The sequence below is a fragment of the Heloderma suspectum genome, chromosome 5 (assembly GCF_057233095.1).
Source record: "Heloderma suspectum isolate Gila_16-S chromosome 5, 16-S_ref, whole genome shotgun sequence".
NCBI lineage: Eukaryota > Metazoa > Chordata > Lepidosauria > Squamata > Helodermatidae > Heloderma > Heloderma suspectum.
In genome coordinates, this window is record NC_139462.1 from 6,800,008 (window position 1) to 7,062,612 (window position 262,605).

The following is a 262,605-nucleotide window of genomic DNA, read 5'->3' on the forward strand; positions in this document are numbered from 1 at the left end:
TGGTGGGTGGAGCAAAGTGCAAAGGGGCGGGGCCAAAAGCAAAAGGGGCAGGGCCAGAAGACCAAAAAAGCAGCATATTTTAGCATAAAGCTCTTCCTGCCGATTTCAGGAGGGGCATGTCAGCCTTAGACTGGGAAAAAAACGTGCAAAAGCTGGGAGACACCAAACTATCAGTGGTTGAGGGAAAGGAAGTGAGGCCAGGGGAGGGAGGCATGGCCATCTGCAGAGCCGTGGAAGGCTGGATTCGGACCCCCAAGCGGGAAGGATTTTGCCTGTGAGGCTGAGGTTTGACACCTAGTCTCACCTCCTTTTTTTACTTTTCTAGTCCCTATGGCTGCACAGGGAACCCAGAGCATGGGCATGCAGCATCTGACAAGAATCAGAGAAGAGAGAGGCTGTTTACACAAGTAGCTCGGCCTACCAAAGCTATGGCTCCCAGCCACATCCCACTGGCTTCCGCCACACCGCCACAAATGCTCAGAACGTTGCATTCACAGCAGTGTGCCAGAAGCCAATAGGGAAAGAGCTCCAAGAGAGCGCCATGGCATTAACACACGCATGGGTGCCAGTGTGGCGCAGGAAGCCTGCGTAAGCCGACTGACAGTTTTGGCTTCGGCGCATGGCTGTTCATCACGCAATCAGGCCTTCAGAAACGTTACATTTGGGGCAGCCCTCACACAGTTAAAGGGGGCGGGGGCAAGAAGTAAGAGGATGGTGGTTGGGAACTTCCAGAACACTGTGCTTGTCAGTGGTGAAAGTGGGCAGGAGCCAATGGCTGCTCTTCCCCCGACCTGGTCCTGCCCACCTTCAGCCACCGTGGAGGTGAGAAACCTGGGACAGACTTCTGAACAAGATAAAGAGAAGGTGGCAAGCCTGGCATCATGGCTGACTTCCAGGCAGCTCTGAGAGAGAGGAAGCCAAAACCCCAGGGGATGCTGGGAGAGCAGGAAAAAGTTGGCCTCTGAACGTACCGTCCAGGTGGAACGGTGGGAAGCGGGAATCCTCAAAGCTGGTGAATCCAGAGAAGGGCTCAGCTAACTCCCAGTTGCTGAGGAAGAGGAAGGAGTCATCGTGGAATACGAGGGGGTCAGGCCTGCGGACATCATGGTGGTCAGGGGATCCCTGGGGAGCACCGGGAGGTGGTGGCCGTGGCAGTGCCCGTTGGAGGTCAAAGGGCATGGTTGGCCTATTACTCCACATCGGGTCTATGGAATCAAGGGGGACGGTTCAGAATGGCTCCTCTGCGACACTCAGAGCAGGCCTCACCTGCCCAGCCCTCACTTTCTGCAGGCCTGTCATGGCTCCATCACCAAGGAGGGAGAAGGAGATAAAACACAGGGAGAATTAAGAACAAAAGAAGAGCCCTGCTGGATCAGACCCAGGGTCCATCTAGTCCAGCATTCTGTTCCCACAGTGGCCAACCAGTTGCCCAGGGGAAACCCACAAGCAGGACAGGAGTGTAACAGAACCCTCCTGCCCATGTTCCCCAGAAACTGGTCCGCGTAGGCATACTTCCTCTGAGACTGGAAGTAGCATATAGCCATGAGGCTGGGAATGATGGGAATTACAGTCCAACACATCTGGAGGGCGCCAAGCGGGACAAGGCTGGCGTCGACAATCCGAGGCCAGGCCCCTTGCACTGCTCAGAAGAGCCGAGAGCCCCGAGGCGGCCTCTCACCCTTCCGACGCCGCGTGTCCGGGATGATGACGCCCCACGCGTCCGCCACGTGGGCCAGCAGCAGGTTGGTGATCTTGCGATGCACCACGTTGTTCCAGTGGACCCCGTCCTTGACGCGATTCCGCAGGTCGAGCCGGAAGTGGTAGTGGAGGTCCAACACGTCAAAGAGGTGGAAGCCGGCTAGCGTGGCGCCGTAGAAGTTGCCCTCGATCACGTCGTTGCGGAGGGTCTTGCTCAAATGCTGCAGCTGGGAGGGAACGGAATGCAACGGGCTGAATTCTGGGGGAAAGGGGGGGAAGAAGGGAGGGTTGCTACAGTGGGGGGCAGAACTGTAGGCCTCGGCAAATCCAGCCACAGCCATTCATTCATTCATTCATTCATTCATTCATTCAAGTTTTACTCCACCCAATAACCAACGTTTTCAGGGTGGATTGCATAACAATAGAAAAGACTAAAATACAAGGAGTTAAAGGTATAGCATACAATACAGTATTTAAAAGAAAAATACGCAGTACCAAACAGACAGCACAGGAAGAGAGAAAACAGTCATAAAAAACTAGAACTCGATCTCTAAAATACCCGGGAGAAAAGAAAGGTCTTTGCCTGGGGCCAGAAAGACGACAATGCGGGGGCCAGGCAAATCTCTTCGGAGGGGGCAGCAGCCCACCCGGCTTCCCTGCCCCTGCCCCCACCCCCTTTCCCCCCTCCAAGGATTGTTTGGTGGTTTCCTAGGTTTTGTGCAGTTTTCTCCCCATTCTAAAAAGATAAAGAGAGCATCTCTACACCAGCCTAAAATCCTGCATTTAAAATGGGGCTTTCTACTTCCATTTTAAATGCAGGATCACAATGAATTCCCTTTACAGGCGCTTCCTTCCCCCCCCCCCCCGCTTTTCCCCTTATCTGAGTCTTTGATATGTTTTGTTACACAGCCGCTAGCTGGCGCTGTGGTCGAGTTCCTCTTATTGCAAGTTTTCCTCTTTTCCTGAGGGAACTCAAGCGCTGTAATTTGATCGATCGTTATCTCTGATCTTTTAAAAAGTGGTGTAAAGGTGATTTAGTGCAGGAGACACCCTGGAGGTTCGCGACATCATCTAAAGGGCCCGCAAACTTCCGTGAGTGACCAATCTCAACAGCAGTATAAAAGCTCAGTGTGCAGAAGCCCTGAGTTACTGGCCGTAAGAGCTTTAAGTTAAGATATGCAGGCATACTGGCCCCATCGCACCTCTGGCCTTCAGCCTTGCCCACCACTGGAATGCGGCCCCCAAGAGCTTCTCCAAAATGGAATGTGGCCCCCCCAGCTAAAAGAGGTTCTGTACCCCTCTACGACAGATTAAGACCAACAGATAGCCCTTTAAGCCAAGAGGTGCCAAATGCAGGAAAGCCACAGTGACCGGAAGGTACAGAGCTGCAGCCAAGTGGTCTAGGCGTGACTGGCACATGTCCACTGAAGTGCTCACTGAGTCAAAGCTCTTTCTGGTAACTGCCACCCCCAGACGCTCAGTACAAAATTTAAACGCATTAATTAATTAATTAATTACATGTCTACAGCGCCCAATAGCCAAAGCTCTCCGGGAGGTTCACAAAACGAAAGACATCAAATGCAACAACATAGTAAAACAAGGGGCAGCACCCGATAGTGTCATTCTGCAAATTTAAATAGTGTCAGCAGAGCGCCAGAAAATCTTTCCATCGCACAAGGGGTTGTACCTGCCGCGTGCACAATGTAAATTTACTTGGATTCTCTTCTTGTGCTTCAGAACCTAGTTTCTGCTAGCACAACATCATTTGGCACCAGCAGAATGACACAGTTGGATACCGCCCACTTACACTTGAAACAGAATACAAACCAAGTAAAAAAAACAAAGTAAAAGCCACTGGCAGTGCAAAGATCCAAAAACACAAGAATGAAATTTTTGAAAGCAGAGGACTAAGGTGCCTGGGAAAATAAGGTTTTCACCTGCTGCTGAAAAGGGCACAAAGTAGGTGCCAGGTGCGCCTCTCTGGGGAGAGCATTCCTCAAACAGGATGCCACCACTGAGATGGCCCTCTCCTTAGTAGCCCGATCACCTCGCATCAGAGGCACCCACAGGAGGGCCCCTGAAGATGACATTAGGGCCTGGGCAGGAGTATATTGGGAGGAGACAATTATTCAGGCCACAAGCTGTTTAGGCTCTGTAGGACAATGCCAGGACTCTGGATGAGAGACAACCACACACAACCTCCATCCTTCCTCAGAGGATGTGTCCCTCACTCTGTGCTGGGCAGAAGAGAGAGACCCTTCCACTTGTCCTTAGTGTGCGCCAGAGGACTTGGCGGAGGGCTGGGGTTGGATTCAGAGACGGCACTGAGGGGAAAGCCACATGAACGGGCAGTGACTGAGCGAGACTTTCACTGCTTTGAACCACTTCCGAGGCCAGCCCAACCCCCTGTGCTGGACCCTATCACCTGTACATGCCAGAGGACTGGGGCAAGAGCAACAGGGCTGGCTGTGAAGCAGCACCCCCACCCCTCAACACACACAAATTATGTTCATTCTTCCCTCACCCAGTAACCTGCAGCTGAACACATGCGCTGTCCCATCTGGGGTGTGCCACTGCAGGCTCTTCCGTGGATATATGGCCAGGGTTGCAGCTGCCAAGGGCCCAACCGCGACAACAGGGATTTAAGAGCCTCCTCCGAGGGCAGAACGGCGGGCTGAAAGGGAACAGCGGGGGCTGGCGAGAAAGCCAGAGGTCCTCAGCTGCCCACCAACCCAGGCTCGGGCGCAACGCATGGGCAGCAGCCGTTCCTGCTTATTCTAAGCCTGCCCTGGAGGAAGGAAGCCTTCTTAGCAGGCTGCCGGGGTGACTTTGGCTGTAGGACTGGATGAAGCAAGAGCCTGGAGCCACCCACTAGGGCAACCTGCTGTTTCCTGTCTCCGACCTGAGCAGAGCAGGGGAAGCTGCTCCAGCTGGTCTAGGGGCGATACAAGCAGGCAAGCTCCCAGAGAGCGAGCGAACAGAGCGAGCGGACGGGGACAGCAAAGAGGAGTTGGCCTGGGGAGGTGCAGTGGAAGAGGAGACAAAGGCACAATGTGGGACTCTACTGTTAACCTGCAGTGAATAGAGGACAAAGCACAGGCTATCCCAGTACAATCAGAAAGCTAGAAACATAAAGGCAGTCGGGACTATGGAAGGACAAGACTCTCCAGTGGTGGTGACCTGAAAGGCGTGTGCCATGATTGTTTTCTTGCCTGAGATCAACATGGCCTACACCTGCAACAAGTGAAAGTTGATCATGCTGCTGGAAGAAAAAGAGGACTGGAGCGGCGACTGTCGACCCTCCAGGGAATAAGAGAAGATGAAGAGTTCTTAGGCTGGTGGAACTACAGCAGCAAAGTGAAGAACAGAAGCTAGAAGAGCAACAGCAAGCTGAGGAAGAAGAGGAAAATGCTGAGGCGAGGAAAAATGAAGTAGAGGATACTCCTTGGGAAAGGGTGACAGTTATCATAGAATCATAGAATAGTATGGTTGGAAGGGGCCTACAAGGCCATCGAAGGAGAAGAACTAGACGCCACTCTGCACCAGTGGAGGCAGTGGAGCTGAGGAACCGATTCCAGGAACTTGCGGATGAGACTGGAGGACAGCCTGCAGAGGAAGAATCACAGGGGAACCTGCATGAGAACGAGCAAGAGGCTGAAGTTCAGTCAAACAGAGGAGAGGAAACCAAGGCCTGCAACAAGAAGGAAAGAGTAGTAGTAGTGGGAGACTCCTTGCTGTGTGGGATCGTAACCCAAGTATGTCCCATAGACCCATGGACTTGCCAGGTATGCTGTCTCCCAGGAGGGTGGATTAGAAGCGTGACTAAGGGTTGCCTGCACTCATAAAGCCCACTGACAGGTATCCCTTTCTTCTCATCCATATGGGAACAAATCATACCACCAAGTGGAACTACAAAGAAATCACATCAGACTTTGAAGCTTTGGGAAGGAAACTCGAAAACTTTGGGGCCCAGAGAGTTTTCTCATCCATCCTTCCAGTAGTTAGAAGAGGGATAGAAAGGGAAAGAAAAATACTCCGGGTGAATAACTGGCTACAAAGGTGGTGCCGGAACGAGAGATTTGGATTCTGGAACCACGGGCTATACTTCCTGGAAGATGGACTGTTGGCAAGGGATGGGTTGCATCTCACAAGGGCTGGGAAGAATGTGTTTGGCCACAGCATGAAGAACTTCATCAGGAGGGCTTTAAACTGAATCCTACATGGGAGAGAGATGTAAAACTGGGGGTAACAACGGACAAAGGCTCATGCACCACAATGGAGAGAACAGCTCGAACAGCTCCCAATAAAAAGGTAAAGGTAAAGGTGTCCCCAACCAGTCGTGTCTGACTCTAGGGTGCAGTTAGGCCTGTTTCTAAGCCGAAGAGCCAGTGCTGTCCGAAGACGCTTCCGTGGTCATGTGGCCGGCGTGACTGAACACCGAGGTGCACGGAACGCTGTCACCTTTCCCGCCGAGGCAGTACCTATTTATCTACTTGCAATTTCTTGCTTTCGAACTGCTAGGTTGGCAGAAGTTATCAAAAACATGTCGGAAAAAAAGCCAGACTATGAAGCACATGGTCTTTGATGTCTATACACTAATGCCCAGAGTACGGGAAACAAACAGAACGAATTGGAACTCTTAATACAGGAGAGACATTATGACTTGATAGGTGTAACTGAAACTTGGTGAGACGACTCCCATGACTGGAATACAGCAATTGAAGGATATAACTTGTTCAAAAAGAACAGAAGGAACAGAAAGGGAGGTGGGGTTGCACTGTATGTGAAAAATACGTATCTCTGCACAGAAATACAGGAGTATGAGCTGGGTAGCCCCATTGAGAGCATCTGGGTTAAAATAAATGCAGCAAAGAATAAAAGGAACATGGTGGTCGGAGTCTACTACTGGCCACCCAATCAAGAAGACAAGGATGGAACCTCTGAAAAGCAAATAGCCAATGTTTCAAGGAAGCATGATGTAGTAGTAATGGGGGACTTCAATTTCCCCGATACCTGTTGGGAGACAAATTCTGCAAAACATGGACCCTCCAGGAAATTCCTGTGTTGCTGATAACCTCCTCCTACAGAAAGTAGAGGAAGGAACTAGAGGATTGGCTATCCTTCACTTGATCTTAGTAGCAGTTACAGGAACTCTGGGGGAAAGTGACCATGTTATACTTGAGTTCTTGGTTCTAAAGGAAGCAAAAGCTGAGTGCAGCCAAACCTGTACCCTGGATTTTAGGAAAGCTGATTTTAATGAACTCAGAACAATGGCAAGTAAGGTCCCATGCCAAGCAACTCTAATGAGAAAAGGAGCCCAAGATGTGTGGGAGTTTTTAAAAAAGGAAATTCTAAAGGCACAATTACAAACAATTCCAAGAAAAAAAAGTGGAAAACAACAGAAGAAGCCAATGTGGCTTTACAAAAAGCTTAGGGATGACCTGAAAACAAAACAAAAAAAGACACACATAGGAAGTGGAAGGAAAGACAAGCTACAAAGGAAGAGTGCAGGCAGGTAGCACAGAATTGCAGGGATGGCGTCAGGAAGGCTAAAGCTGAGAACGAGCTGAGGTTAGTGAGGGATGCTAAAAACAAAAAGGCTTTCCTCAGCTACGTGCATAGTAAAAGGCAGAGAAAAGAAATGGTGGTTCAGCTATTAAATAAGGATGGCAAAACGATAACAGACGACAAAGAAAAGGCAGAGGTGCTCAATTCCTACTTTGGCTCAGTCTTCTCCAGAAAGAGGGTTTATGACCCCCCTGGCAAAGGCGAAGTACAGGCTGAAGGAGCAGGATTGCAGCGTGGGATTGATAGGCAAATGGTCAAGGAACACCTAATTATTTTGAATGAGTTCAAATCCCCAGGGCCCGATGAACTGCATCCTAGTGTAATAAAGGAACTGGCAGAAGAACTCTCAGAACCGCTGTCTATTCTCTTTGAGCAATCATGGAGGACGGGTGAAGTGCCAGATGACTGGAGGAGGGCTAATGTTGTCCCTATCTTCAAAGAGGGTAAAAAGGAGGAACCTGGGAACTGCAGAACAGTCAGTCTGACATCAATCCCTGGGAAAATTCTGGAGCAGAGGATAAAGCAATCCACCTGTAAGCACCTTGACAACAATGCAGTGATTACTCGAAGCCGACATGGATTTGTCAAGAACAAATCCTGCCAGATGAATCTGATCTCGTTTTTTGATCAAGTAACCTCCCTTGTGGACTGTGGGAATGCTGTAGACGTCATATACCTCGACTTCAGCAAAGCTTTCGACAAAGTGCCCCATGATATCCTGATGAGCAAACGAGCTCAAAGTGGGCTAGATGAAACAACGATCATGTGGATCCACAGTTGGCTACAGAATCGGACTCCAGGAGTGCTTATCAATGGGACCTTCTCAAACTGGGGAGAGGTAACAAGCGGGGTCCTGGGCCCAGTGCTCGTCAACATTTTTATTAATGACTTGGAGGAGGAGGTGCAGGGAATGCTGATAAAATTTGCAGATGACACAAGAGTGGGCGGGATAGCTAATACTTTGGAAGACAGAAACAAAATTCAAAGTGATCTGGATAGACTGGAGCGCTGGGCAGAAAACAACAGAATGACATTTAATAGGGATAAATGCCAGGTTCTGCACCTAGGAAAAAGAAACCAAATGCACAGTTACAAGATGGGGGATACGTGGCTCAACAACACTACAAACAAGGAGGATCTTGGAATTGTTGTCGATCACAAGCTGAATATGAGCCAACAATGTGATGTGGCTGCAAAAAAGGCAAATGCTCTTTTGGGCTGCATTAATAGAAGCATAGCTTCCAAATCCCGGGAAGTACTAGTTCCTCTCTACTCAGCACTGGTTAGGCCTCATCTGGAGTACTGTGTCCAGTTCTGGGCACCACACTTTAAGAAGGATGTAGACAAACTGGAGAGGGGTCAGGGGAGGGCAACAAAGATGATCAGAGGACTGGAAACAAAGCCCTATGAAGAGAGACTGGAAGAACTGGGCATGCTTAGCCTTGAGAAGAGAAGACTGAGGGGAGATAGGATAGCGCTCTTCAAGTCCTTGAAAGGTTGTCACAGAGAGGAAGGCCAGGATCTCTTCTTGATCATCCCAGAGTGCAGGACACGGAATAATGGGCTCAAGTTCCAGGAAGCCAGATTCCGGCTGAACATCAGGAAAAACGTCCTGACTGTTAGAGCAATACGACAATGGAACCAATTCCCTAGGGAGGTAGTGGGCTCTCCCACACTGGAGGCATTCAAGATGAGCCTGGACAGCCATCTGTCAAGGGTGCTCTGACTTGGATTCTTGCCTTGAGCAGGAGGTTGGACTCGGTGGCCTTATCAGCCCCTTCCAACCCTACTATTCTATGATTCAACTACCTCTGGCCTGTGGAGGCTTGGGCAACCTCTGTGGGCCCTGCCTCTGGGACCAAATGGCAACAGGCGCATGCCCCTGCCCCCTTGACATCTCCGGCCCCCTGCCCCTACCATAGAACATCTCTGTGGGCAGGGGTCTCCAGGCACCCGACCAGCAGCTGGCGGAGAGTCCGAGCTGTGCCCTCGGAGGCTCCCCACCCGCAGCTCGAGGCACCTGTGCCATCATGGCCCCACAGGAGATGACCCACGCACAAGACAACACAAGAGTTCTGTTTGTGCCGCTACAGCTCAAGGGACGTCTGTTTCATGCGCCAGCTTTTCAACAGCCCGAGTTATGCCCCCGCACAGGAAAACAAAGTGGCAGAAGTTTACTTCAGGCTTTACAAGAGAGTGAGCAAGCGCGGCCACAGGAGTTGTGGATCATTATTACTGCAATTAAACCAACAGATGTTATCACATGAACGACTCATTCTTCCCTAGTCCGACTCGTCTTCTGGCCTCGTGTCCACGTGACTCTCTGCACTCACTCCTCGCCCTTCCTACCTTCCTTGTGCTCCGCCAGCTGAACTCAATGGATTTTGGACTACCAAGGGTGCTGCTCTCGCTCTAAAGCAACCCATCCGCCACCCTCCAAAGAGGCAAGGGCGCTCCCCCGCCCCCACTGCTTACCTCTGGTATAAGGAAGCCTCCAGTGACCTTGGGGCCCAGGGGCATGGTCATGTTCCAGATGACCAAGCAGGATGATGGCAGCACCGCATCCAGCTGATTGAAGGCCGTCTCCAGGTTCACACGGTACTCCTTCATGGAGGACAGGCCGTACCTGCCGGGAAAGGTGACGGGATCAGGGCTCGCTGGGCAAGCCTGGGCCAGGCCTAGCCAGTCCCCCTAAGATGTTCAAGGGCTTCTCCTTCCACTTGTGGCCAATGGTGTAGCAGAGCCCAGGCTCCCAGGGTGTACCCCCCCCCAACACATACTTCTTGATGAGTAGAGCCCTGAACCTCTGAGGCTTCCCTGCTCAGTGGTGGTCAGCGGTAATCCTCATAAAAGATGGAGAGAAATGGATTTTCCCAGCAACAACATATTGCGCTGAGCTATCCCTGTTCTAATGCAAAGTATTTGGGGGTGGCTTTGTCTTGAATGGGCTATGAAAGCCCATGGGCTTTACAACAGACCTGCTCCTGCTGGAGACAGAAACTGTTACAACTGGTTTGTTGACTTCTCCTGTCGCTGAGAAAAGAGAAACCTTGAGCTGGTGGTCTTATGTTGTTTGGGAGTCATGCTGTGTCCATCTCTCTCCCTTTCTCATGCAGTCTCAGGTCGCTCCAGCCAAAGTCCAACATGATATCCGCCACCCTGCCCTTTGCCGGCTCACTGTTTTATGACTCTCAGCTGATCGTAATAAATGGGGTATTAGGCTATGTGCCGCTGCTCTTGGGGGCAGGGGGTGATGTGGAGAGAGAGCAAGCGACAGAGACACCAACACAGCTGGCTGCATTCTGGACTCTTATTTTATGTAATTGGTACATTTCTATACCTCCCAACAGCCAAAGCTCTCTGGGCAGTTCACGGCCATTCTGGGGGGCGTGGCTACAGGATGAGCACCTGCACTGCCATATCTACCACGACAGCCCTGCTTGGGGCACTCCAGCTGAAAGGATCCCGCCAAAGCCTGCCAGCCAGCGCCTCCCCCATCAGAGAACAGGCCTACCTCGAGACATCCCAGACGCAGGAGTTGAGGATCAACACATCCGGCTGCAGCCCAGTCCGAAAATCGTCCAGGATGCTTTCCAGGTATGGCGAGTACACCCGGGTGAGGAAGTAGAAGCGGACGAGGTGGTGGGGGGTGCAATACTGGCGCACCTCCCGATAATGGGTCCCGTTGTGCAGCCCGCCCAGCACCCCGCCTTCAATTAAGTGGTCGTTTTCAAAGCGGAGATCCCCCTGCAGGGAGAGGGTAGTGGAGCAGCATGCTATGGATCTTGCCCACTCCTCCTCACGTCGCTCCCTCAGTCTCAGCACCGCCCTCCCCAGAGGTGCTGGATAAGACTACTGGCTCTCAAAACTCAGAGGACCCTGGTGATGAAGAGATGCAGAAGCCCACCAAACCCCACCCACTGAAAAGAGGGCCGCCACCAGCCCACACAGTATACGCCAAACAGCGAGTCACAAGCAGAGAGACACTGCCATGCAGGAGGGCTTCCAGGGCAATGGCTGTTGGCGTCTCTCGTGTGTGTGTGTGTGTGTGTGTGTGTGTGTGTGTGTGTGTGTGAGGGAGAGAAGCTGTAAGCTGCAGGGGAAAGCAAAGAGTTAGAACCAGCAAAGGAACGGGCCTGGGCCAAAGAAGGACCAGGGTAGCTTTGATCTGTGCGATGAAACCAAGCAATTTGAGCAATGAAACAAAAGCCTACAACAACAAGAGAAGGGGAAGAGGAGTGGGAGACTCCTTGCTGCGTGGGATCGAAACCCAAGTATATCGCGAAGACCCATGGACTCGCCAGGTATGCTGTCTCCCCGGAGGACAGATTAGAGACGTGACTGAAAGGTTGCCTGCACTCATAAAGCCCACTGACAGGTATCCCTTTCTTCTCATCCATGTGGGAACAAATGATACCGCCAAGCGGAGCTATGAAGAAAACACATCAGACTTTGAAGCTTTGGGAAGGAAACTCGAAAACTTTGGGGCCCAGAGAGTTTTCTCATCCATCCTTCCAGTAGTTAGAAGAGGGATAGAAAGGGAAAGAAAAATACTCTGGGTGAATGATTGGCTATGAAGGTGGAACCGACGAGAAAGATTTGGATTCTGGGACCACAGGCTATACTTCCTGGAAGATGGACTGTTGGCAAGGGATGGGTTGCACCTCACAAAGGCTGGGAAAAATATGTTTGGCCACAGCATGAACAACAGAAGGGCTTTAAACTGAATCCTACGGGGGAGGAAGACGTAAAGTTGGGGGTACAGCATGGCCCCTCCAGGAAATTCCTGACTTGTGTGGCGGATAACTTCCTCCTACAGAAAGCAGAGGAAGGAACTAGAGGATCGGCTATCCTTGACTTGATCCTAACCAACAGAGATGACTTAGTGGATAAAGTAGCAGTTACAGGAACTCTGGGGGAAAGCGGCCATGTTATACTTGAGGTCATGGTTCTAAAGGAAGCAAAAGCAGAGTGTAGCCAAACCCTGGATTTTACGGGTTTGACCGGAAACAAAGCCCTCTGAAGAGAGACTAAACAACTGGGCATGTTTAGCCTTGAGAAGAGAAGACTGAGGGGAGATAGGATAGCGCTCTTCAAGTCCTTGAAAGGTTGTCCAGAGAGGAAGGCCAGGATCTCTTCTTGATCATCCCAGAAAGCAGGACACGGAATAATGAGCTCAAGTTCCAGGAAGCCAGATTCCAGCTGAAGATCAGGAAAAACCTCCTGACTGTTAGAGCAATACAGCAATGGAACCAATTACCTGGGGAGGTGGTGGGCTCTCCCATGCTGGAGGCATTCAAGATGAGGCTGGACAGCCATCTGTCAGGATGCTCTGACTTGGATTCCAGCACTAAGCAGGGGGTTGGACCCGTTGGTCTTATAGGCCCCTATCCAAGTCTACTAGTCTATGATTCTGTGTAAGCTGGTGGCCCTCAGATGCTGGGGCAGAAGTCCAGTGGGAAGCACAGGCTTTCAAGGAGCATCTGGTGGGAGATTCAGGACAGAGCCAAGGGAGGCATTCTTCACACAGCACACAGTTAAGCTATGGAAGTTGCCACCAGCAGATGTACTGATGGCCACCTCTTTGGATGGCTTTAAAAGGGGGTTGGGCAAATTTATGGAGAAGAAGGCTATCCATGGCTACTAGTCTTGATGGCTACGTGCTACCTCCAGGACCAGAGACAGTATGCCTGCATGTACCAGTTGCTGGGGAACATGACCGTGGTGGTGCTGTTGCACTCATGTCCTACTTGTGCATTTCCTGGACACCTCTGCCTGGCCACTGTGGGAACAGAATGCTGGACCACATCGGCCTTTGGTGTGATCCAGTAGGGTTCATCTTATGGAGGAAAGCGCCAGCTGGATTGGCAAACCCCCCATCATGCAGGGAGCATGACTGCACCATCATTGGCCCATTATCCTGATCTGGTTTGGGAAGAAGGAAGCTCATGGGGAGGCGGTGCTACTTCGGGCTTATGGTGATGTTTTCTTGCAAGTAATTTCAGGAGATGGTGGAGATATTTCTCTTGTAACGCTAGTATGGAATTGTATGAGATCAATATATTAAAACTGACCAAAGTCTGGCTTGGCCAAAGTTAGGGGGCCGTTATAAATGAAAAGCTTCAAGCAAAAACAGGCGAATTAAGAAGAGGAAGTAGTGACTCCAAGGAAATGAGATACAGAAAAGAGGAATCTAGGACGGAACAAGAACTAGACATCTGCTGACTCAGTAGTGAGAAAATAGTTACCAGGAGGCATCATCTTGTGGTTAAGACTGGGGTACATGAACAGAGGCGGAGCACAATTCCCTTAGCATGGAAATTTGGGGTGTTCTTTGGAGGACATGGGACAAGAGAGAAAGGGCATGACACAGGTGACATGAAGGGGAGTTACGGAGAAACATGAGGAGGTGGGACTGAAAGAGTACAGTAACCCATCACATCATGCATCAAGCTCAAGTGCAAGAGTATGAAAGCGAAGACCCCGGGTAGGGTTGCTTCTACCAGGGAGTTACCTCAGTCAGCAGATACACTGAGCATTTGCTTGAAGCAGAACTATAAGACTAGCTTTATTTTTATTTTCTGCAGTTGTGGGAGTGGATGCACGAGCTTTAACTACTCTAAATAAACTTTTCTTCTTTAAATTAAGCTTGCAGTACACAAATCTGCTCTTTTTAGTTGAAGCGTACACCTCACGCCCCCAACAAACTCTCAGTGGGACTCAACATGAAACGTTTCACCCTCCCCACCCCCCGAGGTTTTGAGAGCAGGGGGCTCTTGTCTGTGGGCCCCTGCTAGGGTGTACCCCATTGGCAGATGCCCGACCATGCCTTCCCTTGACGCTGGCCTTGCTCACGAGCAGCCTTTCAGGAGCCAGTGATCTGTGACAGCCTACCCCGAGAGATTAGATTTTATCCCTGTGCAAAGCCAGCCCTGTGAACTTGCACGCTTGGCCAGCAGAGGGAGCATCAGAGCTGACTCCAGAAGGATAGGCCAGGCCAGGCACCCCCAACCCCACCTCCACTAACCCACCCCCCACTCCCATTTTCACTTTGCACCAGAGAATGCCACAGGGAGCGTAAGACGGGTTTCAGCTTGTGTGCCTGGCCACTTTCAGGTGTTGAGGAGCCTGGCTTGAAGACACCCACACCCACACCCCTTTCTGGAGCTGGCCGTAAGGAGCGCTGAGCGGCACCTCCAGTTGCTCCAGAAAGCAGACATCACTTTCCCCATGTGGAAAGAGGAGCCTCCGCTGGATACCTTGGCCTTCATCTGGGTAGAGGTGAGCAAGCAGTCATTCTGCAGCAGCCGGATGAGGTCCTTGTATACAGATCTCTGGACTGCAAAAGAGGACAGGCACAAAACAATGAGGGCCGGCCGCTCGCTGCTTCCTGCTATGCCGCAGTCCAAGCTGTGGGGAGCAACTGCGGAAGGGCTGGCCTAAATCAGGGATGGGCAGAATGCAGAGCTCCAGGTGGAGCCCGCTTCCTCCCACCCCAAAACCCCAGGGCCGTAAGGATTGTCACACTCACTCGAGTCGCCTAGGATGACGACAAACTTGTTGTGCAGGAGCTGGCGCACCTCTTCCGAACTGAAATTGAGCATTATTGAGGGGCTGCAGTTTCCCAGGCAAGAGGAGCCCAGCACCTACCAGGGAACAAACATAAGACATAAAGGAAAAGAACACACGGACATACACCCAAGACAGCCTTCCTCTACCACGCTGGGCGGGAGGAGGATGGGAGTTGTAGTCCCAACACATCTGGAGGGGGCTGGGTAGGGGAAGGCGGCCCTAGAAAGCTCTTCCGCACAAGCCCCACTGAAATGAGTGGGGTCAGACCCTCCTCCACACCCCTTCATGAACTCCACGAGATTAAAAAAGCCACCAGGTTTAAGGAGCACAGCCTTTGCTGCAGTGGCCCCCTTCTTCCATGAAGGTTGTGCCACAAACTCCCTTGGTAGGTCAAAATCAACTTTCCTATAACAGTGTCTCTGGGGGGCCATAAAACCAATTTATTTACAAGTAAAGGTGCAATCCTACACAAGTTTAGAATTTTAAAAAGTCCTACATCTCCCATCATGGCTGGCTGGGGCATACTGGGAGTTGTAGGACTTTTTTCTGTCTAAACATGCATAGGATTGCACCTGAAGACACATAATCGTAAATGTAACTGCTAAACATGGTTCCTTCAGGTTCTGTTCTGAATTTGAAAAGGTAGTTGCAGGTAATTTATCCCGAGGAACATTAAGTTGACTAACATGGTAAGAGTTAGAAAACAAGAGATTAATATTTATAGAAAACGGGAGTCTTTTTATCATTTCTTGGAATGAGAAAGCTGAGGAATCATGAAAACCCATTCCTTTACTGGGGATGATTAAACGTCAGTTTTGGTATAAAAACTGTGTTGAAATTATCAGTACTGCTTTTAATTTGTTACTATCTTTTGACATTAGAATTTGATAACTCTGAGCAGTATTTGGCATTATTATGTATCAGGTATTATGGAGGGAAAGATTCAATTTTTTTTAAAGCCTATTTATTTTGGAAGGCATTCTGGCAGCCGGAACAGTTTGTTCATAGTTGATTCTCTCGCTGCTGTGCTTTAAAGAGCCTTTTTGCTTTATTGCATTTCATTTGGCGTGCATGTAAACAGCTTGGCGCATGGGAAAAGCAGCAGCTACGCATTTGAAAGTAAACAAATCCTCAAAACCCGGGACAGGCAGGTTGGTTCAGGACTGCAACAGATCCTCAAAACCTGGGAGAATCACCACCCCTCCAGATACCCAACGTAAACGAAAAGCAAAGAACCCCCAGCAACTAAAGATGTGGTTAACGGCAGAGACTGTGGTGTCTGGCAGATTAAATCGTGCAAACCTCACACCCAAAGCTCTTCTTTCAACTAGGGCTGGCCGTTTCAGAGATGCACATCTGCTTCTCTTCACACCTGGTAGATCTTAAGCCAGAGGCCTTGGTTACAGGTGCTTCAAAAGGGGGGAGGATTCAAGAGGGACACCAAAGCTGGAGCAATCCTAGGCACATTTTCTTAGGAACCCATTGAACCACTCCACGTGGCTGTTTCAGAGTTAAACTTCACAGGGCCACCTACATAAAGCACGTTTTAGACTGGGAGGAGTCACTTGTGAAGATCATCAACGCAAGACAAAAAGCTACAGAAAGCCCCACAAGAAACACTGCAAAAGTTTCAGATAAAATGTTGTGGCAAAAACAGCAAACAAACCCGGTAACAGACGACCTGCAGTCCACCAATTTCTCCAATTAAGCCGGGGGTGGCATAAGTGGGGCTTTCCTCATTTTATACATGCAGCAGCCCTGCGAGGTAGGTCAGGCTGAGAGGCAGAGACTTACCAAAGTCACTCACCAAGCTTTGCACAGCTGAGTGAAAGTTTGAATCCTCAGTTCCAGTCTGCTATATATATATATATATATATATACACACACACACACACACACACATCAGGATGGCTCTCCAACAAAATGCACGCTAACATAGCCACCCTTTTATAATTTAGCCCTTCGCAATTTAGCAACACAAACCCCAGAAAAAGTGGGTTTTAAAGAGACAGATGGCCTTCCAGAGGCCAATGAAGATTTTTATGCTTTCGCTGGCTGCCTTGAAAAAGCAACCGCAAGTCTTTTGTGTGTGGGGTTGTTTTTTTTCAAGTTAACATTTCAGAACCAGGAAACATGCAAAGCACTCTGAAGTGACACTTCTGAAAACCGTCCCTGTCTTCTCTTCAGCTTCCCCAGTTGCCAAACACAGCAAAGGGTTAAACAAAGCCCCCGCATCACAAACCGCTCCTGAAGCTACAGGGAACCAGGCTACCTGGACGCTGTGGAAACCCCAGAAAGATAGGAGCACTTACTTCCAAAAGGATACAGCACACACCCCAAATTACTGGGATCAAATTAGCCGAGAAGAAGAAGAGCCCTATTTACGGTTTCGCCTGGATTTAAAGCCAAACAAAGCAGCCAATGGGAAAGCAGGATTTGGTCACTACATTCACCCAGGTAGGGAGTTTCCTAGCTTAGTTTGCAGGTTAAAGGGAGGTGGATCCAAAATACAAGGAGTCTTAAGAGCACAGTCCCATGCATGTTTAGACAGAAAGAAGTCCTGCAACTCCCAGCATGCCCCAGCCAGCTTAGCTGGCTGGGGCATGCTGGGAGTTGCAGGACTTCTTTCTGTCTAAACATGCATAGGACTGTGTCCTAAATGGCTGCGATTCTCAAACCACTTGGTCCAGGACTGCAATGGACTAGCATGGAATGGAACTGGGTCGAATCATTTGTGTTACATGTTTGTGTGAATTATTTTTTATGCTAATTTGAGGCCGTAGTAGCAAGATGACCCAATTTTGCTCAAGGTTAAGATTATAATTGCATGGCAGTGAGCAACTGGGAAAAGGGGACGACGGTAACAAATCTTTCTGCTTTCTCTTGGCCTTCATCTAATCATCCGCGAGATAAGAATGCACCTCAAGGCCAGCGCTAGGCCTTAAATATTGGAAGGAACGTTTCTGGTATTCAGCTTTTGATAAATGCCATGGAAGCAGATGAACCTAAAAGGGGTGTCAACCAACTTGTCTAATAACGGGGCCCTTTTTGGAATGTTCAGTGGTTCAACACTCACCAGCCATTTTATAGAAAATGCTTTCATGTATCTGTTTATTACATTTGTACTCCACCTTGCCGAGGTGGCTAACAACGGTAAAATTTTGTCTTTCTCCTGGCAGGCAGAGAGGTTTTTATTCAGGCAGGACTTTGGCGTATAAGCTGCTCTGTTGCTGAAACAGGTTTTTAACTGCTGGCTGGGGCATGCTGGGAGTTGTAGGACTTTTTTCTGTCTAAACATGTATAGGATGGCATGGGGCCCTTAAGCATCTAAAGGCGCAATCCCATGCATGTTTAGACAGAGAAAAGGCCTACAACTCCCAGCATGCCCCAGCCAGCATAGTTGGCTGGGGCATGCTGGGAGTTGTAGGCCTTTTCTCTGTCGAAACATGCATGGGATCACACCCTAAATTAAAAGGGAGGCATGGATCTCCAGGGGCCTTTTGTCCCTCTGCCAGATGCCCTGGAAGGGGCTACACTGCCATTACGTGTCTCCTGTCTCAAGACAAGCAGAAGTCTATGACAGACCAACTCCGAATACCACTCTTTTAAATACAGAGCAAGAGGGAGAGATGACCAGCTTTGCAGCCCAGCAATGCCGAGAGGACTCTGTCCTGCAGCATGAACCTGCACAAGCTTCAGAGCTCCTTTTCTGGTCTCCTCTAACCCAGTGTTGGCTCCAGAGTTGGGGGCGGGTGGGGGCGGGCAAGATGCCAGCAAGAGCAAGGAGAGCTAGCGGGCTGGGGCAGGGGTAGCAATGGCCCCCTTCCTGGGTTGTGGGCCTCAGCAGGTGCCCAATTAAGTGTACCTCTGCCACTGGCCCTGCTCCCGCCTCTGGAGGCCGCTTGGATGGCTACCAGTAAGGCAGCCTTCTCTGTGGCCACGCCCAAACTATGGCACCCTCTTGGCTCTCCGTTAGGCACCCACCCAAGGCCATCCTGTTCTCTTGTACATTTTGGTGGTACTTCAGATCCTTCAGTAGATTTTTGCAATGCTTTTTATCTGCTACGTTGCTGCTTTTATCCTTGTGGATTTTACTATTTGGGGCACGGCACCTGAGCTTTTATTTTGGGATTTATAGGATCTGTATTGTTTTTCACTGCAAGTACCTTCAAGGCAGCTTATAGTAATTAGGAGTATGAAAAACACTAAAATGCAGCGCCCAAACCAGCAAAATAGAAATGTAAGAAATAAAATAATAAATATAAACAACAAAGGTGAAAGCACCAAAGCCAGCAGATAGAAACAGTACCTAAAAACTACATCAAACCTACCAGTCCCCAGATTGGCATCAAAGCCCTTTTTTTAATGGCCTGCCATTAAGATCTTCAAGACTGGCGGGCATTAGGCACAGACTTCTCAAAGGTGGCCCCTAATCTGCGGAACACCCTCCCAGGGGACCTATGGTTGGCCCAACAGTTTTGTCCTTCAATAGGGCTTTGAAGACTTCTCTGCTTCAATGGCTTTGGCTACTGGGCAGTATAGAAATGTAATAAATAACTGAGATTTGAGATTATTTTACTGATTCGACAATTTTAGATGGCTACTGTGCCAGCTTGGGACTATGTTTTAAACCGATTATGAATTCGTGGGTACTTTTGCTCCTTTCGAAACTGGTATTTGTAACTTGGATACAATTTGTAAAGTACATACAGCGTGTTGTATTAGTGGAATTGTGACTTTCTGATTCATACTCCTTGAAATCGGGCCGCCTCTCTCCTCAAAAGCGGCCTAAAAACATCTTAAATAGAAGATAATAAATGAAGGTGCAATCCTATGCCTGTTTAGAGAGAAAAAGTCCAAGGGCTTTCTGTCTAAACATGCACGGGATTGCACCCTAAATATAGCGCAAGTATCTGAAATACTACTAAAGGCGTGATCAGTCAGGATGGCCGGACTTTGAGTGGAGCTGGAGAGCAAAGGCGGGCCCAAGTGAGAACACTCCCGCGTGTGTCTGTATTTAAAGGCCGAGAACCTTTCCTTGGAAGGGAGCAGATGCAGAACCCTCACCATACAAGGAGGGGTTGCATTTGGGCCTGATCCTTCAACCAAAGAAGAGCCTTCGTGTTCTACGGAAAGTCATACGGAGCTTCCCCAACCCTTTCTCCCTTGCAAGAACAGCCCCCCACACCCGGACGCGCGCGCGCGCATTCTTGGAAGGCCAGACTCCCTCCCCCTTTTCCTTTTTGCATGCAACCTACCGGCATTCACACGCCCTGCACTCGCAGGCCAAACACGTGCAGAGACCCCAGCTGGCACTCCCACCCCCCCAGCAGGCCAGGCTCGCTGCGGTTTTACGGAAAGGCCGAGCATCGGGCTTCCTCCGCGCCCCCTGCTGGATCAGACCAAGCGCCCGCCCGGCCCGGCCCGGCCCAGCGCCCTGTTTCCAGGCGGTTTAGCCCAGCCCTTCCCACTCTCACGCTTCAGGCCCGGAAGCCTTGCCCACCCGCCTTGCTCCAGTTAATACTGCCAGCGGCATTTTGCATGTGCTCAGAGGCACTCTTACATCACAGGGTTGAAGGCGGCAGAAATTAATCCCTGATTTGGAGATATATTCCATAACTTGGATCGGAATTACGAACCTACCTTTAGAAGCCTTTACGGCACGGGAGCAGAAGTCCAGTGTTGGTTTAAAATAAGCATGAAACGCAGGTATGAAAAAAAAAAGTGTTTGGAAATCATGAATGTGCATTTCAAATTTCAGTAAGGAGAAGGACATAATGACGTTTCAGCACGTATGTAAGATTCTCAGGATGTTTATCAGCCCATTCGGAAATACACATGTTGTTCAGTCGTGTCCGACTCTTCGTGACCCCATGGACCATAGCACGCCGGGCCTTCCTGTCCTGCGCTCTCTCCCGGAGCGTGCTCAAGTCCATAATCATGGCATCAGTGATGCTATCTAGCCATCTTATCCTCTGCCGTCCCCTTCTCCTTTTGCCTTCAATCCTTCCCAGCATCAGCAAAATGCAAAAGCGGCAGTAGCGAGTCTTAAGAGCACGTGTTGTGGTTGGTTGGTTTTTATACCTTGTGAATCTGGGTTCAACTACGCATCCCGATGGGCAAAGCATAACTAGTGACAAGGACCACAGACCCATCTCAGAGTAACTGAAGTGAGTTCAAAGGTTTGTTTGGGATAGACAGTGTTCGATACAGAAACAGCAGAGAATCAGTATCACCAGCCCAAATGACTGTACAAGAGCATGAGGGAAAATCCATCAAGGCAGCTCAATATAAAAGAAGCAGTGTAACATGTCTAAAAGACTTACAATAAAAAAGTAACTATCATCAAGACGGTGCAATATGAATAAAGTAATTTATGGAATGATAGACAAAGCAGCTAATAAAGCAATCTGATATTTGATGAAGCAATCTGACATTACATGGTATATTATCACATCCTCTTAATGCAATCATCCCCAACTTCGTGCTCTCCAGATGGTTTGTACTTCCGTCAGCCCCAGCCAGCATGACTAAATGGTCAGAAATTCTGGTAGTTGCGCAAAACATCTGAAGGGCACCAGGTTGGGGATGGCTGCCCTAATAGAAGGTCATCCAGTCCAACCCTCTCCAATGTAGGAAATCCACTACCACAACATCCCAACAGGTGGCCATCCAGCCCCGGCCTAAAGCCTTCTGACAAAGGAGAATCTACAACCTTTAAGGGCAGACTACAAATAAGTTTAAATACAATAAATAGCCTTCCAAGGCAGTCTATTCCACTAACCACTCCTACCATCAGAGAGTCTTGTAAGTGGAGCCCATTGGCTCAGGTCCTACCCTCTGGAGCAACAGAAAACAAAATTTTCTCCACCATCTCTGTGACAGCTCTTCTAATATTTGAAGATGGCTATCAAATCGCCTCTTAATCATCTTGATTCCAGCCAGGCTAGTCATATTCAGCTCCTTCAAGCGTTTCTCAGAGGACTTGGTTTCTAGCCCAACCAGATTAAAATCATCCATACTTTCCTAGTTGTTCTAACTACATAGGAAGAAAAGGGCAAGGGGAAATGTAAACAAGAATCCAACAAAACTGAGACTGGGTTCGCATTATCGCGGGAGTAAAAGAAGCTATCATGGCATCTTCCCCCCACCCCCGCGTATGCTGCGTGTGCGCCTGTTGTTTACATAGAATCGTAGGTTGGAAGGGGCCTACAAGACCATCAAGTCCAACCCCCTGCTCAATTCAGGAGTCTAAGTCAAAGCATCCGTGACAGATGGCTGTCTAGCTTCATCCTGAATGCCTCCAGGGTGGGAGAGCCCACCACCTCCCTAGGTCATGTGTTCCATTGTTGTATTGCTCTAACAGTCAGGAAGTTTTTCCTGATGTTAAGTTGGAATCTGGCTTCCTATAACTTGAGCCCATTATTCCATGTCCCGCACTCTGGGATGATCGAGAAGAGATCCTGGCCTTCCTCTCTGTGACCCACATTGCAGCATGGGTTGGCATGTTGTCTGAAGGGGTGGGTGGCTTCATACCCAACCTCCAACCCACAACATGCAGGAGGGGTTGGAGGGTGGGTATGAAGCTACCGCGCACTGGGTTCAGCCAACATGCCAACCCATGCTGCAGCACATCTAATTATGTAAGCAATGGGCGTGCATGCAACATGCGTGGGGCGGGGGAGACGCCACGATGGCTTCTTTTACCCCCGCAATTGTGCAAACCCGGCCAATGTCTCACTAGAACTGACATGTGGAATAAGAGACAAAATCTGAAGGCAAAGAGAGTGGGCCCTCTTATTTATTTATTACATTTCTATACCGCGCAATAGCTGAAGCTCTCTGGGCAGTTCACAATATAGTGAGCAAAGCTAAAACCAGACTTCTACACCAATTTGGAACCAAACCCAGAGGTGGAAACTAGAACATCTACAGCCCTCACATATGCTCAATATAAAACTCCTGCGGTATTACGATTGTCACACCAGTCAAGTGTAACAACACATTTTATATCAGCCTCTTCTCAAAACAGAACCAACGGGATGTTGTGTGGTTCCTCCAGCTGTGTGCAGGACATGGGACATGGCCGCGCTCGTCATGGCCTCTTAATAGGTGATCCTCTCATTCTTCCAGGCGCCAAGATCTCACGCTAGTTATCACTCTGTCTCAGCAAAAGTCACAAGTAGTTTGCAGAGTTGGAACTTCCCATTGTTGTCATCCATTCTACTCCATCATCGCTTCATGATTTCTGAATTCAGTGGTTCTTTATTTAGGCCTAGGAGGGTCAGATTAACATGCCTCATAACTGAAAGCACCGCTAACATGCAGGCCAAACAGTCACTTCGTGTGCTGCTTCTCTTTTGAAAAGGAAAGGGATTTGGGCCTTTGGCATGCATCCCTGATACAGAAGCTCATTACACTGTTCCTTAAAATAATCCAGCTGTCCACCAAGCCCCCGTGTTGCCCACTCTCCCTGGCAGTGGCTCTTGGGGGTCTCTGCCAGAGGAGGGGCTTCCCCACCAACTTCCCCAGGACCCCTTTTCGCTGGAGATGCCAGGGATGGAACCAGGAGCCTTCTGAATGCAAGACAGGTGCTCTGCCGTTGAGCTGCAGCGCCTCTCCTGACCGTGCTCCACAATGGTCAAGCAGTCGCTTCATGGTGACGCCTGACCCTCCGTCAGGGGCCCAGGGAGGGCCAGGCTGGAGGCTCCAGGTTTGGGGAGCTTGGCTTTGAGTCCCACCTCTGCCAGGGACTCATTGACTTGGGCAAACCACTGTCCCGGTCTCAGCCTTGAACCGCTTAGAGATCGTCTTATATCAAGCGGTATGGAAGTACTACTAATGAACACATTAGGCTCAGTTCTCCACCTGTAGAATGGGAACAGCTTTTTTTGAGAGGACAAGCAGAACAAAAGAGAAAAGCCTCGAAGATTAATAACACACACACCTTTATTCAAGGAAAAGAATACAGAGAACGTTCCCCTCGGGAACTATTTCAAAGGAAAGAAAGGGAATCTCCCCCTCCCACAAAACCCGGTCCTGTGCTAGTAGAGACGAGGCGTGGTTTTTTCACCTGGAGAGTTTTAAAATACACGTTAAAATGCATTCAGACTGAGCAGCTCTTCACGCTAAATAGCCATGTCAAGCAGTGGGCATGATCCAGGGTGACCCATTGACAGAACAGGAGCTGTGCGAGAGCCTGCTGGGTCGTGCCCGGCATCTCTTTCCCGGCTTGCGCTGGGTCAAGAAGCAACACATCTGCTCCGTAAACACTCGCGTTCCCATGTCGGGAAAGCACCAGGCAAGGGTGGAGAAAAGAGGAAGGAACTTGCCGGACGGTCCTTCCTTGTGGATGGACTGTCCAGACCAGACACGGTTCAGCTGCCCAGGGGCTACCAGTTCGGGGTCCTGCATGGCAAACCGCTAAGAAAGGCACTGGGGGACATTTAACCCCAAATGCCGCTGCTTCCTTCCCAACGGCTGCAGGGCGCACCCCGCAGGTGGGCTGTCCAGGCTCGCCCCCTCCCTCAGCTCACCCCACCTACAACCCCTCCACAGGCCTGGACATACTGAACGGAGAGGCCCAGTGCTGGTCAGCAAAGCACGGCAGGCACAGCCCTCTCCGTCTTTGGGCTCCAGTCCCTGCTGTCCCCTAAACATCAACGCTTTAAAGCCAGGGATTCCCCCAAGAAAAGGAAGCAGCAAGGGCGTTTTGCTGTACATATTTTGGGAAAGAACAGCATGGCAACAGGAGTCCAGCATAATTACGGTTAAGAACAGCAGTGGTCTGTACCGAGAGAGCAAGCGATAAACTGTCATACAGACCATGACTAATATTGCTGCAGCTTTTTCCACAATCCATGGTGGTGGAGACATACTGCTTCTGTGGGGGGGGGGGGTGTTAAAAAGTAGCAGAAGGCGCCTCCCTCCAGAGTCCACAGCTCTCAGGCCCAAACCCAGGTCCACAGCATGTAAAAAAAGGCATGTTTGTGACTCCAGCCAAAGACCACGGTTCCAGTCCTTCGTTGCACGCACAGAAAACCCTCGACAACCTCGGGCAAGTTTGGTCCCGTCCCATTTGTGGAAGAAGAAATTCAAGGCAGGCAGGGCCGCCGCCGCCGAGGCCGCCACCGGGATCTGGATCCTTGGAAGGGAGCTCTGTGCAACTGCTGGGGGCTGCTGCAGCCGCCCTGAGGCCTGGCGTAGGGGTGGGCATTGTCGCGCTGGCCGTGGGTGGGCTGGTGATGCACTGGGAGCCCACTGGAGCGGCCGCCCCGGACTCTTCTGCGTGCCCCGCGTGGCAGAGAAGGCAGGGGCCAGGCCTCCGCGGGCTCACAGGGCCCAGGAGCAGGGAAGCCGCTGGGATGCGTTTCTGTGGGGAAGAAAGGGAGGTCAGAGGGGAAGGAGGGCAGGGGGAAGGCGCCACAGCGGAAGGAACGCCTGGACTAGCTGCAGAGCCACCGCGTGTGAGCTCAGGATGCTCCTCCTGGGGCATCGGCCCCATTTCGTTATGTGGGTAGGACAGGGGTGTGCAGCCTCTCGGTCCCATGGGCCACACACAATACTGCCCAGGCAGCCGGGGGCGCGCAAGCGCCACACACACACACACACACACAAAAACACACACTCCCCATCCGGATACAGATCGCTGGGACAAGGGGCTTTAACCTCGGACTCCTCCCAGCAATCCTGCCAGGAAGGCAGGCCTGTGGGGATGACTCTCTTCAGCTGCCTTCGCTCCCGGCAGGATTGGGCTCGATAACCCGACCGTGCTGGGGAAGAGGGTGCGCACACGAGTCGCCCCCCTGCACCTTCCTCCGTGGTGCTTTCAGGCTCCCAGCAGCCAGCCAAACTGCTGACTGGAGAACTCTCAGGATCCTGGCTGCGCTGGGAGATTCGGCCCCGTGCGCCCTCGTCCCTGCCCGGGGGGGCGGGGGGCTGCAGCACTGGCCACCTGCGGCAGGCTGCTGGTGGGCCGCGAGGTGCTCACCCTGTTCTACAATATTCATACGCGGTTTCTCAACCAAATGTTCTCAGAGCAGTGTATGCAGCACGGGGCGGCTGACACGCAGGCTTGAATAAAGGTGTTTACAACCTCAGCTGGGGGGCAGAGGGGTTTCCACAGATAGCTCTTCAACCCTGGATCAGAGGAATGGACCCCTTCACACCTCTACTCGGGTTCCGGCAATCTCCGCCACTGTGGCGAGGCCAGGAGCAAAGCCCTCCCCAGAAGCACCCACCCCACAGCCCAAGCCCACGAGTGGAGCGGACCCCATGTGGAGTGGCTCCTGCCACTCCCTTCTTCCTATCGGCAAGCTGAAACAGCCGAACGCTGGCTCCCTCTTCAGTGCCACGTGGCCTCCAAGGGTCCCTGTGCTCACAGGTCCCCATCTCCTCTCTCCCCCCACGCCATTCTAGGCACACTCATCTGCTCTCACCCCACTTTGCTCCTTCCCTCCTCCATGCCTTTGGAGGCGCTGCCAAATTGCTTCTCGCTTCTCCTCCTTTCTCGACACCTGTTTCTTCCCAAGGACCGTGCACAAAGCCCGCAAAGGAGCACTGCGGCTGGCAGGGGCGGCAGGAACATACCTTCCAGATGGGGCGGGGGGCGCTGCTCACATTCATATCCATCCAGGGGCCCGTGGCTGTAGTTAGCATTGCGCTGGACATAAGGAACGTTCCTGAGCTGGAGGAGGCCAGGGTGGGGCTGGGGCCCCAGCCCGTGTTCCCATCCATCCAGGGGCCCATTGACAAAGTCAGCATTATGCTGGAAATCAGGATCATGGCCGGGGTGGAGGTGGCCGGGGCAGGGTGGGGGATGCTGCTCATATTCACACCCATCCAGGGGCCCAGTGACGAAGTCAGCATTATGCTGGAAATCCAGATCATTGCTGGGATTCAGCTGGCCTGCGTAGGGTGGGGGGCCCTGATAGTCTCCATATCCATCAGTGGACCCATTGACAATGTTAGCATTGTCCTGGAAATACAGAGCATTGCCAGGGTGGAGCTGGCCAGGGTGGGGCGGGGGACACTGCTCATGTCCATCAATGGGCTCATGGCTGTAGCTTGCATTATGATGGATGTAAGGAACATTCCTGAGATGGAGGTGGCCAGGGTGGGGCTGGGGGCCCTGCACGTATTCACATCCATCCACAGCCCCATGGACATAACTAGTATGGTGTTGGACATAAGGCTCCTGTTCATAGGCCAATCTACTGATGGGCCTTTTACCATAACTAGAATTATGTTGGACAAAATGATTATTGTTGAGATAGAACTGGCAAACGGGTGAGCCATTGGCATGTGAGAGGGGCCACCGTGGCATCTGTGGCAACCTTGAGGAAGGGTGTTGATTTTCAAGATTTCCATCTCCATCTATTCCTGTGAGGTCAAGAGCTGGGAGAGAAGAGAGAGGTTGTTATTCTGGAGCAAGGGGTGGTGGTGGTGGCTTCAGTCTTGCATGATTTACTTAAGAAACACAAGCAAGAAAAGTCGGCAAATTCCCACGGTTCACAAATGTGTTTTAACCCCAGAAAGCAAGGAAGTGCGCACTCAGGACCTTTTGTGGTCAAAGCATGACCAGTCTGTGTTATTAAGTGATCCTGAGTGTGCGCTCTTGCTCAAGAACATAAGAAGCAGCTTATTGGATCCGGCCAAGGGCCACCAAGTCCAGTGTTCTGTGCAAGAAGCGCAGCACCCTGCAGACTCTAGAAAATCGGCCAGTGACCCACTGGCAGGCAGCCATCTATATTTTGCCCTCCCCTGTTTACAGCTGCTATCCCGAACGCACAGACAAGGACTCTTCCAGGGAGGGTCATCCACACGTCCCTTGCTGACCCTCTTGAGTCACTGGTGAGCCATTTAAATCCACAAGCCAAATAATACATCCATATTCCAAATAAAAAAACACTCTGGTATTGTCAGTATGAACCTTTCTCTAGGAATGAACTTATATTAGGGACTTTGGTTCTCTTCCAGGGGATCAAAACTCGAGTTCATCCCCCTGAAGGCAGTATGGGAGAATTAAACTGGCATGCATTTGCATATAGCAATCCTTGTTAAACATACATTATCACATATATTCACATGCATAAGTTAGAAGTTATACTGGCTTACCCAATAACCTAGCCAGAGAAAAATTCGGTCAGTTGTATTGCTTAGCTTAACAGCACTGGGGCTTGGAAATTTACAAAAGGGGACATACCTAGCAAAGTAGAAGAACAGGGAAGAGCCAGTTTCTGTTTTAAGGCCGAATTAAAAAAAAAAATTACATAGGCAGAATTCAGGAGTTTTTTATGGAAACCAGTATTATCTGAAAAAGAGGGTGAACTGCTTACATAGATAGAAGGTTTGCACTGTTTAGGAAAGGCTGGAATTCTGGAGAAAGAACCATCAAGCTGAAGTCCAAACACGTGCCATGACCAGATGGAGATTTCATCCATGTGAAGGGATTATGGATACAACATATGGTTGAGACTGGGAGGGGCTCCCTTCCGACATCTGGAAAGCCGCTTGCTTGTTAGTGGCCAACGTTCTTTTTTCCCTACAGTGGAGGAAGGTATCCTTGTGTGGGACACCCAGAAGCAGCTCCAGGGTGGGTCCCTCGCTGCATTTTCCCTTACTTGGCAACTACTTCTCAGAGTGCCCTCTTTCTAAATGCTGCCTCGGAAGCTTGTAGTAGTGAATGAAGGTGATACTGATGATGATGTGGCTGCCTTACAAGTGTTGGCTAGGGGAGCATCGGCGGTGAAGGCAGCTGATGTGATTCTGTTCCAAGCGGAGGAGGCCATTATTCCCCCAAGCACCTGAGCGGCAGGGGCTTCATAGTATGTGGATGTGTGGGCTCTGATTCATCTGGCCAGTGCGGCCTTTGAGACCCTCTTTCTCATGGTGCTGTGCTGGAAGAGTACAAACATTCTGCCAGAATTCCTCAGTGCATTTGATGTTCATTTTGAGTGCCCACCTTATGTCTCGTGTGTGCCATTCCTTTTCCTGAAGCCTGGTGGGCTATGAGCACAAAGAAAGCAGGATCAACTCCTGTGATCTGTGGAATTTATTTTTGTAATCTACGTCAGATCTGTGCAGAGGACCACCAAGTCCTGATGGAAGATGCAGAGCTCCTTCCTGATGGAGAGAGCATTCAGTTTGGACACTCTCTGTCCTCATGTAATTGCTACTGGGAATAGTACTTTCCATGACGAGTGTCACCATGTTCAGGGGTTCAAGTGGTGGTTTGGTGGCGGCCTTGTGTAGGACCCCTGTGGGACATCTGTGGACTATTGTTGGCTCAAACAGCTGGCTTCTCAGGAACCTTTTTATGTCAGGGTGAATGGAGAGGGGTGTGTTGTTGGTGATTGGCACTACTGTGGACAGGGTCACTTCTTGTCTCTTGAAAGTGTTGGGCCACAGGCCTGGCTTGGAGGAAGGACAGGATCCCCTTGATGTTAGTTTGAGTCAGACTGAGACCATTCCTTCGTGTCCATCTGATGAAGACTCTCCAGTGAGTTAACAGACTCTGTGGGTAGTATCTCTGTGTGATGACAGAACTGTGTTGAAAGCTCTGTCGTCCTATCCTTTGTTTTGCAGTTCTAACTGCTTAATAGCCACATGTGCAGCTGTAGCCAAGCTGGGTCTGGGTGTTGTACCTGGGCTTGGCTGAGCAGATCTTCTTGTAGTAGCAGAAGCCATGGTTTCCTGAGACACATGGCTGCTAGGTCTGAGACCCATGCTGTATAGTCCCATTAGGATCACTGTGGCCCACCCTGCTCTGATTTTCTGGAGTGTCTGGCCCAGGAAGGCCACTGGGGCGGGAATGCATATAGCAGTCCTCTGAGTCAGGGGGCTGTGAGGCATCTATGCTTTTGGCCCCTTCCAAATGGAACCTGGAGAAGTACCTCGCCCATTTACAGTTGGCTGGGGAGACGAAGAAGCATCCCCAGCCAATGTCCTGTCAGCTCAGCCAACCTGCCTTGGAGTTCAGTTCTTCCTGTACATGCTGTGCTGACAGGGATTCTATATTGTCTTCCCCCCAGTCTAGCAAGAGGCTGGCTTCCTGCATGAGAGAGCAGGATATGGTCCCTCTGTCATGACTGATGTGTCCCTTGGTCGTCACATTGTCTGTTCAAACTAGGACTTCCTGGCCCTGTAGGAGATGTTGGAATTCCCTTAGTGCCAGTCGAACCACCTTCAGCCAAGGGCTCCAGCCTGGTCGGAAAAGTCCTCGGAGAGGTCTAGCGAGAGCTCCTGATCCCCTCCTTGATTGCGAGAAAACGTAGTGAAGGGCTCCTTTCCCTGGCTATTAGGAGGTGAAGGTAAGGCGATTGGTGGATAGCCTAAGGAAAGCCAGGAAAGGGGGTTAACAAAGGTGGAGATTGTTGGAGTTGGCGGAGCTTCAGAATGCACTACCAACCAGAGCGAGGCAGGACTGGAACTGGGAGGGGCTCTCTCTCACAGTTGGCATAACTGCAACTCCAATAGACCTGGTCCTGCCCACAAGACTGAGCGGGAGGCGCAATCCACACAAGGATACCTTCCTCTACTGTTGGAAAATCTACAGTGCACGCAGCTCTCAATGGACTCTTAATGTACTTAGGTTTCTAGGCCTTGTGGTTACAAAGACATAGTCCTGACTAAAACACTCCTCCATCACAGCTACAGCCTTCAAAACATTCTTTATTACCCGTTCTGCCTTCCATCCAGTTTTCCACCTACCCCACACTCACCAATTTGAGACTTCCTCTTCTTGAGCGCCACTCCCCAGGCATCAGCCACGTGGGTCAGCAGAAGTTTGGTTATGCACCGGTGTGCCCACATATTCCAATGGACGCCATCCTTGTAATGGTGGTGGTCCAGAAAGCGGAAGCAGTAGTGCAGGTCCAGGACATCAAATTTGTAGCAACAGGCCATGCTGGCACTGTAGAAGTTGGCTTTGATCACATCCACAGGAGTAGATTGATTTGGATTCTGCATATAAGGGGGGTGGCCAGGTAGGGAAGAGTGGGGCTGAAATCTAGAGGGTACGCAGCAGTCTGGACACACAGCAAACTGTGTATTAGGCATATAACTCATGGCACAGATGTGGCCCTGGGAATTTTTACTCCTTATCTTAATTCTTTCCTGTCCTAAAGGCAGGAACCAACACATCTTTCTATCTTTCTTTTCTCTCATCTTCAACAATCTTGTAAAGCAATCTGGACAGAATGATACCACCCTTCCCAAGACCATCTAGCAAGATTCAGATTCCTAGAAAGCCTAGAAAGAGGGTGCTTTCACTGGAGGCTTTCATTGTTCAATCGCCCTGCCTCAGTCACAGATCCAGACCACATTGTCTTCCATTTGCAACCCTCCCATGTTTTCACACTGCGTCTTTTTCTTACCACCAAAAATCCTTTAAGAGGGAAAGAAGGAACAGCTGCAACATGCCTTTTGAGTGGTGGTGCTAAGAGCCATCCATCTGGAAGCACCCAGTGTAAACAACATCAAGTCCAACCCCCTGCTCAATGCAGGAAGCCTGATTCCCAGGCGGTCTCCCATCCAAGTCCATGCTCAACTCAGCATTGCAAACAAATGCCACCACCATCACCCTCCTATACACACACACACATTCTCATCCCCAATTTGTGGGGAGACCCCCATGGTTGCTGGGAAACGAGGCATCCTTGTCATCTCCCCCACCCCAGTGCAACTGGCCTTCCACTGCTGTTGAATAAACTGAGGAATGTTTCCTTATTACTATTTCGCCCACCGTTTGCAGAGTGGCATTTTATCTCCCCAACAGTCCTGCAAGGTATGTTACGCTGAGAGATAACAAGGTTGCCCACAGCCACTTCATGGGTGAATAGGGATGTGAACCCAAGACATCCTGCTCAAAGTCCAAACATTCTAACTGTTAGACCATATTGGCCCTGGGACTACGGAAGTGAGAGAAAGGGTTTAAAATCAAGGCTGATTCAGAAAAAAATGTGATGCTTTGCATACGTTGGAGACCACAGAGGTTTATTAAGAAGAAGCTGGCTAGCTCTGCCTGCTGCCAGCAATGTCATGAAGACAATGCCTCTTTGAGTATATGATGTGGGCATGGCATGTACTGGCTTCTTTCTGGTTGGAAGTCATTGCTGTATAAATTTTGTTCTTGAAAAACCTGTGATAATAGTGGGTGTCCATTCACTTTAAAATTACATCCCTGTGATGTGGAGATTAACAGACGGACAGCAAAAGGGGATTCCGAGAGTCCTTGCAGTTGCAAACAGACTTGTACTTCAGAACTTGGAAGGAAAAACACCCACTCAGTGGACTGAAGATCTTACTGCTCTTGCTCCACTGAATGTATCGCCTACAGTCATCAATCTCATATGGATGCTTATTTAGATATATGGACGGCCTATATTAACATACGTATATGTTTGAAAGTGGAAATGTTAAAATCTTATTTTCCCCTCTTTTTTCTTTTATTAAGGGTGACATAAATGATTATTGTGTGTGGATATGTTTCACGATATGTTCTTCCTTTTTTCCCCTCCTTTTTCCCCTCTGTTTTGTGGTCCCCTCCCACTTTGTTTTTTGTTTGTTTTTGTTATATTTGAAAATTAATAAACAACGATCTGAGGGAAAAGAGGCTACTGTGGCTGGAAGAATGAAGGCTACTGCTGGGTAGTTTTTCTATTATGATCTGTTGTAAAGATGGGATAAATATCTTTGATAAATATCAAAGTCAACATTTGTGTCACATTGTGCTATTATAAAGGCACAAGCCTGACATGTATCATGTGTCAAGAGCGTCGTTATAAAGCACTGACCACCAGCCCAGAATACACACCAGCCACGGCACATGGGTATACCAACTGAGTGAGGATGAAGCCCATATCCTGAGCTGTCCCACCCTGGACTGTAGGTGACACCGGCTCCTCCATTGAAAATACTCTGCTATGCACAGAAAAGGCTATGCTACAGCCTGTCAGGGGAGAGGCTATGCTACAGCCCTTCTCCCTGAGATGCTAGCTCTCTATGTGTGAGAAAATAGTTCATATGGAGGAGCATGTCATCACACAAGCCCCCGCTTGCAGCCCAAAAGGGGGACAGGCCAGGCACTGGGGGGCCACCTTGGTGAGAGCTCGTCCTCAGTCACTCTGGCAAAGCAACAGCCCCCGGCTACCTTAAAGAAGTTCCCAGAGGCCATTTCTCCTATTGGCATGGCCGTATCCCAGATGACAAGGCAGCTCGAAGGAAGGATGTCATCCAGCCTCGCAAAGAGCTTCGCCAGGTTCTGCCGATATTCTCTGATGGCCTTTGGGAGCGGGGGCTCTTTGGGGGAGTTATCATGGTACCTGCGTGGAAGGAAGAAGACCATCAAGGTTCCTTAGAAACCATAATGAGAAGGCGTGAGCTTTAAGACAGGGGTGAGGAACCTCCAGCCCGCCGGCCTAAAACAGCCCGCAGGAGGCCCCCATCTTGCTTTATCGCCAGTCGCTGATCCCTGCTCCCCACCCAGCCCGCACTGCATGAAGACTTTTCCAAAACTGGTGCTAACTGCAGCAAGGGGGAGACTATTCACGGGGGATGCTGGTGGGGGGTAACCCTAATTGCTAATTGCTGCAGGGGAACGGCGACGTATGTGTGCAAAGCCATCGTGGGGCTACATGCCGGCAGTGGGGCGGCCCTGCCCACTGCAGATATTTTTATTGATTGTTTTTAATTTTTTACAACATTTGTATACCGCTCCCCATCCAAACAGATTCTGGAGCAGTGAACACAAGAAATACTGTAGTAAAAAAGATAAAAGATTAAAACAGTGCATTAAAATTATTCAAAACAGAACGCCAATAAAAACCATGGCTGGTCATTCAAGGAATGCATCCTGGAACAGAACTGTCTTTGGGAGGCGCCAGAAGCAGCACAGTGTCGCCGCCTGCCAGAGCACCAGGGGCGGGAGCGCCAAGGGCAGGATCCGCCATGCTGAAGACACGTGGCCTCTGACATGCTTGCCACACCCCTGTTTTTAAAGGATGACTGTATCTATCTGTGCCGAGATCTCTTGCACTGGTATCATGCAGAAATGAAGAAACCCGATCCTAGAGGGCGGGGAGGGTGGGGTGCTGGGAGAAAAACCTCCCTATCATTCAGTGAACACTCTACATTCTGAATGAGAAACTCTTCCATAACAGTTCCCCACTCTTTCTAATACTTTATTTTACTTATTTTATTTTTATTTAAAACATACGTATCCTGCTCTACGTCATTAAGGTCTCAGAGCGGCATACAGATAAAATCAATTTAAACAGTATGATGTTCCCAGGAATTTCCAGTCTGTGCCAAAGGATGGAGTGGACACAAAATTTAACCAAGCACACCCATTTCCTAGTTAGCCCAGTCATTCCCAAATGCTGTACCTCCATTGCTGTGTGAACACAGTTAATGAAATAAAGGATGCTTTTGAGCCTCAAGCACACCCCCACCGCAGAGGAGGAGGCTGCCGCCCCTGCTCTGTGTGACTAACTGCTCTGGCCTTGCCTCTTCCCAATCAGGCCCCGCTTTGAAGGGAGGGGGAGCAAGGATTCTGCTGGGTCTCAGCATCAAGCTGTGATGGAGCAGCCAAACGTCACGTCTGACCCAGAGAAAGATTCCCTGCTCAGGGCTTCTAATCAGGAGGCATGTGCAGATCACCGACTAAGAGCGGAAGAAGAGAAAATGGCTGCTGCTGCTGCTGTTGAATCAAACTAAGGTTGGTCCATCCAGCATCCTGTTTCCAACACACATTCTGATTTTAACAAAAAAGCTGAAAACCATCAGCCATAATGACACAGAAAGGGATGTCCCAAAGGGCTAATGCAGACAAGCTGGAGAGGGTTCAGGGGAGGGCAACAAAGATGATCCGGGGACTGGAAACAAAGCCCTATGAGGAAAGACTGAAAGAACTGGGCATGTTTAGCCTTGAGAAGAGAAGTCTGAGGGGAGATAGGATAGCGCTCTTCAAGTACTTGAAAGGCTGTCACAGGGAGGAAGGCCAGGATCTCTTCTCGATCATCCCAGAGTTCAGGACATGGAATAATGGGCTCAAGTTACAAGAAGCCAGATTCCGGCTGAACATCAGGAAAAACTTCCTGACTGTTAGAGCAATATGGCAATGGAACACATGACCTAGAGAGGTGGTTGGTTTTCCCACACTGGAGGCATTCAAGAAGAAGCTGGACAGCCATCTCTCAGGGATGCTTTGACTTAGATTCCTGCACTGAGCAGGGCGTTAGACTCAGCGGTCTTAAAGGCCCCTTCCAACCCTACTATTCTATGATTCTATGAAATTTCAGCAGCTGTACTGAAGGTGCACCGTACTGCACTGTTCAGCTGTACTGAAGGTGAAGAGGGGGAAGTGGAGCCATTTCACCAGCCCTGCTGAAAGACATCATTTTTTCCCCTCTCCCCTCCTCATTCCTTTTTCCTTGTGTGTCATGTCTTTTTAGATAGTATGCCTGTGGGCAGTGACTGTCTCATTTTACTGACTCTGTTTAATCTACTCCTGGGAGCCTTTTGGGCTGAACAGCAGGATAAAAATACTTAAAATAAATAAACAAATAAGATGCTGTTGGGTATTTATTAAGGGGCTGTAGAATCTGTTGACTTTAAATACACACCAAAAGCAAACCTCTGTGGGTTTAGGAGTCACTCTGAGTGCCATTTTCTTGGTAGAACTGTAGGGTACAAATCAAATAAATAAATAGGAGTGGCACCTCAGCTATCAGAAGTTTGGGAAAACTATATCTAGCCCCACCTGCCCACTCCAAGGTGCTATAGACTCAGCGACTACCACAGGCAGACAAGGGCCACCTTTACCTGTTGAGGTCCCAGAGGCAGGAATTGATGATGACGACGTCGGGTATTAGCCCACTCTCCAGCCCGGTCCTGAAGTCGTTCAGGATGCTCTCCATGTAGGATGAATAGACACGGGTGATGAAGTAGAAACGCACAAGGTGGTGACTGGTGTGGAACTGGCGTACCTCACGGTAGTCATTTCCAGAATGCAGCCCATAAAATTCCACTCGGTGGTCGTTGGCGAAAGTCTCCTCCCCCTGCAAGCGGAGATCAACATCGTTCACAAGACCTTTCTGTGGTCACATACGGCCAGAATGTCATCATTCATAAAAAGTGTTAGTATACAGAAACAGAAAATCATGAAGCTGGAAGTTCATATAACCTGGTAGTCTACTGCAACAGAGAATCGTGGAGTTGGAAAGGCCAGAGGGCCATGTAGTCCACCTCCACTCCAGCCTGCTGCAGAATGGAACCGTTCTTGCTTTCAGTAGCATCCCTTTCCCCAAAGACCAAGTGTCAGAAACCACAAACTGCCTGCTTGAGTTAAACCAATGGCCCAGCATCCAGCTTCCAAGCCTGGGCAGCTGGTTTTGTCTGGGAGCTCCCTAGCAAAGCATGAAGTTTCACGGCCTTTCTGTGCTGTTTGTCCCCTTCAAACCTCTACCTTTAGGAACATAGGAAACTGCCTTATGCTGGGTCAGACTTCTCGGTCCATCTAATTCAGTGTTGTCTACACCAGTGTCCCCCAACTTGGTGCCCTCCAGACACAACTCCCAGCCAGCATTCCTGACCATTGGCCATGCCGGCTCGGGCTGATGGATGTGCAAAACATCTGGAGGGCACCAGGCTGGGAAAGCCTGGTCTTACCCTGACAGGCAACGGCTCTCCAGGGTTTCAGAGGAGACTTTCCGAGCCCTACCTGGAGATACTATGGGGTGAGCCTGGGATCTTTTGCATGCAAGCCATGTGCTTTGCCACTGGGCCATGGCCCTCCTCTAGTCTACCATGGTGAAGAGCCATCCTCCCAGTGGAGGCTGGTGGCTCCGATGTCAGTGGGGTGGGGAATCCACTCTGGGTTTCAGTCAGAACCAGTCAGAACTCTCAAGGAGCTCTCCGAGGTGCTTCACTCCTTGGAAACTTAGTCTCCCTGCTCCACACCTTGGATAGCTCCTGTAGACTTCTGGCTGGTCATGATGGAAACCTGGAGTGGATTCACTGCCCCACTGAAGTTGGAGCCACCGCCCTCCCATGCATCCTCCACTAATGTCTAATCTTTTAAAAAAGTCCCCTAAGCGAGAGACCGTCACCACGTATCGCGTGCACATTGTAAGTCAGAGAGCCCCACAGGATGGTGCCTGTTTTTATGTATATAATGCTGTCAGCGCGCGTAACACTTTGCAATGTACAAGAGGACATGTAAAACGGAGGAATAATGCACATAATTTCCATTACAACCAGAGGAAAAGCTTCATCCAATGTACACAAGTGAGGCACACCGCAGGGGGAAGCAAAAAGCACATGGGGTCTCTAGCCAATCTGATGCAGGGGAGGGGAGGTTCACAAACCCCATATACATTGACAAGTGCAGGCAAAATCCTGCAAGGCAGACAAGATCCAACTGCAATCCACATTTCAGAATTTGGGGTTGGTTCCTCTAGGCCCAAGGGAGACAGCACCTTTTTCTGCAGCTGGGGAACGGTGAGCTTCTCCTCTGTCTGCAGGAAGTAGATCATATCTTTATACATTGATCGGTAAACTGCAAGGGGAGGGGGGGAAAGAGGTCTGTCAATACCGAGTGAGAGGCAGCCCACAAGAGACATTCGCTGCTAAGGAAAAGCCCGTGCCTCCCATGGCTCCCCCAAATGCTGGGTTCAATGAACCAGCTTGATACAATGGAGAGGATGCTGGGAGTAGATCATGGTGTCAGAGCCATCTCTCCTCTGATGCTGAGGGAGGGGAGAGGCAAAGGGCTGCAAAGCCAGCCTCCCTGTGGCCCCATTCAGCAAGCTAGTGTGATCTGGATGCTTTTCCAGGGATCAGGAAGTACCACCTGACCTAGTCTGGCCAATGGCGGAAGGAAGCTTCTTTGGTAGTTCTCTGCTTTGGCTAGATATGGTTGGAGATACACAGGCCAAATCCTGTGCCAATATTCCCAGGCTGCCCATTCAAGGCCTACCGTAGGCCCAGAAGACAGACATGATCTATCCTCCTATCTGGAGAAGATGGACCTCACCTCAGTCATCCATGCACTAGTGACATCCAGACTGGACTACTGCAATCCACTGTCTGTGGGGCTGCCTTTGAAGACGGATCAGAAACTTCAGCTGGTGCAGAATGCAGCCACCCAAGTACTGATGGGGGCAAAGCAATTTGATTACATAATGCCTATACTGCACCAGCTGCACAAGTTACCAGTGTGTTTCCGAGCCCAGTTCAAAGTGCTGGTTTTGATCTTTAAAGCCTTAAACGGTTTGGGACCAAATTACCACATTCACCCAAATCAGCCACCTGAACTTTAAGATCAGCAAGAGAGGCCCTTCTCATTTGCCCACCTGTGAGAGCAGTTAGGTGGGTGACCGCACAAGACAGGGCCTTCTCTGCAGCAGCCCCATACCTCTGGAGCAAATTGCAATCAGGGGTCTACCACACTCCATCATTGCAGACTTTTAAGGAGGCCTTGAAAACATGTTATTTTACTCTGGCCTTCTCCTGATATGATTGCTGTTGCTGTTTTTATTGCTGATTTTGTTGTTGGTTTTTACTGCTGTTTTTATTGCTGTTTTCATTGTGCTCTTACTGTTTTATTGTGTTTTTATCACTCTTAATATTGGATCAGTTTTATGTGTTTTATTGTTGTACGCCATCTTGGGAAGACTTCTGCCCTGAAAGGCAGCCAAGAAATATTTTAAATAAATAAATGGACTGGGCTGGTTTCTTGAGCAAATTGCTCTCGGTTCCATCTTATGTACAACATCATGTCACCATCAGTCTCCTTTCAGTAACCAACAACTATCCACCTGACAACTATCCGGTGGATCCCTAGTTGGCTACAGAATTGGATTCAAAGAGTCCTTATCAATGGGATCTTCTCAAACTGGGGAGAGGTAACGAGCGGGGTACCGCAGGGCTCAGTCCTGGGCCCAGTGCTCTTCAACATTTTCATTAATGACTTGGAGGAGGAGGTGCAGGGAAGGCTTATCAAATTTGCAGGTGACACAAAATTGGGCAGGCGGGATAGCTGATACCTTGGAAGACAAAAACAAAATTCAAAGTGATCTTGATAGGCTAGAGTGCTGGGCAGAAAACAATAGAATGACATTAAATAGGGGTAAATGCCAAGTTCTGCACCTAGGAAAAAGAAACCAAATGCACAGTTACAAGATGGGGGATACTTGGCTCAACAGCACTACAAGCAAGAAGAATCTTGGAATTGTTGTAGATCACAAGCTGAATATGAACCAACAATGTGATGTGGCTGCAAAAAAGGCAAATGCTATTTGGGGCTGCATTAGTAGAAGCATCGCTTCCAAATCCCGGGAAGTACTAGTTCCCCTCTACTCAGCACCGGTTAGGCCTCATCTAGAGTACTGTGTCCAGTTCTGGGCACCGCACTTTAAGAAGGATGCAGACAAACTGGAGGGGGTTCAGAGGAGGGCAACAAAGATGATCAGGGGACTGGAAACAAAGCCCTGTGAAGAGAGACTGAAAGAACTGGGCATGTTTAGCCTTGAGAAGACTGAGGGGAGACAGGATAGCACTCTTCAAGTACTTGAAAGGTTGTCACAGAGAGGAAGGCCAGGATCTCTTCTTGATCATCCCAGAATGCAGGACACAGAATAATGGGCTGAAGTCACAGGAAGCCAGATTCTGGCCGAACATCAGGAAAAACTTCCTGACTATTAGAGCAATATGACAATGGAACCAACTACCCAGGGAGGTGGTGGGCTCTGCCACACTGGAGGCATTCAAGGCGAGACTAGACAGCCATCTGTCAGGGATGCTTTGACTTGGATTCCTGCACTGAGCAGCGGGTTGGACTAGATGGCCTTACAGGACCCTTCCAACCCTACTATTCTATGATTCTAACACCAAGCCTCTGCCATTATGGGGCAGAAGAGCCATCTCATGCCCACTTTTCTCTCCCCGGCACCTTTTTTCAGAGAGAAGGAACAGCACAGCAGAAGCTGGGCATAGCTGTCAGGGACCAGTGAAATAATGGACAAGGTCCCCATGACATGAGATATAAGACCACCCAACCTGAAAATACCCAAATTAGGAAACTTCTCTCTCCAATATTGTTGGTTAATTGCTTTCACTGGGGGTGGGGGCATCCTTCCCTAACCTGGTGGCCTCCAGATATTTTGGACTTCAACTCCTATCAGCCCCAGCCAGCATGGCCAACAATCAGGAATGCTTGTAATTGTAGTCCAAAACATCTGGAGGACATCAGGTTCAGGAAGGCTGATCTAGGGGGTTGTGACCACCCCTTACCAAGGTCACAGGTATAACCTACCAAGTTTTCACGTTCCTGCTCGTGTTTGTCACAAACATGTCCAAACTGATCCTTTCCCACCCCCGCCACCATCTTCACTGGAAAAGCAGGAGAAATCCTGTGACGACTCCACCAGCTGCACTGTTTATAGCTTTGGGAACTATTCTCAATAAAGTACAACTCCTTCCCCCTCACTTATGAAGGGCGCTGGGCGTCGCATCTGGCCTCGGATGGGAGCAGGGCGTGTAGGCCTCAGCATGCATTGTGGCGCCACTTGAACACATCAGCTGATGTGAGGGCAAGGCAAGGGGGCTTTTCTTTTTGGAGCGGGGCCCGAAGAACGGAGGCGGAGCATCAGGTGCACTCAGGCGCAGCTCACGGCTTCAGAGTTTGTTTTAAACCGGGGGTGCGTAACCTTTTCAGCCCCCAGGGCCACGTCAGGTGTCTGCTGGGGTGGCGGGGGCCGCACATGGGCATGCACACACACGCACATCTCAGGCATACACACGCCACCCACACCAGCAGCAACAGGCCTCGGCGCTGCAGCAACAGCATCTGTTCCATGTCACAGCATCAAGGTGTTGAAGCCCCCTGCCTGCTTCAGCCCCTCCAACCCAGCCCAGTCACAAAAGGGGGGGGGAGCACTCTAGGATCAGGCTCAATGGTTCCTGCCGTAGCAGCTTTGCTCTGACGGCATGCCCAGAGCATCCTAGGAAGCTGGCAGGAGCTGTCAAGCGTTGCTTCCTAGGATGCTGCAGAGACGCTCTAGGAACAAGGCTTCTATGGCAGGAACCAGGAGCCTGTTCCTGATACATTCCCCGGACTCATGTCTGGGGGTCAGAGGGCTACCAGACAAGTCTTGGGGGGCCACCTGTGGCCCATGGGCTGCGCTGTTTGCGCCTCTCTTTTAAAGGATGTGGGTGTGTGGAGGGGTGGCATGGGGAATGGGTGGATGCAGGTCTGGTTAGAGCTCTCACCTTCCTGGATTTTTTCCATATAGTATGGGTTGAAGAACTGGCCAATTCCTTCAGTTGTTTTTGGTATGATAACCAGGCAATGGCTTATGTGATAAATTCACTCAAATGAAAATTATCTGAGGTTATGGGCAAGTCTTAGCTTATCTGCCAAGAAGATATTCCTGCAGACACACTGCAGTTTTCCTGGAAAAAGGTCATTACTTAAACCTGACAAATGTAATCTATTGGCTTTGTTAAGCCATTCAAGGAAATGCTTCATTTCCGTGTGTGGTAGATGGACCCTGTAGTCCCCCAATTAACTTTTCTCTAGACAATGTGGGGAAGTTGCTGGTGAGCGGCTGTAGGCACCAAGAAGGTGAACAGGAATTCCACTCAGGGCTTTGACGCTCAGGGCCAGAGAAAAGAAACTTGTTGGTTGTGGACTGGCTTGGATGTAATTTTACATGGCATTAAGGAATCAAGTGGGCTACCGCAGGCAGAAGGAGTGAGGGACAGTTTACATGAATCGTCTAATTATTTTGATATTTTCTATACCACCTTCCAGTAAAAACTCCATGGCCAGTCCAAGATGATACACTGAGATCATTTGTCAGTGGAAAGGGAAGATGCCACGTTGAACTGGGCCCAGACTATAGAGAGATAGGAAGGCACAAAAAGAATCCAGCGAACACACACTTGGCGGGGCGGGACCCTCAGTTGCTGCAGGAGTGTTGGCTGGGAGTAGCACACAGAGTGCTGAACAGCAGAGGGCAAGAGGATGATTGACTGCAGATCCCCAACAAAAACAGAAGCTTTGGAGGTTTAGCAACTAGATGGAAAGAAGCATGATAAGATAACTGAATTGTATAACAGAACAGCATGCTAAGTGGTTAAATGTACAGCTTATAGAATTGTGTTCTTTTTCAGCAGATCAAGTTTCCAATTTAGCAAGATGAAAATCAACAAAAGGGCAGCTGACCCTTGAAAAGGGTGGTAAGGCTGTGCTCGATTGATTTGAGGGAAGCCAGGGCACCGAAGAATTGGTCTGAGTTTTGTCTGTTTTACTCCTGCAAGATCATCACCACCTAGCCTGGATTTTCCAGGTAAGGAATTGTTGCAATGAGGAACCCCAACAAATCACTCTCTTGTAGGCACAGATCTCTTCCCAGACCAAAAGTCACACAGTGAAATACTCACTGGAGTCACCCATGATCACAATGAACTTGTTGTGAAGCAGCTGCTGGGCTTCTTTTGAAGAGAAATTGTGTATGTCTCCCAAGAGAGGTTCAAGTTCCCTCATTGCTACGCTCAGGATGCTGCACTCCAGCCAGGTCACGCTCCTTCTCCTGCAAGAAGATAGGCAAATAAGAGGTGGCAAGGAAGACACATGGACAAGCCTCCCGCTCCTGATGGAATGCCCGGACCCTGCCTTCTTAAGGTTTCAGAAATTCAGACACTTATTATTGGACAGTGCCGTGGCTCAGTAAAGATGCAGTTCTAGGTTCGATTTTCTTCTGCTGAGGTGAGGGATGCATCCAGAAAAAAGCCAAAGGGTCAGATTATAAATTAGAGACTGAAGAGATTTATTGGAATGAAGAGATTTCTTAGCATACAAACGGTGAAGAGATAAGCTCAGCAATAAAACATGTAAGAATATGGCAAACATAATATAAAAAGAATATATACATGGAATTCAAAAGAACAATATACAAGAGTAAAATGTATTGAATGACTAATGCGTCTAGCATTGATTAAACTTAGCACTATAAGAATTCTATGGCAGCAATCCTAGATATATTTACATGGGGCTTACTTCTGAGCACACACACACAAGATTGCACAGACACCCAAGAACTAAGTAATGAAAAGAGAAAGAAAATGGATTGATAGCTACAAAGCTGGTATGTAGTAATGGATAAAAGTTTGGAAACCCCTCTTGTAAAAATAGAATCAGAGAATAGTAGGGTTGGAAGGGGCCTATAAGACCATCACGTCCAACCCCCTGCTCAATGCAGGAATCCAAGTCAAAGCATCCCTGACAGATGGCTGTCCAGCTTCATCTTGAATGCCTCTAGTGTGGGAGAGCCCACCACCTCCCTAGGTCATGTGTTCCATTGTCATATTGCTCTAACAGTCAGGTTTTTCCTGATGTTCAGCCGGAATCTGGCTTCCTGTAACTTGAGCCCATTATTCCGTGTCCTGCACTCTGGGATGATGGAGAAGAGATCCTGGCCTTCCTCTCTGTGACAGCCTTTCAAGTACTTGAAGAGCACTATCCTATCTCCTCTCAGTCTTCTCTTCTCAAGGCTAAACATGCCCAGTTCTTTCAGTCTCTCTTCATAGGACTTTGTTTCCAGTCCCCTGATTATCTTTGTTGCCCTACTCTGACCCCTCTCCAGCTTGTCTGCATCCTTCTTAAAGTGCGGTGCCCAGAACTGGACACAGTACTCCAGATGAGGCCTAACCAGTGCTGAGTAGAGGGGAACTAGTACTCCACGTGAATTGGAAGCTATACTTCTATTAATGCAGCCCCAAATAGCATTTGCCTTTTTTGCAGCCACATCACATTGCTGGCTCATATTCAGCTTGTGATCTACAACAATTCCAAGATCCTTCTTGCTTGTAGTGCTGTTGAGCCAAGTATCCCCCATCTTGTAACTGTGCATTTGGGTTCTTTTTCCTAGGTGCAGAACTTGGCATTTATCCCTATTAAATGTCATTCTGTTGTTTTCTGCTCAGCGCTCCAGTCTATCCAGATCACTTTGAATTTTGTTTTTGTCTTCCAGGGTATTAGCTATCCTGCCCTATTTTGTATCATCTGCAAATTTGATCCGCATTCCTTGCACCTCCTCCTCCAAGTCATTAATGAAAATGTTGAAGAGCACTGGGCCCAGGACTGAGCCCTGCGGTACCCCGCTTATTACCTCTCCCCAGTTTGAGAAGATCCCATTGATAAGCGCTGTTTGAGTCCGATTCTGTAGCCAACTGTGGATCCACCTGATGATTGTTTCATCTAGCCTACTGTTAGCTAGTTTGCTAATCAGGATACCCTGGGGCACTTTGTCAAAAGCTTTGCTGAAGTCGAGGTATATTATGTCAACAGCATTTTCACAGTCCACAAGGGAGGTTGCCTGATCCAAAAATGAGATCAGATTTGTCTGGCAGGATTTGTTCTTGACAAATCCATGTCGACTTCGAGTAATCACTGCATTGTTGTCAAGGTGCTTACAAGGTACTTACAAATCCTCGAGCGCTGTGCTGTTTTCCTGCTCTTAAAGATGGCGGCTCTCATTGAAAGATCATAAACTCTTCCTGTTTCTGCTGATTCCACGCCCACCGCGCGGCAGTGGCGCGGGAGAGGCTTGTCGTTTTCCGCATATTTTCCTGGCCTTGGGGAAAATGACAAGCTTGTCCCTTGCCGCCGCCGCTGTAGCAGGTGGGGGTGGAGGGAAGAAGGAGGCACCTATCCTCTTCTCCATCCCCACCTGCTGGAAGCCAGGGTGAGTGGCTGGGGGGTGTCTGCCAATGCTCTTTTCCCCGCACCAGCCTTTGACAGCCAGCACGAGGAAGAAGGGCAGTGGTGGCGGCACCCAGCGCTTGTGTTTTGGGGGGTGCTGCTGGCATCTTTGAAGATTCGAAGTTTCACATTGGCCCGGTTAGTAGGATGGGTGACCGCCTGGGAATCAGGCTTCCTGCACTGAGCAGGGGATTCGCCGCAATTTTTTTTTTCTAATTCTGGTATGATCTTTGAAGATTCAAAGATTCGAAGATGTGAAGCCACGATTCTTCGAAGATAACACCTTAATTTTTTAAAAAAAGCCAAAGCAGGGTACCGAAGGGGGAAAACTTAGTCTCATTTGAAGGAATAGAACAACCCCCTGCTCAATGCAGGAAGCCTGATTCCCAGGTGGTTGCCCATCCAACTACTGACCGGGGCTGACCCTGCTTAGCTTCCAAGATCAGACAAGCACACGCACATCCAGCCCTTTGCTTGTTGCTGAGGAAGCAGGGGCTGCTGAGGAAGCTATGCGATGAGTAGCCGGAAGACGACATGGGGCCATTGAGAGCTGTGATTGGACAGGAGGGAAATACAAACACCGCCATATATGGACAGCGTGGGAGGAGACTACGACCGGATACGGTAGCGAAGGCGGAAAATCAGAGCACATTAAGGGGAAATACCGGGATATCAGGGTATTGAAAGCAGGAGCATGGAAGCTGCAAATTCCGGTTCCAATTCGAGGCGGTACTGTGTAATGTGAAAGGTGGGCGGTGAAACCTCATTGGAAGCAAAAAAAAGCCCGTAAGTGTACATCAGCCCCCACTCACTCACAGTTGGTATTGTTTCATTCTTCCATTTTTGTGCATACAATAACCTTGCAGCCGTTGTCATGTAGAGAAAGAGGGTTCCCCCCCTTCTCTTTTACGGATTTATCTGTTAGACCCAATAAAAAAGATTCTGGCTTTAATTCTATAGTAGTCTTTAATATTCTTTGAGCTAAAGACTGTATTAGTTTCCAAAATATTTTAGCTTTTTTACAAGTCCACCATAAATGATAAAACGTTCCATCCTGATCTTCACGTTTCCAACATTTTCCGGAAACACCCTCATACATTTTAGACAGTTTGAACAGTGACATATACCATCTATACATCATCTTATAAAAATTCTCTTAAAGATTTGTACATAAAGTAAATTTTAGATCTTTTCCCCACATACTTTCCCACACTTCCATTAATATATTATGACCAACATTTTGTGCCCATTTCATCATACGACCTTCTGCTTGCTCATCTTCTGTCTCATACCCTAACAGTAATTCATACAGTTTAGCAATAACATCTTCATAATTTGTACACACTGCTGTTTCAAACTCAGATTCTGTTTGTTCAAATCCACCATTTTTCTCATCTATTTTAAACCTTTCTTTAATTTGCAAATATGAAAACCACTGACATACATGACCTTCTTTCAATAAGTTTTCCCTTGATTTTAACTTATATTCCCCTTGTGACCATTCCAGTAAATCATTATATCTTATCCATTTATGCGTGCTATCAAATTCTCTTCTATGCATTGTTTCTTGTGATGATATACAACATGGTGTTTTTTGATAAAACCTTAATTTATATTTATTCCAAATTCTTAATACAGCCCGTCTTATATAATGATTATTAAAATCTACATTCACTTTTGTTTTATCATACTACAAATAACCATGCCACCCATGATCTCAATTCATGTCCTTTTAATTCTCAAAGTCCTCTATTTTTCAGCATCACCCATTCCTTCATCCACATCAAGCAGCAGGCAGAGAAATTTTAAAATCTGGTAATCCCAAGCCACCTCTTTCCTTTGCATCTTGTAAAATTTTTATTTTAACTTTTGGTTTTTTTGCTTGCCATATGAACTTCTTTATATCTCTCTGCCACTGCTTAATAGGTAAAACCGATGTAATAATGAGTATCATTTGAAACAAAAATAACATTCTAGGTAATACATTCATTTTAATAATTGCAATTCTTCCCAAAAGCGATAGCTGTAATTTTTCCCATTTTAATAGGTCTTGTTTAATTTCATTCCACACTTTAACATAGTTATTTTGAAAAAGCATACAATTCATATTTGTCAAAAAGACTCCCAAATATGTTACTTTCTTTTCAATTTGGAAGCCAGTCTTATCCATCAACTTTTTTTTTCTTGAACATTCATATTCTTTGTTAAAAATTTTGTTTTCTGTTTATTAACTTTAAACCCTGCCACTGCTCCAAATTCTTTTAATTTTTTCATTAAAATTTCAATTCCCTTTAAAAGTTCTTCCAACATGAACACCAAGTCATCTGCAAAAGCCCTCAGTTTATATTTCTCGTTTTTAATCTTTATTCCTGTAATTCGCTCATCTTGTCTTATATGTCTGTTCAATAATTCTAAAACCAATATAAACAGTAGCGGTGACAATGGGCAACCCTGTCTTGTTCCTCTTTGTATCTCACAAAGTTTAGTCAAGTCGCCATTTATAATTATTTGAGCCTTTTGATCAGTATATACCGATTTCACCCATTTTATAAAGTTTTCCCCAAAGTCTAATTTTTCTAAAGTCTTAATTAAAAATTTCCAGTTGAGATCATAGAATAGTCATAGAATAGTAGGGTTGGAAGGGGCCTACAAGGCCAAAGATTATCAAATGCTTTCTCTGCATCTGAAAAGACCAGAGTTGCTTGTTTTTCTGGATGTTTTTCCAAATATTCCACCACATTCAAGACCGTTCTTATATTATCTCTCATCTGTCTCCTTGGTAGGAAACCACTTTGGTCCTCATATACAAACTCCTGCAATATTTTCTTGAGACTTTCTGCCAGAATTGTTGCAAATATCTTATAGTCATTGTTTAATAATGAGATTGGTCTGTAGTTTTTTGTCAAGGCTGAATCCTGTCCTTCTTTAGGTATTAATGTTATATATGCTGTTTTCCATGTTTCGGGTATCTCCCCCTTTTCTAAAATACTGTTCATCATATTTTTCAACAGTTGTAAAATTTCTTCTTCACACAACTTATAATATAATCCTGATATTCCATCTGGTCCCAGAGTTTTTCCCAGTTTAATTTTTTTTTATTGCTTCCATCATTTCATTTGCTGTTATTGGGCCATTCATCATTTGTTTTTGTTCCTTAGTAGTTTTTGGTAGATTTTGTTTATGAATATATTTATCCATTAATTCTAGTGAGATATCATGTCCTTTATACAAATTTGAATAATATTGATGAAAGACTTTCTGAATTGACACATTATCAGTTAATTCTAATCCACTTTCACTTATTTCCACAATCGTTTTCTTTTCTTTTTCCTTTCTAAATTTATAGGCCAACCATCTTCCTGGTTTATTAGCAAATTCAAAATTCCTTTGTTTTACAAAGTTTTATTTTTTTTGCATATCCTGAACTGTTAACATCGACAATTGTTGTTGGAGTAATTTAATCTGTCGGAGGACGCTTGCCTTTCCTGTTTTTTTCTTTAGGAATCCTTCTTTCTCCTTTATCTGTTTTAGAATATTTTGTACCTTCTCTTCTCTTTTTCAGTTGCGTGTTTTGTTGTATAAAATAACCTCTCATATAGGCCTTACTTGCCTCCCATACTGTTTGGATATTTGTTCCCTTGTCCAGATTCAATTAAAAAAATTCTCTCAATTTGTTTTTAGTGTCATCCACAATACTTTTATTTTGAAATATCATTTCATTCAATCTCCATCTAAAACTAGTGCTTCTTTTCACATATGACATAGATATAGGGTTATGGTCCGAAAATGATCTTGGTAGAACTTGTATTTTGCCAATATTTGTAGCAAGCTCTTTAGTTTTCATAATCTTATCAATCTTTGAAAAAGATTTATGTCTTTCTGAAAAATATGTATATTCTTTTGCGTTTCCATTTTTATCTCTCCATACATCTACTAAAGCCAAATTGTCCATCAATTCAAAAAAACTTTTAGGTAATTTCCCTTGATTACTCTTTATTTTTTTCTCCGATATTCTATCAATTTGAGGTGCAATCACCCCATTCCAATCTCCCATTAAACACCAACTGTCTAACTTTTTTTGACAGTTTTGATTCACGAGTTTGGATAAGAGATCCTCATAAAATTCCGCTTTGTGGTCATGAGGTGTGTAAACCCCTAAAATCAATGTTGATACACCATTCAATGTAATTTTAACTCCCACAAAACGACCTTGTAAATCTGACAATACTAATTCCAGTCCCAAATGTGGCTTAATATATAAAACTACTCCATTTTTCTTTTTTCGGCTTGCAGTTATAAACTCTTCACCTATTGTTTTTATTAATTAAATATTTGGTATCTTCTTAATATGAGTTTCTTGTAAGCATATTATATCTTGTTTCAATTTTTTAAAATAATAAAATATTTCCTTTCTCTTTTGAGGGGCATTCGCCCCATTAATGTTCCAAGTTAAAAAATTGTAATCCATTTTTTAAGAAATATAAGATTAAGAAACATTCTTAATTTCCACCTGTTGGTACCCTGGGCGCTGTCCTCTTCTTGTACATCAGGTTGTAGGTCTGTCGAATCTTTTCCATAAGTTCGAAGGAACTCTCTTGCTTTTTGAACTGAGTTCAGCTTATATCTCTGTTCTCTGTAAGAGAAGACCACACCTTCTGGGAATTCCCATCTAAACATGATCTTCTTCTGTTTCAGGACTGTTGTTAAAAATGCATAAGCTCTCCTTTTCCGCAAAAATCTTCCAGAAATTTCTTTCATGACGATAATCTCTTTGCCCACCATCTTCAGTTTGGTTTTATAGTGTTTCTGGAGAATTGAATCCCTTGTAGTTTTCTTTACAAAATGGACAATAATATCTCTGGGTAATTACCTTTTGTTTTTGCATATGTCAAATTCAGTCTATAAGCTCGATCTATTTCCATTTCCATGATTTTCTCTTCTTTATTCAAAAAGGGTGCTATAGCCTTTACCAATTCCGTTCTGAGGTCAGGTTCTGCGCTGCCATAACTTTCCGCAACCCCTCTAAAACGTAACGAATGTTCCTTGTCTTTAAGCGCAAACCAAGCTAAGGCATCCTGCTCACGTTCTAACTCCGTAGTTACAATTTCTGCATTATTTTCCAGTACTTCCACTCTGTTTGGGCCCATCTACATTGCGCCTGCCATCGCAACAAAGTCGGGGCCCTGTCGGGTTAAACGCACTTGCATTAAAACGTGATTATCCACACTCACCCATCTTCCCAGTTGGGGTTCTTGATCGAATGCGCGAGCTCGGTTCACACTCGAGAGCTGCGCTGTTTTCCTGCTCTTAAAGACGGCGGCTCTCATTGGAGGAGCAGAAACTCTCCCTGTTTCTGCTGATTCCCCACCCACTGTCCCTCTCTTCCTCTATCCCTGTGTGTGTGTGTGTGTGTGTGTGTGTGTAGGGATGGTGCGAGCATCCTGTTGGGGCTCGAAGCCCGGTGAGAGCTTGTCCCTTGCTGCCGCCGCTGTAGCAGGTAGGGATGGAGGGAAGGAGGCACCTATCCTCTTCTCTCCCCCCCCCGCACCTGCTGGAGGCCAGGGCGAGAGGCTGGGGGGTGTCTTCTGATGCTCTTTTCCCCGCACCAGCCCTTTGCAGCCAGCGCAAGGAAGAGGGGCAGCGGCGACGGCACCCAGCACTCGCGTTTTGGGGGGGCTGCTAACTTCTTCGAAGCTTCGAAGAAGACTGTGAGATGACATTGCATAGGTTCCTCAGCACTCAAAGCTTTATCAACAGTAAGGAAATGGCTGGAGGTGCCTGCTCTTGTCTGGTCAGGGAAGCTCAGCAGGGTCAGCTCTGGTCAGAATTTTGCGAGGGAATCGGGCTTCCTGCACTGAGCAGGGGCTTGTTCTCTCCCTTCAAATGACGCTAACTTTTACCTCCTTCTATCCCCTGCTTTGGCTTAAAAAAAAAAAATTAAGGATCACAACCGAGTGCCTGTACACACCCGTCCCCCCATTCTAGCTTAACTGGTGCTGTAATGTTTTCTCATGGCCCCAATTCTGGGCACTCACTTACTCAGGAGTAAGCCACATTGAACTCAATGGAACTTACTACTGAGCAGACATAAGATTACCCTGTAAGTCTGCAAGCCTCGAGTAAGCCCCATTGAGCCCCATAGAGTGCTCTGGAACAAAAGAGGACATTGCTTCTGAGATTGGTGGGGTGGGGGATCAGAGGTGTCTCTCTTTATTGCATGGAGGCATTTTACCCTCTGCTCCCTCCGATTGAGAAATGCAGAGGCAGGAGATGCTCAGGTTGGGGGGGGGGGGCTGCTTGCATCTTCGAAGACTACCCAGTGAAGAAATTTATGCTTATGCATGGGGAAATCAGGCTGGAGAAAGCCTAAACTTTGAAGATTTGAAGATCTGAAAATTCGAAGTTAATGCCTTAATTAAAAAAAAAATCACTTACAGGGTGAGCTTATGTCTACTCAGTAGTAAGTTCCATTGAGTTCAATGTGGCTTACTCCTGAGTAAGTGAGTGCCCAGGATTGGGGCTGCGAGAAACCATTACAGCACCAGTTAAGCTAGAATGGGGGGGACGGGTGGGGGAAGGCACTCAGTTGTGATCCTTAATTTTGTTTTTAAAAAAGCCAAAGCTGGGGATAGAAGGAGGTAAACGTTAATGTCATTTGAAGGGAGAGAACAAGCCCCTGCCCAGTGCAGGAAGCCTGATTCCCTCGCAGTGTCCCATCCAAAATTCTGACCAGGGCTGACCCAGCTGAGCTGCGCAGATCAGATAAGAGCCAGCACCTCTAGTTCTCTGCTGGTTGGTGATAGAACTTCCAGTGCTAAGGAAGCTATGCTATCAGTAGCAGGAAGACCAGAGCGGGGCATCTACAGCTGTGATTGGACAGGAGGGAAATACAAACACCGCCATATATGGACAGCATGGGAGGGGACTACGACCTTATAAGGTAATGAACAGGGAGGAATGGAGCACATGAATGGGAAATACCGGGATATCAGGGTATTGAAAGCGGGAGCACAGAAGTGGGAAATTAAGGTCCCAATTCAAGGGAGGTCCTGCGTAGTGTGAAAGACGGGCGGTGAAACCTTATTGGAAGTGGAAAAAAAGTAAGTGTAGATTGGCCTTTTGTCATTATTTTAAACTCTTCTGTTCTTTGATTTAATGCATCATCTAATTTCTTAATTTCTTGTCTCAATTCTTCCTTTGTATCTTTAATCTCCTCCTTCACTTCCAATAGTTGCCTCCCCATCCATTTTTCTATGCGTTGTTCAAAAGTGCCCATCCTTTGTTTTATGCGTAGTTCAAAAGCCTCCATCTTTTTGCTTATAGCATCTATAATATTCTGTGTTTGTTCATCCAAGGCCATCGTTTGTATATCTTCCTTCTGCTCAGGTACCTCTTCCTTGCTTATAGATGTTGTTCTCACCGATAATTTCGTAGCTCCCGTCGGAGTCTCTTTTAAAGAGCCTTTCCTGGATTTAGTATTTCTACTTAATTGTTCTGTAGGCATTTGCCCTTCTATGAGTTGTTCTGATACCCTTTGCTGGTTTATCCAAATTCATAGCACTCATTCAATTGTCTTCTTCATTACTTCCTTTATACATTCATTTATCTGGATATCCAATAAGTTATTAATCCTCCAATATCAAAAAAGATCTATCTCAGTATCAAAAGGAGAAAAAAAAGAGAACATAAAAAGAAGAAAGATTGTTCATAAGCTGCTGATTTTTTAGCATCCAACAGGTGTCAGCAATACTCCTTCTTTAGTAAATTTCAGGTCGTCAGCCCACAAGTCTATATTATTCCAGCCTATTCCAGGCTTTCTGCCAAAGATTTATTTATTTTGACTTCCTCGCTTTCTCAAGGTCATGCAGAAGAAAATAGCAACTGGACAAAAACATAGCTTTCAGCCATATAAATTCAAACAAAACCTTCAAACAATGATTTAAAGAAATAGAAAGTTAAATAGGCTATAATACTTATTTAAAAATGTAAACAGTCTTAGTACTCTCTTTTTTCTCTCCTTTCTTTGAAAGAACCTCTTGAGCTAAATTTGTTTTGTAATAGTCTGCAACTCCTTGATTTTAATTCAGGTTAGATTTATACAACTGCTGTACTTCCGCTTTTTGCTGTGCAAGTGGGGCTTGCTGGTAGCTTAAGTTTCCAAATACTGACTAAGACTGGAGCTCATCTGTCCTTGTAGTCTCTTAGTTAATTAAGAGTTTCAAAACAGTGTTTCAGTAGATGATTAACTCTGGCAACTAACCTTAGTTTTGAGCCCCTTTGCATCCTCCACAAAAGCAGCTGTTCTAAGATTTCATCCGGATGGCACTGTAGGCTTCCCCTTTATTTTCCAGGGGGGGGGGGAAGTTTCTCAACCTTTTCACAGCTGTTTGAAAAAAGCAACCTGCAGAGCCCCCATGTCACTCCCAGGACAACATGGCTCCTTACCGGAAGTCCAGAATGCTGATCAAATCTGCAGATGTCACAAAATTGGGTGGGTGGGATAGCTAATACCTTGGAAGACAGAAACAAAATTCAAAGTGATCTTGATAGACTGGGCAGAAAACAACAGAATGAAATTTAATAGGGATAAATGCCAAGTTCTGCACCTAGGAAAAAGAAACCAAATACACAGTTACAAGATGGGGGATACGTGACTCAACAACACTACAAGCGAGAAGGATCTTGGAATTGTTGTAGATCACAAGCTGAAGATGAGCCAACAATGTGATGTGGCTGCAAAAAAGGCAAATGCTCTTTTGGGCTGCATTAATAGAAGTATAGCTTCCAAATCCTGGGAAGTACCATTTCCCCTCTACTCAGCACTGGTGAGGCCTCATCTTGAGTACTGTGTCCAGTTCTGGGCACCGCACTTTAAGAAGGATGCAGACAAGCTGGAGGGGGTTCAGAGGAGGGCAACAATACGACAGTGGAACCAATTACCTAGGGAGGCGGTGGGCTCTCCCACACTGGAGGCATTCAAGATGAGGCTGGACAGCCATCTGTCAGGGATGCTCTGACATGGATTCCTGCATTGAGCAGGGCGTTGGATGCGATGGTCTTATTGGGCCCTTCCAACCCTATTATTCTATGATTCTGTGATTCTACTTCGCTTAGCCATCAAGGCAAAACCTATTAATCTGTCTTTCACATTTCAGCACCAAGGAGGAAAGAGTCTCTGCCCTTCTATCCAAGCCAAAACACAGACCTGGCGGCTTATGAACAAAATTCTGGCTCAAGGTTTGTTGCACTGGACTAATGGTTCCTAATTAAAATAAAAGATCAAGACATATTCCGTCTTGATTTGGACAAAAGCAGATATAATATAAAGCATAGTCTCCCAATTCCAAATGAACAAATACATTCCTTCACCCAGCGATGACGCTCCTCTTTTATTGGCAAAATCTAGTGTTGTGGCCAAGGGAGTGAGCTATGAGTCAGGAAGGCCTCGGGTTGAATCTCACTGCTGCCATGGACTCACTATTCTGTTTAATAAATTTATATCCTGCTTTTCTCCATCAAAGACAGACCCAAAGCAGCTTCATAACTAAGTGACCCTAAGCAAGCCAAAAGCTCACAGCCACTGAGTAATGCGGGAATGATACCACTCGGCTACCTTACAGGATGGTTGTGAGGATTACTGAACATTTTATATGAAGTGCTCCAAATGCCCACAAGCATTACACTGATATCAAGTATCATGGTATGAAGAATGCTTTAAATTACAGGAATGTGCATATCACATACATGTAAACCAAACACATACATGAGGGATCATTTTGTGTTGAACTCTGGGAGCTTAGGAAAGCCTGATACCCCCAAAAGCTGGGAGAAGAAGATCTTTGAAAGCAATTATTTGTTTTATTAAAGAAGAATTTAAAATGAATTGAAATCACACATCAGGGGAATTAGAACTATACACACATCTGGGGAATTAGAATCATACATTGACACTGAGAGGGCTAAAGATAACAAGCATTTAAAGTCAATAGTGAAGCTAGGCACATGGGGATGCATACAAAATTGTGTGTGCGCGTGTTTGTGTTCAAACAAGAAGAGTTTTAATTTCTAGCAAGGGGGGTGTGTGTGTGTGTGTGCGCGCGCGCGCGCGCGGACGGGGGGCTGATCAGGGAGAAGGGGAAGAGAAAGAAGTTTCATCTTGGGTTAATTTGAATGGGAAAAGAAACAGATTGGGGTGATTGTGAGAGAGTATTGGACAAGAGGATTAGAGCAAATTCATGGGGTTTCGGAGCAAACTGGTGGAGAGGTGTAAAAGAGCAACAGGGAGCACCAAAGCCAAGGGATTTGGGGGTTTGGAATGGGATGGAATATTAAGGGAAAAAAGGAGGAAAAGAGAATAGTTGGAGTATAGACCACTTAGAAGGAAAATACAAGATAATGCAAAGATTTACCCCTGTGTATCTGCTGACATGAAGTGGTGGGAAGCTCTGTTGGGCTCCTTCTCTGCAAAAGAAGGAAAGACAGAGAGGAGGAAAAGGGGTGGGGTGGGGTGGGGTGATGGAAGGAATCCGATTTCCTTCTCCCCCTCTCTGTGTGATCTATGAATCCGGGTTGCTGTTTTTATCCCTACTCAGGATTTAGTAATCAAAATAAAACAAGACAAGTCTTTCTTTTAAGATTGTTCATGGATGTTGGAAAACGGATTTTTAGATGGCAGATGTTAATGGAAGAAAGGAGACAATGGGCTCCTTTCCTTCCTGATGTGAGGAAAGGATGGGCGCTGATGGGCGCATATCTCTGAATATCAGCTCCAGGTGAGCAAGATAGCCAGGGGGATTTTGGTGATTGCTTTAAAGGTGAAAGTAGGAGTCATGTAGGCATGCGGGCTTACACAATATTGGGTATTTAGGGTCTAAAAACTTTAGAAGTCACTGAATTTGTTATTTTTCCTTCCATTTAAACAAGGTTAGAAATCAGTGTAAAATATTTCGGGCGGAGGGGGGCTTCTGTGTCCTGAGGCAAGATCTGAAACTTGCAAATGTTAACACTGAGGAATTAAGAACACAATGGCTGGCTAGAAGTTATATGCAAGACATCTGCAGCTCCACTTGAGATTTGCAAGGCCTCAATGTCCTATGGAACTTGCTTTTTTGCTCTTCTCCAAGTCCAACCCCCTCAACCCCCTTCCAGATACAGGCTCCTTTCCCCCCAAACAGCAGAATTGGGGGGTTCTTTGTAAAAATCACGATGAAAATACTTTTAACGTAGCCTTGCAAGTGTTTACTTACCACTGCCTTGGGTTGTGTAATACCCTTGTAGGCAAGCAGTTTTTCAGATCTACCACCCTCACCACTTTGTGATACTGCAGGTACATGTGGGCGGGCAGTGGCCGTCCAGGAGCTCAGGCAAAAAGCTGTGTTCCATTTTGCTCCTGAATATGCCCAGAACACATAGAGAGGGCAGAGGAAGAGAACATTCAGAGATAAATGTGGCACGGCTGCACTGTCATCTTCCCATAACAGTACAAAAAGAGACCCCAGGAGGAGGTGCTGCTTTATTCCAATGAACTTTGGCTATTGGGCAGTATAGAAATGCAATAAATAAATACATGACAGACTGCGCCTTCTAATGCCGTCCTTGGATCAGTATGCCAGCTCACAGAACTTCATGCATAGGAGGAGGCTCAACATCAGTTGCGAGTGACAATCTCTCCGTTCGCTGGTCAAACAAAGGGCCGCTGCTGAGGTGTGGGAAGAAGATAGAGGACCACTACAGCCCTAGCACATGCCCCATATCTATCTTGCGCTGCTGATGCCAAGGCCTGAGCTGTCCATGGGCCACTTATTTATTATTATTTATTCTCACCATTTTAACCCCGCTCTTCAACTAAAAAAGCTAGAACATGCTGTCCTCAAAGGGCATACAAGATACAAAACAAGGTCATCCCGAGATACGCTGTTATGAGCATGCCAGAAGGAATTTAAGGAGAAAGCCGTTCTGAGTAAAAGAAGACCCACCCATATAACCCAACATTGGCTTTGAGTCCAGGCTGGCGGCTAGTTTTACCAGAGGGCTATTCTGAGCAGTGATGGGGGTGGAACATGGTCCAAAATGGAAAGTTTACCAGTGATTTATGATTCCACAGAAAAGTTTCCATTTCATAAGTTCATTAGTAATAATTAATTTGCTAATTGCAAATACAATATTATACCAGCCTGGCACTTTCAACATTGTAGATGACTGGTTGTCAACGTGTGCCGAGTTCTTTAGGCTACTCAGATTTATCGGTGTGTCAACAGTTTTCAGTACCTTTGGTTTTTTTCTTAAATGTAAACAATGCAAAGGAAATGCATGCTATTGTCTTTAAGTTTTTACAGGTATTCCAATAAATATGTCTACATAACATTCAATTACATTAAATGTGCTTTAATTTCCCCCATCAAATATATCAGGCCAAATACTTGTGGTGTATTGAGACAAAAATAGTTAACACGGGGTACAAAAAGCCGAAGAAGCTGAGGTTGATCGGTTCTATGAAGACCTACAACACCTTCTAGAACTAACACCAAAAAAAGATGTCCTCTTCATCATAGGGGATTGGAATGCTAAAGTAGGAAGTCAAGAAATCACCGGGATAACAGGCAGGCATGGCCTTGGTGTACAAAATGAAGCAGGACAAAAGCTAATAGAGTTTTGCCAAGAGAACATGCTGATCATAGCAAACACTCTTTTCCAACAGCACAAGAGGCGACTCTACACATGGACATCACCAGATGGTCAATATCGAAATCAGATTGATTATGTCCTTTGCAGCCAAAGATGGAGAAGCTCCATACAGTCAGTAAAAACAAGACCTGGAGCTGACTGTGGCTCAGATCATGAGCTGCTTCTTGCAAAATTTCGGCTTAAATTGAAGAACGTCGGGAAAACCACTAAACCATTCAGGTATGACCTAAATCATATCCCTGATGAATATACAGTGGAGGTGAGGAATAGATTTCAGGGATTAGACCTGATAGACAGAGTGCCTGAGGAACTATGGACGGAGGTCCGTAACATTGTTCAGGAGGCAGCAACGAAATCCATCCCAAAGAAAAAGAAATGCAAGAAAGCCAAGTGGCTGTCTGATGAGGCTTTACAAGTAGCTCACGAAAGAAGGGAAGCGAAAAGCAAGGGAGAAAGGGGAAGATATACCCAACTGAATGCAGAGTTCCAGAGAATAGCAAGGAGAGACAAGAAGGCCTTCTTAAATGAACAATGCAAAGAAATTGAGGAAAACAACAGAATGGGAAAGACTAGAGATCTCTTCAAGAAAATTGGAGATCTCAAGGGAACGTTTTGTGCGAAGACGGGCATGATCAAGGACAAAGAAGGCAGGGACCTAACAGAAGCAGATGAGATTAAGAAGAGGTGGCAAGAATACACAGAAGAACTATACAGGAAAGATCTGAATGTCCCTGATAGCCATGATAGTGCGGTCACTGAACTTGAGCCGGACATCCTCGAGAGTGAAGTCAAGTGGGCCTTAGGAAGCATTAGTAACAACAAAGCTAGCGGAGATGACAGTATTCCAGCCGAGCTATTTAAAATCCTAAAAGATGATGCTGTTAAAGTGCTGCATTCAATATGCCAACAAATCTGGAACACTCAACAGTGGCCACAGGACTGGAAAAGGTCAGTTTACATTCCAATTCCAAAGAAGGGCAACGCCAAAGAGTGTTCAAACTACCGCACCATTGCGCTCATTTCACATGCCAGCAAGGTGATGCTCAAAATCCTACAAGCTAGGCTTCAGCAGTATGCGAACCGAGAACTACCGGAAGTACAAGCTGGGTTTCGAAGAGGCAGAGGAACTAGAGATCAAATCGCCAACATTCGCTGCATCATGGAGAAAGCAAGAGAATTCCAGAAAAACGTCTATTTCTGCTTCATTGACTACGCTAAAGCCTTTGATTGTGTGGATCACAACAAACTGTGGCAAATTCTGAAAGTGATGGGAGTACCAGACCACCTTACCTGTCTCCTGAGAAACCTGTACGAGGGTCAAGAAGCAACAGTCAGAACCAGACATGGAACAACCGATTGGTTCAAAATTGGGAAAGGAGTACGACAAGGCTGCATATTGTCACCCTGCTTATTTAACTTATATGCAGAGTACATCATGAGAAATGCCGGGTTGGAGGAATCAGAGGTCGGAATTAAGATTGCTGGGAGAATTATCAACAATCTCCGATATGCAGACGATACCACCCTAATGGCAGAAAGCGAAGAGGATCTCAAGAGCCTCTTGTTGAGGGTGAAAGAGGAGAGTGCAAAAGCTGGTTTGAAACTCAACATTAAAAAAACGAAGATCATGGCATCTGGCCCCATCACTTCCTGGCATATAGAAGGGGAAGAAATGGAAGCAGTGACAGATTTTACTTTCTTGGGCTCCAAGATCACCGCAGACGGTGACTGTAGCCATGAAATTAAAAGACGCTTGCTCCTTGGGAGGAAAGCTATGGCCAACCTAGACAGCATAGTAAGAAGCAGAGACATCACCTTGCCGACAAAGGTCCGTCTAATCAAAGCTATGGTTTTCCCAGTAGTAATGTATGCCTGTGAGAGCTGGACTATAAGGAAGGCTGAGCGCCGAAGAATTGATGCTTTCGAACTGTGGTGCTGGAGAAGACTCTTACGAGTGCCCTGGAGTGCAAGGAGGTCAAATCAGTCCATCCTAAAGGAAATCAACCCTGAGTGCTCATTGGAAGGACAGATAATGAAGCTGAAGCTCCAATATTTTGGCCACCTAATGCGAAGAGAAAACTCCCTGGAAAAGACCCTGATGCTGGGAAAGACTGAAGGCAAAAGGAGAAGGGGACGGCAGAGGATGAGATGGCTAGATAGCATCACGGATGCAATGAATATGAACTTGAGCACGCTCCGGGAGAGAGCGCAGGACAGGAAGGCCTGGCGTGCTATGGTCCATGGGGTCACGAAGAGTCGGACACGACTGAACGACTGAACAACAACAACAACAAAAAAGCATTGTTGTTTACCAAAGAATTCAAGTGAAATAAATATGCTAAATTAGGCCACTCTCGAGGGCATCAGAAACTTTTCCCTTGCAAATTACCATATAAAAATTACCTGAATTTGCATTGGAAAATGTTTTAATTCAAACTTTCATTTCCATATTCCACATATGCACACACATTGCGCGCACACACACACACAGGATCATAGAATAGTGGGGTTGGACAGGGCCTCCAAGACCATCAAGTCCAACCCCCTGCTCAATGCAGGAATCTAAGTCAGAACATCCCTGACAGATGGCTGTCCAGCCTCGTCTTGAATGCCTCCAGCATGGGAGAGTCCACCACCACTCTAGGTCATGGGTTCCATTGTCATATTGCTATAACAGTCAGGAAGATTTTCTGATGTACAGCCAGAATCTGGCTTCCTGTGACTTGAGCCCATTATTCCGTGTCCTGCATTCTGGGATGATCAAGAAGAGATCCTGGCCTTCCTCTCTATGACAGCCTTTCAAGGACTTGAAGAACACTATCCTGTCTCCCCTCAGTCTTCTCTTCTCAAGGCTAAACATGCCCAGTTCTTTCAGTCTCTCCTCCTAGGGCTTTGTTTCCAGTCCCCTGATCATCTTCCTTGCCCTCCTCTGAACTCTCTCCAGTTTGTCTGCATCCTTGTTAAAATGCGGTGCCCAGAACGGGACACAGTACTCCAGATGAGGCCTAAGCAGTGCTGAGTAAAGGGGAACTAGTATTTCCCGGGAATTGGAAGTGACTCTTCTATTAATGCAGCCCAAAATAACATTTGCCTTTTTTGCAGCCACATCACACTGTTGGCTCATATTCAGCTTATGATCTACAACAATTTCAAGATTCTTCTTGCTTGTATTGTTGTTGAGCCAAGTATCCCTGATCTTGTAACTGTGCATTTAGTTTCTTTTTCCTAGGTGCAGAACTTGGCATTTATCTCTATTTGATACAATTCTGTTGTTTTCTGCCCAGCACTCCAGCCTATCAAGAGATCACTTTGAATTTTGCTTCTGTCTTCCAAGGTATTAGCTATCCTGCCCAATTTTGTGTCATCTGCAAATTGGTCCCATGCCATGCCCTCTTGTTCCCCTTCAGGGGAAGCAACCACTTCCATCTCCAAGCAAGTTGTGAGTCACGCCAAGCACCCCATATTAAGGCAAAAAAGTGGATAGCACTGCTTTTTCGAAATTAAACAACAACAAATAGGGTTCACTCTCCAGTATCTCTAGTGGAAAAGATCCCAGGTAGAAGACTTGGGAAAGACCCTCACCTTGGGCTCCAGGGAGACACTACCAGTCAGAAAGGCCAAGACTGGGTGAAGTGGACCAGACCTTCATATGGTTTGGGTACGCTAGCTTTTTGAGATATACAGACCTCTCCTGACCCTCTCCTTGTGGACACTGATACAAGCATGAATTAGAATAATTAGTGAGCCCTCCAGGATAGGCTTTAAATGACAAAGGAATTTATGAAACTGACCCTATTCTGTCTACAGAGTTTTAACTCCCTTGTTGATTAACCAACAGGAAACAAACCAACCACATCCTGGCTGGCTGAAAACATTTCAACAAAGAGCATGGGAGTGGGGGCTGGGGGAGAAAAAAAAGGAAGAACCAGTTTGTTTACCTCTGGAGAGAGTCCAAAGAGTCTTCTGTGGACCAAGGCTTATCTGCACGCGCTTGCGTATCATTTGGGCACGGTATTTCCAGTGTCAGAATACAGACTCGTCTGCGTTGAAGTGTAACAAAACACACATACTCCTGTCAGCAAAGAGTGTCTTCTGCAGAGAGAGGCCGGCACAGCTGACGAACACGAAAACTTCCGGTGTCAGAGTGATTATAAGAAAGAAAGGGGGGAAAACCTCTGACAATTTGGTTTCCATTTCACAAAATCTGTGTAGTCAGTTTAAGCACTTCCTGTGCAAGGAATGAACCAAATAAAGCATTCTGGCACCTGAGCAGGGCCTGAAGGTGGAACTTTCCAAATCAGGAAGAAGAGCCAAGTGGGTCTACGGGTGGGCACACCAACAGCTTTTGGCGGGTCTGGGGTTTACGCCCAGCACAACCCTGTGTATTCAGCTAAGATGTGAAATTTTGGACAAACTTCCAACGTGGTAGAATAGCCAGTGTACCTGTCTAAGACTAGAGAGAACCAGGATGCATGTCTCTCTCAGTCTAACCTACCTCGAAGGGTTGTGGTGATGATAATATGGGAGCAGAGGGAGCAGGCACACTATCCTGAGCTCCTTGGAGAGGGAAAGGTGGGATATAAATGTAATAACAAAGCAGGCTTGGAGGTGGGGAGGGGAAGCAGCAAATACTATTTCTGGGTTTCCCTCACTTATTCAGGAACATTTGGATCCATAGTTCCATGTGTGCTTTGGCATTTGTCTGGTTGGTTAATCAATTCATTTTTGCTGCGGCATTGCCAAGTCTTGGACTGGGTATTGTGTTTTATTGGAAAAACAACAAAGAGTCTTGTGGTACCGTAACACTCCTTGTTGTTTTTTTTTTGCTGCAGCAGACTAATATGGCTATTCTTCTAGAGGATGTTTTATTGTGTTTATTGTGCAATTTCCTCTTCAGAAAACATATGGATTGGCGATGGGGACTTGACCTATATTGATTGGGGGCAGGTGTGTGTGTGTGTGTCTATGCACATTCAGTTGAACAAGAGCCTCTGTGCTCACTAGTTTTCAGCATACAGTGTTCTCTCCATACCACCCAGAGCCCTTGAAACAATTAGGGTTCTGGATTGTGTGGGGAGAATCCTACGTGAATAAAGCTGTAAGCACCCTGGCTCCCTGCATAAATTCCCCTAAATGTGGACAGGTTGAGAGACCCTGCCCTCTCCTCTGTGTGTATGCCATTCATCTGAAGAGGGACATTAGCTTCACAGCCAGTTTTGTCAAATGCATGACATGGTTTCAGAAAAGTATGTACACACAGAATACACCAAATTATCAACATGGGAACCAAACGCTCTTGGTAGCTGGAGCTCTAGTCAGACTCTAAAGCAAAGATGGATACTTGGTGCCTCGAAAGACCTATCTTCCTTTGCATCAGGAGAGCTCCTCTAACTTTAGTGGGTGTATTGGGGGAGGGGATTTGGACAGATGCAGCTTCTTGCACACGTATATGTGAGAAGCACATTGTTAAACTATGGGAATTCACTTCCACAAGATGGAGCCACCATTTGGATGACTTTAAAGGGAGATCAGACAAATTCATAGAGGATACAGCTATCAATGGCTACTAATCACGATGGCTACATATTATTACTGTAAACCGCCCTGAGAGCATTGGCCAGTTGGGTGTTATACAAATCTAATAAAGAAATACTTATTGGAATCAATGGCAGTATGCCTCTGTATGCCAGTTGCTGGGAACGTGAGCTGGAGGGTGCTATTGCACAGATGTCCTGCTTGTGGCCATCCCATGGGCATCTAGTTGGCCACTGTGGGAACAGAACACTGGAGTAGATAAGACTTTGGTCTGGGCTCTTCTTAGGATCTGCTCCAGCTGGAATTTCTACTTCTTCTACGAAAAAGGGGCAGGAGCACTGCCTGCCGGTGGCCCACAAGCCCAAACTGGCCTTTTATCTGGTCCCTAGTAGTCCCACCAATTTTTAACCAAAGGACAGTTAAGTTTTTGCTCACCCTTCACTTTTAAAGGCTGAGACAAAGAGAGTTTCAAAACCTTTTACAAGGGAAAGAACTGATAAATTTTAAACAAGTAATGGTTTTGTAATGTCCCGGGGAGTAGCATGTACAATTTTTTCCTTGTACATTGAGCTGTATAAATGTCCACCAATGCCACTATAAAAAATAGCCATGTATGACTACACTTCCCAACAACGCCCTCATACAGTTCTCTATGCAGGAGAATGAACAGGTGTATAAGGCTAAGAAGTTTAGACCTGGAGGTTGCTCACAGGCAGTCCAGCATGTTCAGAGTCAGCCATACCACCTGCAAACAGTTTGCAAAGAAGAAGACAAAGAAGACGAAGAAGAAAGCTGCGGTAAGGCCATTTAACAAAAAACCCACAGTTGGATCCCACCACCCTAGATAACTATGGGCCAGTTTCCTTTTCTAGGCAAGGTCCTAGAGCAAACGGTGGCAAACTCCAGACTTTCTTGGATTAAGCTGATTATGTAGATCTTTCCAATATGGGTTCAGATTGAGTTTGGGGACTGAAACAGCCTTGATTCAACCCACACTGGGAACTAGTCAAGGGGACTGCATCCCTGTTGGTTCTGGTGGACCTCTCAGTGACGTTCAGTACCATCAACCATGGAACCCTTCTGGGGCATTTGGCTAGACTGGGACTTGGAGGCACAGGGTTGCTGTGGTTCTAATCCTACCTGGCTGCGTGCACCCATAATGTGTGTTCACTTTGGTCTATGGGATTGTTCAGGGCTCTATTTTATCCCTTATGCTGCTTAACATCTACATGAAGCCAGTGGGAGACATCATCTGGAGTTTGGGGTTGGTTCTCACCACTATGCTGATGCTATCCAGCTCTACCTCTCTTTGTCAGCTGTTGCCAAGGAAGCTATGGAAGTCCCAAACATGTTGAGCCTTAACATGTTGAGGCTCAATCCATACATGTTGAGGCTCAATCCAGACAAGACAGAGCTGCTGTTGGTCAGTAGGGAAGCTAATGTAGGGTTGGAGGTGCAACCTATGCTGGATGGGGTGGCACTCCCTCTGAAGGATCAGGTTCAGTTTGAGGGTGCTTCTGGGCCCAGCATTGCTCCTGGAGGGGTCAGGTAGCTGCTGTGGCCAGGAGGGCCTTTGCCCAGCTTTGACTGGTGCAACAGTTGTGCCCCTTCCTGGAGAAGGCAGATCTGGTCACAGTGATCCATGCCTTAATTACCTCTCATTTAGATTATTGCAATATGCTCTGCATGGAGGCTGCACTTGAAGAGTGTTCAGAAAATGCAGCTAGTGAAAAATGCAGCAGCCAGATTGCTTTATTATTTATTTATTCATTCATTCATTCATTCATTCATTCATTTCATTTCTATACCGCCCAATAGCCGAAGCTCTCCGGGCGGTTCACAAAAATCAAAACCAAACACACAATAAAACAATTTAAAACATATAGAACATTAAAACCACAATATAACAATAATACCACAATAAAATCTAGCAGCAGTGCAGGAGTTTAAAATACAGATTTAAAACAGCAAAGATAAAAATTTAGAAAGCTAAAATGCCTGGGACCTCCTGGCGCCAAAAGGAATACAATGTAGGCGCCAGGCGAACCTCACTAGGGAGCTCGTTCCAGAGCCGGGGTGCCACAGCAGAAAAAGCCCTCCTCCTACTAGCCACCCACCTCACTTCCTTTGGCAGGGGCTCACGGAGAAGGGCCGCTGATGATGATCTTAAGGTCCGGGCAGGCACATATGGGCGGAGGCGATCCTTCAGGTAACCTGGCCCCAAGCCGTTAAGGGCTTTGAATGTTAACACCAGCACTTTGAATCGGGCCCGGAAATGGACTGGCAGCCAGTGCAGCTGGAGAAGTACTGGCGTAATATGAGCTCGCAGGCCAGTCCCTGTTAACAATCTTGCTGCCCTATTTTGGGCCAGCTGAAGTTTCCGGACCGTTTTCAAAGGCAGCCCCACGTATAACGCATTGCAGTAATCCAGACGAGAAGTTATCAGAGCATGGATCACTGTAGCTAGGCTCTCTCTGTCCAGATAAGGGCGTAGTTGGTATACCAGCCTAAGCTGATAAAACGTGCTCCGTGCCACTGAGTTCACCTGTGCCTCAAGTGACAGTTCTGGATCCAAGAGCACCCCCAAACTACGAACCTGATCCTTTAGGGGGAGTGCAACCCCCTCCAGAACAGGTTGAATATCACCTAGCCGGGCAGACGAACCACCCACTAACAGTACCTCCGTCTTGTCTGGATTGAGTTTCAGTTTATTGGCCCTCATCCAGTCCATTACCGTGCCCAGGCACTGATTCAGAACAGCCACTGCCTCACCTGGTTTTGATGTAAAAGAGAGGTAGAGCTGGGTGTCATCTGTATATTGATGGCACCTCAGCCCACACCTCCGGATAACCTCCCCCAGCAGTTTCATGTAGATGTTAAACAGCATGGGGGATAAAATAGAGCCCTGTGGAACCCCATGGCACAATTGCCATGGCAACTCTGGGTTGTTTAACCCCTAAACAACCCAGAGGTTTTGGGTTCAGACATCATGAAACAGCTCATTAACAGGGTGTTCCCAGGTTAATAATTAAAACAGAAATGGCTTGCACACACCTTGCACGCTCCACTCATCCTTTCATTGCTGCTGTGAGGCACAGGTTTGTAAGAGGATTTGGAGGCAATGAACACACATGTGTAGAAGTGAAAGATTTTATGAATTAGCAGGCAAAAGTGATACAGAAAAATGAAATCTACAAAGCAAGATACAAGGCTTACTTCTCTGTTCGGTTGTCAGGAACTCCAAGCAAAAGGACAACGGAGAGACCCCAGCCAATGGCCTTCATGCAGCACCAGGTCTGCGTCAAAGTTTGTTTGGGCAAACCCTCAGGGGATTTATATATCTGAGAGCTCCTTTTGCTATGTGCAATTTTCAACAACAGCCTCATTAATCACACCTACTGTGGTGGTCATGTTCTCAGGTCTTATCAATATTTATGAATTCCTGTACCACCCAAAGATAAGCTATAGCGGGTGGCAGGTTGCCAACAAAGATAGATAAGAGATCCTCCCAAATTCCAATGTTGTACCATCCTGAGCTGGTAACTAATCTTGAAAAACAAATAATTATAAGACAGGAAGCTTGAGGACCCTTAAAGGGGCCTGGTCTCAAGGAGAGTCAGGCATGAAGGAGTAATAGTAATAGTAGGACACCATCCTAAATCCTCAATGTACAAGGATGTCCTTGATGTACAATGGGTCTTCCAGTGAGTTTCCTCTATAGTAGGGGATGACATAATATATTTATTTATTATTTATGCATTATATTTATATCGCTCCTTTTTTCCTCTCGCAAGGAACCCAAGACGGCTTAGATTATTCTCCTCCTCTCAATTTTATCCTCACAACAACAACCCTGTGAGGTTGGCTGGGCTGAGAGTCTGTGACTGGCCCAAAGCCACCCAGTGAGCTTTCATGGCCGAGTGGGGACTAGAACCCGGATCTCCTGGCTCCCAGTCCAACACTCTCACCAGTATGCCACACTGGCTCTTGATATAAAGATTGAGGCCCCTTTTCCATTAAGGGTTGATATTTGCCATTGCCTTTGTTTTGTTAGTCTTGTTTCGACAGTCCCAGCCCATTTATAGAAGAAAACTTCCTGTTGAGTTGTGCCTCACATCATTTGTGTCCCATTATTTATTTTTGTGGTTTTCTTTTTTCTGATATGGTTTGCTGGGAAGTCTAATTGTTTGCATTATTGCTCTTAACTGTGCAACAAAAGCCTAATAAAGAAGACTGTCAGGTTAAATGCCCAGGCAAACAAAAATCTTTTGACCTGGCACCAAAATTCTTGTAAGGTCAGCACTAGTTGCACCCCCATGGGGAGGGTGTTCCACAAACATGGTGCCACAAAAGAGAAAGCACTTCCCCTAGTTGTCATATAAGGAGGAGAAGGCACCTTCAGAAGAACCTTGTATAAAATAATATTATATTTCTCTTAGCACAGTAGATGCCCCTTAACACCCTTTAGCCACTAAGGGCACAGCTGTATGTATGTTTAGACAGAGAGGAAAAAAGGCCTACAATTCCCAGCATTCCCTGGTTGGGAATTATATGGCTGTGTTTGATCTAAAAATGCCTCGGATTGTGCCCTATAACAACATCAAGGCCAACAGTAAAGAATTCTTTAAATATATCAGAAGCAGAAAACCAGCTAGGGAGGCAGTTGGACCATGGGATGACAATGGCGTTAAAGCAGTACTGAAGGAGGAGATTGCAGAGAAGATGAATGAATTCTTCTCATCAGTCTTCACTGCAGAAGATATAAGACAGATACCTGTGCTTGAACTGATGTTTTCAGGAAGGAGGTCTGAGGAACTGAGGCAAATAGTGGTGAAAAAAGATTAAGTTATTAACCTTACTGACAAATTAAAAGCAAATAAATCACTGGGCCCAGATGGTATCCATCCTAGAGTTCTCAAAGGACTCAAATATGAAATTGCTGATCTTCCAGGCAAAATATGCAACATGTCCCTAAGATCACCCTCTATACCAGAGGATTGGAAGATGGCCAATGTAACACCAATTTTCAAAAAGGGATCCAGGGGGGATCCAGGAAATTACAGCTAGCTTAAAGTCTGTTCTGGGTAAATTGGTTGAAGGCATTATTAAATATAAAATTAGTAAGCATATAAGAATCAACATGGCTTCCGCAAAGGTAAGTCCTGTCTCACTAACCTTTTGGAGTTCTTTGAGAGTGTCAATGAACATGAAGACAGGGGTGATCCGGTAGACATAGTTTACTTGGACTTCCAAAAGGCTTTTGACAAAGTCCCTCACCAAATACTCCTGAGCAAATTTAGAAGTCATGGAATAAGAGGACAAGTCCTCTTATGGATCAGTAACTGGTTAAAGAACAGAAAGCAGAGAGTAGGAATAAATGGTACATTCTCCCAATGGAGGGAAGTAAATAGTGGGGTTCTGCAGGGATCTGTACTAGGACCAATGCTTTTCAACCTCTTCGTAAATGATCTTGAATTAGGAGTGAGGAGTGAAGTGGCCAAGTTTGCCAATGACACCAAATTATTTAGGGTGGTTAAAGCAAAAAGGGATTGTGAAGAGCTCCAAAAGGATCTCTCCAAACTGGGAGAATGGGCATCTAAATGGCAAATGCAGTTCAATGTAAGCAGGTCTGAGGCAAAAAATCCCAACTTCAAGTATAGCCTGATGGGATCTGAGCTAGTGGTAACTGGACAGGAAAGAGATCTTGGGGTTGTGGTGGACAGCTCAATGGAGATGTCACCCCAGTGTGCAGCCACTGTAAAAAAGGCAAACTCTATGTTAGGCATAATTAGAAAAGGAATTGAGAATAAAACTGCCAATATCAGACTGCCCCTATACAAATCTATAGTATGGCTGCACTTAGAATCCTGTGTACAGTTCTGGTCACCACACCTAAAAAAAGATACTGTAGAGCTGGAGAAAGTGCAGAAAAGGGCAACTAAAATGACCAAGGGGCTGGAGCATCTCTCCTATGAGAGAAAGTTACAACAGCTGGGATTGTTTAACTTGGAAAAAAGGAAGGTAAAGGGAGACGTGATAGAGGTCTACAAAATTATGCATGGTGTGGAAAATGTGGATAGGGAGACAGTGTACTCCCTCTCTCAAAATACTAGAACTGGGGTCATTGTATGACGCTGATTGGTGGGAGATACAGGACAGATAAAAGTAGTTCTTCACACAGCACATAGTTAAACTATGGAATTTGCTACCTCAGGGTATAGTGATGGCCACCAATTTGAATGGCTGTAAAAGGGGGTTGGACAAATTCCTGAAGGAAAAGACTATCAAATGGCTACTAGTCCTGATGGCTCTGTGCTACCTCCAGTACCAGAGGCAGTGAGCCTCTGTACGCCGGTTGCTGGGGAACATGGGTGGGAAGGTGCTGTTGCACTCTTGTCCTGCTTGTGGGTTCCTGGTTGACAGCTGGTTGGCCACTGTGTGAACGGAATGCTGGGCTAGATGGACCCTTGGTCTGATCCAGCAGGGCTCTTCTTATGTTCTTATATTAGTGGTAGAATCAACTTCTTCGCTCTTTTATTGCACAGTTAAGGGCAATATTGCAGAAAGTAGACTTCACAGCAAAACACCCCAGATGACTCAAGCAAATCATAACGGAAAAAAGAAAACTACAAAAATAACAAGACACAAATGTTCTGGGGCACAACTCTCTTGTGTGAGCCCACCAAAAGGGATGGGACTGTTGAAAGAAGGCTCTGAAGTTATTTTTGCACATGGTCGGGAGGAGTTGTACCTGCTGTTTTCTGCCTCTCATGCAGCTGTTAGTGGCACAGAACAGAACAAAGCAAAAAGGCACCGGTGAATATGAACCCTTAATGGAAATGGGGCCTCTGTCTTTATATTATGTTCTTGTTCCTCCCAGTTGGTCTTTTGCTGTTTTATTGTTGTTTTACTTTTTCCTATATCTATTTTCACTTCCATTTTGTCTTTGTTTCTCTCTCTCTCCCGCTCTCTCTCTCTCTGTCAATCTAAAATGGTCACCATGCATAATTCCAACCCCAAAGGCAGGAACTTTTGACAGGTCTAAAACGGGTTTCTAGTGACACAGTTTTTAAAGGACAAGAGACCCTGCAAGCAGACGGGGGTGGGGGGAGAGAAAGTGGCAATCCCAGCAGAACATGCCCAAACCAGATACAAGGTTTCTGCAGAATAAGAGCTTGAGCTGGCTCTCGACCCACTTTCTCCGAAGAAAAAGAAATCAAGTTTCAGCATCACAGACGTGAGAATTCTTACCGTCCACCCCTAAAGTCATTCAGCTGAGTAAGTTCAAATATGCAGCTCAAATATACATGAGTCAAGCAATATGCACATGTACATGCACATACAAACGTGTGGACTGGCTGCACTGCAGGCATGAAATCAGCGTGTTACGGATTTGGCCTTTGCCAAGTCTTTTCAATCTATAGTTCCAGTATTTAGGAAGCCATTGGCTGCCAGTTAACTACCTATAGTTGATCAATACACTTCAAATAAAGTGTATACCAAAAATTGTTTTGGGTGGATTCATTTTTGATATTGTACTTACAAGAATTAGTAAAGGAAAAATCTTTATGATCCTTTTTCATTTTTCTTAGAAATAAGCTTGTAGCATTGCATCAAAATATATTGTGCATATAAAAATATTTTTTGTTGTTATACAGAGCATTACTAAAAGCCCTTAGATCTTAATAGCTTAACAGGAAATAGAATTTCCTAAACATTTCTTGTTCTTAGACTTTTAGTCTTAATACTTTAAGGGAGCAATCCTATGGCCTCTAGACACTGTCTAGAGGGCCACAGGATATGCTCATTTCTGGGAACCGTCCTCGGAGCCCGCATTCCGAGGTCGGTTCCCAGGAAACCGACCTCCCGCCCCATCCGCGCTGCCTCCAAGGCAGCATGGAGAAGCCCCGCCCTCCGTGCTCGTAAGAGGAGTGCGGAGTGACTGAAAAGGGGCAGGGCTGGGGGCATTCTGGGGTGGGGAGAGTGGAGATGCATAGGATGTGTTGTATGGCCGCTTCCTCTCCCGGTCACCCCCCGCTGCTAGACAGCCGAAAACAGCTGTCTAGCGAAAAATAGCAAGGCAAGAGAGGTGCAGAGGGAACAATTCCCCCTGTGCCTCTCCTGCCTTGCTCTGGATAGGCGGTCACTTTCGAGTTTGGAAGCGGCCACCTATCTAGTTAGGATTGTGACCTAAAAAGGAGAGTTCTTCATTCTAAATACCAAGTTTCCCATTCAATAATGAATAAGCTGTTCAGCTGACAGGTACACTGCCCTGGTGAGCTTCTGATAAAAATCTCCTGCATTCTAAAATCAGCACATATTTATACTTTTCAAGTAAAATTTACTTCATAGCTAATATTATCTTGTTGTTCAGTCGTTAAGTTGTGTCCGACTCTTCGTGACCCCATGGACCATAGCACGCCAGGCCTTCCTGTCCTGCGCTCTCTCAAGTCCATATTCATGGCATCGTTGATGCTATCTAGCCATCTCATCCTCTGCCGTCCCCTTCTCCTTTTGCCTTCAGTCTTTCCCAGCATCAGGGTCTTTTCCAGGGACTTTTCTCTTCGCATTAGGTGGCCAAAATATTTGAGCTTCAGCTTCAGTATCTGTCCTTCCAATGAGCAGCTCACAATCTTAATTATCTCGTTATTAAACATTCCTAAAAAAATTAGAATATGCAAAAAAAGGCTTACAGGTACACCTTTCAGGATAGAAACATTCAATTATACCTTTGAGAAGTAACTCCTTACTCAAAATTTGCCAATTAAACCTAAATCTATAATTTTTTTCTAGACATCTGTATATCAAACTTTTTGATGTGGAAACCTTGCACAAATATTTTTTGCTCATTAACTGATAAGTGAAACTTTTAAGTACACTTTTGACCTGGAATAATACAGTCTCACAGCTGTTCATTACTCAAATAACTTTTTGGCCCAAGTGATAGGGCTTTAACGCAATATTTTCTCTTTGGATACCATCCAGGTCAACTTGACCGTTTTTGTTTTATGCCAGTTACCCAGAATTCATTTTGAACCTGCTTGTGAACCTGTATCTTACCTTTAATACAATTATTACTTTTTACTTATTTACACTTTCAAATTCTTAATGATTTAGCATTAAACATTTGGCATTTGTATTTCATAATAAGGCATCGTATATTGTTTTAAGAGAGGTGCGTTAGCATGTGAATAGTCTTCCCAGCAAGTCCAATAAAGCAAAATCAGCTATTTCCTAAAATCCAGGACAAATATAAATACACACAACCTCTGCGCATGGGGGAATGTTTGCACACTGGCGGGTGCAGGTTCACTCATATCCCTTCACCCTGCCAGGCTTCACCTTCACATCCGGCTCAGAGCACACAACCCTCAGCAGCCCCCTCCCCATTTCACACACGCAGCCCAGTCCCCCGCTCCCACCAGTGAAACAGCTTCTCTCTGCCTGTGTTTATCTATATACCATTTGAGGGAGTGTTCAACGCACTGTTGTTGTTTTGCTTTTGTGTCCTTTTATCACACTACTTATTTTGATGTGTCGATCTTTCACTTCTAAGCCACCCTCAAAAATTTTGGAGAGGCGGGGCACAAAAATCTATAATACCTCAAAAATCAGTCAGTAGACGGATAAGAGCGCGTCCGTCTGCACAAATGGAAAAGCCGGATTTCGGCCGCGTTCAAGGCACAGTGGCAGGAATCTTTCCCGAGACACGGCCGTGTTCCTTTTCATACGACAAAGCAGTTTTTGGAGTCAAGATTTGCATGCCCGGGCGGAGCTAATTTCTGGCGGATTCCTCCCATTGCTTTCGGTTTCTATTACTCGATTTTAGGTAACGCGGGCGCCCTTTCACAACGCGGTGTAAAAGACACACACACCCATTCTTGAGAAACTACGACCAACTTTCCAGGAACGTTTTAACCCGCATCTTCTCCGCAGGGAAAACACAGCCGCGCACCCACCCTTTTAGTCGGTGCGGACGTGCACCGCTCGCCCCCTCCGGCGCCTGCAAAGCTAGCTCTGATTTTGCTTTTTGTTTTCCCGGGAAACTGCCCACCCTCCTTTGAACGGGAGCGGGCCCGCCCGCGCAGCTGTATCTCCGGCCAATCCTCAGCGCGGGGAGCAAAGGAGGGGGCGGCGAGCACCGGTCCCCGTCTCCGGCTCGTCTGCACCTGCCTTCGGCGCTCGGCGCTGCAGGCGGCGCGTCTTTCTGTTCGCCCTGCGACGACCCAGAGGATCGGCGCAGCCCGGAGGCTGAACGTCGCTTGCGGGGGCGGCGGGGTCAGGCGCCCCCGGGTTTTACAGCGCTGCGAGCCGGCCGCGAGGTGAGGGCGATTTGCCCCGGAGGAAAGTCCGCTTTCTGTGAGGTCTTGGTGAGTTGGGGGCGGGCGAAGGCAGAGGCAGGGCAGGCCTTGCCTTGCCTTGCCTGCGCTGCGGAGCCCAAAGCCCCGGGTTCGAATCCCGCCTCTGCTGCGGATCCGCCCGCCGGCCCCAGCGACGCACACCCTCCACGCGGTTGTCTTTGTTTGTTTAAACCTGTTTTTTATACTTTTTACGCTTGAATTTTGCTGTTTTTATTACACATTTATTGTTCACCGCCCTGATATCTTTTCGTGAAGGGCGGTTCACAAATATATACATAAATACGAAGAGCGGCATCGGTTGAGGCGGTGCTTTGCAGAGAGCTGCGCAAGCCAAGTAGGCGGGTCCCTTCCTCCAAGGACCGGACAGTCGAAACCAGGGGAAACGGCGGAGGCAGGGCAGGGCGTGGGAGGCTACGAAATTTGCCCGAGTTCAGCAAAAGCGGGCTGAGGGGATCTGCCGAGGGCCACGTGGGTTTTGAGGAGTGGGAGAAGTGGCACCAGGTGGGAAGTCTGGGAACGAGTTTCGGTCAAGAAGTGGCGTTGGGTGGAGTGCTTCAGGACGCAATCCTGTGCCTGTTTAGACTGGGAAAAAATGGGACTGCTGGGAGTTGTGGGATTCTTTACTGTCTAAACATGCATAGGATTGCGCCCTCAAGAGAGCAAGAGGCTCCAGGGTGGGATAACTGGAGGAGCGGCGATAATGTGCGGGGCGGGAGATAAGAGGGAACCGGAGTCAAAGGTGCAACTGAATCTGGCACGGCCCCTTAGTTGTTATCCCCAATGGAAATCAAACCGCAAAGGTAGCGTAGCTCATCCACCGCATTGTCTTCTGCCCTGTCTGTCGGTTGTAGACTGTAAGTTCCTTGGGGCAGAAGTCCTCCTTTGTGCTTGCATACAGTGATGGCACCATTTAAATAAAGTAGTGCTTGTATTTTTAAAAGCTATCGTAATTATAAATAGTAAACATAATTAAAATGTTGTCTTGGTGTCATTTTCCTTACCATTTGTTGACCATATTATTCCGTTATTATGGGTGTGCTGGAATTCTGCCTGAAGTACAGTAGAGGGACTATTTTAATAGGCTGTCCCTGTTTGTTTGAGGACACATACCAGGATAAAATGTCCCCATAGATGTGAGCACCATTTAAACTTGGGTCTTGCTGTTGCTGTCACTTTCCTAAAGGGTCACAACTGCTATTATTTCCCTTCACTTGTATGAGTTTATGGCAGAAGTGAGATTTGAACTGGGGACTTTCTGTTTTTTTAGCTCAGTTTTTTGGCCTCTACACTACACTACCTTCAGGACCAACTAAAAGTCACAATGCTGTAATCCATCTTGAACATTCCACAGAACTGCTCCTCAGATTTGATGCCCCCCTTCCCAAGGTAGTGTGGGAAAGAAAGAAGAAAAAGGCATGAGTGGGAAAGAGCTTGGTGGAAGCCCCATCTGCTTCCATCAAGCTCTGGGTGGAAGAGGGCCTTAAGATGCACAGTCAGGCAATAGGTTTTATTAGGACAAAACAAAATACGATATTGTGTGTGCAATCTTTCACGATCTCAAGATCTCTTCATCACACAAGATGTTACAAAGAGTAGGGTTGTGTGTGTGTGGGGGAGGATAAAACAAAAGAAGGCTGCCTTGATGTTGAAATCAAAGCTCAAGATTAAGTTTGAGTGGTGCACTAGGTTATATATATATATTTTAAAAGTTGATAGAAGCCAAATTGGGTGGTGGTGCCTAGTGGTTGGAGGGTGGTTGGAGGGAAGGAATCCATCAGAAGTAGAGTCCTGTCTTCAGGTGGTAGATGCTCATCTCCAGTTGTAGAATTCAATTTCTAACTGTCTAAGGGCACAATCTGAAGCATGTTTAGACAGAAAAAAGGCCTACAAAAAGGCTGGCTGGGGCATGCTGGGAATTGTAGGCCGTTTTTCTTTCTAAGCATGCATAGGATTGCGCTCTAAATTTGGTGTTCTGCAAGTTGCACAAAACAAAGAATGCTACTGGTCCTTAAGGAAACAAAAACCAAAATCCACAGTTAGACAATATCTTCATTAACCAACCAAATGTGCATACAATTGTGGGCAAGCTTTTGAGATCTCCAGATCTATCAGGCTGGATTTATTTTTATTTATTTATTTATTACCTTTCTATACTATACTCTGGGTGGTTCACAAAACAAAAATTCTAGTATTTCAGCAAAAAGTAGTCGTGGGGGCGGGGGAAGAGGGGAGGAAAAAATGATGGACTTGATGTTGAAATTATGGAGTCTGGGTAGGCAAACTGGTATCCTCCAGGGGGACTACAATACCTATAAGCCCCAGCCAGTATGCCAATAGTCAGGGGTTATGGAAATTGTAGTCTGAAGCTTCCAGAGGGCACCATGTTGCCTACAGCGGCTTTAAAGCTAATAACCTTTGCTGAATACATAGCTTTTGTACCAGGCTTGGACCCCAGACCTGCCAAAAGCTGCTGGTGTCCACCCTTAGAACTGCTCATGGCTCCACCTCCTGATGTTTGAAAGTGCAGCCTTCAGGCCCTGCTGAAGTACCAGAATCCTTTATTTGGGGGAGGGGGTGTATTGTTAAAGTCTGTCTGTAATGCAGATATTAGTTTTGTATTTTGACCTTGGAAATACCCTGATGAAATGATACAAAAGTGTGTGGTGATAAGCCTTGGTCTGCAGAAGGTGGGCAGCCTGACTTGTTAAGGTTTGGACTCTCTCCAGAAGTAAATGAACTGGTTCTTCTTTTTCTTCCCCCCATCCCCATCCCCATCCCCCCCCCCCAGCTTTTTGTTGAAATGTTTTCATCCAGCCAGGACTGCAGGATGTGGTTAGTTTGTTTCTGTTGGTTAATCAGCAAGACAGAATACTATCACCTTCATAAATTCCTTTTTGTCTTTTATTAATAGCCTGGCCTGGAGGGCTCACTAATTATTCTAATTCATGCTTGTATCAACATCCACAAGGAGAGGGTCAGGAGAGGTCTATATATCTTAAAAAGCTAGCATACCCAAACCATATGAAGGCCTGGTCCACCTAGCCCAGTTCTGGCCTCTCTGACTGGTAGTGTCTCCCTGGGGCCCAAGGCAAGGGTATTTCCAAGTCTTCTACCTGGGATCTTTTCCACTAAAGATACTGGAGAGTGAACCTTAGACCATACCTGTTTAACTTCTAAAATGCAGTACTATCCACCTTTTTGCCTTAATAAGGGGTGCTTGGAGTGACTCGCAACATAATCTGAAAAAACAGTTGAGGGTGCAATTCTATGCATGTTTAGACAGAAAAAAGTCTACAACTTCCAGCATTCCCCAGGCAGCCATGCTGGCAGAGGAACGCTGGGAGTTTTAGGATTTTTTCTGTCTAAACATGCATAGGATTATGCCTTGATTTGCCTTTTGTGTGCAAAGCATGTGTTGTGACGAAGCCTCCCTGACCACAGATAGTATACCCCTGAATATTAGATGCTGGGGAGAATCACAGTAGAGGTCTGTTGCTTTCATGCCTCACTTGTGACTTTCCATCTGTTTGGCCGCTGTTTGAGTTAAGATGCTGGATTAGATGGAACCTCCTTAGACTGTTCCAGCAGGGATCTTCCTGAGTTGAGTCACTAAGTTTCAGTCTCTCCTAGGATAATCTGGGGGCATTCCTGTTCTTCTTCTCTGAACTTGGCAATATTTGTGATTTATTAATGGATATGAAATATTTTTCTCCTCTTGCCCTGCTCTCTTTGGTCTAACTACCCTAGTGCCTTTTGCCCTCTGTTCAAGTCTCTTCCCTCCCCATTATCTAGTCCGATGAAGTGTTCTGGAGAACTCAAGAACCTGCATGCTATTTTGTGATAGTTTGGCTAGTCTAGTAAAGTTGTTGCCCTAATGTGGATTTTGTATTTTCGCTTAATAAAAGCTTTCTCTGAATTACCTCTGACTTTATTTCTGCTTTTTTCTGACCTCACCAAAAACTCATCCCCCAGCGCTAATTATTAATCCCTGACCTTTTCCCACTCCCCTCCCCATCACTTTTCCCCCTTATCTAGTCCTGTAATTCTAAACACCTTGAGTAGGGAGCACATCCCATTGAAGTAAGGGCCAAACTAGATGTAACCATTCAGCCCATTAACAACAGACAACTGTCTGGCTGTTTGGTTTTCTTTAAGTGTAATTGTCTGATCTGGATCAGGGCTGCAAAGAGTTTAAGCTCCCATCCATGCCCACTTCCTGATTTGGATCCCCCCCACTGCAATTTATGGTTAAAAAGCATTCATGCAGTTGCTAATTGTGTAACTGTGACTCCTGAATGGAGTTGGGAATGGTGCAATCTTGTATGCACATTTACTTAGAAGTAAATATCATGGATTAAAGTGGATTTGATTCCAAGTAAACACACAAAGGATTGGATTGCAGTATTTGTGGTTGCTTCTTGTAGAGCCCCCTGCATGTTTTTGGTGCTACCATGGACCAGAACCACAATAGGTAGCTTCTTCGGGTGCTGATTAAGGCTATCAGTGGGTATAATTATGATGGTTATATGCTACTTCCAGGATCAGAGGCAGCATGAGGTTTTCTATATGAGGCTGTTAATCGCTGTTTTTGGTTCATCTCAGAATTGAGATCTGAATTCTACACAAAGAGCTTTTCTGCTATATAACCCCTAGGTGGCGACATGCTATAGTGGAATATCACAATTACACAAGTATGAAAATCCCTTTTCTTTCACTTTCAGAAATATCCCATTTTCACTGCTCTTAAAAAACCTTGGGAAAGTGTTCTTTAAAAAAAACAGAAGTGAAACTGGGGGATCACGACACTGTCTAAAGAAACTGTAAACAACCATGAGTAAGGAATCACGACCACACAATAAATGCCTTGTGTAGAAAAGCTCCATGTCTCTGAATACCAGTTGCTGCGGTATGACAGTGGGAGAGGGTAATTGCCTTTCATGCCCTCTTTGTGAGTTTCCTGGAGCCATCAGGTTGGCCACTGTGAGAAAATGGATGTTGGACTAGATTGGCCTTCGGTCTGTTCCAACACAGCTCTTCTTTTGTGCTCTTCCATGTGCAAAATGCTTTTACATTTGGCGCTCTTATGGGGAAGGGGTCCTGGAAACCAGTCTGAGAAACTCTGTGAAAATACTTGCATTTCCTTGTTTTTGTTTGTATAAGGCAGTATGGGTGTACATATATTGAATGGAGAGGCTAGACTTGCCCAGGTCTCTTATTGTTGCAGAGAGAGTATTGTTGGGCTGGGCATGTGCCCTTCATCTGTGGGCTGCAAGCATCTGAAAGTGCAAACTCTGGATATTTTGGTGTGGCAAACTCTTTTATTTGTGGTTTTTCACTGAATGATCTGTCTGGAATTGATGTTAACATGGCAGGGAGAGAAATCACTAGTGCAGGTGCTGGCACTATGTTTGCGTTGTTGAGGCCAGGGTGAGGATCAGAGGGAGAGATCTGCATGGTTGTTGTTGTTGTTGGGACTCCTGTATCTTTCTGAAGTAGTTGTATGGAAAAGAGCATTTCAACAAGTGCAGCCAGGGGTGAGATAAGCAGCACCTTCTGAAATTCTGTGTTTTTTGGTTTTGTTGTTTTTTACATAGTCCCCTGGGCAGGGCCCACAGCTTAATGGCAGAGCTGCATGTGTTGCATGCAGCAGGGCCCAGATCCAGGGTCTGCTGTTGTCAATGTAGACAATACTGGGCTGAATGGACAAATAGCTTAACTTGGTATTAAAGCAACCTTACAAGTCCACAGAAGTTACTAGCCCACATGTAACCTTATTAATAGCTTATGGCACATTGATAGCCTGTAAGAGGGGAAAATGAAGCAAACTGTCTTCGCGTTTCCTCTAGAGTCCGCTTTTGGTTGTCTGGAGGAGTTTTGTTACTTGTCATAATTGACCAGGCAATTGGTGAGTTATAAGCCTATCTGAACAATACGACCTTTGTTCAACTATTTTCACTTTCTAAATATGGGATTATATGAAGAGTCTAGCAAGACAAGCCAATCTTGTTCATGGCTAAGATTATTATAATTGGATGGCAGTGAGTAGTTCTCCTGCTGGGATCTTGTAAGGAGTCTTTCTGCTTTTCTCTTGGTCTCACTGTCTCCATGGTCGAGACAAGAATGCGCCTCAAGGGCAGCACTAGGCCTAAATACTGAAACATTTGTGGCATTCAGTTCTTGATAATTTCTATGGAAAGAGATGAACCTAAAAGGGATTGTCAACCAAATTGTTCTAACAGCTGGAACCCTCTTGGGAACATTCAATATCTCAACAACTACCAACCATTTTATGGAAAATAGAGGAAATTATTGATATTAAATGCACAACAGGTTCATTGTGCCTTAATAAGCTTTATGTACAGTCTTGTGCAGTGCAGTGTCTAAGGACTTTGAAATTCACAGTCTAGGTCTGTGTGTTCCACAAGAATCCAGGAAGCACACTTTTACTCTGTGATAGTAGAAACCTACAAGCTAGGCTTCAGCAGTATGTGAAGCGAGAACTACCGGAAGTACAAGCTGGGTTCCGAAGAGGCAGAGGAACTAGAGATCAAATCGCCAACTTTTGCTGGATCATGGAGAAAGCAAGAGAATCCCAGAAAAACGTCTATTTCTGCTTCATTGACAACGCTAAAGCCTTTGATTGTGTGGATCACAACAAACTGTGGCAAATTCTGAAAGAGATGGGGGTACCAAACCACCTTACCTGTCTCCTGAGAAACCTGTACAAGGGTCAAGAAGCAACAGTAAGAACCGGACATGGAACAAACGATTGCTTCAAAATTGGGAAAGGAGTACGACAAGGCTGCATATTGTCACCCTGCTTATTTAACTTATATGCAGAGTACATCATGAGAAATGCCGGGTTGGATGAATCACAGGTCAAAATTAAGACTGCTGGGAGAATTATCAACAATCTCAGATACGCAGACGATAATGGCAGAAAGCAAAGAGGATCTAAAGAGCCTCTTGTTGAGGGTGAAAGAGGAGAGTGCAAAAGCTGGTTTGAAACTCAACATTAAAAAAACGAAGATCATGGCATCTGGCCCCATCACTTCCTGGCATATAGAAGGGGAAGAAATGGAAGCAGTGACAGATTTTACTTTCTTGGGCTCCAAGATCACCACAGATGGTGACTGTAGCCATGAAATTAAAAGACGCTTGCTCCTTGGGAGGAAAGCTATGGCACACCTAGACAGCATAGTAAGAAGCAGAGACATCACCTTGCCGACAAAGGTCCGTCTAATCAAAGCTGTGGTTTTCCCAGTAGCAACGTATGGCTGTGAGAGCTGGACTATAGGGAAGGCTGAGCGCCGAAGAATTGATGCTTTCGAACTGTGGTGCTGGAGAAGACTCTTGCGAGTCCCCTGGACTGCAGGGAGGTCAAATCAGTCAATCCTAAAGGAAATCAACCCTGACTGCTCATTGGAAGGACAGATACTGAAGCTGAAGCTCAAATATTTTGGCCACCTAATGCGAAGAGAAAACTGTCTGGAAAAGACCCTGCTGCTGGGAAAGACTGAAGGCAAAAGGAGAAGGGGATGGCAGAGGATGAGATGGCTAGATAGCATCACCGATGCAATGAATATGGACTTGAGCACACTCCGGGAGAGAGTGCAGGACAGGAAGGCCTGGCGTGCTATGGTCCATGGGGTCACGAAGAGTCGGACACGACTGAATGACTGAACAAGTAGAAATAGGCTTTTGTTTGCTTTATTTAATATATCCCTATCTCACCTTTCTTCCATCTTGTAACTCAATGTGACCAAGGCACTCTCTCATCCAGGCACTGACCAGACCGAAAATTCACTGTTCTAGGAAAAGGTGGTGGTGGTGGGGCAATGTTTTATCAACCAGACAAATACTGTTTGCAGGCAATAATTTCAGGTCTCTTTTGCTGTGTGCGTGTGTTATGCAACATGCCAGTTGTAAGATGTTAGTGCCTTGTTAAGTTAACATGTCCTATGTGTGTAGTCTCTTTGGGGTCATGTTAACTGGTTTCTACATGTATATTTTCCCACACCAGGGGAAAAGTGGCAGGGATGGGAAGAATAAGACTTTGAGCAGAAAAATATCCAGAAAGGAATGGTTAGAGAATGGCACTGAAAAGGGAGACCTGTGTTAGGGGAAAGGCAGTTTGGACTGAGGGAAATGTGGTGCAGGAGTGGGAATGGGGGGGGATGGGGAGTTGCTCTGCAGGAAGAGTTGGGATAAAAGGGCAGTTGAGCCCTGAGGCAATTTCAGGTAGGGGAGGGTTGAGGCAAAAGGAAGCGATGTGGGTTGCCCTGAGGGGCTGGTGTGTGTGTGTGGCCACACAGTGGCAGTTCATCAAGTGATTTGTGGGTTGCCCATAATAATTTGGTCCTGAAGAAATTGCGGAGGAGTGTGTGTGCTAGAAACAGTAGCTTGGCCCTCAAGGGGTTTTATTGTGTGTGTGTGTGTGTGTGTGTGTGTGTGTGTGGTGTGTGTGTATGGAGGGGGGGCATGGACCCTGAGGAGGCTCAATATGGGCCACTGGAGACCTCGCTCTGAGGGAACTTGCTATGCAAATTAGAGTAATTTACATCAGAAAATTTTCTGAGGTCCAAGAGAGTGTTCTAATTTAGCATGTTTCTTTTACTTTTTTTTTAGTTAAGAGCTCGTTTTTGTACCCTGTGTTAACTGTTTTTGTCCCAATATACTACAAGTATTTGACCTGAAATATTGGAGGGGAAAAAATTAAAGCACATGTAATGTGACTAAATGTTATGTAGACATATTTACTGGAATTGTTGTAAAAATTTAAAGACAATACCATGCATTTCCCTATCATTGTTTAAATGTAAGGAAAAAACTCAAAAGGTACTAACAGTTGTTGACACACTAATACATTTTAGCAGCCCAAAGAACTATGCATGATATGTTGACAACCACTCATCTACAACTTTGAAATTTGTCTAATACTGTATTTGTGGCTGGTAAATTCACTGTTACTAGTGAACTTAAGAAATTGAAAATTTTCTGCGGAAAAATAAAACAGTGGAAGATGTCCCATTTTAGACAATTTTCCGTCCCACACCACGGCTCAGAAGAGGCCTCTGGTAAAACCAGCAAGTCAGAATCAATTTTGGGTTATATGGTTGGGTCTTCCTTTATGCAAAACTGTTTGTTCCTTGCCAGCTTCTTTCTGGCAGGTGCAGAAGAGACTATCTTATGATAACTTTGTCATATTGTTTATGCCTGTGTGGAGAGCTCATACATTCATTTACGCTGTGTGGAGAGCTCATTCATTCAAGTGGCCCACAGACAGCTCAGGCTCTAGTTAGGAGAAAGGCAGTTTGGACTGAGGGAGATTTGGCGTAGGAGTGGGAATGAGAGAGGGAAATGGGTTGCTCTGGGGGGAGAGTTGGGATAAAAGGGCAATTGGGCTCTGAGGCAACTTCAGCTGGGGGAGGGTTGGGGCAAGAGGAGGCAATGCGGTTTGCCCTGAGGCGGCTGGAATATGTGTGTGGCTACAAAATGGCAGCTCATCAAGGGATTTGTAATAATTTGATCCTGAAGAAATTTTAGAGAGGGCAGGGCAGGGCAGAAGAACTAGAAATAGTAGTTTGGCCCTCAAAATGTTTTCCTAGTATTTTAACTAAATTAGCTAGCACTAACAGATGAGCACATCTAAAGCTAACTTACCGAAGACATTCCAGCACTGCTTTGTGATGATCGAGATGTTCCAAGGACATAGTTGCATGATTATTATTTTTATTATTGTTATTGCATTTATATCCTGCCTTTTTTTCCCCTCTTGCAAGGAACCCAAGGTGGCTTACGTGGTCCTTCTCCTCTCCATTTTGTCCTCACAGCAACCCTGTGAGGTACATTAGGCTGAGAGACAGTGACTGGCCCAAATCACGGCCGAGTGGGGACTTGAACCCGGATCTCCCGAGTCCCAGTCCAACATGCTAACCACTACACCACACTGGATACCTGGCCACCCTTATGTAGAAGCCTCTCAAAGTTCTCCATTCTAACTATTGATCATGAAGAGAATACTTATATAATCCAGTGGTGGGATTCTGCTGCATTCCATTTTATAGAAGCTCCTAGGGGCTGCATTCCAGTTGTGTGTGCGTGTGTGGGGGCAAATGCAAAAGTGGGCAGAGCTGAAAAATCCAAATCCTCCCCCCATTATATTGCTACCAGTTTATAGCAGAAATAAGTAGAACAAGCCTCTGCATATCTACTCAGAAGTAAGCAAGACTGAATCACTCAGCAGCACTTTTGAACAGCATCCCAAATATCAAGCCTGTGCATGCATATTCAGAAGCAATCATGAGCATCTTGTCTACTCGCAAGTAAGTAGGCCAGGTCTCTGCAGGACAAGATTAAGAAGGAAGCAGGAAAGGACCACTCAGCAGCTTCCTCCCTGACCCCACCCCTCATCAGCTGATCGGAGATAAATGCTTTCCCTTGCTAAGCACCGGAAAAGCGGAGCCTTTTTCAGTGCTAGGCAGGGGAAAGCACTTGAGCTTTTCTGTCCCTGGCAGAGGGGACAGGGCCATGGGACGAAACTGCTGGGGCACGTGGGGAGCCTCCGTGGGCAATATCAGGTCCGCAGGCTGGAGGTTCCCCATCTCTGCTCTAATACTATGAAATACCTTTCAAGATGGCTTCACTTCACCAGGTTTTCCTTGGCCAGCTTAAGCGACACACGTGATGTATTTCACTTTGGTGAGATGTCACTTCAGGAGCTAGATAACAATACAATTCTAATGGTTTCCCACCAATCCAGCAATTCCTCCCCATCCAAGGGTGGGTACCATTCTTATATTGTGCTTATAATGCAATGGCTGTCCTAACTTATATCTTACATCTGTACTTCTCTATGTATCTAAAATACTTTGATTACACAAGTACACTCTGAGAAACAAGCCAATTGTTATTGTAGGTCAGCACATTCCAAGAGAACTCTCCCCCTTCCCCCCAAGCAAAAAAAGATCCCTTCAGAACCTCCTGTAGTTTTCTTTCATGGTGCATTGAATTCAAAGCATCAAGCTATTTAAGTGAGCATGGCACTAAGAAGAGTTTAAAAACCTTTCCTCCATGCAGGGGAATGTTTAAGGAGAAAGGCTTTTAAATTTTTAAAACATTACATGTTTTTCCTTTCCCACTATCGCCCCCCCCCCTCCCCAAGAAATTGAATGGTTCCTCCAACTATTTGTTTAATTTATTTAAAAGATGCATAAGCCACCTTTCTGGGGATATCCTCCCAAAGCGGTGTACACAAAATGTTATATTTTGCTATGTAGCAAAGAGGGTGGAAAGAAAAAAAATCCTGTCCTTTCACCCTTCCTCCACACCAACAGACCTGAGTAGCACTCCAGATCTTCCAGCAGTGGACCAGTTTGCCAGCTCACAGGTCTCCATGTATAGGAGGAGGCTGCTCATGCACCATGTGGGTGTGAGGGTCTCTGTACCATTCACCAGTCAAACAAAGGGTGACAAGATCCAGGAGACACATGCCAATATTGTGTCCCAGATCTAACTTGCTAGGTACGAAGCTGCTCTGGATCTGTCTTTGATGGAGAAAAACAGAATGTACATATATTAAAATAAAATAGTGAGTTCATGGTAACAATTGAGATTCAACCTGAGGCCTTCTTGATTCAAAGCTCACTCCTTCAACCAAATCACTACTCAAGATTTTGTCAGTGAAAGAGAAGGATTGTCAAAGTGTTGGCTAGTTAGTTCATTTCAATGTGGATCTCCCTGGGGAAGGAATGCCCTCGATTATTTGGAATCTGTAAACTATGCTTTCTATTCTGCTGTTGTTCTGGCCAAATCAAGACAGAGTTCATCTTAATCTTTTATTTTACATTATAAAAGCACTGTTAGTCTGGTCCTATATGGACTTGGGTATACATAGAAAAAGCCTCTTGAGTTCATGATGTGATGACTGAAATTACCTTTTCCTTTTGTAATTGCCTTTCCTTTTGTCTCAAGGTGCTGCTGTTTTGCGAATTGCACTCAGTCTTTGAAGTTGATATTGCCTTGCTAATTGTACTTAGCCTTTCATCAGTTGTCTTTCATTAGATCTGGGGTTAGAAAGCTGAGAATGGGTGTGTGCCTGGTTTCTTTCCTTTACCATGAGGCCTAGGGCTGAGAGTTGGGGTGCATGAAGACATAAATGGTGCCCCAAGATAAGGAAGGAATTTTGAGAGGAACTGAGAAGAAGAGAGGGTCCTTCGAAGTGGACAAAGGTTACCGTAAAAACAACAGGATGCATCTTTCCAGCCTGGTGGACCTTGTAAAATAACACAAAGGTGCCTGAGGCTGTAAAATGCAAAAGACAACAACTCCCAAGAACCAGTTCTGATTGGGTGCAGTTCAGGCACCCCTGTGAAGAGCCAAAGTGAGAGGCTTAGAGGAGATGCCCTGTGCCATCCAAAGGGTATAAGAACCCCAGAAGAGGAGTATACAGCAGAACCCTGGACAGCATGTGCATGCCAGAACTCCGGTCCTTCACCTCTACGTTACACCCTAGCCTGGCTAGCTTTGGTTGTACATGTGTGAGTATGAATGAGTAGTTAAGTAGCTACTGCATTTCCTTTCAGTTGTGGGCAGCATCCCCACAGCATCTGCTGTTCTAGTAAATAAAGCTTTCAGTGAGAAACATTGGTGTGCTCTTTCAACTCTGCCTCTATAAGGTCCTGGGAATTTCAGCCTGATCACATGAGATTCCTGTGGAAATTGGTAAAACCTGCCACAGTGGGATAAAATAGAACAAACCCTGACCTCGAATTTAGTTGTAAGCAATCATGTCTATCTTCTGGCTTGGACAGAAGAGTGGAGACTCTTTTCCTTGGTGCTGGAATGTGAAGGTGACAGACTGATTGTTAAATAGGCCTTGCTCAGCCATAAAGACAATAAGATGGGTGGACAACATTTGGCCCTCCAGATTTTTTTGGCCTACAATTCCCATCAGCCCTAGCCATCATAGCTAATGGTGAGGGATGATGGGAGTTGTAGGCCAAAATATCTGGAAGGCCACAAGTTACCCTCCCGTAGTGCAAGAAGAAACAAGACCAAATCCTCCTTTTAGCAAGGAGCACTTGTGTAATCTTCTGCAGCCGCAGGCCTAGAACCTGGACCTTGCCACTCCCCCTGATTAAGACAAAACAACAAAGAAAATGTTATTTCTGTGTAGTGCGGGGGTTGATGTTACAAAGCCAACTTGAAAACCATGGCTACAAATGCTGGCTTGTTAGGGAAGCAACAAGCCAGGATTCGTGGTTTGCACATAACACTAAACAAACAAGTGTTAGAGGTTTTCTGGTTATTTTAGCCACTCCCACTTGCAGCATGTTGCTCATGGACAATAAGCCAGGATTCTTTGGAATCCTAGTTTATCATTATGTGTAAACCAGACCTATCTATTTCTTCCCTTGCTGCTCATACTTGTCTGTCTTCTTGCAGGACAAGTGCTGGCTGGGGTGCAGCATCTTGAGCATAGCCATGAAGAAACTTGGCATCCCCTTGGGAGATATACATGATTTCTCTTCGCAAGAAGTCCAGCAGCTACTTCACAACAAGTTCATTGTGATCATGGGTGACTCCAGTGAGTATTTCACTGTGTGACTTTTGGTCTGGGAAGAGATCTGTGCCTACAAGAGAGTGATTTCTTGGGGTTCCTAATTGCAACAATTCCTTACCTGAAAAACTCAGGCTAGGTGCTTATGATCTTGCTGGGAGTAAAACAGACAAAACCCAAACCCATCCTCCACTTTTCTGGCTTCTTTCAAATCAGCTGGGCACCGCCTTACTTCCCTTTTCAACTGCCCTTTTGTAGATGTTCATCTTGCTAAAATGGAAATTTGATCTGCTGAAAGAACAAAATTCTGTATACTGTACATTTCACTCGTTTGCAGTCACCTTATCATGCTCTTCCATCTGGTTGCTAAAGCTCAAAGCTTTTGTTTTTGTTGGGGATATGCAATCCATCATCCGCTTGCCCTCTGCTGTTCAGCACTCTGTATGCTACTCCCAGCCAACACTCCCCCAGCAATTGTGGTAGGGGTGTGTGTGTGTGTGTGTGTGTGTGTGTGTGTGGTCTTTTGGTGCCTCCCTGTCCCTCTGTAGGTCTTGCCCCAGTTCAGCTTGGCACCTCCCCTTTGCACTGATGAAGGATCTGAGTGGATCATCTCAAACTGGCACAGATGTAACTTCAGATGGTGTTAAGGGATTGCAGGTGGAGGGAGTGGGGGGCATGCAGTTTGGATGCAGATGGAGGAGGACTGCATGATCCAGGTTTTAGGTTCTCTCCACCTGGGCTCCCAAACATTTGGGGGAGACATGGGCTTTTCCTTAGCAGTGAATGTCTCTTGTTGGCTGCCTCTCATTCTTTATTGACAGAACTCTCTTTATCTCCTTGCAGTTTATCGATCAATGTATAAAGATCTGATCTACATCCTGCAGACAGAGAAGAAGCTCGAGTTTAAACAGCTGGTGAAAAAGGTGTTGTCTGTCTTGGGCTTGGAGTAACCAATACCTTTTTATGAGCCTCCCAAACACTTTATTTATTTAGGCTATTTTAGGGCACAATCCTGAGCATGTTTAGACAGAAAAAAGTCCTATGACTCACAGCATTTCCCAGCTGGCATAAACATGCATAGGATTGTGCTCTTAATAACCTAAAGTTGCAGCATTTACTAATGGGAGCCTTAGAATTCTGTGCTTAAAAACCCTAAATTCTGACATATGGCTTGCAGTTGAGCCTTTCTTTTCCTGGTGAATGGAGTGTGCTTGCTCTTGTCAAGGTATATCAGGTTAGGAATCCGCCCCGCCCCGCAGCCCCACCAGATTGGCTAGAGATCTTAGCTCTATTCAGGCATTCAATTCATCATGCACTTAGGTGCTCTGTGTGATTTAGAATCCTGCATGATCAAGGTTGTCAATCAACTGTGCATGCAGAGCAGGCTCCCTGTGTCAGACCTCCTCCAAGATGTGGATGGTGGTAGGGCCAGGTGATGGGAAGGTAATGGAGGGGTGTGTCCATCCAGGTGAGGAATTTATCATCTGAATAAGGCTTGAGTGCATGTTCTGCTTTCACCTGCAGTGTGGCTCACTTGCATACATTGGTTGCAGATCTTATTTATTTATTTATTTCTATACCGCCCAATAGCCGAAGCTCTCTATCTTTTTGATATCTATCTATCTATCTATCTATCTATCTATCTATCTATCTATCTATCTATCAGATCTTTCCTTTGGTTGTACCAGAAATCAATGCGGTGGCCTTGTTCGCAGGTAACTATGGCAAATTGTGGGTTAATTAACTGACGTTTTGCTGCGGTGTGTGCCCTATTAGTTCTTAGTTTAACTTGTTAACTGGCTCTCAGGGAACAAGTTCATTTCCTTGAAGCCAAGATTGCTTACCTGGGGAAGCTAAGAGAGGCAGAGAGGTTGGTGGAAGAGACCTTCAGGGACCTATTAGTGGTGTCCCACTCCCAGGGTGACAGCTCCTCTGCTGTCATGGGGAATGTGGGTCTTGGAGAAGGAGGGCGTCATCCTGAGGAAGAGGGAAATGATCCCTTAGAAGGGGCCCATTCCTTGGAAGATGAGCAAATATCCTCTTGCGCAGAGGATGTGCCTCCGGGGGGGTGGGGCTTATGGTAGTGAGAGATTCAATCATTAGACACATAGACAGCAGGGTTTGTGATGGGCAATTAGACCGCATGGCAAATTGCCTGCCTGGTGCGAAGGTTGTGGATATCACGCGCTGTCTAGATAGTCTAGTAGATAGTGCTGGGGTGGAGTCAGTGGTTGTGGTCCATGTTGGTACCAACGATGTGAGGAAATGTAGTTGTGGAAGTCAAATTTAGGCTGCTAGGTAGGAGGTTGAAATCCAGGATCACCAAGGTGGCTTTCTATGACATACTATCTGTTCCATGTGCAGGGCCAGTTAGACAGGTGAAGCTGAGGAGTCTCAATGCGTGGATGAAATAGTGGTGTAGGGAGGAGTGGTTCAGATTTGTTAGGCACTGGAGAATATTTGGGGACACGCTGGGCCTGTACAAGAGGACAGGCTCCACTTGAACCACAATGGAAGCAGACTGCTGGCACTAAACATAAAAAAGGTGCAGAGCAGTTTTGAAACTCAACCCTGGGGGAAAGCCAACAGGAGCTGGGAAGCATCTGGTTTGGGTCAAATCATCCCTAGGGGATTAAAATGAAAATGTTTTTGATTGCGCAAATGTAGAAGGGGAGGAAATAGACTATGAGTATATGGTAGAACATGATAGCCAATCAAAGAGACCAAAATTCCATAGCAAAAATTGCATGCACCAGACTGTCAAGGGCTCCTTGCAGGCCTCTCTCAGTCTAATCCAGTAGCCAAGTTCAGACACAGACAAAGGGATTCTTTTCAAAGCTTTATTCCTCTTTTAAAACTTAGCAACTCTACTGTTAGCAACTATATATGAGCAGCAGAGTACCTATGCCCTAAGTGGGAACAGTTGGTCCCCATTTGAAAGGGAATCACTGGCAGACCCTGAGCTTAAGGGCTAGGGAGAGTCCCTCCCCTTTTCCCTTGGATCCTCTGGGCGCAACCATTGTTTGCGCGCCAACCGGGCACTACGCCTCTTTTCCGCGCCCTCCATTTGGCGCCGCTGTCTGCGTCGGTGTCGCGCGTCCATCAAGTCTGCTTCCTGCACTCTGTCACTCCCAGGACTGCTATCTAAGCTAGGAATGCCAGTGGGAGGAATCTCCGTCAGCTGTTGGCCCTGGGAAAAAGGAGCGCGCTCCTCTCCCAGGAGCGACTCCTCTTCCTCAGAATCAGAACTACTCTGGGATTCTATGGGCTCAGTGTCCACCCTGACACAGAGATACCTGGGGAGGGACATCGTGTATACGTGTTTCTATGCAAATGCTAGAAGCATCCAAGCCCAAATGGGAGAGTTGGAGTGCCTGGTTTTAAAGGAGAACCTGGATATAGTGGGCAGTACTGAAGCCTGGTGGAACAGAGAGAACCAATGGGATATGGTCCTCTCAGGATATAAACTCCCAGGAAGGACAGGGAAGGGAGTATTGGGGGAGCTGTTGCTCTATAACCGCCCAGAGAGCTTTGGCTATTGGGCAGTATAGAAATGAATGAATGAATGAATGAATGAATGTCAAACAGGGCATAGTGTCGAGCAGACTAGAACACTTAAAAGGGGTAGTGCTGTGGGTGACTATTGTTGTTGTTGTTCAGTCGTTCAGTCGTGTCCGACTCTTCGTGACCCCACGGACCATAGCACACCAGGCCTTCCTGTCCTCCACTCTCTCCTGGAGTGTGCTCAAGTTCATATTCATTGCATTGGTGATGCTATCTATCCATCTCATCCTCTGCCTTCCCTTCTCCTTTTGCCTTCAATCTTTCCGAGCATCAGGGTCTTTTCCAGGGAGTTTTCTCTTCGCATTAGGTGGCCGAAATATTTGAGCTTCAACTTCAGTATCTGTCCTTCCAATGAGCAGTCAGGGTTGATTTCCTTTAGGATTGACTGATTTGACCTCCTTGCAGTCCAGGGGACTCGTAAGAATCTTCTCCAGCACCACAGTTCAAAAGCATCAATTCTTCGGCGCTCAGCCTTCCTTATAGTCCAGCTCTCACAGCCATACATTACTACTGGGAAAATCATAGCTTTGATTATACGGACCTTTGTTGGCAAGGTGATGTCTCTGCTTCTTACTATGCTGTCTAGGTGTGCCATAGCTTTCCTCCCCAGGAGCAAGCGTCTTTTAATCTCCTGGCTACAGTCACCATCTGCGGTGATCTTGGAGCCCAAGAAAATAAAATCTGTCACTGCTTCTATTTCTTCCCTTTCCATATGCCAGGAAGTGATGGGGCCAGATGCCATGATCTTCGTTTTTTTAATGTTGAGTTTCAAACCAGCTTTTGCACTCTCCTCTTTCATCCTCAACAAGAGGCTCTTTAGATCCTCTTCGCTTTCTGCCATTAGGGTGGTATCATCTGCGTATCTGAGGGTGTTGATAATTCTCCCGGCAGTCTTAATTCCAACCTGTGATTCATCCAGCCCAGTGTTTCTCATGATGTACTCTGCATATAAGTTAAATAAGCAGGGTGACAATATGCAGCCTTGTCATACTCCTTTCCCAATTTTGAAGCAATCGTTTGTTCCATGTCTGGTTCCTACTGTTGCTTCTTGACCCTGGTACAGGTTTCTCAGGAGACAGGTAAGGTAGCCTGGTACTCCCATCTCTTTAAGAATTTGCCAGAGTTTGTTGTGATCCACACAATCAAAGGCTTTAGTGTAGTCAATGAAGCAGAAATAGACATTTTTCTGGAATTCTCTTGCTTTCTCCATGATCCAGCGAATTTTGGCGATTTGATATCTAGTTCCTCTGCCTCTTCAGAACCCAACTTGTACTTCCGGTAGTTCTCGATTCACATACTGCTGAAGCCTAGCTTGTAGGATTTTGAGCATCACCTTGCTGGCATGTGAAATGAGTGCAATTGTACGGTAGTTTGAACACTCTTTGGCATTATACCAGGCTCCAAAACTAATCTAGTGCTAGGAATGTGCTATCGTCCCCCAGACCAAACTGCTCAGGGTGACCTTGAGATAGAAAATGAAACCAGAGAGGCTCCAAACAAGGAAGTGTTGTAATAATGGGTGACTTCAATTACCTCACATTGACTGGATAAATGCATGTTCTAGTCAAGACAAAGAGGTTAAATTTCTTGGTGCCCTAAGTGACTGTGCTCTAGAACAGTTGGTCATCAAACTGACCAAAGGGGAGGTGACCCTGGATTTAATCCTAAGTGGTGTCGCCCGGGACCTAGTACAAGATGTAAATGTTGTTGAACCAATTGGAAACAGTGACCACAGTGCTATCAGATTTAATATGTATTTAAGTGGGAAATTGCCTGGGAAGTCCAGTACAGTCACATTTGACTTCAAAAGAGGAACCTTCTCTAAAATGAGGGAACTGGTAAAAAGGAAGTTGAAAGGGGCAGTCAAGAGGGTTAAATCCTTTCCAAATACTTGGAGGTTATTCTAAACCACAGTAACAGAAGCCCAGCTAAAATGTATACCACAGGTTAGGAAAGGTTGCACCAAGTCCAAGAGGTCACCAACATGGTTAACAAGCAGTGTCAAGGAAGCTATTAGAGAAAAGAGCTTCCTTCAGAAAATGGAAGTCTTGCCCAAGTGAGGAAAAGAAAAGGGAGCACAAGCTTGCACAAAGGCAGTGCAAGCAGACAATAAAAGATGCAAAAAAAAAGTATTTTGAGGAACATATTGCTAACAACATCAAGGCCAACAATAAAGAATTCCTTAAATATATGAGAAGCAGGAAACCAGCTAGGGAGGCAGTTGGACCACTGGATGACAATGGAGTTAAAGCAGTAATAAAGGAGGACAAGGAGATTGCAGAGAAGCTGAATTAATTCTTCTCATCAGTCTGCAGAAGATATAAGACAGAAGATATAAGATATACCTGTGCCTGACCGGATGTTTTCAGGAAGGGAGTCTGAGGAACTGAGGCAAATAGTGGTGACAAAAGATGAAGTTATCAACCTTACTGACAAATTAAAAGTAAATAAATCACTGGGCCCAGATGGTATCCATCCTAGAGTTCTTAGAGTTCTTAAAGAACTCAAAGATGAAACTGCTGATCTTCCAACCAAAATATGCAACATGTCCCTAAGATCACCCTCTGTATCAGAGGGCTGAAAGATGGTCAATTTAACACCAGTTTTTAAAAAGGGATCCAGGAGGGATCTGGGAAATTACAGGCCGGTTAGCTTAACGTCTGTTCCGGGTAAGTTGGTTGAAAGCATTATTAAATATAAAATTAGTAAGCATATAGAAAGACAAGCCCTGCTGAAAAAGAATCAACAAGGCTTCTGCAAAGGTAAGTCCTGTCTCACTAAACTTTTGGAGTTCTTTGAGAGTGTCAGTAAACATGTAGACAGGAGTGATCTGGGAGGTATTGTTTACTTGGACTTCCAAAAGGTTTTTGACAAAGTCCCTCACCAAAGACTCCTAAGCAAATTTAGCAGTCATGGAGTAAGAGGAGAGGTCCTCTTATGGATCAGTAACTGGTTAAAGAACAGAAAGCAGAGAGTACAAATCAATGGTAAATTCTCCCAATGGAGGGAAGTAAATAGTGCGGTGCCACAGGGATCTGCATTAGTTTCTTCATAAATGATTTTCAGTTTCTTCATAAATGATCTGGACTTTGGAGTGAGCAGTGAAGTGGCCAAGTTTGCCAATGACACCAAATTATTTAGGTTGGTCAAAACAAAAAGGGATTGAGCTGGAGCTCCCAAAGGATCTCTCCAAACTGGGAGAATGGGCATCCAAATGGCAAATGCGGTTCAATGTAAGCAAGTGTAAAGTGATGCACGTTGGGGCAAAAATCCCAACTTCAAGTATAACCTGATGGGATCTGAGCTAGTGGTGACCAACCAAGAAAGAGATCTTGGGGTTGTGGTGGGCAACTCAGTGTAGATGTCAACCCGGTGTGTGGCTGCTGTAAAAAAGGCAAATTCCATGTTAGGCATAATTAGAAAAGGAATTGAGAATAAAACTGCTAATATCATTCTGCCAGTGTGGTGTAGTGGCTAGAGTATTGGACTGGGAGCCAGGGGATGTTTCTTTGGGGGACGTGCATATTTCTCTCTCATGATTTAACACCAAACACTGATCTATGGTTGCTCCACCATAACAGAAGCCTGCTTGTTCCTCTCCAAAGATGTTTGGATCTGCCCAACCCTCCACTTTAGCGAGCAGGTACCGTGTATACAGTTTGGTGGATACATCCAACAGGCTAATGGGGTGATAGTTGGCTGGTGAGGATTTATCCTTGAAAATTGTTGTCCTTGAAAACTGGGACAACAATAACTTGATTCCAACCACTGGGGAATCTGCCAGTTGAGTTGATATAAGTGTAAAGCTTGGTCAATACAGGGGCCCACCAGTGTATTATCAAAAAAAATATATCTGGAGGATCCGGGTTCTAGTCCCTACTTGGCCATGGAAGCTCACTGGGTGACTTTGGGCCAGTCACAGACTCTCCGCCCAACCTACCTCACAGAGTTGTTGTGAGGATGAAATGGAGAGGAGGAGGATTATGAACGCCGCCTTGGGTTTCTTAAAGAGGAAAAATGGCGGGATAGAAATGTAATAAATAAATAAATAATAAATAAAATATGTTTCCCATGTCTTAAGCATAATATGTGCATCCAGAGCATTTAATTTCCTTTATTTGCAGGATACCAGCTGCCAGAATTTCACTGAGTCCCAAGTGATTGCCACCTGCTCTATAGCTACTGATAGTTGAGTGTAATAAGAGGCTTGCTTTTGCTTCAGCAATTTCCTCTATGAGTGACACTTCACCGTCAAATCCCTCAGCAAGGGGTTGACGGCTCCAACATGAGCCTGTCTGCTCAGGGAGCAGAGATCACATCTTGCTTGCCTACACTCCCAAGCAAACCAACTGTCCGGATGATGTCTTGGCTTAAGGGGAGAGTTGGCTGAGCAAATAGTGTCCAAATGCTTCACCATGATATGATACATAGGATGGGGATCTTGTGTATCTGCCCCAAGAAATCAGCGCAAGTTTACTTAACAGGGCATCTACTATCTTTAACTGTAAATTGGAGTCCCATCTCAGTCTATACTTCCCATACTCTACATAGGGGGAGATCTTGCCACATTCCCTTCTTAATCTCTTGAAACCTTAACTAACTCCAAAAGCAGTGGCTGATGGTCACTTGGTGGCTGTTCTCCAATCTTAAATTTCTTTACATAGGCAGCATTTAAAGAATGTAACAAAACAATCTGTGGTGGGACCGGTTAAATCTACACAATGCCCCTGCACTCCAGAGTTTGAAGAGACAATATCATGGCAAAGTTTAGATGGTTGTAATGCCAGTGACCCAGAACTTAGTGCCAACTCTCTGTTATTACTGGAGGGCTGTAAATTGCATGTCAAAGGCATGCCTCTGTAAGTGTCACACTTCCTCAGCCAGTCTGGCTACCCCTTCATTATGGGGGTCAAAGCTAACTGTGGAGGTATTAATCAATAGGGTTCCAGGGTCGTGGTGCCCCATGTTCCTCAATAATTCCAATAAGGAAGATGATCGCAATAGGCTCTCCCATTGATCTTGCACTGGTAGGGCATTGAAACTTTCTATTAACTTTAATTCTTCTGGGAAGAAATATGCAGGGGTAGTATAAAATTTCCCTAACCGGGGTTCCTCTGTATCTCTGGGGTCATTAGAAATTCCCAAAGTTAGAATAGCTTTCAGTGGTTGGTAAAAGATATTAAGTGGGGCATCATTAGAGACACTTAGATCAATCAAGTCCTCAACTGGAAGATCCTTAAAGGGAGAACTGGGGAGACACCCCATACTTCTTCTCAGAACTCCCAAAGAGCTAGTTGGGGAAACATCTTTAAAATGTCTGCTTACTCTTATGCCTAACCTATAAGTGTTTTTTAGCACGATAGATTCTGGCTACTACATTTGGCAAGGCAAAAGTAATAACTGCTCATGCCGTGTTATAGTTGTAAAAAAGGTATTCTGTCTTTTGGACTGATTCTAAATTTAAATCTGATTATGTCTCAGGAAAGGCTAATGCAAGCTGCAAGAAATGTGCTTTACATTCCTGTGACGTCAGCCTACCCTTTGGCTTTGGGTAGTTGATGAAAACCAAATTCTGCTTCATTAACTGTAGATGCCAAGAATTATTAGCCCAAGTATGATTCAGGGTAGATTCCGCTTCAAGGGTTCTAGAGCAGGAGTTGCTACTTTACTTTGGAGGTGTAAAATTGACCAGGGGTCCTGCGCTACACTTAAGTTTTCAATAATAACCTGTTGACCAGAGATGTTTGGCTTCGGTGCCGAAATGATGCTTTCACCCATGTCCCTAACCACTTTTTTGTTGGGATTCATAGAGTGTGCCTCCTGGTTCTTATAATTTTCTTCCCAAATCTTAAATAATCTATCAAATTTCATTTTGGAAGAACTTTTAGCCCTAGCTGTACTTCTTACATTTTTAGTTTTCTTTTCAATATGGATTGGGGCCTAAGTTTTTTATGCTTAGATTTCCTACTGGCTAAACATGTTATTTTTTTATCACTTTTTCTATTACTGCAAATTTCACCCTCCTTCTCAGTTTGGTAAACTTGTTCAGTGGGTTCCGGAGCTATTATAGCATGGGTTTTTAGCTTAGACTTTTGTTCGCTATTCTTTATTTCAGTTTCTCCTGAGATAGCTGTAACTCCACCACTTAATTTGGTTAGTACAAAGTCGGTTAGGGTGATCAGAAGCTCCTTGTACTCAGACAGGAACTTCTTTATCAGGAAGATATCATCTGACCAACCATTAAACAGAGATCTAATCAACTCATGTTGATTACTAAGCAAGTTGATAACAGAGTATGAATCAAAGTTCTTATCATCTGAATCTGAGTAGATAGTAGGTTGAAAAGGAGGTGAATCACAGTTCTTCACCCTAGAACCATTTGAGGGAGACAAAATAATGGAACCTTTTGGGCTTTCTTGAAGGGGTACAAGCTATTGTCTACAGAGGCCAATTCCGCTGCTTGGCTACACCTCTCTTCCTCCTGAGTTTCCAAATACAAGGACTTCATTATACACTGAGGGCCCAATGACCAATCCAAAATCTCTTTTCTCAGAGTTAGGATGGAAAAAAGGAGTGATTTTAGGTTGATTATGGGCCTTAACAAAGGATGCCACATTTTCTGTCACTGGTACCAGTCCCAGTTGTTTATACCCACCTCTGGTGAAAACCATAATGTAAAAAAATAAAAATAAAATAATTATAGCAACCCACCAGTGAAGCCCAACAGGTACTCTATCAGGGCCCAGCCACAGTAATGTTGTTAATAGTTGTTAATAATACAGGTGGTTATACCTTACAAGTTTTACCAAACCATGCAGTAAAAATCTCTGACCAATAACAATAATATAGCTGAACAGTTAAAAGGAAAATTGTCAGCAATTAAAAAAAAGAGAATCTTAAAATATTTAAAATTGAGAAGCCATCTGCCGAGATAAAAAATACTTACAAAATTATTTTAAAATAATAAAAAAATATTTTAAAACAAACAAGCAAACTAAAAAGATGAGTCAGCAAACTTTCTGCTTTAAAATTGTTTCTGTAAGCACCAAAGAACTTTAGCAGCTGAAAAAGGATATTTTAACCTTATCTGCTCTAAAAATATAAAAATCACAATAATATAATTCTAACTTAAAAAAGTAAAATATGTTAAGAACAGATCTTAAGATAGGTTTGAGATAATAACCCCTGTATAGTAGCTCCACCAGTCCTAAATAAAGTATCACAGAGTAACAATAGCACCCATTTTGCTAGAACAGAACATTGGTGAGACCAAATCCCATAGAATATTCTTCAGATGTTTCGAGATGAGTCGTCACGCCACAGTATGTTCTGATGTAATATAGCGACCTCTTGGATTGGAGAAGCCTCTTGATGTGGATAGCCTCCTGTGCGATGCCAAGTGCAATGCTCAGTGTCCTGCCTTAAATACCTGGTGGGCAGGGGCAGAGACAAACACAGGCTCAGGATCCACAGGTGCAGGTAGATTCTGGCCACTCCTTCCCCACAGACTCTTCCCAAGCTCCTTCCTTTGGGGAAAGCATGACTGGTTCTGTTCTTCAGTAGGCTAGAGTTGGGGTTGGACTACATGGCCCTCTGGCCTTTCCAGTTCTATAGTTTTCTGTTGTGGTAGACTACCATGATATTCTGGCCATATGTGACCAGAGAGAGGTCTTGCGAATGATGTTGATTCTGCTTGCAGGGCGAAGAGACTTTCGCCAACGACCACCGAGTGGAATTTTATGGGCTGCATTCTAGAAATGATTACCGTGAGGTACGCCAGTACCGCACCGGTCACCACCTTGTGCGTTTCTACTTCATCACCCGTGTCTATTCATCCTACATGGAGAGCATCCTGAATGACTTCAGGACCGGGCTGGAGAGTGGGCTAATACCCGACGTCGTCATCATCAATTCCTGCCTCTGGGACCTCAACAGGTAATGGTGTCCATTGTTGGCTCATGGTAGTCACTCAGTTTATGGCACCTTGGGGTGGCTAGATCTTGGGTGGGTGGGACTAGATCTGCTTTCCCAAAACATCTGATAGCTGAGGCATGCTTCACTCCTATAGCACCTGCTTTTAGAGGTATTAAAGTCAATAGCATCAATTGGCTCTTAATAATACCCAATAGCAACTTGGGACATGGTCCCTTTTCTTTGTCATTTTGATACTTTTCAGTGTTTTTGTTATAGTCAGGATGATCTCTTCTCAGAGGACCTTTTCTATTGTGTTTCTTCATGTGGGCTTCTCAGAAGCTGGCCACTGCTGGAAACAGAATGCTAGATGGATCATCTTCTCTTCTGCTACTGCCATCTTCTCTTCTTCTGCTCTTAGTTGCTGATCTGCGCATGCTTCCTGATTAGAAGCCCTGAGCAGGGAATCTTTCTCTGGGTCAGACGTGACATTTGGCTGCTCCATCACAGCTTGATGCTGAGATCCAGCAGAATCCTTGCTCCCCCTCCCTTCAAAGCGGGGCCTGATTGGGAAGAGGCAAGGCCAGAGCAGTTAGTCACACAGAGCAGGGGCGGCAGCCTCCTCCTCTGCGGTGGGGGTGTGCTTGAGGCTCAAAAGCATCCTTTATTTCATTAACTGAGTTCACACAGCAATGGAGGTACAGCATTTGGGAATGACTGGGCTAACTAGGAAATGGGTGTGCTTGGTTAAATTTTGTGTCCACTCCATCCTTTGGCACAGACTGGAAATTCCTGGGAATATTATGAGGGCTGGGGAATTGTTACGAAAGAATTTCTCTTTCAGAATTATGAGTGTTCACTGAATGATAGGGAGGTTTCTTTTTCTCTTCACCACATTGCCTAGAAGCAAGTTTCTCTCCTTTTTTCCATTGAGAGAGATCTCAGCACAGATAGATACATTCATCCTTTCGAAGCAAGGGTGGGGAACTTTTCGCCCTTTAGATGTTTTGGCCCACAACTACCATCAGCCCTAGCCAACATAGCCAATGATAAGGGGTGATGGGAGTTGTAGGCCAAAACACCTGGAGGACCAGAAGTTGCCCACTCCTGTTTTTTAAAGCTTACACCTCCTCATTGATGGCCTTCTTTCTACACAGGTACCATGATAACTTCCCTAAAGAGGACCCGCTCCCAAAGGCCATCAGAGAATATCGGCAGAACCTGGAGAAGCTCTTTGCAAGGCTGGATGACATCCTGCCTTCGAGCTGCCTCATCATTTGGGATACAGCCATGCCAATAGGAAAAAATGCCTCTCTAAACTGCTTTAAGGTTGGAAGGGGCTGTTGCTCTTCCAGGGCAACTGAGGCTGAGCTCTCACCAAGGTGGCCCCCCAATGCCCTTCATGACAAAAGTGGAGTCTGGCATGACCCATAGAAAAGTATTATCTCAGGGAGAAGGGCTGTAATGTAGCCTCTCCTCTGACATGCTATTTTTCTGTGAACAGGGGAGGAGCCTGGCATTACCTGCAGTCTGATGTGGGCCAGCCCAGATTCCAGCCTTGTCTTTTGTGTTTGCATCACAGAGATGTCATGTGTGTTCCTTTGGCCCATACAACTGTAATAAATTAGGATTTCCTTTGTTCCTCATAGCCTTCCCCCAATAACTAAGCTTGGCTTTGTTTTCCTTAACTAACCTTGTAGCTGTTTTCTCTCTGTCATCCCACAGTTGACTGATAACAATTGCTCTGGCTCAAACAGTTCATGTTCCCAGACATTTAGGACTAGCAGCACTCCATTTCCAGCCTTGAGAAGCTAAAAGGCCTGGGAGCTAGAAGGGAAACAGGGACAAGAGCATGTATATATTTACTGCATCTCCCAAGGGCCACTAGACCTCTTGGCATATCAGGGCTTTCTGGAGAGGGACAGGGAGGTAGTCCTCCCTCCTACCCTCTCATGTGCCTCAAGAACTCTCTGAAAGTGAGTGTGAGTGTGTGGCAGGGTGGTGACACGGAAGGAGGTTAATCATTTGCATCCTTCCATGTTGTGGTGTCTGTTGTCGTTGACTGGAAAATTCAGCTGCCAAGAGAAGGAAAGTTATCTTTCCTGTGTTCCCAGGAGCTGAACTGGAGATGAGACACCATGCCACATCATCTGAACCTCTCTGATGCTGTCTGCCTTCTGTGTTTAAACAAATCCCCTGTATCCTAAGTGAGAATGAACTGCTCTTTTGTTTGTTTACCTTGCCTCCCCATTGCATTCTTGATGTGGAGGGGCAAAGCGTGTTCAAAGGAACAGTGGGGTCATGCCCTTAGCTATGCCCCAGCATCATGCGGCTCCTCCTGACTCCCAACTTCCATGGGATTGCGTGGACGTCTCAGGTGGATAGACCTCTATGCACGGAGAGCTCCTTGGGTTCTGGAACCCTTATCCAGAAGCCTGATCACAGAGAGTTCCCCACTTTGGACTACCATGCAAGTGCATGGACAGCAGGGGCGGGGCCTGGAGGGGCCACACAACATTGTGGGGGGGGCGGGGCTAAAGCACAGCCCTGCTGCTCCTTTGAACTGTTTTGCCTGTGATGATAGTAACATGTGAAGGTAGCTTCTGTTTCTGGGCTTTCTAGGAACTTGAAGCTCACTGGCTGGCTTCAGCCCCATCCTCTTTCTTTACCTGTCACATGCAGAGTGAGCACAGAGCGACTCCTAAGGATGTGATTGAGGCTAACTTCTACAGTGCCAGCATGGCCTGGTGCTACAAGTTCAATGTCCTGGACCTGCACTACTGCTTCCGCTTGCTGGAGGAGCTCCGTGCCAAAGATGACGTCCATTGGAATTATTGGGCACACCGGTGCATTACTAAACTCCTGCTGTCTCACGTGGCTGATGCCTGGGGAGTTGAGCTTGAGAAGAAGAAGCCTCAAACTGGTGAGCATGGGTGGGTGGAAAACTGGATAGAAGACAGGACCGGCAATAAAGCATATTTTGAAGGTTGTAGCGGTAATGGAGGAGCAAAATAGTAATAAGGAAACAATGTGGGAGGAATTGAAGTCACTTATTATTACAGCACTCCCTTGTTTGGAGGCCTGAGGTTATTCAACAGCAGTAGAAGGACTAATTTTTGTATGCGTTCTTCAGTGGCTGAATTGGAGTTTGGATTATCTGGAAGTTCATTCCCAGAGAAAGGACTGTGTGAACAATAACAGGGCTGTTTTTTATTTTACAGTACCACAAAGAAACACCAATGGGCCACCAGTGACTCAAGAGAGTCAGCAAGGGGTGTGTGGATGACCCCACCTGGAAGGGCCCTTGTTTGTGCAGCTTGGGTTAGGAGCTCTAAACAGGGGAGGGCACAATATAAATGCCTGCCCAGCCACTGGCCAATTTTCTAGAACCAATTTTCTAGAGCCTGTAGGTTGCTGGGCTTCTTGCTCACAACACTGGACTTTGTGACCCTTGGTCTGATCCAATATGGCAGGTCTTATTGTTCCTGAGCAAGAGGTCAAGCTCAGGATCACTTTATAACAGAGACTGGACATGCCTTGACTCTTAAGAAAACCTGAGTAGGCACTTGCTTGCTTTCTGAGTTTAAAATACATTGATGAACCACGGGGATTTGGGGGGACTGCAGGTTGTTGCATTTTAGCAGACCAGGCAAGTCTGAAACCAGCTCCCTTTTGCTCTGGAATAACCTCCCTTCCATCTTCTGCCTTCACAGAAATAGATTGCGGTGAAAATGCAGAAAATCAGCACTCTTCCTCTCAGCAGCGCCTGCCTCAGATGTCACGGTGGCCCTTTAGCCAGTTCAATTCCAGCAATAATCGTTATGCCCAACATAGTGATAACTTCGGCAGTGGGCCTCTGGATAGATATGAAGACTATTGGGGGATCCCTCCGTACCATTGCCAGTCCAATCCTGACCATGATCCTCGTTTCCAACATAATGCTAACTATATCAATGGGCCCACTGATTGGTACAGACATGAGCAGTGTCCCCGGCCCCACCCAGGCCAGCTCCACCCTGGCAATGCTCTGTATTTCCAGGACAATGCTAATGTTGTTGATGGGTCCATCGATGGATATGGAGACTATCAGGGCCTCCCACCCTACGCAGGCCAGCTGAATCCCAGCAATGATCTGGATTTCCAGCATAATGCTGACTTCGTCACTGGGCCCCTGGATGGGTGTGAATATGAGCAGCACCCCCCACTCTGCCCCGGCCACCTCCACCCCGGCCATGATCCTGATTTCCAGCATAATGCTGACTTTGTCAATGGGCCCCTGGATGGATGGGAACATGAGCTGGGGCCCCAGCCCCACCCTGGCCTCCTCCAGCTCAGGAACGTTCCTTATGTCCAGCGCAATGCTAACTACAGCCACGGGCCCCTGGATGGATATGAATGTGAGCAGCGCCCGCCGCCCCATCTGGAAGGTATGTTCCTGCCGCCCCTGCCAGCCGCAGTGCTCCTTTGCGGGCTTTGTGCACGGTCCTTGGGAAGAAACAGGTGTCGAGAAAGGAGGAGAAGCGAGAAGCAATTTGGCAGCACCTCCAAAGGCATGGAGGAGGGAAGGAGCAAAGTGGGGTGAGAGCAGACGAGTGTGCCTAGAATGGCGTGAGGGGAGAGAGGAGATGGGGACCTGTGAGCACAGGGACCCTTGGAGGCCACGTGGCACTGAAGAGGGAGCCAGCGTTCGGCTGTTTCAGCGTGCCGATAGGAAGAAGGGAGTGGCAGGAGCCACTCCACATGGGATCCGCTCCACTCGTGGGCTTGGGCTGTGGGGTGGGTGCTTCTGGGGAAGGCTTTGCTCCTGGCCTCGCCACAGTGGCGGAGACTGCCGGAACCCAAGTAGAGGTGTGAAGGGGTCCATTCCTCTGATCCAGGGTTGAAGAGCTATCTGTGGAAACCCCTCTGCCCCCCAGCTGAGGTTGTAAACACCTTTATTCAAGCCTGCGTGTCAGCCGCCCCGTGCTGCATACACTGCTCTGAGAACATTTGGTTGAGAAACCGCGTATGAATATTGTAGAACAGGGTGAGCACCTCGCGGCCCACCAGCAGCCTGCCGCAGGTGCCCAGTGCTACAGCCCCCCGCCCCCCCGGGCAGGGACGAGGGCGCACGGGGCCGAATCTCCCAGCGCAGCCAGGATCCTGAGAGTTCTCCAGTCAGCAGTTTGGCTGGCTGCTGGGAGCCTGAAAGCACCACGGAGGAAGGTGCAGGGGGGCGACTCGTGTGCGCACCCTCTTCCCCAGCACGGTCGGGTTATCGAGCCCAATCCTGCCGGGAGCGAAGGCAGCTGAAGAGAGTCATCCCCACAGGTCTGCCTTCCTGGCAGGATTGCTGGGAGGAGTCCGAGGTTAAAGCCCCTTGTCCCAGCGATCTGTATCCGGATGGGGAGTGTGTGTGTGGCGCTTGCGCGCCCCCGGCTGCCTGGGCAGTATTGTGTGTGGCCCATGGGACCGAGAGGCTGCACACCCCTGTCCTACCCACATAACGAAATTGGGCCGATGCCCCAGGAGGAGCATCCTGAGCTCACACGCGGTGGCTCTGCAGCTAGTCCAGGCGTTCCTTCTGCTGTGGCGCCTTCCCCCTGCCCTCCTTCCCCTCTGACCTCCCTTTCTTCCCCACAGAAACGCATCCCAGCGGCTTCCCTGCTCCTGGGCCCTGTGAGCCCGCGGAGGCCTGGCCCCTGCCTTCTCTGCCACGCGGGGCACGCAGAAGAGTCCGGGGCGGCCGCTCCAGTGGGCTCCCAGTGCATCACCAGCCCACCCACGGCCAGCGCGACAATGCCCACCCCTACGCCAGGCCTCAGGGCGGCTGCAGCAGCCCCCAGCAGTTGCACAGAGCTCCCTTCCAAGGATCCAGATCCCGGTGGCGGCCTCGGCGGCGGCGGCCCTGCCTGCCTTGAATTTCTTCTTCCACAAATGGGACGGGACCAAACTTGCCCGAGGTTGTCGAGGGTTTTCTGTGCGTGCAACGAAGGACTGGAACCGTGGTCTTTGGCTGGAGTCACAAACATGCCTTTTTTTACATGCTGTGGACCTGGGTTTGGGCCTGAGAGCTGTGGACTCTGGAGGGAGGCGCCTTCTGCTACTGTTTAACCCCCCCCCCCCTGCAGAAGCAGTATGTCTCCACCACCATGGATTGTGGAAAAAGCTGCAGCAATATTAGTCATGGTCTGTATGGCAGTTTATCGCTTGCTCTCTCGGTACAGACCACTGCTGTTCTTAACCGTAATTATGCTGGACTCCTGTTGCCATGCTGTTCTTTCCCAAAATATGTACAGCAAAACGCCCTTGCTGCTTCCTTTTCTTGGGGGAATCCCTGGCTTTAAAGCGTTGATGTTTAGGGGACAGCAGGGACTGGAGCCCAAAGACAGAGAGGGCTGTGCCTGCCGTGCTTTGCTGACCAGCACTGGGCCTCTCCGTTCAGTATGTCCAGGCCTGTGGAGGGGTTGTAGGTGGGGTGAGCTGAGGGAGGGGGCGAGCCTGGACAGCCCACCTGCGGGGTGCGCCCTGCAGCCGTTGGGGAGGAAGCAGCGGCATTTGGGGTCAAATGTCCCCCAGTGCCCTTCTTAGCGGTTTGCCGTGCAGGACCCCGAACTGGTAGCCCCTGGGCGGCTGAACCGTGTCTGGTCTGGACAGTCCATCCACAAGGAAGGACCGTCCGGCAAGTTCCTTCCTCTTTTCTCCACCCTTGCCTGGTGCTTTCCCGACATGGGAACACGAGTGTTTACGGAGCAGATGTGTTGCTTCTTGACCCAGCGCAAGCCGGGAAGGAGATGCCGGGCACGACCCAGCAGGCTCTCGCACAGCTCCTGTTCTGTCAGTGGGTCACCCTGGATCATGCCCACTGCTTGACATGGCTATTTAGCGTGAAGAGCTGCTCAGTCTGAATGCATTTTAACGTGTATTTTAAAACTCTCCAGGTGAAAAAACCACGCCTCGTCTCTACTAGCACAGGACCGGGTTTTGTGGGAGGGGGAGATTCCCTTTCTTTCCTTTGAAATAGTTCCCGAGGGGAACATTCTCTGTATTCTTTTCCTTGAATAAAGGTGTGTGTGTTATTAATCTTCGAGGCTTTTCTCTTTTGTTCTGCTTGTCCTCTCAAAAAAAGCTGTTCCCATTCTACAGGTGGAGAACTGAGCCTTATGTGTTCATTCGTAGTACTTCCATACTGCTTGATCTCTAAGCGCTTCAAGGCTGAGACCGGGACAGTGGTTTGCCCAAGTCAGTGAGTCCCTGGCAGAGGTGGGACTCAAAGCCAAGCTCCCCAAACCTGGAGCCTCCAGCCGGCCCTCCCTGGGCCCCTGACGGAGGGCCAGGCGTCACCATGAAGAGACTGCTTGACCGTTGTGGAGCACGGTCAGGAGAGGCGCCGCAGCTCAACGGCAGAGCACCTGTCTTGCATTCAGAAGGCCCCTGGTTCCATCCCTGGCATCTCCAGCGAAAAGGGGTCCTGGGGAAGTTGGTGGGGAAGCCCCTCCTCTGGCAGAGACCCCCAAGAGCCACTGCCAGGGAGAGTGGGCAACACGGGGGCTTGGTGGGTATTCCAACCTGGTATAAGGTTTTTTCCTATGCTCACGTGTGCTTGGTGGCAGGCAGTCCATCAGTTAGGGTGTGCGGGGTGAGTGAGAAGGAACAGCTAGAGGAACCCATCTGCAGCCTGAAAGATTAGCCATAAATGGGAGCTTGGCCCTTGGATTAGGGGCACAGAAGCTCTTTCAGCATGAAGGCCAAATTCCACATCGGATTAGCTCTCGGCGGGCTGTATTCCAGCGGTGGGCTAGATCAAAGGCAAAGTTGTAAGGGCAAAACCACAAAAAATACCACAATATTTTAGCTGGAATCTCCTCCTGCCAGGAACTGAGTTTGAGGAGAGACCTTTCAACTGTTTGGAATGGGTGGGGGGGGGCTGTACAAAAGCCAGGAAACCACCAAACAACTGATGGTTGGCGGAAAGGAGGAGGGGGTCAAGCCTTCTGGGGGACCCCAGAGGGCTGGATTTGGCTCCCCAGCCTGAGGTTCTGCACCCCTGCCTTAGACGGTGTATTATGAGCAGAGCTGAGACAGTTCTAGGCCTGGGTCCCACTCGCACCCATCATTATTCATCATCATGATTATGAGAGGTGAGATATGTTGTAAGAGCAGAACATGCTCACATGTTGGTTGTCTAGCCAGACAATGGATCACACTAGACACGGGCAAGACTCTGGATCTGAAAGCACTTTATTGCATGGCCAGCAAGGCACTCTGTCAGCAAAGGGGCAGAAAGCCCCGACTGTTCAGTGGGGTGGGCTTTTATACAGCGAAATACATCACGTATAGGGAAGAACTCTAGGCATGCTCTAGTAGCTGCATTAGTTGGAGGCATTCATACAGTCTCTTATCTGAAACGGACTGAATGTTCTCTCTTTGGACAGGGATGGAAGTCTGCCAGCTACTGACACTCAGTTACTGCACAAAATACAATGTTATCAGCCTGCAGTCTGGGGAGGAACTCATCCTCCCTTTGAATTCCCAGAGAAACTGCTGACAGGCTGTAATCTGCTTCTTGGAGACTATCCTGCCAAAACAAGGTGGTCTAGCATTCAAACATGGAGTAGCTCTGGTTAAGACTTCACACACAGGCACAAGCATCTCTTATAACTGCGTTGCCTAAAGGATTCCTTCCACAGATAGGTTCCCCTTTTCCCAAGTATTTTATTACAAGGAGGTGTGGTTCAGAACATGGTTTCAAAGCACTCTGCTATGTCCTTAAAGGGTGCATTGCTCCCCACTTTTTCAGGCCAAGTGTATCTTTTTTTAAAAAAGGAGTGAAGGAAAAACACACTGTATTTCTGGAAATTTCACTGCGACAACACACTGACTGACTATTATTACCAACGATGTAATGGATTTCTGTAGTAGGTATCCGTGCCAAAGACCCAAATCCTTTTGCATTATTATCGAAACAGAAATACACATGCAAAATGACTGTTTGACCTGTGTGTCAGCCATGTTATGTGGTATTAACTCCTTCCCCAATGGAACTTCATTTCTGTATTAGGTCTGTAGCCACCAATTTGGTTGGCTTCAAAGCGGGATTGGACAAATTCATGGAGGAGGAGAAGGATATCAGTGGCTACTAGTCCTGATGGCTCTATGCTACCTCCAGCATCAGAGGCAGTATGCCTATATGCACCAGTTGCTGGGGAGGGTGCTGTTGCACTCATGCCCTGCCTGTGGGTTCCTGGTCGACAGCTGGTTGGCCACTGTGTGAACAGAATGCTGGACTAGATAGGTCCTTGGTCCAATCCAGCAGGGCTCTTCCTATGTTCTCACATTATTTTGAGATAAAGTTAAAAGCAGAAGCAACAGCAGGGAACAAACATGCAGAATGATACAACAAGATCAACTGAAGAAACTCACTGATTATAATTATATCATGGAGAAGCTTGTAGGAAAGCTAGAGTTAAACAGCCTAAAGAGAAGCTTAGTATCTTATGAAATATTGGATATATAAGTTATATAACATATCTACGGTCTGTCTGTCAGTATATTAGCCAGGAAAATATAATATTGCTGCTTTTGCAGTTTAATCCTGAAGATATCCAAGAGTGGGCCTTTAAACTTTCCTTACTTTATGCTGAAATCTTTGTGCCCTTTCCAGTGGCATAGTGGCAAATTCAGACGTGCGGGGTCCCCTCGTGACAGTCACAGCCGTGCCCTCTCACAGCCACCCCCTTCTAAGATTGTACAACCTTGTAAGATATACAGCCTTCAGCTGGGATCCAAAAACAGTGCAGGTGAGAATAAGGCAGTGGTATTTCAGTTGGACATCTGAGAAAAATGCAGGGGTGTTAAAATCTTTTTCACCCACCCACTCACACACAGACATTTTAGGCTTTCAAAATATGATACTCTATGGAAGCTTCACCCTCTCAGCTCAGCCCTCATGGACAGGTCCCTTCTCATTTAAACAGCCCCTTGCACACTCCCTTAGTGCCCAACATTACCCATTAGCCTTCCCTAAGCTCCTTCATTATCTCTCTCCCAACCCACAACAGAAACGTCCACACACCCAGCTGGATTGAACCACACGCACACACGCACCTTCTTTCTCCCCCAAACCAATTTTTTTCTGTTTCCCTCCCCCCGCACCAGGGTTTGTCTGCCCAAATGCATGCCCACCTTGTGCCCAAAAGTGTAGCTGACAGAGCAGGCTGCATCTGGCAAATCTGCTTAAGGTAGAAATTAATGTTGAAGAATTAACAGTGCGATCCGATGGGTGTTTATTTCAAATTACATTTACAGAGATCTTGGGACGGCAGCTAAGGCTGCAGTCCCGCGCACACCTACCTGGGAGAAAGCCCAGATGGCAATTGAACATAGGGGGCTGACTTCTGAGTAACCATGCATAGGATTGTGTGATAAATCCCCCAAACGGGCACAAACCAGCCACCTGCCCTGCCCCGCCCCACAAGTAAATAATGGTGGCAGCGCCCCCCCGCCCCACTGCTGTGGCCAGCAGCAGCAGCCCTGAATGGGTGGCCGGTGTTGCAGGAGTCGAGGGCAGCACCAGGCACACAGGCATGGAACAGGGGCGGGTGGAGAAGCCAAGAGCTGAGGAGGAGAAGGGGCGGCGAGAGGAGGCTGCAGAGCTCCCTCAGGCTCCTTCTCTTGCTCACTCTCTTTGTCTGTCCGGCTCTGTGTAGTGGACGAGAGGCAGCCAAGAAGCAGCTGCCCGGAATCCCTCCTCCTTCCCTAGCAGACTGCGACCCGGCTGGGGGCTGGCTTCAAAAAAAGTGCCAAAGCAAAGCCCCCGTGCGACCTGCCACCGCTACACCACTGGCCCTTTCCCATAGAGAAGGTAAATTGGTAATTCCAATCTTATCTAAGGAATGTACTCCAAAATCAGGGATCAACTTCTGCGGCCTATCTTGTGTTACGGCCAACTGTAGGCTTGTAAAAGGGGTTGGTCAAAACATCTCTCTTGCATCTGGGGCTAGGGTGGGCGAGCAAGGCTTAAGAACCTAATTACTTTGCATGAGTTCAAATCTCCAGGGCCAGATGAACTGCATCCTAGTGTAATAAAGGAACTGGCAGAAGAACTCTCAGAACCACTGTCTATTCTCTTTGAGCAATCATGGAGGACGGGTGAAGTGCCAGATGACTGGAGGAGGGCTAACGTTGTCCCTGTCTTCAAAAAGGGCAAAAAGGAGGAACCTGGGAACTACAGACCAGTCAGTCTGACATCAATCCCTGGGAAAATTCTGGAGCAGATGATAACGCAATCCATCTGTAAGCACCTTGAAAACAATGCAGTGATTACTCGAAGCCTACATGGATTTGTCAAGAACAAATCCTGCCAGACAAATCTGATCTCATTTTTGGATCAGGTCACCTCCCTTGTGGACTGTGGGAAAGCTGTGGACATTATATACCTTGACTTCAGCAAAGCTTTCGACAAAGTGCCCTATGATCTCCTGATGAGCAAACTAGCTCAAAGTGGGCTAGATGAAACAACAATCCGGTGGATCCACAGTTGGCTACAGAATCGGACTCAAAGAGTGCTTATCAATGGGATCTTGTCAAACTGGGGAGAGGTAACGAGTGGGGTACTGCAGGGCTCAGTCCTGGGCCCAGTGCTCTTCAACATTTTCATTAATGACTTGGAGGAGGAGGTGCAAGGAATGCTGATAAAATTTGCAGATGACACAAAATTGGGCGGGATAGCTAATACCTTGGAAGGCAGAAACAAAATTCAAAGTGATCTGGATAGACTGAAGCGCTGGGCAGAAAACAACAGAATGAAATTTAATAGTGATAAATACCAAGTTCTGCACCTAGGAAAAAGAAACCAAATGCACAGTTACAAGATGGGGGATCCTTGGCTCAACAATACTACAAGTGAGAAGGATCTTGGAATTGTTGTAGATCACAAGCTGAAGATGAGCCAACAATGTGATGTGGCTGCAAAAAAGGCAAATGCTATCTGGGCCTGCATTAATAGAAATATAGCTTCCAAATCATGTGAAGTACTAGTTCCCCTCTACTAAGCACTAGTTAGGCCTCATCTGGAGTACTGTGTTCAGTTCTGGGCACCGCACTTTTAGAAGGATGCAGACAAACTGGAGAGGGTTCAGGGGAGGGCAATGAAGATAATCAGGGGACTGGAAACAAAGTCCTATGAGGAGAGACTGAAACAACTGGGCATGTTTAGCCTTGAGAGACTGAGGGGAGAGAGGATAGCGCTCTTCAAGGAGAGGTAGGGCAGGATCTCTTCTCGATCATCCCAGAGTGCAGGACACGGAATAATGGGCTCAAGTTCCAGGAAGCCAGATTCCAGCTGAACATCAGGAAAAACTTCCAGTTAGAGCAATAGGACAATGGAACCAATAACCTAGGAAGGTGGTGGGCTCTCCCACACTGGAGGCATTCAAGATGAAGCTGGACAGCCATCTGTCAGGGATGCTTTGACTTGGATTCCTGCACTGAGCAGGGGGTTAGACTCATAGAATCATAGAATAGTAGGGTTGGAAGGGGCCTATAAGACCATCGAGTCCAATCACTGACCACTCGATGGTCTTATAGACTCCCTCCAAGCCTACTATTCTCTGATTCTATGAACATAACAAGAGCCCTGCTGGATCAGGCCAAGGGTCCCTCTAGTCCAGCATTCTGTTCACACAGTGGCCAACCAGCTGTCAACCAGGAACCCACAAGCAGGGCATGAGCGCAACAGCACCCTCCCGCCCATGTTCCCCAGCAACTGGTGCACATAAGCTCACTGCCTCTGATACTGGAGGTAGCACAGAGCCATCAGGCTTCCTGGCCTGAGCAGGAGCAACGACTTCTCTCCTTAGGAATTTGAAATATTGCTGAAAATAGGTTTGAATTAACAAGTGGAGAGAGAATTAGGAAGAGAAGAAATGGGGTAAGAGTATTCTTTGAGTAGATGGGGGAGGTTTACAGAAAAGAGCAACCAAAGTAATTGGGCATCTTCCTTACCAGGAAAAGTTAAAACGTTTGTGGTCTTTTCAGTATAGAAAAGATGACTGGGGGACATGATAGAGGCTTATAAACATCTGCATGAGGTAATGTGAACAGAGAGGGCTTTTCTTCCCCCTCTTTCAGAATACTTGAACTATGAAAGTAGAACTTGTTGTGGGACCAGCCTCATTCTGGAGCGGGTTCAGTTCTGCTGAGTTTGGAGGGAAGCCCTGCTTCAATTCAGGAAGCAACAGAACCGGCCCAAAGGGTCCCAATCCTGCTCAGGTATTGAATGCACATCCCTAGTGTGGGGACAGGGGGTGGTTTTCTCTTTGCACGTGTTTGGTCACTGCAGCCTGCAAGCCTAGGGCATGCAAAGGGCCGTCAGTTGCTTGTATTTACTTAAAACTCTGAGGGTGCTCTTTGAGTTAGACCAAAATAAAACTCAGGTGAGGCCCAAAGGCCTTTGCAATCTCTTCTTTATATTTTCAGTCTGGTGCATGTAAAATGCAGATTTGCCCATGAAAAAACAGATTCAAGATGGCTTATGTCATGCTAACTAACATAATGGCTTATGTCATGCAAACTAAATTGCTAGTTAATTTGTTTCTTGTCAGGGAGCATTCAGCTTCTGAGGCTACACACAAGCCAGAAAATAGGGGAAAATATAGCCTTGGCAAAAGAACAGCTGGAGAGTACTTTCCCTGCGCTTGAGAAGTAGGCAGTAGAGTCTTCACTGTAGGACAGACCAGTGCCTTCATTCCAGGTAGCTATTTTGTGCTTGTTCACAGAATACAGTAATAGGTTTATGGAAGGAAACCATAACTGCTTCATTGATTTAAGGCACAATCCTATGCATGTTTAGACAGGAAAAAGTCCTACAACTCCCAGCATTCCCCAGCCAGCATGGCTGGGGGTATGGCTGGCTGGGGAATGCTGGGAGTTGTAGGACTTTTTTCCTGTCTAAACATGCATAGGAATGTGCCCTTAATGTGGTAAACTTTTGAGTACTAACTTGGACAGTTGCCTGTTGTGGAGCATGAAAGTTGCTCTGTTCCAATCCCTGCTTGAAAGGCTCAGTCCTCCCTCAATGGTCTTTGAACTCAGAGCTTGTCAGGGCTGGCCTGGGGGCAGCGGCCTTGGAGCCATGGGACAAGCCAGAAGTCAAGTTGTTGTTGTTGTTGTTCAGTCGTTCAGTCGTGTCCGACTCTTCGTGACCCCAGGGACCATAGCACGCCAGGCCTTCCTGTCCTCCGCTCTCTCCCGGAGCGTGCTCAAGTTCATATTCATTGCATCGGTGATGCTATCTAGCCGTCTCATCCTCTGCCATCCCCTTCTCCTTTTGCCTAAGAAGTCAAGACCAAAAAGCAAATCAGGACCAAAGGATAACCAAGGATCCAGGAATACGCCGGAGCTCAGGAAGATCTTGTTGCTCAAGCAAGACTCAGCTGGAACAGGACATGGGATACAGACATCTATAAGAATGTGTATCCGTCCGTCTGTCCATCAGCTCCATACTGCCAAGACTGTGAAAGCTAGACACCTGAGTACTGGTATGCATACCAGGGGACCTTAGGGGTGTGCACTTCTGAACTATTCTATTTTTTAAATACTTTTTATTCTATTTTTAATCTTTATAAATTAAACAAACAATAGCAACAACCCAGTCATTATCTACAGTTTTCCAACAATACAGTATTCTTAAGAGGACACAGCAATAACAAGAGAAAGAAGGGCGGGAGGGAAAGAAAAAAGAAAGAGAGAGAGAGGGAAAAGAAAAAATGAAAAGAAAGACAAGGGGGAAGAAAGCAAAACGAGAAAAGAAAAAATATAAAAAGTTACTTCAAGGGATTAAATTTAAACTGCATTACACAGAGACTTCAAGTTGGAGACTTGGGGGTTGGTCTCGATGGCCTTGTAGGCCCCTTCCCACCCTACTAGTCTATGATTCTATTCTATAAAGTATCATTCTATTTAAAAAAAAAATCCATTATTACACTTCAGTATCATATCATCAGTCTTATAACATGGAAGGAAGCATACAATTCATTTCCACTAAGCATATACTGCCCTTCAGATAATATATAATGTTGTTGTTTATTCAGTCAGTCGCTTCCGACTCTTCGTGACTTCATGGACCAGCCCATGCCAGAGCTTCCTGTCGGCTGTCGCCACCCCCAGCTCCCCCAAGGTCAAGTTCGTCACCTCCAGAATATCATCCATCCATCTTGCCCTTGGTCGGCCCCTCTTCCTTTTGCCTTCTACTTTCCCTAGCATCAGCATCTTCTCCAGGGTATCCTGTCTTCTCATTTTGCAGCCAAAGTATTTCAGTTTTGCCTTTAATATCATTCCCTCTAGTGAGCAGTCTGGCTTTATTTCCTGGAGGATGGACTGGTTTGATCTTCTTGCAGTCCAAGGCACTCTCAGAATTTTCCTCCAGCACCACAGTTCAAAAGCATCTATCTTCCTTCACTCAGCCTTCCTTATGGTCCAGCTCTCACAGCCATAGGTTACTACGGGGAACACCATTGCTTGAACTATGCAGACCTTTGCTGTCAGTGTGATGTCTCTGCTCTTCACTGTTTGATCAAGATTTGTCATTGCTCTCCTCCCAAGAAGTAAACGTCTTCTGATTTCCTGGCTGCAGTCAGCGTCTGCAGTAATCTTTGCGCCTAGAAAGACAAAGTCTGTCACTGCCTCCACGTTTTCTCCCTCTATTTGCCAGTTATCAATCAAACTGGTTGCCATAATCTTGTTTTTTTTTTAGGTTTGACTGCAACCCAGCTTTTTCACTTTCTTCTTTCACCTGCATCATGAGGTTCCTCAGCTCCTCCTCGCTTTCAGCCATCAAAGTGGTATCATCTGCATATCGGAGATTGTTAATGTTTCTTCCAGCGATTTTAACCCCAGCCTTGGCTTCATCAAGCCCAGCACGTCGCATGATGTGTTCTGCGTACAGGGGGAATAGGTAGGGTGAGAGTATACAATCCTGCCGTACTCCTTTCCCAATCTTAAACCAGTCCGTTGTTCCGTGGTCTGTTCTTACCGTTGCTACTTGGTCGTTATACAGATTCCTCAGGAGGCAGACAAGATGACTTGGTACCCCCATCCAACCAAGAACTTGCCACAATTTGTTATGATCCACACAGTCAAAGGCTTTAGAATAGTCAATAAAACAGAAATAGATGTTTTTCTGAAACTCCCTGGCTTTCTCCATTATCCAGCGGATATTGGCAATTTGGTCTCTAGTTCCTCTGCCTTTTCTAAACCCAGCTTGTACATCTGGCAATTCTCGTTCCATGAATTGCTGGAGTCTACCTTGCAAGATCTTGAGCATTACCTTACTGGCATGTGAAATAAGTGCCACTGTTCGATAGTTTGAACATTCTTTGGTGCTTCCCTTTTTTGGTATGGGGATATAAGTTGATCTTTTCCAATCTGTTGGCCATTCTTGTGTTTTCCAAATTTGCTGGCATATGGCGTGCATCACCTTGACAGCATCATCTTGCAAGATTTTGAACAGTTCAGCTGGGCTACCGTCATCTCCTGCTGCCTTGTTATTAGCAATGCTTCTTAAGGCCCATTCAACTTCACTCTTCAGGAGGTCTGGCTCTAGCTCACTGACCACACCGTCAAATCTATCCCCGATATTATCCTTCCTATACAGATCTTCCGTATATTCTTGCCACCTTTTCTTGATCTCTTCTGCTTCTGTTAGGTCCTTGCCATCTTTGTTTTTGATCATACCCATTTTTGCCTGGAATTTACCTCCAGTGTTTCTAATTTTCTGGAAGAGGTCTCTTGTCCTTCCTATTCTATTATCTTCTTCCGCTTCCGCACATTGCTTGTTTAAAAATAATTATTTATCTGTTCTGGCTAACCTCTGGAATTTTGCATTTAATTGGGCATATCTCCCCCTATCAATGTTGCCTTTTGCTTTCCTTCTTTCTTGGGCTGCTTCCAGTGTCTCAGCAGACAGCCATCTTGCCTTCTTGGTTTTCTTTTTCTTTGGGACTTTTTTGTTGCCGCCTCCTGAACAATGTTGCGAACTTCTGTCCATAGTTCTTCTGGGACCCTATCTACTAAATCTAGTCCCTTAAATCTATTCTTCACCTCCACTGCATATTCATTAGGAATATTAGTGAGCTCATATCTAACTGATCTGTGGGTCTTCCCTATTCTCTTTAGTCCGATTCTAAATTGTGCAATAAGAAGTTCGTGATCTGAACTACAATCAGCTCCAGGTCTTGTTTTTACCAACTGCATAGATGTCCGCCACCTTTGGCTACAAAGGATGTAGTCAATCTGATTTCGGTGTCGACTGTCTGGTGAAGTCCATGTATAAAGTCGTCTCTTAGGTTGTTGGAAGAGAGTGTTTGTTATACACAGTGAGTTGTCTTGGCAAAATTCTATCAGCCTATGTGCTGCTTCATTTTGTTCTCCCAGACCATGGTTGCCTGTAATTCCAGGTGTCATTTGACTACCCACCTTAGCACTCCAGTCTCCTGTAATGAAAATAACATCTTTTTTTTGGCGTACTATCCAGTAGGTGCTGCAGATCCTCATAGAACTGATCTATTTCGGCTTCTTCAGCATCTGTTGTTGGGGCGTATATTTGGATCACTGTGATGTTAAATGGCTTACCCTGAATTCGAATTGAGATCATTCTGTCATTTTTTGGATTGTATCCAAGCACTGCTTTAGCCACTTTATTATTAATTATGAAGGCTACTCCATTTCTTCTGTGGTCCTCTTGTCCACAGTAGTAGATCTGGTGGTCATTTGATGTGAAGTGGCCCATTCCAGTCCATTCCAGTTCACTGACACCCAAAATGTCTATATTTAATCTTGACATCTCCCCAATAACCATTTGCCCTGGCTCATAGATCTGACATTCCAGGTTCTTATGGTGTGTTGATCTTTAGAACATCGGATTCGTCGTTCACCACCAGCACCATCGGCTGCTAGCCGTCCTTTCGGCTTTGAGCTAGCTGCGTCATCACATCTGGGGCTAGTTGAACTTATCCTCTGTTCCTCCCCAGTAGCATTTTGACCATCTTCCGACCTGGGAGTCCCATCTTCCGATGGTATACCGACATATCTCTGGTTGTACTGATCCATTTAGTTTTCATGGCAAGAATACTGGGGTGGGTTGCCGTTTCCTTCCCCAGGGATCGTATTTAGTCTGACCTCTCTGCCATGACCTTCCCGTCTTGGGTGTCCCTTCACGGTTTAGCTCATGACGTCATTGAGGTGCTCAAGCTCCAGCACCACGACAAGGTAACGATCTCCTTTGCTGGAGAATATATAATAATAGAGCTTAAAAATTTAGCCAGCTAAAGATATTAGTAATCAAAGTCTCATAATAATGAAAGTAATAATAATAGTAAAAAAAGAAAAAAAGAAAAGGATAAAATGAACTATTTTATTTTTTAAAACACATTAATTTTAATGTGTCCATGTGGTTGAAGCCTGCAGTAACATCTCCAGTCACTAAGTGGCAGACTTCCCTAAGCAGCACATTGCTTTGCAGTCCATGCAGTTTGAAGCCCCGAAAGACAGGGTTATAGAATCATAGGAGGGTTGGAAGGGGCCTACAAGGCCGAGTCCAACCCCCTGCTCAATGCAGGAATACAAGTCAGAGCATCCCTGACAGGTGGCTGTTCAGCCTCGTCTTGAACGCCTCCAGTGTGGGAGAGCCCACCACCTCCCTAGGTCATGTGTTCCATTGTCATATTGCTCTAAGAGTCAGGAAGTTTTTCCTGGTGTTCAGCCGGAATCTGGCCTCCTGTAACTTGAGCCCATTATTCCGTGTCCTGCACTCTGGGATGATCGAGAAGAGACCCTGGCCTTCCTCTCTGTGACAGCCTTTCGAGTACTTAAAGAGCGCTATCATCTCTCCCCTCAGTTTTCTCTTCTCAAGGCTAAAGATGCCCAGTTCTTTCAGTCTCTGGGTTATATGCCTGCCCCCTCATCTGTGTTATGGGGTAGCCCCCCTCAGGGGAATAGAATGGACAGACCCCTCCTTTAAGGGGCTACAGGGGTGCACTTGGGAGGGACCATACCTAGGGGTGCCAGCGGGCATGGCCTCACCATGTGTTGCACTCTGGGAGCTGCGTCATTTTGCTTGAAGGATTTGCAGCGTCAAATGAGGGCTATTCCAACCTGAGCAAAGCCAGGTCCATTTGTTAGTAATAAATAAAGGGAGCCAGAGCTTCCTTGTCCTTGATGGAGCTGGGGGCTGCCAGCAGCTGTGTCTCCTTCTCATCCAACACCTGGGGGGCACCAGACCTGGAAAGGCTGTGCTAGAAAAAGACTGTGGGAAGGGCCCTGGAAAAATACAGTGGCTTCATTTTTGTCATCGTCGACAAAAGTGCAAGAAGACAAGGCCCCAAAGAGCTCCCAGTCCCGCATCTGACACAGGGGAGGCGAGGAGGGAGATTTGCTAGGTAAATACGTTGCCACCACTATACGACCAGGGGTGTCATACGAAAAGGACGGGTCGGCGGGGGAAGGCGCTCCGCTCAGCGGAGTTTCAGCCGCAGATCTCCGCGGGCGACCTCGCGCTGCTGCTTTATCAGCGCAACCCTGTACACGTCTGCCCAGAAGCAAGCCCCAGTGAATGCAGCGGGGCTTGCCCCGGGTCATGCGCGCAGGACTGCAGCCTGTAACTCCAGGACGGGGTTGTTCTGCGCATGAAACGGGCAGGACGCTGTGCGAGGCGCCGGCCTTCCCCGCCCCAGCGCCCTCCAGGCGAGGTGGACCGCCGCTCCCATCATCCCCAGCCTTCTGCAGCCATTTAAAGCTCATTTAAACCTCCCCTCCTCCTCGGCCGCTGCCTCCTCCCCCCCTGCAGGGGGCGGCAGAGAGCCCGGCCCGGCCCATGCCCTCGCGCAAGATGGCGGCAGCCGCTTCTCTCCTTCCGCCTTCCCGGGATGGGCGGTAAGGGCGGAAGCGCCCGGGAGAAGGAGGAGGCCCGCTGGGGCAGGAGGGCGAGAGCGGACCCCCGCCCCCAGCATGGACTGTTACACGGCGGACTGGGACCCTCTGGGCGAGGCGGCCTATTATCGGTCAGTGAGCTGCTCTTTCGCTCCGCTATCCCCCCTCCTCTTATTTGGGGCCCTCCTCCGTTAGATGCAGTGTACCCCTCCCTCGGCATGACCCCCCTTCAGCCACTCTCCCCTCCCCTCAGATCCCCTCTCCCGTGACACTGTCTGGAGCCCCCCCAGTGTTTTATCTCTTCCCCCCATAAACAATCATTTCCTATCCCCCCCCACCCCACTCCAATCCTCCCCCCTCCTTAGGATCTCTGCGAAGGCTAATTGTACTCCCCCCCCCCCCCCAGAATCGTACTTGGCATTTGCATAATGCTTCCGCGTGTTTATAACAGCTGTGCTTTCTCTCAGCCCCCCGAACGACAGACCTGTCAGGTAGGCTGGTGTTGTCATCCCCGCATTGCAACTGGGGGTGAGGGGCTGAAGTTGCGGTTGAGCGGCTTGACCGAGGCTGCTGGGCGAGGCTGTGGCGGAGGCGAGACTCTGACTCAGGACTGTGTGGTTCTCAGCACAGCATCTCGCAGTGCAATCCTATATACAGCAGCCTTGTCCCAACCTGGTGCTCTCTGGATGTTTGGACCACAACTCCCATCAGCCCCACCAAGCGTGGCCAGTGGTCAGGGAGGATGGGACTTGTACTCTAAAACGTCTGGAGGGCACCAGGTTGGGGAGGGCTGCTCTACATGTTTTCTCGGGAATAAGTCCCATTGAATTCAGTGAGACTTCTAGGTAACTCGGTCTAGGATTGCAACCGAAGATTCCTGCCTTCCTTGCGCATGTGACTCTCCTTTGAAACTCTCTGGATACCTCAGTACTTAAGTACACACCGCGGCCTTTCCACGGCTTTCTATCCTGCATTACTAGCATCCCTCCTGGGCACTCAAACACTGGCCAATCAAAATCCTCCCTTCTCGGAAGTTATCTTCCATGCCAAAATGCAACAGTTTTTAAGGCTATGCATGTTTGTTTTCTCATATTCTGGGTGTACGTAGGGCCATGACTTTTCTACTGAACACTGCTGTGTACCAAAGCCCTGGTACACAGAGGTACAGTGCAGTCGTATTCATGTTTACTTAGAAGCAAGTCCCCACTATGTTCAGCAGGGCTTAAGACTGAAGCTTGTCTCAGCATGGAAATGACTGGTATGAAAAGCTTCACCTGCGAAATTTCTCTGCGTCAGGCTGCTATGAAAGGAGAGGACTGGGAATAATAGGGTTGTGCCCAGTGTTAGTCCTACTTAAAGTAGACCCATTGAAATGAATAGGACTTAAGATACACTACTATTAGATACAACCCCTTAAAAGGATAGCAACCCTGGCTATATACCTATGCTCACTTAAGACCAATAAGGTATCCTGAGTGTAACACTCTTTCACTGTTCTGGTGCACCTTAAGCATCTTGGCAGGATGAACCATCCAGCTCTCTAAAATTCTGTGATTTACTGTGCAATCATAGGCCAGTTGACTCAGAAGTAAGCCCTATTGAGTTCAATAAGACTTACTCCCAGGTAAGTGTGTATGGAATTGCAGCCTACACCTTGTTGTTGTTCAGCCGTTCAGTCGTGTCTGACTCTTCGTGACCTCATGGACCATAGCACGCCAAGCTTTCCTGTCCTGCTCTCTCTCTCGGAGCGTGCTCAAGTCCATATTCATTGCATCAGTGATGCTATCTAGCCATCTCATCCTCTGCCATCCCCTTCTCCTTTTGCCTTCAATCTTTCCCAGCATCAGCGTCTTTTCCAGAGAGTTTTCTGTTCGCATTAGGTGGCCAAAATATTTGCGCTTCAGCTTCAGTATCTGTCCTTCCAATGAGCACTCAGGGTTGATTTCCTTTAGGATTAACTGATTTGACCTTCTTGCAGTCCAGGGGACTCGTAAGAGTCTTCTCCAGCACCCCAGTTCGAAAGCATTGATTCTTTGGCGCTCAGCCTTCCTTATAGTCCAGCTCTCACAGCCATACGTTACTACTGGGAAAACCATAGTTTTGATTATACGAACCTTTGTCGGCAAGGTGATGTCTCTGCTTCTTACTATGCTGTCTAGGTGTGCCATAGCTTTCCTCCCCAGGAGCAAGCGTCTTTTAATCTCCTGGCTACAGTCACCATCTGCAGTGATCTTGGAGCCCAAGAAAATATAATCTGTCACTGCTTCCATTTCTTCCCCTTCTATATGCCAGGAAGTGATGGGGCCAGATGCCATGATCTTAGTTTTGTTAATGTTAAGTTTCAAACCAGCTTTTGCACTCTCCTCTTTCACCTTCAACAAGAGGCTCTTGACATCCTCTTCGCTTTCTGCCATTAGGGTGGTATCGTCTGCGTATCTGAGGTTGTTGATAATTCTCCCGGCAATCTTAATTCTGACCTGTGATTCATCCAACCCGGCGTTTCTCATGATGTACTCTGCATATAAGTTAAATAAGCAGGGAGACAATATGCAGCCTTGTCGTACTCCTTTCCCAATTTTGAACCAATCGGTTGTTCCATGTCTGATTCTTACTGTTGTTTCCTGACCCTCGTACAGGTTTCTCAGGAGTAAGGTGGTCTGGTACCCCCATCTCTTTCAGAATTTGCCACAGTTTGTTGTGATCCACACAATCAAAGGCTTTAGCGTAGTCAATGAAGCAGAAATAGTCGTTTTTCTGGAATTCTCTTGCTTTCTCCATGATCTAGCGAAAGTTGGCGAGCCTACACCTACCTACTACTTTTAATATCATTTAAATTTTTTTGGTTGCGTTTCAGTTGTTCTTAAGATTGTGATGTTTTATCATGAAATTTGTTATCCTGCTTTATCATGTCTAGTGTCAAGGTGGCCTGTAGATAGGTAATAGGAAATAGGTAAAATAAGAATTAAATGCTTGATGCCTTCTGATGCTGAGTCAGACTATGGGTCCTTCTTGCCCATTGCTACCAACCCTGACAGGCAGAAGCTCTTTAGGGCCTCTAGAGGCAGAAGGAATGTCACCCCCAATCACCTGTCTCCCTCATCCTCTTCACTGGAGATGCCTGGGATTGAACCTGGGGCCTCCTGCATGCAAAGCTGCTCTGCCACTGAGCTGCAGCCCCTCCCTGAGATTTTCGCAGGCATAACCAAGGTGCTTTCAAGCATGTCTTTGTGACATGAGGTCTAGAAACTTGTTTCTTCTTCTTTTTAAAGAAAAGAAAGCTAAGTTTCTCAGGAACCTTACTGTTGTGCTAAATACCACATTCTGCTCCAGAATGGCTCCAGGTTTTGGAGGGCCCTTGGGCAAGGCACCCTCAATGGCCCCCCTCCCCCAGTGAGTCTTCCTCCTCAACACCATTGTCACCAGCTGCTCTTGCTGCTCCTCCTCTTCCTCCCCCTTGTTCCCACTCGCTTGCTTGACAGGCGGGGAGCAAGGTGGCAGGGGCATCTCCTGCTCCTCCTTCTCACCACCACCGTTGTCTGGGCCACAGTGAGAGGCAGGTGAGCAAGCAGGTTGCCATGGTGAAAAAAGATGAGCAAGTCCAGGGGGCTGTTGCCAGTGGGCCCCTGCTGGGGTGTGGGCCCTTGGCAGGTGCCCAACCATGCCTGTCCTTGAAACCGGACCTGGCAGGCAGCCTTGTCTGTAGTAGACATGGAGGTACTCAAAGCACCACCAGCTGCCCCCCCCCCGACCGTTCTTTAATCTTTTATTTCACTTGTCCCCCCCACTGCAGGAAACTTGATCTGTACAGCATGGGCTGGAACCTAAAGGAGGACCTGCGGGACTGTTTGGTTGCTGCCGCTCCCTACGGGGGCCCCATTGGTACGACGACAACCAGCTTAACTTCCCGGGCAGAGGGAGATGTTGGCGGGATTAGCTGTTCTTAGACTGCTGGGATGTTTCCGCTCTCGGGCTTGGTGCCAGTGGTTGGCACGGTCAGGCACTTGCCAAGACCGCTGTGGAGTAGCCAGTCACTTTCAGCCTAGCGTACCCCACAGGATTGTTGTGAAGATAAAATGTGGGGCGGGGTTTGAGGAAACATGGATGCTGCCCATAGATCCTTGGAAGAAGGGCTCAGGATAAGTAAATGAATCGGGCCCAGGAGAGGCCCATCACTGCTTGGATATGGGGGCAGCCCACGTGAGGAGCAAGGTGGTTCCCCCTCCCTTGCCATGTACAAAATCCAGCTGACTCGCAGCTGAAAGTTTCTTCAGCATTAGCAATGGAGTGGCATCTGCCATGACACCTGAAGCCAGCAGGCTCGCTTAGGGGGCTCAGGGCAGGCTGTGTGGCCCACAGCTCTTTCCTTCAACGCTGTGCTGCCGCCTCCCAGCATCTGCTACCTGAGGTGACCATGCCGGTCCTGCTAGGAGAGTCTGGGGCAGCCTACTATTTCTCCATGGGAACAGGGCCGAGTGACAGCTTAGGAAATAAAGCATAAACACCACCCATTTCCTGGTGGGAGGGGTGCTGAGAGGAGCAGAAGAGCACCTCTGTTGTGCACCCTTTATCCCACTGGCACCCCGATGGGACTGGAAAAAGCAGACAGGACTTCTGCTCTGCTCTAGGGCCCCCACCTGCTCCCCGAGGGCCTACCAAAAAATGGTAGGTGGCCTTGCCCTCTGTTTGCTTACGTCCGATGTTCTAAGTGCTGGCCACAAGGCTACATGACCCTGTTGACAGCAATAAAAACACAAGCAGCCGCATAAAATCCCCAGTGCATACATAGCATACAGCATTCCCAGAACAGCAGCCTTCCCCAACCTGGTGCCCTCCTGATGTGTTGGCCTGCAAATCCCATCATCCCCAGCCAGCATCCCATGCAGGGGAAGAAAAATCTCCCTGCCTGTAGATAACTAGCATGTTAGGAAGAATGGGGTCAGCCTAGCTTTCTACCTGACAGTTATATTTTTCTATGCTTTTTTGGCAAGAGAAGGGGGAGAGACAGCTTTGTGTGTGTTAGTGGATAGGTGACAGATAGGCTTAGAAATAAACCCACGCAAAGAATGAAGTGGGGATGGCTTCTTGCAAATTTTTCATCTTTCTCCCTCCCTTTTAGCATTACTGAAAATCAGGAAAGAGAAATCTCCCAGTTCCAGGCCACCTCTAGAAATCTATTCTGCCTCTGGGGTCCTCTTGGCTAGCATCCCGGTGAGTGAAGCTCCAAGCCCAGGGGGACGTACAGCGGGTGCCAGATTCAGGGACTGAGGTGCTTTGTTGATGTTATCAATGAGGAAGTATCATCGACAGACATGAAACTTTGCAGAATAACACGGTGGGGGCGGGGGAATTGTGTCTCTAAGATGCAGAAGAGGGCCAGGAAGCAGTGTTTGGATCCCAGGCGGAGGTAGGGGAACCATTATTTCTTTTCAGTGCTGTTCCGAGTTGCTCCTAAACCAGCTGGAAGCTGCACTTCTTAAGAAAGACATAGACAACCTGGACCAGGTGCAGAGCGGGGCAACGAAGATGGCCAGGCATATGGAAAATGCGAAAAGTTGAAGGAACTGGGCGTGTTCAAACTGGAAAGTAGAAGATTGCTGGAGGACATGATAGCACCCTTTAAAACCCCTAAAGAGCTGTCTAAAAGGAGAGGGCAAAGATTTTTTTCTTCTGCCCCAGGGGACAGACCTAGACCTGATAGGCTTAAGTTACAGGAGGGTAGATTTGGGTTGGACCTTAGGAGTAACATCTTGCCGGTAAGAGCAGTTGGACGATGGAACCAATTTCCTAGTGGGGTGGCGGTGGGCTCTCCCTTGCTGGAAGCCTTCAAGCAGTGCTTGCACAGCCATCTGTTGGGGATGCTTGAGCTCTAGATTTCCTCCATTGAGCCGGAAGGGTGGACTAGATGTCCTCCCAGCACACACACACACACACACACACACACACACTCCCCTCTATGATCTGTGAAGTGCATGGGCTCATCTCACCAGCATTCACATGGAGGTAGACAGAGCGTCCTTCCAGTTTATCACACTAGGTCTGTAGTGCTGGAAAAGGAAGAATTCTGAAGTGGCAACTCTAGTTCAGGCCTCCCCAACCTGGTGCCCTCCAGATGTGTTGGGACTACAACTCCCATAGTTCCCAGCCAGCATGGCCAATCTGGAGGGCACCAGGTTGGGGAGGCCTGAACTAGGAGAGAATTGGCAAGCCGTAGTCAAGGAGAAACTAGAGGCCTTGAGGCCCCAAGTCACATCTGGCTGGGGATTTCCGGCTGGAAACGCACTCTGGTGTTGGCGCGTTTGAGCCCCTTCCTGTTGAAACAGGAAGTTCAGTGTGACGAGTGCGTGCGCATGTCTTTGTCCCTGCCCACAGTGGAAGAACTCCCCGGTGGTGCAGCTGGGCTGGACGGTCAGTGAGGACCTGCTCTGCATCCAGGAGGATGGCACTGTTCTTGTCTACACCCTCTTCTGTGAATTCAAGCGGTGCTTCAGCTTGGGCAACGTAAGTGCCTGGAAAGTGACGGGGTTATGGCCACCAGGGGTGGGGCAATGTGAGGTCCTCCAGATGTTTTGGCCTACAACTCCCCTCCACCTTAGCCAGCATAGCCAAGGATGGGAGTTGTTGTAGGCCAAACCATCTGGACAGCCATAAGTAGTCCACCCCAGTCTCGCCATTTGGACATCGGCTGTAAGCAGGGGCTGAGCGTCGGATGGGATTGGGGTCTTCCATGGAAGGTTGGCTTTTGTTTAAAAGCCAACCCACACTGCTAGCCCTCGTGGGCAGGAGGTGTCTTCTGAAGTTTCCAAAACCAAAAGGGGGCTTTGAGTCAGGCTTTCCCTGGCATTAAAGAATGGGTTGGCTTCTGCTCTGGGTTTGCTTTGTAGAGAGAAGAACTTTTCCCGTATAGCTGTTCGAGGCAGTTTACGCTATAGTGCAGGGGTGGTTGAAGCTCTTTCAGCCAGAGGGCTGAATTCAGTTTCAGAGAAGCTCACTGGGGCACCAGTGGGTGGGTGGAGCTGAGCAGCGCGATCAGGGGGCCCTGCGGGGGCCACCAGTGTATATTTAAAAGTATAACAGCAAGGCTAAAAAGTAGCAAAACAGACCACAGTCTACACTGGCCTTCCCCAACCTGGCGCTCTCTAGATGTGTCTGACTACAACTCCCATTATTCCCATCCAACAGGGATATTGGGAGTTGTAGTCTGACACTTCCAGAGAGTGGTGGGTTGTGAGGGGCTGACCCATTTCATCCAGTATAGGATCATTTGGATGTTGTATTATATTGGCAGTAAATTGGGGGGCAGGGTTTTTTTGCAGACGTGGTCCTGCAAGCCTCATTTCTATATTCTTGGTGCTGTACCAGGGCTTAGTTAACTCTGTTCTTCCATCTCCATGATGGTTGTTACTTGACCTGGCTCTCTCCGTGTCCTTCAGGAGGTGCTGCAGAACCATGTCCTGGAGGCCAAGGTGTTCCACTCAGAATATGGCACTGGTGTGGCCATCCTGTCTGGGGCACACAGATTCACCATGGCCGTGAACATCGTTGACCTGAAGCTCCGCAGGATGCCCGAGGTGCCAGGTAATCTGCCTTGTTCCCACCTTCCACCTTGTTTTGCATCCTTCTAGAAGTGGATCTGCACATTTTGCATTTGCTGGTTTGCTTCTCCACTTGGTCCCTGAAACACAAGATCTGTCTTTAATTTCTTTAAAAATCATCCGAAATCTGATGCTGCTATAGACCTCTTGATTCTGGAGGTTTTAAACCGTAAGGCTCCAGGTGCCAGATCGGTCTGTGCCCCATTTCCCTCCTGTTGTTCCGGTGCCAAGTCAAGGCCATGGCTCTGGGGATCCTTTAGGAGACCAGTCCACCAAAGCTGTCCGCCAGTTCCCTCCACACACAGTCTGTTTCATGTGTGCACAGCTTTTACGTTCCTCTTATTACGTCCTTTTATTTAGCGCAAAGGGTCCTTGGGCAGAGTTTTGAACTGATGCTCTCCCCCTCAGGGCTTCACAAACCCCCGTCCTGCTGGAGTGTCCTGTGCCAAGACAAAGTCATCGTCATCCTCCTTGCTGTTGGCCAAGACCTGTACCTTCTGGACAACACAGCCTGCTCCCAGGTGGTGCGTGAGTAGACCTGGGGCTGGATGCGGACCGTGGAACTACTGTGAGGCCCTGGCTGCCTAGGGAGAGCCCAGTGGCAATTCCCTCCTGCTCATCCAGGCCAATTCCTAGCTGGGCAGCAATGTACTTATTTTTTAACTTAAGAGTATTTTTACCCTGCTCTTCAGCTAAAAAGGACTCCTAGAGCAGCTTGCGAAGATGAATCATGAAACAGTGCAGTTGTTCGCACGACATGACAGCCTACCATAGGTTATTTAAGCCATGGTGAGGCTGCAGCACATGCAGAGTATGTGCGGCTACCATTTTGAATATGCAACTCCTGCTTGGGGGATGACGTGTTGTGCGAACCCTCAGATAACCCATGGCCTGTTTTGGGGTTATGCAGAGGTGCATAATGCAAGCTTGCCAGGTTTGCACAACACGACAACCCCCAAACAGGGGTTGCATATGCAACCTGGTGCCCATGGGCACCTGCAAACGCATCATGGGTTGAATGAGCCCTGGCATGTTGTCTGAACCCGGTCAGTGGCTGGATTCACACATAATGCTAACCCATGCCATAGGTTGTTGAATCCTGGATTGTCGTGTTGTGTAAACTTTGCTGCGTTAACAAACCACGATTTGTTAAACACAGCCAACCCAGAAAGAGAAATTATGTTTTTTTGATGGGCTGTAAACTCTGGGTTGTTTAAAACATGGGTTGTTGTTACATGTGAAGCCAGAACTTTGGGTTGTGCATGGGTTGTTTTGGCAGGCTACAGAGGCGGTGGGCAAGACAGGTAAAAAAACACCAGCCACTTTACATGCCAGCACTGTGGTGCCACAAAGGCATTTGGGTTACAGGGAGCAAGCAGGTGAAGGAAGGGGGAACAAACAACCCAGGCATTGAGAAAACAAACCGTGGTTTGTTTGATCGTCTGGCAGACGAACTTGGGATAGGGCAACAAACCATAGGTTAAATATACCGTGGGTTAGTGTTAGGTGTAAATCAGGTTAGTTCCTGCCCTCAGGTTTATAATTGAAAAGACACAACACAAAAGGAAAAGGAATTGGGAGGGAGGAAGAAAAAAAAGTAAAACTCAGGCTCCAGTTCTTAGTTTCAGAGTTCTTATAGGTGTTCTTTCTGGCAGGGAGGGGTGAAACCAGCTCCAGCTGTCGCTTCCCTGGCAGATGTATGGGCCTAGGTTGGTCTCCCCCTTGCCATGATGTTCTTTGCATCCACTCTGTGCTGGGGATCAGCTTGAGAGCCAAGTGAAATAGTCAGACACTGTCTGCTTCAGCATGCCCCCAGAGGTGGAGCATTCGCATGGAAGGAAGAGTAAAGCCGTCGATTTTAAGGCCGATTCCTGTTAGAGTGAAGTTGTGTGTTCACTTTGCCTCAGGGATGCTGCAGTGAATCTGCGGTCTGTCCAGTGGCTGGGCTTTGGGGAATCTTAGTGTTTTCATTTGTTTGGGTGATTAGCAAGGGCCTCAGAGTCAGTCTTGGCTTGGGTTTTCTCAGGCAGCAAAAGCATTAGTGAATGCTGCAAGATAGGGATTTTCTGGTGCACGTAAGGGATTTTAAACTGGAGCTGCCTATGATCAAATCTACCCTTTTTTCATTCTCCATAGCATGGTTGTCACATTTCACCAAGTACTTTGTGTCTCCTTTGACAGCCTTCCCCAACTTGGCGCTGCCTCTCCCCCCAATGGTTTGGACCGCAACTCTCATCCCCAGCCAGGGGATGGGGATGGTGAGAGTTGTAGTCCAAGCCATCTGGAGGGCACCCGGTTGGCGAAGGCTGCCCTTTGGAAGAAAAATGGTGAGAATCAGAGGCCTCGTCCTTGGAGAGTGTGAAATGCCTCTCTGAAGGCTTAGTCACTGGCAGTAAAAGCTTTGAGCTACAATATGCTGGTACGTGGGGCATTTTTGGCCCTGTCCCTTTTGCCTTTGGCTTAGGGTTAGGGTGCAGCCCCCAAGAGCTTCTGGGAAATGGATTTCATTCCTCAAGCTGAAAAAGGTTCAACACCCTTGGCGTGTATTTTAAAGGGGCAAGCTGGCAGTCACAAAAGTGCTCCAGTATCCACCCAGATAGAAACAGAACTGCAAAGAGCATTTCTGGACATTCCGCCCCTCTTGCTGGGTTGACACGTAGCTAGGCTCAAATACCCTTTCCTGGTTATCCAGTGTGAGTAAATAAAGAAACTCTGATTAGATGGTTTAAAAAAAAAAAAGAACCCTGGTGGAATGGAAAAATTCTGGGCTATGCTAAAATAGTTGACATGGTCAACCACCGAATAAGTTTTCTGTGAAAGTAAAGCCAGGTGGCTAGTCCCCAAGCCATCTGGGCAAGGAGAGTATCGCTTTTGTGTTCTGCCTGGCACATGACCCACTGGTGCTAAATAAATCTTTAGTAGAAAAGTTTTTAATTAATCAATACCACATTTGGGAACCTTTCCATTAAGTGTCCATAAAAGAGCTACTTGTGCCCTCGTTGCAAGAACACAGAATGTGCCCTTCGTATGCTAAGCCGCTTGTGTTCCCCATTTACAGCTGGGGAAGTGAAGCTGTAAGCGGATGGCTGACTTTGGGGTCTTCAGATCACTCTGCAGAGATCTGCACTCCTGGATCTAAACTCAGCCTCTGTTGCTCAACCCTTTGGGGTTAAAAAATAAATGTGGAAGCACAGGCATTGAGTGGAATCCGCTGCATGGCACTGAGAGTTTGTCTCTCTGTGCTTGCAGACTTTGCCTGGGTTGAGTCCGCAGGCCGGCCCCTGCCTAAGAATGGCGGTCTCTTTTAACCACCACTGCTTGGCGCTCTTCACCGATACTGGCTATGTCTGGATGGGGATGTCCCACTTAAAGGTAAGTGCCAGGTCCAGAGCTGTGAGGTGGCCGAATTCCCCTTGGACTGGAGACATCTGTCCGACATCACTTCTCCCAGGAACCTTGAGTGAGTTCCCAGGGAGCCTTGTAGCACCGTGTATGGGGCGAGAGTTGAAAGAAGCGTGAGGCTCTAGGGCAGACTTCCTAGGTGCCCTCCAGATGGGTTGGCTACAACTCCCTGGGCGAGTTCCCAACTCACTGAAACAGATGGGATCCCAGGACTGGTACCAGCTGTCATCTAGGTAACCTTCAGCCTAGTCCCTTCCAAGGAAGATCATCACACCATATTCCTCTCCCTCAGGGCTGGGCAACCTGTGGCCCTCCAGATGCCATTGGACTCCAACTCTCATCAGCCCTGGCCAGCGTGGTCAAGGGTGCCGGAGTCCAGCAACACCTGGAAGGCCACAGGTTGCCCATCTCGACTCTCTTGGCACAAAAAGAAGAGGAATGAATCAACCTGCCTTCCGGGCCAGCCAGTGGAAGGAGGGGAGGGGTTTACCTATTGGCAAAGGGACTACTTGCGTCTTTTAAAAAAATTCTGCAGCAGTGCAATCCAAATTCTGCAACCTGTATAAATTATGCAAATTACGTTTGCATGTGCCCTCCTCATTTGCATGCAAGTCTGTCTCTGCGTAATCTTGGTTTTGCTAATCATGCAGGGTGGTGGTGGTGGGAAGGAGCCATGTAGGGCACAGAATGATCCTACCACCCCCTCTGGAGAGCTGGCTCATCCACCCCTCTTGCTTTGGAGGTAACAGCTAAACTTCGCAACCTTTAGGGCTAGGAACTTGTTCCCTTGGTTCTAAATGAAAGCTGAGATTCTGTGCCCACTGCTACTTTCTGCAGCATATACACACACAGGGCGGCCAGTCCTGAATTAGTATAGCAACTGCCTTATACTGGGTCAGGTTGGCTGAGGGATTCTGGGAGTTGTAGTTCAGCACATCTGGAGGGCACCAGATTGGGGGATGCTGGTCTACATTGACTGGCAGTGACTTTTCAGCATCTTAGGCAGAGAGAGTTTTCCCCCATTGCCTGTTATTTAGTCTTACCTATTGGTTGGAGATTTGAGGGAGTGGGGGGAAATTGAACCTGGGACTTTTCAAATGCAAATTATGCATCTTGCCACAGAGCTTTGGCCCTTTCCCACACACAGCCCCAGGTGTAGAGGGCCTCCTGTCATGTGCTGTCTGATCCGTTGCATCCCTCTAATCTTTTGTTGCCCCTCGCCTTCCTGCAGGAAAAGCTGGGGGACTTCACCTGTGAGTTTCGAGCTCCGCCAAAGCAGATGGTTTGGTGAGTGCCTTCTTTACTTGCCTTTGTGGGCCCCTCTCTTTTATAGGGGGCTTCAGCGCCTCCGCAGAGAGGGGGTTGTCTTTCCGCCTCCTTGTCTGATGGCCGTTCCAGAAACAGAGGGAAATGATGCACCAAGCTGGCAAAATCCTTCTGCGAGGCCCCAAGAAATCCTTCTGCAAGACCCGTTTTTTCAGCAGGGGTCAAAGCACTCGGGGACAGGAGTAGGGCATGTGTGTGTGTGGGTGGGCGGGGTGTCTTTTTTATTACAGATCTCCCTTGGTCCTGAGAGGGAACTAACTGCAAACTCACAATCTTGACTTGGTGTGTGCAGTTTGTGCCAAACCCCCTGCTCTTAGGGGATTTTTTGTTGCCGCAGGGTCGGCGGGCTGCACAAAATTTGGATATTGTGTATTGAAAGAAATGTGAGTCTCTAGGGCAGCCTTCTTGACTTGGGTGCCCTCTAGATGGGTTGGACTACAACCCCCAGCATCCCCAGCCAGCTGCTGGCTGATGGATGCTGGGAGTTGTAGTCCAACCCATCTGGAGGGCACCCAAGCCAGGAAGTCTGCTATTGGGAAAAACTGGGAGCAAAATCATCCACCAAAGAAGAAGAAGAAATAACACTGGCAAGAGTCAGGATAACCATTTATTTCTGCCTTCCCCTGCTTGTATGCCCCAGCTGTGGGCTGCTAAGGTTTGGAGGTGCTGAGATAATGGTAAGCCAGATCCAGGTTTGCTTACAAGGAGACTTTATTGAGTATTTACAGCGTACAGGCGTACCCAATGGTTGGATCAGACAGCTTCTCTGAACCCAGAGCCAAGGGGTACAATGGGTCTTATACCATACATGTCAGCAGTGAGGCAGCATGGCAGAAGCAAATGTTAATTAGCGTTCATTTGCAGCTTTCCCAGCATAGGCTAACTGTACTTGTTCAGAGGGAAAACAATCAGAACTTTCACAGCACAGCCACCTGTAGCTCTGCATAAACATAGCCTCACTTCTCAGGCACATCCTAGGCTCTGATAAGGTACTAGCCTTCGTTAGCATGGACTGTGCTGAGACCACACTATCGACCTTTGACTCATCTCACATGCTCAGAAGCCCACTAGCAAGGGAATTGCACTTATAATGAACCTAAGCCAAGCATTATGGATCTCTAGGCCCCTCTAAAGCTACAGGTGACTTGGTCACACTCCTGGGGCCATTACACAGCCCACCAAACGACCTCCGTTTTCTGTCCCTGTTCCCCATTCTTCTCCTCCTCTGCCATCTGTAGGCCAAAATTGTGTCGCTTACTCTCAGTTCCCAATCCCTGAATTGCAGAGGATAGGGTCTGCCAAGGACTGGCTATTAGCCAGAGTAGCTGCTGCAACCTCCATGTACAAAAGAAGTATACCTCTGAGTACCAGATGGTGGCGGGGAGATGAAAACCTCAAGGGTGCCCCCAAATCATGCTTCTATTGGTCCAACACGGTTCGAAACACACTTCTTCTCCAGAGGCCTGACAACTAAGAACAATGGACATTTTAAATTGATATTATAATGATATTACTTTCCCCCTTATATTTAATAATATAATATTAATAACATTGTGCTATATACAATGTTTTGAAATGTCTGAGACAATTACATCTTCGTTTTGGGGCACCATGGAGATTTTATCTCCGCCACTTTTTCTTCTTGTGATTGGTGCTTTCCCTCCTGTTGGTTTCTCTGCCACATGGTGGGGACAGGCAACAAGGGCAAAGCTATTGCTTTTGTACTTTGCTGGTAAGCTTCCCCCCTTAATTCCACTTCTCCTTCCTGCTAACACCCCCTCTTCCTTCCCCCTCAAATTCCTTATGCAAGTGGTCTACAGCTCCTTGGACTCCTGTCGCCTCAGTTCCCTTTGAACAGGGCCTGCATCACTCTTGTGTTTTGTACAGTGCATATAGCATATTATTCCCAGAAGGGAAATCCTTAGTAGTACAAAACCAGCGTTCTGGAACTCCTCCCATGCCCCTGGCCAGTTTCTGGACTGTTAGCAAATCCTGCTGGAGCGCTTTTTCCACGAACATGAGGAGCTGGTGCAGGTAGCTCTGAACAGCACGGGTCTTGTGTAGGGCTGGACAGGGCCCTCCAAGCCATGCTGATCAAATTGCAGGCCCCCACAGCATTCTCGGAAATCATGCAGCCATCCACTGCGCACGCACCTAATGCTCGTGAAAGGGATGGCTACCAGAAATGCGGTGGCGCTTCTCCACCTGTGGAGGGTGCAGACGTGAAAGGTGGCTTTGGACCAGGGCAGGTGCCCCACGTCCCTCAACCGCGCACGTCTCTCCCCGTGACAGGTGCACCCGTCTCCGAAGCAAGCAGCGTGCGGTGGTGATGGCATGGGAGCGGCGCCTCCTCGTGGCTGGGAACACCGAGCAGTGCATTCAGTATCCTTGGGAGAAGGACTTGTGGGGGGAGGGAAGGGCAAGCGGGGGGCAGGGGGTGTTTGTGCACAGCAGGCATTCCCAAGGATGCACGTGGCTGCCACAGGAGTGTCTCAAGCGCCGGTAGAAATGAACAGGAGGCACCAGTCGAACATCAGGAGCTGACTTCTGCGGAGGAGGCCAGGGGCCCATCAAGCCCAGTATTGTCCACTCCAGGGGTGAAGACACTCAGGCCTGGGGGCTCAATCCTGCCTGCTAGATGTCCCAATCCAGCCCCTTGGGAGTCCCCAAATGGCCACACCCCCTTCTCGGGCCCCACCCCCTTTCCCCAACCATTGTTGGTTGGGTGGCTTCTTGGCTTTTGTGCCGGTCCCCCCCTGCCCCCCCATTTTATAAAGATGAAACCTGGCCCGCCTGGGGTCCCGATCCAGCCTTCTAGGGTTCCCCCAACTACCAATTTGGTTGCTTCCTGGCTTTTGCATGTCCGCCCCCCATCTGAAAAGTTTGAAATGCCTCTCCTAAGGCTTGGCTACTGGCAGTGGGAGCTTGGAGCTACAATATGGCTGTCTTTTGGGCATTATGGCCCCACCCCCTTTGCCTTTGGCTCCGCCCCTTTGCCTTCACCCTTGTCCGCCACTGGCATGTGGACCCGTGAGCTTCTCTGAAATCGAATTTGGCCCTTGGGCTGAAAGAAGTTCACATGCCCTGTTCTAAGGCCTCCCCTGACCACACATGCACACAAAATTCTGAGGTATGCAGCTCCACGGGTTGGCTGCTATGGGAAACAGGACGCTTTGGAGTGATCCAGCAGGGCTCCTCTCACACGCCCTTGGCTCTGCTGATTAAAGAGACCGGTCCTGCGTCACCTTGGGCTTCTTAATGGCAACTGCAGGTACCCTCTGGATGAGGATTCCTACCTCGTGCCCGAGCTTGACGGCGTGAGGATTTTCTGCCGTTCCACCCACGAATTCCTTCACGAGATTCCAGGTGAGACTGCCCAGCATGTCAGTGAACAGGAAGGACTAGAAACTTTCCTCCTCCTTTTTAAAAACATGAACTTGAGGCTCCTTGGGATCTGCCCCAGGTGTGGCACCCTGGCCAAAGTTCCCACTTCCCATTTCTGTTTCAGAGGCCAGCCAGGAGATCTTTAAGATTGCTTCCATGGCGCCCGGGGCATTGCTGCTAGAAGCTCAGAAGGAGTACGAGGTAAGGCAGGGTTGGCCAGCAGAGCGGTTGGGGACTGCTGCTCTTCTTCAGTACAGGCCTGGCTGGCTGCGGGAAGGGATAGAATCATAGTGTAGTAGGGCTGGAAGGGGCCTGCAAGACCATCGAGTTCAACCCCCTGCTCAGTGCAGGAATCCAAGTCAGAGTATCCCTGACATTGGAGTTGGAATGACAGGATGAAAGAGCTGGAGTGTTGGACTGGGAGTTAGGAGACCCGGGCTCTGGTCCCCACTCAGCCATGAAGCTCATGGGTAACCTTGGGCCAGTCACCTGCCTCACAGGGTTGTTCTGAGAATAAAATGCAGAGGAGGAGGGCCACATACGCAGCCTTGCGTCCTTGGAGGAAAGGCAGGGTATAAATGTAACAGATAATTAAATAAAGATAAATAATGCTGGCCTCTTGACAGCCCAATATTGCCTTTTTATTGTGCATTGCTCCTAGATAAAATGCTTGTGTTTGTTTCCTTTGCAAAGAAAAGATACAGCATTTAAAACTGGCTGCAATCAGATGCCCAGTCAAAATTCTGGCTGTCCAGCATCCATACATTAAAAAATAAAAAGTCCGAAAGCAGCCACTGAAGAAAAGCATTCAAGGATGGAGCCTGGGGGGGGGGGGGGGTTTCCCTGTGGTTGTGGATGGTGCAGGGATTGCTGCTCCACACCATCGGAGTTGGAACTCCAGTCAAGGGGTTGGGGGAGCTAGGGCTTGGTTACAGCTGCTGATCTGAGGGTATGTGGGGGCATCTGGGGCAGGAGGCACTCTTGCAGGTATTCAGGGTCCCAGCCATGTAGGGCAGGGCCACCTAACACAGCACCCATGGGTGCCACGGTGTCCATGAGGCTCTCCAATGGTGCCCACAAAGCTCTGCCCTCCCTTCCCCCTTCAAAAAAATTGTTTTAAGAAAATCCTTGGAAAATGTCAGGGCAGTCTTCTTTCTGTCCCGTTCTAGCCTCTAGCCTTGCTCTTTCTCTCCCCTCTCCTGCTTTGCCTTGCTGTTTCCCCCTCCCTCCTGGTCTCTAGTCTTGCTGGTTCCCCTACCTTTTTAACTCACTGTTTCTCCCCCGCCTAGCCTCTAGCCTTGCTCTTTCTCTACCCCTCTGCCTTGCTGTTTCCCCCTCCCTCCCAGTCTCTAGCCTTGCTCTTTCTCTCCCCCACCCCTCTTTAGCTCACTTTTGACTAGCCAGGCCCCCAAGGCAGCCATGATGTGACTAGCCCCATCCCGCATGGGAGCCATTTTGTGGTGGTGCCCACAGCAGTTTTTCAAATTCCAAAGGTGCTCACAGGTCCCAAAAGGTTGGGGACCCCTGATGTAAGGTCTTCACGCTTCTCTTCACCCCTTCCTTTCCCCTCAGAAAGAGAGCCAGAAAGCTGATGAGTACCTGCGGGAGATCAAGGAGCAGAAACTGCTTCCGGTGGCAGTGGAGCAGTGCATCACAGCGGCCAGTTGCGAACACGAGCCAGAAGTCCAGAAGTGTCTTCTCCGGGTAAGGAGCGGAAGGCTGTCTCTGGCTAGGTGTTCTTCCGGCACTCCAGCAGGGGCGGGGGAGGGCAGCCTTTTGCGAAGTGAAGCTCAGTCCCAGACTCAAATCTCCACTGGGGTGACCACCGGCGAGGGAGCTGGGTTCTCCAGGGAACACTGAATTGGGAAGTTTTCCAGAATATTTTCCCATGCAAATTAGCCTAATTTGCATTACATCATTTGCAGAGGAGAAAAAAATTTAGTTTGGATCAGAACTGTTTCCAGTGCAAATTAGGTTAATTTAAAGTGCAGTGTGCAATTTTGTGCGTGTTGAGGCAGAAGAAAGGCCTGTAACTCCCAGCATGCCCCAGCCAACATGGCTGGCTGGGGTGTGCTGGGAGTTATAGGCCTTTCTTCTGCCTCAACATGCATAGGATGGTGCCTTCAGTGTGACTTAAATGTTGCATTACTTCAACATTTTTATTGGAATAATTGTAAAAATGTTGAGGCAACAGCACGTACTCCCTTAAATTGTTTAAATGTAAGAAAAAGCACAAAGACCCTGAAAACTGCTGACACACTCATACATTTCAGCAGCCCAAAGAACTGTGCATGATATGCTGGCAACCACTCATCTGTTTCAGCAGAGTGCAACTCTCTTCCACTTGACGTTTTGGGGCAGCTTCAGTTTCGCTGTCACGGTGTGTAAGTTCCATTTCACACTGAGACATAGGCACATTTCAGTGACATCTCTGTATTCTCTCACATGCTGCCTGGGAATGCTGGGAGTTGTAGTCCAAAACATCTGGAGGGCACCAGCTTGGAGAAGGCTGACCTGTACACTTTCCAGCAGGTCTTGCCACCTTAAGGGCTAGAAACCTGCTTTTAAGCAAACATCCCATGCTCTCGCCTCCTGTCGGTCCCTCTAGGCGGCTTCCTTTGGGAAATGCTTCATTGACAAGTTCCCGCCCGAGAGCTTTGTGGAGACGTGTAGGAAGCTGCGGGTGCTCAATGCCATCCGGGACTACCAGATTGGGATCCCCCTCACCTTTGACCAGTATCCTTTTTGATATACATCGCAGTGCTGCTAAGCTAAATTGGCAGGTAGGTCAGGCCCCCCACCCCTCCACGCTTGTCTCCCATCGGCAGTTACCTCCTGCTTATTCAGTCCTCCTGCTTATTCCCAAGGAGCTGCTGTTGCCCCAACTCCTTCTGATACCCAGTGTGTATAAATCCAACGTGACAGCTTCGGGGTGAGTGCTCCTTTTTTGCAAAGGAACTGTATGCTCGATTGGCGCAGACAATGGTTTCATTTTGGCGTCAAATCAAAACATGTCTTTTTACCAAAGCCTTTGAGGGCCAAATGCATTCCCTAAAGTTGCACACTCTTTTAATGGTTTTATTGTTTTAGATTTTAATTGGTAGTAGGTTGTTTAATAGTTTAATACGTTTTTAGCTGTTTACATTTATTGTTTTATCCTGTTTCAATTAAGTTTATCTGTACGCCACCCTGAGATCTTAATGATATAGGGCGGGATACAAATGTTTTAAATAAATAAAAAATAGTGCATCATGCAACTACCAGAAAGCACCCCCACCCCCGCCTGAATTATGCCTCTGTTTATTTTTATTTGCCTTGTTTTGTAAGTTGTCCTTCAAGGCAAGCCCTCCCAAGGTGTCATCCAATAAAAATGGTACAACCAATACGGTATCGAACCAGAAAAGCCTTTTAAAGCTGGCTTACGCTGGCACCCTCTAGATGTGTCTGCACTACAACTCCCATCATCCCGAGCTAGCGGGGAGTTGTGCTCTGACACATCTGGAGGGCCCGCCAGGCTGGGGGGCGCTGCTCTGAAGTGAGGGAGCCAAATTGGTTCTCGGGGAGGGAGTTCTAAAGACGCAGGGCTGCCCCTGAGAAGGCCCTGTTGCTAGTAGCCGCCAGCCTGCTTATTCTTAAAGGCAAGTGAGAGAGCAGAGCCCCTGATGCCCACCTGAAGGCCTGGGCTGGATCACGGGCATAGATGCAGTCCTCTAAATGGCCTGGTCCCCAAATGTTAGGGCTTTCAGAGGTTGCCACCAGCACTTTGAATTCAACCCAGTGACCGATGTAGCTGGTGCCAAATCAGTGTTTATATGCGCAGACCTGCTGGCGTCCACAAGTAGACTGGGGTGGCCATGCTGGCTGGGGATGATCAGAGTTGCAGTCCAGCATACCTGGAGGGCACCAGGTTGGGGAAGCTTGTCATACCGAACATTTTCTGGCATCACCTGGCCCTTATAACATTAGCAGCCTCACGTGACTTGTCAGGAAAAGTGTCCCCAACTTATAGAATGATTTCCTTCATCAGAAACATCGGCACACGCTCTGTGGAGGTAGGCCGTGGAGTCTGCAGGGAGCGTCTTAGCGAGAGGAGAAACGGGTCGGCTTAATCTGAGGTTCTAGGGGAGCCTGGGCTTCCTCACTGTACTTTTCACATTGTTATCAGCAACATTTTACATTAGCTAATGCACTACAACTTTTGCATGATTTGAGTTTTTGAACTGCGCAAATGTTCTTTTAGAGCTGCACTTCCCCCCCCCCCCCGCCCCCAGAATGTACATTTTATTGTCTGGTGGCAGATTTTAAAAAGCCGGCTTTGAAAGACGATGTGGGAACAATACTGGATTGTGTGTGGGGGGTGTACTCTATTGAATGGGGTTGGGGTTCCACTGTTTCCCAGCATCTTTACCGTCCAGGAATTTCCCGCTGTCTCTCTCCCCCACCACCCAGCACATGCTGTGCAGACACCTGTGAAGGTGAGGGAGGAGTTGATGGTGATGATTAATTCAGTTTATAACCCACCTATATACTTGTACTCTAGGCGGCGTACAAAGTTAAAAGCAATTTAACAAAGAATTCAACAATAAAAACAACACTGCATAAAAACAGTATGTAACAATCAACAAAGAGGAACAAGAGTTCTAAAAAGGGAAGTCCTGCCGGAATAAAAGCATCTTTAATTCCCACTTAAAAGCCTTCAACGTGGTCAGCAAGGCACATTTCAGCTGGCGGGTCATTCCACAATGGAGGGGCGGTGAAGGAAACGGTCCTCTTGCGTGTGGCTGCCAGTAGGCAGCCGCAGCAGAGAGCCCTCAGAGGACCTGAGGTGGTGGGCTGGGACGCAGGGGAGGAGGCACTCCCTAAGGTTCCTTGGACCTAGACCATGTAAAGCCTTAAAGGTCAGAACCAGCACATTAATTTTGCTTGGAAACAAATTGGCAGCCAGTATGAAGATTTTAAAACTGGTTTAATATGTTCTCCATGGGATGTCCCAGAGACCAACCTGGCTGGCAGGGTTGTACCAGTTGAAGTTTCCGAACTAAATATACAACATTAGGGGGTCAACACAGGTCCACTCCTGGCTTGTGAAAATCAGTGATCAGTACATCCAAGATGTGGCCCCCTGCCCTGCCCTGCCCTGGCCCCCCGGCCAGGAGTAATTGGGGTTGGTAGAGCTGTGGGTGGTATTTGCTAGGATCAGATGGGTTTAGTGCACCAATACCATGTGTGTGTTTGAGTGTGATTTTTCTTTGATGGTTACTGCAGATACAAACAGCTTACCACCAAAGTATTACTGGACAGGTAACAGCCTTCTCCCCCACACCCCCTGCCCCAGCTGAGCTACGTGTCATGGATTGTTTTGTGTGGGGAGGGGGACGGAAGCAGAGGACTCCAGAATGGGGGCGTTAAACCTTTTCCAGTGGAACAGCTGAATTCCATGGTGGGTGGAGACAAAGGCAAAAGGGGCGGGGCCAAATTCCCAAAGCACCATCCTATTTTAACTTACAGTTCTTCCTGCCACTAGCTAAGCCTTAGGAGAGGCATTTCAACCTTTTAGAATGGGGCCGGGGGGTGGGAGTGTACAAAAGCCAGCAGACCACCAAACTAGGGGTCTGGAGAACCCTGGAGCACTGGATTGGGACCCCAGCTGAGCCAGAGATCCTGCACCCCTTCTCTAGAATGTTTCCTTCCAACCCTAATTACGCAGGGCAGGTTAGGCCAACGGACCCAACTTTGGGTCACTCCCATAATTTGGGTGGTTTCGGTGCGGGCTTGGAAGTCACACAGTGGGGCTGTGTGATCTGGTAGATCAGGGAGGGAGAACGTGTGGTCTTAGAGATGTGGCTGCACAGCAGCTCCCATCAGCCCCAGCCCGCATAGCCAGTGGTGAGGGATGATGGGAGTTGCAGTCCAACAACTTCTGGAGGGCCCCATGTTCCCCATCCCTGCAGTAGATGAAGCATTGGCCTTGGAACCATACAAGCTCTAATAACGACAGAGGTAAGACATCCCATTCCCGCTGATACAGGAGGTTTGAGGCTCCAATGCCCTGTCTAGTGGTGAAGGAGGGGAGCTGTCCAGCAGGGCAAGGAGCAGGTTCCAGGGTGAGGTTGCTGGAGCAACAGAGGAGCTGTCCAGCCACCTAGCTAGTCCCTGACAGCTGAGGCAAGGAGCTGGTGAGAAGAGGTGCTGCACGAGTGACAACTGGGCAGCAGCTGGAGGACTCTGTAGCCGACCCTGCAGCTCCTTCATTTCCTGGTGCACTTAAATCAAAGGCTTTTCCTTAGAAGCCGGAAGCCACAGGACAGATGCTGTGCCTTCTGCTGCTTGCTTTCTTCGGGCTTGTTGACATCATTGTTCCTGGAGCCTTCAAGGATCCTGTCTGGGTGGGTGGGTGGGTGGGGAGCTAAAACACAAAGCAAAGGCTAAACCGCAGGTTCTGAGACCGAGAACGCTCTAGGACTGATATCCCAGACTCTCCACCACGGTGTGTCAACAACTCCTGGCCCTAGCAGCTATTGTGGTGAGGGCTGCCTTCACAGCTGAGACTGTGGGGTCTAAACCAGGCTGCGAGGGTTCTGGTGCCTTGGCATCCTCCACCAAGGATTTCTGTCTGGAGTCAGGTTCTGGGAGCTGGTGAAGCACGACAGTGACTCAGGGAGAAGCTCTTATCTAGCCCAGTATTCTGTCTTCGTCAGTCAGCCTGTCTGATGCCCCTAGGAAACTCCTGAGCAGGCTGTGATGGGGGCAGCCATCTCTTATTGGGGTTGGAGACACAAGATCTGTTCATCAGAGCTCGACTGCTCCTGAAGATGGAGGGTCTGTTTTGGTCAACAGGTGTTGATAGACCTGTCCTCCATGAGGAAAATGTCACTGTCCCGGTGGCACTTGCACAGAGGAGTGACTGCTTCCTTTGGCTGTTCTGCCTTCTTAGGCTGGTTCTGCGGAGGCTTTACCCCATTGCCATCAAGATCTCCGAGTACCTGCGTCTCTCCGAGTTCCAAGGTATCAGCCGGATCTTGGCACACTGGGCTTGTTACAAGGTAAGAGCCGAGATGGAGGTTCAGTTGCCGTTTATGTCTGGAATGCTTTTTCTCTGTTTGCCAAAGCCTGGTCTGTGACAGAAGCACCACACGCCTCTTCTGTGGGTTTAAGTTCTTATTTATTTTTAGACCACCTTTTAAAATCAAAGCCTGTCAAGGCGCTCCTACCATAGAAAATCATCCCAACTGTCAGGGTGGAAACTGAGCCCAGAGATCCCCAGAGCAGTTCTGATTCTGAGGAGGAAAGCAATCCATGGGAGAGGGGCCAGCTCATCCCTCACAGGCTCAGCACCTGGCAGAGATTCCTCCTGCCAGCATTCCAGAGATAGTGACCCTGGCAGTGAGGGAGTGCGGGAGGGGGGCTTCTTAGATGCTCGTCGCAGATGCAAAGAGCAACGAGGGATGGAGGGTGTGGAAAGGAGGCGTAGTGCCCGTTTGGCGTGTGAGCAACGGCCGCCTCCCATGGACCCAAGGGAAAGAGGGAGGATCTCTCCCTAGCCCATAAGTTCGGGGTCTTCAAGTGACTCTCCTTCAAATGGGGATCAACTGCCTACTTGAAGCTTAGGCCACTCTGCTGCTCCTTGCTTTAGCTGCTGGTGATTAGCATCTGAAAGAGTCATTAAGTTGTAAAAGGATTAAAGCTTTGAAAAGAAATCCTTTCATCTGTGTCTTGAGTTGGCTATTGGAATCTACTGAGAGAGGCCGCCAAGGCGCTCCTGACACCAACAATATTAAGATTAGCACTAAAATACCAATTTCCCAGCGATCCTGCTAACAGTAAGAGAATTCAGCCCCAACACACAGATATACATATGCATATCATTATGTCCCAAACCATCCCCAGGTGCAGCAGAAAGACAAGTCTGACGAAGAAGTGGCACAAGCCATCAACCAGAAACTGGGCGATACTCCAGGCATCTCGTACTCGGAGATCGCGGCCCGAGCATTCGACTGTGGCCGGCCGGAGCTGGCCATCAAGGTACAAGGGAAGGCAGGGAGGTCCTGAGGTTTGGCTACACCTGGGCATACAGCAGGGCTACAGGTTGTCAGGCCTGGGGACCAAATTCCATTTTGGGAAAGCCTTCAGGGGCTGCATTCCAGTGGTGGGTGGGGCCAAAGGCAGAAGGGGTGTGGCCAAATGACAAGCGTGTTACTGCCAATCACTCAGCCTTAGGAGAGGTGTTTCTCAACCTTTTAGAATGGGGGGAAAAACTGCACAAAAGCCAGGAAACCAATAAACAATCAGTGGTTCAGCAGAAGGGGGCAGGACCCAGTAGTGTAGTGGCAAATTCAGAAGTTCAGGGTCCCTCGTGACAGTCGCAGCCACGCCCCCTCACAGCCACGCCCTTTCTAAGACTGTACAGCCTTGTAAGATATACAGCCTTCAACTGGGATCCAAAAAATGCAGGGGTGTTAATCTTTTTCACTCACTCACTCACTCACTCACTCACGCACACACAAACATTTTAGGTTTTCAAAATATGATACTCTATGGAAGCGTCACCTTCTCGGCTCAGCCCTCATGGACAGGTCCCTTCTCATTTAAACAGCCCCTTGCACACTCCCTTAGTGCCCAACATTACCCATTAGCCTTCCCTAAGCTCCTTCATTATCTCTCTCCCAACCCACAACAGAAACGTCCACACACCCAGCTGGATTGAACCACACACACAGACACATGCACCTTCTTTCTCCCCCCAACCAATTTTTTTCTGTTTCCCTCCCCCCGCACCAGGGTTTGTCTGCCCAGATGCATGCCCACCTTGTGCCCAAAAGTGTAGCTGACAGAGCAGGCTGCATCTGGCAAATCTGCTTACAGTAGAAATTAATGTTCAAGAATTAACAGTGCGATCCGATGGGTGTTTATTTCGAATTACATTTACAGAGATCTTGGGACGGCAGCTAAGGCTGCAGTCCCGCGCACACCTACCTGGGAGAAAGCCCAGTCGGCAATTGAACATAGGGGGCTGACTTCTGAGTAACCATGCATAGGATTGTGTGATAAATCCCCCAAACGGGCACAAACCAGCCACCTGCCCTGCCCCGCCCCACAAGTAAATAATGGTGGCAGCGCCCCCCCGCCCCGCTGCCATGGCCAGCAGCAGCAGCAGCCCTGAATGGGTGGCCGGTGTCGCAGGAGTCGAGGGCAGCGCCGGGCGCACAGGCATGGAACAGGGGTGGGTGGAGAAGCCAAGAGGTGAGGAGGAGAAGGGGCGGCGAGAGGAGGCTGCAGAGCTCCCTCAGGCTCCTTCTCTTGCTCGCTCCCTTTGTCTGTCTGGCTCTATGTAGTAGAGAGAGGCATCCAAGAGGCAGCTGCCTGCACTCCCTCTGCTCCCTCCTCCTTCCCTAGCAGACTGCGACCCGGCTGGGGGCTGGCTTCAAAAAAAGTGCCGGAGCAAAGCCCCGGCGCAACCTGCCACCGCTACACCGCTGGCGGGGCCAAGGGAAGGGGATGGTGGGACCCCGGGCAGGCCGGATTTGGCCCATGGGCCCGAAGCTCTCCACTCCTGGTTTAAATCCTGGTGTGGCTTTGCCATTGCCTCTCTTGCAAAAGGTCTCAGAAGGGGAGCGCTTCCCCTTCCTTCCCGCTCCACCAAAGCAGATCCACCACCTGGAGCACCTATGGATGTTCACCTGTTCCCATGGATGTTGAGGGGGCAGGCTGCGAGCGCTCCCAATGTTGGGAAAGACCCGAAGGCCAGCCCTGCTGCTCGTTCCCCATGCACAAGCCTGATACTGCGTTGCGCACGGACCGGGCTCATGTCGACAAACAGTTCCACTGTGGTTGCTTGCAGCTGCTAGAGTATGAGCCCCGGTCGGGGGAGCAGGTCCCTCTGCTGCTGAAGATGAAGAGTAGTCAGCTGGCCCTGACCAAAGCCATCGAGAGCGGAGACACCGACTTGGGTAAAGTGGGGGCTCCCCCGATTTTGTGTGCCTCTGTGGGGATGGAGCGGCTGGGGCAGGGAGGAGCCTGGGGGCTTCTCTTGGGTTTTGCAAAAAAAGGTTTTGAGGAGAGAATCAGAGGTGGCAGCTTCCACAGCCCCAGGGGTGATTTGGGGTCTCTCACCTCGGCCTCCGTCTCATTCCTCGTTTATCAGTCATTGTCTAGGACAGATTGCAATGACCAGTGTTTCCCCCAGGAATTGGAAGATTGAATTATTGGGGGGCCCTTTGCCCACAGCCCAGGTGGAGCTGGGCTGCTTCGCACCGTCATAAAAAATGACAAACATTTCACAAGCATGACCGCATTTCATGAGATCTGACTTCTAATTCAGTTTTGCTACCTTTCCATCCTCCTTGTCTTTGTAATTTTGGCTCAGTTCTCTTCTTGCACTGCAGCTGAAAGATTTCTTGGCTTGAGTCATTTCTCATCTGTCAGGTAGTTCCAGTCATTTAGTTGATAGATGTCTTAGTTTCTTTGCATCATCAGGCAGGAAGCAGTGATGTCCGCAGCATTCCATTTGGCGATGAGAGAGCGAGCACAGTGGGGTATTGGAACTAAAGAGCCTTTTTCTCTTCCTTCCCTAGATGTGGTTCCATTTCTCTCGCCGTGCCCGCATTCTTGCCTCTCTGGAGAGCACGAAATGAGCTCGCAGCTTCCAGATGTCAATATGTGAGAGATTCTAGGACAGGGGTAGTCAACCTGGTGCTTTCCAGGATGGGGCTGGACTACAACTCCCACAATTCCTGACCATTGGCCATGCTGGCTGGGGCTGGTGGGAGTTGTAGTCCAAAAGCAGGGCACCAGCTTGGCTACCCCTGGTCTAGGACATGTTTCCGTTCTGTAACTGAGCATGGGCGGCACGCTATTCACAATCTCACCTTCTGCTTTTCCTTCTTCCCAGTTTACACGGTCGTCTTGCACCTGAAGAACGAGCTCAACCGTGGTGCCTTCTTCATGACCTTGCAGAACCAGCCCGTGGCTTTGGGCCTGTATCGCCAGGTGAGGCTGGACTGTGCATCTCTCTCCATGCGTGCACACACCTGTGCTTTAAGCACCGAACTCACACAAGCCAGAAACCCAGGCTCTGCCATGTGACTAAAAAGAAGGGTCTGTTTGAAGCTGAGAGAAGTGAGGGTCCGTAGCTCAGAAACGGTTCACAAATTTTGCACGTGTAAAACTACAAGGGTCAGTCGCCGACATCTTCAGCTATGCAATTTCCAGAGGGCCTGTTGCAGCAGAAACAAGGAGGAGCCTTGTGGCGCCTTAACGTCACAGTTATCCTGGCATGAGCTTTCATAGACTACAGGATCTCTGGTGGTAGCAGGGCTAGCAATGGGCTCTGGGGAGTAACTGCCCAGTAGATGAGATTCACTGTGGACCAGTAGTCTTATTTGGTATGCTGGCCTCCCTGCAACCTGGTGTCCTCCAGATGTTTTGGACCACAACTCAAATAATTTGGTGTGGTCCAAAGCATCTGGAGGACAACTCCCATCACCACTGGCCATTGGCCACACTGGCCGGGGCTGAAGTTACAGTCTAAAACATCTGGAGGGTGCCAGGTTTCGGGGAGGCTGCCATAAACGCTGCCCTAACATTTGTACAGCATCTTTCAAGATGTTTTGGATTACAACTCCCATCAGCTTCGGCCAGCATGGTCAGGTGTCAAGAATGCTGGGTGTTGTAGTCCTGAACATCTGGAGGGCACTAGGTTAAGGAAGGCTACTTGACAGCCCTTCAGGACAAGGAAGGGAGCTAGCGTAATACTAAACATTTTCATAGCGCTTTCCAGGTCTTCCAAGTGCTTTGCCCAGTTTGTCCAGTAATCACTCTGTGGTAAGACAGTACTGTTATCCCCCATATTGCAGGCGGGGGGACTGAGGCTGGGAGAGAGTGGCTCACCAAAGGCCACCTGTTCAGTTCACTGCAGTGACGAGATTCAAACTGGGGACCTTCTGATACACAGCTCGGTCTGTTAGCCGCTACATTTTGGCAGCACAAGCCATGGGGCAGCAGATTTGCAGTTCCAATTTCAGTCTCAGCTGAGGTGATGATAATTAATGGCCCAACTCCCAGGGCTGCTCTTATTATAATTTACCTGTTTTTATAATATCGTATGTTTCTTTTCTTATTAGCCAACAAGGCTTCAGTGACGAGGTGGGATGTAAATCTCAATATAATTCTTTATGAAGAAAAACAGGCTACACATTTTTAAAATGAAGATATAAATGATGAACAGATAGAGCACTGTAACCATTATTGCCACCCAAAGTCAGATGGCTGGAGGATTCTAGCAGCTGAATCTGGAACCTGGAGCCCTCTCTCTGTTATTTAGATGATTGCTCATTGACTTTTCCCACCAACCCTGCGAGGTGGGCACTGCTTTCCCCTGGGACTTGTCCTCCCTTAACGCTTGGGTTGCTGATCCCCCAGTTCTGCAGGCACCAGGAGCTGGGCACGCTCAAAGACCTGTATAACCAAGATGACGACCACCAGGAGCTGGGCAACTTCCACGTCCACTCCAGCTATGTCAGCGAGAAGGTGGGTGCTCTTGGGGCATGGCGGGAAGAAAAGGCCATCTAGGGAGGCTGGCAGGACTTGAGAGATCTAGGCGGGTGCGATGGGAGACCGGCAGGTCCGCGTGTATTCCAGGCTTGCATTGCACAAGTTCAAGCAATTATGTATTTCGGCAGATCTGAGCAACCTGAGAATCTTTTGCTTTGATTTTCAAGAACACACGCGCATGCACACCCCAAGTTTCTAATCCTTAAGGTTGCCGTGGAATACATGGAAGTATGTGAGCAAGGCTTGATGAAATCTCAGACAATGGGCAGGAGTGAAGGGTCTGAATAGAATCTGGGGTGGGGAGTTGGCAGAGCATTTAAACCAGGGATGTTGAACCTCTTTCAGCCCAGGGACCAAGTTCCCTTTTGGAGAAACTCTCTTGGGCCTGCATTACTGTGCTGGGCAGAGCCAAGTGCAAAAGGGGTGGGGCCAAAATACCAGCATATTGTAGCATAAAGCTCTTAACTGCTGGTAACTCACCTTAGGAGAGGTGCTTCAGCCTTTTAGAATGGGGGGAAAACAGCGCCAAAGCCGGGAAACCACCAAATGATTGATGTCTGGGGGAAAGAGGCTGGAGCCAGGGGAAGTGGGCATGGTGATCTGGGGACCCCAAGCCAGCTGGATTTGGCCCCCAAGCCAGCTGGATTTGGCCCCTGCCCTGAGCTTCTGCTCCCCTGTTTAAACTCTGCATTGTTCCTTGTTGTTCCCCTTGGGGAAAAGAATAAAATGCAGTACCTGGACAGGCAGAGGCAATGCTCGCAAGCCCAGATTCAGCGTGCCGGGGGTACTTTCTTCCTAGCGGATCGAGGGCCGGGTGTCCAGTCTGCAGAATGCTGTCGACGAATATTACAAAGCCAAGAATGAGTTTGCGGCCAAGGTGAGCACAAGGGGTGGCTCTCTGCACGGTGCCCGCATTACACTGTCAAAGGAATCTTGGCCTGCTAGGGGAGCAGTTCTCAATTCCCTCGGATTCCTTGGAAGCTTAGCGGGGCGTGGGGGGGTAGGGTTAGACACAGGAGGATCAGGAATGGCTGCCAGATTTCCCTGCAGGAGAGCTTGCTGCCGCTGGGAGCCGCCGCCTCCTGCTGTGTGTGGCTGCAGGGCAGTGTTGGGGGTGTTTTGGGGTGCACTCCCAGATCAGCAGTGGTGAGGCTCAACAGATCTGGCTCGTGCCTCATGAGAACAAAAGATGCACCCTGGGACATTACCCAGGATCCTGTGCAGTGCATTGGAGCTCCGTGGGGAGCCCCCAGAGCTTCCTAGGCCAGAAGTTAGACAAATCCTGGGATAAGGGGGCTTAGAGAGCTGGCCGTGCTTTCCCTGTAGCAAGCAAGAGCTGCGCATGGTCAAGAGGAAGTGCCTTCAGGGTTGACTTGAGTGACTTCCTTTGAGGTCAGTGGGCTCTTGGACTTGGGCTGGGGTGTCTTGGGTTCAAACGCTCCCATGGCCACGAAACCTACTGTGCGCGCTGAGGCAAGTTGCTCTCTCAGTCCAGCCCACCTCGTGTTTTCTTTGGGGGGAGGCAAAAAGGAGATGCATAGGTGTCCTGGGGCCCAGGGCTTGTTGACCAGCTGGGACAGACACACACACGCCACCCCTTCCTCAATCTGGTGCCCTTCAAGTATATTGGGCTGTGAGTCTTCATCCCCAGCCAGTCTGCGGCCATGCTGGCTGGGGATGATGGGAGTTGTAGTTAACCTATGTGGAAAGCGCTAGGTTGAGCGAGGTTGTTGTAGTCTGAAACAGGTGGAGGGCACCAACTCCCATAACCCCTGACCATCAGCCATGCCGATTGGGGTTTATGGGAGTTGTAGTCCAAAACAGGTGGAGGGCACCAGGTTGCTTGCCCCTTATACGATAGCCCTCCTCATCACAAACAGGCACACGTCCTTTGCTTCTTGGCTCCCAAAATGCCTAACAGTTGCCATCAATTGGGCAACTGCACAGCCGTTGTCCAGTCGTAGCAACTCTGATGAACCTCCGAGGTCCTCGATTCCCCTCAAGCACCTGCTTTTCATTGGCCTGAGGTCAGCTGCAGGCACTCGACAAGCTAGGGTCATGCCAGCAACGGATCAACTTTGCACTGTAGCCATGAAACCTAGATCTGTATGACAGCTTTTAGGGTGCAATGGAACAAGCCCACGTCCCCTGCTCGGGAACCCGTGGGAAGCGAATGCGATACTCATGTACAAAAAAAAAAAGAATGAGTGTTATCTCTCTCTTGGGATTTGGGTTTGGTCGTCTGATCTCGGCAATGCTTCGCCAGCTCTCCAGATCAGCACCAGCCAAGTAAAGACGCTCCTCTCATGCCTTCGAGGCAAGGCTGTGCTTTGCTTGTGATCTTCTTGTTTTCAGAGTTGTCTCCTGACAGTGTTGAACAGCCTTCCCCCACTGGGCAGCTTCCAGATGTGTTAGACTATAGTACCCCAGGGGACGATAGGAATTGTAGTCCAGCACATCTGGAGGCTGCCAGGTTGGGGAAAGCTGTATAAAGAAAATAAAAGTTAGGACCTGGGCTTGTCGTATCCCCATTTGGAATAAGAGGAGGGTGCTGCACCTTCAAACTCTGAAAATAAACTCGGTCAGAGGAGCAAGCCTCCAGGAGAGGAAGAGCCCCTCCGGCTCCGTTCAGTCACAGCAGACCGGCCATTCCTGGCTGTCGAGAGGAGGAGGCGGAGATCCCGGCTACACTAGTGCCTCCTCTGCTTGCATCCCAGCATGCCAGGGTCCCTTCCTCTAGGAACTCCAGCCATTGCCCATCTGTCTCCCACCAGCACCAGCTGGTTCAGTCTGCCTCTGCTTTGGCTTCTTCTGCCCTTTTAGGAAGGGCTGTGCAAAGACCCTGCCGCAAGAGTTGCTCCAAGAGCATTTCTGCTTTGCGCTGGGACCTGGAAGCTCACTGCTGCTGCTGCTGCTGCTGCTGCTATGCTTTCCTCTTGTTTGGCATCTGTGTTTCTCCCTTTCACCCTAGTGAGCATCTAGAACTCTCCCTTGGAAAGGTCTCCCAATCCTGGACGTGCCCAGCGGTGTTGAACCTTTTTCAGCCCAAGGGCTGAATTCCACTTCGGAGAAGCTCTTGGGGGCTGCATTCTGGTGGTGGGTGGGGTGGCCCCAAGGGAATGGGGCTTGAATCTCGGCGGGCCGGATTTGGCCCACAGGCCTGAGGTCCTGCACCCCCGCCATGCTCGATTGTGTCTTGGAAGTCGGCCAGCGGTCTGCCTGCCTGCAATTGTCCTCTCTTTCCTCCTGTTCCGCTCACCAGGCCACAGAAGACCAGCTCAAGCTGCTCCGCGTGCAGCGCCGCCTGCAGGAGGACCTCGACAAACCGTACCTGGACTTTTCCCTCCACGACACCGTCTACAACCTCATCCTGGAGGGGAACCACAAGCGAGCTGAGCAGCTGTACCGCGACTTCAAAATCCCCGACAAACGGTCAGGGCGAGCGTGTGGGCCCAGTGGCACAGGCCATGTGGCGGTGGGGAGGTTCTCTGTCCCAAAGACCAAGAGGCACTGAATGATGGATCGGAAAGGGGCTGAAAGGCGGGGAGCCCGATAGCCCCGCCTCGAAGGCGGGCCCCTCGCCTCTTGCTCCACCGTAGGTGGAAACCCACGATCCAGGCTGCAGCCAGAGGGCAGGAGCAGCTGGGCCTGACGCAGTGTAATGCCTGCGGAGCAGGGAGCTCCAGGCTGCATGGGCCAGTGTTCCACAACCTCACTGGGGGATGCTAGGAGTTGTTGTCCAACGCACCATGCTGGGGAAGGCTGCAGTAAGGTATGCTGCCCTCTGGTATAGAGAGCGGGACAGGAGAGCCCCAGTGTGACCAGGAGGAGGATTCCAGGCTGTTTGGCTTGAGCTAGAACTGGGCAGAGTTGGCCTTGTGGCAGAGCGGTCAGGCGACCTGCCCAGCACAGGCCCAGCTTGCACACTGAGGCGTGTTTTCATGAGCAGTTTGGGGGCGCAGGAGGAACCACCAGCACTGCCAGTGCCACACCCCTAGTTTCAGTGGCTCACTGATTATTTCTCAGTTGCACCTAGTATCTCTGGCTAACAGACCGAACAGCTACTGTTGTATGTTTAGCAGATCTCTGTAGGAAGTATGTGCATCATCAGAAGAGCCCTGCTGGATCAGACCAGGGTCCCTCTAGTCCAGCATTCTGTTCACACAGTGGCCAGCCAGCTGTCGACCAGGAACTCACAAGCAGGACAAGAGCGCAACAGCACCCTCCCACCCATGTTCCCCAGCAACCGGCATACATGGGCTCACTGCCTCTGGTACTGGAGGTATCACATAGCCAACAAGACTAGCAGTCATTGATAGCCTTTTCCTCCAGGAATTTGCCCAACCTCCTTTTAAAGCCATCCAAATATCATAAACAATGAACAGCACAGGCATCGATAAAGCAGCCACCCCTCAGCTTCATGGGATGACCCCACTGGGTTCTAGTATTTTGAGAGAGGGAGAAAAAGGTCTCCCTGTCCATTTTCTCTGCACCATGCATATTTTTGTGCACCTCGCATGTCTTGTTGTACTCGCCTTTTCTTAGCTGAACAGTCCCAGATTGTCCCTAGCACAAATCCCTTTGCTTAAAAACAAAATTAAAAGCTGCTCGTTTGGTCCTGTGCTGATGACATTGCTACAGTTTTATTATGAGGGATAGAAAGATACTTGCAAGCAGGCGCTCTGTTCTCTTAAAGGACACTAACCATGTCCCAAACCAGGCGCCTGGGGCCTTGCTGAGTCTCCCTCCCACCCATGAAACTGACGGCACCCTTCTGAATCTGAAATCATGACCCTATGCCTTATGGTGGGTAAATACAGGTTTGAGGGGCATGCTGGGTGATGGGATGGCCCAGGCGCGCCTGTACATCGCCAGCTCGGCATGGGCTTCAGCACAGGGGCATAGCGAACTGGAGTCCAGCCTTCACGGGGTTCCCAAGATCCTGCACTTCCTGGGTATGGTGCTCTGATGCCACTTCCTTCCTGCCTCGACAGGTTCTGGTGGCTGAAGATCAACGCCCTGGCCGAGCAGGGGGAATGGGAGGAGCTGGAGAAGTTCTCCAAATCGAAGAAGTCCCCCATTGGATACCTGGTACGGTCTTGCGGAGGGCTCACACCTTGGCAGCTGGCCGGAGTGGCTCCTTTGCCTGAAGGGACTGCTCCGCAGTGGAGCCATCACAGTGCAGTCGCTCCTTGCTCAGTTCAGGCTGGGGTTGTCTTGTTTTCTTTCCGCTGCAACCCCTTTTCCCCCCTCTATTTCTCCTGTGAGTGGTGAAAACATATGCATTTATTTTTATTGAATAGGACTGTCTCCCACCTCATCGTTCATACCTTGAAGCTAGCCTGATAAAGCAGGGGTGGGCAACCTTTTTCGCCCCGAGGGCTGTGTGGAGTGGTGGCCCCAGAGTTGCACACGTGCACATTTTTTGTTGGTGCAAACACAGATGGGAGGAAGTCCCAGTGTAGGTGTGAGGGGAACTGAAGGGGCAGCTTGCTTTCTGGTGCTCCCTTTGGGACATGCTTCTGGGTTCTGTGCAGCATGTGCAGAGATGCCTTGTGGGCCCATCCTTCTCTCTTGCAGCCCTTCGTCGAGATCGGCATGAAACACCACAACCGTTACGAGGCCAAGAAGTTTGCTGCTCGCGTTGCCCCTGAGCAAAGGGTGAAAGCCTTCCTCTTGGTGGGGTGCGTTCCATGGCCTTCCAAGAGCTGCTGGGCCCTGCACCGCTGGGCTCGGCTTGCCTGCCGGCATTGCCCTGTCCCACAGGCACTCGTTGGTCTGCATTGCACCCATGGTTCTGTGGAGGGACTGACAGGAAGAGGAGGCCTTGGAACACCCTTGGAGCGTGTTCCAGAGACAGTAACGTGGCACATTTAGAAGCAGGAAAGGTGGTAGAAAGCCCAGTCTGTGTGCAGCTAATGTTGCAAAGAGGATGTTGTGGTGTGGGACGTGTTTGTGGGCATCAGAGGGGCTGGCGGAGGCGAATCAGGATGGGAGGTAGCTGCGAGTCCCGCACTGAGGGGCTGGAAGGAGAAAGTGGGTTAGAAGCTAGCTGGAAAGAATCCTGCCTGAAACCCTGGAGAGCCGCTGCCAGTCAGTGTTGACAGTACTGGGCTAGGTGGACCCATGGTCTGACTCAGCATAAGGCAGCTTCCTATGTTAATTTAAGATTTCTTCAATTGAGTAACTTCCCTAGAAATGATGCATACTATGTATCAGCTTTCTGAAACCTGGCGCCATCCAGATGTGTTGGACTACATCTCCCATCATTCCCATCCCCAAATGCTGAAGGCCATGCTGGCTGGGCATGATGGGGGTTGCAATCTAACACATCTGCAGCGCTCCAGGTTGCGGAAGGCTGATATATAGAATGGCGCAAGCTTTCACTGGTATCCTTCCTGTTCTTGGGCATTGGCTTTATTTTTATTGTCCCTCTGTCTCCCTCTCCACTGTGACCACAGGGACCTGAGCCAAGCTGCTGATGCTGCCATCGAACGCAAAAACGAGAGCGAGATGAATCTCATCTTGTCCAAGTGCACGGATGCCACTGTCACTGCCAAGATCAACCACGCCAAGACTCAGATCGGAAAGAAATAACCCCCTTTCCCTGCCTTGCAGCTCCTTCTGCAACAGGGGCATCTCGAGTGGGATGGGGCCTTGTACGCAAGGGACAGTCCAGCTGCAACGGAGCCTTTACTCTAGCTCAGAAGCTCCGTGAGGCATGAGCCCATCCTGAGCACAAGCACGCCCAGGCCATTCTGCTGTGCTCGGATGAGAATCAGTCCGGCAGTGGAACATCCTCCCCTCCCACTCCCTCTGGATCTGATGTTCGTGGGCTTGCGTTGACCGAAAGGGAGCAGTTTTTTGCTTGAATCAGAAATCGCAAGCTCTGTCTCCTCCTCTCTTTCCTCTTCCCCCTCCTGCAACATTTTCTGCTGTTCTGTTCCTCTTCCTGCCCTTCCAAGACCCCTCCCAGGGGCCATTAATTGCCCTTTTGCCCCTCTATCCTAGTTATAGGTTCAAAATATTCAGTCCTCTCCGCACCCCTTTCTGGAGAGCACCGTTTGCAAGTCTCCTGCTCTCCACGCTGCTAATTTCTCTTACTCTCCCCCCCCCACACACACAATTGCATAGCCCTGCAAAACAAGAGGCTACAAGTCATCTTCTGGAGTGGCTGTTTGTGCTTAAAAGAGGCAGAAAGGATGCCCAAAACTTCGTGGGGTGGGGGGTGCATGGGGAGGGAGATCTCAGTTCTTGGCTGTGAGTTTGTCACAGGTGCCACCTGCATCCTGAGTCACATCCCCACCCATGAATTTGAAGTCTTTGTGGAAGGAAATAAAGAAAACTGCTCCTGCCCTAATGGCAACGTTTGACTCCTTTTTTCTTGGCCCTTGTTCTGGGCTCCGAAATAAGAGAAAACTGTTGTATTGGAGTCATTTCATAGACTGAAAACCAGCCTGCCCCCACCTGTGCTTCAAATAATTCAGCCCTAGGGTTCGAGGTCTGAGATGTCCTTGGTAACCATTCCCCCTCCTTTTCTGGGACATAAAAACTGAATGGCACCAAATAGCTCTCGGAAGGTGCTGGATTTCTGAATGGTCATTGGAGTGCTCTAAAACAGATGATTGCCTGCTTACACAGTGGTCTTCATGGACCAGCTCCACATGGCCAAACGAAAGAATTCATTGTTGAATACTTTGCAATGGGGGGGGGGGGGACAACGACAGTGATTTGCACAAAACGTCGAGAGCCCCACTCCCAGTCAGCGGGCAGGAGGCTGCTGCTGCTGCACTCCTGTCCTGCTTGTGGGTTTCCCATCGGTGGCTGGTTGGTCATTCTGTTCGCACAGTGCTGGACTAGATGGACCTCTGGTCTGATGAAGCAGGGCTCTTATGTTCTTATACAAAGAAACTCCTCCCACCCACCAAACTACCCCAGCAGGTTTACATCGGGGCCTACCCAGCACCCCGTGCTTCTCTGTCACCATGTAGGTGCTATTCATATAGCACTCTTCCTCAATTCGGTCTTTGTCTTCATACTTCCCCCTTTTCCTCTCACAGTCCAGCAAGCCTTTTGAGTGTCTTCCAGAAGTGATGGTAGCACTTGCTGGCTGGGAAACCATTTGTTGTTGCTGTGGTTGAGCAGAGGCTGTTTCCTGACAGCAGCTCTAGTCTTCAGAATGTCCTATATTCAAGGGCTGGTGTCTCCCATGCATATCTATACATCTGTCTATTAAAAAGTGTGCCGTACTACAGCAAAACATCTCCTGTGCCAAGAACACTGCGATTCTGCAACCTGAAGTCAGCATACTCTATATGATCTCTTACGATAATGAAAGACGAAGTGCGGCCGTCTGGCTGTCAGCGCCATACCACTGAAACCTAGACAGCTGAAACTTGGCATGCATACATACTAAGGAGTAGTATGGGGTGTGCACCTCGGGGTTGTTTTGTTTTTGCAACACATCAATTAATTTTAATTAATTTAAATGTGCCCATGTGGTTGAAGCCTGCAGTAACATCTCCAGCCACTAGTGGCAGACTTCCCCGGCTTTGTAGTCCAAACAGTTTGAAGCCAGAGAAGCTTAGTAGGCTGAGGGATAAAGTTACAGGCCTGCCCTCTCCCTGCTGCTATGGGGCACCCCCCTCAGGGGAATGGTGTGGACAGACCCCTCGGGGGGCTATAGGGGTGCACCATGGCAGGGTGTGTGTCAAGGAGGTGCCAGTGGACACAGCTTCACTCAGATGGGGTGGGGACAATGTGTCCAACTCCAACTGCTGTCAGTTTGCTTGAAGTCTTTGCTGTATCAAGCCTAAGGGCTATTCCAACCTGTGCAAAGCATCTGTATGTAATACTGGCTTTCATTGCAAATCGGCTCCATAGCTGTCCTCACTACTGTTGCACCAGGCAGCAAAAGCTGCCACTGGTCTATCTAGCGTAATATTGTCTAGTCTGACTGGCAGAAGGTCTCTAGCAGAGAAGAGTTTTTCCTATCAGCTGCTCCCGGATCCTTTTAATGGGAGCTGTCCTCCATGCAAAGCCTGTGTTCTGTGCCTGAGCTGCCCCGCCCCCCCACTGCAGCTATGGATCCTCAGTGTAATAACATAGAGCGAGACTCACTAGATCTCTCTGCCTCCTGGCTTTTCAGTCCTTTTCAGTCCTTACAAAGCCTCGGTGTTTTCAAAAATGATAGCGGGCTTCTATGCATAATAAATATACAAAATAAGCAGCACATAATGCAACTTGCAATTGTATTTCAGTGAACACTCAGCACACGAAGTGCGCGCAAGGCTTGTATGTGGTTTACGATTTAGTTTAGATCAAAAAGACAACTGCGGGAGGTGAGGTTATGCATAAGAAGAGCCCTGAAGTTGAATTGGACCCAAGGCCTCTCTAATCCAATGTTCTGTTTCCATGGTGGCCAACCAGATGCCCTCATTGGAAGCCCCCAAGTAGGACATGAGTGCACCAGCACCTTCCAGCTTGTGTTCCCCATCGTCTTGCCTCTGATACTGGAGGTAGTATATAGCCATCATGGCACTATGAACCATGATAGCTATGTAGAAGCTCCAGGTTCAGAAGTAGTCTCTCTCTCTACACCCGCCCCCCAATTCCAGTTGCTGGGACAAACAACATTGAGAGGCTGCCCTCTTCAAAGCCTGATGGCCTGTAGCCATCTCACTAGCCTCCGGTGGAAGTGGACTGGTAAATTAGATGGCCCCTTAGTCTGATCACATAAAGCAGTTCTTACGCCGGGGTCGGCAACTTCAGGCCCTCCAGATGTTGGACTGCAACTCCCAGCATCCCTCATCTCCACCCCCGACAAATAGGAATAAGTAATTTGGTCTCCATTTGAGGGATTTCTGTCACCAGAAATGGAACCTCTGTTTTCAGTGACCGCATGGTTTGGTTCGCATGATCACTGCAGCCCAGCGTGGCTGAAGAACATAGGAAGTGCCCTGCTGGATCAGACCCAGGGTCCCTCCAGTCCAGCATTCTGTTCACACAGAGGCTCACCAGCTGCCCATGGGAAACCCACAAGCAAGAAATGAATGCAACAGCACCCTCCTGCCCATGTTCCCCAGCAACTGGCATACTGCCTCCGATACTGGAAGTAGCATATAGCCATCAGGACCAGTAGCCACTGATAGCCTTATAATCCATGAATGTGTCCAATAATCTTTTAAAGCCATCCAGTTTGGTGGCCATCGCTACATCTTGTGGAAGTGAATTCCATAGTTTGACTATGGACTTCACTTATTTAACCCAGGGTGGGCTGTGGTGTGTGCTGGAGGCCATTTTGAATATTCAAGCCACAGCGGTTGGTTGCCATGGCGTATTGTGTTGTCTGAACCTGGTGAGGGTGGATTGCTGGTGTGGTTAACACAGCACCCACAACCCATGGGCTGTTTGAGGGTTGTGGGTGGTTTATTAACCACACCAACAATCCAACTTCACTAGGTTTGGATGACGTAAGCCACAGCGCCCGACTGCTGTGGCTTGAATATTCAAAATGGCCGCCAGCACACACCGCAACCCATCGTGGCTTAGATAAATCCGGGTGGACTGCTGTGATCTTGTCAACTAGGTCTATATAAGGGATTTTATTACGTTATCACAAATACATAACTGAAATGCATCTGTCTCCCATGTGGGGGTGGGCAGAGAGAACAAGGGAAGGCTGGCTTCTATGCCCTACTGATACTGTAGGTTTCCCTCTGGTTGCCTCCGGGATGACATGGGTCACCGTTGGTCGGATTCAGCCAGGCTCTTCTTAGGCACTGTGCACACATGCAAAGTGCAGTTAACGCGCGCGCGCACAGACACACGTGTGCATAGAGCAACATTCCATGGAAGCATCCACCAGAAAATGCTGAGGCACCTGCAAATCCTGCCCAGAGATAAGTCCTCTTGAAGTCTGAATAAACATGGGGCGTAGTAGCTGGTGTTGGACAGGGCCTGAGGAGACCAGGGTTCTAGTCCCCACTTTGCCGTGACACTCTGTAGGTGATTTGGGGCCACTGACACTCAGCCTAGCCTACCTCACAGGGCTGTTGTGAGGATAACATAGAGAAGAGGTGGCTCACGTATGCTGCCTGGGGCTTCTTGGAGCAAAAAGTGGGATATAAATGCCACAAACAAATCAAAGCAGACTGCAATTGGAAGGGAGAAGACAAGAGTGGCCACGCGGCCACTCTCTTACAGATAGTCCTCTGTCTGAAGGCATCCTCCGTTTGAAGGGCGAGCCAGTGCAAGCCCAGTGTAAAGGGAAGGAACCCTAAAAGAGCGCAGAGGCCTTGAAGGTGCCCATCACCTGAGTGAGCACCTGGGCTGCACCCTGGTCCCAGGGTCTTCCCCACCACGGTGCGATGCGCTGCATGTAATCCCCTTCTCACGAGATCGAGATGTGTGCGTGCCGACATGGACATCACCAGATGCAAATATACATCGGCAGCTACATATGCATCCTATACGTATGGATATCCATATACATCAGCCGCTGCAGATTTCACGCAGATCCGCCTCGTGCTTTGTCTTCTTCTGTGGGGGGATGCAGTGGGTCGCCCTGGGCGGGGTGGGGCGCGGCGCGCAGATGGCGGCTGCTGCGCTCGCCCAAGCGCGGAGCGTTCCGAGAAGCGCGCCGGCGGGATCCCTTCTTTGGAGGCGAGGCGGGTCGGGCCGGGCCGGGCCGGGCCGGGCCTTGCTCCGCTCCGCTCCGCCCCTCCCCTCCCCTCCCCTCCTCCCGGCGGATAGGTCAGAGTTGGGCCAAGATGGCGGCTCCCACGAGCGACACGTTCTCCTTTTGCATGGCGGCGGCGAGCCAAGCCCGGCGGAGAGCCCTGGAGGTGCGCTTCATCAGCAGCAGCAAGGTGAGCGCCCGCGGGGCGGCCGAGGCCGGCCCGGGAAAGGGCCCCCGCCCGCGAGCCCCGCCGCGGAGCGGCAGCGGCGCCGGGCTGCTCAGGCGGGGGGCGGCGGCGCAGCCTCCTCTCGGCGCCAGGCTTCCTCGCGAGTCGGGGCGCGCCTGGGCACGCGGGCGCTGGGATGCGGGCGCGCCGCTGTGCGCTGACGCAGGGGCTTCCTCGGGAGCAAGTCTGCATGCAGCCTTCTTCCCCCAGCCGTCCGGATGGGTTGGACCGCGAGCCCCATCCTCCCCGGCCGGCATGGCCCCGGGGCACCTGGCATTCGGCAGGCGCCAGATGTGCCCCTGCTAGGACCAGCAGCTGACGCTAATTCAAGTGGCATTGGGCGCCTTCGCGACGGGTTGGACCGCAAGCCCCATCATTCCCAGCCAGCATGGCCCAATGGCCGCTTGCCCAGGTGTGCCCCCTTGGCCATGCTGGCTGCGAATGATGGGGCTTGCGGTCCAACCCATCCAGAAGGTGCCTGGTTGGGGGAACTCCGGCCTAACTGAAATCGGTGGGGCTTGCTGCAGGCTTTTTGTTTTTTGTTTGCTTTATCGCCTGCAAAATGCTTGATGGAAATACAATGGTTTGGAAGGACAAGGTCCCATTTCCCAGAGAGCTGGGCCCTTCTTGGGCACCGCAATCTTGTCTGTATCTCAGACTGCCTCAGCGCTCCGAAACTCAAGGCAGCTTTCTGCTGGGACGCCTTGACAGATGCCAGAATGGTGGGTTTATTTTGGTGGGTTGAGCAAAAGCACCGGTGGCTTTTGCTCAATCAGGGCCACCGTCTCCTGACAGAGAGCGCCTGGCAGATGACTAGTCTGCACCGGGTTGCTCTCACCTTTGGGTCGCCTGCTGGTGTCCTCCTGCCAAGTGCTAAGGAGAATTTTTGCCATGCATCAGGGCAGATGTGTGGGAGAATGGGAGTCCAGCTCCACCCTTACAGTGACAAACATAGGATGTGTTTGAATTATGCCATGACCTGGATTGCACAATCACCACAGTCTACTGTGGCTTATTTAAGCCACAGGCAGCTTTTCAATAATCAAGGCACCACTGTGGCTTGTCGTGCCGTCTGAACCCAGCAGGGGTGGGCTGTGCAAGGGTTAAACAACCCTCGCATAACACTGAAACCAGCCATTGCTTATACGAGTGTTATAACCCACCACCTCTGGGTTCGGACGATATGACTGGCCACAGTTGTGGCTTGAATATTCAAAATGGCTGCCTCCCCATGCCACAGCCCACTGTGGCTTAAATAAGTCACAGTGGGCTGCTTGAAAATGCGAACCTGCCCACTGAAACCTATTGTGGAAGAGGGGTTGCCTGTGGTAGCTTCTCACCAAAAGAATCAAATGTCTCTTCTACCTGGCTGGCTGGCAGCATTTCTTAATTCACCCCAGGCGATTAGGAAAGCAATTATTTTGAATGCTCTGTGGTGCTTCTCCGTTTTCCCCAAATTCCTGGGCTTTTAAAATTCTTTTTACTATCTTAATTTGTAGGGGAAAGGACTCTTTGCAACCAGAAACATCCAGAAAGGGGAAACTATTTTTGTTGAGAAGCCTGTGGTGTCGTCCCAGTTCCTCTGGAATGCCCTGTATAAATACAGAGGTGAGTAGACGTGTCCTCTCGTCTGGTTGTGAGAGAGCATATCATGTTTACCTTTTTATTTGTGTGTGAGTGAGAATTTTCCCTTCATTACTTTTACACTTTTAATAATAGTGTTATGGTGGCTTGGAAAATGGCTACTTTCTTACCAATCGTTTGGCCATTGGGGCTAGGTGAGTCTTCCCCAAATCCAGCCCTGGATCAGGGGTTCTCCAGCCTGCATCCCTGTGGTCCAAGTGCCTGGAGCTGGGATACTGGGAGAAAGTCCTGCCCTGTTGATCGGACAAGGGCAGAAGACGCCTAGTATTTATAATGGGGATGTGGAACCTCCAGCCCGTGGACTTCATCTGGTCTGTAGAGGTTCTGCATCCCGCAGAGCCCACTGGAGGATTCCCTGCTGGGGGCATCCCATGGTTATCTCAAGTCAAAGGATGGAGGTAACACTGGGAATTCCAGTTTGACCGAGTCCCTTTCTCCATGCTGAGGGAGACACGGAAGTTCTTGGTTTGCACCCCTGATTTATACCAGCCCCAGCCAATCCAGATGAACAGTGTTGGATAATCTTATGTAAGCCACGTTGTAGAAGCTGCTTGCCAAAGGGACCTGCTGGGCTGCATTAGCTTTAGACATAGGGTACACACTGTGCTTTTTCTGGCAGAGTTTTCCCCTCCTTTACAATCACTCGGCACGCCCCCATGGTGGTGCCCATATTTCTGTTGCTCCGTCTCGCTTGGGAGCCTGGGGCTGGCAAGAGAAAGGGCGAAGGGGAAGGAGGGGCTCTCCACGTGGGAAGCTGAGTCTGTGGAGGAGCTATGTCGAGCACACGTTTGAGTCGGGCAAAAGCAGCGGTTGCTCAAACCAATCCACTCCTGTCCCCATCCGTCCCTGTCTCTCCTGAAGAGCCCGCTGAAGGTTAAGAATGGAAGAGCCATGCTGCATCTCAGAAGCAGAGCATGAAGGCAATAGTTTTCCCTGCTGTTGCTCCCCAGGGCCTGGAATTCAGAGTTAGACTACCCCTGAACATGGAGGGTCTATTTTGGTAGCATGGCTCAAAAACAAATGGTGGACCTCTCCTCCATGGATTTATCTAATCCACTTTTTAAAATCTATATCCGTTTTAGGCTCAGACTACATCCCCAGTGCGACACACAGAGGCTCCCTGGTGCCCACAGGCACCTCCACTGGAGCCTGCAAAGCTCTCCACTCCTTGCCCCCTTCAAAACACTTTTAAAAATAAAAAATAGAAAAATGTTAGGGCTCCAGGTTCTCCTTCCTGTTCCTGAATCTGCCACTGATCAGCTGTTCAGGAGGCAGGAAGAGAAAGCAAGGCAACAGGGTAGGGGGGAGAGAAGGAGCAAGGCCACAGGCTAAGAGGGGGGGAAGCAGCGAGGTAAAGACATCGGGGGGAGAGACATAGTGAGGCTAGAGGCTGAAAGTGGAGAGAAACAGCAAGATAAAGGTGAATGGGAGAGAAAGAGCAAGGTTAGGGGCTAAGAAGGGGGAGAAAGAAGAAGGCTAGTGATGGGGAAGGGAGAGAAAGAACAAGGCTAGAGGCTGAAAGTTGAGAGAGACAGCAAGATAAAGGGGCGAATGGGGGAGAGAGAGCAAGGCTAGGGTCTAGGAAGGGAGAGAAAGAAGAAGGCTAGTGATGGGGAAGGGAGAGAAAGAGGGAGGAAAGGGGTTGATGGAGAGAAAGAGCAAGGCTAGAGCCTGGGAGTGTGGAGAGAGAGAATGTGCAAAGGTGAAAGATCTGTGTGGACCGAAGAAGATTGGGTGGGCCATGAAGCACCCCTTTCCATTTCTCCCAGTCTCTAGTGTTGCTATTTCTCTCCCTGCCCCACCATCTCTTGGCTAGCCAGGCCCCCTGGGCAGCCATTATTTGACTAGCCTCACCCTACATAGGAGCCATTTTGTGGCAGTGCCCACAACAGTTTCTCCACTTCCCAAATGTGCCCATAGTTTGGGGAGCCCTGGACCACATGTTCGGGGAGGGACTGTGGCTCGGTGGTAGAGCAGTTGCTCTCCATGCCGGAGTTCCCAGGTTGGATCCCTGTCATCTCCAGCTTAAAAGTATCGCAGGTGGCCAGCGATGGCCAGACCTCTGCCTAAGACTCTGGAGGGCTGCTGCCGGTCGAGGTGTTGGATTCCAACCCCCATCACCCCCGGGCTAGATGGGGAAATTGTCTCACCTGGTCTAAAGCTGCTTGCTAGGGTCTGTGAGCCCGCTTGTCGCAAAAAGCTCAACGGTCGCTGCTATAATGAGAAAAGCAGAGAAGTCACAAGGCATCCTGTTCTTACATCTTATGGGATCCTGCTGCTGTTGTTTTTGAAGATGGCTGGGAAAACCCCGATCCAAACATGGCGGTTCCGGTGGTGGCGTATTCAGTTTCATGCCGGAATTGTGGAAAGGGGGTTGGTGGACTTTGTTTTGGGTTGTTGTTTTTTAAATGACTACATGTTTGAAATGCGTACAATTCTGGCCGAGATGACGTTCCCCTCAAGGCACTCTCCCTCCCTCCCCTTCCAGCCTGCGACCACTGCTTGCGAGCGCTGGAGACGGCGGAGGAAAATGCGCAGCGCTTGCTTGGGAGATTTCAGGCCCTGCCTCGTCCGGAGCAGTGTGGCATCCGCAAGGAGCTCCATCAGCACTGCCCCAGTTGCCAGGTAACGGGGATTGCTGGCCAGGGTGTGTGTCCGCGCATGCATGTATGTGGAAGGGTGGCACAACATGGGTTCCTGAAGAGCAGCCCTTCCCTCCTAAAACATTTATTACTATTCATATATACAGTCAGGGCCAGAAATATTGGAACAAGGATAACTGTTTTGGCAGTTGGCCTCTGTACACCACCACATTGAAGCTGAAAGGAAACACACCCAGATGGGAGCGAAGTCGGGACTTTCAGCTGTAATTCAAGGGGTTTGACAAAAGCGGGGCACTAACCATCCAGGAAGTACAGCCAGTGGCACACACACACACCCATCGTTGGTGGCTCATAGGTAATGGAATGAATGGCTGACAAGCAGCTGCATGGCCAGGTGTGGCCTGTTTCCTGGGTACCCCATGACCATCAAGCAGATAAAAGGCCTGGAGGTGGTTCTGAGTGTTACATTTGCATTTGGTAGCTGTTCACTGGAACTCCCAACACGAGGTCCAAAAAGGTGTCCATGCGAGTGAAGGAGGCCATCATTAGGCCGAGGAAACAACATAAACCCATCAGAGAGATAGCAAAAACATTGGGAGTGGCCAGCGCAACAGTTTGGAACATCCTGAAAAAGAAGGAATTAACCGGCAAGCTCAGCAACAGCAAAAGGCCTGGAAGACCACGGAAGACAACTAAAGTGGATGACCGCAGAATGTTGCTCATGGAGAAGAGGAACCCTTTCACAACATCTGGCCAGGTCAAGAACGCTCTTGAGGAGGTAGGCATATTGCCATCAACATCTACAGTCAAGAGACGGCTTTATGAATGTAAATACAGGGGCTTCACAACGAGGCGCAAACCACTGGTAATGCTCAAGAACCAAAAGGCCAGATTAGCCTTTGCCAGCAAACACCTAAAAAGGCCTGCCCAGTTCTGGCATAAGAGTCTTTGGACTGATGAAACCAAGATTACCTTGTGCCAGAATGATGGGAAGAGAAAAGTATGGAGAAGGAAAGGAACAGCTCATGATCCAAAGCATGCCACATCATCTGTCAAACATGGTGGAGGCAGTGTTATGGCATGGGCATGTATGGCTGACAATGGAACCTGGTCACTGGTGTTTATTGATGACCTGACTGCTGATAAAAGCAGCAGAACAAATTCTGAAGTGTATAGGGCTATACGTTCTGCTCAGATTCAGCCGAATGCTGCCAAACTGATAGGACTCTGCTTCATATTGCAGATGGATAATGACCCAAAGCATACAGCAAAAGCTACCCCAGAGTTTTTCAAGGCAACGAAGTGGGATGTTCTTCAATGGCCAAGTCAGTCACCTGATCTCAACCCACTAGAGCATGCTTTTCACTTACTGAAGACAAGACTGAAGGCAGAAAGACCCACAAACAAGCAGCAGCTGAAGGCAGCTGCAGTAAAGGCCTGGCAAAGCATCTCGAGGGAGGAAACTCAGCATGTCGTCACGTCCACGGGTTCCAGACTTCAGGCAGTCATTGACTGCCAAGGATTTTCATCCAGGTATTAAAGGCGATCCTTAAGTTTGAAATGATGTTGGTTTGTTCCATTACTTATGAGCCCCCAACGATGGGGGGGGGTATGCCACTGGCTGTCCTTCCTGAATGGTTAGTGCCCCACTTTTGTCAAACCCCTTGAATTACAGCTGAAAGTCCTGACTTTGCTCCCAACTGGGTGTGTTTCCTTTCAACTTTGATGTGGTGGTGTACAGAGGCCAACTGCCCAAACAGTTATCCTTGTTCCAATATTTCTGGACCTGACTGTATGTATTGCATTCCTATGCTGCCCCATAGGCAAAGCTCTCTGGGTGGTTTACAAAGGTTTGTTGCCTCTCTGCCGCTGTCAGAGTTGGGGTTGTAAGCCCCATGGGGCAGAGAGTGGTCTCGGCTGCTTATACTGCTCTCCGAAGTGCCACGTGCCTCGATGGCGCCCGAGAAGTAACGCCAGGTGCTGCAGGCCGAGCACAGGAGTGTGTGAGGCAGCTGCAGAGCAAAGCGCTCTGGATGACTTTAGCGAGTGAGCCCAGCTGCACAATACTTCAGAAGGCTACAGGGGACAAAGCATTCAGAGGCTGCAAGCCCGCCCAACACGACTCCAGCTCAAAATCAGCCCCGCGTGTTGTTGTTGTTGTTCAGTCGTGTCCGACTCTTCGTGACCCCATGGACCATAGCACTCCAGGCCTTCCTGTCCTGCGCTCTCTCCCGGAGTGTGCTCAAGTTCATATTCATTGCATCGGTGATGCTATCTAACCATCTCATCCTCTGCCGTCCCCTTCTCCTTTTGTCTTCAGTCTTTCCCAGCATCAGGGTCTTTTCCAGAGAGTTTTCTCTTCGCATTAGGTGGCCAAAATATTTGAGCTTCAGCTTCGGTATCTGTCCTTCCAATGAGCAGTCAGGGTTGATTTCCTTTAGGATGGACTGATTTGACCTCCTTGCAGTCCAGGGGACTCGTAAGAGTCTTCTCCAGCACCACAGTTCGAAAGCATCGATTCTTCAGCGCTCAGCCTTCCTTATAGTCCAGCTCTCACAGCCATACATTACTACTGGGAAAACTATAGCTTTGATGATACGGACCTTTGTCGGCAATGTGACATCTCTGCTGTCTAGGTTTGCCATAGCTTTCCTCCCAAGGAGCAAGCGTCTTTTAATTTCATAGCTACAGTCACCATCTGCAGTGATCTTGGAGCCCAAGAAAATGAAATCTGTCACTGCTTCCATTTCTTCCCCTTCTATATGCCAGGAAGTGATGGGGACAGATGCCATGATCTTCGTTTTTTTAATGTTGAGTTTCAAACCAGCTTTTGCACTCTCCTCTTTCACCCTCAACAAGAGGCTCTTTAGATCCTCTTCGCTTTCTGCCATTAGGGTGGTATCGTCTGCATATCGGAGGTTGTTGATAATTCTCCCAGCAATCTTAATTCCAACAGGTTTCTCAGGAGACAGGTAAGGTGGTCTGGTACTCCCATCACTTTAAGAATTTGCCACAGTTTGTTGTGATCCACACAATCAAAGGCTTTAGTGTAGTCAATGAAGCAGAAATAGACGTTTTTCTGGAATTCTCTTGCTTTCTCCATGATCCAGCGAAAGTTGGGGATTTGATCTCTAGTTCCTCTGCCTCTTCGAAACCCAGCTTGTACTTCTGGTAGTTCTCGGTTCGCATACTGTTGAAGCCTAGCTTGTAGGATTTTGAGCATCACCTTGCTGGCATGTGAAATGAGCGCAATTGTGCGGTAGTTTGAACACTCTTTGGCATTGCCCTTCTTTGGAATTGGAATGTAAACTGACCTTTTCCAGTCTTGCAGCCATTGTTGAATGTTCCAAATTTGTTGGCATATTGAGTGCAGCACTTTAACAGCATCATCTTTTAGGATTTTAAATAGCTCAGCTGGAATACTGTCATCTCCGCTAGCTTTGTTGTTAGTAATGCTTCCTAAGGCCCACTTGACTTCACTCTCAAGGATGTCCGGCTCAAGTTCAGTGAGCGCACTCTCATGGCTATCAGGGACATTAAGATCTTTCCTGTATAGTTCTTCTGTGTATTCTTTCCACCTGTTCTTAATCTCATCTGCTTCTGTTAGGTCCCTGCCTTCTTTGTCTTTTATCATGCCCGTCTTTGCACAAAATGTTCCCTTGATATCTCCGATTTTCTTGAAGAGATCTCTAGTCTTTCCCATTCTGTTGTTTTCCTCGATTTCTTTGCATTGTTCATTTAAGAAGGCCTTCTTGTCTCTCCTTGCTATTCTCTGGAACTCTGCATTCAGCTGGATATATCTTCCCCTTTCTCCCTTGCTTTTCGCTTCCCTTCTTTCCTCAGCTACTTGTAAAGCCTCATCAGACAGCCACTTGGCTTTCTTGCATTTCTTTTTCTTTGGGATGGATTGAGTTGCTGCCTCCTTATGGACCTCCGTCCATAGCTCCTCAGGCACTCTAATCCCTTAAATCTATTCCTCACCTCCACTGTATATTCATAAGGGATATGATTTAGGTCATACCTGAATGGTTTAGTGGTTTTCCCTATGTTCTTCAATTTAAGCCGACATTTTGCAAGAAGCAGCTCATGATCTGAGCCACAGTCAGCTCCAGGTCTTGTTTTTACTGACTGTATAGAGCTTCTCCATCTTTGGCTGCAAAGGACATAATCAATCTGATTTCGATATTGACCATCTGGTGATGTCCATGTGTAGAGTCGTCTCTTGTGCTGTTGGAAAAGAGTGTTTGCTATTATCAGTGTGTTCTCTTGGCAAAACTCTATTAGCTTTTGTCCTGCTTCATTTTGTACCCCAAGGCCATGCTTGCCTGTTATCCCGGTGATTTCTTGACTTCCTACTTTAGCATTCCAATCCCCTATGATGAAGAGGACATCTTTTTTTGGTGTTAGTTCTAGAAGGTGTTGTAGGTCTTCATAGAACCAATCAATCTCAGCTTCTTCGGCCTCAGTGGTTGGGGCATAGACTTGAATTACTGTGATGCTGAATGGTTTGCCTTGGATTCGTACTGAGATCATTCTATCATTTTTGAGATTGTACCCCAGTACTGCTTTTCCCACCCTTTTGTTGACTATGAGTGCTACTCCATTTCTTCTAAGGAATTCTTGCCCACAGTAGCAGATACGATGGTCACCTGAATTAAATTCGCCCATGCCTGTCCATTTTAGTTCGCTGATTCCCAAAATGTCGATGTTCAATCTTGCCATCTCATGTTTGACCACCTCCAGCTTACCTTGATTCATTGATCTGACATTCCAGGTTGCTAAACAATATTGTTCTTTACAGCATCGGATTTTCTTTTCACCACCAGACACATCCACAGCTGAGTGTCCTTTCAGCTTTGGCCCAGCCGCTTCACTCTTTCTGGCGCTATTTGGAAATACCCTCTGCTCTTCCCCAGTAGTATATTGGACACCTTCCGACCTGAGGAGCTCATCTTCCGGCATCATATCTTTTAGCCTTGTGATACGTTCCATGGGGTTTTCTTGGCAAGAATACTGGAGTGGGTTGCCATTTCCTTCTCCAGTGGACCACGTTTTGTCAGAACTCTCTGCCATGACCTGTCTGTCTTGGGTGGCCCTGCATGGCGTAGCTTATGGCTTCACTGAGTTACGCAAGCCCCTTCGCCACAACAAGGCAGTGATCCATGAAGGGGCCCGCGTGTACGTCCTGCTAACAAAACCTCCAATAATTCCTGGCCTTGTTTGCTTTGAACGTCCAGCATTGTTGGTTTGCACTGCAGTGCCAGAACATTACTGCGTGTTTAAGCAGGACTCTGCCCTTTGCTAGCATTGGCGTTTTGTTGTTCTGCAGGTGGCGTATTGCAGTGCCGAGTGCCGGCAAGTGGCATGGGACCAGTACCATCAGGTCCTGTGCCTGGGGCCCTCCAGGCAGGACCCCAGTCACCCCCTCAACAAACTGCAGGAGGCGTGGAGGTACGTGTGTTTGGGTGCACGCAGCAGAGGCAGGGAACCTCTGTCCTGTTAGGGACTAAAGAAAGGCGTCTCTTTGGGGGCCGAGTTGGAAATAAAGTGGCAGGGTCTTGCCAGTTTGATCAGAGCTGGGCAGGTGTCAGGCCTGCTGGGTTGACTTTTTTTTCACTGCAACCTCAAGGTCCACCAACCAGATTCAGGAAACATCCTTCCCTAGCTATGTGCTTCGTCAGGCTGGTGTCCTCCAGACTCGTTGGACTGCAGCTCCCATAATTCCCAGCCAGCATGGCCATGCTGGCTGGGAATTATGGGAGCTGCAGTCCAACGGCTCTGGAGAGCACTAGCTCGGGGAAGGGTGGCCTAGTGGAACTAAAGCACAGGGTGCCTGAGAGCACATGGCTTAGACCACAGATTTGTTTTCAGATCAGGACTGACTCTGCCATCCTTTTATGCCAAAAGCCACCCCTGGTTTTCCCCGCAAGCTTTCCTCATTTCCACTGCCTAATTTAACGGCCTGTCGGGTGGATAGAAAGCCTTCTTGTTGTTGCTGTTGTTACACTATTGGGATTCAGAAACCCTTGCAGATCTACCGCAAATCGCCCCGACGTCTACTAGGAGATCCCAATCTCCCCTCCACTCACCCGAGGTAGATTAACCCAAATTAAAAGCCCTTTGAGTGACCAAAAAGGTTCTCTCCCTCCAACGAATCAGGCAGCAGTTTTAAAAACAAAAAGAAATCAATGACATTGTTTGGAATATGTTCCTCCAAAACCTGCAAATGGTCTTAGGGTAGGTGTTGCCCTCCTGTTCCCCCTTCTAAGATGGCGCCCGCACGCATCATCGAAAAGTGAAGTATGTTTTTTTTGCCCCCTTCAGTATTACTCCCATAAAAAAAAAAAATTAGTTGCAACAAACGTGCGCCAATTTGAATTGATTACAATGCATACAGTTAATCAGCCGGGATTTCTTTAATGGCCTGAGAGCCCTAGGACCAAAGCCCATTTGGGAACCTGCCCGTACCACTAACCGGGTTTATAATGGATAATGAGATCAGTTGCTCATTGGAGGGTCTCCTGCCTTGTGTGGATTCCTGACATCTCCAGTTAAACCTGAATCATTAAACAAGGGCAGGGAATCTGCGGCCCTTTGGATGATGTTGGACTGCAACTCCCATCTACCCCAGCCAGCATGGGTCAGAGTGATGGGAGTTGTAGTGGGACAACATCTGGAGGGCAGCAGGCTGGCCGCCCCTCTGTTATAGGACCCAATAGCACTGGGGAATACCTTTCTCTGCTTGGGAGCCGCTGCCAGTCAGAACCGGCAGCATGGAGCTAGATGGGTCGGCGGTCTGACTCGGCACACGGCAGCTTGCTAGTTGGGATTAACATTTGGAGTCGTTAACATTTGGTCACGGCTGGGTGGCATCAGGCTTTGTAGGCGGGAGGAGTACCCAGCTCAGCCTTTGGCATCCCCAGTTAAAAGTGTCTCTGTGAGAAACCTGGGGGAGCTGCTGCCAGTCCGTGCAGACGGGCCTCGGCCCGATGCAGAGAGCCATCTGCCAGGGGCCAGTGGGTGGATGCCCCTGCCTTCCGGGAGCGGCGGGCTTGGACGGCTGTTTGCCCCAGCATTGACTGGTGTGAAAAGAAGCTTGCTTTCCGTCTCTCGTGCCTAGGAACATCCATTACCCGCCCGAGACTTCGAGCATCATGCTGATGGCCAGGATGGTGGCTACCGTCAAGCAGGTGCGTGTTTGGGCTGCAGCTGCCGAGGGCCAGTCAAGGAGCATGGGGGGGGGGCCCACCGAGAGCTGTGGCCTGCCACAAGTTGCGGTAATGGCCATGACCATCGATCAGGGATGGGGACCACTGGCTTGCAGGCTGCCTCTGGCCCATGGGGGTTCCTGATCCAGCCTGCCAGCTTCTCCCCCAGGTCCCATCCCCTCTCCGAACACATGTGAATGCAACCAGTCTGTGTTCGGATGCATTCTCCATGGTGCCAGGGCTGCAGTTCCCTGTTGGGATCGTTCCCCAACCCTCCAGATGTGCTGAAGAACAACTCATCTCCAGCCAGCTTGGCCAAGGGCTTTTCTGCAGGGTTTCAGGGAGCGGGAGAGACCCTGCCAGTGCCTCAGTGGGCTGGACAAGGAGGCTTTGTGGGCCGGACTGGGCCTGTGGGCCAGATGCTCCCCATCCCTACTGCAGAGCGTATCCTCCGTGTCGAGCCAGGACCTGCCGCCGCGTAGTGGTGTGTGCAGAACAGCCCTTAAAGGTGCAGGCCGACCTCCTGGGCGGTATCCAATGCTGCCGCTTACACTCCACCAGTTCCCTTGTGCGTGAGGGGGCCACCGCTTGGGCAGTGTGGAATCCGCGCTTCCAAAAAGTAAGCCCTTCTGCGAGCTTCCAAAAAGTAAGCCCTTCTGCAAGCTTCCAAAAAGTAAGCCCTTCTGCGAGCTCCGCAGATCTGCCTTCTTCCGGAAACGAGCATTTCCGCTCGCTTCGTATTGCCTTGGTAACTGCTAGGTTCCCATTCCGCTGGTGGTAGGCAAGAGTTGCATAGAAAACAGGATTCTCTGAGGGCAGCTGCTACACCCAAGGTTCACCCAGCATGGAGAAAACAGCAGCTCTTGTGGGTTAGGCAGTATGAGAACTGATTGCCCTGTCATAGTCTTAAAAGCCAGTAAATCCCTTTTCCAATTGCCCAAGCATTTTCAGTTTGCCGCAGTTGCTGTCACTGTGGCTTTGTGCCTGGGAGTGCCCGTGTGTCTCTCTGTGTGTGTGGCTGTTTGTCTGTCTGCTTGCCACCCCACCCCACCCCCAGTGCTGTCTCTTCTGCATAAAGAGAGGGGAAGGTCCCTTTTTTGCTTTCTTCCAGGCTAAAGACAAAGACTGGTGGATCAAGCTCTTCTCTCAGTTCTGCAGTAAAACCGCCAACGAGGAGGAGGAAATTGTCCACAAGCTCCTTGGGGACAAGTTTAAGGTCAGCATGCCCACGAAAAACAGGGACCTTTGACCTAAAGTAAAGAGGGACTGTGGGTTTTTTATCTGGTGTGCCTACAGCATGCATCCACAGCAGCTGATAATGCAGCCCGCATCTTTTTCAAATTTGAAAGTCTCTGCAGCTATAATGGCAAGAAAGATATGGGCAGCGCTTTGTAAAATCTTAAAATCTGGTGGGTGAAACTGTCTCTCCAGAGTGCTAAGAGTGGGGTGGGGTGGGGATGGGGAGCAGGGTTGAGCGAAGGCCTTTAGTGCTGAGGTCATGATGCTCCAATGCTCTGGATTTATTTATTTTTTAAGCAAGTTTATGCAGAATAACCAAAAAAGGTGCTAATTTTTATAATTGAGGCAGGTCCCCAAACCCAGTTTTTCTGTGCTTGCAATTTGGTCTACGTTAGTGCAGAACTTGCTGGTTTAGATTTATTTATTTCTAAAACTAGAACCATACAGAATATTGGTGCCTAGTATAACAGCCGATTTGGGATCCGATCCCAACCCGGCATACTCCAGGGTGACTAAGAAACCAAACTCAGAATGGGGTTACACAGATACAGGCGTGCTTTATCCTTAAAGCGTGGGGTTGCCAGGGGTTCATTATGTTTATATCCCGCCTTTCCTCCAAGGAGCCAAAGTGGGGTACATGATCCTCCTCCTCTCTGTTTGTGTCTTCACAACAACCCTGTGAGGCAGGTTAGGCTGAGAGTCAGTGACTGACCCCAAGTCACCCAGTGAACTTTATGGCTGGGTGGGGACTTGACCCCAGATCTCTTGAGTCCCAGTCCAACACTCTAACTACTGCACCACACTGGCTTCTTTCCTAGCCCCACCTGGAGATGCTGGGGACTGAATTTGAGACCTTCTACCTGAAAAATGTGTGCTGTACCACTGAGCTACGGTGCCACATCATTTTGATGTGGATACATTCTTTCCTATCCTTTCTGTGGGTGGCACTTTTGTGAAGAAGTAGATTGACGGTTTTCTAAATATAACCCCTCCCTGAAATTCCTGGACCGTTGGTGTCCCTGGAAGTTTGGCCACAGAGCAAGCATTCTGTGTGTCTCTCCCCATGATAGCAACACAAGAGAGCAAGATGGAGGTTGGCTTCTCAAAAGCCACCCGCTCCTTCCTTTGCCGCACTAGATATTTGTTTCTTCTAGTGTTTTTATTTATTTATTTTCAACATTCATATACTGCTCCACATCTAGACGGATTCTGGAGTAGTGAACAATAAAAGATAAAAAGATAAGATAAAAGAATAAAACTCCATATTAAAAATTACGATTTTTTTACACACATAGAAAGAATACCAGTAAAAACTGTGTTGGGGCTGACTCCACCTGGGGTCATCCAGGATCATAAAGACACAGCCATTTTAGCCCCTCCTTTGTCTGGCTTACCATGGGCATTCTGCACTCCTTCTATATTAGGTACAGCTGGGGCGGGCAGACCTCAGCTTTGCAGGATCCCTTGGTTTTTTAATGGAAACTCAAAATCCTCCAAGCAGTGCAAAAGACTTATACTTGGAATTAAAGAATTCTGAGTACAGGAATTTGTTCTGAGCGCTAGAACTGAGCGGAGCGCACGGTCTTTCCACACGAAAATCCACTCCTGGTTACCCCAAGCTTTCTTCATTTCTGCAGTATAATTTGGGGACTGAGGGAAAGTCTTTTTGTTGCTGCAATTGTGAAACAATTGGGATTCAGAAATCCTTGCTGATCTACTGTAAATTGTCCAGAGATCTACTAGCAGATCCAGATCTCCCGCCGCCCTGTTTCTGTGGTATGTTCTTAGCACTGAATAACGTTGAATGAACTTCTCTGTCTCTGTCTGTCGTTGTCCTGGCTGGTCTCCTCCAGGGCCAGCTCGAAGTCCTGCGTGTGCTTTTCATGGAAGCCCTGTATGATGACCACCTTGGCAGGGTAAGCCCAACGCTTCTGGCTGCCTTCCTGTCATTCATAGGGGAGTGGTTACATCTAGAACAAGGGTGCAGAACCACTTGCGGTCTGCGGGCTGAATTTCATTTGCGGGGTGCATTCTGTAGGTGGTTTTACAAGAGATGGCTGGCTGGTCTGACTCAGTATAAGCCAGGCCCTGGAATCCTTCACGCCGTCTCTTGTAAACCCACCAGTCATTTGGCGTCTGAGGAAGGCTCTTCCCTAGAGCCCACGGCCAGAACTGCACATGGTGTCCAATGCTGACAGCTGCAGCCCTGTGTTTCTCCCTTCTTCTCCCACGGAAACATTTAGAAGGTCCAGACATGTCCCGTGACGCCGCTGTGTTGCAAGTTTCCTTGCCTCTGCTTTTCTTTATTAGCTGCTGCTTGCTGGGGCAGGAAAATCCACAGTGCAATGAAGTCGTTCCACCTGTGTTTGCACCGCTCAGCCTTCCCACTGAGACCACACAGTGTCTGTAACAACATGTCATTCTGACCCAAGTTAATTTAAGCAGGGTTGCTGGATCTCCCACGTGGCATTCTTTGTTTGTTTGTTTGTTTGTTTACAACATATATACCGCTCCACATCGAAACAGATTCCAGAGTGGCGAACAATAAAAACCAAAGGAAAGAACCACAGTATGAAAAGTTTTTAAAAAAACAAAAAACAGAATACCAGTAAAACTGTGGCTGGTCAATCGGGGAAGGCTTGTTGAAATAAAAATCTCTTCAGCGGGCGCCGGAAACAAAATAATGTTGGCGCCTGCCTGACATCCAGAGGCAAGGAGTTCCACAGAGAGGGAGCCAGCAGACTGGAGGCTGTTCTCCAGGTGGATTCCAGCTAGGCCGTAGGTCCATGCAGAATCACCAGGAGCGCCTCCTCTGATTACCTCAGTGACCTCATTCTTCCACAGATCCCCTCAAAAGGAATCCACTCCACAGAAAAGGAAACTTTAACCTGAGATTAGCAATTCCACCTCTGTACTGTCGAGCCCACAATTTCTGCCACTAATTATCAGGTCCCATGACTGGAATTCAGTTCGGAGCTCTGAATTTCAACACTCATATGCACGCGCGTTCCCTTTTGCAACTTGGAGGGGAGAAAGAGCAAACTGGTGTGCTGTGTGTGACTTTCTCTTTCGCTTCGCTGTCTTCTCCCGGCAGTGGTTTTCCCCCGAAGGCTTCCGATCACTGTTCGCCCTGGTTGGTACCAATGGCCAAGGGATAGGAACGAGGTAAGAAGTGGTTATTTTGCCTCTCCGGAGCTGTGCAGCTTCCCTGGGGTGCTTGATAGTTTCTTCAGGGTTTGTGTGCCTGGAAAAGATGAGAGTGGTAATGCCAATATGTCCGGAGGGCGCTGGGTCAGGGGACGGCTGCACTGAATGTATGCCAGGTGCTATCGGGAGTGTGATTTGTGGGGTTCTTTTGGATTCCCCAGCTCTTTGAGCCAATGGGTCCATGCCTGCGACGCCTTGGAGCTTCCCCCTCGGGAGCGAGAGCAGTTGGACGCCTTCATAGACCAGCTCTACAAGGACATTGAGAAAGGTGGGTGAGCCGGAGTTTTGCAGCCAGGCAAAACTTGCTGGAATGGTGGGACCTTAATTCAGCCTTCCCCAAGCTGGCCCCTTCCCAGTGTGTTGGACTACAACTTCCATCATCCCCAGCCAGCATGGAAGTTAGGGATGGAGGGAGTTGTAGTCCACACCAGGAGGTGGGCTGAGCTGCCTGAATTGGTGGCTGTTGTTGGGTGTCGGTTGCCCCTTGGCGGCAGAAAACTCCTGTGCGTCTCGAGGAGCCTGTAAGGCTGCTGCAGGGAGTTGAGTTGGGATGGCTGGTCCATCTACAAGTGTGCCCCTCCTTGGGGAGCATAAGAGGAGCCTGGCTGGGTCAGGCTATCGGTCTACCTAGTCCAGGGTTCCCAGTGAGGCACCCATGGGTGCCTGGTGCCATTGGGACCTCCAACAGCTCCCATGATGCTCCCTACTCCCTGGCCCCTTCAGAAAGTTATTTTTAATAAAAACCTTGAAAAACGTTTGGGTACCAGGATCCTGTTCCTGCACCTGCTGCAGATCAGCTGTTGGCGGGCAGGCAGAGAAAGGAAGAGTTGCTTTTTAGCCCCGCCCGGTCTTCCGCCCACACAGACCTTTCCCCTTTGGCCTCTCTCTTTCTCTCTCTCTTTTTCCACTCTGGGCCTCGAGCCTTGCTGTTTCTCTCCTCTCGGCAAAAAAAGAGGGAGAAAACTCCAGCTGCTACTAGCAAATTACCTTTAATTCTTGGCCAAGAATTAAAGATAATTTGCTAGTAGCAGCTGGAGTTTTCTCCCTCTCTTTTGCGGTTTGTGGAGTTATCCCTCTTTTTGTGTTTGGTGTTTCTCACCCCTCAACATCTTTCCTCGCTATTTCTCTTCCTTCCCTGTCCCTAGCTGCCTTCTTTTCTCTCCCATTCTAGCCTCCAGCCTTGCTCTTTCTCTCCCCTCTCCTGATTTGCCTTGCTGTTTCCCCCTTCCTTCCAACCTCTAGCCTTGCTATTTCTCTCCCCACACCACCTCTTTAGCTCACTTTTGAGCTAAAGTTTGCCAGGCTCCTCACGGCAGCCGTTATATGACTAGCCACATCCACCTTGGGAACCATTTTGTGGTGGTGCCCACAGCAGTTTCTCAAATTCCCAAATGTGCCCATGGATCCAGAAAGGTTGGAGATCCCTGACCTAGCCTGCTGTTTCCCACAGTAGACAGCCATGCATCCCAGAAGCAAGAGCTGCTTCTTCTCAGCAACAAGCATTCAGACATGGAGGTTCCACTTGTTAACGGCTATTAGCTAGACTGGGAGTGGGTAGCCCGCTGGCTGCATGTGGCCCTCCGCCCCCACCCCACCCCATGTGGCCCTCCAAGCCCCAGGTAGCCCCACCCACTTTTCCTGGCAGCTCGGCAGATCAGGGGAAAGATTGCTGTTCCAGCACCGCTGTGAGCAGCACCAGGACAGCCATCCCGATGAGGTCACCCACCCATGAGCTAGGCCAACCCTCTTCCATCCCCTTTCCAAGCCGTCTCAGCCAGTCGCCTCACCACAACTTGGGGAAGCATATCCCACATAGGTTACTCAGGCATTTCATGAAGGAATCCTTTCTTTTGTCAGCCCTGCCCATCAGTTTCCTTGGAGGATTCGGAGGTCTCACATTCAAGTGGGGAGGGGGATGTTGCTCTTTTTATCCACCTTGCATAATTCTTGTTTTTAGGATTTCCTTTTGGAAGGAGGAGAATTGTCAAGAAGCCAACATTTCTTCTGTCTCTCTTTCTCTTGTTTACTTTGATTTAGAGACGGGGGAGTTCCTGAATTGCGAAGGCTCTGGCCTCTACATGCTACAGAGTTGTTGTAAGTAACCAGGAAGAAATTAACCTGTCCAGGAGTCTTAAGCTCTTAGCATGATGGCGGGTGGCATATGGGCCACATGTCCCCCCCCCCCCCACTGCCCGGCCTTTTTTGTGGTGGTGGCCACCACTGTCGTCGGAGTTGCTGCTACAGCATCAAAAGACCCCACGTTTTTTCTTGAAAACAAAGCAGGCAGGGAGAGCGGACGTTGTTTTTTGTCACCGGCTTGACTGCACCGTCAAATTCAGTTGCGTGGGGGCACCAGGGGGCAGGGTGCTCCCCCTGGTGCGGTCCAGGGAGAGTAGTGCGGCCCTCCCAAACCCCAGAAGTTGCCCAGCCCTGTCTTAGCAGGAAATGATCACAGAGGGCTAGCTTCTTGAACCTGTGAGTAACTCTGCTCACTTATTGTTGCAGGTAACCACAGCTGCATTCCCAATGCCGAGACCTCGTTCCCAGATAACAATTTTCTCCTGCACCTGATGGCCTTGGAAGACATCAGGCCGGGAGAGGTGAGGGGTGAGGGACCCTTTTGGTGGGCTCCTGGGGAATTCTGCATTGGCCAAATGCTTGGATGCAGTGCAAAAAGCGTTCATGCAGTGCATCTCTCTAGGCAGTGGTAGACACTTTCCTCCACCGCATGCACTCTCTCTCTCTTTCTCTCTCCCTCTCTTTTTTTGGGGTGGTGGTGGTTTGAAATATCATGGCAGAAATGGCCAAATCGTAAGGAGAATACCTCAAGCGGCTCATACCACAAACTGCATGAGCCGTTTTTGTATATAGCAGGTTTCCCCAACCTGTTGCCCTCCAGATGTGTTGGACTGCAAGTCCCATCATTCCCATGCTGGCTGATAGATGTAGTCCAACATCTGGAGGGCACCAGCTTGGGGAAGGCTGCTACATATTTTGTCTGCACCCGCTTAGCTTCAGCAGGGCTACTGCATCAGGGTCTCTCAGAGCATGCACTGGCCTCCCAGCATGCCCTGTGTCGAGGACCCTCCGTGCAGCTGAAATTTCCAAGTGAACTTAATCGCTCATGAACTTATGAAAGTGCCTTATTCCAAGATGGATCATGGATCCAGCTAGCTCCCAGGGTGAGAAACCTGTGGCCCTCCGGGTGTGGTTGTACTCCAGTTCCCATAATCCCTGACCAATGGACATGCTGGTTTGGGAGGGGGGCATTTGTTTTCCAACACACCAGGTTGGGGAAGTCTGGTTTGCGGCTTACTTTTCTGAGTGTCTGGAGTGATCCTGTACAGTCTGCAAACAGATAAGGATAAACAAGGAATTGCGTTCCTGTTAAAATCAGGGAGGTGGCGGGCAGCGGGACCTCTGTGTCAGTGACATGATTTCAGCCACAGAATTGGTGTGAAATGCCGATGTGGCTTGCCACCTGATGTCCAGATCAGAGGTTGTATTATCGTTTTTGTCCGTCCCTGTTGAGAAGTGTTTTCACGTGGCAAGGCAGGGAAAGATGCCCCAAGTAATATGGGACAGGGACACGTGCATGCGTGTGTGTGTGTGTGTGTGTGTGTGTGTGAGATTGAGAGAGAGAGAGAGAACAATCCTGCATGACATCTTGGTCATTGCTCTGTAAACCATCAAGTGCCTCTCTGCTTGAGTTGACATTTGCAGCCTGGCTGTGCCTTGAACTCATGCGATTGCTTTTATCTGAACAGGAGATCTGCATCAGCTACTTAGACTGTTGCCAACGGGAGCGGAGCCGGCATAGCCGGCACAAGACACTCCGGTAAGCCAACAGGACGTGGCCATGGGGAAACCCCATTGGCCGGCCTTGACGTTTGAGGTGCAGCTGACGTTTGAGGTGCAGTTTTTAAACACATGGTAGCGCCATTCATGGACATCAGGGGTGTGGAACCTCCATCCCACGGGGCTCATTTGGCCCACGGCAGCTCTGCATCCAGCCTGCAGAACTTCCTTGGGCACCTCCAGGGGGAGGGGCTTCACCTTTACGCCCATCGCCTGGATGAATCCCCGCTGTGATCGCCAATTAGCAGTAGCAGCGGGATACGGGTGGTGGGGCATTTGGCTAGTGCTGAACCAGCCGAATGTCTTTGCGGAGCGTCGGGAGAAAGGCAGATGGGCGAGGTGATGGTGTCAGCAGCCGTGGCCGTGCTGACTGACATCATCTGGCCCACAGACAGCCCCGTGGGGGGCAATTTGATTATGTCTGATTATGATTCTGCACCCCTGATGTACATAATCATAATACCTCGCATCTGTACAGTGTTTGTTACAACAGTCCTGCAAGGTAGACTAGTTTTGTCATCCCCATATTGCGGATGTGAGGACTGAGGCTGAGGGGAAACTACTGGCCGTCCTGATGTCATAGCTGCGTCTCCTTTGCCACTACGCTTCATCCGTTCTTGGTGCTTTACAGGGTAACAAGCAGGCAGTTAGGTGCCTGCCCAAAGGAGGTCCCAGTCTGTGTTTCAGCAATGAGGTATAGGATGGGTTGACAGCGGAAGGGAAAAGGAGAGTTGAGGGTTAAAGGGGAAGAATGTTCCTTGCACAGCATTGCAGCAACGGTTGGAGTTTTGCTTCGGGCAGGCACAGTTGGGGCTCATCTGAGCTCCCACCTCGCGGCCACGAACGTCTCCTCCTCTCCCCAGGGAAAACTACCTGTTTGTCTGCTCCTGCCCCAAGTGCCTGGCTCAAGCCAACGATCCGGACGTGACATCGGAAGAGGAGGAGGAGGAAGAGGAAGAGGCCGACGGCGAGCCAGAGGATGCTGAACTGGAGGACGAGATGACGGACGTTTGATCCTGGGGCGTGGGGTGGGGGGCTTCTCCAAAGGCAGCAGGAGAATGTGTTTGGAAACGGGCTCCTGGACAGAAAGCGGCGTGCACTGGCAGTGGAAGGAAGGGCTTGCATTTCACAGAGGGGCGCTGGAGGAACCGGAGCCCGGCCCTCTTGCTGGCCCCCCTTCTGAGTAAGCATGTCCCTGGTTCTGGAGCCTCCTCCCCCTCTGTCACATCGGCACACTTAACCCGAGCCATGCTGACGAGATGGCCAGGTCTTTGTGGAATTCCCCTGTTGTGGGATACCTTGGCAGCAATCCCCCGACACACGTGGGTGCAGTAAACAATTTGCAGTGCAGTTGGAGGCTTTTCTGACAAGCTGGTGGGGGAAGTTACAGGGCAGATGGAGCCATCAGTAGCAGAGGACCTGTTGAAATCTGGGGATCAAACTGTCTGGGGAAAGTGACCAGAGACAATGGAACGCTACAGAAACTGCAGGCAACTGGGCCGTGAGAGCAGACTCTGTTGCTGTTGCCTCTATTGAGGGAGGGAGGGAGGCTGCTCTAACAGATGGAAAGCCAGAATCCTTCTGTGTTCCCTTGGTTGTGAGAACAGAAGGAAGAAGGGTGTTGGGTCAGGCTAAAGTTCATCCAGCTCAGTGCCCTGTCTCTGACACCCAGAGAGGTAGCCCTGTTAGCCTTCCGCAGAAAAAACAACAGCGCCTTGATAACTTTAATACAGCCAAATGTATTGAGGTATAAGGTTTTGTGGGTCAGAATCCACCACACTTGATGCTTCAAGTGCCATCCTCACTTGGTCAGTGGATCACTGTTTACATTTTCTCTCTCTGTGTCTGTGTGTGTACATACAGCCACACACACACACACCCCCCAGGCAGCTGAGGATTACACTTCATACATCTGAGAAGGTGGATCTCTAGCTTCTTCCATAATCAATGACGAAGGCACCGGAAGTTGCTTTTGCCTTTTTGGTAACCAGCCAGATGCCAGGAGGAAGTCCCCAAACCTGGCACGAATAAGAATAGCCCTCCCCCACTGTTTCTACTCCTCCTCCCCCTGCAAGCGGTATACGAAGGTAGGCTGCCTCTGAACTTGGGTGCCTTCAACATTATAGCCCAGCCTCCCCCAACCTGTGGCCCTCTGGTTGGGTTGGACTACATCTCCTAGCATTTGGAGGGCACCGGGTTGGGGGAGGCTGTTATAGCCCGTTAGCGTAGCTGTGGAATTGCTTTTCCACAATTAACTGGAAATGGAGTGAAACTGTCGCTTTCCCAGAGCCCTTAACATACCACTATATTACCCAGCAATGTCCTCCTCCGTAGCCAAGATCCTTCTAAAATTTCTGCTCACAGGTATGTTCCATTTAGCAAAGGCCCTTTCCAATGTGAATTGAAAGCTTCTTGGTCTCAGCTCCACCTTGTTTTAATGCTTCCTGTTGATCTGGAGCGAGTGATGATTAACAGTTGATTTGCCCCTTGAATCCCCGTGCTATGTTGCCCCAATGTAAGTTTTGCTTTCCACATGGTGGAGAGGTTTTGGGCTGTAATCCTATGCATACTTACCTGAGAGTAAGTATCATTGAACTTGGTGGGACTTGTTTCTGGGTAGTCATCCACAGGATCACACTGTTAGCTACTAATTTCCTCCCATTTTTTCCTTAATGTAAAAATAGTGCAATTTTTTTAAGTGTGTGGGGGATATCAGCAATTAAAGGGTCCCCACCCTATGTAGAAAGAAACTTATACTAGGCCAGTTTAGGGTATTCAGCGGGCAAATCAGAAGCTATTTCCCCATTGAACAACTCAGAACAACAGCTCAGAACAACAGGAAGTACTAAATTAGGGCACATCTGCAAAGAGGAAGTGTTGACTTTAAATGCTCCGGAGTTCTAAAAAGCCTTCATAGCGTTTTGGTGCTGGAGGTATGCTTTTACTAACTAAAAAATTGCCACCACTCAGGTCTGAGATAACCATGATTACACAGAAAATACTGGAATGCAATGGCCAGCAATGATGCACGCAGCCTGTGGATGTTGCTCCTTAAAAAGTGGATGAAGAAAAGATGGGAATTCTAGAGAAAAGGGCTAGTGTGGAAGCCCCTCTAGAGGACCCATCTAGCCATCATAGCTAGTAGCCATTATGGCTAATAGCCTTGGATAGACCACATGATCTCCACCAGTTAGACTAGTCCCTTTTTAAAAAGCCATCCAAGTCTGGGGCCAGGAGGCATCATCCCATAAGTGATGCATTGTGTGAAGGAGCATTTTTCTCTTGTGCTTCATCACAGACTAGGGACGACTTTACGTCTTGTTAAAGGGGCCCACCACATGTGGTCCTCAGCCAGATTTCGAAAGCTCCCTGCAAGCAAGCAAGCAAGCAATTGGCAAGAGCAATCTCCACTCTTCCCTGGCAGTCCGCTGAGCAGGGAGAGAGAAAGACAGAGGGGAAGGGGGTAGCTTCACCTATTTGACTGTGGCCCTGCCCACCGCCAGGATGTGGCCCTGAACAGGTGGCCCCCAGGGGAACTGACCCTCTGCAGAGAAAAGGACCCTCGTTGCCCCGTCTTGTTTCCCCTGTGTGGGTCTGTGGGCATTAATGGGCCACTGCTTCTGCAGCTGTCTTCTGGCGGTTCCGGGGGGGGGGGGGGGCTCCCAATGTATTTTCCTCCTCATGGTACAGAAGTGGGTGCTGGGTCTGAACAGGCTGCTTTGAGGCCTGGTTGTTCGGTGACCTTAACAGTCAGCCACCCAACTGGAGAAGTCTTACAGCATATTGAAAAATTATAACATCCATTATCCAGTCCTTTTATAAGGCCAGCCCCAAAGGACACGAATACTGTGCTGGCTTTCCAGTTCTCCAGAAGCTGAAGAATACCAAATTTAGCCATTAGCAGTGGGGTCGACACAGCTGAGAGATGGTTTTATACCAACGGAAGCTGGGACTTTGTTCTGTAACTACTAGGTAAAGCTACCCAATTTGCCTTCTATTGACTTCTTGGTGTTTTTTTTAACCTAGCATACCATCTAAAAGGATCTCTAGTTTTGTTAATATAAAAGCTGCCTTGTTTCTCTCTACTTCTGTTTCCTACTGTCAAGGAACCTCTACAGTCCTCGTTAGGGTGGAGATGGTTCTGAGTGGATTTTATTTTTTCTCAAAAAAACGGGCACCAGTGGTTTCCCCTCTTGCCTGAAGAAGGGTTCTGGGGAACTCAAATGCTCGCCGTGTTGTATAACCTTTGAGATGGCCTAAGGAAAGGTATGAGCTTGATATGGCTTTCATTATCTTCCTTTGGGCCAACACAGGCTACCTTCTGCTTTTTATGTAACCAGACAAGCAGTAGTTTAGGATCTGGCCCAGCAGAAAATGGTGCTCCTGGCATGCTCAGGGGTGCTCTTTCCACTTCTGCAGTTGAACTGATATCCATGGTGGTCAGTCTGTCAACCACAGCCCGTTTTTCTCCCATCACCAGTTACACCCCTTCCAACAGTGTGTGCGTGCGCGTGTGTGTGTGTGTGTGTGCGCGCGCGCACAAGGCCCCTTTTATGGATTGATCTGGATTCTCATAGGTCTTGAATCTATGTGAAATAGGTTCCAGCTTTTTTCCAAGCAAGGAGTGGGGGAAATTCACAGTTGAACCCCCCAGGTTGAATGCTCAGTCCATCTTTACGCCTCTTTGTCGCCTTCCAGCAGTTGGGCCAAGGAACAGTTTAGAGCAGAGGAAGACAGACTGGGGTTTTGGACTACAATGCCCATAAGCCCCAGACTGCATGGCCAATGGTTAGAGATGATGGGAGTTGCAGTCCAAGACATCTGGACGGCAGAAGCTTGCCTACCTCTGGTTTAGAGAATGCATTTTGGCTGAGCAGGGGGTAAGTAGGGGAAAAATTGTTCTGCGGGTTTGGTCTCTGAGGTCTGCCCTTGCCCGTTTTCCCAACAACTGTTAACACTTCCTTCTCCCATCTGTGGCCAGGCCTCCTCTTCAAAGAAGCAGGGGAGAACTCATATGATATTGTCAACAGTAACTCTGAGCATGTACAGAATCCCTTGTCGGCACCCTGGAAACGGGCCATTCCATCCTGTGGAACTCTGCTCCTTTGGAGTCATGTTGCAGGGTGGACTGCTCTTGCTCAGGGGGTCAGCCAGCTCTTTAGCGGGATATTCCCCACCTCTCTCTGCCCTTCCCATTCCTCTCTCCCTGCAACTGTCAGCATCCCATGCCTGCTAAACAGGTTCAGCCCTTATTGGGTTGTCTGCGGGGGGTGGGGGTTCCTCTGTCCCCCTTAGGTTTTTTACTCAAAGATTTTTAATATCCCACAAGCCCTGGGATCTCCCCAAGCCTGCTGACACCTCCCTCTCATGCATTGGATGGTGCTGCTTGGGATACGTAAAGAGCCACACTTGGATTTGCTGTTCGTCTATAGCAGGGGTGTATAACCTTAGGGCCAGGAGCCCTCCCCTCTGGGGCGCCCCATAGCGTCCTATCCCCTTCCTATGCCCCCACCCCCTTTCCCCCAACCACCCATCATTTGGTTTCCTGGCGTTTTCATCCCCCCCCCCCAAGGTTGAACTGCCTCTCCTAAGTCTTATTACTGGCAGGAAGAGCTTTCAGCTACAATACGCTGGTATTTTGGGCCCCACCCCTTTTGCATATGGCTCCACCCACCACTGGAATGTGGCCCCCAAGAGCTGCTCCAAAATGGAATTCCGTCCTCGGGCTCAAAGAGGCTCAACACTCCTGGTATATAGGAGGCAGGTCCCTGCTGGGTCAGTTGAAGATCCATCTAGTTCACCATTGCTTAAGGTGTCAAGCCATCTGATATTTAAAGGTAGACTTGCCTTGACCATGGAGGTTCTGTGTAGCTGAGCTCTATGAATATGCCTAATTCCCTTTTAAATCCATCCAGGCTAGAGGCCAGCCACACGTCTTGGGCTAACAAAGTCCATATATTAATATTTGGGGGGAAACTAAGGGAAGAGGGGACAAAACCGCTCAGTGACATCTGAGCATGGGTAGTGGCCACATAATGCTGAGTGACAGGTGACAGAGAGAGAAGAAACCAGGGGAGAAAGGGGATGGAATGGAGTACCCTGGAAAAACAGGATGGAGGAAAAGACACATAGATATAAAAAGGTTTCAGAAAGAACCATCTCATTGTCTGGATAGGTCCACACTGAGAAGCTGTTTTTAATATGTCCATGAAGACTTTCCATAGATATAAATGGAGAATTCTAAGATTTTAATGTAGCTGGGTTTGGGCATAAGTGTGTCTACACCACTCTCAGCCCCGCAAAATCCAAGTGAAGACAAAAAAGCCTAAACAGCCCAATGAGGATTGAGCATGCCCATGATTAGGGAATGCTGACTCACGTGTGGGGGTTGGGGGTGGAGAGTTTGGAATCCTGAACCAAAGTATTCTGCACCACAACATTTTCTTGACAAGAACCCCTTATTCTTTCCAATAGCAAAGTTCTTCAGTGGGTTGAATCCCAGTCCTTAAAAAAGGAATAAAGCACATCTGCCAGTTGCCTTTCTTTTGGGAGGGGAAAACATGGAACATTTATTATAACGATGTATTCTCATAGGAGCACTAAACCTCATGCGTATGCATTATGCCTGGTTGTACCCATTCACTTTCAACACTCTTTGCAAGAGAACGGGCATTTTGACTTGCCCAACCTTTGGTGAGTTACTATACCTCCTTGTGAGTTACTTTACCTCCTTGTGAGTAAACAAGAATGTTTGTATCCTATAATGCGTCACTCTTGGCTATTTGCACGGGACTGTGCAATGGGCGATTACTATGTTGCATTCTGGGAAGGGCTGGTGTTTCATACCAAGTGACTCCCCCAGAAACACGAAGCTGGCAATATTCTTCCTTCACTGCTCTTCCAAGCTCCCTGGCTTTTTGTGTTTTGCCCCCCCCTTTTTTTTTTTACTGCACTGGCCTAGTCAGCGGCTTTGAAACTGGCGTATTAAGTCAGCTTTTCATCCATGCCTCTGAACAGACTTGATTGTTTTGTCCGTCATCTCTCCCTTCAGCCAGCTTCACAAAAGTAGGAGCTTCACAGCAGCTGATCTTTACAACTTACAGCCTTGTGCAAAGTTTACCATCTGTGCAAACAGAAAGGCCCTCTGGCCCAGACAGCCATTGCTGGGAAGAACCTCTGGATTAGACCCCTTTGGTATATTTATATCTCCAAACTGGATTGTTTCAAATAAGGGGAATTTCAGTTTCAGAACTGAATGACCATTTCGACGCCAGTTAACTTCCTCTCCCAGTCTTGAGGAAGTTAAACCCACTGAGGCCCCACTGAAATGATGGGGACAGGAATGAGTCACAACTTGTCTTGTTTGAGTTCAATGGGACGTAAGCAGGACTGACCTTCTCTGGATTGGGGCCAATATAGCAGCCTTGCCCCCATTTTTGATAGCTGGATTAAAATAAAGGTGCACTTTTGTTGTTGTTCAGTCGTTCAGTCGTGTCCGACTCTTCGTGACCCCATGGACCATAGCACACCAGGCCTTCCTGTCCTGCGCTCTCTCCCGGAGTGTGCTCAAGTCCATATTCATTGCATCCGTGATGCTATCTAGCCATCTCATCCTCTGCCGTCCCCTTCTCCTTTTGCCTTCAGTCTTTCCCAGCATCAGGGTCTTTTCCAGGGAGTTTTCTCTTCGCATTAGGTAGCCAAAATATTGGAGCTTCAGCTTCAGCATCTGTCCTTCCAATGAGCACTCAGGGTTGATTTCCTTTAGGATGGACTGATTTGACCTCCTTGCAGTCCAGGGGACTCGTAAGAGTCTTCTCCAGCACCACAGTTCGAAAGCATCGATTCTTTGGCGCTCAGCCTTCCTTATAGTCCAGCTCTCACAGCCATACATTGCTACTGGGAAAACCATAGCTTTGATTATACGAACCTTAGTCAGCAAGATGATGTCTCTGCTTCTTACTATGCTATCTAGCTTTGCCATAGCTCTCCTCCCAAGGAGCAAGTGTCTTTATATTTCATGGCTACAGTCACCGTCTGCGGTGATCTTGGAGCCCAAGAAAGTAAAATCTGTCACTGCTTCCATTTCTTCCCCTTCTATATGCGAGGAAGTGATGGGGCCAGATGCCATGATCTTCGTTTTTTTAATGTTGAGTTTCAAACCAGCTTTTGCACTCTCCACTTTCACCCTCAACAAGAGGCTCTTTAGATCCTCTTCGCTTTCTGCCATTAAGGTGGTATCGTCTGCATATCTGAGGGTGTTGATAATTCTCCCGGCAGTCTTAATTCCGACCTGTGATTCATCCAACCCGGCGTTTCTCATGATGTACTCTGCATATGAATTAAATAAGCAGGGCAACAATATACAGCCTTGTACTCCTTTCCCCATTTTGAAGCAATCAGTTGTTCCATGTCTGGTTCTTACTGTTGCTTCTTGACCCTCATACAGGTTTCTCAGGAGACAGGTAAGGTGGCCTGGTACTCCCATCTCTTTAAGAATTTGTCACAGTTTGTTGTGATCCACACAATCAAAGGCTTTAGCGTAGTCAATGCAGCAGAAATAGACATTTTTCTGGAATTCTCTTGCTTTCTCCATGATCCAGCGAATGTTGGTGATTTGATCTCTAGTTCCTCTGCCTCTTCAAAACCCAGCTTGTACTTCCGGTAGTTCTTGGTTCACATACTGCTGAAGCCTAGCTTGTAGGATTTTGAGCATTACCTTGCTGGCATGTGAAATGAGCGCAATTGTACGGTAGTTTGAACACTCTTTGGCGTTGCCCTTCTTTGGAATTGGGATGTAAACTGACCTTTTCCAGTCTTGTGGCCATTGTTGAGTGTTCCAAATTTGTTGGCATATTGAGTGCAGCACTTTAACAGCATCATCTTTAAGGATCTTAAATAGCTCAGCTGGAATACTGTCATCTCCGCTAGCTTTGTTGTTACTAATGCTTCCTAAGGCCCACTTGACTTCACTCTCGAGGATGTCCGGCTCAAGTTCAGTGACCGCACTATCATGGCTATCAGGGACATTCAGATCTTTCCTGTATAGTTCTTCTGTGTATTCTTTCCACCTGTTCTTAATCTCATCTGCTTCTGTTAGGTCCCTGCCTTCTTTGTCCTTAATCATGCCCGACTTTGCACAAAACGTTTCCTTGAGATCTCCGATTTTCTTGAAGAGATCTCTAGTCTTTCCCATTCTGTTGTTTTCCTCGATTTCTTTGCAATGTTCATTTAAGAAGGCCTTCTTGTCTCTCCTTGCTATTCTCTGGAACTCTGCATTCAGTTGGATATATCTTCCCCTTTCTCCCTTGCTTCCCTTCTTTCCTCAGCTACTTGTAAAGCCTCATCAGACAGCCACTTGGCTTTCTTGCATTTCTTTTTCTTTGGGATGGATTGAGTTGCTGCCTCCTTATGGACCTCCGTCCATAGCTCCTCAGGCACTCTAATCCCTTAAATCTATTCCTCACCTCCACTGTATATTCATAAGGGATATGATTTAGGTCATACCTGAATGGTTTAGTGGTTTTCCCTATGTTCTTCAATTTAAGCCGACATTTTGCAAGAAGCAGCTCATGATCTGAGCCACAGTCTGCTCCAGGTCTTGTTTTTACTGACTGTATGGAGCTTCTCCATCTTTGGCTGCAAAGAACATAATCTGATTTCGATATTGACCATCTGGTGATGTCCATGTGTAGAGTCGCCTCTTGTGCTGTTGGAAAAGTGTGTTTGCTATGATCAGTGTGTTCTCTTGGCAAAACTCTATTAGCCTTTGTTCGCCTTCATTTTGTACACCAAGGCCCTGCTCGCCTGTTATCCCGGTGATTTCTTGACTTCCTACTTTAGCATTCCAATCCCCAATGATGAAGAGGACATCTTTTTTTGGTGTTAGTTCTAGAAGGTGTTGTAGGTCTTCATAGAACCGATCGACCTCAGCTTCTTTGGCCTCAGTGGTTGGGGCATAGACTTGAATTACTGTGATGTTGAATCGTTTGCCTTGGATTCGTACTGAGATCATTCTATCGTTTTTGAGATTGTACCCCAGTACTGCTTTTCCCACCCTTTTGTTGACTATGAGTGCTACTCCATTTCTTCTAAGGGATTCTTGCCCACAGTAGTAGATATGATGGTCACCTGAATTAAATTCGCCCATGCTTGTCCATTTTAGTTTGCTGATTCCCAAGATGTCGATGTTCAATCTTGCCATCTCATGTTTGATCACCTCCAGCTTACCTTGATTCATGGACCTTACATTCCAGGTTCCTAAACAATATTGTTCTTTACATCATCGGACTTTCTTTTCACCACCAGCTTTTGTGCTGGCCACAGGTAAAATTTGCTTTTTCTAAGAAAATCTGTCAAAGAGCTATAATTTCTTTGTGCTTCCATATAAATTCATGGAATTTGGGGACCTAGCAGGCCCTATGGAGCTGACTGAACCTACCAAATTCCAATGGCTTTTGTGCTAGCTATGCATAAAGTTTCCTTTTCTCGAAGTCTAAAACAAAAAATAAAAACTGTCAAGCCAACCAGGGGATTAGAGATCCTAATCAGTAGGTGTTTAAGGTGACCATTAGGAGGTCACTATCCCTAATCTCTGGTGTAGGTTTGTTTGTGGTGCAAAAAACCTCTCCCCCCCTAACGTTTCTCCTCTTACGTGCCCAGTGTTGGGAGCTTGCCTGCAATGAAATTTTGAAGAGTGAGAAGGAAGGGAAGAAAGAGCTCCATGTGAAATACTGGTATTTCACACAGCACCTGATTTTACTGCCCCAAAGTGGAATCTTTGGCTTCTGCAGAAGTTTAGTAGTTTCAGTACAGCAATGGATTCAATCAGCCCCCACAAACTCCTTTCTCCCCCTCTACTTTAATTTCTCCTAAATAGCTGTAGAACTCAAAATTATTGCAAAAGGAGGGTTAGGACTATGTGGCACTGCTAAGGCTTTTAAACAGGTTCTACAGTTTTAAAAAAGCTAGAAAAAGCCCTCCACCACCTCACCTCATAAAGTTAATCTAAGTACATGCAATCCTTGCAAACCCTGCACAGCCTCCTAAATTCCTCTGAAGTACTACCTCTCAAAGGAGCCACTGGGCTTATGGAATTCTCTCTACCTGCACCCCCCTGCATTTCCAATCACCATTCTTCTTTTCTTCTTCCTTCCCCTATCCTGTTCTTTATTTCTTTCTCTTCTTTATTCACCCAGAGCATATCTTGGGGAATTTTTAAAGAGAATTTTCGTTGGCAGGCAAGAGAAGTTCTGAACGGTATTTGACTTTATACAGACAAGAGGGTTAGTTTTAATCCTTCTCACCCAAGCCTTTGAGAAAAGTGGGTTCACGTGGTTGCAGAGAAACAAATCTGGGGCTGTTTTGTTTGTCAGTGGCCATTCTCCAGGAAGGGCTGTAGCTAAGGATGGACGGAAGTCCCTTACCTGGTCCCGCAGCTGTTTTCGGTGGGGGGGAGGCGCTTCGGTTCTCGCCCCGAAATTCTTGGTGGGCGGGAGGCGCCCCGCTCTTCCCGGCCGAAATTCAGGCCGGGGGGGAGGCACCCCATCCCTCGCCGCCGAAGTTCTGGCCAGGGGGGAGCGCCCCATCTCCCCAGCCGTGAAATAAAAAGTTATGGGGGGAAAAAAAACCGTGATAGGCTACATAATGATTTACGTAGCCTATCATGGCTGACTTTGAAAATCTAGCCATGATAGGCTACGTAAATCGTTACGTAGCCTATCACGTTTTTTTGTTGTTGTTTTTAACTTTACTGGGAAATGGCGGCGGCGGCCGGTCAGAAGACCGGCCCCTGCCCCCGCCGAAACGCCGCCGGGACCCACCGCCGAGAGGGACATTCGACAGAGGTAAGTCCCATCCCGGGGGGGGGGGGGGGGCAGGGAATTTCCCCACCAATTTCGGGGGGCCGAATGCGTTGGCATTCGGCCTCCCGGAGATTTGTGGAGAAATTCTCCGCCATCCCTAGCTGTAGCTCAGTGGCAGAGCACATGCTTAGCATGCAGGAGGTCCCAGGTTCAATCCCCAGCATCTCCAGGTATGGCTAGGAAAGAATCCTGCCTGACCCTGGAGAGCCACTGCTGCCAGTCAGTGTCAAAAATTCTGGGCTAGATGGACCCAGGGCCTGACTGAGTTTAAGGCAGCTTCCTATGTTCCTATGAACAGAAAGCTTTAATTTTTTTTTAAAGGAGTCTTTGGTTTTTTAAGTGGAGGGGAGATAAATATTGCTAATTTATGCAATCCTATGTATGCCTACTGAGAAGTCCCATTATGTTTAATTAGGCTTATCCTCAGGAAAGTGTGCATAGGATTCCAGCACAAGTTACTTTTGTACCTTGATGTTCTGTGTGTTTACTCAGAAATAAGTCTTGAGTTGTGAGCATGGGACTGCAAGCTTAATACAGTGCCTACCCAATTCTGCCTAATGAATTGACTACCCTTTCAGCTCAGTCCTATGCATGTTTTGTCCTTTGTGGGTTTGGGTTTTTTTGCATGAACTCTACCTTCATTGGTGAGGGAAAGGCACTTACTACATGCTGAGAGTTTCTCCATAACTTAGCCCTAGTTTTGAAAACAGACTCATTGGCTGAATCCTGGTGAAGCCTTGGCACAAATGAAGTTATGGGGAGGAAGGTACAATGAGAGCTTGTGCATAACGAGGAGGAAGAGAGCAGTTGCACAAAACATTTGTTTTTATGAAGAGTTGCTGGAGGATGGTAGGATGAGGAGGGATGGTTGCATGGAGGGGAACAGAATTGGTAGGGGGAGAATGTAAGTGCTCAGTGGTGAAAGAAAAACATTCTGCACATGCTCAAGAGGCACTCTCTGTTTAAGAACATAAGAGCCGTGCTGCATCAGACCAAAGTCCATCTAGTCCAGCATTCTGTTGACACAGTGGCCAACCAGATGCCCATAGGAAACCCACAAGCGGGACATGAGTGCAATAGCACCTTCCCACCCATGTTCCCCTGCTGCTGACACTGGTGAAATGTAAATAAATTCTAGTAATTCTAAATTTGCATGCATGTATATCCTTCAGAAACTTTGCAAGGTTCTTGCCTGGGAGACACCTCTAATGACCTGTGGATTTTCATACAAATTTACCCAAAAACTATCACTGAAAGGGGTGAATGGAAGGGAAAGCAAATCACTCCCTCCCCCAAATTGGAGAACTCCCCTTCCACATGAACTGCTGCACCTATCCTTCTGAAACTTTGCTGGTTTCTTACTTAGGGACAACTGTAGGCAGTCTGTAATTTTCAGAACAATGGTCCACAGGGAACATAGGGAGATAAGTATAACCTGTTTTGGAGACCTCAAAATGTCAAGGCCATCCTTGCACAAAAAACCTTGTGGCTAGCATTCCGAAATTTGGCAGACATGATCTCCTCTGATGGGGCAATGAATCCTGAAATTTTTATCCAGTTCTTCCTAGGAATTAAAATGTTATTGGCAGTTCTCTTTTAAAGAAAATCAAAATATAAACCCTGCACCTATTTTTCTGACATTGGGCAGGTGTATTCCCCTTCTAGGGGGCTACTATGCCTGAAATTATCATCCAGTTCTGACCAAGAGAAAAAAGTTAGTTTTTTTCTAATTACCCACGGTAGTCAAAAGGAACCATAAAGACTCATCTTTTCAAACATTGACTCAGGTTTGGTGCTGAGCTGAAGTGGTCTGACTACAAATTGGCCAGAGCAGAAATGGGATGTTTTCCAAAATGCTGAATTAGGGTCTGAGTTGAAGGGGGGGGGGGTCAGTGCACACTTCTTATGTATGTATGTAATCTATACACACATGCAAGCACACTGCATGCATACACTGCACACACATATGAGACATGCGCTTAGACATATATATGCACAAATTTGTGTTATCGGCCTGTGCCCCGGATCTTTTAAGAACCTAGCAACGCCCCTGCTCCCAGGGCAATAGGCAGGTATTCTTCTGGTTGCAAATGCAGGATCTCTTGGGTATCGTGGCATCCAGTCAACCTGGGCTGGGACCATACTTTCTGAAGAACAGCCACAGTTCTGGCATTTCCCCACATCTCTCTGTTGCAGTAACGCCGGGGTCGCCAAAGTGGTGTCCGGAGGGTCCTCTCTTGGTGCCTGTCAGGCTCCCCGCCCCTCCTGATTTTCATTTTATTAAGATGTTTGCATTATTTTTTAACTGGGAGGGTCACGTGCTACAAAACAAAGTGCTGCCTTCCAGTGTGGTCTCTGTGTCCCGTTTTAGAAGAGTGGTTTTGTGTTTTGGAGCTCAGACCCCAGCCCTGCCTTGTACTTCACCTCTTGGGCAAGTTACTTTTCTTTTAGTCTCACCAGTTTGCCTTTGCGGAAATGAGTGTTTTGTGACCAGCCACCCCCCTGGCATTTTAGGAATGGTCAAGCCCCTCCCCCATGGCAGCCATTGTGTGAGAGTGCCCATGACACCCTCAAAATTCCAAATGTGCCCACTGTCTCTAAAACATTGGGGAGTAGGGCACCACCATGGAAAGATGCCCGTGCCCCATATAATGGCAAAGAGTGGGGAATGACTGCTTCCCCCCAGGGCCTCCTGTGCTGGGAATGGAACGAGCAAAGTCACCAAGGGGGCACATTTTTTAGACCTGAACATTTAATTTGGGATGCATTTTGCAAAGATCCAGAAAAACACACACAGAAGGTACACCAAAGCGTTTTGCACAGCGCTCACTTGTGTGTGTCTGAAAATCAGAAAAACGTATGTCTGCATGCGTATATTTAATTTTCAACCGTACACATCATTCATCTGGGCTGGGATCGACATATGAATGTTGCTATTCACCCAATTTTGGATGGTTGCTGTTTGTATATAAATCCAATTAAATTTGGGAGAGCTTTTAATTTCACTTTCATTTTTAATGTAACGTGCTAGCACAGCCTTCTCAGACCTTGCGGCTCTCAGGTTGTGTTTGACTACAACTCCCATAATCCTCAGCCAGCATAGGCAGTGATGGGTTTTGTAGTCCACCCCCTGGAAGGCGCCGGGGTGGGAGTGGCTGTGCTAGGCCCCAGGCACATACCAAAGGTTCTTGACTAGGAATGCAGGTTTTTAAATAATTTTGATTTGAATATCATTAGAAATAATAGGAGGGGTTCCTGGTCCCCTGCAGCCACTTCGGAGCTATAGCGGGCTGAAAACGAAGTGTTAGGGATGCAGTTCACAAGGAAGTATCCTGCTCTTGGCTGTGCTGGCTGGGGGATGCTGGGAGTTGTAGTCCAACACATGTGGAGTGCACCAGTTTGGGGAAGGTTGCTCCATAATCAGCTCTAGCCAGCAAAGGCAATGTTGAGGGATAATGGGAATTGTAGGCAAAAAGATCTGGAGGGCCACAACATAAGAACACGAGAAGAGCCCTGCTCAGTTAGACCAAGGTCTATCTAGTCCAGCATTCTGTTCCCACAGTGGCCAACCAGCTGCCCTCAGGAAACCCACAAGCAGGACACGGGTGCAACAGCACCCTCCCGCCCATGTTCCCCAGCAACTGGTGGACATAGGCTCACTGATACTGGAAGTAGCACAGAACCATCAGGACTAGTAGCCACTGATAGCCTTATCCTCTATGACTTTGTCCAATTCCCTTTTAAAGCCATCCAAATTGGGGGGCATCAATATAACTTGTGGAATTGAATTCCATAGATTAACTATGCGCCGGGTAAAGAAGTACTGCCTTTTATCTCTCCTGAATCTCCCAATGATCAGCTTCATGGGATGACCCCACTAGGATCTAGTTATATGAGAGGAGGAGGAACACTTCTCCCAATCCACTTTCTCCACATCATGGATAGTTTTGTAGACCTCTATCATGTCTCCCCTCACACTCCTTTTTTCCAAGCTAAACAATCCCAGCTGTTCTAACCTTCCCTCTTAGGGGAGATGCTCCAGACCCTTGATCATGTCAGTTGCCCTTTTCTGCACTTTTTCCCATTCCACAATGTCCATTTTTTTAGGTGTGGTGAGCAGAACTGTACACAGGATTCCAAGTGTGGTCGCACCGTAGATTTGTATAGGGGCAGGCTGATATTGGCAGGTTTATTCTCAATCCCTTTCCTAATTATGCCCAACATGGAGTTTGCCTTTTTTTACAGTGGCCACAGACTGGGCTGACATCTCCATTGAGCTGTCTACCACAACCCCAAGATCTCTTTCCTGGTCAGTCACCACTAGCTCAGATCCCATCAGGCTATACTTGAAGTTGGGATTTTTTGCCCAATGTGCATCACTCTACACTTGCTTACATTGAACCACATTTGCCATTTAGATGCCCACTCTCCCAGTTCGGAGAGTCACAGTTCCTAAATAATGTGGTGTCATCTGCAAACTTGGCCACACCACTGCTCACTCCTAATTCCAGATCATTTATGAACAGGTTGAAAACCACTGGTCCCAATACAGATCCCTGTAGAACCCCAGTGTTTACTTCCCTCCAGTGGGAGAATTTAGCATTTATCCCTACTCTCCAATTTCTGTTCTTTGACCAGTTCCTGCTCCTTGGGAGGCCCTCTCCTTCCAAGAGAGCTGCCCACTCCTATCCTAGAGGGATGTCCAAGCAATAAGAAGCTAGTTTTACGAGATTGTCACTAACAGAGGGGGCATCCACTGCCTCTTGTGGAAAACACATGAAGTTGGGAGCACAGATTGATGTAGCCCACCAGAGTTAGAAACTGTAATGTGATGAGGATTCCTGAGAGTCTCAGCTTTTTTTTCTTTTCAAAGCAAGCTTCTAGCCCTCATTGATCATTGAGGGGAGACACAAAAACCCTTTGAAAACATGGCTACAACATAAGTTTCAGAAGCCTAAAGCTGGCTGGGTTTGTTGGGGTAGGAGAAATGATAAAGGTCAGCAGATATCTGCGCCGCCCCGTGGGCCCAATGCAATTCATGGCTGGGTTGGACCAGAACAGCAAAGGTCTGGCATATTTTTTTAATTAAACAGTGGGCAAATGAAATGTCTCCTTTCATTTACAGGCAAAGGTTTTGGGGGCAGTGTCGATCCTAAATTGCTTTTCACAGGATGGACTGGAGCTACATCTCCCTTTTCAAAAGTGTTGAACCCAGTGGTGTAGCGGTCACTTTTTTAAGGGCAGGCACACATAGTGACAGACCCCACAGCCATGCCCCCACGAGAGGCCCCAGAGGCGGGGAGCTGTGCTGATCCATAGCAACAACCCTCTTCTAGCAGTTCCTATCTGCACGCGAAGCAGGTCTACTGGAAAGCAAATGGCTCTTAATGGCCCATTCCAGACCAGGCCACCCCCAAATACTTTGCATCACAACAGGGAACAATATATTGTTGCTGGGAAAATTTGTTTCCCTCCAGCTACTGTGAAGACTGCAGCTGAGCTCAGAGGGAAGAGGGAGGTCTGAGACGGGTGGCGGATAACCTCAGCATCCCTGCTATTCGAAAGAAATGCCGGGGCTGTGTCTCTCTGAGCCCTGGCTCCACCGCACCACCCAACAAACCCCATTATTCCCATGGACTCAAGAGAAGCTAGCCAGAGGGTGCCAGCGCCATTCCTCGTGTGAGCCGCAGAGTGGGCCCGCACGCCCAAGGTCTCTGGTTCAGCCGCATCCTTCTTCAGTTAAAACAGCCGGTGAGGGTAGCCGCCAGCACCGGACAGCTTGGTCCACTGGGCTAACTCCTTGTAATCTACCAGAGGAAACTCCCAAAGGCGCTCGAAGGAGGTCGTCTCGTGCAAGACTGGCTAGCTGGAGAGCCCCAGGCAGAGGCGATCTGTTGGGAGCATTTGCCGAGTGTCTCTCTTGCTCCCGCTGGCTCGCTCGGCCTGGTTCCTCCTCCTCAGCCTCCCCCTCCATCACTTTTGCGCTCTGCTACCAGAAGGTCCATGGAGGCTGCATGAGTTCATAAGCGGGGATGCTGGTGACATTGACAGGGATGGAGATGACGGCCCAGGGCAGCCCGTGCTGCTCCAAGGATCGGCGGATCATGTATCTGGAAAGGCGGTTGCAACCGGTAAGGAGAAAGAAAACTGCTCAGGTTTTAAATTCATACATAGATAACATCAGGGGTTGCACCCAGCTGCACCCACTGATGACATCACCCACCCACCCACGCCCATTTGGCCTTTCTCTGCGCTGAGAGCAGCATGGAGTTTGGTGCCTCTCTCAGCATGGAGAAAGGGACTCAGCTGAGCCCCCCGCCTCCTGCATCCCTTGCTGTGACCTCTGATCTCAGATCAGATCATAGACAACAGCAAGGCGTCCTCCTGAGGGGATTCCTCCAGAGGGCAGGGCTTGAAGGCCAAGCCCCGCCCCCTGGAGGAATCTACAGAGACTCCGCAGACCAGATGCGGAACCTCCACGGGCCAGATTCTGCCCGTGGGCCAGAGGTTCCACATCCCTGAATTAAATGAACATTAACTTTTCAATAAAAAAACATGTAAACAAATACTATCCAATCTAATATACGGGCAGATAATGATCACAGCCAACATTATCTGCAATTAATACCTTAAGATTTTATAATATGTGAACTACATCTAATCCATTTATATTCTGGATCAAGGGTGGGTGTGGCTTCTGCTTTGTTGGACCGACAGCGCTTGAAAAAGCACACAAAAACTTAGAATCCCTGTGGTCCACGTACAAAGCTTCCTCAGGATCTCTTTAACAGGCAGAACGACACTGTGCAATTGGATGCATGTTTACTCGGAAGTAAATCCCGGTGTGTTCACTTTATTTGTATTTATTTACCATTTGTATCCCTCTTATTTTTAAAACATCCTCCCGCAAAGCAGCTAACAAATCAAGGAAAAAGGAAAGGTTCCTCCTGTGCAAGCACCGGGTCATTACTGACCCCTAGAGGGACGCCGCTTGCGCTGGCATTTTCATGGCAGACTGTAGTGGGGTGGTTTGCCATTGCCTTCCCCAGTCATGACTACCTTCCCCCCAGCAAGCTGGGTACTCATTTTACCGACCTCGGAAGGATGGAGGGCTGAGCCGGCTACCCGAGACCTGGCTTCCGCTGGGATTGAACTCAGGTCGTGGGGAGAGTTTCAGTTGCAATACTGCCGCCTACCACTCTGCACCACACGAGGCTCAACGAATCAAGAGCAGCCACAATAAAGTGAGATTTAAAATCAATCACATATTAAAAAACAAGGTAAAAAATGTGATCATTCAAAAAGCCAGCACAAAAACTGTATGTTGTTGTGAAAAGCCCTCCTGAGCAGAAACATTTTCAGAACCTGTCTGGATCAGCCCAGGGTAGAGTTTTCTGCAACTGCAGTGCCACCAGTAAAAAGGCCGCGCTCTTCGAGCCTGCCAATTGAATCCTTGCTAATGACAGGCCAGGTAGCCCATTTAGGGCTTTAAAGGTCAACACCTTTCCTGGTTTGCTGGACCTTATTCCCTAAGTAAATGTCTACAATTATAGCCTGTGTCACGTGACCCTGCAGGACTTAGAAGCAGCAGCTTGCTGAATTGGGGCCAGGTCCAGAATTCTTTGCAAAGAATCCAGAAGGGCCAAGGGTCCCCAGTGGATCATAATCTACATTCAGCCCAAACCTGTTCTGGGTAACTAATAAATAACCTAGTTCCAACTCAGACAAGACTCATGACATAAAACAAGGATGCTGTACCCCAGCACCCAACCACTTTGCCCGTATTTCTTGTCTGCTCTTTTCCAAAGCTTTGATCCTGTTCCAGAATGTAATGACAGGTTGCCGGGTTTGGGGTTTGTTTGTTTTTGTGGAAGAACTGGTTGTGCTGGCTCTCCATTCATAGGCTTTTGAAACAGGTGCATTTCTGCATAAATGAGACTTCCCAACTTCCCCACTGCTCTATGGTTGGATTTATGTATTGTTTGCTAGCACGGTTGCTGCTGTCAGTAGATGACCTGCCAGGTCTCTATGCTCAACTTTAACTTTATATACCTAGTAGTAATATTTATGGGGGGGGGGGGGCGCGGTGGCTTAGTGGTTAAGACGCTGAATTGCAGACCGGAAGGTCTGCAGGACAGCAGTTCGAGACCCGAGTGCTGCGTGACGGAGTGAGCTTCCGTCTTCAGTCCCAGCTCCTGCCAACCTAGCAGTTCGAAAGCAAGAAATTGCAAGTAGATAAATAGGTACCGCCTCGGCGGGAAAGGTAACAGCGTTCCGTGCACCTCGGTGTTCAGTCATGCCGGCCGCATGACCACGGAAGCGTCTTCGGACAGCGCTGGCTCTTCGGCTTAGAAACGGGGATGAGCACCGCACCCTAGAGTCAGACACGACTAGCTGGGGACACCTTTACCTTTAATATTTATGGAGACAAGGTGGGGGTGGGGGAACATTGCCCCCCATTTCTTCAACACTGACATTCATGCCCATTTGCAGGGGTACCAGATATGCATGGAAATTGCCTGCTCTTTCGGCACCCACCCTACACCCAGAGACATTTACAAATCTCTTTTTGAGCCTTGCCAGAGACAGTGCTGCTCTTGAGCGAAGCCAGGGCCGGGGCCCCTCCAGCCTGTGGGCAAGATGTGGCGTACCAGGCCCCTCCACCTGGCCTGCCAGCTCTCCCACAAGTCCATGCCCCTCTCAGCAAGACCCAACCCCTCCCCCTGGCACCTACCTCGTCCTCCACTCCTGGAAGTGCATTGTTGGCAGTTGGTGGGTGGGGGGCACCTACAGGCTCATGACGCAGGACTGCAGCAGCGCCGCCACCCTCCCCATGTTCCCTGCCACATCTGTTAGCCCTAGGAAGCGCTTGGGGAACCCTGGAAGCATCCGAAGCACTCTCACTTTAACTCTTATCAGAACTTTGGGGAACGTTGGCCATGCTAGGCAGTGTTCACCAGTGCTTTGGGAAACATCAGAAAGATCCAGTAACCACAGGAGGGGGCAGGGAGTTTCAGTCTGTTTCCTGTCTCCTAGCTGAGCAGAGAAGACGAAGCTGCTCCAGCTGGTCTAGGGGCTATACAAGCAAACAAGCTCCCAGAGAGAGAGTGAACCACGAGAGCAAACGGGAGTTCAGCAGGGGAGGTCAAAATTTCTTTTTCTTGTAATACACTTCTATACCAGTAGGACACTGCTGTTAGCCTGTGCTTTGTCCTCTATTAACTGGGGGTTATCCCAGTACAATCAGAAAGCTAGAAACATAAAGGGAATAGAGACTATGGAAGGAAAAGGCTCTCCAGTGGTGGTGACCTGCAAGGTCTGTGCCATGTTTGTTTTCTTGCCTGAGAGCAACATGGCCTATACATGCAAGAAGTGCAAGTTGAGCACGCTGCTGGAAGAAAAAGTAAGAGGACTGGAGCGGCGAGTGTCGATCCTCCAGGGAATGAGAGAAGACAAAGAGTTCTTGGACAGAATGGTGCAACTACAGCAGCAAAGCGAAGTACAGAAGATGGAAAAGCAACAGCAAGCTGAGGCAGAAGTGGAAAATGCTGAGGTGAGGAAAAATGAAGTAGAGGATACTCCTTGGAAAACGGTGACAGTGAGGAGGAGAAGAACTAGACGCCACTCTGCACCAGTGGAAGCAGTGCAGCTATGGAACTGATTCCAGGTACTTGAGGATGAGACTGGAGGACAGCCTGCAGAGGAAGAGTTACAGGGGAACCTGCATGAGAGCAAAGCAGAGGCAATGAAACCAAGGCCTGAAACAAGAAGAAGAGAAGAGTAGAAGTCGTGGGAGACACCTTGCTGGGTGGGATCGAAACCCGTGTATGTTGCAAAGACCGTGGACTCGCCAGGTATGCTGTCTCCCGGGAGGACAGATTAGAGATGCGACTGAAGGGTTGCCTGCACTCATAAAGCCCACTGACAGGTATCCCTTTCTTCATACTGCCAAACGGAACTATGAAGAAATTACATCAGACTTGGAAGCTTTGGGAAGGAAACTCGAGAACTTTGGGGCCCAGAGAGTTTTCTCATCTATCCTTCCAGTAGTTAGAAGGGGGATAGAATGGCCACAGCATGAAGATCTTTAATCAGGAGGGCTTTAAACTGAATCCTACAGGGGAGGGAGACGTAAAATTGGGGGTAACAATGGACAAAGGCTCATGTACCACAATGGAGAGAACAGCTCTAATAGCACCCAATAATAGTCATCAAAAACATGTAGGGAAAAAAGCCAGACTATGAAGCACATGGTCTTCGATGTCTATATACTAATGCCCAGAGTATGGGAAACAAACAGAACGAACTTGAACTCTTAATATGGGAGGGAAATTATGACTTGATAGGTGTAACTGAACCTTGGTGGGACGACTCCCATGACTGGAATACAGAATTGAAGGATATAACTTGTTCAAAAAGAACAGAAGGAACAAAAAAGGAGGTGGAGTTGCTCTATATGTTAAAAATACATATCTCTGCACAGGAATACAGGAGGATGAGCTTGGTAGCCCCATCGAGAGCATCTGGGTTAAAATAAATGGAGCAAAGAATAAAAGGAACATGGTGGTCAGAGTCTACTACCAGCCACCCAATCAAGGAGAAGATGAGGATGGAACTTTTGAAAAGCAAATAGCCAATGTTTCAAGGAAGCATGATGTAGTAGTAATTGTTGTTGTTGTTCAGTCGTGTCCGACTCTTTGTGACCCCATGGACCATAGCACGCCAGGCCTTCCTGTCCTGCGCTCTCTCCTGGAGCGTGCTCAAGTCCATATTAATTGCATCGGTGATGCTATCTAGCCATCTCATCCTCTGCCGTCCCCTTCTCCTTTTGCCTTCAATCTTTCCCAGCATCAGGGTCTTTTCCAGGGAGTTTTCTCTTCGCATTAGGTGGCCAAAATATTTCAGCTTCAGCATCTGTCCTTCCAATGAGCAGTCAGGGCTGATTTCCTTTAGGATTGACTAATTTGACCTCCTTGCAGTCCAGGGGACTTGTAAGAGTCTTCTCCAGCACCACAGTTCAAAAGCATCGATTCTTCGGCGCTCAGCCTTCCTTATAGTCCAGCTCTGTTAGGAGACAAATTGTGCAAAACATGGCCCCTCCAGGAAATTCCGGACTTGTGTTGCTGATAATTTCCTCCTACAGAAAGTGGAGGAAGGAACTAGAGGATTGGCTATCCTTGACTTGATCCTAACCAACAGAGATGACTTAGTGAACAAAGTAGCAGTTATAGGAACTCTGGGGGAAAGTGACCATGTTATACTTGAGTTCTTGGCTCCAAAGGAAGCAAAAGCTGAATGTAGTCAAACGCGTACCCTGGATTTTAGGAAAGCCAATTTTAATAAAGTCAGAACAATGGTAAGTAAGGTCCCATGGCAAGCGACTCTAATGAGAAAAGGAGCCCAAGATGGGTGGGAGTTTTTTATAAAGGAAATTCTCAAGGCACAATTACAAACAATTCCAACAAGAAAAAAGGCGGAAGACAACAGAAGAAGCCAATGTGGCTTCACAAAAAGCTTGGAGATGACCTGAAAACAAAAATGGACACATATAGGAAGTGGAAGGAAGGCTGCACTGAGCAGAGGGTTGGACTCTATGGTCTTATTGGCCCCTTCCAACCGTACTAGTCTATGATTCTATGAGGGAGGGAGATTCAATCATCAGGGACTCATGAGGTTGAGGTGGGGGGCAGCGCTGCTTGGAAGGGATCATTTCTGCTCTGTGTGTGAAGGTGTGCGTGCAGGTGTGAGTGGATGGGTGGTGGGGTGTTTGTATTGTACATGTACATGTGGCTTTGGTCTCACTCACTTCGGATTTTGGCTTTGCCTACCATTACAGCCCCTGGAAGGTTACTCATGAGGGGATGTGGCCCTGACAGCGAAAGGCGCCCCCACCCTGACCTACGATTTTGTAAGAGCTCTCCCAAATGGTCACATTTATTGAACATCAGGGTTCTATTTTATATATAGAATCCCACAAGGACACCAGCTGTGGGTCGCTCTTGTATAAGATATATAGCAATGACATAGCGCTTTTCAGCCAATTCACAAACAGTACCCCAGTAAATTTACAACACCCCTTTAACGTAGGCCTTTATTATGGCCTCCCCTGCCAATTTTGCAGATGGGTGTGTGCATGCACTGCGGTTGCAGAGAACAAGGGCGGGCTTAAAGCCCTCTAGTGAATTCCTGAGGGCAAGTTTGGACCCAGGGCTTCCTGGCTCCCCCTCTTGGCCGCTTTGCTGTGCCAGCCCTGAGCCACTCACCCATCTCTCCCGAGCAGGAAGAGGGCAGGAATGTCCGCTGCCTGCCTGGTGCTGTCCTGGATCATCTGCACATAGGAGCTGTCACTGTCATAGGCGTTGTCGGCAATTATCACCGCGCGGCCCCCGTTTTCCTGGACAATGCGGGTCTTGGACAGAAACGAGCAGCCCCTGAGGGAGACACGGTTGACAAGAGTGTTGTGCCTCATGCCACCATGGCTGCTGTCTTGTGCACATGAGGAGCACGGACACAGGGGAGTTGCGGGCACCTGAGATGGGGCCAAACTAGACAGGATGGGAATGCCTCCCTTTGGGAGATGAACATGTCACGTCTGAAACGGGAAGTCTACTGTTGACAACGGAAGGGACCCGTGGCTGCGGGGAGTGGAATTTTCCCACTTCCCAGCATGCCTCGCTGGGCTCCAAGACTTCATGGAGATTTGCCCTTATCATGGCTCACTTCTAAGTCCCGAAGTTCGACATCCCTGACTTAAATGTTGGACCAAGGGTCTTGTATTTCTCCTACCACTGCGCACGATCCTAGCACATTGCACATCCTTTAATACTGTCTCCGGTAGGCCATGATTCAATTTTGGCAACAAGGCCACAAAAATGACCTGCATAGAACAGCTCTGACTAGCCTGAACAGGGCGTCAAAGAACAAACACTTCCGAGGCTCCCCTGCCTGTGTGAAGTTGTTACTTGACCAATCAAGCGGCTGTTTTGGTAGCTTGCCAGTATTACTCTCCCCGTTTTGCAGATGGGAGACTGAGGCTGAGAAATGGGTAAGGTCACTGTGATGGCGAAGGTAAGATTTGAGCTGTCCCCCTCAACTGTCACTCGGCATTCTATAGCCCCTGCTCGGTCTTCATTGTTTTGGGAGGAGGGGGCCCCTCTTGTGTGTGGGTAGTGCCATTTTGGATGCATAAGCGATGGCACTCTTCCTCTTGAAGACTGGAAAGAGAGGGAATGAGTCAACAAACGCATGGCGAGCAGGTTTATCAATGGCTTCTAGCCGCAGTAAGTGGAACCTCTGCACTAAGGTGCAGTAGGTCTCTGAATGAACAACAGGGGACCACTCCCACCTTCATGCCCTGCTCGTGGTCTTCCCGGTATCGGGGTTGCCTCTGAGCATACAGAGTGTCAGAGTAGCTCAGATTCTGAGGAAGAGCTGCAACGTGTGGGGGAGGAACTTTCCCAGGCTTCAGAGGCACAGCTGCACGGAGAGCCCCCCCCCCACACACATCCCTGGAAGTGATAGCGAACAGGGGGCGGCGAGGGAAGAACAACCTGAATTCTTAGACTCAAGACGCAGACGCAGGCACAAGCGGGAAGTCGCAGGGGCTGAACTTTGGCGCTCTGCCCGATTGGCTCGGCGTCAACAGCGGCGCCTAGAGGTGTCACGGGAGTGGGAAGATCTTCCCCTCCCACCCCTTAAGTTAAGAGAGCTTGCCGCCTTTTCCCCAAACGGAGATCAACTTTCATAGTTTCCCTTTGAACTCCCTGAAGGCTGTTTCTTTTGTAGTCTGCGAGTCTCTAGCAATTTGCATCTGTATGCCTCATTAGGGTTAATGGAATTAAAGCCTTGGAAATGCAGCCTCTGGTCTGAGTGTTGATTTGGCTCTTGGAGTTCTCAGCTGGGCAAAAAGGGAATCCTGACAGCCGGTGGCATTTGGCTGGCCACGGTTGGAAACTAAACACTAGATCATGGACCACAGCAGTTGTCCTCCGGGTGTGCACCAATCATCCCCCTTGTACAACCAGTGTATTTCCGTTCAGCCCCTCTAGTGCACAGTCGCACTCAAAAGCAGCTTAGTGGTGCAAAGAAACTCACCCACGCTCCACCAGGGCAATCTGGCCTTCGATGAAGACGCCATTGTTTAGCACACCGCAAGCCTCCGGGGGGTCCGCTGGAACCAGGTAGATCTGCTCATATCTGGTGTTCTTGGGCAGATGGAAGAGACACACAAAATGATGAAAATAACACCACAGGCTGTTGAGCATGAGCAGAAATCATGGGCCTTCGTCCTCTTTTCCTTCCTCTCCCTTACCACGCTGCCGAGGAATGCCTGCACTAGAAACTACTGGCGTCACCCAGTTAGAGAAATCACAAACATGCCAGTTTTACAGTGTGATCCTATGTGTGTCTACTTAGAAGAAAGTCCCACGGTGTTCACTGGGATTTACACAGGATTGCAGCCCTGTCCTATGCATGTTTACTCAGAAGTGATTCCCACTCCCTTCGATGGGATCTACTTCCTAGTACAGTCTTCCCCAGCCTGGCGGCCTCCAGATGTATTGGACTACAACTCCCATAACCCCCACCCCCACCCAGCATAGGAGATGGTTTCTTTCTTTATTAAATGTATATACCACCCAACTGGCACATATATTCAGGGCAGTTTACAATCATAAAAAAGCCCAACAAGCCCAAATCACCAATAAAATAATAACCAACATAATAAATGCACAATGAAAATGTTCAAATATTAAAACATTAAAAAATATTAAAGTGCCAGAAGTAAAGCTAATTATCAGAGCAACAGATTAAGGTTAAATGCCCACTTGAAAAGGAAGGTCGTAACCTGGCATCTAAATATATACAGTGATGAAGCCAAGGGGATCTCCCTGGGAAGGACTTTTCACAGATAGGGGGCCACTACCGAGAAGGCTATTTCTCCAGTAGTCACCCATCACACCATTGTGGGTGGTGGCATCCACAAAAGAGCCTCTGAGGATGATCTTTGTCTAATCCCTGCTTGGCCATGAAGCTCACTGGGTGACTTTGGGCCAGTCACCTTGAAAGAGGAAAAAAAGCAGGATGTAAATGTAATAATAAATAAATAAAATAAACTGGGGAGGAACATAAGGGAGAACAGGCTCCTTCAGGTAGACTGGTCCCAAGCTGTTTTGGGCTGGAAAGGTCAGCACCAATGCTTTGAACTGGTGTTGATGATCATGGGAAGAGACGCTCCTTGGAGCAACCAGGTCTCAAGCTGTTTAGGGCTTTGAAGGTGATAACCAGCACCTTGAATTGCACTCGGAAAAGAACTGGCAGCCAGTGTGGCGGATCCAATGAAGGTGTCACATGGTCCCAGCACTTTGCCCCCATCAAGAACAGAGCTTAAGGGTGCAACCCTATGCATGTTTAGACAGAAAAAAGTCCTACAACTCCCAGCATGCCCCAGCCAACCAGGCATAGGATTGTGCCCTGAATTGGTTAGATTAACTGCCTACAAATTTAATGTCGCAACCTTCCTAAAAACTTTAGATTTAATCTGGTAAGACATCTCAAGCTGTGGTAAGATGGTAAGACATCTCAAGCTGTGAGCTCTGGCGGTAGGAGACCTGGTGCCTTATCCTGTGTGCCTCTGGTATCTAATCAGAGGAGGGACCTGCTCTCTCCTGCTCTGCAGTGCCACCACTGTAGATGACCAGAAGGCGGCAGAGCAGCTCCCAGCTCTGCAGAAGTCACAAGAAGGGGCCAATAGGGCTCCACCTTGACCTATACAATCCTGCCAGCTCTGGCTTGTTCCTCAGTCTGGGCAAATGTCCCTTGTGCCCTCCTGCCCTACTTGCAGCCCTAATACAGCCAGAGATCAGAGAAGGAGAGAAAGCAGAGTTACCTTAAGCCAATTATGAATCTCAAGAAACACCCAGGTTTTTTTTTTCCTGTATGGAGCTGTAATGTCCAGGCTGCAGTGCAAACCTGAGCTGATATATATACTGTCCATCTAGGCAACTGAATCATGCATCACCAACATGCTTTTAAAATAAAAATAAAAAGCCCTCCTCCCTCCCAATCCCTTTGCTGGTGTCTCGTATCTTTTTAGATTGTGAGGCTGATGGCAGGGGCTGTCTGATTATCAATGAGGAACATCGGAAGCTGCCTTAGACTGAGTCCGACCCCTGGTCCATCTAGCCCAGCATTGTCAACACTGACTGGCAGCAATGGCTCTCCGGGGTTTCAGGGAGGAATATTTCTAGCCCTCCTCTGGAGATGCTGGGGATCGAACCCGGAGCCTTCTGCATTTTGCATGCAGGAGCTCTACTACTGAGCCATGGCCCCTGTAAGATGCTTGGAGAGTCTTTTGACCAAAGCGTGGGATATAAATGCTTTGAATAAATACATAAATAAATAACAAATAAACAAACATAACAGCAGCAGTGGATGAGGGAGCATATTTGGGCTGGATAAAGAATTAATACAGCCTCCCAGTGTAGCAGGAATACCTTTTAAAAAAGATAACACATTTTTATTCCTGAGTCCAACTGGGCAGGCCTGGGAGCAATGGGGAGGGTGTGTGCATGTTAGATTGTTCTGGATTGTGTGTGTAGGAGCATCAGAGGGGAAGATGGATTAAGGAAGGATCCTAAGAATTAGCAAGCAGCATACTCTCACTTGGGGAGGGACAACTCCTTTGGACAAGGAGAAACACAGTTGGGGGTTGAAACCATAAAGACTTGATGCTGACCCTGCACCAGAGGAGGCGGGACAGAGATTCGGGACCATTAAAAGGAAGTCCTTCTTCACACAGCGCAGAGTTAAACTATGGAATTTGCTACCACAGGATGTAGTGATGGCCACCAGTTTGGATGGCTTTAAGAGGGGACTGGGACAATCCCTGGAGAAGGCTATGAATGGCTACTAGTCTTGATGGCTATGGGCTACCTCCAGTACCAGAGGCAGGGAGTCTATGTGCACCAGTTGCTGGGGAACATGGCGGGAGGGTGCTGTTGCACTCATGTCCTGCTGTGGGCTCCTGGTCGACAGCTGACTGGCCACTGTGTGAACAGAATGCTGGGCTAGATGGACCCTGGGTCTGATCCAGCAGGGCTCTTCTTATGTTCTTAGGACAGCACAAAGCAAGGCTGTAAAAAAGGACCAAGAAGCAGGCAGCAGCCCATACCAAGCAGACGAGAGCACTGATAATAACTCCGTCTCTTGTCCTTTATGAATGCAAAATCAAAACCCTATGTGATGGGACACAAACACAGATGTATGAAACAACCCTGATGCAATAAACTCGGCCAGACTGAAATGCCACCCCACCAGATCAAACATGCTGGGCAAATGGCCCCAGCGAAGAGCTGACTCACAAAACGCTTCCTGAGCCACGGGGAACGCGCGAAGCTATCACTGAGGCACTGAATGCTCCAAAACTGTTTAATTTGCAAAGATAACTGGAGTATGGCCAAGCAAGGAGGAGAGGGCCTGCAATTTCAAAATCGCATTCGGATAGTTGCAATACCGGTGGCCACCACACCATCAAAAGTCTTCGTTGTAACCTCTTCATTTACAAATGTTGCAATATTCTTGGGGGCCCAGAAGCAAGCACACAGGCAAGTACAGATGAACACAGGAAGAGCCGTGCTGGGTCGGACCAAAGGCTGATCTCCAGTGTTCTGTTCCCACAGTGGCCAACCAGATGCCTGTGGGAAGCCCACAAGCAGAACGGGAGGGCAACAGCCCCCTCCCGCTAATTTAATTAGGGCACAATCCCACTGAGATATTAAGCAGCCTCCAAAGTCAGATGCTGAGTATTCATTCAGTGCAGGGCGGCTGTAGCATGGAGGTGATCCTCGCCTCCGTGGTCCAGCCGCCCTGCATTTTTGGCTAGATGGCCGATTTTGGCTGTCTAGCCACGGCTTTGGGGAAGGAGAGGGAAAAAGGCTGCATAGCGCATAAGAAGCTGAGTAAAGTGGCTTCTGCAGTCTCCTCCCCTCCCTGCCCCGGGGACTGCCCCTTCCCCCCATCTCTGCACTCTGTTTCTGAGCGCAGAGACACAGCTGGTGTGGAGAGAACTGTGCCAACTATGACAGGAGGGGACCGCAGGTTCTGGGGACCACATTTGGAGCCCTGGCTCCACCAGAAACCGAAAAATCCTATGGCCCTCTAGGTAGTGTCTTATTTATTTATTTGCTCCATTATTAATTAATTCATTCAAATAATGTTTATCCCATCCTTCAGCCAAAAAGGCTCCCAGAGTAGCTTATGAATACAAGACATAATGCGGTCCCTGTCTGCAAGCTTACAGTCTAAAAGGCACGACACAAAAGGAAAGGGGATTGGGAGAGAGGAGGGAAAAAGCAATTTCAGGCACTAGATTCTTAGTTCCTAGGCACTAGATAAGGTAACACCACTATTCTGACATACTAAACCAGGTCCCCTCCAGCCAGCCAAATCCCAGCTGCTTCTTTTCATCTCTCCTCACACTCAGTCCCTTCAGGCAAAACTGGCTTCTTCAGCCCTCATCCACCCAGGCAGGTGATCTGACCCACATCCAGGTGTTGGAAATTGTGGATCTATGCCCACTGGCTCTCACTAATGTCCACACTATGATAATGCCTAAATGATTTTCTTCAGGACCAGGCTGCACCTCTCACAATATCAGCATTGTTACATTTTTACCTCCACCCCCCCCCTCACTGTTAATGCAAAAAAAAAAAGGAAGTGGGGAGAAAGGCTGCCTTGCAAAATAACGTTGAACATAGTTGTAGATCCTGCCTGGTTCTCATACTTACAAACACTCCCCCGAAGTCCTTGGCTGGTGTGGCGGTAAAAATGTAGCGGATATCACCGGGGCTCAGCACTTGGAAATAGAGATATTCCTGGATGCGTAGACCTGTAAGATGAGAGGTCAAAAAGAGAAGAGAGAGAACATAAACTCTAGCAGCACTGTGTTCCAACGGCCTTTTCCCCAAAATAGGAAAGGAAGTTCTGGATTCAGAAAAGGCAGTCTTAAGGAGCTGGGTTTGTTCAGGGTGGGGTGTGCTTTTGGAGAAAGTGAGGTTCATGGGGGGCTACACCGCCTTCAGATGTGGCAGTATGAGCGGCAGTAAGATGTCATGTGTTGATGGGAGGTAACAGATGGGGCTGGCCAAAACCATTTTGTTGCCGAGACACAAAATCCACCCCCCCACACAATTAATAAGGGACACAATCCATTGGGGGGGGGATCTCCTGCACAAACCCCATTGACATGAGCAGGAGACTCCTGTTCATTTCAATAGGGGGTTTGTGCAGGAGATTTTCCCCTGCAAGTCAGATCTGGCTGTTCTCCCACTCTGCTGCCCTCAAAATCCACTGCAATTAAGCGCAATCTCTTGAGGCTCCGATTCATTGCCTTAGGAAGTAAGTACTGCACAGCTTCATTATAGATATCCTGCAGGTTACAATGGAGGCTGGTTTCTGTCTTTGTGTTTACTCCTCTCTTCCCCACAACAAACCCATTAGTGTCTCCTCAGAATTAACTCCCATTGTGGTGAGGTCCTGCAGGTTAACATGGGGGCTGGTTTCCATATTTGTGTTCTCCCCCTCACCTTTCCCAGCACATGCATATGTGTGTCTACTCAGAAGTAGCTCCCATTGTGCTGAATGAGGCTTGCCTCTGAATGCCTACATCAGAACGTGCAGAGATTCCCCCTCAATTGAAATGGCACACTTCTAAGCCCAGTTCCTTAGATGCGATTAAGCGCGCTCTCAAGGCTCCGAATCATTGCCTTAGGAAGTAACTCATTCACAGCTTCTGTACAGAGATCCTGTGTGTTAAAATGGGGGCTGGTTTTGCTCTCTTTCCCACAACAACCCCATTACTGTCTTGTCAGAAGTAACTCCCATTGTGGTCAATGAGGCCCTCTGGGTTAAAATGGGCGCCAGTTTCCCTCTTTGTGTTCCCCCTTTCCCAGCACAAGCATATGTGCGTCTACTCAGAAGTAACTCCCATTGTGCTCAATGATGCTTGCTCCTGAAATGCAGGTGCATCTGGACTTTCAGGGGAAAGCGGAAAGGGGGGAAGCCTCTCTTATTGGTTGAGCAGCCCCTGCCAGTCAGATGACATTCATTCCAATCCCCACCCCACCAGGAAGTATGTTCTGTGAAGTGATTTTTACTGGTGCGTGCAGAGAATCCGCTTGTGCAGCCCTGCTCACAGCAAAGCTGCTTCCTTCTAAAAAAAAACCCCGGTACTCCTCCATTAGCTCTCCTTCCGTTGTTGTGGAAACATGGCCTTGGTGATCTCCAGATGTGTGTTGGACTACAACTAGCATAATTCCCCAGACAGCTATGGTATACCCACCTATGCTGGCTGGGGGGGGGGGTTATGGGAGTTGTAATCCTACATATCTGGAGACCATCAGCTTGGGGAAGGTTGATCTGATCACTCCATGGAGGCTGCCTGTTGCAAGGCTTAATATTTGCTTCCTTCCACAGAACAAGTCCATCTTTTCAGGCATGAATGGAAGAAAAAGTAGTTGTTAAGAGCATGGTGTAGCGGTTAGAGTGTTGGACTGATCCTGGTTCTAGTCCTTACATCAGAGGTCTCCAACCTGGTGCCACAGCACCCACTGGGATCTCTAATGGAGCCCATGAAGCTCCCCACTCCCTGCCCCCTTCAAAAAAATATTTTTAATAAAAACCTTGAAAAAAAATTAGGGTGCCAGGATCCTATTCCTGTGCTTGCTGTAGATAAGATGTTGGCAGGCAGGCAGAGAAGGAAAGAGTTGCTTTCTGACCCCGCCCAATCTTCTGTCCCCCTGGACCATTCCCCTTTGGTCTGTTTCTCTCTCTCCACTCTCAGCCTCTAGCCCCGCTATTCCCCCCCGCACTTCTTTAGCTCACTTTTGACTAGCCAGCCCCCCCGCCCCGCATGGCAGCCATGTTGTGACTAGCTACATCCATCATGGGAACCATTTTGTGGTGGCACCCACAGAAGTTTCACAAATTCCCAACTGTGCCCACGGGTCCGAAAAGGTCAGGGGGGCCTGCCCTACATGGCTATGAAGCTCACTGGGTGACATTGGGCCAGTCCTTGACTCTCAGCCTAACCTACCTCACAGGGTTCTTGTGAGGGTAAAATGGAGAGGAGGAGTTCCTCGCAAGTGGAAAAAGGGTGGCAAATAAATGTAACAAAGAAATAAATAATGGACACCCCCCTCCCTTAAAAAAAGGATGCCTCAGCTGTCAGAAGCTTGGAAAGGGACTGAGGTGAGATCTACGCTCCAAATGTATGTTGGTTTTAGACCTGTCACGCAGTTTCACCCAAAGTTCTGGGAACTGTCATTTGGTGAGGCGCTGAGAACCCATCTCCACTCAGAATCCCTGACTCACGTAATAGGGTTGCTTGGCAACACTGAAGGACTGCTAAACCAGTTTCAGATTGCCCTGCCGTTGCCCGTGTCATCTCCCTACGCAGCCCAAGGTTGGGCAAACAGGTCTAACCAAATTTGGAGGTCTTAAAACACTGAAAAGATTCTCCGAGGACGGTCTGTCCTCACCCCTGTTTCTCCAGAACAATTACCTTCTCCAGCCCTATCCCTGCATCCATCACTGAGGGATCCTGAAAGCACAGCAAGAGCTGGCAGCTTCCTCTGGCCAGACCCCAGGAAACGTTTGCTGGAAGCCGCCGACGGAGCTCATTAATCACGTCTGCCTGGATTGTGGGTGTCTGTGGCATTCCCACAGAAGCACTAAACAGTGGTGCAGCTGGCTCATTTTAGACCCTGGACTTAACGGTCTTAGGGCGCAAACCCCCGCATGTTTAGACAGAAAAAGGCCCTACAACTCCCAGCATAGTTGGCTGGGGAATGCTGGGAGTTGTCATACCTTTTTCTATCTAGAAAAGCATAGGATTGTGTCTTTAATGGAGGATCTTTTAGACAGCCATGTCTATTATTTCCGTGGTGAAGGACAACTTACATTTCTCTCCCACCCCTGCAATCACCATCCCGTGCTTTAAAACTGCTTCTGCAGTCCTGCTATATCAGAACAACAACAAAACTGTTTGCCACCTCGATGTAAACAATAATAATATTGGGAACGTGTGCACTCTTGCATTTTAAACTCACTTCAATCATAGCACCATCATGGCGGCAGGAATAAAACGGAGCATCCTTTAAACCCTGCTGCTCTCTGGTAGTCAATTGGGACTTTGACCCCAAGGTTTAGCCCTCGCTGTACCACGTTAGCTAAGATAACAAATAAGCAAGTACTGGAACGTATAAACCCAGACATGTCATTGGATGGAAAAATCATGAATCTGCGATCGACGTATTTTGGCCATGTTATGTGGAGGAACTCACTAGAAAAAGCAATTATGCTCGGATTGGTTAGCGGTAAAAGGAAACCTGGCCGCCAAAGAACAAGATGGCTTTTGTTGTTCAGTCGTTCAGTCGTGTCCGACTCTTTGTGACCCCATGGACCATAGCACGCCAGGCCTTCCTGTCCTGCGCTCTCTCCCGGAGCGTGCTCAAGTTCATATCCATTGCATCCGTGACGCTATCTAGCCATCTCATCCTCTGCCGTCCCCTTCTCCTTTTGCCTTCAATCTTTCCCAGCATCAGGGTCTTTTCCAGAGAGTTTTCTCATACCATCAAAATTGATACCAACCAGAGCATGGAACAGCTCAAAGAAAAAGTACAAGATCGGGATACGTGGAGAGAGATGATCCATAGAATCGCCAAAAGTCGGCCACAACTGAATGGATAATATCATGCACCACGGGCAATGAATCTGGTGCCTGATGAAGAATCAGGTGCCCAGAGGATCTCAGGGTTTGAATGTTAAGGAAGGTGGCAGGAACAGGAAACACGGGTGCCTTGTCCTTCCTGTTAGGGCCTGCTGAAACAACTACTTGGGTCGCCAAAGGCTGCTAAATAACAGCCAAGTATTGGTGGTTGTCAGGTGCCAGGTGTATTGCCTGACTCTTGTCATAGTCCCAAGTGGACAGAAAATACAACAGATGGTTCAAACCCCTCGTGGCTGGTTGTATGTGGCTAGTGTTCAGCCTGGTGGATTGCAAGTCATGTGAGCTTCTGTTAAAGCACCGGCAAGGAACCTGGTGGCTTCCAGATCTTATCAGACTACAACTGCCACCATCCCGGTCTATTGGCCATGCTGGTGGGGGCTGATGGGTATTGGGAGCTGATGGGAATACTAGAACCCAAAGGGGTCATCCCATGAAGCTGAGTGGTGGGAGATTCAGGACAAATAAAAGGAAGGACTTCTTCACACAGTGCAGAGTTGAACTATGGAATTCGCTACCACGGGGTGTAGTGATGGCCACCCATTTGGATGGCTTTAAAGGGTGATTGGACAAATTTCTGGAGGAAGAGTAGGCTCTCAACAGCTACTAATCCTGATGGCTCTGTGCTACCTCCAGTATCAGAGGCAGTGAGCCTATGTACACAGGTTGCTGGGGAACATGGGCGGGAGGGTACTGTTGCACTTGTGTCCTGCTTGTGGGTATCCTGGTTGGCAGCTGGTTGGCCACTGTGTGAGCAGAATGCTGGACTGGATGGACCCTGGGTCTGATGCAGCAGGGCTCTTCTGATGTTCTCATGGAGTCCAGCATCATCTGGAAGTCTGCAGGTTTCCCACTCCTGCATTAAGGTTACCTAATGAGTTTAGGTAAGGCATTACTCTTCTAAGGGAAGAACACTTGGAGGAGAAACCCGCCCCCGAGGTCACTCTCACTGGGGGAGCCAAAGTTTTTAAGGATGCCACTGGGGAGGGATTAGACCAAAGGCCTAGTCCGTTCACCACAGCAACCAGCCAGATGTTTTGAGGAACCCCACAAACCGGGCTTGAAGGCCAGAGCCCCCTCCTGCTGCTTCTCCCCAGCAACTGATATTCAGAGGAGACTGCCTCTAAGCATGGAGATCCATTTAGCCACATCCTAGCTAATGTCCACCGATAGACCTGGCCTCCTTCATTAATTCGGCGATTTCCCTCTGACCTGTAGCACGGGACGAAGACTGCTTTGCCATATGGCACTGATATAATGCACGGGATGCACTTTGTTCAGGCAAAGCACTCTGCGTATGCACTAAAGCAGTATTGCTTTAGTAAAGCAGCAATATTGGTGTAAAGCCCGTCACCGAATATATCACCCTGTCCCTCCCCCAGGAGTATTCTACATCACCCCACTGGATTGCCGCCGATTTGTGAGCTGACCCGTAATCGGTACAAGAAGAAATGAGGCTGCAAAGGAAACACGTGCCTGGATCCGTCCCACGCGACCGCCTGCGGCCACGCTGCAAATAGCGGATGCGAAAGGCGAGGGGTTATAAATAGCCCCGAGCCCGCACGCCCCGCAGCAGGTTGATGGACGCCTGTGAGGCCACCGCAGGGCCTCCGGATGCCTTCGCGGTCCTCAGCACGCCGCTAAGCTACGCATGCAGCTGCGTGCACACAGATCGCCCGCTGATGGCGGGTGGGGGAGAGACCCCAGCCTGGCGGGCTTTCGCGCCTTAACGCTGATGCGCAAAACCAGCGCGCGAAGCTGTTTGCGGCAGAGCGAGCAGCAGCGCCGGCTCCGGGTCTCGGGGGCCGCTCGGCGGGCCCAGCGAGCCCCCTTCTCGCCGCCGCGATCGCCAGGTGCTCCCGCCCCTCTTCCTCCTCCTCGCTGCCGCTCGCTTGCTTGGCAGGCGGAGAGCCGGGCAGCAAGTCCTCTGGGTATCAGCAGCGGCACCCGCTATTGCTCCTTCTCCCCGCCGCTGCTGTGCGGGCCAGGGCCAGGGCCAGGTCAACAAGGGCACGGCCGCGGGGAAGAGGAGCAGCAAGTCAGAGGGAGGCACAGCTGCAAATGCCAGTGGCGACGTCTCTCTCTCGCTCACACACACACACACACACACACAGTCTACCGAAGGCTCCGCACGCCACACGTGGATTGCAAACACACCAGGGTGGTGAAAACCACTGCACGAGCCCAGATCTCCGGGAAAGGTCCGCTCCGTTTGCCACACGCAGCTGCTGCTGGCCGCGCCGGGCGCCAGCCCCGCGCTACAGGCCGCGCGCCGCGCCCGGCTGCAGGCCGCGCAGCGACCGGGTACTCACTGTGAGCCGCGGAGCACACGCACAGCCAGGAGCACAGCCATCCCGGCCAAGCGCGGGGCATCGCCGGGCTGCAGCCGCCGCCTCTTGCGAGCGCTCGAGGGATGCGCACCGGGCTCCCCGATCTTTCGGCGACGTTCGGAGGAGGAGCCCGCCTCCCCGGTCACTCTCATTGGGTGAGCCGAAGCTTTTGAGGATGCCATTGGGGAGAGTTTTAATCAATCATCTGGCTCTCTCTGCAGGGTTTTTGCTCCACCAACAAGCGCCTAATAGAGAGGAAAAGAAGGATCTCAAAAGATTTCGGCTCGTAGTGCTGGTCAAGAATCTGGAATAACTGGGACATGATCCAACTGACAAATTTAACTGGTGGGGAGACAAAAGTACCATAACTTTCGAGAAATTAGAAAATGGTTTTATTAAAGTTCTTTCTGTATTTGTTTATTTGCGGGATTTGGCTTCCACCTTCCCAGTTCCTGAAAGGAGATGCTAAAGGGGGCATACATCATCTAACAATAAAAAGTAAAAACAACACGCAATTGTTCAGTCAATAAAACAATAAAAACAACAAAGTAATAATAGGTTGATCTGTTTTACTAGTCCAACTTTTCATGGAAGCCTTTGAGACAACCCCATAATCCTCATCCCCTACTGAAATTAAGCATAATGCTAAGAACATTAAGCATAATGCTAAGAACATAGGAAAAGCCATGCTCTTGATGAGCTGCAGATAAAATTCTGCATGAAGAGAGTGATGCAGGGGTTGGCCATGGCAGAAAGTGGAGGGGAAAAAATAAAACAAGTTGGCTTATCCTGAGACCATCTCTAGTTCCCAAACTGTGGACTCTGAAATAAATTACAATGGCTTTCCCTTCTTCCAATTGGCTGCCTTCTGCTGGAGGTGGGTAATTACACCCCTTCTCTGCACTGGCTTGGAGTGTCCATTCAGTCCAAATACAGGGACACGGCAGAGGGGCCTGCCTGCCAAAGCTTCTGTCTTGAAAGCCTTTCCTATATATGTATCACAGAAATAGCAGTGATTTCTTAAGGGGAGGACAAGACATTGTGCACATAAACAGGAACACTGTTATTACTTCATATCACTAAGAAAAGTAGGAGCAAAACAAAAATCTCTGCTCTTTCTAAATCGGTTCTTATTTAATTTTTTTAAAGGTCTAAACATTTTAAAATTTCCCAGTTGATGCTAGTACCAATGCAGTCCATCAGTCCCACACTGCAGGTTGGGGACCGGGATCGGGGCTGTGTCAGGGAGAAAGTGGTTTAGGACAACCCTGCAATGTAGTCCACGATTAATATTGCGGATTAGAGGTGGCGCTGAAGCTGGCTTGGGTTTGCAGCCTGAAGTTGTTGTTGTTGTTGTTGTTCAGTCGTTCAGTCGTGTCCGACTCTTCGTGACCCCATGGACCATAGCACGCCAGGCCTTCCTGTCCTGCGCTCTCTCCCGGAGCGTGCTCAAGTTCATATTCATTGCATCGGTGATGCTATCTAGCCATCTCATCCTCTGCCGTCCCCTTCTCCTTTTGCCTTCAGTCTTTCCCAGCATCAGGGTCTTTTCCAGTGACTTTTCTCTTCGTAGCAAATACACTCCTCAGTTGCAGCAAAGTCTGGTCTAGTTCGAAGCGCTGCCCAGCCAACCATCATGCAGAAGCCTTGTGCTCCATTCATTTCCATGCAGACTCCTTGCGCTTTTACATGCTTAAAAACGTTTCCCCACGTGAAATAAGACGAGTTAGAAAGATCATGAGCTCCTGCCTTCGCTGCTAAGCTTTTTTCTTTCTTGCGCGTGTCTGTATGTGCGGAAAAACACTCGTGCTGCTACATAAACTTAATTTCTCCATAGTTTTCCATGGGTAGCTCTCATTTGTTTATGCGCACACCAAAAAAAAATTTTTTTTTTCCCAAAGCATGAACCCGGAAGTTTGCTAGTAGGAGTGTAAAATGAGTAAATCGTCTTTTTTTTCTTCTCTCTATGAGAACGCCCTTTGCCCGCAAGGCTCCTCCTCTTCGCCTAGCCCGCCCACGCAGGCGCCGGGAAACTTCTGGACGCGCGCGGTGCATTGTGGGGAGGGATCGTTACAACAGGGCCGCCGCCAAGATGATGGTGAGTGAATGAGGGGAAGAAGACAGGCCGGGCGGCGGCCGGGGCTCATCCGCCGCCATCCGCCTCGACGGCGGGCTCGGACCCCTGGCAGACGGCTGTTCTGCCCCCACAAGCGTCTCCGCTGCGAGAGCGCAGCGATATTGGCGGCGGCCGGAGGACTTCAGCGGCGGGCGGCTGGGAGGGAAACAGAGGCGGAGGCTTCGCCCCGTTGCCGCGTCAGGCGTCCGGCCGGGCGTCCTCGAGCGCAGTGTTAAAGCTGCGGGGCTTCGCGCGAGGCGAGGGCTGCCGCGGCCACCGAGGCGTGCGAGAGCCGGCTCCGCTAACTGAAAGGGGTGGCCGGCGCGGGGCGTTCTGGGAGTTGTAGTGTGGCCTAATGGGAGGGACGCCCGCCCGCCTGCCTGCCCGCCTGCCTGCCTTTGGGCGTTCGCTTGATCGGCCTTGCCCAGCCTGGGGCCCTCCAGGAGGGTGTTGGGCCACAACTCCCATCATCTCCAGCCAGCACAGCCCCTCTCTTAGGTTGCCCCGCTTGGCCCGTTGCATGGTGGAGAAAGCGTTCTCCTTGCTTTTCCGATGGGTGAAAAGGTCCCCTCTCTTCTCTTCCCCCCCGTAGTATCCAGGTTCCCCCAGAACATTGCACTGGGGGGTGCCCGTGTGATATGTGTTATTTATTTCTGAACATTTATATACTGCTTCCCATTTTAAAACTCCCGAAGTGGTCTACGCAATCTTGAGCGTGCTTCCTGGGGCTTGCTGTCAGGGAAGCGTGCACAGGATTGCGGCCCTAGTTTATCAAGTGTCATACTTGCAAAAGCAGCTTTGGTCTCCTTGTGTGGTTGCTGTGGATGGGCTGCTTTATACCCAGTGTTTCTGAACAGTGCTGTCTGGCGCTGGCTTGGCGGGGTTTCGGACATCTAGTCCAGCCCCTTGCCTTAAGGTATGATACCAGATCCTGACAGTTTCCTGCTTATTTCCTTCTGGTTTTCCATTTTCCCCGCCTTCCTCAGGCAACTTCATTGCTGAAAGGTCTCTTCTCTGAGCTAGTGGTGACTGACCCAAGAAAGAGATCTTGAGGTTGTGGTGGACATCTTGATGAAAATGTCAACCTAATATGCGGCTGTTGTGAAAAAGGCAAACTCTATGTTAGGCATAATTAGGAAAGAAATTGAAAATAAAACTCCCCTCTTACAAATTTGTGGTGCAACCACACCTGGAATACTGTGTACAGTTCTGGTCACTGCACCTAAAAAAGGGTATTGTAGAGTTGGAAAAGGTGCAGAAAAGGGCAAGCAAAATGATCAAGGGGCTGGAGCAACTCCCCTCTTAGGGAAGGTTACAATGTTTGGGGCTATTTAGCTTAGAAAAAAGGCAAAAGTGGGGAGACATGAGAGAGGTGTACAAAATTATGCATGGTGCGGAGAATGTGGGTAGGGAGACATTTTTCTTCCTCTCTCATAATTCTGGATCCCAGTGGGGTCATCCCATGAAGCTGATTGGTGGGAGATTCAGGACAGACCAAAGGAAGTACTTCTTCACACAGTGCATAGTCAAACTATGGAATTCGCTGCCACAAGATGTAGTGATGGCCACCACTTTGGATGGCTTTAAAAGGGGGTTGGACAAATTCATGGAGAAGAAAGCTCTCAGTGGCAACTAGTCCTGATGATTCTATGCTTCCTCAGGTATCAGAGGCAGTATGCCTATATACATCCCTTGCTAGGGAACATGGGCAGGAGGGTGCTCTTGCACTCATGTCCTGCTTGTGGGTTATCTGTGGGCAGTTGGTTGGCCACTGTGTGAACAGAATGCTGGGCTAGATGGACCTTTGGTCTGATTCAGCAGGGCTGTTCTTATGGCCTTAATTCCTTGATCCAGTGTTTACCAGCCGCTGAAGTTCTCCAGCTTGCCTGCTCTTTTCCTAGCATACAGCTCCTTGTGTACCTGGACCCAATGTGTGGAGCATTTTTTAATATTTTTTTTTTAAAAAAATTGCAGAAATGTTTTTAAAAGGTATAAAATATTATAGCATATTATAAACGTAATCAATGATGAAGTCATAGAGGAAGTTTAGGCTAAAGCTGTACTGTCATGAAACAGACATAATTCAACAGTGCCAAACGAGGAACCAGTCATAGAGCAAAGAATGGTTTCTACACTGCACAAATTGTTTGATGATCCAGTGGAATTTTGATAAGCTATTGAAAAGATCCCTGATTTTAGTTAACCACTCAGTTTTATTTGATTCCTAACTAGCCCACCACTGCTTGGCACAAACTATCCTAACTGCAGCTAGAAGGTACAAGAAAGGATTTGTGACATGGGCTGGAGAGTTGTTGTATGAACTGATCTTTTGCTTCATTCACTGAGGGAGCACTTTGCAAACATCCTATTACTAACTGAGAAGTTAGAATATTTATCACTGTTCTATGTCCTCATAGCCGCTTGGCCAACAGCTAGGGGTGGTCTTACAGGTGACAGTTCTACCAGCTTTCTGAATCCCAACAAATTCAATCCTTAAATGTTTCGCTTCACTGTTGTATCTGCCTTCCCTGCTTTTGCATTCTTGCATCTGCATGCAGAAAACAGTCTAGACAATAATACTGATTTTTTGTAGATCAAAGGGCATTCACTGTTGGGATGCTTTATATAGAAGTGCCTTTTGTGTGGCCAAACATTGGCATCTTGTCACGGAAGGATGTTTTGTCTGACACCTTGTCTCACTTTCAGCCCGCACCTATTATCCTGCTGAAGGAGGGCACAGACACTTCCCAGGGGATCCCACAGCTTATTAGTAACATCAGTGCCTGCCAAGTCATTGCAGAAGCTGTCCGCACCACTCTCGGCCCCCGGGGCATGGACAAGCTCATTGTTGATGACAGAGGTGAGTCTGGTGCTGTCTGTTAACCTTCAGGTGTATCTGAGTTGCTTTATGTGCTGTGTCTCTGCACAGTAATCTTGCCCCATCTTAATTAGGCAGTGGCACAGGTTGCCTACCCGTGTGTGTGAGGTGGGGATGGTCTTACCATTCAGATTCAGGAAGAGCAATGGCAGACATTGCTCAGGGGCAGTCGCAAGCAAGACCTTCTCCTCTCAGAATTGGTTGGTTGAGCAGGGAGTGCTGTCTTTGAAGTCCTGCTTGTGGGCTTCACATATGCATCTGGGTGGCCGCTGTTGGGAAAGGGGTGCTGGACTAGGTGGACCTCAGGTGTGATCTGGCAGGGCTTTTTTTGTGCTCTTTGGTTTACAGTCTTGACTGACGTGCTCACGTGTTGCAGATACATCTAAGTGGGATGTTTGTTTATGAACATTGCTGCTTTTAATCTCTGCAGGCAAAGCCACGATTTCTAATGATGGCGCCACCATCCTGAAGCTTCTCGATGTGGTCCACCCTGCTGCTAAGACTCTTGTAGACATCGCCAAATCCCAGGATGCAGAGGTGGGCTGCTGTTCTGTCTCTCAGCCAGGAAGGCGGACAAGATTGAGGAATGCAGTATTGCTTGGCACCACCAGTGGCTGTGAGGAATAGAATTAAGGGTGCTGCCGGGTTTGGCAAGATGGGTTCTTCATTGGCAATTCATGGATGAGATTCCTGGGTGCTAACATCAATGTTGTTGGGAGGGGTTCTTGGCTTGGGCAATCCCTGCAGTGAGATTTTTGGGAGTATCTGAAAGTTCCTTGCTGGGTGTGCAGTGCTTGATGCCAGGTGGGGCTGTGTGTGTGTGTGAGCGCGCTTGACAGAGAGAGAGCGTACGCACGAGCAGGAGGAGACAAATAGGACTGAGAGCAGATGCAGGCAAAGAAGGGAGCTTTTGCTACTTAACAAGCCCCCCGAAAAGAATTTGCTTAAGTGCATTTCTGTTTTGACAGGTTGGCGATGGCACCACTTCTGTTACCCTCCTAGCAGCTGAATTCCTAAAGCAAATCAAGCCATATGTGGAAGAAGGCCTGCACCCCCAGATCATCATCCGTGCCTTCCGCACTGCAACCCAGCTGGTAATGTTATTTGCTGCACCCTGCTGGCCAGCTCACTGCCTTCTCTTGTAGAAGCACATTTCTGTCTGGAGAATGAAAGAGCAAGGCAGAAGATTTAAGAATGGTTTCTACCCAGGCCCAGCTTGAGGAATTAGAAATGTGATCGCTCTAAAATACAAGTTGTTAGTTGATCTAGCAGCTACTAAATGTTCTGCATGAGGCATTATAAGAGCCTCTACTGCTGTGGAGTTATTGGGCACATACTGAGCCTGAAATCCTGGCTTGCGCCTTTTGCACTAATCTTGTTTACGTGGGACTTGGAATAGAATAAATACCTTTGTGGCAGACAGCTGTTCCATGTCTGCCTTGGCACCCTTTGCCTTCTCAGCAGTGGGCATAGTTTTGTTTTTTTTAAGTATTTTTATTTGAGGAATTTCTGGTCTTTATATACATCCAAAGATGGATCTTAGGGTGGTTTACATGTATTTTAAATCTATAAAACAATTAAACAACATAAAGCGTTAAACAACAATACCTAAAATTGAGAGGAACAACTATCCAACCACCTGAAAATATAGCAACTTAAAATGTATGGGCAAATAAAAAGGTTTTAACCTGATACTGAAAGGAATTTAGTGGCAGTGCTAGGTGTCCCTCTCATGGGCAGGCGTTCCAAAGTTGGGGCAGTGCCAAAGAGAAAAGCATTCTCTTTTGTATGTACCTAATGTCCTTCTAAAGATGGAACATGGAGAGCCTTCTCCTCACAAACTTAATGCCTGGGCAGGCTGGTGTGGGTGGAGGCTCACCTTCAGATATTGTAAAGGTATCCAGTACCTTGAATAGGTAGCCAGTGTAGTTACTTTAGAACCAGTGTAACATGGCTCCATCTAGATAGACCAGCCAGAATTTTTGCAGCTGAACTCTGTACTAGTTGAAGCTTCTGAACTGTTTTTAAGGGCAGTCCTACATATAACTCATTGGAGTAATCCAGCATGGAAGTTACTGGAGCATGAATCACTGTAGCTTTACCCTCAAAGTCTGTAGCAAACCTATCACAGAAGGCCTTCAAGGGTTCCAACAAATCCTTCCCCAGGGTCTAGATGTAATCTTTTCACCACTAAAAAAACTGCTGGGCAGCTATGCAAGGATGCGATGGAGACATAAGTTCTTGACAACAGAACTGGAAGTGGTAGAAATACTGGCATAAGGCACTGTATTTGTGTGCAGCTCTGTTCCTTTTAGTGAGGGCTTCCTGCTGAATTGAGCCAACGGTGAAGGCTTCAGGTTGGATAATTGCATGTGATGGCTGAAACATTGCAGAAATGGCATACGGACTTGGCAGGGATTGAGTACAAAGCACTAGCTGTGATTCTTGCCTTGTTTTGGCAGGCTGTAAATAAGATCAAGAAGATTGCGGTTACAATTAAGAAGACGGACCAAGGGTAAGTTCCCCGTCCTCTTCTGTGTGCCAATGAGAAAGGCTAAATCAACCTTCCCCAGCCTGGTGCTGGCTGGGGGATGCTGGGAGTTGTAGTCTGACACATCTGGAAGGCACCAGGTTGGGGAAGGCTGGGCTAAATCCACACCTCCCTCCCTTGTGACTCTGTTGTATACATATTTTTATTGACGCTTGAAGCGGGCTTCTGTGTGTGCGCATGCAAGTGTTCTTAAATGGTTTTACTGTCTCTGGAATTGGGGAGATGGATTAAGATCGTGTGGAGGAGGCTCAGAGATTGACCAGCAGTAAAGCTTAGAAGTTAAGTGTTTTGCCTTTGCAATTTATAAAAGGCAAGAAATGGTTTAAGCAGCTGTTCCACAAATGTTCTTGTATTCTGTCCTTCCTTCTAGGAAAGATAGGACAATCCCTCAGTATGCATACACAAAATTTGTGCAGACCAGACTTCCCTAAGGTGCCTTCCTGATGTTTTGGACTTCCAATCCCATCAGCCCCAGCCAGCATGATCAGTGGCTGGGAATCTTGGGAGTGGTAGTCCAAAACCTCTGGAAGGCACTACGTTGGGGAAGGCTGGTGCCGTTTTTGGCCCTCCTGGGTTTCTATCCCTCAGACCCACTTGGCACTGTAGGGGATGCCTTCATATTGGATGGCCAGTGTGAGCAAGGGAGGGGGCAATGCAGGGTCCCTTCTGCTGTGGTGCTGCCACAGGGTGAGCAAGCAGGGGCCTCCCTCCCCTCCCTCTTTGACTCACGTTAGTGCATTGCGGCCGACAGCCGTCCTCCTGCTCTGCCTCCCATCTGTTGTATTGGGCTCGATCGACTGCAGATCGGCCACCGCTGCCATGTCTCCTGCTGCAGCCTGGCCTTTGTGCGCGCTCAAACTGGGATACAGCAAAGCCTTCAGTGAAGCATCTGTGTTGGGCCCCTGGCTTTATATAAGAACATCAGGCAAACGCCAGTCCATCTTTCAAAGATGGAACTGTACCTAGGAGATGTTCCATACAGTCAGGCTTTTTAACAATAGATGCTCTTTTTGTTTGTTTTTTAATTTACTTTATAAGGCTGCCCAATAGCATTGTTCTCCGGGCAGCTCAACTCACCTAAAATGATAAAAATACAGTGAAAATGCAGCATAATAAAACACAACTAAAATGCAGTATGTAAAATTAATACTATTAACTTGCAGTCTAAAATTTCCAGCACAGAGAAGAATAAAATCAGGTGACTGAAATTCCACAGCACATAAGCAATGGGTTAAAACAGTAAAATCACAGATTTTTAAAAGGCCTGGGAAAACTTTTTAAAAAATCCTCACATGCCACTGGAGTGATGATAAAGCGAACAACCAGGTGAGCCTCCCTAGGAAGGCTATTCCACCACCAGAGTGCCACCACCAAGAAGGCCCTCTCCCTGGTAGCCGCTCACCTCATTTAACTTGGGGGCACCTGGAGCGGAGCATCCTCGTGCAGGCATGCCATCTTCTGCAGGCTCTCAAAAGGCCATATTTAGTGCCTGAGGAAAACGGTACTTCTCTCAGATACTGTTTTGAGTGGAACATGAGTGTGCTCATAGCAGCTGTTGACAGGAAAATGTCAGTAAGCAGGACGACTGTTCCCCAACCACCCCTGCACCTAGTGGCTAATCTAAGCACGTATAAAAGTTGAAAGTTACCCATTTTCACTGCAGCTGTGTGAGTTGCTTCATTAAGCATCCCTGTTTTTCTTCCTTAAGCAACTTAGGATGCAATACTATGCCTGTTTAGACGGAAAAAGGCCAGCATGGCTGGCTGGGGAATGGTGGGAATTGTAGGACTTCTTTCCATCTAAACAGGCATAGGATTGTGCCCTTAGAAGTGTAGCAGCCCAGGTTTTGAGTGAGGGAGAGCAAAGTTGGGTTCCCAAACTGGTGGGCCTTGAGTCAAGCATACACTACTATGTGTGTCTCTTGGTCTGTCTACTGACACTGGTGCTGCTTTAGCCCGAGGGCTGGCTGATCTCCAGAGCACTTTGAATGGCTCCTTCTTTCCTTCCCCTCTAGTGAGCTGCGGGGCCTGCTGGAGAAATGTGCAAGCACCGCCTTGAGCTCCAAGCTAATTTCCCAGCAGAAGGTGTTCTTTGCCAAGATGGTGGTGGATGCTGTCATGATGCTGGATGAGCTGCTGCAGATCAAAATGATCGGGATCAAGAAGGTGCAAGGAGGAGCCCTAGAGGTAGGTTCATGGCCTCCAAGTTCCCTTTTGGCTCAGGCATCTCCAGCTGAATTGTTTCCGAGTCTAAAAAGAGAGGAATGATGTTGGGTGGAGATGAAACCTGACCTTTTAACCCAGTTGAGGGCAACATGTGGCCCATATGCAGCCCTTGCCACACCCTAAAATTTGGGGGGACTCCCCCCTTTTTTGCAAACAAATTGGTGTCTGTATCTTCCACAGAGTCCCAAAAGGGTTGAAATTAGTTTGCAAACAAGCTAATTTTGACTCCTTTGGTGCTCTGTAGCAGCCCCGGATGCTGTTTGTTTTTTAAATCCCCTGGTTTCAGAATCCATGGCCCGGGGGTGGGGGGAGTCTGGGGGGTGAAAATGGCTCCTGGACCTCCTGAGGTTGTCTGCCCCTGTTTTAAGTCCTTGCTTCAGATTCCGAACTGCCTGAGAGCCAGGGGCAAAGGATGTCTTTTCTCATGGTTGCCCAGCTGTTAAAAAAGTAAGGCTGCAATCCTGTGCACCTTTACATGGGAGTAAGTCCCGTTAAACTCACTCTTGAGTAAAACAACCCAATACTTTTCCTGTATACGTCACGCACCCCCCCCCCCCCAATCCCCAGTATGAAAGAACCTGCTCTGGCTCTGCTGGGCCTGTTTTGTCAATGCAGCATTTTTACACTCAGGCTATCTACATGGGCATGTGTGTGATTTCTATCAGTCATAGGGTTATAATAAAAATAGCACCCCATCACATTTAAGTGTCATAATCTGTGAATCACTTAACTTTATTTAAGCGTCACCACTCATACAACAATACTGTTGCTACTACTACTTATTTCTGAAGCTTAATATGAAGATCTGACTCGCCATAGTTTCATCTCTGATTTAAATGGCTTTATCAGGTCATCATCTCTCAGTATGGGAGAGGGTGAAATGTGGTGTTCATAACTGCAAACATATGGTAGCGTGAGGATAAGATAAAATATTAAGGTGGCATAGATGAGGCCCTTGGGTTTTGCTGCCATTGTAAAAGTGGGTTGCCGCTTTGGGTTTAGAAATCCTTAAGTGGTCACACTGGCACCATAAGATCAGCCTCTGTATCAGAGGACTGGGAGATGGCCAATGTAACACAAATTTTTAAAAAGGGATCCAGGGGGCATCCGGGAAATTTCAGGTTTAACGTCTGTTCCGGGTAAAATGGTTGAAAGCATTATTAATGATAAAATTAGTAAGCATATGAAAAAGAATCAACACGGCTTCTGCAAAGGTAAGTCCTGTCTCACTAACTGTTTAGACTTCATTGAGAGTGTCAATAAACATGTAGACAGGGTGATCTGGGAGGCGTTTGCTTGGACTTCCAAAAGGCTTTTGACAAAGTCCCTCACCAAAGATCCTGAGCAAACTTAGCAGTCATGGAATAAGAGGACAAGTCCTCTTATGGATCAGTAACTGATTAAAGTACAGAAAGCAGAGAGTAGGAATAAATGGTAAATCCTCCCAGTGGAGGGAAGTAAACAGTGGGGTTCCACAGGGATCTGTATTGGGACCAATGGTTTTCAGCTTGTTCATAAATGATCTGGAATTAGGAGTGAGCAAAGTGGCCAAGTTTGCTGATGACTCCAAATTATTTAGGATTGTGGGGAGCTCCAAAAGGATCTCTTCAAACTGGGAGAAAGGGCACCCAAATGGCAAGTGTAGTTCAAGTAAGCAAGTGTAAAGTGTTGGACGTTGGGACAAAAAATCCCAACTTCAAGTATAATCTGATGGGATCTGAGCTAGCGGTGACCAGCCAAGAAAGATCTTGGAGTTGTGGTGGACAGCTCAGTGAATATGTCATCCCAGTATACAGCTGCTGTAAAAAAAAGTAAACTCCATGTTAGGTATAATTAGGAAAACAACTGAGAATAAAACTACCAATATCATACTGCCCTTATACAAATTATGGTGCGACCACACTTAGAATACTGTGTACAGTTCTGGTCACCACACCTAAAAATTACTGTAGAGCTGGAAAAAGTGCAGAAAAGGGCCACTAAAATGATCAAGGGGGAGGAGCAACTCCCCTGTGTGGGAAGGTTACCACATCTGAAGCTGTTTAGCGTAGAAAAGAGGCAAGTAAGGTTCACCTGGCACCTACATTCTATTCCTTCCGGCGTCAGGTGAAGACCTTATTTTACCAGGCATTTTAGCATTTTTAGCTTTTTAGACTTAGCTTTGCGGTTTTAAAATCTGTGTTTTAACATTGTTGCTTGGTTTACGCTGGTTTTATTCTGGTTGTATTGTTATATTGTGGTTTTAATTTTTGTGAACCGCCCAGAGAGCTTCTGCTGTTGGGCGGTATAGAATTGAAATGAATAAAATAAAATAAATAAATAAGGGGAGGCATGATAGAGGTATACAAAATTATGCATGCTGTGGAGAAAGTGGATATGGAGACATTTTTCTCCCCCTCTCATGATGCTAGAACCTGGGGTCATTCCAAGAAGCTGATTGGTGGGAGATTCAGGACAGATAAAAGAAAGCTTTCGTCACACAGCGCATAGTCTAACTATGGAATTGGCTACCACATGATGTAGTGATGGCCACCAGTTTGGGTGGCTTTAAAAGGCAGTTAGGCAAATTCCTGGAGGAGAAGGCTATCAGTGGCTACTAGTCCTGGTGGCTATGTGCTACCTCGAGTATCAGAGGCAGTATCCTATGTGCACCAGTTGCTGGGGAACATGGGTGGGAGGGTGCTTCTGCACCATATCCTGCTTGTGGGTTCCTGTTTGACAGCTGGTTATCCACTGCGTGAACAGAATACTGGACTAGATGGACCCTTAGTTGAATCCAGCATGTCTCTTATGTTCTTAAGCTATTTGATCAGCAGGATAAAGAGGGGCAACAAAGTGCTCTGTTGATGGCTGTCTGTGAGAGCTGAACTCTACAGATGTTAGCAAAACTGAACTTACAATAAATGGCTTTGTCTTTCCCCAGGATTCCCAGCTGGTGGCTGGAGTTGCCTTTAAGAAAACCTTCTCTTACGCTGGGTTTGAGATGCAGCCCAAGAAGTATGAGTCCCCCAAGATTGCCCTGCTTAACATCGAGCTGGAGCTCAAGGCAGAGAAGGACAATGCCGAAGTCAGAGTCCACAGTGTGGAGGTAAGGGCTCAGTTCGACTGGAAGACTTCGGGAGTGGAAGCTGTAAAAACATAACTACTTCTAATGAAATCCGTGAACGTGGGGTCCAGCAGTGTTTGTGGTGTGCGTGCCTGAAGTAAATCTTATAGAATAGAATAGCTTGTTTTGTTACGTACTACGCCACCTAGTTGATGGTAGAAACTCTCATCTCTTGTAAGGCCTTGATAAGTGGAGCACTTTAATCCCAGGGCCCATGAACACAGCATAAAGCTGCAGGACTGTCGCTACACTCTGGGATTCTCTTCTTTCCCCTCATATGATTGCACCTGTTGAATGAGGCCGTGCTGTTAGGGAGGCAGAAACAATAGAGGAGGGGGGAGTTTGGGCACCCACCTCCTAGCAATTAATTGGGACAGCCTTTGTGACAGGAAAAGGCATGTCCTGAGGCCAGTTGTTTTTGATGGGAGCTTATGAGCTTACATTGCATTAGGCTAGCCTAGGTTGGAGTAGGGTGCATTAGGTCAACGCCTGACAGCCTGTTTCCATGTGCAGATTGCTATATCATTAGATTGGTGGCATTGTATCAAGACAGTTCTGTGCTGGGTGGTGGTTGTGGAGGGTGGGGGGACTTGTGAAAAATGGCATGCCGCTCCCCCTGTTTGGCACACTGAGAGCTTCTTGCCAAAACCTCACTTTGCAGGATTACCAGGCCATTGTGGATGCTGAGTGGAACATCTTGTACGACAAGCTTGATAAGCTCCACAAGTCAGGAGCCAAAGTTGTCCTCTCCAAGCTTCCCATTGGGGATGTGGCTACTCAGTACTTTGCTGACAGGGACATGTTCTGTGCTGGCCGGGTTGCTGAGGAAGATCTCAAAAGGACCATGATGGTAAGGTGTTCATCTTTATCATGTTCCTTTTTCAGTGGCAATGGAGCTCAAGTGATGTTGGATATCGGGCCCCTGCCTGGGGTTTTCTCTTGCCAATTGTGATGTCTTGGGAGAACACATGGGACATCTCTGAATGAATGAATGTTGAGATTTACTTGGGCATTGCTGGCCACAAAACTGTACCTTTAAAATAGAACAAAAACAAACCACCTTTGCCTTCAGAGGTAAATATGGGTCTTAAAATGGCCCTATAGTCTTGTGTCCACCGCTGTATGGGGTGACCTTGTCCATCATGAGGAAGGGCTGTGGGTTCGCCATCCTCTCCCCCGCCTCAGGTTGCATGAATCCACCAACTGGGCTCAGGACTTAGCAACAGCCATGTGTGTTCTCATGTTAGGGGCAGTCACGTGGTTTTCCTCTACCAGTTGCCCAGCACTGTGTTCAGAGAGCTCAAAAGTAACACACTTAGGTCAAATATCAATTGGAACAATCACCATTTGTCTAAGACTAGCTGTTAATAGAAGATTTGGACAGTAAGCAATATATTATCACATATTTACAGAAGAATATACAGTTATTAAAGAGGAAATACTGATATGGAATGATAGGCTACCAAAATAATTTTAAATGAATAAATGGCAGTTGTGTAGGGCGGTAAGCTATTTTGTTGGGATATTCAATCTGTAAAAAGTTTCCTTATTGCTAGGGAAAAAAACAGGCGATAGGGCGCAGTTTGGTTTCTGAATCATTTGATGCTGTGCGAATGTTGCCCTGAAATTGTGGTGTCTTGCATGCAATGCAGGCTTGCGGCGGATCCATTCAGACCAGCGCGAATGCCCTGACAGATGATGTCCTTGGGCGTTGCGAGCTCTTTGAGGAGGCGCAGATCGGAGGGGACAGGTAAATGCAGCCTGGCTAGGACACCAGAGAAGCAGGGAAACCATGCAAGCTACCATGCTAATTCCAGATCTGCAGACAGCCGCACTCCCATTTTTTTCTGTTAGAGTCTTCCTGCACTCCTGCAGCTAGTACCTCTTGGAAATTAGAGCCACCACATCAAATGCCCTGTGTGTAAACTGGCCTAATTTGCATTGTAGGCCTATAGAGCTTACTAAGGTTGATGGCCACTGATGGTAATAGTTCCTCTGAATGTGTTCAGAGCAGCCTTCATGCTATAGCAAGTCCATACATATGCAGGATTTTATTATTTATTCATTTGCTTTTCTACAACGAAATGGCTCTCAAGGCGGCTAACAACAATAAAAGCCAAAATTTAAAATAAAAACATAATTAAAACATAAAGTAAATACATTTACAGCACAATTTTAAAAAATGAGGGGATAACACTTCGAAATAAAGTTGTTATCAGAAACTAGCTAGTACTTGTAAAAAAAAATGGGGGTCCTAATTGCGATCCCTGGATGCAATGTATCAGACTTATGACTTCACTATAATGTTCCCCATCACAAAAGCACAGTTCTAGACAAGTCAATACATGTTGTGAGTTGAATCTGGAATGACCTTCAGTGCAGAATTGGGATTTACTTGGTATCCATGTAAATTCCCCTCCTGCCTCAGTACTTTCTCATCCTACCTAGTGCATCCATAGCAAGCTTTAACAGGAAAGTAGGACCCTGGTGAAGTTTTAGGGGTGCAAATATGTGCACTTATTCTACACTTTGGGGATTTGGTGAAGTAACAGCAGCTTGATATAAAGATGTGTCTGAATCTCACCCTTTCCCTGCCCATAGAGTGCACTCCAAAGTGATATAATGCTGCTCTCCTCACTCGTGCTGAGGCCCGTCTTCCTCTGTCTTTGGCAGGTACAATTTCTTCACAGGCTGCCCAAAAGCCAAGACCTGCACAATAATCCTGCGTGGAGGGGCAGAGCAGTTCATGGAAGAGACGGAGCGTTCCCTCCACGATGCCATTATGATTGTCAGGAGAGCCATCAAGGTGCGGGTCGAGCCGCTTGACTTGAGCAAGTGGGCCAGTTCAGGCCCATCAGTGATCCTTTGCCTGGTTGCCTCTGGCAACTAAGAATCGTGACCAGTCAGGGAAGCGTCTGTTTATTGGAAGGGTGTCTGTGGGTAAAAGAGTTCTTTGTCCCTACAGCTGTTCCAGGGAGCCTCTCCAGAATCCTGCCACTTATACTTAACCTGTGTTTGGCATGTGGAGGCTTTGAATAGATCAGCCTTCCCTCCTGATGTGTTGGACTACAAATCCCAGCATCCCCCAGACAGCATGGCCATACTGGTTGGGGGTGGTGGAAGTCGTAGTCAGACATATCTGAAGGGGACTGGGTTGGGGAAGGCTGGAATAGACTGATTTAGTCAGGATTAAGATTTGATAGAATTCTGGGATTTTTATTGGGGTTGTAAATGGCAAGATAGGGGGCACAGGTGAACAGAGGAGCAGGGAAACTCTGGGATATTGAAAGCCCACCTAGCCCTGTTCATGTTTGGGCCTTCACTAGAAGCTGCTGTCATTCATCAAAACTGCCTTCCCCCACCACAAGGGCTAGAAACTTGTATCCTCTAAAACAAAGGGACCTAGGCTCTGCAGATTGCCTACTGACTTGGGTCTAATTCAGTTCCATGAGTGGAGCCCTGCCCGTGACTAGGTGTAGCAGTGACGATGGCGCTGCATCAAGGCTGTTTCCAGAGGGAAGTAGCGAGGCAACATGGACCTAGCTGAGATCCCAGCAGCACCTCACTCTTACTTTAGCAAGCGCAGATGACAGATGGCAAAGCAGCACTTCAGGGAGAGGGGCTTCTTGCTGGCCCCTAGCATCACCCCAAAAGCAAACTTGGTCCCTGCTAGTTGAACATGTGAAAGGTGGTTGAGTTGGAGCCTAGCAGGGCAGCAGGCCGCTCACGCTTCTCACTGTACCAACACACTGTGTTAGGGAGGCCCCACTGCAGCTTTTTCCTGAGTGTTCACTCAATGGCAGACCTGGGCTTGTCGCCATGTAAACTGCTGCTAGTGTTGAGTGAGAGTGTGTGTGTGTCTCCCCCCCTCCCCCCCCCGCCCCATAGTGATGCAGGCTGGCATCTTTGGTTCCTGAAAGCCCCAGAGCTCAAGAAGTTGGGCTTTTCAGGATGTTGCTTTCTGCCCATGTGCTAAATAACATACATGCAGCCCTTGTTATGCTACGTGGTCTAGAATGGGTAGGCCATCTTCTTGGGCCATGTACACATTTGGCAATTTGAAAAACTGTCCTGGGCACCATGACAAAATGGCTGCCATGGGAGGCTTGGCAAAGAACAACTAACCTGCCCTGAAGACTGAATACAAGATAGAGGTGGGATCTGAGCCCCCAAACACTAAACAACTACTTTGAACCCAGTTTTCAGCCCCAACAGAAACCTATTTCACAGCCATTCTAGTTGCCAGAACATGGATTAATTTTTTTAAAGTGGGAGGGTGGGACACCTTGGTGGATGCCAAGAAAGGTGTCCGGGGGCACAGTGGTGCCCGCAGCCACCACACTGCCTACCTCTGGTCTAGAAAGTGATGGCAGCAGTCCGACTCCATGATTTTTGGACCATAAACCCATCCCCTCTCCTGGTATCTGCTTAAAAAATGTCCCCATTCTGTGCAAGCCTGCCTAGCGCATTTACAATTTAAATGAAGCGTGTGCTAGGCAGTCTTGCACAGAAGGGGAAGCAGAATGTGCCAGTTCTGCCTATTTCGTTCTTTGCGTGGATTTCAGGTTTCTTGGAGTGTGGTTTATGCAACAGCTGTGCTTCTCTTCTCCTTGCCAGCCAGCTGGTGGATACCATTGGCTTGTGTGAACTCGACAGACGTGTAGGCAGCCGCTGTCTTCTGAATGATACCGGCCAGATTTGTTCCGGGCAGTCAGCCAATGGCTCCCTCAGGAATGGTGTCTATTGGACCTGTTCCAGTGAGCCTTCTGAGAGAAAGTGACCTTTTCCTGCTTACTGTACTTTTTCAGAATGACTCTGTAGTTGCTGGTGGTGGAGCTATCGAGATGGAGATCTCCAAGTACCTCCGTGACTATTCCAGGACCATTCCCGGCAAGCAGCAGCTGCTGATCGGGGCTTATGCCAAAGCCCTGGAGATCATTCCACGCCAGCTCTGCGACAACGCTGGCTTTGATGCAACCAATATCCTCAACAAGCTCCGAGCCAAGCATGCACAGGTGAGATTCCTTGGCAGCAACGTGAGGACTTAACGGTTCACACCACAGGTTTGCAGACCTCCACTTGCATCACCTCTCTGCCATTTGCAGGCTGGCTGCCTTTGCCTCTTCATTGCAGCACCCCTGTTGGTTCTGCTGTTTGCCTCTGTACATGCAGGAGCCATGTTGTTTGCCTGCTAGTTACAACTGAGAGCTTCCACAAGTGTGAGCATGTACATAAATATGCCAGTCAATCAGTCTTGGTAGCCACGTTAAGAGAAATTGGGCATGTGATGGGTAAGGCAGCTCAGCTGTGGCTCAGCACTAAGTCTGAATGGACAAAATCATAGGTCTGCCCATTGTTCCGCTTCCAGAAGCTGCTACGCCAAGAGACTGGAGAAAGCTGAATGCTGAGAGGGCAGGAAATGAAACCAGAGAAGTGGCTCTAAGCCATAGAATCATAGAATAGTAGGGTTGGAAGGGGCCTACAAGGCCATCGAGGTGATTTGCTTAATGTTCTTCTGGAAACTCAGCCCATTTCTTTTTATTTATTTAGGGTATTTTTAGGCAGCCTCTTAGGGCCAAGCCTTATAAGGTGTCTTATGTCATATAAATATAAAATGAAACATTTAATTCAAATAATCATAATTTAATCATAAAGTATCATAAAAAACTTTTTAAATTGTAAGCCTGGTGGGGGGCAGGGACTGTCTTATTTCTTGTCTTTGTAAGCTGCTGTGGGAGCCTTTTTGGCTGAAGGAGAGGATAAAATTGCTATTAATAAATAAACATAAGACAGCAGCAGGAGCTAATAGGAATAAAATAGCAGTAAAGCAGCGATAGCATTAAATAACGTTCAGCCCAGCATAATTCCAGATAAATGCACAGGTTGCTGTGATGTCTGAATTAAGGCAATACCTCTGAAAGCCAGCATGTACTCTGTGCTAAAAACGAACACAAAAGCCATTTTTGCACTGAAGTTCCCTTAACTTTGCAGCTTATATATCAGGTTACTGTATTTCTCTTGCTTTGAACAAATCCACCTTTAGGGGGGATTTTTATATAACTTGTTTTGCTGTTTGTCATGGGTGGACAAGTAGATATACTGTACACTGGACCCTCAACCACCAGACAACACATTTAGTGACTCGTCTAGCTTTGGAACAGAAGAACATAAGAAGAGCCCTGCTGGATCAGACCAAAGACCTATATGGTCCAGCATTCTGTTCAGGCAGTGGCTGACCAGATGCCTGTGGGAAGTCCATCACTAGGACATGAGTGCAGTAGCATCTTCCTGCTGTTGCTCTCTCTTGGAGATTGCTCTATGTATTTTCTACCCACATTCTACCTGTGCAACCATTAAGACTAGAAAGTTGCTTTCAAAAATAGGGAGGGAAAGCCGACATACTCAGGAGGCTGATACTCTGTGGCTGTTCCCACCTTCTGTGGCTCTTCTGGGCTCCCCCAGAATTTCTGTCATATGCACAGCCATGATACTTGTGACCAAAAGCCCATCTGAAGAAGAAAAAATGGGGTAGGGGAGAGGCTTGACATGGTTTGGGAAACTAAGAAGCTTGGGCTTTGATGAGCCCCTTCACAAAGGGAGCTCGGCAACTGAGTGCCTCCCAGGTCTGAAAGCTTGGGGGTGGGTGGGAGGCATGTAGTGGGTTGAAGTGGAGAGACAGCCTGTGCTCAGGATACTGCTGTGAAATTACCCCCGCCCAAGGCCACTGGCTGCCTCTGGAGCCTTTGCAATTGTGGTGGGTCCTGCTCACAACAGGACAGAATTAATGTTTCCAGGGCAATGTTTCCATATGTGTGATCTCCCCACACTTGTTCATGCTCTTGCAGTGCGAAAGGGAAATGTTACATTGGAGTTGGACTTGAATTGCTCCCATGAAACATGATGAAAAGCTTCCAGTGTTGTCACGTGGTTTGGCATCCTAGCTGCTTATGGGCCAATCTGTCAGGGGTCTTTGCTGTTCAGAAGCAGAGTGCTGCTGAATGGCGGTTGCCAGCAAGGGAACAGGTGGGCTGAGCTCTTGCTCTCATGTCCTTCTTGCGGGCTGGCTGGACACCGGGAGACAGGATGCTAGTCCGGATGGGCCCTCCTTGGCCTCATCCTGCTCCAAGCTTTTCTGTTCTTTGGGAGGTCTGAGGACAGAATAGCCTGACTTCCTCTCTGCAACAGATGTCTTGTGTTCTATCTGCCCCTCAGGGTGGGAAGTGGTACGGCGTGGATGTGAACAATGAAGATATCACCGACAACTTCGTCGCTTGTGTATGGGAGCCGGCCGTCGTTCGCATCAATGCCCTGACGGCAGCATCCGAGGCGGCATGCCTCATCGTGTCGGTGGATGAAACTATCAAGAACCCCCGCTCCTCAGTGGATGCCCCTCCTCCAGGCCGTGGTAGGGGGCGAGGCCGGCCACACAACCACTGATGGCCAGGCTTTGCCAGTAGTGTGAGACGCAGGAGGCCCGCTCTTACGACGCCACCTTAACACTCGAGCACTGACAGAGCCCTCTCACTTAGCACGTCTTAGTTTCTTGTTCCCTTTTGGGCTATTAAAACCACCTTCGATGCTCACAGGGCTCCTCCACCCAGTGTGGGATAGCTGTGTGTGTAGCATGGCTGCTCTGTGTCCAGTGGGCTCCTTGTATTCCATAATGTGTGAAATGGGAGATGGTAACGTGAAACGCAAGGCCATACGCCGCTCAAGTCCGGGTATCCTAGACAGTTGCAGATGTCTCCCTCCAGTTTGGACGATCGAGGGCCCCCAGGCCTCTGCAGTTTTGGCATAGTGCTTGAATGTTAATGTGGCTGGTTATCGGTTGTATTTATTGTTTTTTTCTAGTGGAGGTTTAAATCCAGGCATCAACACAATAAACGATTATAAAATGCAATTTCTGTGGCATTCATAGCCTTTCCTGTCTCTTCTTCCCCCCACCCCACCTACTTGTGATTAAAAACCTTCCTCAGGGAAAACTCAAAAGTTCTGGGATTTTGAAATGTAATTTGGGACACATGAGAGAGTTCCTTTGGGTAGGAGCTTACAATTGTGTGATTATGTGCCGCTCTCCACCTTTTCCTAGTGTAATGGCAACTGTTTTAACATTCTGCAGCTGGAACCAAGAATACAACTTGGTCTGTGGTCCATGAGAACATCCAGCTGGGTTTGGAAATGTTCTGTGATGTTGCAGGGATTCCCATGCAGAGCAGGGTTTACATATAATAGATAAGTTATCTAAAAAAGAAATTACAAACCATACAACTTTGCACAGAATGCCTGTGCTTTGGATTGCAAACTGGGACTCTGCCTATGTAAATTCCACAGCCTTTTATTTTCTGGTTTGCCAGGAGCCACAAGGGTGTGGGGGGAGAATTAGGAAGCTACAGGGACTTCTTAATCTTGCTGCTCAGTGAAATCCCAGCACTTTCAATCCAAAATGTGGCACCAAATTGTTCTTTGGGTAACTGGGCCTTCTGTGGGGGTGGAACGCCCTGTGGAAAGTTATTTCAGATGTTATTCTTCCCTGTCTGGCATCCTCCGGAGGTTGCTTTCCCAAGTTGTTTGCATCTGGAGTGTGAAGAAGTTTACTGTGGCAGTTTAGGTTTGGCAGTTTTTGGCTGCCAGCCTCAAAAGGTGAGACAACAGAAGCTGCCCCTGCAGAAACAGCAGAAGTACATCAAACCTTCTGCTTCCCCCTACCTTGCTTTTGCCTTGCCATTCTGCAACTCTGTCTTGCCCTCTTTATCTTTCACTTGTTCCTGTCTCATCTGGGTGTTGGTAGAAATATAATAGAAATATAATAAATGAAATGTTGGTTACAGCTGGGGCTAAGTGCCTGGCAAAGGATCCGTGTGGTATCACACAAGAAATGGGAGGGTGGAAGGTTGTCCCTGAGGCTGCTGCTCTCCACTCACTGGCTCTGGGTTAGTGGCTGGGATGCTTCCCTGGTGTGTTGATGCCTTGTGCACTCCCCATGACCTCATCTTTTCCCTCCCTGGGCCTCATGGGTGATACTGTTGCACAAACTTAAACATTTAAAAATGCTTGGCTTATTGAAATCAAGGGTTGGGATAGCAGGAAAGGATAGATGAATAAATACAAATACAGCTATGTATTGGGGCAGGATCAGTCAAGGACTTGATTGGGATGGGAAGCTCTATACCCCTGGTTACTAAACAGTATCGTATCGCCTTTTAAGAAAACACTACAATTCATTCCTCCATTCATAAGGACTAGAAACCCAACCCCTTTAGACCTACATTTCACTTTATTTCTTGAAAACATTTCTAACTTGCCTTTTCAATTTAAACTTTCCAAGGAGACTCAGCCATTTTTAAGAGCTGCTAACAAATTTATTTTTATTATATTTCTGTACCACCCAATAGCTGAAGCTCTCTGGGTGGTACACAAAAATTAAAACCGCAAAATACAGCATCAAGCACTATATAAAATATAATAGCTTAAAACTACAATATAAAAGCACAACCAGAATAAAACCTAACAGCAATGCAGAGATTTAAAATGCAATAGCAGATTTAAAACTATAGAGCTAAAAGAATGCTAAAGTGCCTGGGAAAGTAAAAAGGTCTTCATGTGGTGCCGGAAAGAACACAACATAGATGCCAAGTGAACCTCTTTAAGAAGCTTATTCCAAAACTGGGTGCCACAGCAGAAAAGGCCCTCTTCCTACCTCACTTCCTTTGGCAGGGGCTCCTGGCGATGGACCCCTGAAGCTGATCTTAGGGTCTGGGCAGGCACATAGGAGGGGAGACGATCCTTCAGATAACCTGGCGCCAGTCAAAGCAGTAAGATGAAATAGCATGTCAAATAGCAGCTGAGCCTTCAAGAGGTGACAAAACTGGCCTGGGCCACCTTTTTCTGAACCTTCTGATCTGATATTTGGTCATGGCTCCTAATTTTCATGAACCCCTTTAGATGTGAACCCCCTGCACCCCTGAGTGGTGTTTCTCAGACTCCAAATGGGTGGGAGTGAAGCGATTCTCAGCTCAGGCTACCTTTTGGAGCCATAACCAGTCATCTTGCAGGTAAACATGCAGAGATCTTCATTTGTAGCTGTATGCATACATCCTGCTGCAGCTGTATGTGGACTGAGATACTGCTCCTGTGCTAGCATTAGAACAGAAATACACTAAGCAACTTGTTCTGAATTCCCTTTAAAAATCACAGTGGTGGTGGTGGTCATATACCCCTCCCCCGCAAATCCAGCGTGGCTCGGGGGGGGGGGGGTTATTACCCAGATCATGGCTCCGTGGGGGGAGGGAGAACCACGCGCTTTAGCCTGCTGCCCCTGCACTCACTTTCCAGGCAGCTTGTGATGCAACTGCCCCAACCTTCGAGAACCACTGCCCCATATTGTGGCAAGGAAGGGACTGAGGTTGGATCTTCTGAGCCCATCTGCTGCCCCAGATGGATAGGGAACAGTCCCAAGTGGAATCTATACCAGTTTACTATGGTTTACTATACATTTAAAATGGAAGGAGCCTCAAGTCTGAAACATGTAATTCCTGATCACAGGATGGGGGCGGGGGCATGGGGATTACTGTTAGAATTAATTGGGCAAGCCCAATGCAATTCAGTGTATTCTGCTACATGTGTACTTCATGCTAGACACTGACATTCTGCACCAAGTAAGCTAACTTTTGCAACCTCTAAAATATGCAAATTTAGCAGATTTGCATATTTGGCATTCTGCAGTTTTATTACTTTGTATAATTCTGGGTTTATGAGCCATGAGGAAGGGAGTGAAGGTCTGTGCAAGACTCAGACACCCCCAGCCACTTGAGAAATCTTACTCAGCCTCTTCTACTCCCCATTTGTTCAGTCGTTAAGTCGTGTCCGACTCTTCGTGACCCCATGGACCACAGCACGCCAGGCCCTCCTGTCCTCCGCTCTCTCCTGGAGTGTGCTCAGGTTCATATCCATTGCATCGGTGATGCTATCTAGCCATCTCATCCTCTGCCGTCCCCTTCTCCTTTTGCCTTCAATCTTTCCCAGCATCAGGGTCTTTTCCAGGGAGTTTTCTCTTTGCATTAGGTGGCCAAAATATTGGAGCTTCAGCTTCAATATCTGTCCTTCCAATGAGCACTCAGGGTTGATTTCATTTAGGATTGATTTGACCTCCTTGCAGTCCAGGGGACTCGTAAGAGTCTTCTCCAGCACCACAGTTCGAAAGCATCGATTCTTCGGCGCTCAGCCTTCCTTATAGTCCAGCTCTCACAGCCATACGTTACTACTGGGAAAACCATAGCTTTGATTATACGGACCTTTGTCGGCAAGGTGATGTCTGCTTCTTACTGTGCTGTCTAGGTTTGCCATAGCTTTCCTCCCAAGGAGCAAGCGTCTTTTAATTTCATGGCTACAGTCACCGTCTGCGGTGATCTTGGAGCCCAAGAAAATATAATCTGTCACTGCTTCCATTTCTTCCCCTTCTATATGCCAGGAAGTGATGGGGCCAGATGCCATGATCTTCGTTTTTTTAATGTAGAGTTTCAAACCAGCTTTTGCACTCCCCACTTTCACCCTCAACAAGAGGCTCTTGAGATCTTCTTCGCTTTCTGCCATTAGGGTGGTATCGTTTGCGTATCTGTGGTTGTTGATAATTCTCCCAGCAATCTTAATTCCGACCTGTGATTCATCCAACCCAGCATTTCTCATTATGTATTCATTATGTAAGTTAAATAAGCAGGGCGACAATATGCAGCCTTGTCATACTCCTTTCCCAGTTTTGAACCAATCGGTTGTTACATGTCTGGTTCTTACTGTTACTTCTTGACCCTGGTACAGGTTTCTCAGGAGACAGGTAAGGTCTGGTACTCCCATCTCTTTAAGAATTTGCCACAGTTCGTTGTGATCCACACAAAGGCTTTAGCATAGTCAATGCAGCAGAAATAGACGTTTTTCTGGAATTCTCTTGCTTTCTCCATGATGCAGCGAATGTTGGCGATTTGATCTCTAGTTCCTCTGCCTCTTCGAAACCCCACTTCTACTTCCGGTAGTTCTTGGTTCATATACTGCTGAAGCCTAGCTTGTAGGATTTTGAGCATCACCTTGCTGGCATGTGAAATGAGCGCAATTGTATGGTAGTTTGAACACTTTGGCATTGCCCTTCTTTGGAACTGGGATGTAAACTGACCTTTTCCAGTCGTGTGGCCACTGTTGAGTGTTCCAAATTTGTTGGCATATTGAGCGCAGCACTTGAACAGCATCATCATTTAGGATTTTAAATAGCTCAGCTGGAATACTGTCATCTCCGCTAGCTTTGTTGTTGGTAATGCTTCCTAAGGTCCACTTGACTTCACTCTCTAGGATGTCCGGCTCAAGTTCAGTGACCGCACTATCAAGGCTATCAGGGACATTATGATCTTTCCTGTATAGGTCTTCTGTGTATTCTTTCCACTTCTTAATCTCATCTGCTTCTGTTAGATCCCTGCCTTTTTTGTCCTTTATCATGCCCGTCTTTGCACAAAACGTTCCCTTGAGATCTCCAATTTTCTTGAAGAGATCTCTAGTCTTTCCCATTCTGTTGTTTTCCTTGATTTCTTTGCATTGTTCATTTAAGAAGGCCTTCTTGTCTCTCCTTGCTATTCTCTGGGACTCTGCATTCAGTTGGGTATATCTTCCCCTTTCTCCCTTGCTTTTCGCTTCCCTTCTTTCCTCAGCTACTTGTAAAGCCTCATCAGACAGCCACTTGGCTTTCTTGCATTTCTTTTTCTTTGGGATGGATTTAGTTGCTGCCTCCTGAACAACGTTACGGACCTCCGTCCATAGTTCCTCAGGCATTCTGTCTATCAGGTCTAATCTCTTAAATCTATTCCTCACCTCCACTGTATATTCATAAGGGATATGATTTCGGTCATACCTGAATGGTTTAGTGGTTTTCCCTACGTTCTTCAATTTAAGCCGAAATTTTGCAAGCAGCAGCTCATGATCTGAGCCACAGTCAGCTCCAGGTCTTGTTTTTACTGACTGTATAGAGCTTCTCCATCTTTGGCTGCAAAGTACATAATCAATCTGATTTCGATATTGACCATCTGGTGATGTCCATGTGTAGAGTCGCCTCTTGTGCTGTTGGAAAAGAGTGTTTGCTATGATCACTGTGTTCTCTTGGCAAAACTCTATTAGCTTTTGTCCTGCTTCATTTTGTACACCAAGGCCATGCTTGCCTGTTATCCCGGTGATTTCTTGACTTCCTACTTTAGCATTCCAATCCCCTATGATGAAAAGGACATCTTTTTTAGTGTTAGTTCTAGAAGGTGTTGTAGGTCTTCATAGAACCAATCAACCTCAACTTCTTCAGCCTCAGTGGTTGGGCCATAGACTTGAGTTACTGTGATGTTGAATGGTTTGCCTTGGATTCATACTGAGTTCATTCTATCGTTTTTGAGATTGTACCCCAGTACTGCTTTTCCCATCCTTTTGTTGACTATGAGTGCTACTCCATTTCTTCTAAGGGATTCTTGCCCACAGTAGTAGATATAATGGTCACCTGAATTAAATTCGCCCATGCCTGTCCATTTTAGTTCGCTGCTTCCCAAGATGTCGATGTTCAATCTTGCCATCTCATGTTTGACCACCTCCAGCTTACCTTGATTCATTGACCTTACATTCCAGGTTGCTAAACAATATTGTTCTTTACAGCATCGGATTTTCTTTTCACCACCAGACACATCCACAGCTGAGTGTCCTTTCGGCTTTGGCCCAGCCGCTTCACTCTTTCTGGCGCTACTTGGAAATTCCCTCTGCTCTTCCCCAGTAGTATATTGGACACCTTCCGACCTGAGGGGCTCATCTTCTGACGTCATCTCTTTTAGCCTTGTGATACGTTCCATGGGGTTTTCTTGGCAAGAATACTGGAGTGGGTTGCCATTTCCTTCTCCATCTACTCCCCATATCCCCACATGAAAGTTCTCTCTGACTTCTGAGATCTCAGCAGGCCTTGCCCAGACAGTTTCAAGCATATCTGTCTAGCCGTGAGGATGAGAAACTTGCTTTAAAAAAATGAAATCAGAAATTCTCAGCTGAGTTCCACGTGCACTGCCACATTCTATTTTTTTTTTCTCCTGAAGCATACTCCTGTGCATCTGTTAGCCCAATCTGGTTGTGCATTGATCTGAGCTGTAAAATTTAGACTTTTTTTTTTCAAATCTGCAGGTTTACCTTCCAGGTATTTTTTATTTTTGGCATCCTTGGGCAAGAGAATGCCAAAGGATTACCAGGAGTGAAGCGTGCATGTGGATGCAGCAAGAAAGAAGTGAGTGAAGAAACAGGAATTTGCAGCCCCAGGGAGGAGCTGGTTGGTGAAAAGATTCCCAATGTCTTTCCAGTAGAATTCCCAGTTTTAGCTGTATCTGTCCATGCATTCTTATTTCTACTCTCCTCTCTTAACACATAGCTATACCTTGAGCAGGTATGTGATGCTGTCTTCCCTCCCTAAGAATTTTGTTTTCTTTAGTAGGCACATTGCCTATGCTAATTGTCAATTTGTGCAAAACCATTTCCAGGCTGTTTCTTGAATTCTTTATATGCTGAGCTTTAGCAGCTCATTAAAATTGTGCTCTCTAGCTAATGAAGCTCCATTTAGATTCCATTCTTGCTGCACGTCCACCCTGGCTTCTGCGAGTGGGTGTGATAGCGCATGGAATGCTGCAGTGGTGCAAGAAATGAAAGAGAGTCCCGTCTTAAGAAGAGGCTTCTGCCAGGATGGAAAATGGCAAATGCTCCGTGTGCGCGCGCATGCGCGTCAGAGTCTGACAGATCTTGACTCTAGTGCACATGCATGTAAGTGACGTGTGTGTGCCACAAAATACCAGTACACTGCTTCAGTTCCAAGTCCACACAACCCTTACAAATAGTATATGTGTGTTAGGGCTCAATCCTATGGCCGCTAGTCAGCGGCTTGATGGCCATAGGATAGGTCAGTTTCTGGGAAGTGTCCTTGTAGCCCACGCTCTGAGGTCAGTTCCCTGAGAGCTTACCTCCACCCCGTCCTGCACCACCTCGACAGCGCTGAATGGCCCCGTGCTCAGAAGAGAGCAGAGCAGCAAAAATGGGGCGTTCCTGTGGGCGTGCTGGGGGCGGGGAGTCAGAAATGCCGGTATGAACACATCTGATGTGTCGTCTGGCTGCCACCTCCCACGCTCCGAGGTCCCATGGCTAGACAGCTGAAATTGGCTGTCTAGCCACGAAAGCCAGGCGAGGGTAGCGAGGAGGAGATCTGTTCCTCACCACTTCTCCTGCCCTACACTGGATAGGTGGTCACCCCCGGGCTCGGAGATGACCGTCGACCCAGATAGGATTGCTCCCTCTGTTAATTTATATCTCACCATTCCTCAAAGGAGCCCAAGGCTGTGTACATGATCCTCCTCTCCATTTTATCTTCACAACAATCCTGTGAGGGCAGTTAGGCTGAGACTCAGTGACTGGCCCAAAGACACTCAGTAAACTTTATTGCCAAGTGGGGACTAGAACCTGGGTCACCCGAGTCCAACACTCCAACCACTCCACCGCACTGGCTCCTATTATTACACATCAGCTTTTCCTCCAATGTTGTATCCATTTTCCTTCCTATTTGTTCCTCACAACGACCCAGCGAGGTAGGTCAGGCTGAGAGAGTGACTGGCCTGGGCCGCTCAGCGAGTTTCATGGCTGATCAGAGATTCGAACTTGGTCTCTCCCCAGGCCTAGTCCACCCTCTAACACCCTTTCAACTCCCATGAGCCCCAGCCACCATGGCTGATGGTCTGGAATGCTGGGAGTTGCATTTCAAAGCATTTGGTGGGCACCAGGTTGGGAAAGGCTGCTCTAATCACTCCATGATGCTCACTCTTCCTGTAAATGTTGCCAAATGTGTGTTGAATGGCAGCGATGAATGCAGTGACCTCCATTGTCAGATTAAACATTCTATTAAGTGTTCCTCATTTTTAGTTTCTGAAAAGAACATTGTGGTCCATTCTTAATGCCCCATAAGAAGAGCCATGCTGGATCAGACCAAAAGCCTTTTTAGTCCAGCAGGGGCCAGCTGGATGCTTCTGGGAAGCCTGTGAGCAGGGCCTGAGTCCAAGTAACGTGGAGCAAAGGGCTGGATGCACCTGATCTTGGAAGCTAAGCAGGGTCAGCCCTGGTTAGGACTTGGACGGGAGACCGCCTGGGAATCAGGCTTCCTGCATTGAGCGGGGGGTTGGACTCGATGGTCTTGTAGGCCCCTTCCAACCCTATGGTTCTATGTCTAGCCGCACCCTCCTGCTCGTTTCTCCCAGCAACTGGTATTTGGAGCCAGGAGGGTGCGGAGGAACCCATTTCAGAGGGAAAGCAGAGAAACAGAAGGGCCAGGATATGGGAAGGGCCGTTTGAAATGCCTCACCTAAGACTGAGTTACTGGCAGTAAGAAAGCTAAGCTACAATAGGCTGGTATTTTTTTGTAGTTTTGCCCCCATCCCTTCCACCTTCAGCACCACCCACCAGTGGAATGCTGCCCCAGAGAGCTTCTCTGCAATGGAATTTGCCCTTGAGCTGAAGGAAGTTTAACACCCCTGATGATGAGAGGGGATATGAAAAGTTCCTGTGCCTGTAGCCCTTCAGGCAGCAGGTAGGACATTCACATGACTGAATGTGCCTTATGGGGGAAAAACACCTCCCTGCATTCCCTGCGCATAAAAAAAACTAGCATGCCAGGGAGAAGTATTAACCTGATGTCTTCTATGTACAGAGAAAAAGTGGGTTAGAGGAGCATTCCATCATCTCAGACATGATGGGTTTTCTGAAGTTGTACTGCCCAGTACCATCTTAGTGTCAACCAGGCTGAAAAGTCCTGTGTAAATGTGAAAGCTTGTATGCTGCATTGTGAATACCCATTAGTCCTCCTAAAGGTGGTATTTTGCTGACCCTGTGCATGTTGTTGCAACAGATGGATTCAGCTACCCGAATTTACCTGGTAGCAATTGTTTACTGAGTGTCCACTGGCAACAGTTGATTCTGGCATACTACTTGGGGAATAATAGATGCAGACCATTTTCCAAAGGAAGAGTGGAGGTTGTCACACACATCTGAGATCTGAGCTGCTCCCCCCGAAAAGGCACCTTTCATTCGATTGGCGTTCAGCTCAAGCAAGTGTGCTGTGGTGCTCAGCCAAGAGAGAACGTAACCAAGGAAACGGTCCATCAGCTAAGAAAATCCATACCTGTTTCAGACATTTCCCCCCCTTTTAAACAGTGAGCTTCATTTTTCCTAAGAGGTGCCTGATTTTGTGTTGTACCTTCTGTATCAACAGAGGAAATGTAGCACTGGTTGCTAGTTCTTGGTTTGGGTTTGTCATGAAAATTAACCAGATAAGAATTATATATAGCCAGGCTTTGCATATTCTGCGGCCACACAGTGACACTGCAGAAATTTGCCCTGCAGAGTGTAGCAGCCTGGCAATTCTTACTTTCATTTACAACCCCCACTCCCAAGTTTCTAGTCCTTAAGGCCAGAGTCAAAATAATGCCAGATGAAATGTCAGCCTCCCAAAAATTAAAAATGAAGAAGGCTTTCAGTGTATTGCATACCTGTGCCCCCCACCAACAAACAGGAAAAAAGACTAATATGCTGTAATACAGGTAGGAGTTCCTTAGTTTACATAATGTATATCGGCTTGAATAATTGCGGTTCTTTAAAAAAAATGGTGCAACACTTTACTCTTTAAAAAATTACTTGTTGTGAATATGCAGCCATGTGGATCGCGGGAAGTCAAAGTCTTCTTCAAGTGCAGCCATCTTTGAGGCTGCAATGCTAGCCCCTCATGAAGAATCTTTAAGGGCAGAAAGTGCCAGTTAAAAGGCCCAGCTATGGGACAGAGGTTTCTGTCATCATTGGCCCCCTCAAGTGTTTCGGCTGCTTCAAAGCTGGGAGAGGACTAAGGATCCTGGTTGGTTCTGGCAAAATAAATGGGGTACAAATAAATAAACAACTGCTAAGAGGTCGAAGGCAGACACAGCATTCTGAGCGTTGTGGTGCTGCTTTCTGAAAGAAGCATTCTTGGCCGTAGAAACCAACCCCTCGAAGGCAGTGGCTGCCTGTACCAACCAATTCCACAATTGAAATGCAGATGCCTTTTGTCTTCCTAAGAGGCTCCTGGAGTGTTTTTCCAAAGGAAGAACCTCTGAACTTGCTTTGCGTTTTCCTCTAGATGAAATGTTGCCCTTTATTTCTACACTGTTGGCACTGGATAAAAATGTATAGGGGGGGGGGGGACACACACCGAAAAGGCAAAATGCATTTTGGGAAGGGGGAATTTTGTCCCACACATTGGAATTCTGAAAGAAATAATGGTATATGGCACATTCACCCTTCCGATCTCAACGTATTTTCTCTGAAGCAATTGTTATTGATTGGGATGGCGGTAACTTTCAGGTAGGCGTACTGAGTTTCCAGTTTATGGTTTAGTTATAATCTGTATGTGGAAAGGGTCTTTCCTTCTAGTAACCAATAATATTGTGGTACACGGGAGGATTACTTGCCAGCCTCTTGCTCCCCTGGGACACCACTTGTGCATTTCCATGGTCCACCTTGCAAGTGCCACCACATCCATTTCTGTGCTGATGGGCCCTGTGAATCCTTACCACTTGCTAGGCTCTTGCTTTCTAGTAGACTTGGCTTGGCCACTCCTTCTGCCTCATGCCAGCTTGCATCAAGACAAAGGGGGAGACAAGCAGAAGGCCTTTTTCTTTCCATCTGCCGCTGCTCGGCACATAGGCTGGGAGGGCAGCTCAAGCAGTCCGCTGTTTGCCAGCGCTGTTCCCTTCCTCCTTTACTCCAGCAAGGGCTTGAGGCCTATCCATGGAAAGGAGAAGAAGCAGGAGAGAAGGGTGCTATTTGTAGGGACAAACTGCTCCCTCCATGAAGATCTCTGAGCACAGCACCATGGCAGAAGCCGAGCTGGTGTGTGTGTGTCCTCCTGGATTTTGGGTACTAAAGCAGCCTGTGACCCGGTTTGCACGTCACGGTGGAGATTCCTGGGTTGTTTAACCCAGGAATTGCGAGGATGAGCGGATCGTGCAAGCTGTGCGCTCATTGTTTTCTCTGTCAATTAACAACCCGGGAAGGACCTGTTCCTGGGTTGTTTCATGGCGTGTGACCCTGGAAACACTGGATTGTTGATGGGTTAAACAATACAGTCAACTCAACAACAAACGATGGGCCATACTGCATGTTTCTCCTTGTGATCCCTGGACCTGCAAATAGCCAAGAAGGATAATGTGGTGGCCATTTGCCTGGGTGAACCAGCTGCCTGGTGCTTTTTGAATGACCATCCCAAAAAGGCTCAACGTTGAAAGCCATTCCTTTTATAGAAGACAGATCCATCTCTCTGATCCTGGCTGTTTGTTCTCAGTCAGACTTTCTACCTTTTAGGGAATTCTTCCCACACCAACGTCTGGAGGAATGCTTGCATGTTACAGAGGATTCTGGATAAGAGGATAAGTTGTAGGCCACACATTCTGCTCCTACAGGGCACTGGGCAAGCCTACCGGGGCCTCCTCATTGCCCTGTATGAACTAAACACACGCACAACTTCCCTGCAGTGGGGCAAGCTCTGGGAAGCCTATCAGCCAGGGGAGGCTGGTGGCTCTGATGTCAGTGTGGCAGTGAATCCGCTTGTGTTTCAGTCAGAACCAGAGCTCCTTTAGAGTTTGGACTGGTTCTGACTGAAACCTGGAGTGGATTCACCACCCCACTGACATCGGAGCCACCAGCCTCCACTGCTATCAGCCATGGCTGACCCTGGTGCTGACAAACCCTGATGAGCTTCTCAGGATCCCCCAAGATTCCCCGCCTGAGATGTTCTTTCAAATCCATTTCCCAGGTTCCTGCTTCCCTTGAACTGCGAAGTGAACGACTTGGCAGATGCTAACCCTCGGCAACTATTCCTTGGCATTGTGCTTTTGTTCCTGGGCTTCGGCTGCCCTTGGAAAGTGACTTGTGCCCGCTGACCTACATCCATGTGTTGGCATGTGAGTGTGATTCTCCCTGACATGACGTGCCTAGCCTGGAGGACGCGTGAGTCCTGCCTCCAGTTAGCGATCTGCTGCTTACTCAGGATGTTCTGCTCATGGGAGCTCTAGTGGGCCCATTTGCTTTTCCAGTCCTTGCTTCCTTCGGTGATGAACTCAGTTTCCCTGTTTTCTCTCAGGGGAAGGCACTGAAACCTTTCAGCACCATTCCTGTACTGCTCCCCACGTGGGGGATGGGGGAGCAGTTGACACTATGCATGTCACAGTGCATGACAGGAAATTCAGTGGGCACCCCTTACCGAAGTCTCAGATCTTGGCTTTCCTAGAATCTTGTGCTGATACATTCCTGTGCCTCTTCCAGTAAGAATTATTATTAGACGTAGAGAAGTCTGGTGAAGTTTGGGAGTTGAGATTTTGACACTTAGGTCTAATGACATTCCCATACACCCCCGCCCTGCTTGTGGGTTATATTAAATCAAATTCTGGGCTGGCCAAAGGCATTCTGTGGTGCTCCGAGGAACATTTACAGCCTAGAGAAGCACTTACCTGTACGCCACCCTGAGATCTTAATGATACAGGGTGGGATACAAATGTTTTAAATAAATAAAAATTTATAAAAGTTGATTTGGATGAGTGTAGATCCATGACCTACCTTTGTAGTGGAGATCCTTGACCTACCTTTCCATGTAGATCCATGACCTACCTTTGTAGTGGAGATCCTTGATCTACCTTTCCATGTAGATCCATGACCTACCTTTGTAGTGGAGATCCTTGAACTACCTTTCCATGTAGATCCATGACCTACCTTTGCAGTGGAGATCCTTGATCTACCTTTCCATGTAGATCCATGACCTACCTTTCAAGACCAACAATTTGTCCCAGCCTGCAACGTGACCCACACCATCCATATACATTAGTTGTGCAGGTACTACATTCCTTTGTTTATCGGGACTGACCTCATTTTTCCTTCCTCTTCTTGAAGAATTGAGTTGCAACATGTCTGAAGTTGGGTGTCACATCTCCAAGGCTGGGGGGGCGGGGGCGATTCCAAACCATTAAGGGCTATTCAGTTCCACAAATAGTGCAAGAGGAGGGGGAGGATGAGGGGATTTCTCTCTTCTTCTTGAAGAGAAAGAGAGAGAAATCTCCTCCTCCTCCTTTAAGGATACTCACACTGCAATCCTGTACACACTTATGCGAGAGTAAGTCCCAACTGAACTCACTGATACGTACTTTTCAGTAGCCATGCATAGGACCGCACCATGAAAATAAAACTGCCAGTATCATACTGCCCTTAAAATCTCTGGTGCGACCGCACTTGTACTACTGTGTACAGGTCTGGTCACGGCTCCTGAAAAGGGATACCGTAGAGTTGGAAAAGGTGCAGAAAAGGGCCACTAAAATGATCAAGGGGGAGGAGCAGTTCCCCTAAGTGGAAAGGTTACAACATCTCGAGCTGTATAGCGTAGGAAAAAGGCAAGTAAGGGGAGGCATGGGAGAGGTGTACAAAATTATGCATGCTGTGGAGAAAGTGCATTGGGAGACATTGTTCTCCCCCTCTCATAATGCTAGAACCCAAAGGGGTCATCCTGTAAAGCTGATTGGTGGGAGATTCAGGATAGTTAAAAAAGGAAGGACTTTTTCACACAGCACATGGTTACTATGGAATTCGCTGTTGCAAGATGTAGTGATGGCCACCCATTTGGATGGCTTAAAAGGGAGTGAGGCAAATTCCTGGAGGAGAAGGCTATCAATGGCTACTAGTCCTGATGGCTCTATGCTGCCTCCAGTAATCAGAGGCAGCATGCCTATGTCCACCAACTGCTGGGGAACATGGGCAGGAGGGTGCTCTTGCACTCATGTCCTGTTTATGGGTTTCCCACAGGTAGCTGGTTGCTCACTGTGTGAACAGAATGCTGGACTTGATGGACCTTGGTCTGATCCAGCACAGTTATTATGTTCACTTTACTATTTGTGCAACCTGGCTTCAGACATGATGCAACCCAGTTTCAGGCATAACCCATCAGCTGGAAGATTGATGGTATAGAAAACCTACTTGACCCTGATCCAGAAAGAACTTTAGGCATCCAGGAGGCACTGTGTCCACCCAGCAGGCCTTTTGTCATTGTTTGTCCCTCCCGCATGCTGCATTATAAACTGCTTTGAAACTTCTCCAGGTTTAGAGGGAGCAACTTAAGATATTCGTATGGTGCTTGACTGATCATTCCTCTGTTAGGCAAATTGCTGGTTAATAGCCCAGTATGGTTGGCTCTTAGGAGTGTGGAAATCTCTCTGTGTTTGAACAAGATGTTATTTATTTCATCTCTATACCGCCCAATAGCCGAGGCTCTCTGGGTGGTTCGCAACAATTCAGATACTCATCTGAGCTTGGAAATGGCAACATCCTCTTCAGCTAAGGTGGAGGGGGCAGGAGTGTGGGTGCATGTAAAGTAAAAAAAGCAGTTTTTCATCTGGGGGAGAGAGAAGCAGAGGGAGCAAAGACTTGGCTGAAGGCATCCTACAGTGCCTTGCTGGGGACCTTATGTGGCAGTGCCTCCTTTCTGCCTCCACTAATGCCCTGGTTGTGGATTTGTAATTCCAAATGTCACAAGGCTCCAGTGAACTCTACTCCAAAGGGAACCAAACCCAGGTAATGCAACCCCTGGAAGTTCTCACCACTTGAGAGAGTGGAAATGGTTCAACAGCATGTTACTGGGGCGGGAGTTGGAGGTGGGGGAGGGGGAGACAAATCTTACTCGGCCAGTTTTACAAGTTTTATCCTGGATTCAAGGGGACAGACTAGATGTCCTCTGATTACAATGTTATCCTGCCCTTCCTCAAAGGAACTCAAGGCAGAATACACGGTCTTCACAGCAACCCTGTGAAGTGGGTTAGGGAGAGAGATAGTGACTGGCCCACAGTCACCCAGTGAGCTTCATAGCTGATCTGAACCCAGGTCGACCTAGTCCGCCACTGTAATCACCAAACCAGCCTGCTTCTCTCTTGGCATAGCTCCATCCTAGTTAGATGTTTGTAAGGGCAAGTTTAAACTTAATTTTTTAAAAAGGTAGTTGTGTTGATTGTAGGAAAAAAACCAAAATTCATATTAGTGAAATAAACTTAAAGGTTGCATTAGGGCATTTAACATACCTGTGATTCTTCTGTGGTGATTCCTTCTTGTATACTCACCCTCCTCCCTGCCTCTGGGGTGGAATCACTGGTGTCATGATCAGTTCTGAAGTGCAGGCATTCATTATGACAATCCACATAGCCACGTCCCCAAGGAGAGACCAAAAATGCAGGGGTCTGTGTTGATCCATAGCAACACACCAGTTCTAGCAGTTTTCGTCTCCACCAGGAGCAAGTCCACTGTAAAACCAATGGGTCTTAATTGCCCATTGAAGACCTGGCCATCCCAAAATACTTTGCATTGCAACAGGGAACAATATATTGCTGCTGGGAAAAACCCATTCCTTCCCCAGCTACTGCGACCATTGCAGCCAAGCTCAGACGGAACAGGGAATTCAGCGGGGGGGGGGGGGTGGGGGGTGGCAGATGATTCATAGAATAGATTAATAGAATCATAGGGTTGGAAGGGGCCTACAAGACCATCGAGTCCAACCCCCTGCTCAATGCAGGAAGCCTGATTCCCAGGCGGTCTCCCATCCAAGTCCTAACCAGGGCTGACCCTGATGATGCATTGGTCCTTGCTAATGAAAGCATCCCAGTGCTTCGACCCTGCCAGCCCTGACTCCACTATACCACTGGCTGGAATCAAGATGCAACCATTGTCGATGAGCCCTGCATTTCCTGTGATTCAATATCAGTTTTGACCTATGGGTGTGGGTCAGGTTTTTAACAAAGGCCCCGCTTGGAAGAATGCAGAGGGGATTGCCATCTTTCTCCAGTTTGAAAAATTTATTTATTATTTATTTCTATACCACCCAATAGCCAAAAATTTATCTCCCGTTTAACAGGGCCTCTTGTGAAAGGGACAAGGAAGCCAGCTCTGCTCATTTTAAGAACCTTTATTCAACACTGAATCATAAAATAGCTCTTATAACACACAGTTGGTTTTCTTTTCTTTTTAAAATTTTAAATATGCATTGTTTACATTCGGCAAAGTTTAAAAGCAACAACATCAAAGTGCATTTTACAGATGATGGTTCTGCCCCCAAAGTATCAAAAAAATGAAGGTCTCCTGACGGGGCCCGAGAGAGTCACCAGGATTAACGTAAAGATGGCATGTTTGCGGTTCTCTCCCTCTACAGGCGGAAGTTTCCATCTTTCTGCACTGAAAGCTGCCTTCCTCAAACTTGGGTGCCCTCATGATGTGCTGGACTACAACTCCCATCATCCCCAGCCAGCATGACCATAGGAGTTGTAGTCCAACATATCTGGAGGGTGTCCAAGGTTGGGGAAGGCAGGCTAAAGCTTCGTCGCCATACTCTATTTGCTCTTTGCCATTTAAGTGAAAGAAAACCCATTTCTTGGCTGCAGTGCAAAGGTTTTCCTCCCTGTCTCACAGGCAAATTTCCAGTCTCCTGAATGTGGTGGTTCTCAAAACATGGATCGTTCTTTGGGGTGGGGGAAGCAGGATGGGGAGGGGGGAGACGTAAACAGGTTTCTCACACAAATATCCTCTTGGACAATAACTGCATTTGTGAACGGTTTTGCCCAATCCACACATCTTTCCTCATTGTAGTGCTTTTCTTGTGAAGCAACAATGTTTGCAAATCCTCAAAGGACTTTCTTTCCCTGCCCCGCCTGTATTCAGGGTAAAGTCTCCCCTCAAAGAGCACATTCATAGCTACAACCATTTCTGTATATTGGCTGGATGTTGTTTGTGATGTAATTCATTTCATTGCCCCCTCTTCTATCTTTGCGATTTGGGGAATATTTTGCTTTTGATTGGATTGCGAAACAAAATGCAACATTGATTTGTTTGAGATTGTGCTCTTCCCCAATCTAAAACTCCAGTGCTGAACTGCACAGTTCACCAAAGTTAAAAAATGTTATCAGGCTGAGTAACCATGACGCTGCCTTCCCTCCTCCAAGACCATGGAGACATGCAGGTGTGATATCATTCTACTCTTAGCTGACTAGAGCAGTAACAGTCTGCATGTATTAGATGAGCAACAGCAAAAAATACAGGGTTGGCATGCTTTTGTGATAATGGGAAAAGGCCTTGAGTGACGTGGGGGTTTGGGGGAACACCAAGCCCTTTTGGAGAAGGATCAATGTTTCCGCCCGCCCCTCTAATTTTTCCCCACAACTTCATAAGGGAAAATGGGACCTTTTGTGGGGAGGAGCCCACAAACATTGCTGGATAGGGTAACTTCTCTGCCTGCTTCCTGACAAACCTCAGGGCTTCTTGCATGAAGATGGTAGTAGTTTGTTTATACCATTTTTCCAATCCAGCTGGGGGCAATCTGTATTGGGGGGGGCATGTTTCAGCAGGGGAATTGTCCTTACTTCTTGCACAAGAAAGTGCAGAATCCATGGGGCTGCCTGAAGGCACAAAGTGGTGCTATATCAAATCAGATCATCCAGCCAACTCTATATGGCAGGAGATACCCAAGGCCTCAGACCGTGGTCTTTGTCATCCCAGTTACATGAGATTCTTTAACTGCAGATGATGATCAGGGCCTTTTGCATGCAAAGTAGGATGCTCTCCCACTGAATTTTGCCTGTCCCTAATGGCAATGACTTGCAGCTGTTGAAGGGCTCCCAGTTCTACATATCTTGATGTACAACTGCAGTTTTGTTTTTTTTTGTTTTTTTAAAAGTCTTCCTCCACCCTTCACATATGTCCAGAGGAATGCCTTAAGATTGGAATACATTGATAGTTTAAGCAAAGGTGGTTCATGGGGTAGCCTGGCTGATTTCCTGATGATACCCAGGTTCAGGTGTTTGGGAAGAAATGAAAAACTGGCACTGGAATTAAATTCCAGACTACTAAATGACCCATTTCCTAAACTTGGAATAGGTACATCTGAATTTTTTTGCCCAGCCTTGACACTTTGCAGTGTGGTGGGACATATGGTAGGAAGATTCCTATTGTTGCAAACTGAAATTTAGGATCCGTATTTTGTGCTGAAATCTTCCACCACTCAATCTTTGCATTTTTCATTGAATTCCAAAATCTGCATTTTGTGAGATTTTAAAATTTGCTGTGTGGGAAAGGCAAGGATTATATTCCCTTCAATGCCAACAAAATAAAAACTTCCTAAATTTACCAAGGCCACCCTGTCACTTTTCAAGGGAGCATCTAGTTATTCATGCCTCAACATTTGCAGTTGTTCAGAAAAGACTCCACTGTTGGAGAACCACCAGCCATTCAGTCAACTGGGCATATTTAGCCTGTTGATTGCCATATCGTATCTCCCCCAACCCTTCACAGCTTCTCACTCGCATAAAACCATGTGCTCTCTGTGTTTCATTTGGGATCAGTCTCAAGACACCGGAGAGGAACATTTTGGTTCTCAGAACACTGGCACATTTCCGCTAAAGACTAAAATATACATATATTTATATAATTAAAAAAATAGCTTAAGAGCTGAACTCTTTTCTTTCTTTCTTTCTTTCTTTCTTTCTTTCTTTCTTTCTTTCTCTTTCTCCTTCCTTCCTTCCTTCTGGCACACTAACACATTTTCAGTCATTTATAATGATTGATGCAGAAAAGTTATAAGTGCTTTTGAGAAATGAATTCTTTTTCTATCTTCTGGGAGCAAGACCCCTTTGATTATCTATAAGCAGTTCCCCATCACAGCACCTCCTACCCCGTCATAGGCTGCAATTAATTCTGGCTATGAACCTCTTGATGGAAGGGGCAGGATCATCCTACACCAGCTTTATCACCTTCCCTCCCTTCTTGTTTCACTGGACTTGGGACCAAATTGCAGAAGAGGTAATCAACATAGATCACAATGACCCTTGTTGGGTGACTCCCACGCCCAGGCAGATGGAGAATTGTGTTTTTGAATGCCCACATTATTTTTAGGGGGGGAAGGGGAATCTGTTTTTCTCCTGGCAATCTTGTGAACAAAGATGATCCAGAAAGCCAGTTGCACATGTTGCAATGGGGAATCAAACCCACTTCTGGGCCATTTTGACAACACTTTTGCTTAATATTCTGTCTTCGAAGTCTGCTGAAGAGATCACATCTAAAAATCAGGTATTTCCAACTAGGCTGGATTCTTTCTCCTTTGCTCCCCCAATTTCTGGCCAATGGGACCCATTAACACAGGAGTGGGCAACTTGTGGCCCTCCAGATGTTTTGGCCTACAGCTTCCACCAGCACCAGCCAGCATAACGAATGGTGAGCAATGCTTGGAATTGTAGCCCAAAACACTTGGAGGGCCACATGCTGCCCACATTGCATCAGCAGCACTTGGCGTCTGACTACATCCTCCAGTCATATCTTTAATGGTGGTGGCTACATTTTAACCTGAAACCGAGGTGCTGCAAGACATGATCTTCTCGTCATCACTGGGGTTTTTCTTTCCACAGCTTTGCTGGAAATTATCAGATGGTGTGGATGAGTGCTTCATTTTAGAATGGGGAGAAAATGGCACCCAAGCCAGGAAACCACCAGCCAATCGGTGGTTGGGGGAAAGGGGATGGGGCCATGGGAAGGGGGCATGGTCATCTGGGGAATGCTGGAGGGCCAAGTTGGAGTTGGCCCCTTGGCCTGAGGTTCTGCACCCCTGCTTTAGAACATCCTTGTAAAAGCCAAGAATACAAATGATTGCATTTGTAATGTTTCTTCTCCTTCAAATCACAACAGAGACGAGTTTTGGCTCACATTTATGTCACTACACCCAGGGGCATGGCCAAGCCACAGGTAGACTGCAATCCTATGTGCATTTACCTGGGAGTAAGCCCCACTGTGCTTGATAGGACTCACGTCTAAGCTGATATGCATAGGGCTGCACTGTCAAGCACTTTTAAGTCCCACTGATCTCCATGTCCCATCCAAAGGGGGGTTAAATGTACTGGACTTTGGTTGGATCGTGGGCCCAGCTGTCATATTGTTGGCAATCTTTTGGGTCACCACTTATTTAAAATATATATATTTTAAAAGGAAGAAGGAAAAAAAAGGTAACGCCCCCCCACCCCCAGCCCTGAGTGTAGGGTGCAGGGGAGATGCCACAGAGATGGGAAGAAAGTTTCCAGCGATCATCAAATCAGCATCCACTTTTTTCCTGCTCTCACAGCACTGAGGCGGGAGGCGGGGGGAAGGCCACAAACTGGTCAGGCAGATTGATTTATGACAGTAAGAAAGGGTGGGGGAATCGCACATCCACATCTTCATTTTGACCACACTTCACAAGCAGGAAATGCCACAGAGTCCCACAATTTTTGTTTTTAGAAAATAAATAGTGAGGCCATCCCACCAATAAATAAATACATAAATAAACAAACAAACAAACAAACATTTTGCCCTCTTCCCCTCAACTGTCCAAACCTAGAGATGAAATGTGTCTTACAAGTCACTTTGGTCTCTGTTCTGCCCAGCCCCATGCCTTTTGAAACCATCCTCCCCTCTCAGCAGCCGGCAGCGCAGCCGGCAATGCAGGCCCATGGCTTCCCGCATGAGTTACGACTTCCCACGTGCCGTACGCGGCCGGGGTCATGCTTGTTGGACACATCCCCTGAAACATGAAACTCCTACATGCCGACAATGGGATGGGCAACACTGGAGGACGGCTAATATTTCCCGTTGCTGCTCTGTCTGGTTGAATTCTGTCGCTTGGGGGACTCACCACATGTGGATGCTGTTCCAGCATCAAAAAGAAAGAATTGTGTGATATCCACTTAAATTCACAGTCATGAGGGCACATCCCTGGATTAATCAGGGGGGCCCAAATCTTGGATTTTCACAACCAGAGACCCGTGGCGGCATTATCTACAGAAGAACACATCAACAAGGGCAAAAAAATAACATTACGCTGGAACTGGCTCTTCAGTTCTCCTCGCATCAGATGGGCTGGCATCCCCTCCGGTGCTATTTTTTGAGAAGGAAAAGAGAGCTGAGTGGGAGGTGGAAAGCAGTGAAATTGTACGAGTAGAAAGTAGCCTCAGGATCAAACCTCTTCCACCATTTATGGATGAATAAGTAAAAAGGCCCAAAATGACTCGCAGATAAAGCAAATCCCTCAAGAAGAACAGAGCAGATAGACGCATGCTGAGTAAATAACTTTGCTTTAAAATCTCTCTTCTTGTTTTTATTTTTAAATTCTTTATAGAAATAAATACTGACTTTCTTGCACATAAGTTAAGTTTTTTCAAGTTTCTGTGCTGCGTTAAAAGCGACAGTTCAGATCACAGTTTATTGTCGCTGCCAGAAAACTGTGTGTGAAAAAGTATCAAAATGTCAAATTGAGGAGGCTGAGTTTGCCCCCTCCATCGCCATCCTTGTCACTTGTTTCTTTGCTCCTTATTATTTGATTTTTGTTGCTACTGGCTTTGAGGCATCCTTTGACTCGCTGGCTTGTTCACCCCGCCACAGTTAAACTCTTTCCTCACTTTCTCTGCGTGTTCCTTCGCTGCCGTCTCGAGGGCAGCAGTATAAAAACAGAGTTTGACAAAATGGCCCCCTTGCTTGTAAACATGAGGGTGATCCGTACCTGGAAGTCTGCATTTCCCAGCATGCAGTGCATCTTGGATGGGCCTATGCCTTCTGGGGCCTTCTTGTGACCCCCTTTCTGCAAATCTTTCCATACGCTTTGGAAGGGGTGGTCTTTGTGCTCCCAGAACAGGAAAACAAAATTTCTGAAGGTTGTGCAAGTCTTGCAGAAGAGTTACAACAGCAGCAACAAAACTTTAAAAAAATCAAACAACTAACTTTGAGAGTTGGTTGTCTGAGGTGGTGATGAATCGTTTAAGCAGAAATAGACCTGTGTGATCACTTGGATCATAGGAGGCGGCCTTGCTGGTAGTACTGTGACTTCAGGTTTGCCATCTGGCAGCCTTTGTGGTGGCACGGGGAACAAACTGTGATGTATTCTAAGCACCTGTTAAGTACACATCTCTTTTCCCAAGCCTTCCCTGAAGGTTTGTGCTGCCCAGTTAGTTTGTTTAGTCCTTATTGTGTTTTTAGTTTTAACTTTAAATATTTTAAACATTTTAACTGAAGGGCTTTTATACTTAAGTGGTATATGAATTGATATAAATTGATGAGGATGATGCAGACGTAAGAAGGATGCAGACAAGCTGAACTATTGCAAATCAACCAGAGATTTACCAGTACATCTCAATCTAGCTTCTGCCCACCCCGGACAAAAGTCCAGTTTATCAAATGCATGAAGCAGACAGTGAAAATTAGATTCACCTCAGGGATGTGTGGCAGAGTACCTGCTTTGCACGTAGAAGGTCCCAGGTTCAATCCCTGGCATCTCCAGGTAGGGCTGTAAAACCCCCGGTCTTAAACCCTGGTGAGCCACTCCTAGTATTGTCCACTATTGATCTGACTCAGTAGTAAGGAAGCTTTCTATGTTCCTAAGCTGGGCTGATGGGTTCTGAAATAGAATGTTGGAACTGTCAAAATCCAAATTCTGTGCAGCCTGTCAGGTGGTGTCGAAAATTATTTTTTGCACTTCAGTCCATCACATGCCCACTCAGAAAGCTCCTCTGAGGCATCCTTCTATCAGCCTCTCAGCCAACCCTCAAACAGTGCCAACTGGATCTCATCCATGACCTCCTTGAGTCAATTTCACACAGATCCCTTGAGTTCTAATGAAGGGAATAATTTTCTGGTGGAAATACTGAACAAAGAATTTTTCTTTCTGTCCCCCTCCCACTCTCCCAAAAATCAGTCACAGTCAGGGCTGAGTATGGTGTGTTTCTCTCTGGGATTGACACACAAACATGGATTTGGAATCTGTTGCACCATTTCATAATCTGAGAAATGACTGCTTTCATCAAAACATAAAAAAGACGTTCCAAGCCCCTAAGATTATATAGAAAATCTTGCAAATGTGTGCAGTGCACATGGTGAAGTGGGCTTTGGTTTTTGTGTTCTGTATGGCTCCTTCTTTCCCAGTACGGCTGTGAGAGCTGGACTATAAGGAAGGCTGAGCGCCGAAGAATCGATGCTTTCGAAATGTGGTGCTGGAGAAGACTCTTACGAGTCCCCTGGACTGCAAGGAGGTCAGATCAGTCAATCCTAAAGGAAATCAACCCTGACTGCTCATTGGAAGGACAGATACTGAAGCTGAAGCTCAAATATTTTGGCCACCTAATGCGAAGAGAAAAGTCACTGGAAAAGACCCTGATGCTGGGAAAGATTGAAGGCAAAAGGAGAAGGGGACGGCAGAGGATGAGATGGCTAGATAGCATCACCGATGCAATGAATATGAACTTGAGCACACTCCGGGAGACAGCGGAGGACAGGAAGGCCTGGCGTGCTATGGTCCATGGGGTCACAAAGAGTCGGACACGACTGAACAACAACAATGGCTCCTTGCCTCTCTCTGTTCTTTGCTGGACCCTGTATATGTGCCTCACCTACCCCAAAGCTCCATCCCCCCCCCCTTTTCATCCACACAGTCCACCTGAGAGAAAACCCAGGTCTTGGCCACAGAATAAATTATGCACCTTGAGTATGAAATTGGAACCAATCCAACTGAGTATCCAATCCAATCTGTCTCAGATGAGGCCACATTAATGCTGAACTCTCCCTGGCAATCAGGTGTCCAAACTTTACTTGAAAACCTCTGAAGGAGATCTTGACAACATTACCAGATGTTACATTCTGCTGCTGAACTGAGCTTATGATAAGGAAGTTACTGCTCTCAACATTTTGCCTAGATCCACTGTCTTGCAGGCCTTTCTGTCATAAAAAAGTTGATGATGTGGAAAGCCTGTGTCTAAATTGTATTGCTCAGCTTGCAGGTGAGAGCTCACCTGATTTGTGAGCTAGCCTATGCTCAGTGGGATTAAGTGATCCCCTTTCTCTGTTTGAAATTAAAATAAAATTTATATATATATATATATATATATATATATATATATGAGAAAACTGTTGGCATAGCCCTCAACTGTGGTCATCCCCACACCTTGTGTCTACACTACAAACTTATCTTAGTTTTATTCCAGTTTAACTTCCTCAACAAATAATCCAAGTGTAGTTTGGCACAGCTGATGAAAATTCCATTCAAAATCCCAAGGCCCCTGCAAAGAACTACAGTCTCCCATGCTCCTCAGGGAGAGGGAGTGACTATTAAAACTACTTTAGATTTATGACATCCTTTTCGGAATGGTGCTACTTTACACATATCAACAAGTGACAATGACATTAAATTGTAGGGCTGGCTCCAGAGGATGGGAAATTCAGGCATTTGCCAGGGCCGCCAAGCAGTGTGGAGGCTGGTGGCCCCAATGTCAGTGGGGTGGTGAATCAGCTCTGGGTTTCACTCAGAACTAGTCAGAACTCTAAAGGAGCATCCAAGGTGACATCACAGCCACCAACCTCCACTGCCCCCAAGACCGCCGGAGAGCCCATTGCCTTAACAGAGCTAACCGTTTCCACTTTCCACAGAGTGTCCAAGAAGATCAGGTACAGCCTGAGAACCCTTCATTTGTATGTCATGTCTCTACCAGGTTACTGAAGGTTAATTACCTCCTTCCCTCACAAAAAAAGACCCGGAGCTCGCACTACATCGTCATCAAGTGTACTTTGCATAATTTATTCTTGCCACAAAATGTTGGGGTTTTCTTGGTGCAGAGTATTGGTTCATCTTTTTGGACAAAGAGCACACAAAGCCCTGAGGAGGCTTGATTTTCCTTGGGAGAACGCCCACCTCCCACCCCCATAATAGAAGGTTTTTAAAAACCCCATCATTCTGGCACCATTTCCCTTTTCTTCGGAACGCTCCTTACTTTCTTTGTAGCTAGTGAACTAGGAGTCCTATGTCTCAGCCCTCCACCTCAGGTCCTCTGAGGGCTCTCTGCTGCGGCTGCCTAATGCAAGACTCGCTGCCCCTCGGTTGTGGAGTGACCTGCCAGCTGAAATGCACCTGCTGACCACGCTGAAGGTCTTTAAGCAGGAATCAAAGATGCTGCTATTCTAGCAGGCCTTCCCTTTGTGGAACTCTCATTCCTTTTGCTGACTTCTGTATACTGTTTTTAAACTGTGTTGTTTTATTGTTGGATTTTAAAAAAATTGTTCTTAGTTCAAAGTTGTTTTTAGTTATATATTGTTTTATACAGTCTGTATGCTTTTATGGTTTTTAAACTTTGTATATTGTATTTTAATGTTTTAACTTCTAGAAACTGCCCAGAAAGCTTCGGCTATGGGTCATTATAGAAATGGAATGAATGAATGAATGAATGAAGAATAATACTTGATGGGGGGAAGCTTTGAGAGGGTAGCCACCCTGATTTTGGCAGGGTTCTTGCACCTTTATCAGCTGCACAACAGGCAAAAATTCAACAGATGATGTTTCCTCCTCAGAATGGTGATGCAGTGATGGAAAAAGCAGCACATGCTGACTTTCAGCTGATAAAGGTGGAGGGTGGTAACCCTCAGTCTAGATTGGAAAAGAGTTCCTCCCAGTCCTCTCTCAGGGCCAACCCTTGACCTCTTCACGGGTCTCAAAGTAAATTGTACGCAGGAAATAATTTTCTCAGGTTTGCGCTAAACCTGACTTCACCATGCAAGAACCAAAATCAGAACTCGCTAGATGGAGCTTGTGGCTTCATGGCAGTAAGTTTTCTGTAAGCTCCATCTTTCTGTCTTCTGACTGACAAGCCAGTGCTTGAGTTGCAAGCTTCCCCTCTTTGAGAAATCAAACTGAAGCAAAGCCATTTTGCCAAGAAATTGGTCACGGATGGTGTCTTGTTCCTGGTAACAGCCTCCTGAAGCTTGGTAGAAAAGTAGAAAGCATGGGAACCAGTTAAAGTTGGGGGAGAACTATAAATCATTGGAGAAAACCATCAGCCAGATTTCCCCACTTTCTGGCAAGCCTGCTTAGTGAGGGGTGCTTGATAGTGGAGGCTTACATTCAGAACAGAAACATCTCCTGCATGCTCTCCACCTCTGCTGAACGATTTATCACTTGATGGAGCTACCTTCCACAGACTGTCTCGGGAGGTGGTGGGATCTCCTTTGCTGGAGGTATTTAAGCAGAGGCGGGGCGGCCATCTGTCAGGGATGCTGTAAGTGCATCCGCACCACAGAGCCTGCGTTGAGCAGTGGGGTTGAACTGGATGATCTTCAAAGTATCTTCCAACTCTATGATTCTTTCCGTGTATCAGGAAAGGTGGTGACGGATGAAAACACGATGCCACCGGACTGCTGGCAAAGTCCGTATTGTATTGCCTGTGCAGGGATACAGAACTGGGTTTCCTTCTGGCTTAAAGAGGGAAACCATCTACGCTTGTTGTCTTTCAAGCTGGGAATACACTGGCTCGTTCAGCAGCCTCCAAATTTTTAGCTGCAGTGATATCTGATCGCAAGGGAAATTTCCTTTCCCTAATTCTGCTTTGCCCTTTTCTTTCTATCTTCCTTCCTTCCTTTCAAAAAATCAAAATGAATAGGAACATCAGATCCCTTTCGACCACAATAGGAATCCCCCCCAAAAAATGTTAGTTGGGAAAGAAATGAAACAAGACCATAGAAAGGAGCTCTGAGACAACTGAGCTTTGCACACCTCTTGTGGATGGAAGGAGCAATCCGACATTTCAACCAACGA

The 262,605-nt window shown here is 48.0% G+C and overlaps 8 protein-coding genes across 21 annotated transcripts in view; 4 read left to right on the plus strand and 4 right to left on the minus strand.

The window, feature by feature from the left end:
- PCED1A (PC-esterase domain containing 1A) overlaps window positions 1-20,166 on the minus strand; it is a 23,513-nt gene extending 3,347 nt beyond the window's left edge. For 2 of the 3 annotated variants that reach the window (XM_084860184.1, XM_084860182.1), the window contains exons 1-7: window positions 20,097-20,166; window positions 14,798-14,912; window positions 14,526-14,605; window positions 10,781-11,013; window positions 9,742-9,892; window positions 1,679-1,925; window positions 972-1,205 (exon numbers count right to left, since the gene is read on the minus strand). In XM_084860184.1, coding sequence (XP_084716310.1) covers window positions 972-1,205; window positions 1,679-1,925; window positions 9,742-9,892; window positions 10,781-11,013; window positions 14,526-14,605; window positions 14,798-14,912; window positions 20,097-20,102 — 1,066 coding nt within the window. In that variant the 5' untranslated portion in view covers window positions 20,103-20,166. The remainder of the gene's footprint in view (window positions 1-971; window positions 1,206-1,678; window positions 1,926-9,741; window positions 9,893-10,780; window positions 11,014-14,525; window positions 14,606-14,797; window positions 14,913-20,096) is intronic. The other variant, XM_084860183.1, reaches the window with a different exon arrangement.
- Window positions 20,167-23,764: 3,598 nt separating this feature from the next.
- LOC146343550 (uncharacterized) lies at window positions 23,765-61,430 on the minus strand. Its single transcript, XM_084855275.1, has 8 exons — window positions 61,228-61,430; window positions 42,286-42,434; window positions 37,317-37,396; window positions 35,662-35,897; window positions 32,990-33,161; window positions 30,561-30,801; window positions 26,428-27,234; window positions 23,765-25,210 (listed from the first exon to the last, which is right to left on the minus strand). The coding sequence occupies exons 2-8, from the start codon at window positions 42,386-42,388 to the stop codon at window positions 24,933-24,935; spliced, it is 1,917 nt and encodes a 638-aa protein (XP_084711401.1). The 5' UTR covers window positions 42,389-42,434; window positions 61,228-61,430; the 3' UTR covers window positions 23,765-24,932.
- A 3,115-nt stretch (window positions 61,431-64,545) lies between these two features.
- Window positions 64,546-72,702, minus strand: LOC146343551 (uncharacterized). 2 transcript variants are annotated; one of them, XM_084855282.1, is made up of 3 exons: window positions 72,247-72,702; window positions 71,170-71,483; window positions 64,546-67,639 (listed from the first exon to the last, which is right to left on the minus strand). In XM_084855282.1, exon 3 carries the CDS (start codon window positions 65,709-65,711, stop codon window positions 64,806-64,808), a length of 906 nt encoding a protein of 301 aa, XP_084711408.1. In that variant the 5' UTR covers window positions 65,712-67,639; window positions 71,170-71,483; window positions 72,247-72,702; the 3' UTR covers window positions 64,546-64,805. The 2 variants fall into 2 exon arrangements, with proteins under 2 accessions (XP_084711408.1, XP_084711407.1); XM_084855281.1 differs by having other exon boundaries at window positions 64,546-71,483; window positions 72,428-72,702.
- On the plus strand, window positions 72,670-105,362 carry LOC146343552 (uncharacterized). Of its 4 annotated transcripts, none has more exons than XM_084855280.1 (9): window positions 73,103-73,146; window positions 74,453-74,571; window positions 86,632-86,773; window positions 87,590-87,669; window positions 98,010-98,245; window positions 99,379-99,550; window positions 100,904-101,144; window positions 101,935-102,648; window positions 103,844-105,362. In XM_084855280.1, exons 3-9 carry the CDS (start codon window positions 86,671-86,673, stop codon window positions 104,119-104,121), a joined length of 1,824 nt encoding a protein of 607 aa, XP_084711406.1. In that variant the 5' UTR covers window positions 73,103-73,146; window positions 74,453-74,571; window positions 86,632-86,670; the 3' UTR covers window positions 104,122-105,362. The 4 variants fall into 4 exon arrangements, with proteins under 4 accessions (XP_084711405.1, XP_084711406.1, XP_084711403.1 ...); XM_084855277.1 differs by lacking the exon at window positions 73,103-73,146 and adding an exon at window positions 85,159-85,724 and having other exon boundaries at window positions 74,150-83,510; XM_084855279.1 differs by lacking the exon at window positions 74,453-74,571 and having other exon boundaries at window positions 72,670-73,146.
- Window positions 105,363-118,147: 12,785 nt separating this feature from the next.
- Window positions 118,148-153,745, plus strand: VPS16 (VPS16 core subunit of CORVET and HOPS complexes). Of its 3 annotated transcripts, XM_084855285.1 has the most exons (24): window positions 118,148-118,257; window positions 121,917-122,005; window positions 123,243-123,334; window positions 124,496-124,624; window positions 125,557-125,701; window positions 126,127-126,242; window positions 128,968-129,090; window positions 130,352-130,407; window positions 132,739-132,828; window positions 133,718-133,812; window positions 133,955-134,031; window positions 135,403-135,534; window positions 136,439-136,566; window positions 139,096-139,131; window positions 140,765-140,873; window positions 141,718-141,852; window positions 143,669-143,777; window positions 144,719-144,816; window positions 146,248-146,355; window positions 147,179-147,256; window positions 149,642-149,811; window positions 151,374-151,470; window positions 151,960-152,063; window positions 152,841-153,745. In XM_084855285.1, exons 1-24 carry the CDS (start codon window positions 118,205-118,207, stop codon window positions 152,974-152,976), a joined length of 2,505 nt encoding a protein of 834 aa, XP_084711411.1. In that variant the 5' UTR covers window positions 118,148-118,204; the 3' UTR covers window positions 152,977-153,745. The 3 variants fall into 3 exon arrangements, with proteins under 3 accessions (XP_084711411.1, XP_084711410.1, XP_084711412.1); XM_084855284.1 differs by lacking the exon at window positions 152,841-153,745 and having other exon boundaries at window positions 151,960-152,358; XM_084855286.1 differs by lacking the exons at window positions 146,248-146,355; window positions 147,179-147,256; window positions 149,642-149,811; ... (1 more) ...; window positions 151,960-152,063; window positions 152,841-153,745 and adding an exon at window positions 144,402-144,486 and having other exon boundaries at window positions 144,719-145,044.
- Window positions 153,746-158,131: 4,386 nt separating this feature from the next.
- SMYD5 (SMYD family member 5) lies at window positions 158,132-182,128 on the plus strand. Of its 3 annotated transcripts, none has more exons than XM_084855287.1 (13): window positions 158,132-158,249; window positions 159,785-159,893; window positions 162,418-162,554; window positions 167,862-167,983; window positions 169,653-169,722; window positions 170,852-170,956; window positions 172,833-172,895; window positions 174,074-174,144; window positions 174,348-174,454; window positions 176,224-176,280; window positions 176,692-176,786; window positions 177,954-178,024; window positions 178,908-182,128. In XM_084855287.1, exons 1-13 carry the CDS (start codon window positions 158,151-158,153, stop codon window positions 179,056-179,058), a joined length of 1,257 nt encoding a protein of 418 aa, XP_084711413.1. In that variant the 5' UTR covers window positions 158,132-158,150; the 3' UTR covers window positions 179,059-182,128. The 3 variants fall into 3 exon arrangements, with proteins under 3 accessions (XP_084711413.1, XP_084711414.1, XP_084711415.1); XM_084855288.1 differs by having other exon boundaries at window positions 178,846-179,048; XM_084855289.1 differs by lacking the exon at window positions 172,833-172,895 and having other exon boundaries at window positions 178,908-182,040.
- A 10,639-nt stretch (window positions 182,129-192,767) lies between these two features.
- On the minus strand, window positions 192,768-215,150 carry PRADC1 (protease associated domain containing 1). 4 transcript variants are annotated; one of them, XM_084855292.1, is made up of 6 exons: window positions 215,001-215,150; window positions 208,691-208,791; window positions 204,000-204,109; window positions 202,169-202,336; window positions 198,188-198,279; window positions 192,768-196,015 (listed from the first exon to the last, which is right to left on the minus strand). In XM_084855292.1, the coding sequence occupies exons 1-6, from the start codon at window positions 215,059-215,061 to the stop codon at window positions 196,008-196,010; spliced, it is 540 nt and encodes a 179-aa protein (XP_084711418.1). In that variant the 5' UTR covers window positions 215,062-215,150; the 3' UTR covers window positions 192,768-196,007. The 4 variants fall into 4 exon arrangements, with proteins under 4 accessions (XP_084711418.1, XP_084711416.1, XP_084711417.1 ...); XM_084855290.1 differs by having other exon boundaries at window positions 198,153-198,279; XM_084855291.1 differs by lacking the exon at window positions 198,188-198,279.
- Window positions 215,151-217,056: 1,906 nt separating this feature from the next.
- On the plus strand, window positions 217,057-236,720 carry CCT7 (chaperonin containing TCP1 subunit 7). Its single transcript, XM_084855295.1, has 12 exons — window positions 217,057-217,116; window positions 219,841-219,994; window positions 220,443-220,549; window positions 220,981-221,106; window positions 222,475-222,527; window positions 224,578-224,749; window positions 227,712-227,876; window positions 228,556-228,744; window positions 229,547-229,644; window positions 230,568-230,700; window positions 232,703-232,909; window positions 235,107-236,720. Exons 1-12 carry the CDS (start codon window positions 217,111-217,113, stop codon window positions 235,329-235,331), a joined length of 1,635 nt encoding a protein of 544 aa, XP_084711421.1. The 5' UTR covers window positions 217,057-217,110; the 3' UTR covers window positions 235,332-236,720.
- Window positions 236,721-262,605: the final 25,885 nt, after the last annotated feature.

What these genes read in the sequence shown, in the direction of transcription:
- SMYD5 (XM_084855287.1), top strand. Translation starts at nt 158,151, where the DNA reads ATGGCGGCTCCCACGAGCGACACGTTCTCCTTTTGCATGGCGGCGGCG. An exon ending in GGCCAAGGGATAGGAACGAG is followed by an intron (nt 174,145 to 174,347) that starts GTAAGAAGTGGT and finishes TGGATTCCCCAG; the next exon opens with CTCTTTGAGCCAATGGGTCC. An exon ending in AGCCGGCACAAGACACTCCG is followed by an intron (nt 178,025 to 178,907) that starts GTAAGCCAACAG and finishes TCCTCTCCCCAG; the next exon opens with GGAAAACTACCTGTTTGTCT.
- CCT7 (XM_084855295.1), top strand. An exon ending in ATTAAGAAGACGGACCAAGG is followed by an intron (nt 222,528 to 224,577) that starts GTAAGTTCCCCG and finishes CTTCCCCTCTAG; the next exon opens with TGAGCTGCGGGGCCTGCTGG. An exon ending in ATCTCAAAAGGACCATGATG is followed by an intron (nt 228,745 to 229,546) that starts GTAAGGTGTTCA and finishes CATGCAATGCAG; the next exon opens with GCTTGCGGCGGATCCATTCA.
- LOC146343551 (XM_084855281.1), bottom strand. Translation starts at nt 65,711, where the DNA reads ATGCTGTTTAACATCTACATGAAACTGCTGGGGGAGGTTATCCGGAGG.
- PRADC1 (XM_084855290.1), bottom strand. Translation starts at nt 215,061, where the DNA reads ATGCCCCGCGCTTGGCCGGGATGGCTGTGCTCCTGGCTGTGCGTGTGC. An exon ending in ATTGCCCTGGTGGAGCGTGG is followed by an intron (nt 202,337 to 203,999) that starts GTGAGTTTCTTT and finishes TGTCTCCCTCAG; the next exon opens with GGGCTGCTCGTTTCTGTCCA. An exon ending in TTCCTGCTCGGGAGAGATGG is followed by an intron (nt 198,280 to 202,168) that starts GTGAGTGGCTCA and finishes GTCTGACTCTAG; the next exon opens with GGTGCGGTGCTCATCCCCGT.
- VPS16 (XM_084855284.1), top strand. Translation starts at nt 118,205, where the DNA reads ATGGACTGTTACACGGCGGACTGGGACCCTCTGGGCGAGGCGGCCTAT. An exon ending in GGCGAGGCGGCCTATTATCG is followed by an intron (nt 118,258 to 121,916) that starts GTCAGTGAGCTG and finishes CCCCCACTGCAG; the next exon opens with GAAACTTGATCTGTACAGCA. An exon ending in AAGCTCAGAAGGAGTACGAG is followed by an intron (nt 134,032 to 135,402) that starts GTAAGGCAGGGT and finishes CTTTCCCCTCAG; the next exon opens with AAAGAGAGCCAGAAAGCTGA.
- LOC146343552 (XM_084855276.1), top strand. Translation starts at nt 85,653, where the DNA reads ATGTGCATGCCAGAACTCCGGTCCTTCACCTCTACGTTACACCCTAGC. An exon ending in TGTGATCATGGGTGACTCCA is followed by an intron (nt 86,774 to 87,589) that starts GTGAGTATTTCA and finishes ATCTCCTTGCAG; the next exon opens with TTTATCGATCAATGTATAAA. An exon ending in TTAAACAGCTGGTGAAAAAG is followed by an intron (nt 87,670 to 98,009) that starts GTGTTGTCTGTC and finishes TTCTGCTTGCAG; the next exon opens with GGCGAAGAGACTTTCGCCAA.
- LOC146343550 (XM_084855275.1), bottom strand. Translation starts at nt 42,388, where the DNA reads ATGAGGGAACTTGAACCTCTCTTGGGAGACATACACAATTTCTCTTCA. An exon ending in TTCCCCAGCTGCAGAAAAAG is followed by an intron (nt 35,898 to 37,316) that starts GTGCTGTCTCCC and finishes CTCCGCTTGCAG; the next exon opens with GGGGAGGAGACTTTCGCCAA. An exon ending in GAAGAGGAAGTCTCAAATTG is followed by an intron (nt 27,235 to 30,560) that starts GTGAGTGTGGGG and finishes CTTCTCTCCCAG; the next exon opens with CTCTTGACCTCACAGGAATA.